General features: G+C 41.7%; 1 protein-coding gene across 2 annotated transcripts; it reads right to left on the bottom strand.

Moving 5' to 3' along the window:
• Positions 1-964: 964 nt before the first annotated feature.
• VPS41 (VPS41 subunit of HOPS complex) lies at positions 965-187,961 on the bottom strand. Of its 2 annotated transcripts, XM_060632220.2 has the most exons (29): positions 187,915-187,961; positions 178,077-178,115; positions 146,960-147,067; positions 140,817-140,894; positions 110,529-110,603; positions 102,053-102,115; positions 100,066-100,131; positions 80,772-80,891; positions 79,268-79,414; positions 71,925-71,991; positions 58,069-58,166; positions 54,526-54,655; positions 52,787-52,902; positions 51,430-51,486; positions 50,092-50,153; positions 48,621-48,702; positions 44,483-44,575; positions 39,457-39,584; positions 37,564-37,708; positions 35,449-35,490; positions 35,251-35,301; positions 31,080-31,217; positions 21,042-21,096; positions 18,502-18,642; positions 16,845-16,981; positions 4,809-4,908; positions 4,658-4,702; positions 2,709-2,788; positions 965-1,658 (listed from the first exon to the last, which is right to left on the bottom strand). In XM_060632220.2, exons 1-29 carry the CDS (start codon positions 187,933-187,935, stop codon positions 1,578-1,580), a joined length of 2,565 nt encoding a protein of 854 aa, XP_060488203.1. In that variant the 5' UTR covers positions 187,936-187,961; the 3' UTR covers positions 965-1,577. The 2 variants fall into 2 exon arrangements, with proteins under 2 accessions (XP_060488203.1, XP_060488204.1); XM_060632221.3 differs by lacking the exons at positions 100,066-100,131; positions 102,053-102,115; positions 110,529-110,603; ... (2 more) ...; positions 178,077-178,115; positions 187,915-187,961 and adding an exon at positions 85,052-85,172.
• Between the last annotated feature and the right edge of the window lie 55,832 nt (positions 187,962-243,793).

The following is a 243,793-nucleotide window of genomic DNA, read 5'->3' as shown; positions in this document are numbered from 1 at the left end:
GAAGAAAACAGGCTCTCACCAGAGAACCTTGAACTTGGCTGTTTCACCCTCAAGAGTGGCTTTCTGTACAGGGGTGGGAGGGAACGTGCACTTTGCAGCCACGCCCCTCTTCCCCAAAGTAAGTGCAGCAGCTTTGCTTTTTACGTGTGCTTACAAATTGGCTTTACTTGTGAGTTTTTTGGTGAAATAAGGATTTCTCTGGTTAGAACACAAGGAAAACCGGCAGAAACTGGAACAAGGGAATGAGGTACGGAGGGGTGCTGAGGACTTTCTAGTTTGGGATCTGTAGGAGTAACAGGAAAAACCTGATGTCTGCTGGAGAATGTTGGGGCTCTGCTGCGGAGACCCGCCATGCATTTCCTCTGAATTTGGCCCTCTGCCCCGATTTCTTACAAGGAGCCATGCCCTGGAGCTCAGCAGTCACCTCTGCGAACATGATGATGTCTCCCTGTTTCAGTTGCTCAACAGGATACCATGGGATGTGGTATGTTCTTCCTGGGGGGGTGCCTTGAGCATGAAACAAGGTGCTGCCGGTGGGAAGGTGGGGCCAGGCTCGGTGGTGGGAAGGCGCTCAGTACGCATGAGCATCCTGCCCACTCCCCAAAAAATAAAGCAGAGAGTTGCATTTATTCGTGTCTGTGGGACTAAGTGTGGTGACAGCATGTGTTTTCCACCCATGGCAGGAGGTCGGCACAACATAGCTCAGGATGGATGAAGCCGACCGCTGCAAGACGGTCACAAGTTCGGATCCTGTCCCTGCATCCTCCACTCTGCGTTCCCTGAGGGCCAACAAGGCTGCAGGACACGTGTCAGGCCCAGGCCCATTTCTCCTGAGACTCCCTCTCAGACTCTGTAACATCTCTTCCCTCCTCTCAGCTGGCAGGACCCAACCATGACCCACCTCACACTCTGAGGTGTGGAAACCCTCCTCCATTCTTAGGGGGCCAGAATTCGCTACAAGGGAGTCTTTTGCAAGAGCGAACATTTATTCAGTCAACAAACATGGGCTGCTTGCCAGGGCCAGACACAGAGAACACGTGATCAGTCAACGTGAAACAGCATGACATCAGCCTGCGCCTGGTATTCCCAGATGTCCTTGACTAAGTGACAATTTACACAGTGTTTCATTAGATGCCTATTAAGAAGAGAAGCACAGCTGATGCCATAAACCAAAGCACCCCCAGAATGGGAGGGCTGATTAAGCAGAGGCCGTGGAAACAGGTCCAAGTTGCCGGGAAGGTCCTGGAGCTGCGCCCAGGCAGCGGGGACAGCTCGCGGCAGTGCACTCGATGGCCAGAAAGCCTCGCTAGGTCCAGAACCTCACTTCCACCCCACTCCCTTCTCTTCCATTCCTAAAGAACGAACCCAGCCAACGACCGAGTGTAGAGTGTGAGCCCCAGGCAGGGACGGAGGGGGGGACCCTAACGTCACCTGCAGAGAGAAGCCGAACACACCTCTTCTGAGCGTGACCTAAACACGCACAAATCTCTGAACAGCGTTGGTGTCCACGAACGCTGCCACTGTTGCAAAAACAGTCTTGGAGAGCACGGGGAGGAAGGGTGACCAGCCGAACTGGGCTATTTCTTCAACTCCAAGATGGCACTTCCTGGTCCGCGGTGCTTGGCGCTGCAGATGTTGCAGAACTGTGCGGGCGAATTCTAGAAACGAAATTACAAGACACGGGTTTTAAAAAAGCTTTTTCGGCTGCCTGGGTCATGATCTCGCGGTCCGTGAGTTCGAGCCCCGCATCGGGCTCTGTGCTGACAGCCCAGAGCCTGGAGCCTGCTTCGGATGCTGTCTCCCTCTCTCTGCCCCTCCCCTGTGTGCACGCTCTCTCTCTCAAAAATAACCATTAAAAAAATAAAAACTCTTTCTATTCTCATATTCAGAAATCTTATGGGAGCATTGGTCAGGGGGTGGGGAGGAAGCTAGGAAATGTCCCTCCATTTCCTGGAGATTTCTGCTGGGTCACAGAGGGTTCTGTGAGACTCTAAGAACCCCCCCCCCCACAGCAGAACAAGTCTAATGTGACCAGGGAGCACATGGGGGACCTGACTTAATACTGAAAATAGCAGTGTCACGATATGGAAATCGGACTGAAAAAGTGAACACTAGAAAATGGTTTTCACTGTATCTCGCAGCTGTATGGCTTGACCCTCATCAATTGTACCTACATGAATCCACTCGATTTTGTGTTTAGCACAGTAATCCCCCTTTATCCGTGGGGGTATGTCCCAAGACCCCCGGGGGATGCCTGAAACCACAGACAGTACCAAACCCTAAATACACTGTTTCTTCTGTACATCCCTACCTAGGATAAATTAGGCACAAGATTGATAACTAATAAAACAGATAATTATAACAATACACTGCAATGAAAGTTACGTGAACATGGTTGACCTTGTACTGTACTCACCCCTCTTCCCAGGAGGAGGAGGAGGAGGAGGAGGAAATGCCTGCCTGAGGAGGTGAAGTGAGGAACGAAACAGGCATCGTGTAGACTACTACTGACCTGGCTGTTCGTCAGGAAGACAACCGCCTGCTTCCAGACCGCGGGTGACCGCAACCACGGAGGAGGCACTACTGGGTAGTACACTAAGTGTCTTTACCCTTGAGGAATAAAGTCATTTTCTCGTGGGATCTAGAACGAATTATGAGAAGCCACAGAGCCACGGGATGACACATTAGACTTCAGACTTCCCACTCACCATGCTGGGCACGGGCAGGCACTCCTTGTGGAACATGTGGCGGCAGTGGAAGGCCACCACGCTGAAGGGCTTAGCGGCATCTGGGGGGCACAGGGCAGAAAAGAGAGAAGACCCCAATGAAACAGATCGGGAACTGCGGGAACCGATCCCGACTGCAAGTCCAGCTGTGGTTCAACGTTCCAGCAGGAAGCCGCACGGTCACAGAGGCATCCCCGAGGGGTGCTGGGAGCAAACGCACAGCAGCTACCACAACCGAGCTGCTCTGAGTCAAGGTCACAGACCTCCACGTCAGTTACACCTACAAACCGGGGACCGCTTCCCAGCGAATGCAACCACGTTTATTTTAAAAGTTAGGAGGAAACTGGATGGCTCATTTGGTTAAGTGTCCAGCTCTGGACTTCGGCTCAGGTCATGATCTCATGGTTTGTGACACTGAGCATCACATCAGGCCCTGTGCTGACAGCAAGGAGCCTAGTTGGGTTTCTCTCTCCGCCCCTCCCCCATTCTAAGACTTAAAACAAATTAGGATGTGTATCCCCTCTTCCCTTCCCTGTGCCCTCACACACACTATACACACCATATCCCTCAGTCCATTCCGTGGCTTTAGAAAAATGCTGCCAGTTCACCTATTGCCTTGGCCAGGACCACTCAGTGACTTGGGGGGCAGAGCAGGGTGACAATCCTAGGCTGTGACCTTGCACCGTGCTGCGAGCACTTCTGCAGAATTTAATTACACACCGCGGGTGCACTGGTCTGCAGGTCTGTTAAAACACGGCCTAAAAACACTGCGAAAGCTCACTTTTCCTGAGTCTGCTGCTGTTTTTAACATGAACACTTCAAACCCATTTCCTCTAGAAAAGACCCTGGGGTGAACAGACTTCTCATGTTGCTGTTAGATTATCCCTTAAAGCTAAGTAAACCCTGCAGCAGCTAGCTCTCTTGGTACTTCTCTGTGCTGAATTTGTATCAAAGGAGCACTTTTTTTGCATCCCAACAGCTATGCTTTAATTTCTATTTTCAAATTCTGGAATTTCCTCTTCTGTCCTATCCTTACGTAAGGCACTCCGATTACACACGACGATATATATATATATATATATATATATATATATATATATATATCTACCAACTATAAATAAACATGTGCTTGTGTTCTGAGGAGGCGGCACATAGTAGGTTTCCGTCGAAATCGGGGATAACTTAGGTGCCCATAACCACAGAGCAGAGAAAAAGTTTAAAGAAAAGGGAAGTACAATTTTTTTTGTGTATGCTGGTGTGCAATTTTTTTCCTAGATACACACAATTCTTCTTCCTTGGAATTTAAACATGTTGATGGTAGTTTTTCCATTCTATTTTACTCTAAAGCCATGATCCTCAAAGAATGGCTCCCGAAGAAGCATCTATGTCACCCGGGAATGTGTTGGAAATGCAAATTCTTGGGTCCTGCTCGGGAACTACTGCCTCTGCAGGTTTTGGGGGGGTACCAGCACTCTGGGCTTCCCGAACCTTCCAGGTAATGTGGGCTCACTCTAGGATGAGCCCCTCAGCTTTACAGAATGGTGGTGCCAGCCTGCAACTGGGTAGGGTTGTGGGCTAAAATTCTGTACACAGATTATTCCAGAAGTTATAGATTAGCTAATGTCAAAATTTTAATTCTGGGGCGCCTGGGTGCCTCAGTGGGTTAAATGCCCGACTTCAGCTCAGGTCATGATCTCACAGCTCGTGAGTTTGAGCCTGGTGTTGGGGCTCTGTGCTCATAGCTCAGAGCCTGGAGCCTGCTTCGGATTCTGTGTCTCCCTCTCTCTCTGCCCCTCCCCCATGCGCGCACGCGCACACACACACACACACACTCTCTCTCTCTCTCTCTCAAAAATAAATATAAAAAATTAAAAAAAAATTAATTCTCCTCATAAACACATATTTGGGGTATCTCCACCCGCCAATCTTACCTGACGGAAGAATAGGGGAAAGGCACGACTCACAGATGTTTTCCTCTGCAAGGAAACACACACACTTGGGATTAGACAGCCTTTCTGTTTGCTCTGTCTCTTCTGAAAGCAAGGCCTATGGTTCCAATAGGATTATTTCAATGATACCCACCATCGACCAGAACGCCTTTCATTTGAGTCCTGTGCATTCTCTTCAGTAAGGACAAAGAGTCGGCTACGAGAATCTTCTTGCAGCCTTCACGAAGCAGGATCTAATGCATTTGTTGTAAAACAAAACAAAACAAAACAAAACGAAACCCGCATCTTTAGAAGACTCAAATATGGGGGAGAACCCTCTTACTGGGGATTCAGAAAATTGGTGTTTGAAGCTGCCCAATGAAGCGCTCACTGCTTGCCGGCCCTCGGTACACTCTTGCCTCCAAACCTGTCAGACCAACCTTTCCAGCCTCCGTGCAGTCACAACTGCACTTAATATATAGCCGTTCCTGTAGCGCTTGTGAAATGACATACAGATGTAAAAGTTTGGCAAGGAAGGCTGTATTAATGAACCCTGACGTTATCTTACAAGGCTTCCTAACTCAGACTCTGCCTGGCAGTTCGGCCCCCATGTGACCTGCTCATTCCGGGATGGAAAACCTGCTATTCCAGAATGTTCCATTTGATAACTCCGTCTATCTACTGCACTGATCTATACGGGGTCCATATCCCAGACAAGGAACAGGGCACAGAGCAGCTAAGCACAGGATCTCTGTCTTAACCCCCCTCCTGGCCGCAATCCCTCTCTTCTCCCATCCCAACTGTTCAGTGCAGTGCTAAGGGTCTCAAGTGTCTCTGTTAACCCTCCAATTTGGGGACTCTTAAGGGGGGCGGACGACTGAAAACTGACCACAGATGTTCATATTCTGTTACAAGATCCATTTTCTTCATCCCAGTACTGTGCTTTTTCTTTATGCATTTTTCCTGCTACTTTGTAAGTTACATATTTTCTCCCTCGCTGCCTGGACAACGAGGAGAGGCAGGGACCCCGCAGCAGCCTCACAAGTCACGACACCCACAGTGCAGGCCAATGATGCTGGGTGGCACCCACCTTGTGTTTCAGAGCCGGGGCGGGATGGAGACAGAGAGTGTCCACCTGCTTGGGGCACAGGAGACAGACCACCCGCTGTACCTTTTGCCTGGTTCCATGGGCCCCGGTGAGAGTTTCCAGCCTGTTCTGGGTTTTCCGAGGTGTTTTGTTAGAAATTGGCAGAGGCTGTGTGAGGTGTGCTTATGCCAAGTGCCTTTTTTTTTTTTGAACCAGAACTTGTTGGTTTTCTAAGAGGGGGACACTCAGGGCCTGAAGGGCAGTGAGGCTCTCTGTGGCAGGGTCCGTGGCTCGCTCTTCTGGCTTGATGGGTCTTAATGCACGTTTCTGTGCGGTCAGATGTAACTGTCCTGGAAATTCACAGAATGATGCCCTCACCGCCTCCCTCGGTCCAGCTCTGACTCACAGTGAATGCTGCTCTCAAGAGGTGCGTCCCACCCTTCTTCATACTATGCATGTGTCTTGCTTTTCAGGTTTTCAATTCATGCCACTGGGCCACCTGGGCTCTGCTATCCCCGGTGTCTACACTAATACACGCTCCTCTCAAATCCTGGACAGCACGGGCTGGGTGGGGGGGAGGTGTGAAATGCAGCCCAAGGGCTTGCTCCCCAGTCCTACAAAAGCAAATACTCAAGAAAACAGAGCTGATGCCCAGATCTAAGTTCTGTACCTGCCATTTCTAGTAGTGCTGAATAGGAAATAAAGCTCTATGATTTCTACATTAATCGAGACACTGCCTATGACGTTTTCTTCTTCAAAATGCTACTAAAAATCGGATTTTGGATTCATTTAAAATAGGCATTAAAACTTTAATGGGTATCATTAAAGCACACAGGAAGAGAAAAATATGGTAAGAAAGAGATCTAGGAGATACTGTTACCAGGGGCGCCTGGGTGGCTCAGTGCATTAAGCGTCCGACTTCGACTCGTGGAGCGTCTGACTGCTGCTCTCACGGTTTATGAGTTTGAGAACCACGTCAGGCTCCACACTGATGATGTGGAGCCTGCTTGGGATTCTCTCTCCCTCTCCCTCTGCCCCTTCCATGTATGTGCTTGCTCGCTCGTGCTCTCTCTCAAAAATAAAAAAAAATACTGATGTTAGTAACTTTAGGAAAATTGATAACCAAACACAGAAAACTGCTCTGCCTCCGATACCAAAATAAAAACTTACGAAAAACAGTGTCAAAGTATCTTTGGTAAAACGTTTCAAAACGAGCTGGCTCTGACCCTCAGTGGGTCTCCCGCACGAGTGATACAGGAGGAGGGCAGACCCAGCAGTACAGACAGAAGCCACAGTGCCTGCAAATTTAAAAAAGAAAATGCAAAAAAACCCTGCAAACTGAGGAGGAACCGTTTCTTTACCAGGATTGCGTTTTTCTAAATAGGTACAATCCGCCTGCCCACAGCAAGGCATTTTCTAGGAAAAACTTCAGTATTCACAGGCCCTCAGCCAGGAGAAGGGAAAATACACAAATACAGCATAGTATATGTTACTTTATACTTCATCTGCCCAAAACCCAAGGCTCCAAAGCAGGAAAACACAAAAACGGTTTCTCATTTACGTGATACCAGGCAGGTAGGGAGAGCACGAAACGAAGCTACCATCGGTGCAGAAGAACCAGTTATCCCACAAAACCGGGAGTACTCCGAGGGCAATCAGAGCAGGTGAGTGAAGCCCACACAAGAACACCGTAGCATCAGATAGGTACTATTTTCAGCGTCAGACATGACAAGGCATTAGGTTGACCATGGATCATTCGCTGTAGCAACCATCAGTGACTCGTGAAAAATCGGCTGTAGTGGTCACTGATTTCAACCTTGAAAGTGGATACTTGGTGTTTCCCACAAACGCCTTTATTAAAACATCGGTGGCGGAGCCCAACTCCGTCCTCTTCAGCCCTCTCTGACCTTCATGATTTCCGACAACTCCCATCTTCCAAGGTGGTCACACACAGCCTGCTCCCACCTGTGGACGCTCACCTCCCACGGTCTCCAGCCTTGCAAACCTGACATTATTCACATCCGTGGGGCACAGGCACGCTCTCCTGCCATCCAGGTCTTTATGACCAAAATGCCATCGAGTCACTGCCAGTCACGTTTTGAATATATCCTATGCCACTACTTTGGGCTACTTTCTGTTTTAAACCGTGAAATACAGCAAACATAGAGAATAAAATATACTCAAGTCTCTGCACTTAGACTGAGCAAAGCTATTAAGGTGTTACCGTATGCTTCAGATCGATTTCAGAAGAAAAAGAAAAGATTTCAGATCCAGCTGACACTTCCGTGCCCGCTACCTTCCCTCCTCCTTTTTTACAAACATGACTTCAACTATGTTCAGTGTGTCCCCAACTAAACCATGCAGCTGCCTGGGACTCATGCAACACAGATCTAGCCAATGAGATGAACGTAGAGGCTAGAAAGCCATCCTTTCCCAAATAAAAAAGCAAAGCCTCATCAGGAAAGAGCCCTTTGCTTCCCACATCTTCCTGCCTGGAATGTGGATGTGCGGTCCGGAGATACAGCATCTGGTTTGTGACCAAGAGGCAGAAATCTGGAGATATACTCTCCTGTTGATGGACATCTAGGCTCTTTCCACTCTAGGGCTATTAGGGATAAAGTTGCAAAGGACATTTTTTGTACAGTTCTTTTGTGGACCTACTTTTCATCTTGGATAAATACTTAAGAGCAAAACTGCTGGGTTATGAAATAGGTATATGCCTAATTTTTAAAGTACCTATCAAATAGTTCTGCAAAGCAGTTACACCATTTTACGTTCCCACATATTATGTTTTAATATCTCATAAATCGCCTCTCCTTATTCTTCTTAATCTTAGCCACTCTGTACAAAAACTTAGGACAGTAAAGAATTCTTTGGGGGTTTTGATTAGAATTGTATCAAACATATAGATGAGGATTACTTTAGAGAGAATTTATGACATTTATGGTTATGTACATACTGTCAACAATTAAAGGGTTAGATTCAATTAGCTAACGATTTGTGTAGTAGACTTTCTGCATTTGTTAAAGAGACAAGGCCCTAATGGTCTTAGATTGCCCTCCTAGGACGTTGGAAAGGTTAGACTAGCATCCCCCAGGGAACTGAAGAGCTTTTCTATTCTATCCTCTGGAAAAGTTTACGTAAAATAGGGATTGCTTGGGTTTGGTTGTTTAGGCTTTATTCTTTATTTTTTCAGATGAGCAGCAAAGCAATCTTCAAGATGTTGGGTTTCTCTCTGGAATGAATTTTATGGTTCTTTTATCCACTGAATCAACATGGCAGGGCTGTGACAACTTGGCTGGCCACCTCCCAGCATTGTCCTCCTCTTCCTGGAAGCTGATGGGACCTCAGGTGTCAGTTGGGTCCATCGTGTCCTGAAGACAGACCATTTCTCACCTCCTTTGCAGGGTAGAAATGTTGCCCTCTTCTCCTCGCAGATCCTGGCTTAAAAGGTCAATTACAAAATATATTTGGGGACTGCCTGTGTTTTAAAACTTTGATAAAACCAATCTCTAAAGTTGACTGGATTAGTGCTTTTATTGTGGCTTTATGTTCTGACTACTGATTTAATGACTATAGGGCTATTTGTTCTTGAGTAAATACTGGTAATTTATATTTTCCTAGAAAACAGAGTTTTCTTTTTTAATATGAAATTTATTGTCAAATTGGTTTCCATACAACACCCAGTGCTCATCCCAACAGGTGCCCTCCTCAATGCCCGTCACCCCCCCGCCCTCCCTGCCACTCCCCACCAACCCTCAGTTTATTCTCAGTTTTTAAGAGTCTCTTATGGTTTGGCTCTCTCCCTAACTTTTTTTATTCCCTTCCCCCATGATCCTCTGTTAAGTTTCTCAGGATCCACATTAGAGTGAAAACATATGGTATCTGTCTTTCTCTGTATGACTTATTTCACTTAGCATAACACTCTCCAGTTCCATCCACGTTGCTACAAAAGGCCATATTTCATTCTTTCTCATTTCCAAGTAGTATTCCATTGTATATATAAACCACAACTTCTTTATCCATTCATCAGTTGATGGACACCTAGGCTCTTTCCATAATTTGGCTATTGTTGAAAGTGCTGCTATAAACATTGGGGTACAAGGGCCCCTATGTATCAGCACTCCTGTATCCCTTGGGTAAATTCCTAGCAGTGCTACTGCTGGGTCATAGGGCAGATCTATTTCTAATTTTTTGAGGAACCTCCACACTGTTTTCCAGAGCAGCTGCACCAGTTTGCACTCCCACCAACAGTGCAAGAGGGTTCCCGTTTCTCCACATCCTCTCCAGCATCTATAGTCTCCTGATTTGTTCATTTTGGCCACTCTGACCCATGTGAGGTGGTATCTCAGTGTGGTTTTGATTTGTATTTCCCTGATGAGGAGCGACGTTGAGCATCTTTTCATGTGCCTGTTGGCCATCTGGATGTCTTCTTTAGAGAAGTGTCTATTCACGTCTTCTGCCCATTTCTTCACTGGATTATTTGTTTTTGGGGTGTGGAAAACTGAGTTTTCAAATATACGGATGTAAAATTGTAACATTTAGTTTTTAAATCTTGTCTGCATCTACTTGTCATGTTTGTTCCTAATATATATGGATTTTTTTTTCTTTTTCTTGATCAGCTTTGTTAGAGGTTTCCCTATTAGTCTTTTCTCTCCTCCAGAAGTCCTGTGGTTGAGGACACACGCATTCTCACCTCCCTGTCTCCATTGGCCACTCTGTTCTATGACCTCTTAATTACTCTGTGCTGCATATACCATTTCATCAGATCTTCCAGTTCCTTCTCCCTTTCAGCTGAGTCCAATCTACTATTGACCTTGCACTGACCTGATAATTTAAATGAATACCCAAACAGTTTCAAAGAGTTCTATTTGGTTATTTTTCAAGTACTCCTATTTTCTATCATAGTGTTCTTTTTATTATGGGATCTATTTTTTCATGTCTTTTTTTTAATGTTTAATTTTGAGAGAGAGCGCACCCACGAGTGGGGGAGGGGCACATAGGGGAGGGGGGAAAGAAGATCTGAAGCAGGCTCCCTGCTGATAGCAGTGAGCCCGATGCAGGGCTCGAACTCACAGTCCACGAGATCACGACCTGAGCCCCAGTACGATGCTCAACCGAGACTGAGCCACCCAGGTGCCCCTCGTGTCTTTGCTTTTAATGACACTTAACTAATAATGCCTTTGAGTTTGATGCAGTATTTTAGTTCTTGAAAATACTAAGATTGTCACAGCACTTCTCATTCTTCTGTGTAATCCACATCTCAGACTAGAAGCTCCAGTTCATGTTAGAATTTCACCAAGGGAAGCACACCACTGGTCTTTTCTTTCCTCAACTTCATAATGGCATCAAGCTTTCATCTCAAAAAGTGTGTGTGGGCGTTGCTCAGCAAGTACAACATTTCCTTTCAGAGATTCATTTTGCTTATGGGACGTTTCCTTATTTTTTCTCCCCACACTCTGTTCTCAACTCTTTTCTCACCATTGCACTGTTTTCTCCATAGAGCAAAACTTTCCAGCATTACCTTTACTTTTTCATCTTCACCACTTTCAAGACAACCAACCAGCTGTAGGGTCTAGAATCGGTCTGTTGTAAGCATACCTTGTTCTACTGTGAATTTAAAGAAGAACATATTTATAAGACAGCTGTCAAAAACCAACAGAAGACTCTAGATAAAGTCTCCCGGTTTTTCCTGATTTCTCTGCAGTTCATCATCATTGATCATCATCCCGGTGCAAAGCACCAGACTCATAGATATTTTATAAAGCAATAAAAGAATCGTACATCAGTGATGTTATTATGCTTCGTTGGAAACAGCTGCTGTGGGGGGAAAAATGCCATAAAAAATTGCCGAGTTTCTGATATTTTTATTTTAAAAGATTCTCGGAGTGTTGAATTTTTTGCTGACGTTGCCTTGTTCATACTGCAGTGCTTGTCATTAGAATTGCAAATGACAGAGAGTTACCTGGGTTTACAAGTCCCAGTACGATACCAATCCCGGAGCTAGCCCAGGTAACCATTTTGTCTAATTTCTAACCCATGATGCTATGGGATGTGAATTCTAATTGAAAAAGCTTTGCTTTTTGTTGAGATTATCATCAAAGAAGATGAAATGCAGAGAAATAAGGAAAAAACAGAAAGGCTCTAAGGTCTCATGTTGGCAGTTCAAAAACAGTATTATAATCGTATTTGATTTACTGGCACAAAGTATACACGTGCCAGATTGATTAAAGAAGCTACACCTGGTAGTCATAGGCCACCTATGTCACCTAAAAGCTGCTATGACGCCAAATGGAAATCATTTGAGAGGGAAAAAAATCCATTTTAAATCCATTTAATCCATTTTAAATCCATTTCAGAGATCTATAAATTAAAAAAAAATCTATCTCTTGGAAGAAATGAAGAGTTTATGTACTTTGAACAAGAAACCACCCATCTGAGCCCCCAAAAAAGGTAGGTAACAAGGGTGCCTGGGTGGCTCAGTTGGTTAGGCATCGGACTTCGGCTCAGGTCATGATCTCACCCATTCGTGGGTTCGAGACCAGCGTCAGGCTCTGTGCTGCCAGCTCAGAGCCTATTGTCTGGTTTGAGGATTCTGTGTCTCCCTCTCTGCCCCTCCCCACTCACACTCTGTGTGTGTGTGTCTCTCTCTCTCTCTCAAAAATAAACATAAAAATAAAAAAAGGCAGGTAAGAAAGAAGTCACTATTTCCTCTTAATTTATTTGTCTCTGGATTTCAAAGCAGAGAGATGAGGAAGAAGAAGAAATGGCACAACATAAAGGCGTGTTTCTGAAATGACTCTCTGAAGAACTTGAGAGACGGAAGATACTTTAGAGATCATCTAGTCTCCAGGTTCCTAAATGCCGAATGTCAATGCACAGACTTGCGCCAGGCTTAGCGATAAGGAACATCAAAGTGGATTCAGTCCCCTAGTCCTCCCCAGGAGATTCTAATCTAGCAGATCTGGAAGGTTTTATTTTACTGAAACAAAGTAAGTTTTAAAAGAATTCAGGGAAGTCGGGTGTGTAGCCAGGCTGGCAAATGTTGATTTAATCGAATGGGAAAGCTGAGATCCAGAAGGGTTAGGTGCCCTCCCAAAGGGCCACAGGCTTGTTGGTGACAAAGCCAGGACCGGAGTCCAGCTCTGCAAACATCACGTCCACTGCTTTTCCAAGACAGCAGGCTGCCTGGTCAATCTCGGATTCTCCTCTGTTGTTGTAACCTGCCGGGACCGCAAATGCATCTCCAGAGACCAACGGAGCAACCAAACAGTAAGGAATACACAAGATGGAGTCAGAAGACCTGGGCTCAAACCCAGTTTCACCAGCTTCCCAGACTGGCAAATCCTTTGAGACAGCCTTCCCATCTGTGATATGGGAAGTAGTCCCTAATGACCACTATGAAATGGCTGTCAAACAAGACCATAGGAACAAAAGTGCTAGAACTTTTCTGGGAAAATAAAAACAGAAATGGGTATGAATGCTAAATTTAGAAATAAAAATATTTTAAAAATATAAAGTATAAACATGAAAAATCTATAGCATAAAAATAATTTGGAAACTATTGTCAGTTTCATGTAAGCACTGAAATGTCATTTATACCATACTGTTTTGAAAACAATCTTACATTACACAAAAGCTTTTTGTCCTTGAAATCAGGCTCAGGAACATTTTTTTTTTATAAATTTTTTTTTTTAACGTTTATTCATTTTTGAGAGAGACAGAGTGCAAACGGGTGGGGCAGAGAGAGAGGGAGACACAGAATCCGAAGCAGGCTCCAGACTCTGAGCTGTCAGCACAGAGCCTGATGTGGGGCTTGAACCCACAAACCATGAGATCATGACCTGAGCCAAAGTTGGATGCTTAACCGACTGAGCCACCCAGGCGCCCCAGGACTAGGAACATTTTAAGTTTATGAAATACAATCAGGACTACTTTCATCTTATGGATTTCATGAAGCTTGTAAAATTTGTTGAGTCATTATACGAACTGTGTAACAAGGTACAAAAACATGATAATAAAGTAAATTTTAAAAATGTAAACACCAACATCGCAGCCGAGGGGAGATCTTCCTTCACTTTAATGATGTCACAGAACGCTAACGCGCCTCATGCTGAACTTCAGCTGAGGAGAGTTGTTGTGTTTTGGAAAACATCAAATTTTAAAACCAGAGGAGATACTTATTTTAAATTTCTTTCCCACAACTTTTCCTGCTTTCTGTTTCCAATTAGCTATTGGCTAATGAGTGCTCTCCCAAAGCATTCTCAGTGGTGAAAGACATTTTACAACGCAGCACATTTTACTGTAAATCTGCCCAAGACATTCCCAACGTGGAGGAGCCTTTTCCCTGACATCTGACCGTGGATCCTTGTTTACTGAATGGTCCGCGATATCCGCCAGGGGCCTTCCCCTCCACCCTGCCTCCAACAGAGAAGGTTCCAGGTCCTCGCAAATACATGCATCTGCAAAATTTCCCCCCAGTTTGGGAGATTAATGGAGCTAGCCATTTTTATCCTGCGAGAACATGTAAAAATCAACTATATACTTTTATGGAACAAACGAAAGAGACCAAGAGTGAAAAATATGTATGTGAAACCTTTCTGGAAACTTCCAAATGCTCTATAATCTAGAAGAAGGGTTAAGTTATTTTTAACAGGTGGCCTGGAGAAAGAATATAAGTGGCCATTAATGACAGACAGTAGACTTTTGTATAGAAAAAACTTCTAAAGTCTTTCTTCACATATAAGAAGGGAGTGTCCCCTGGAATTGTTTGAACCACCTGCTCCTCTCTGTACCTTCCAGTGAGATGTCCGAGCTCCAGGGGAGACCCAGGTGCAGTTCCCAGAGGCTCTGCAACCTTCCCCGGGGGTCTCGCCCCTCGTCCCAGAGGCCACTCCCTGGTCAGGTTTATGGGATCCACTGGAGAACGAACTCCCGGCCTCCTCAACGCATCACCAACTGCACACTTACATGCCTTAAGGAAAAGCTCTCAGTCCACTTAAAAACATAATTAAGAGGATAAAATATTGATTTATCAGCTGTTTTAGTGGATGATTTTTTAATATGGAATTCATTTTGCATCTAATAATTTATTTTTATTCCTGGCTGACTCAGAACAATGCAATTTTATTCATAAAAAATGAATGAGGAGTGAAATCTAGTCGGGCCCGGGAGCTTGGTTCTCTGGATTAAGAGCCTAGTAAGAGGGATTTATTAGGTGTGTCTGTCGGCACTGTAGAGCCTGGGAAAACAGGCACATTTTCAACCTAGAGGCTAAGCTTGATGCATCTGTAATCTGGAGGACAGAGGACTGATCATTTTGTCGCCTTCCATGGGGCAGAGATGCTCAGGGACACCGCACCTAAATGACTTCTCAACACATCTGGACTTGAAACTTCGAGCAGGTCCTGGCACACCCGGGCCTGGGAAGAGCCCGTGAAGTGCACAGATCATCATCAGGCTCACTCACATGCAGGGCCTTATGAAGTCAGACGCTGAAACCACTTTCCCCAAAGCCCGGTTCCAACCTCAGAACTCAGGAAGTGTTCTCCCGCCTGGACCACTTTCCCGCAGCCCTGGGGCACCACCCACAATGCTCACCTAGTCACCCATCCCAATTCTCTCTCCTTCCTGTCCGGTTCATTCTCTGTCCTGAAAACCTTTCCCCGGGCTGTCCGCAACCTCCCAGTTCCTCTGTAAATAAACACGTGTGTATCTCAAAGCTTGGCACACAAGAAACCCTCTACCTCTGCCTGGTCCCTGCCATCTCTCCCGGGACCCCGACTTCCCGCAGGCCCTCCTGAGGAAGGCCCCTTGTCCTCTCGCGTCCTGCCCTCAGGAAAACCCCTTCTCCTTTAAGCTGTGCTACTCAGTGCTATAGCCCCAGAAGGCCGAGAGGCTGGCCTCCCAGCTCACGGAGGTGCTGGGGCCTGGCTCCAGCCCTCCCACCCGCATCCCTCAGCACCCTCGGGGAGGACTCACTGCTCCCACAGTCTCAGGACTAATTCCACACTGACGACCCTCACCCTTCACCCTACTTTTTGAAGGACCCCTTTGGAAATTTTACAAGGACGCATTTGGAAATTTTAACGTGACCACACCCCACTTCCGGGCCCCACATTCTTGTCCCTCTGTCCTGCTTTTCCACCTGTCACTTGACTTCCTGTTGCCATCAGTCTTTCTCAACTTCTCCTCTTCCCCCGCCTCTTACCTGCGCCCACCAGCCCAAGTGCAGCAGGCAGCCCCCCACTAGGCACCCCTCACAGCGGCCAGGGGCCCCACAAATCCTCGTCATGACACTCCTCTCCTTACTTAACCTGCCAATCACTTCCCTCCCCGGAACCTTATCCTCTGGCTCTGTCTGCAAAATCTTTGTGTTTCCAGGAAAGCAATTTCCCTCTATCCTAATAGAAACTCATTTTCAAACGAAGTAGAGAAAGAAGAGTCCAAACTGTTAAACAAATGTGCTTTCAACAGTTTCAAGTTCTGTGGAAGCTACCAGCCTCCCGGGAAATAGTAATTGTCAGGAGTCCTTTTAGAGAAAAGGGGAGGGTGCTTTGTAATTAGCATGTTAATTACTTATATGATAATAAGGCATTCCATTGCTTTTATCACCAAGTTCTGAACTATTACAGACAACGAGGTTGTACTGGTCGAGGAAGCAGACAAAACGTTAAATGAAATCACGTATTCAACATGTTTCAGGCAATGGGTTACTGAGAAACTTCAAGGAAATAAAAGAATTATTTGAAAAACATGTTTTTTATTCTTCCCAGTGGACACAATACTCACTCTACTCAAAACTGGTTTGAGTGGCCCGGCAGCCAGTGCAACCACCCCTCAGCCTTGCAAATGCCATGTGACATCAACCACATAAATGGAAGAATGACTGCGTATCAAGGAGAGGAAATTTGGGAATGGTTAAAACAATTCGGTAGCTTCTAGGGAGACTTCTTATTTCTCTACTCCATGAGTTTCCCAAATATCTGGGCCAAAAGCAAATGTAGTTATCCAAATGAATTCTTAGATCTCGAAAATAACCCTACAAATGTTTATCCGGAACTCAACCCCCCAAGGCGGGTTTGTCCAAGAAAGGATACTTACTTGCAAATTGTAGTCTTGCAGAATTTTAACCAAGGAGTCTCTCAAATTGGGAATCTCCATTCCTTCCTTAATACGATGAATCAGGAGAATTGGGTCTACGTGCGTGCCAATGTTGTTTAGTAAGCCAGTAATAAATGCTGCAAAATAGCACATGCAATAATTAGGACATAAGCAGTTTACATAGTGCAGTTTTAGGCCAAAAGTGACTCAAATAAAAACTTATTTCCTTTATCTTTTTTAAGCTTATTTTTATTTATTTTGAGAGAGAGAGAGAGAGAGAGAGAGAAAGCGGCAGGGGGGGCAGAGAGAGAGGGAGACAGAATCCCAAGAGGGCTCTGCACTGTCAGCCCAGAGCCCAATGTGGGGCTTGAACTCCCAAACCACGAGATCATCACCTGAGCCGAAGTCAAGGGTTGGACGCCTAACCGACTAAGCCACCCAGGTGCCCCCAAAATTATTTCCTTTAAAGGAAGTGCTAAAACCATTTAAATTGCTGAATTCCCAAAAACTAACTTTCTTTTCACTTCATGACATAAAGGAGAAGCCCCATGAGTTAAAAACAGCTCGAGAGCAGATGAGGACTTCAGAACACAGCCTGCCATGCTGATGCCTAACATTTACACTATGAGTTTACACTATGGCTTGGCTCTCGCTTTTCTCCAATGTTCGGCAAGGTAGCAGTGTTGTTTGCCTCCATTTTACAGAAAAGGGAAATGGGGTGGTTGCCTGATTCATCCAGGGCCACATACCTAGCAAGTCAAAAGCCAAATTCACTCCCAGGCCAGACCCCGGGCCAGGTCATGCTGTGCTCCGTTTCACCCACCCTGCCTCCTTGAAGGTTGGTAAACCACGACTTTCTCACACTGAGTTAGATTCTCAAAGATGCACGCGCATGTGACAATCTACATCTGCAACTGACTTGAACCGCATTATCCTCTTGCATCTCTGATAAAAAGACAATCCCGAGAGCAGTTTCTAAAACTTGAGAGCCTTGGAACAGAGAAGCCTTCTTACTAAAATAGCGAAGGGAAGGGAGCAGACTTTGAACCACTGTTGCCAGTTTTGGAATCATTTCTAGATCTTCAAAAGAGGGCCTGGGTTACTGCTGGGTGACTGCGTATTTCTTTCCGAAATGGGAGCCCTGGAGGCGGACAATCCCGTGGCGGCGACACACTCATGCTCCTGGAGCTGCACTGAGGCAGTACGGCGGGACGGAGAGACCGCCAGTTACTGTCCCAGCAAACATCCAAGGACCGTCAGTGTCTAGTGACAGTTCTAGGGGTCCATAAAAAGGCACTGGCAAGGGCTTTACATTTTCAAAATAAAGGCCCCTGTATACAAATTGGAAAAACAAAACTCAGCCGGATCACATTTACTGAGGTTGGTATGGTAGGTAAGAAGATGTTGACGGGGACACAGTGAATATCATCAGGTTAACCACCTGTTTTCCACATTCAGGTCATGCAAAGTGATGGGGCCCCAGGCTTCTCTGCGCAGGAGAAGCACTGGAAGTCGTTACAGTGTACTTAGCCTATCTTTATCACAGATACTTCGCCCTATTTTCCACCCAGTGGGTCTTGAGATCATTCTTACTCTAGATGTCACTGGCTGTATTGAGAGATAAGAGGCCTGATCGCAGATGGGCTTTTCTGCTTACGCGGTTTGTCGATGGAATATAAAATCAGGTCTTCCCAGAGTTCTCCGTCGTCTTGCTCCTTGGCGAATTCAATCGCTTTATCAACATCGTGCAACTCCTCCGTGATCATCTTCAGGGCACTTCGGCTATTGCCCATTCGGCCTAGCAAAGATGGGAGAAATACTTCATTTAGGATCTTGTTTTTTTTATTAAATTTTTTTTTAACGTTTTTATTTATTTTTGAGACAGAGAGAGACACAGCACGAATGGGGGAGGGTCAGAGAGAGAGGGAGACACAGAATCTGAAACAGGCTCCAGGCTCTGAGCTGTCAGCACAGAGCCCGACATGGGGATCGAACTCACGGACCATGAGATCATGACCTGAGCCAAAGTTGGACACGTAACCGACTGAGCCACCCAGGCGCCCCTAGGATCTTTTAATAAAACATTTTTAAAGAAATCGTCTACCTCTTGTTTATGCATCTCTGGTCTTGAAGGCTACTGTTTTCTCATGTGACATTAGCCTTTACTATTTAAACACAGTGAAATAATGAATCTCCCTATTTACTGGGTGTTTCCTTTGTGGTAAGTACTCATGTAAGTGCTTCACATAAATTACATCATTTAACCGACACTATAATCCTACGAGGGATGTTCTAGTAATATTTCTGTCTTACGGAAGAGGACACAGAAACATTAATAACTTGCCAAGATCATACAGCTACTATGAGGCAGATCTGAAATCTGACCCAGTCTGTCAGATTCCGACTTCCCTCTGACAGACGTGTATTTCTTTTGGACACGTTCATACCCAGACACAGTTAAGACTTAAAGGTCCTGGAGTCATTCTGCCTCTTGAGGTAGCTTTGGATTTACTCTTTTGATACACTTTGTGCCAAATGCAAGTTCAACTATCAACTACCTCATTTCCTTCTCTCCAAGTTCAGGGGAAAGCCTTCCAACTGCCCTCATTAAATGAAATTTTTACCAACTATGCTTTTATTCGGTTATCTTCACACACTTTGCCCGTTGATCTACTGGTATTTTAATGGCTTTAACAGTTTCCACGAGTCTTTAATACAGTGCATGTAGAAAGCTTTACTCAGAGGCGGGGCTGCAAGTGCCAGCCCTGTGGCAGGAACCAGTAGCGGGTCTCGAATCCTCCTCGTTCTGAGCCGCCATTATCCAGTGATAATAGCTGGCCTGGGAATAAAATGAGATCCCAATCTGTCGTACCTTCTATAGCATCCTGTTTGTCCTACAAATATTATTCCCATTGTCTTAGGTCTTAAAAATGGTTAATTTTTAAAATATGTGTAGGATTTTAAAGTTTTTATAACTTTAAAAAAGGAGATTATGTCTCCCTTTGTTAAGTCCTCTACTTCCTTGTCTGCTAAGACAATGTGACCTTGTGACAAAAATCGACCCGACTGGAGTATTTTTGGGGAAGAGATGTTGGAGAAACACCTAATGTCTGAACTCTGTGCTTATACCACAAATATCTGCATAGAGCTTCCTTGGGAAACCTTCAGGAATCCACCCTGCTTCTTTGCAAGTGGTTCATTTAGGAGGAATGGGAAAGACAGTAGGTCCTGCGCCCTTGGTACAAAAACTATGACACATACGGAGGCCATGCCAGAGGCCTAGGGGCAACTCAGAACTAGATTATACCAAACAGTTTTCCTCTCTCCAAAATGTCCATATTCAACCGCATTTTCTCCGGTCACTTAAAGTGTGATTACTGACAATGAACATTATTTTCTACCAAGATCATGGTAAATAGGCTGACATTTTTTTTTTTATTTATTTTTTATTTTTTTAACGTTTATTTATTTTTGAGACAGAGAGAGACAGAGCATGAACAGGGGAGGGTCAGAGAGAGGGAGACACAGAATCCGAAACAGGCTCCAGGCTCTGAGCTGTCAGCACAGAGCCCGACGCGGGGCTCGAACTCACGGACCGCGAGATCATGACCTGAGCCGAAGTCGGCCGCCCAACCGACTGAGCCACCCAGGCGCCCCTGACATTTTTTTTTTTTTTTACGTTTATTTTTGAGACAGAGAGAGAGATAGAGAGCGAGCGCATAAACAGGGGAGGGTCAGAGAAAGAGGGAGACACAGAATCTGAAACAGGCTCCAGGCTCTGAGCTGTCAGTACAGAGCCCGACGCGGGGCTCGAACCCATGGACCACGAGATCATGACCTGAGCCGAAGTTGGATGCTTAATCGACTGAGCCACTCAGGCGCCTGGCTGACATTTTTTTTTTTTTTAAATAGACAAACTCGCCAACCCATCTACAGTTTATCTGTGATGTGTCAGCTGATACAGTCTGGTTTATTACACAAAACGAAGATGTTATCTCAGTAGCATTTATTAAATAACGTTTCCTTCGCTACTGAGCTGTGAAGTCTCCTTTTCCATATGTTAAATTCTTATAGGGAATAGGCTCTAAGCTTTGTGTGACCGTGGTCTAAAGCTGATGTCCATTCTTAGACAATTTACATGACACCATCGCCCCGTTGTGTAGCTTGCAAAGACCAAAGGGAGTAAATGCTACTTACTCAGAAGATAAATTGTCTCTTCCACAAAGTTTCTCTGTTGACAGATCTCAAGAGCCTTCAAACAGAACAGGGTAAAAATGTTACTCTGGCTTATCAGGCAAGAATAAATTTCAATAGACTCACTTACACATAGATGCTCGAGAGAATTTTTCCATTGCTTCCCTTTAAAAACAAAAAGTGAACAACACCCAAGTCTTAGGTTTTGCTGGTGGCTGGCCTCACTCGTTTCTCAGGTGCCGGACTGAACAGAATTTAACCGGTAACGTATTTGAAATAATGCAGAACCTTCCATGAGCAAAGACAGAAGAGAAGGACTTTCCCACCAGGCTTTCTCTTGATGTGACTTCAGGTTTCTTCAGAGCACTGCTCCCCACCTAATTCCCAGTCACCGCTTTCAGCTCCCTGTCCCTCCACCAGAATGCAAGGTCTGGGAAGGCACTGCTGTTCATCGCGGCACATTCCCAGCACCGAGCGGACCACAGCTCAGTGGTCTGATGCACAAACAAGCACACAGATCAGATATTTCCTACTGGCTCACAGGGTTTGAAACAGAATGCTGGGCAAGGGTCTGTCAAAAGCTGAGAGGGGAAAAAACCATATGTGACCATCAAGAAGCATCAAAAAAGAGATCAAGTAAAGAAACGAGGGACTCCACAGGTGACTGCATTTCCTTAAGCCTAAGAAAAAAGACACACCGTGTCCATAAATACTTGCATACTTGCGAACGGGCTGGCACACATTTACCAAACAGTCTACTGGGCACTGGAGGGTCACGTCGGATGGAGATGTGAAGGGGATGGTAGTAAAGATAATGCTGATGCTGATGTCGCCAGGGAAGTTGGCTGGGGGCAGGGGGGTGGGGGGGGAGAGCTCTCCTTGCAAGGAGGTAGCACGCAGCCGCTGCACTCCAGGGAGGCTCACAGAGAGCCAACAGCACACAATCCGTGACCAGGGAGGCACGAATAGAGGGCCAGATGCACAGACACGGGACATGAGCTCCGGTTTATGGAAGAGGTGTGGCATCAGAACTGGGTGCGGTATGAGGAGAGGTCACCCAGAAACCTCATCTCCCATCCCACCTACATGTGTAACCTTCCTACTGCGCTGCTGTGCTCTGACAGCCAAGAATCTTCGCTGGGGCCTACGAGACATCCACGATCTGCTCTGCCTTCGCCTTTCTGGGCAGCAACACCTCACACTCCGCTCACCCCTCCCCTGCGGTCCCTTGGCCTGGAAGGCTGCCCTCCCTCCCCCCAACCCCTCCTCCCCACCCCTTCAGGCAAATATTCCTCGGAGCCCCCCAGCAGGCCAGACCCCAGGTACTCAGCCTCGGGGCAGCCCGCACACTTCTTCCCCACGATGACCTACCAGGCCGTTAACCATCCCTAACCGCCTGCTCTCCGCAGCCCGGGACCACGTGACTCAAGCCCTGTGCCCTGCACGATGCCTGGCTCCTAGTGGGTGTGCAGGACATCTTTTTTTTTAAACAGATGGAGTAGGCAGAAAAGGTTTCAGGAGGAAGATTATTGGGTTGCGTAGTCATTTAAAAACCCAATGGTTGGGTTAAAAAAGCCAACGGTTGTTTTACAAACAAGAACAAGGCGATAAAAAGAACAGAGCAAGTTCAGCAGCTCTTTGGGCTAATGAGCCCTCTTGGAAAATGGCAGCAGGATCAGGTTTGGAGTTCTGATTTTTGACTTAAAATTTTTTGTGTAGAATATAGATTTAAATGTGCCTCTGGTTAGAGATTAACAGCTAAAAAGGGAGGAAAAAAGGCTGATCGTAGAAATCAATGTTGGAGTGGGGGACCCTAAACCAAACATTAAAGAAAGGAAAAACAACCCTTGCTTCAGAATGACAGGGAGGAGTTTGAGGTACACAAATTATTTAAGTGAGGAAACGAGAAGACTAGAAGGTCACGATGAAGAGAAACACTCTTAGTTGGATGGCCCACAAGATTCCTTTAGCAGTTACATGGCAGGGGCACCTGGGTAGTTCAGTAGGTTAAGCATCTGATACTTGATCTCGGCGCAGATCGTGATCTCACAGATTTGGGGGTTCGAGCCCAGCATCACACTCTGCGCTGACAGGATGGAGCCTGCTTGGGATTCTCTCTTTCCCTGTCCCTACCCCACTTGTGCTGTTTCTGTCTCTCTCAAAAAAAAATAAAAAATAAAAAATAAACTAAAAAAAAATTTTAAAAAAAATGTTATGTGGCAGAGGTGTTACCCCCCAATATCCTTTACCCATTTTCTGTAGTAATAAGATTTCTGGTGGGTGTATGACTGCTCAGAATTTAAAAAACAGCCTTCCTAGCCACAGGGGAGTGGTGTGACTAATGTCCCCCACAGAGATGAACCGGCAATGTGGCAGCTTCTGGCAATCTTCTTTAAGAAGCAATGCGAGTCAACGCTTTTTCTTATTTTTCGTGCTTTCACCCAATCTTCTCCCGGAAACATGAATGATACTATCTTATACCTCCAGCTCGAGGTCCTACAAGGTGAGGGACCAGGAGAAAAGACTGCGTGGCGGCCACCACCGACAGGGGGCTCTGCCACCTGGACTTCTATGTGACAGAGAACTTGACTTCCATGTGGCTACTCTGTTGAAGCCACTATTATTTTGGGATTTTTATCGCTTATAGCTGAACCTAATCCTAACTAACACCTAGAAGATCTTCCTTTGTTTTGATCAAAAACATGATTTACCCTATCTCTATACCGTCAGGTCCATAAATGAATCATCATCACAAACAATGTAACTTTCTTACGGATTCCTTACCCTTCTGGGATGTTCTAGAGCAGAGACAGGATACACATGTGAGCAGTTAAATAGTGAAAGGAAACAGCAAACAAATATGAAGTCCAGAGGACCGGGGACCATTCCAACAAAAAGTTATAAAGAAACCAGCTGAGGACCTTGACTCCTGCGAGCTGCTAGACAGACGGACGGCTTACGGCTGGGTGAGACTATGTTGTGCACAGATAAACAACAAAATGTGATATGACCGGACAGGTAGAATGTTTAAAGGAAGATGGTGTGACTAAAGAGTATACTGCTTAGTTTATTACCAAAAGGTATCTATAAGTCAGTTTCATACTGGGAAATTTGCTGACACTGAAGTACCAGAAGTTTCCGACAAAGCCATCTCCCCTTCTCTTGAGCATTTAAGAACATGTCTGTCTCAAACCACACAGACTTTGTAGCCTGAGGACTCACCTGAGCTGTCTAAGACAGCAGTCTCTTGCATGTAGCTATTCAAATTCAAATTAAAAATTCAGTTCCTCACTAGATGCTTTTCTACCACCTGACTGTCCCACGTGGCTCCTGGCTATCTTGTCAGGGCAGCACAGTTTCATCACTGTAGAACATTCCACAGGATGATGCTGCCAGCTCTGTTTGGATATTATGAAAAATGACAAGTCATGTGGGAAGAAACGTCTAAAGGCAAGTCTGAAGTCAAGAATGGTCTGGAATGCAAGCAGATGTATAATAACAAGCTCAAAGATAATCTGAGTCTCTGAAATTTGAGTTTCCCAGATTTTTAAATGTTTTAGGACTAGTTTTTGACAGTATCTGAAATTATTCTTCTTTTCTCTTATATGAGAGAGCAGAGACTCTAGAAATCTCTACCAATTCTGAGTAAACTGTAAAAAGAAAATATTTCTGGTACACAGAATTTTTCTATTATTGACATAGTGCATAAAACCATGTTTCCCTAGATTCTTGAATGTTCTTGGGCCACAGTGCTCCCTCTAGAGGAATCAGTAGGGAAACTAAGATTTTTAAAGCCAAAAGGAGGGAGACAGACAGACACAGAGACCAACACAGACACAGACAGAAAGGGAGAATCATAACAAAAGAATCATAAGAAAAATAAAAATAAAATGACAGAAGTGGAGTAAAAAATGATGCAGAAGTAATGTTTTAATTTCCCTTTTCCTGATTTTATATAAAGGCAAGGAACAGAGTGAGAAATTTGGGGGTAACTAACAAGAACCTGATCATCTATAAATTAAATAATAACTTCCACCCAGACTTGACCCGGCCATCATTTATCCAGTATACTCTTTAAAGGTCACTAATGGGAATCCATAAACTTTGCATCTCCCAGCTTTATTCCTCCAAGTTCATAAATATTGCCACCTTATAAATGCCATAACAAATGAGGGAGATCGTAAATTCAGTTATCAATTTCCAAAGCTGCACAGCTGATATTATGCTTTTATCTATTCTAGGCATAAACAAATGAGATTTGTAAATAAAAACTAGTACCTGTTGGCAATTTAGTTTAAAAACTGATGTCTTTTGGGGCGCCTGGGTGGCTCAGTCAGTTAAGTGTCTGACTTCAGCTCAGGTCATGATCTCGTGGTTCGTGGGTTCAAGCCCCGCGTCAGGCTGTGTGCTGATAGCTCAGAGCCTGAAGCCTGCTTCAGATTCTGTGTCTCCCTATCTCTCTGCCCCTCCCCTACTCATGCTCTGTCTCTCTCTCTCTAAAAATAAATAAAAACATTTAAAAAATTAAAAAAAAAATGATGCCTTTCATGATTCTTGCAATACTAAGGATTATCTTCATTACCATTGCTATTATTTTAATTAACATTTTAAACCTGAGAAATGATTCCTCGCTGTCCTGGAAAGACTAGGGCATCTAACTTAAGAGATCTAAGTTCCAAGTCTGGGCCCTCTGACTTATTAGCTCTAGACTGGGTTTTGTTTCTTTCAATTCCTGAAGACTCAGCTTGTTGGGGATAAAATGACTTTATCCACCTACCTGTGCTTTTGTAGAGATTAAATAAAAATAAGGTACATGAAAACACGGCACATGTTATAAGGCACAATGGAAACATAAACGATTTTTATGGTCTTTTAAAATTGCTGTCGATGTTATAAATAACTACCACCTCTGTATCTTCTTTAGAAGGAACAACAGTTTCATGAAAGCTTATGATTAGTTTTAGAATTTAGGAGTTGTGGTGATTTTAAATCCTGAACTCTGGTCTTTGATAACTACTGCTGCCTTGTGAATGCCACTTCCTTAGAGGGCTTCTGATGTGATGTCAGAATCTCTATAAAGTTTTTGGCCAAATATTATCGATTGTGGGATTTCAAGCAATACAAACTAAGTTTGACTGGGATTCTTGAAGATTTCACCCAGCCATCATTTGAAGTCACTCTACCTCTCAACAATTACCCAAATCCCCACAAAGGCAGAGAACCAGAAAAAGACAGAACTATTCTGCCAGAAGTGAATTATCAACAAGAGGGGGTCAACATGTTTTGAATAAAGTCCTGAAACGTTAGGCCCTTCCCAGTTAAATTAAAATGAACACCAAAATACCACCAAAGCATATTTATAGGACTAAACATCTATCCACTCTTCTGAAACAGAGATTTCTTTGGTGGGGGCATTAAAAAATTTAAGTTCTTAACTTTGTATTTAATAGAAAATGATACAAATTTACTGAGTCTCTCTTTAGACAGAACAAGTGCACCTTTACTCATGACCTTGACTTCACAGTTAGCATGCTTGGCATGCATTTCATGGGGGGCAAATTTGCTTTTTATAAATTGCTAGCTTTTTCAGGTTATAATTAAATATAGAATGAATTCATTCTTTTTCAGGCTATAAGTAAACATACAAGGATTTCTAAGATGATTAAATGTCTATTAAGTTCTCATTTCTAGGGAAAAAAGAATGAGATCCTTCATGAGTTACTAAAGTGTATCTTCTTTAAGATGGCATTATGTACCTGAGCAAGGATAATGATATATTTTTGTGCGAATATACAGATGGATATACACAATGGATCCTGATGAAAGATAATCTCTTATGAAGAAGTCTCAAGGATCTGTAACAGGAAAGCTCATCTAGAAAGTTCTAAAAAGGTAGCTTGTTGACTTGATTATTTTTAATGGCATGTCTCTACCATAACCAGCTCTAATTCATTTTATTCAAAATTCTCTTTCAGTGGAAAACATGAGATAACTTAAAAAAAAAAACCTACTTAAAACATAATCAGCTTCAATATGCTTCTGTTGAATTCATTTACATGCAACTGGCTCTTCTCAGTGGATCAGGGAGAAAAATTCTAAAAGGTCTATATGATGCTCTAAGCAAGTTCTAGGTATTACAAGTGCCATTCGTAGGTCTGCAATTTTCTGAGGCTCCCCTTTTAGGTAGAACAGCGTGCCTTCTGTTGAACACTACTAGACTGGAAAACGCCTGATGGGTTGAAAGGGTGAGAAATGCCAACATCTTGGGATCTGGGTGGTGCCCCCACACCTGAGTTCTGTGAATGAGAAGGAGCCCGGGGTGGCGGCTGGTCACGGCTGACTCCTCAGACAGAGACCCACACCCAGCGTCAGTCCCTCCTCCTGGAAGCAAATGTCATTTCCTCAGAAAGTGAGATACGAACGGAGGGGCACTGTTCAAAGAGTAAGAGTCTCACTTTCGTCCTCTAGATTACAGAGTCTGTAGCGAGAAGAGGGAAACCTCTCTTTTATTTTGTAGAGTAAGATGATGATTTCCCAATTTTTCTTGGGAAAATGTCTTAGGACCCAAATTTAAAAGGTTAAAAGTTTTTCATCAACTAATATGCAGGCAAGATATTTTTTCATTAAGTACAGATTTTGAAAATCACCCGAGCTGAAATTGGTTCATAATAAATCCAATACATTTATCAACATGGCTGAAGAAGCAACTCTAGATGTGGTCAGTGCACATCAACTGCATTGCCATCCATCAATTCCTTTCTTTAAGTTTTTATTTATTTATTTTGAGAACAAGTGAGAGACAGAGACAGCATGTGAGTCGGGGAGGGGCAGGGAGAGAGACTCCAAGTAGCCCCTGCACTGTCAGTGCAGAGCCCAATGCAGGGCTCAAACCCACAAACCATGAGATCATGACCTGGGCCAAAACCAAGAGCTGGACACTTAACCAACTGAGCCACCCAGGTGCCCCTGAATCAACTTCTTAATACATATCTCTTAGGGTCAAATACATTTTTATTTTGTTTTGTTGATACATACAGCTGACTAAAAAGTATTTGTTACCTGGCCATCTGGTTTAGTGGTGACAAATTCCTTCAGTTTTTGTTTGTTTGGGAAGACCTTTATCTCTCCTTCTATTCTAAATGACAGACTTGCTGGATAAAGGATTCTCGGCTGCATATTTTTCCTGTTCAGCACATTAAAGATCTCATGCCAATCCTTTCTGGCCTGCCAAGTTTCAAAAGAGAGATCAGTCACGAGTCTTACAGGTCTCCCTTTATTTGTTAGGGCACGTTACCCCTTGCTGTTTTCAGAATTTTCTCTTTTTATCCTTGTATTTTGCCAGTTTCACTATGATATGTCGTGCAGAAGATCGATTCAAGTTACGTCTGAAGGGAGTTCTCTGTGCCTCTTGGATTTCAATGCCTTTTTCCTTCCCCAGTTCAGGGAAGTTCTCAGCTATTATTTCTTCAAGTACCCCTTCAGACCTTTCCCTCTCTCTTCCTCCTCTGGGATACCAATTATGCGTATATTATTTCTTTTTAGTGTATCACTTAGTTCTCTAATTTTCCCCTCATACTCCTGGATTTTTTTATCTCTCTTTTTCTCAGCTTGCTCTTTTTCCATAACTTTATCTTCTAGTTCACCTATTCTCTCCTCTGCCTCTTCAATCCGAGCCATCGTCGTTTCCATTTTGTTTTGCATTTCGTTTAAAGCGTCTTTCAGCTCCTCCTGACTGTTCCTTAGTCTCTTGATCTCTGTAGCAAGAGATTCTCTGCTGTCCTCTATACTGTTTTCAAGCCCAGCGATTAATTTTATGACTATTATTCTAAATTCACTTTCTGTTATATTATTTAAATCCTTTTTGATCAGTTCATTAGCTGTTGTTATTTCCTGGAGATTCTTCTGAGGGGAATTCTTCCGTTTGGTCATTTTGGATAGTCCCTGGAGTGGTGAGGACCTGCAGGGCACTTCCCCTGTGCTGTGGTGTATTACTGGAGTTGGTGGGCGGGGCCGCAGTCCGACCTGATGTCTGCCCCCAGCCCACTGCTGGGGCCACAGTCAGACTGGTGTGTGCCTTCTCTTCCCCTCTCCTAGGGGCGGGATTCACTGTGGGGTGGCGTGGCCCGTCTGAGCTACTTGCACACTGCCAGGCTTGTGGTGCTGGGGATCTGGCCTATTAGCTGGGGTGGGTAGGCAAGGTGCACGGGGGCAGGAGGGGCAGGCTTAGCTCGCTTCTCCTTAGGTGATCCACTTCAGGAGGGGCTGTGTGGCAGCGGGAGGGAGTCAGACCCGCTGCCAGAGTGTTGGCTCTGCAGAAGCACAGCATTGGGTCTTTGTGCGGAGCGAGCAAGTTCCCTGGCAGGAACTGGTTCCCTTTGGGATTTTGGCTGGGGGATGGGCGAGGGAGATGGCGCTGGCGAGCGCCTTTGTTCTCCGCCAAGCTGAGCTCTGTCGTCCGGGGCTCAACAACTCTCCCTCCCGTTGTCCTCCAGCCTTCTCGCTTTCTGAGCAGAGCTGTTAACTTATGACCTCCCAGATGCTAAGTCGCGCTTGCTGTTGGAACACACTCCGTCCGGCCCCTCTGCTTTTGCCAGCCAGACTCGGGGGCTTGGCTTGGCCGGCAGGCTGCCCTCCGCCCCGGCTCCCTCCCGCCAGTCTGTGGAGCGCGCACCGCCTCGCCGCCCTTCCTACCCTCTTCCGTGGGCCTCTCGTCTGCACTTGGCTCCAGAGACTCCTTTCTGCTAATCCTCTGGCGGTTTTCTGGGTTATTTAGGCAGGTGTAGGTGGAATCTAAGTGATCAGCAGGACGCGCGGTGAGCCCAGCGTCCTCCTACGCCGCAATCTTCCCTATTCTCCTGTTACCTGGCCATCTGAATTCAGGAAGATACCTGTAGATGTTAGACAGCATTCCAGACAGCAAGAAGAACCACGGGAAACAACACTGGTTCCCTTGGATTGCTCAGTTTCTAGTACCTACGTGGTAGGTATCAACTGTGTTGAAAGAGCAGGCTCATGAAACTTACTAGTTCATGTGCAGTCCTAACTAGAATCTTGTACGTAGTCATTTATTCACCCACTCACGATACAACAGACATTTAGGAAATGTCTAATGAGTGCTGGCTGCTGGGTTTATCAAAAATGAGTGAGACAAACTCCTTGTCCTTTAAAGAATGTACAGGATAGTGGGAAAGAGACTAGCAATTTATTATAATTATAATGTTATATAGCATAAGAGAGAAATACAGAGACGCCAACGATGTGGATGTGGAAAGCAGACAGGGTGCAGGACCTAAGTTACTGACCTTGAGTTTGGGACAACCGCCTCCGGCTTGGGGTAGCCTGGGTCTCCCTCCTAGGTTGCTCTGAGGCCCCGCTCTGACCCTGGTAAACTGACTCGGACTCCCGATACCATTTTTTTTTTTTAATGTTTTTTTATTTTGAGAGAGAGAGAGGGTATGAGCAGAGGAGGGACAGAGAGAGACACACAGAACCCAAAGCAGGCTCCAGGCTCTGAGCTGTCAGCACAGAGCCTGACACGGGGCTCAAATCCACCTGAGATCATGACCTGAGCCAAAGTTGGAAGTTCAACCGACTGAGCCACGCAGCACCCCGCTGATACCGTTTTTGCTTGATGGTTGGTGGAGTCCTAGACCCCGGATTAAACCTTTATTCCAATTAAACCTGGAGCAGAAATGCTCTAACTCTTCACCAAAATCTTAGCCAACAGGACCTCCAGTTCTCATCAGGATGCCCCAGCATTAAGTGTATGGGATGAGTCTGTCACTTACCTTTTCTTTTCTTTTTGTTTAAAGTTTATTTATTTATTGAGAGAGAGAGAGAGAAAGAGAAAACACGTGAGTAGGGTAAGGGCAGAGAGAGAAAGAGAGAGAAGAGAGAGAGAGAATCCCAAGCAGGCTCTGTGCTATCAGAGTGGAGTCCGACTTGGGGCTCCAACTCACAAAGTGCAAGATCACGATCTGAGCTGAAACCAAGAGTTGGACGCTTACCCGACCGAGCCACCCGGGCGCCCCTGTGACTTACCTTTTCAAGTGGGCAATGGGTACTATCTCGGAGAAAGGGAAGTAAGTTTGGTCGATCATACTCAGCATAAAGGCTAATCTGCTTTTCATGGTAGCGCTGCCCCTTATGATGGTCTCTCTTGAAAAGTTTATGCAGATACTAAAAGGAACGAAGGAATACACCATGAATATGAGAGTAAGAAAAACAATACCTGTTTACACTGCCGTGTTCGATTCGAAATAGCCTGGGGGAAAAGCAGATTTCAGGAAAATCTCTAGGTGGAGGAAAAGTGGAAAGAACACCTTCAGAAGAGCAAGGACATTCTGGTACTCTTTCGAGAATGGCCTTGAGTGACCTGGCTCTACTAACCAGCCATGTGACCTCAACAGGTCACTGACCTCTCTGTGACGGAGTCTATCTGCAAAAATCTCATGAGGTTGTTGGGAGGACTGAATGAGTTGCCAGGTATAAAACACTTGGATCCATAATGGCGTTTACTAAGCACTAGAGAAAGGTTAATAATAGTTATTAATATCATTACCATCGTCTGCTTCGCCTCAGAAGTAAAATGCTTGATTAGTGGCCTTCCTAAATCCTAAAAATTCTGGTCTTCTACATTAAGGGGGTACAGTCATGGGACAAGAGTATGTTCTTAGAAGCTCAAGCAACAAGTGCTAAACTAATTCTCACACATTCTGCATCTGCTAAGCCTTGTTGAGGTCTGTGTCTGCAATGACATGCTGCGTGTTCTGGTGACATCCAAGGTTAAAAATCAAGAGGAGTACAGGTGTCCTGAGCCAATTTTCCAAACCGATTCCTTTCCCTAAGCTGTCTGAAAAAGTGAATGAACCTCAAAGGAAGTGAGTCATTCACTTTCTACTCAGAGGCAAGATTAAGTCTATCAATACATTATGCCGAAGTCAGAAATCCACGTCTGATGTGTACTTAGTGTTCAGTGTAAACACACACCCCGTTACCCACCCAAGGCGGACAGTCCTGATGGCACCTGTCACATAAAGTACATTCCCACGTCGAGTGAACTGGTTTGTGAGAAACAGGGCCTCGGTTTGTCCCTGAAGCTGTGACTGCAACTAGGTTAGCTGGAGTTGGACATTCACTAAACGAGTCTAAGCGCGACACACGCATGCAGAGAAACGGCTCCTCAGGTCAACCCTTCGTGTCTCCCCAAGGCCAGAAGGGGGCAGAGAGTGGCTGGCACTCCACGGTGGTCTGATGGCGGCCCTGCCTGTCCCCTGGCACTGGGGTTGGCGTGTGAGCAGGACACTCGGTGCAGGTCGCCAGAGGTGCAATGGGATGGGAAGGCTCGGTCACATCTGCCAAGGCCAATTTTCAGAGACCTTATGTTGCCTGACAGGGGAGAGGAGCCACTTTGAGGGGAGTCATTTTGATGGGCGCTCTCACCATTTCACCACTGTACTAATTACCATGCAGGTACCTCCCACCGGCAGTCCTGTCTCAAGCCTCAAGCAGACCAGAAATCATTGCTTTATACACAAATCCCAAAGTGGCCAGCATGGTGGCGCCTTGCTTGCTAAAGCGGACAATCTTGAGATTTCCAGTCGTGAACGCTATCACAATAGCATCTGCACAACCCCTGACTGAAACAAAACAACAAAGTACCTCACACTCCCATCCTGGAGTCTTCAAAAAGCTTCCTGTGTGAAACTGACTTCTGATTAAAGACTCCATCCCCTGAGCCTCCTCTTGGGGTACAAAGAGGTGGGCAAAGATACAAGAGCCCCCACTGAATTTTTTTTTTTTTAATTTAAATCCAAGTTAGTTAACATATAGTGTAATAATGGTTTCAGGAGTAAAATTTAGCGATTCATCACTTACATTTAATACCCTGCGCTCATCCCAACAAGTGTCCTCCTTAACGCCCCTTGTCCATTTAGCCCATTGCCCCACCCAACACCCCACCAGCAACTCTCAGTCTGTTCTCTGTATTTAAGAGTCTCTTATGGTTGCCTCCCTGTTTTTATTTTTTCTTCTCTTCCCCTATGTTCATCTGTTGTGTTTCTTAAATTCCACATATGAGTGAAATCATATTTGTCTCTTTGACTTATTTTGCTTAGCATAATACATTCTAGTTCCATCCATGTTGTTGCAAATGTCAAGATTTCATTCTTTTTGACCACCAAGTAGAATTCCATTGTGTATCTACACCACATCTTCTTTATCCATTCATCAGTTGATGGACATTTAGGCACTTGCCGTAATTTGGCTTTTGTTGATGGCGCTGCTACAAACATCGGGGTATATGTGTCCCTTCGAAACAGCACACCTGTATCCCTTGGATAAATACCTAGTAGTACAATTGCTGGGTCACAGGGTAGTTCTATTTTTAATTTTTTGAGGAACCTCCATACTGTCTTCCAGAGCAGCTCCACCAGTTTGCATTCCCACCAGCAGTGCAACAGTGTTTCCCTTTCTCCACATCCTCCCCAACATCTGTTGTTTCCTGAGTTAACTTTAGCCATTCTGACAGGTGTGAGGTGGTACCTCACTGCGGCTTTGATTTGTATTTCCCTGAGGACAAGGAGTGATGTTGAGCATCTTTTCACATGTCTGTTAGTCATCTGGATGTCTTCTTTGGAAAAGTGTCTGTTCATGTCTTCTGCCCATTTCTCCACTGGACTGTTTGGTTTTGGGGTGTTGAGTTTGATAAATTCTTTATCGATTTTGGATGCTAATCCCGTATCTGGTATGTCATTTGCAAATATCTTCTCCCATTCTGTCAGTTGCCTTTTAGTTTTGCTGATTGTTTCCTTCACCATGAAGAAACTTTTTATCTTGATGAGGTCCCAACAGTTAATTTTTGTTTTTGTTTCCCTTGCCTCCGGAGACATGTCTAGTAAGGAGTTGCTGCAGCTGAGGTCAAAGAGGTTGCTGCCTGTTTTCTCCTGTAGGATTTTGATGGCTTCCTATCTTACTTACATTTAGGTCTTTTATCCATTTTGAGTTTTGTTTTTGTGTATGGTGTAAGAAAGTGGTCCAGGTTCATTTTTCTGCATGTCACTGTCCAGTTTTTCCAACATCATTTGCTGAAGATACTGTCTTTTTCTTCCATAGGATATTCTTTCCTGTTTTGTTGAAGATTAGTTGGCCACATATCTGTGGGTCCATTTCTGGGTTCTCTATTCTGTTCCATTGATCTGAGCGTATGTTTTTGTGCCAGTGCCATACTGTCTTGATGATCACAGCTTTGTAATACAGCTTGAAGTCCGGAATTGTGATGCCTCCTGCTTTGGTTTTCTTTTTCAACATTACTTTGGCCATTCAGGGTCTTTTCTGATTCCATACATATTTTAGGATTGTGTGCTCTAGCTCTATGAAGAATGCTGGTGTTATTTTGACAGGGATTGCACTGAATGTGTAGACTGCTTTGGGTAATATAGACATTTTAACAATATTTCTTCTTCCAATCTATTAACATGGAATGTTTTTCCATTTCTTTGTGTCTTCTTCAATTTCTTTCCTAAGCTTTCTAAAGTTTTCAGTGTACAGATCTTTTTTACCTCTTTGGTTAGGTTTATTCCTAAGTATTTTGTGGTTTTTGGTCCAATTGTAAGTGGGATCAAGCCCCATCAAATTTGATGCCCACAGTCCTACTGGACCCATCTATTTTCTCTGAAGCCTTTTCTCGTATCATTTTTAAAAGACACAGAAGACATGCACTCCTGCTTTATTTAGGGAATCCAAGTAGCCTCTCAAGGAAGTCTAGAATAGGCCTTAACAGTACTACCACTGAGGCCAAATGAGAGAAGAGGGATGAGCTAGCATGAGGGTGAAGGACAGAAAAATGGGGCTCTGTTCTTGGATCCTTCTGAGGTGTTGTAATTTATGCTGCAGTTGTATTCAGTGGTAACTCCAGAAGCAAGGTGCTTACTCCTTGCTTCTGGACACAGTTTGGTGATACAAACATGAATATGATAACTTTTCTTAAAATCACAATTATGAGTCAAAGTTAAAGTACCCAATCTGTAATTAGTCCCTTGGCGGGGGGGGGAGGGGGGGGTCAGAGCAAAACTAATTGCGGATTATGGTATGTGGTCAAACCTCTAATCCAAGTAGTGTCGTGAGCGAATTCACGCCAATATCCCCCACCAATACGGACAGGTGGCTCGACCACTGTGCGGTTAAAAGGGCAAATGAAGACAGTCATGCTCACCACGTGTTGCAACTCTGGTCTGTCTTCTAATTCTTCCACCACCTTTTTAATCTAGAGAGAAAAGGAATTTTTAAACATGAAGTTACAGGGGGACACAAACATAGCTGCAAGATTATCTGATAAACATCTCTCTTCCTTATGGCTAGGGTGCTCTCAGGCACTCATCTGGCAACACATATGAAAACAAAAGACACTCACTGAAATTTTATCTTCATTGTCCAAAAGCATGTCAACGGCTTTCTGAAATAAAACAAAAAAAAGTAGCCACAGTCATTGACACGTGCTGTGTTAAGAGGACACTGAACACAGTGTACCTTGCATGCTGTCAGTTCACAGTGGAGGGTTTCTTTTCCACACATACGGGTTCCTTTGCATTATAACAGCCCTTAAGGGAGATACTTGTAAATGAACATATTTTAATGTGTCTCAATCTGAGGACTGCACGTTTAGCACACCACTAAAACACCGTCCTGCTACAACTCACCAAACACCAAACATCTCGTCTACACATATTCTAGCCTCCGTCACTCCTGTCACTCTTGCTAGCTACGGAGAGCGTACTGTTCCCAGGACCACAAAAGTGAGCTTCGCTTCCTGCCGCCTGAACCTTCACTGAGACCCTCTATGGGTTTCACAGGTGTAAGGGGCTGGTCTTATGTGGAGAAGAGGCTGAGAGCCAGGAAAACAATTAGATACCTGGAGTCTCATACGGATACAAATACTTTCAGGATTTACTTTATTGACCTTTAACATTCACAAAACACACATGAGACTGTGTCTGTAACAACAGGGAGTGAGAAGACAGCCCATCAGACAGAGCGTCATTCGTGATACCTGAGCCCGGGTCCTGCTCTTGAGTCTGCTGCTGCCTACCTACCCACTCCACTGGTTTCCCCTCTAAAATGTGACGATGGTAGAGATTATCCTTAAGGCATCTTCTAATTAGAAAACTCTGATTCCTCAACTTTGGTTCATACTCTTAACAGGTACACATACTCCTGAACAGCTACACATGTCAAACTCGGCTCTGGAGACACATGGTGGGGATGGGGGGTAGGAATAAGGGGAGAACAGATAAGGGGAAATGTAATTAATTTTTATATAAGCACTTCAACCTCTTAATCATCTTGTGCCAGAGAAGCAGCCCCTCTGCCCCTGAACTTCTTCAGAACTGCACTCATTCTTTTTACATCGGCAGTCCCGAAGGACTTGAACCATTCAGTACAAAAAAAGGGTGAAAAGCATCTTTCAGGGAAAAAAAAAAGTGGATTTAGCTTCTATTTAAGTTTATGACGACTATCTGTAGCATTAGCATAGTATGTACATAATATACATGTATACGTACATACATAATATAGTGCAGAACATCCTTTAATGCAATAAAATAAAAAAGTCAGTTTAATTCTTTTGGAGCCTTACGGGTTCTACTCTTCAGCTAAAGTTTCAATTTTCTGAATGAGGAACTGTGTTCTATGAACTTTACGTCCATCATGGTTACTTGTGATTAGCTTTCTATGTTACACACACGTGCGCGCGCGCGCGCACACACACACACACACACACACACACAGGCCACTGTGAGCTGTGGAGTCTGGGTGCCCTCAATGGTCAAGGAATCCACTGTTCAAATTTGTCATGCAATAAAATAACACATCCTCCACGTCTGACCCAGTGGAAACGCCACATGCCGAATCTGTGAATGCCAACGAATAAAATCACAATAAATGGATCAAAACAGAAGTTCACCTAAAATTTTAATTCTGGAACATACAATTAAGAGAGGTGAATGAGGCAGAGCGTATGGCTAGTTTCTCTGTTTCTATGAATTATGTGAATTGTTTGATGAAACAATTACTTCACACACACACAACTTTCCAAGTTCCACATGAGATTATGACTGCTTTTGCAGAATAACCACATCAAGTAAAGGATTCCTGAATCCCAAGTACTAAAACAGCTTAACATCTAGGGGCACCTGGGTGGCTTAGTCGGTTAAGCATCTGACTCTTAATCTCGGCTCAAGTCATGACCCCAAGGTTTGTGAGATCAAGCCTGCTTGGGATTCTCTCTCTTCCTCTCTCTCTCTGCCCCTCCCCTGCGCACATACATGCTCTTTCTCTCCTTCGAAATACATAAGCTTCAAAAAAATATATATATACAGCTGAACATCTAGTGAGGATCAGTGTTCTGAACATGATTATACAGCCAAGCTACTTGATTTATTACCTTCTCCAGCATTTGAACAGGTGTTCAATTATTAAAACTTTAGAAGAGTAAAAATAATTGATCGGTATTAAAATAAGAATGCATTACCTCAGAATCAAAATCCATCAATAAAACAATTTTATCCTTGATAGAACTGAAAAGATTATGCTTGTGGATCAATTGGAAAACATCCTTATGTCTTAATGTTAAGTATATTTCCAGAGCATTGCCATAATTTTTGTCATAGGTGTACCTGGTAATACAAAATTTTTTACATTAATGTTCATCAACACTTCAATTAAACACACACATACACATATACAAATCATGTTTTGCAATACGAAAAACTGAAAAATTTGTTTAAATAGAAAAGTCCACTTTATTTGGAAGACTATTCTTTGGGATTTAACTATATGTGACCAGTAAGAACTTCTTTTTCAGAACCTTGCTTCCCATTTCGCCAAAGCTCAGGGAATTTACAACGGTCAAGTACTAAACATATTCTTTTATAGAAATTTTCAAAAATTTTTCGTAAAAGTCCATATACCAGGCAAAGAAAGTATGATCCAAAACAAAGGGAATTCTTATTCCAGTAATAAAAAAATTCAGTTCCAATTTTTTAAAGCAGTGTTCAGCTGACAAATGGATTCTATCCCAAAAGCTTTTCTGTAAGGGGAGCATTTAGAACTGACACGTGTTTTTTTTATTGAAACACTGTTTTTCACATTAATTCTGAAGCCAGCTCCTTAAAACCAACTGAACCTAAATTGTCCATTATTCGTTAAAAATTATTATGGGGTTCCTGGGTGGCTCAGTCAGTTAAGCATCCAGCCTTGGCTCAGGTTATGATCTCGTGGCCGGTTAGTTCGAGCCCCGCATCAGGCTCTGTGCTGACGGCTCAAAGCCTGGAGCCTGCTTCGGATTCTGTGTCTCCCAATCTCTATGCCCCTCCCCTGCTCACACTTTGTCTCTCTCTCAAAAATAAATAAACATAAAAAAAAATTTTTTTTAACAATTATTATTTTAAAAATATTTAACATTTATTCATTTTTGAGAGACAAAGACAGAGCGTGCATGGGGGAGGGGCAAAGAGACAGGGAGACACAGAGTCTGAAGCAGGCTCCAGGCTCTGAGCTGTCAGCACAGAGCACGACGCGGGGCTCAGACTCACAGACTGCAAGATCATGACATGGGCTGAAGTTGGACACTTTGACTGAGCCACCGAGGCGCCCCTGAACTCTAAGCCATTTTGGTGCACTTTCTCCGTCTTGGCAAAAGACACAAGAAGATGGGGGAGGGGTGGCCTGAGGTGGTAGGGATGCTCAGGAGAGGCTGACACAGGAACAGGGTTCCTGAGGTGACCCACGGTATGCTTCTCTTTTCACTAGACCAGACCTGCCCCAAGGCAGGACTGTGTCTTACCTATCCTCGTGTCCCAGGCATACAGAAGCCCAGCTCACCTGAAGTGCCCAACAAATATGAAAAATATTAACCAAGCTTCCATTTTCTAGGCTCTGACTCAGTGCCAGGCACTGTGCTTAATTAGTTCTTAATTATGACTTCTCCTTCAAGCTTTTAAATCATCCCATTAGGAATGTATCCATCTTACAGAGAAGGAGGCTGACGTTTGAGAGATTAACTGACACGCAGATCCAAGAGTGACAGAATCCAGAGCCTGCCTGGGAAACCGATTTTCTTCTGGAATCTAAGACCTGGCATTCTTCCCTTCCTGAACCACTGCCTCTGCGTGGAGCTGCTGACGAGGGTCCCCTCTCCTCAGGGAAACAGACTGCATTACATTTGTACAGTTTCACATGTTTTCCTCACCTGCTAGCTGTGCACCGGAGGTTTATGAAAGGACTTTACTAAGACCGAATGTAGGAAAATGGTACAAAAGGCTCCCTCTTCTGCGTCCTCCCCATCCAGAGTGCGCTAGATCTAAAATATGAAAAACTCCTCATGTGGACTGAATTGGAAAAAGCAGCACTAAATTGTACTCACAGTTCTGCCAGGGTTTTGAGTAGGGTCCTATTCTGACTATCTTTCTTCAGGTGATCCCGAACTGCTTGAACAATTACTGAATTATTGTACAGATCTCCAGGCCATTCTCGGATCAGAGTGGCAAAACCCTAATCAAGGGGGAGAAAACAGAAGAACACTCTATATACACAGAGTAACAATCCAAAAGGTTTAAACGATGCCTAAAAGTATTCATGTAAACAGACGGAATAATTTTATGATCAAAACTCTGGTCCAGGGGCACCTGCATGGCTCAGTCGGTTGAGTGTCCAACTCTTGATTTTGGTTCAGGTCACGATCCCAGGGTCGTGGGACTGAGCCCTGCATCAGGCTCTGCACCGAGTCTGGAACTTGCTTAAGATTCCCTTTCTCCCTCTCCCTCTCTCTGCCCCTCTCCCCTACTCACATGCTCTCTCCCTAAAATAAAACAGACAAACAAACAAGCAAAACTTTGGTTCATGAACATATCACCAATTCTCAGGCTCTGGGTTTGGGGGCAGTGAGGGAGGCAGACAATTACTGCCCACTAATCTCCACTTACCGTTTCTGGAAGAGGTAGTGCCATCCAGTTCCGCGCAAGTAAGGCAGCCCCCCAGGTGTCCAATAACGTGATGCCGCACACACGGAGCTTAGGTTTGCTTTGCTCTAACCTCACTCTGGACAAACTGTAACGCTAGATGACATTCTCAACATCTTGAAGATGCTGCCCCAGTTGGCTACTTTCCTCCCTGCCTTCTGTGCCCGCTGTGTCTGGCCTCGTGTGCACTGGTCACACAGGTGTCCTGTGCAGCTGGCAGTGCCACACACGGTGGCTTGTTCCCACAGCAGAGTCACCGGCGCCCCACCATCAGCAAGACACCATCTTTGTCCTCTTTCCATCTTGCCCCTAAACCTAGTTCTGTGTAGGGGATTTGGGACTTTGGCTCAAGTCCTAGCCCCTAGCTGGATCTCACATTTTGTGGTTCTCGTAGAAAACCCCAGATCTTCTGATTGGATCCTGTTTCCCTCCTACGTTTGGTTATTGGCCAGTAGGATCCTGGGCATTCTCTGCCCTCCCATTCCTGACTTCAGTGCTCAGGTTTTGTAACTCAAAAGTATGGCAGAGCAGTTTGCTTACTGATCCTTGACAGCTTGTAGAGAAAAACCTTAGATGTATTCAAGACAGCAAAGGGAAGTAAAAATCTTCATGTTATTGAAAAAGATATAATTAATATTAAGTATCTCAACTAATCCTTTAATAAACTACTATGAATTTAGTTAAGTGACATTCATTCATTTTAATGTTTGTTTATTTTTGAGAGAGAGAAAGAGAGAGCACGAGCGAGGGAGGGGCAAAGAGAGAGGGAGAGAGAAAATCCCAGGCAGGCTTTGCGTGGTCAGCACAGAGCCCGATGTGGGGCTCGATCTCACGAACTGTGAGATCATAACCTGAACCGCAATCAAGAGTTGGACGATTAGCCTACTGGGCCTCCCAGGAGCCCCACTTAAGTGAGATGTAGAAATGAAAATAGTGTGGTGGAATTTGCTTCTGTAAAGTACCAAGATTTGCTACAAAGAAAATCCCGAAGAATCAAGATCACAGTCTCCATGAAAGTCCTACCTAACTAACCCGGGAAGGATGGCAAGAGACCAAAACAATAGGCAACACGTTTTCCATTCAAACTGCAACCTTGGCACATAAAAGCGCGATTGCTGTTTGACTTGAGAGGTTTGGGGAGAGGTGTACTTAAGTAAAGATGTTACATCAGATAAAATCATTAAATCAGAATATTAAAATGTTCTTCGAGCCAAAATGATACTTTGGATCAAGTTTCTGTTTTAAGACCGCATAATTTGTAAAATAAAAAAAAAAAAAATCTGAAAAGATTCCCACCCAAACACTGGTGGCTCTCAGTAGCCCTGAGACCAGGAATAATACTGTTTGGGAAGGGCTTGGCTCCATTTTCTCTTCTCCCCTTTCATGTGACAGTCTTGCAGCACTGACAGCTTCTCACACAAAATAAGACAAAATGACCGGTCACACTGTGTGACAAAAACATGATGACTCCTAAATAAACTGAAATAAACACTTATCACATTTCACATTAGGCTTTTCTCTGCTTACCTGGCTCCGTGCACCCTCGAACAGATGTGCTAAGAAATACTGATGCAATCAACCCTGTGGCCTTTACGATTAATCAGAGGACACGGTTATCAGGGGGCTGTTCTGATCGAGTGGGGAGAGTGAGAGAGCACCTCAGTGCCCATCAGAGTTAAGTACGAGGTTATACAGTGTTCATTAAATGAAATGCCAGAGCAGTTGTCCTACTTTTAATAAGCTTATACATTTGTCATCAGTATTATGAAACAAAGTTTAACTCACTATGGAGCTCTAGTGGCACAATTGGCTAGCCCATGGTACTCATAAAATAATTCTGCTATGGGGCGCCTGGGTGGCTTAGTCCGTTAAGCATCCAACTGCAGCTCATGTCATGATCTCATTGTGTCTGGGTTCGAGCCCCGCGTCGGGCTCTGTGCTGACAGCACAGAGCTCGGAGCCTGCTTCGGCTTCCATGTGTCTGTCTCTCTCTCTCTCTCTCTCTCTCTCTCTCTCTCTCTCTGCCCCTCCCCCGCTCATGCTGTCTCTCTCTCAAAAATGAATAAATGTTTAAAAAAATTTTTTAAAAATAATAAAATAATTCTGCTAGGTTGTACCCCATAGAAACAAGCCATGAAGCATCACTACCTCCAAGTAAATACAGCCACTTCATATCTTCATTTAGGAAGAAAATTGAGAAGTCAATATTCCAGAGAGGTAGACAGCTGTTTTTTGTTTTCAATCTGATCTTTACTGCTGTTTAGTGACACAAAATTTTCATCCACATAACACATGATCAAAAGTGTTGTTACAGAACACTGTTCCCTGGTCAATTCTGTGACAATTTAATTCAAAATTAAACATGAAATTAAGATTGAGGGAAGGTAGACAATTTATAAGAGCTTATGACAGTGACAATAAATTATGTAGACCCTTCTTAACAGGGCTGACCAGGCAGACACCCTGATTATTCAGGAAAAAATACCCACGAAATCTAAGCTTAAGTCATGCTTGTTTCTTTTTGTCTCAGTCAATAGGCTTCCAGACATGAATCAATAGGATAGGTTTAAGGATACAGAATTTAAGACCATTTCTTGAAAAAGAGTTGAATCATGTGAAAGAATTGTAACACAATCATAAAAATAATAAAATTGTGGTTTCCATGGTTAAATTACATTATTTTAAAAAAAGGGTAGGTATACTAAGCTTCAGTATTTCTCAATAAAATTCATATTTTTCTCCATCATTTTTATAGGACACTCATAATTCTCTTTTGGGAAGATGTACAAAGATGGAATATTTATGACAGCCACTCTCTCTACTCAGAACATACTGGAAAGAAACAGAAGTCCATTACAAGTCCTTATTCACTGAAGAAATCTTTTCCAATAACTATGGCCAATAATGGTCTATAATGGTCTCTCATTAGATCTCGTATAGAACATATCGCTCTGCCCTGTGTCACTTACAGTCCAGTTGCTTAAAGCTTACCGAGGTGGTCTCCACCCTCAGCCTGTAAATCTACTGAAGATAGGACTGTGTTTTTTAAATTTCTCTTGGATCCAACCGAGTACTCAGCGCAGTTCTAGGCCATGGAAGGTTCTATATAAAGCTCTGTTGAACTGAACGGAATGGGAAATGAATAGGAACCATGCCTCTAGCCTATATCAGCTGGCACCCAACATAAATGACAGAAACTATTACCATAAACTCTTCTAGGAGACCTACATCTACAGATCTAGAAAGGAGTAGATCCATGCTGTAAAAGCAAGGGAACAATACAGATCGCATGTGCCTCAGGCTGCTTGAATCTTTCATATCCAGGAACACCTGGGGGAAAGTAACTGACCACATACCTGTGTTATCCGCATACGGGATCACTGTTTTTTAAATTTTTTTTTTTAACGTTTTATTTATTTTTGAGACAGAGAGAGACAGAGCATGAACGGGGGAGGGGCAGAGAGAGAGGGAGACACAGAATCTGAAACAGGCTCCAGGCTCTGAGCGGTCAGCCCAGAGCCCGACGCGGGGCTCGAACTCATGGACCGCAAGATCGTGACCTGAGCTGAAGTCGGCCGCTTAACCGACTGAGCCACCCAGGAGCCCCCGGGATCACTATTTTAAGGGGCCCTGTAGACCTTAAGATCTAAAATTCACGTCAGAGTTAAAACGTAGTAGTGTTTGCCATGGGACCTTCCTTAAATTCAATCTGTTATTGGTAAAAAAGGATCCTAACAAGGCACTCAGAAGCCAGGCACTCCAGTCTGCTCACCTCCTCCATGTATGAACCTTTTTGGAAGCCACCTCAAGTTCTGGTGCACATAAAGTCCTCCTTATCTTTTAAAACATAACACCAAGATACAAGATGGCAGGGACAGCTGGTAGCATACTACGAGGCACCAAAAAATGAACACCTATCACTGGGTTAGGCTCTTGGAACTTTACGACGAGCTGCAGACGGTGCCTTTCCCTGCCATCAATAAGCAAACAGATCTTTTCCAATCTCCTTCCCCATTCCTGCACACCGCGCCTGCCCCCCGCCCCCCCTCCCGGTTTCTCTTCATTCTGCCTTTGGCAAACTTAGTTCTGAGACTCCAGCATCAATGGGTGGCTGCTCTTCTGTGTACAAAATCACCAAACAGTACTTAGTCCTTTTTCTTTAGCCCTTTCAAAGAGCCAAAGGAATTAGCTGTAGGAAATTATAAAGGAACAGAAGAACTGGTCACAATGTATGCAGACTAGAGATTTTCACGGTCTATGCAGACACGCAGACACGAGTGGGCATCAGGGTCTCACCTCGGCTTTATCTATCACACACGACCCGCAAATCTGCTCCCTTTCAACCCCCTGCTCCCCTGTATTACTTTTCTAGATTTCTTACCACTTTCCCATTGAGAGAAAGTAACTATGACCGTGTCAGAATGGCCGTACCTCATAATCACTTTCCAAAAATTCATGTAAGATCATTTCATAGATGAGTGGTTTCAGAACTGGGTCTCCCCTTGGCAAGTAAGGACTAATAGCCTAAGGAAGGAAAAGGAAAAAAATCTTTTCAGAAGGGACAAAACGAAACCATACTCCAATTACGTAGAAAATGTAAACGTACAGAGATCTTTTGCCACCTATCATAGGGTTATGTTGATAAAACCATCATAAATTGAGAATATTTTAAGTCAGAAATGCTTTTAAAGTACCCCCCTACCGAACATCACAGCTTAGCCGAGCGTACCTTAGATGTGCTTACATCACTTACATTAGCCGACAGTTGGGCAAAATCCTCTAAAAATAAAAGCACACGGCCTGCTTTTATTAGAAAGCATTGAATATCTCTTAGTTTACCGAGTATTGTACTGAAAATGAAGAACAGAATGGCTGTGTGGGTAGAGAATGGTTGTGAGCGTATGGGCTGCTGACCCAGGTGATGGTGCAGTGGACCTCATCGGGAGTTCCCCTCGGCTGCCCTGCCTGGCAGTGCGACAGAGGCTTGTCCCATGTATCACAAGCCCAAGACAAAATCCGAATCCAAAGTACAGTTTCTACTGTGTGTCACTTTTGCACCAATGTAAAGTTGAAAAACCAGAAGTTAAACTACTGTAAGTAGGAGACCATCTGTGTATTTTTACTTTTAAAAATGTAAGGCAACAGATGGGGTGCCTGGGTGGCTCAGTTGGTTAAGCATCTAACTTCAGCTCAGGTCAGGATCTCATGGTTCCTGAGTTTGAGCCTCGCATCAGGCTCTGTGCTGATGGCTCAGAGACTGGAGCCTGCTTTGGATTCTGTTTCCCTATCTCTCTGCCCTGTTCTCATTCTGTGTGTGTGTGTGTGTGTGTGTCTCTCTCTCTCTCAAAGGTAAACAATCATAAAAAAAAGGTTTTTTTAAATGTATGGCAACAGAGTACTTTGGAAAATTATTATGAAAAAAAATTCAAATAAATTCTATCTTACAACACATTACAATATATATTCAAAAGTATCTATGACATGTACATATGTATGAATGATGAATAAAAAACTGCCTCAGGTTAAACTTTCTCTCGCTCTTCTTCCTGATACTTCTAAATAATAGGAGGAAGAATGTCGCAGAAATAAAAGCTTTACCTTAAGTAATCAAGGAGTTACAGGTCACCTATCCCTATTTTTTTCCTTAAAATGGAATCTATCACTCTTTAAAAACTTATAATCATCATTTGAAATTAAGGGAAAATAACACACCTTGCGTTCTTTAGCCATTTGAGTGCTGTGTTGAGTGCTGAATTTCCAAACACTGTTAAATGACCCTGCAGTGCACTATGTACTCATCACCATATTCTGTCCTGGGGACACAGACCTAGAGTCACCATCCCAAGGGGCTCAAAGCCTCAGAGGGATGGCATGCACACATCTAAACAGCCAACTGCAAGCCTGTGTGCTAAGTGTTCTAAGAAAGGGGTTCACAAGGTGCTGGGTGAGCAGGGGTGGAGCCTATATACTGAAGCAGATGCAATGGACACCAGGAGTCCATCAGGAAAAGAAAGATGGGGAAGGGCAGAGGGAATAGCGTGGAGCCATGGATGTGCACTGTGTTCAGGGAGACCAGAGGGGCTCAGAGACGTGGGACACGGGTCACAGAAGTGAGCTAAATCTGGAGAGAAAGGGGAAGTGAGGCAATGAAAGCAATTTGGATTTTATACTTCAAGCAGAAGGGCAGGGAGAAGAACGGATTTAATTTTTAAACCGCTAGCCCTGGGTAGGGCTGTTCGTCCGTCTGTCAGAAGGCCCCTGCAACGGCACAGACGAGAGTCAAGGCAGCAGCAGTGGAGGGGAAGAGAGGTGCTGACAAGGTAAGACAGAGCCACAGATTAAACAGAATCGGGAGGCAGCTCAGATGTTCTCATCAGGGCAGCGGCTGTGAGCCGTAAAGCATGGAGGGATGGGTGTATCGTGAAGTCACAGATACAGACTGAGAGAGGGAGGACCAAATTTGGGAAAGCAACGCATTCATGTTCATCTGAGTGATTGTTATCAACAGTTCATGAAAGTAAAAATGGCCATCACGCGTTTCCAGGACAGACACTGAATTTAAAAGAGAGGTTTGGGTTATGGAGCCATCAACGTACACATGGCCACAGGACTGGATAAGATCCTCCAGGAGCAGCCCAGTGAACAAGACAAGAAGTGTCCCTGGGGGAAGAAGAACAACATGTGGGCAAAAGTGCAGATGTCACAGGACAGGCAGCCTGAGCAACTGGGAATTTTTTTTTTTAAGTTTTTAAAAAATTTTTTGAGAGAGAGAGCACTAGTGGAGGAGAGGGACAGAGGAGGAGGAGAAGGAGGAGAGAAAGAAGGGGGGGGAGGGTGGGAGGGAGAGAGGGAGAGAGACTCTCAAGCAGATTCCACACTCAGTGTTCAGTGTGGAGCCTGACACAGGGCATGATCCCACAACCCTGGGATCATGACCTGAGATGAATTCAAGAGTTGGCTGAGCCACCCAGGTACCCTATAACTAGAAATTTTTAAGAACATATTCATAACTCTAAGAGAAGGTTCACAAATATTGGGGAAAAAAATAAATGTTTTAAACAAACATAACAATATTATTTAATCTGGATGTTGTGCAATAAATTGAAAGGTAAATCGTTTCCTTCAAAGGAAACAATCAACAAAACTAAAAGGTAATCTTCAGAATGGGAGAAGATATTTGCAAATGACCTATCAGATAAAGGGTTAGCATCTAAAATATATAAAGAACTTATAAAACTGAACATCCAAAAAACCAATAATCTAGTTAAAAAATGGGCAGAAGACATGAACATTTTTCCAAAGAAGACATACAAATGGCTAACAGACAAATGAGAAGATGCTCGACATCACTAATCATCAAGGGAATACAAATCAAAACTACGATGAGGTTATCAACTCACACCTGTCAAATGGCTAAAATTAACAACTCCAGCAACAACAGATGTTGGCGAGGATGCAGAGAAAAGGGAAGCCTCTTACACTGTTGGTGGGAATACAAACTGGTGCAGCCACTCCGGAAGAGAGTACGGAGGCTCCTCAAAAAGTTAAAAATAGAAGTACCCTACCTGCGATCCAACAACTGTACTAGTAGGTATTTATCCAAAGGATACAAAATTACTGATTTGAAGGGATACACGGACAGCAATGATAGCAGCAATATCAACCACAGCCAAATTATGGAAAGAGCCCAAATGTCCATCGGCTGATAAATGGATAAAGAAGGTGGAATATTACTCAACCATAAAAAAGAATGAAATCTTGCCATCTGCAATGACATGGATGGAGCTAGAATGTATTATGCTAAACAAAATAAGTCCGAGAAAGACCAATACCATATGATGTCATTCATATGTGGAATTTAAGAAATAAAACAGATGTGAACGTAGGGGAAGGGGTAAAAAAAAAGAGAAGCGAACTATAAGACACTCTTAACTACAGAGAATAGACTGAGGGTTGCTGGAGGGAGTGGGTGTGGGATGGATTAAATGGGTGACGGGCATTCAGGAGGGCACTTATCACATCAACAAGCGTGAGGGGCACTGGGTGTTGTATGTAAGTGCTAATCACTAAATTTTACACCCGAAACTAATATTACACTGTATATTAACTAACTGGAAATTAATAAGAACTTGGAAAAGAAAAAAAGAAGGTAAAGACATGAAATACTGAATTACGTGTTATAGTTACATGGTCAAACTTTTCATCTGTCTTCCAACAAATAAAATATTATTTGAAAAGTACATTAATTCTTCAGTGCATTTGAAAAACGACTCATGTTTTTATAATCTGCAGGATGAGACTATACCTGCTTTCCGTATTCATTAGAAAGGACATTAAACACTTCATCTAAACACAGAGAGAATTGGAATGATGTAAGAAGGTATAACACATAGGTATATGTTTTATACACATGAAATATAAACCAGATTTATGTTCTGATGTTTCTTCCTAGCTGAGGTAACACTCACTTCCCAGGAAGAAACTGATTACTATGGTCTTCATTTTATTTCCATCTCAATATTAATATCCTACATACAAAAATTAAGAGTTAAAAATAAGGCTAGCTTACCTTAAGCTGTCCAATTTCTTTAAATTTATAAACTTCATATTCCCAGAGTGCTGCATTTTTCCCAAGAATTTTCTGGCATTTGCTGGCAGTCAAAACATCCCAGGGAGAAAGGAAAAAGAGAAAAAGAAAAAAAGAAAAAAAAAAAGAATAAGTAATACATTTCCTCTATTGGTTTAGATAAATCTCTCATCCCAGAGTTGTGACAAATTTCTATCTCAAGTGCCAATGAACATAAAGGTATTACTAGACAACCACTTGCCTGCATATACAAGGTTGACGGAAATCATGAAAATGGATATGAAATACTTAGAAATAAAGAGGAGTCCCTTTCAGAAGACTACGATTAGGAGTTGTAGGAGTTTTCCCAATGATTATCCCGTTCTGGGTTTCCTACTAAGCCAGATGAGCACTGCTGGTTTGGGAACCAGCAGGTTTGGGGCCTTGAAGAAATGTCACCATACCCAAAAGTACCAATTTAAACCACTTCTTGAATGGCTTGAAATAACAGACTACAAAATCAGACTTCAGAAAATTGGAAGGCTATCATTGTATATCATCTGGAGAAATATTTATATACGAATAAAAACTTAATTTATGCTGCAAAAAAACCACGTTTTCCTAAATCTCAGAAAATAATAGGTAGGCCTCAAGGCTAGGTGTCCAAGCTGCTGTGCAGTCCCGCAGGCGAGCACCCTGAAGCTCCAGGGGAGCCACACCCACACACACCCACACAATCACTATACAACATTTGTGTTCTTGCAAACCTGAAGCCTGAAATCTGGTCAGTTCTGTTTAATTGCCACCCTCTTGTTGGGAGACCCCTCTCCTTGAATTATAGGCAGTGGTACTGAATGCCTTCTCAAGGATGTCTGTAGAGTGAACAGCCCCGGAAACGAGAGACACAGATAGTGTTTCCCTCCAGAACCGAGGGCAGGTTGGTGATGATAAAAATACCGTGTTCCTCTGAAGCTAAGGGCAGGCAGGATTACTGCTCATTATGAAAGAATCAGATGCCCTAAGCTCAGGGTCCCTCTCCTGTAACACGACCGATGGCCTGCGCAGTGCCACCCGGCGGCCTTCCGTAGGAACTGGGGCTGTGGGATGTGGCACAAATGTGGACACTCCGGCTACGGCTACTGCTGAGGCAGGCCTGCGTCTCCGACCCACGAGTCATGTCTTCTGCCAGCAGCCGTGAAACCGATGTGCTAACTTGTTAGCTTATAAAAAGGGTAAACTCTCACACGCTTCATGCTTTTCACATCCTTCTCATTAAATCCCTTGTTTGGTGAAAATGAGACAGTAGGTGGGTAAGTAACAAAGCCAGGCTGCAGTTAAGGCCGCTAATACTCAAAAATTACCCCTGCAAGAAAGATCTAAAAAAAATGCCAACCTCAGAGAACGGCTTATTTTACTGTAAACGTTTCTTTCTTCTACTTATACTAACAAATAATTGTAAAGATATCATTATTACCGTGCTGCTATGTCATACTCTCCTTTCTCCACCAGGTGGTTTATATATGCCAAGCCAATGTCCTAGGGAAAATGAAATGAAGGAATTCCATAATTAACTGGAAAAACTGGGAAGGTGAGCCTCAGTTCCTGAGCAGGCCATGACCTTAGGGTCCTGCTGGCACACTACTGCTTAGAATCTGTTTTATACACCTTAGTGTGCCGTACGTAATTATGCTCATTTCCTTCCATGTTTAAATGCATCTGTGTTTCTATTTTCACCAGGTGCCCCTAGGTGATTTTTATTGTGGGGGGAAAAGTATACGAGATGTAAATAAACACGGAAATCAATTTTTTTTTATAAATTTTTTTTTTAACGTTTATTTATTTTTGAGACAGAGAGAGACAGAGCATGAACGGGGGAGGGTCAGAGAGAGGGAGACAGAATCTGAAACAGGCTCCAGGCTCTGAGCTGTCAGCACAGAGTCCGACGCGGGGCTCGAACTCATGGACCATGAGATCATGACCTGAGCCAAAGTCGGCCTCTCGACCGACTGAGCCACCCAGGCGCCCCAACATGGAAATCAATTTTAATAAAAGGGATGCCTGGGTGGCTCAGTCGGTCAAGCGTCCAACCTCAGCTCAGGTCATGCTCTCACAGTTTGTGAGTTCGAGCCCCGTGTCAGGCTCTGTGCAGACAGCTGGGGGCCTGGAGCCTGCTGCAGATTCTGTGTCCCACCCTCTCTCTGCCCCTCCCCCACCTGTACTCTCTCTCTCAAAAATAAACATAAAAAAAAAAAAGACCACTAGGTTTCCAGTTTTCATCTGTGAACAATGGTCCTGCATTGGCTGATCTCTAAAGACCCTTCACACTCTTTCCATCTGCACATTCACTGTCACAATTAGCAAAGAAATGGGCTTTCAGTCACCGTATTTTTCCATAGTCCAAAATGCACTGAAAATTGTATCCGAGGTCCTAGATTCGTCTCCATGACACATATGACTCTTATTATGGAGACACTGAGGCAATCTGGCATTATGAAACTACTCTGGATACATTTTGGGATAATGCAAAGAAAACTTACCCCGCACACAATGGGAAAGTTTTGTATTTAAAGTGTATGTCACAAATCCAGTTTCCAAATTACCCAAAACAGCCTCCTAGCAGGTAGTCAAGCCTCTTGGTTACAAGCAGACACTGATTCAATAAAATGAAATATTTTGACCTTGCAGATTGGAAGGTCTGAAATAAAGTCTCTAAAAGGTAGGAAAAAACCTGTTCTTTTCAAATTACTTTCAGTCTCATTATAACTTATCAAAAGGTAAAGTTATGTTTCAAATAATAAAATTACACACTTACTAGAATCTTATGTCTTTTAATGTTCTTCTGGCTGATTTCAGCTGCCATCAAAGCTTCCTACATTTACAAAAGCACGATAAAGGGAGCAGAAAAGAAGGGAGGGAAAATGGAAGAGAGTGGGAAAGAAGATATTGAAGTTATAAACACTATATTTATTATGTTTTAAAGTTCTAGACTACATAAATAAAGCCCCATTTTCCCATGGCTTTTGCTTCAAGCATGGGCATTTTTAATGTTATGGTTGAATGAACCTCACTGCATTCAAACTCCAACAGAAGCAGTCAACCAAAATGAAGACTTCTCTTATTTCCATTTGAATGCATTTCCACATTAGGATATTGGAATCACATTTCAGACACAAATCAAAATACAGCAACATCTCCGGGGTTCAAACAAACAAAAAAATTCATCTGTCATTCTAAATCTGCATGACGTACGGTGACAAAGGGGCACTTTTCCTTTGTGGGATACAAAAAAACTTGATGCACACAGTTAAGTGTATCTGCAATTAAGATTTCGAAAAACCCTACTTTTATCTTGGAAAGTTCAAAATTATGACTTTAACACAAATGTCTAAAACATAAAGTTATTTAAGGAACTGCTGGATCTGAAGCAATATGGTAATCACTGAGGTATGAACTCTGTAGCAATGCCGGGACTCAAGCTAGTTTATAAATGAAAACCAGTTTCCCCCCAAATCCTTTCAGGCGGTTACAAACTTAAAGCAGTAAATGAGTAGATTATTTCGCGTCTGTTTGTTTTCAGCTTATTAGTATGTAAGCCCATCCAGAGAGTTTCTCTAAGCCAACCGTAATAATACCTTTACAGCTTTTAAAGTTAAAAGGTTTTCTTTTTGTTAAAAAAAAAAAAAAAAGTCATCATGGGACATTTTTCTACTCAAATTAGTCTGAATCCAGACTCGGTGAGGTGGACATCATCATCATCTCTGAACAAGTAGTTCAAACAATTCCAAGTGAGTATTGATTTGATAGCTTAATCTTATGTACGAAATTAGCACAAATGAATGGTGTCACTAACATACAGAAGAGACAATTCTGAAACACTAGCTCGATTTTATTTTCCTTGAAAAACCATAGGAGAAACACTTGAATAGGCTGCATCTAATGTGCCTCGCTCCCTCCACCACACCTCTTCCTCCACTGAACAACGAAACCAGTTAACCTCCTTGTAATCCTTTCTCCCCTCATTTCTGAAAAGAGTACTGGAAAGTTATCAGCCTCCTACCTATTTTAACTTAGGGCGTTCTAATTCACCGACATGAAAGATTTATTACACAAACCTTTTATCCTCTGTTACAGATGCCACCATACTTTCAGGAAAGTAAAATCAAAACTACCTCATATTTCTTCTTTTCAAGGAGCCAGTCAATGTGGTCATCTTGGTCCCGTTCCTTGGCTACGACAATGTCTCTTGGACTCACGATATAAAAGAGTGACTCCCCTTCAGAGTACTCTGTAGGTGAGGCAAGAAAGGAACAGCGTGGGTGGCTTGGCATTAGATGCTTCAGCAGCAGTTTCAAGGGACTCAGGTTATACAATTCCAGAGGAAACAGAAAACTTGGCTACCTTTGGGCAAGTCTGTTTGGCTCTGTCTGAAGGCAAACAATTATTTAAAAGAAAAAAAAAGGGAGGGAAGGAAGGAATATCAAAAAACTTTGAAAAAATAAGGTAGTTTATAATTCTATGTTTAACACATTAACATTGTGACCTCGGCTGAAAGATGGTGATCAAAATGCTCTGTGTCACCTGTGTGTTAGAATTCATCTTCTGTATATAAACTTAATTTATGGCCATTTACAGCACTGTTCTATTTTTACAGAACAATTACACCCCACAGTTGGCAATAAATGTTTCCTCCTCATCAAGGTCAAGGCCACCTAAAGCATAAATGACAGATGCCCCAGGCCCCGGGGTCATCATCTATCATTTCAGCACATTGTGCACAACGCCAGTCGTGAGGGTTTCCTGCAGAATTCAATTACACAACCTGTTTGGAAGGGTTGCTAAGTGTGCAGTAGAGTTTGCTCTGAGCAAAATGCCTTGACTGGACACTTCCAGTTGTGAATCACATTTGCTTTTTGCCAAGTCCAGAATATACTCTTAATTTCTCAACTGATTAGGGGCTCCGTATAAGAAAGCTCAAACGGGGGGGCACCTGGGTGGCTCAGTCAGTAAAGCGTCCAACTTCGGCTCAGGTCATGATCTCATGGTTCATGGGCTGGAGCCCCATGTTGGGCTCTGTGCTGACAGCTTGGAGCCTGGAGCCTGCTTCCAATTCTGTCTCCCTCTCTCTCTGCCCCTCCCTCACTTGTGCCCTCTCTCTCTCAAAAATAAACATTAAAAAAATAAAAATAAAATGAAAAAAAAAAAAGCAAGCAAGCTCAAACCGTATAGAGTATTTCTTTCTTTCCTTTGGCCAAAATGAGAACCAAAAATATTCTGGAAACAAACACAAACAAAAACAAAAACATCCATTGCTTTTGAAGCAGGAACTTTCGAAAAGAAAGCTTAGGCTATTCTACTTTCATCACTGTATTTTTGGATGATGTGATGACACTCTAGCACAGATGGCCTGGCAATGACCAAATAACAGCCATTCATCCTTGACTTCTGAGTAGTGACCAGCGTATTCGTTCACCCGCTCAACAAATTCTCGGCGAACCCCAAGTCCCTGCCGGGCACTCTCCCAGGCGACAGGCATTTTGGTTACTAACAGGAAGACGACTGTCTGCCATCCCAGAGCACGCTTTCCAGACGTACACAGTTGGGAGTCATCTGGCAACCATGGAACCATGCTGCCTGATGTCCCCGTGGGTGTCACACTCCACAGGGCAAGAGATACAACATAAGAACCAAGCCCATGGAGCCCCCTCACCTTGGTCTCCCCCTCCCTTCTGTGGGAGCTCAAGCAAGCTCTGAGCCTTGTGCCCTCATCCTCAACACAACAGGCCTGCCCAGATATTCTCTAAGACCCTTCCAGCACCTCAATTTAAATTCCTGGTTGTGCTAACAGCGTGAAAGGGGAAAAAACCCACAAGCGCAAGAAACAACATGAGCCAGAGCCTTGAGCTCTCACCTAGATGATAATCTCTGCACTCATTCTCCTGAAAGCCTCTCACGGTGAGAGCGTCCGAAGAGATCTCCTCACAGGTTTCAGGAAGTGGCTGGATGATATCCAGTCGAGGCCTGGCACGGTATTCTCTCTCCTGGGTGGGGACGGGGGAGGGAAGGGAGGGAAAAGGCATGTTTTCATTATGTTTCTAGAAACTGTACAAATGCATTCCAGTCAGTCCTAGTTAAATGCCTTGGTTTCATAATTTGGACAGATGTAGGCCCTTCTAACCACCTGCGTGACAGCCTTGACACACCATGTTATCTTCTGACCTTTCTGTGAGACCAAGGGGACAGGTGCTACTGAGTCCTTTGGCGGTCCCCACTGCGGCCCGTCCAGCTCCAAGGGCATGGCCACCGCACACTTCCACAACCGGCTTCGGCTCTTCCTCACGAATGTGGGGAAGCATAAAAATAACGCGACAAACTGCCAAGCCACTGCCACCACTGGTACACTCACTGGTGACGCTGAGAAGCCAGGGACCGAGAGCCACGTCTAAGGCAGAATGCGCTCAGACGAAGAGGGCAATGGTGGCCATGTGCGCCGCCCAATGCGACAGACAAGAGTCACTCGTGGCTACCGCGACCGAGAAACAGCTTTTATTTCATTTTAATTAATTAAAATGTAGATAGCCACATACGGTGAGTGACCATAGTTTTGAACAGTGCACCTCTAGGTCAGGAGAGAAGGGGGAGAGAGGGTTTTCTAGGGCCTGTGGCAGTGCCACTAACCTAGAAGGCAATGAGACACACATTGTTCTCACAGAGCTCATAAGTTACCCCTTAAATTACCTAAGTGAGTATTACTGCTCCAGATATCACAGATGAAGGAACGGGGGATGTCGTTGTAGGAAAGAAAAGTCATGTAATGGGGAGACTGCAATCTGTGGCAAAACTGGGACTTAGGGTAAACCTTGGACTTGAAGTCAAGTTTGTTTTACTTTGAAAGTTTGTGCTTTTTGAGCATTTGGCACACAGGCATAAAAATACGCTTGCCGGTTTTCCGAAGCCTCAAGACCCGCAGCCGTAGGACACTGGCGCAGAAAACCCAGAGGCGGGACCGCGTGGGAGATGTCCCCCAACTCCCCACGTCCCCCAAGAACCGCAGTGAGCCTGCAAGAGTTCTTTGATCCGTTTTGTCAGGTTAACTGAGAGGCAATGACATTAGCTTTGCATCTCATACGTTTAAAAACATGCCAAAAATAAAACAACAATTATGAAAGATCGACTTGTAGAGGGCAAAAACAAGGGAGTATACAGCAGAATTTTTCACATCTGTGGAAAAATGAGAACCGTCTCAATTTTGAAACAATGGGAAAAAGTGGAAAGGTTGTAATATTTAAAAAATGAACTGCTGTAACAAGGGCAAAAACAAAATCCAAATTAGAACAGCAAGAATAGAAAAAATATTGGAAGCAAATAATAGTAAAAGAAAACCACCTTGCTTGGCCACATAAATAGCTCCTTTAAATGCATAAGAAAACCATCAGTGATTCATCTTGTTCCTTTACAACCTTTTGCTCACTGGTCGTGCGGCCCCTGCTTATCTGTGACCTTCCCAGGAGCAAGATTTTGGTCTTGCTGGCCTTTGATCCCCAGTGCTTAGCATGATTCTTGCTACACGTATGCTTTGTTAATGAATGGAACAAACATAAGGGAGACAGCTGAATAAATCCAGATGGAATTGTCCACGGCCACTATAAATGATAATGACAGGAGACGACACAGCCATATGGAGAGAGAATGGAATAAGGTTCACAAAAATAGGGCAACACAGAAAAGCGTGCGACCATGACAACAACGGTGCGGAATAACGCACGTACGTGATGGGTGTAACGGGGAGACTGTTCTGGGGGAGGATATGCGTGACATAAAGACGAATTTTGTCTAATGTCGCAGTTACACTGTCTTTTTCATATGAGAAAAGAACAAAGGGGGGAGTGGTTTGGCCCCCACGCTTGCTTTATGCCTTTGTCTTAATTTTGTCAGTTTATTCTGTGTTTAAGGATCTCAGGTGTACTTCAGTGCTATATAAAAAGCTACGTGTACTGGCACACACAACTGTAAATCATCTCCAAGACCCTCACAAGTCTTCCTCTGAAGAAATTCCATTTTCTAATGTGGTCTATGGGGTTGGCCTTTCTTTGGTTTCTACTCCTTTGTAATCCTCTTCCTTTATTAGCAAAGGTTTCCTTGCTTCCTTTCTTTTTTGCTCACTTGTGCATCGGGCTTTCCCTTTTTCATTTTACTGCTTCCTTCCTCCGTCTTTCAATCACATTCTCAACCCACCCCACCTTCCTCATCAGAAAGCACTGTATTTTTACTCCCTTGGGAGCCACTGCTTTCCTTTGTTTTCAAAAAAAAAAATAAATAAATAAATAAAATAAATAAAATAATAAAGTGATGTCCTGCAACAGGGCTAGAAGCCAGACCTATTGATTTTAGTAGCTCTGAGTATTCACTTAAGTCTAAAGCATCCCATCGCCTAGCAACGTGGGTGCCCAGAGCTTCAGGTTACTATAGCAATGACTTCCCACCACAAGTGCTCGCTCAGAGAAATGCTCTCAAGCTACCACTTCAAAACCAGGCCTCCCAGGGTTTTTCTCCCCATTTTATTCCTAGCCAGTTGAAAAGGGGGGAGAAAAGGAGAGGATACGGACAAGGAGAGCCTTCTTATTGTAGAGGACCAGACAATCAATTTGCAATTTCTTTTATACGTGGCATCTAAGAGAAAATCCTTTACAGTAAGCTCTCCTTGTTTATGCCTTGAAGCCACCCCTGCTCCCTTCCCGGCAGCACCCCTGGACGCTAACAGTGAAGACAAGCTGGGAAGGGGGCTCATCCAAGCTTCAAAGGAAGACCGAGTGTCTCCGCTGGACATGGCCTCCACTGGATCACACATACAGGCTTCCCTCCAAAGTCACGTCCAACGATGTTTGGATTCTCTGCTGCTTTCTATCAGCCCTACATCTCCTTCCCTCACATTTGCATTGATAACTGAGACTTCGCCACAATCCATTTCAGAGCAAAATCAAGCTGCTCGGGATCGGAAGGCCACTGGGAAGGAAGCAAATCTGTCTGGACCACGGGAAATAACGAACTGCCCTTTCCGTAATTCCCTCTGACCACTGGGACCCCTGTTGTTGTGGCAGATCAACTTCATTGCTGTCATTTCTGCTAATGCACAGTGTCAGCTCCGTTTCTTCGCCCTTCAGCAAAAGGAATCCTTCATTCCTTTCGCCTAAAATACCAAGAGATGGAAAAAAGAGGGAAAAAAAAATGACTCCCCTTTGCTCAGCAAGAGGAACAAAGGCAGGCAATGAGTGGAGCTTCTGAAAGGTAAATACATAATCTCTGCCAACCTTATTTTCTAGGTCGGGAACTTCTGCTCAGACTACAGCACAGCCCTTTCCTGGGCAACCTGATCTGGGCATAATGCTAAAAACCGAATCCGCACTTCCTTTCGTATTTGGGGTAAAAAAAAAAAAAAAGGATAGAATAAAATTACCGTTTTTTCTGAAACCTCTTTGACGTAGGAAAGCACAACAAGCTGGTCACAGAGAGGTGCGAGCCCACTGATGTAGAATTCGGTTTCAAACTGAGACACTGCAAACAAAATGGGGAGAAGACTCCGTGTTAACAGGAGCAAACAGCAGCCCACCAAGGAAAGAACACACGGACTTCGAACGCTGGGTGGATTTACTGGAGAAAGCCGACGCAAAGGGGGTGTGGATAATCACCCCTTTTTGACAATAGTGAAGTGCCAGGAAAGGATATCCGGGAACTCACACTTGAAATTTTCTATCACCAGCAAAAGCGAACCTGACAGTAACACCAGCGTGAACAGTCCAAGGTGACATTGTGAGCAGCTAATTTAAAAATGACATAGTTCAACCCCATGAAGGCACTTTTAAACCCATAAAATCCAATGTAAACTAATATTAATGACAATAATAATTTTTTTTTTTTTAAATGCCTGAGTTTAGGTTTTTCACAATTAGGGCACTGCAGTGGTACAAAAGAGTACTATTTGTAATTATGAAACTATGAAACTAACTTTTTTAAAAAAACAAGAGGGGCGCCTGGGTGGCGCAGTCGGTTAAGCGTCCGACTTCAGCCAGGTCACGATCTCGCGGTCCGTGAGTTCGAGCCCCGCGTCAGGCTCTGGGCTGATGGCTCGGAGCCTGGAGCCTGTTTCCGATTCTGTGTCTCCCTCTCTCTCTGCCCCTCCCCCGTTCATGCTCTGTCTCTCTCTGTCCCCCCCCCAAAAAAAACAAAAAAACAAAAACAAAAACGTTGAAATAAAAAAACAAGAAACATTTTCTTTGAAGACTTGTAAGTTAAAAAAAAAAAGTGTTTTAATACAGAGTACCTTGTGATGAAACACCATGATTCCTTAAGTGCAATAAAGGTCAGAGAAAAAAAGAAATTTCCTTTTCAAAGACATTTAAAAATTTAGAACCAGTGTATCACAGAAGAAGTATATGGATTTAGTTACAATGGAGTTCACAGACCTGACAGCTTAGTGGTTGAAGTACAAATATTGCTACGGTGTGATTCTAATAAATAGCTGCTGTAAACTACTTATAATAAATGACTTTTGTTTTAAGCAACTAAGTTTGGGGTGGTTTGTTACACAGCAAACCTAGCTGATACAGTAGTGTTGCTGACAGAGACTCTTCCAAGAATCGTGCTCTGCACACACAGACTCATTTGGAAGCAAACTCTCATTTGGACCCACCGCACTGTCTAAGAGTTCCCGGATTCCGATCTTCTCCATAGTTCGTGGTATTAGCTTCAGATTTAATCTCTAGGATGAAACTATTCTTTTCTCCAGACTACGGGAAGTCTGTGTAGCATATTAGAAACAATATTTAATGTAGACTCAAGAGATCTGGGTTATAACTTGAACAAGTCATTTAACTTCTGCAGGTATAACTTTTCCCATCTATAAAATAATGGAATCAGAGTAAAAGTAAAATCCCTAACACAGATGAAATAAGGCACCCCTGAATTTTTCTTCCACCTCCTCTCCACTTTCCTTGCAGGTCACTTAGTGTGACTTGTCCCTGCCTGTCTTTATTGCCACCTCCTTATACAACCGTTTTCACAATTTTCACACCGAAATAAAACTGAGGATCCATAGGATCAGAGAAATTACTAAATGGTAACATAAGCATTAAAAAGGTAGTATTTCTTACATGTTGGCCTTGGTTAGATCACACAGGTGGTTATGGTGCCCTGGTAAGAACCAGAGCAGAACTCCAAAGGCAGGTGCTCTGATCCTAGCACTGCCACTAACGCTTTTTTCCTGAACCTTTGTGGACTTTAACTGAGTATCTGTATCCGGCACTTGCAAATACTTTCGGTAAAACGGTGGTTACGTGATCAATGTTCACATGAAGTGCACGTGCAGAGGGCCGCCTCCACCACAGCCACGTGCACAGATGAGCACATCCAGGGGCACCAGGCACCGAAGATTCTAGAGAAGCTCCCACTGCTGTGTTACGTAGGGGGAGGGGGTGGGGTAAGGCCCGGGGAGGTCTGGAATGTCCAGGTGCTACTGAACAGTGTGGGGCCAGTGATCAAAGAGGTGGCAGTGTCACATTCTAGGAGACACGCAGGCATATTAACCAGAGGTTTTGACTGCACTGACTCCTGAGGTGGTTAAACCCCATCTGGTAGAAATGGACTTGAGTTCTGCTTTACTAAATTACATTTCATCACTGAAATGCTATACCCCCAGTGCAATCAATCAGTCAGAGATGCCACAGATTCATGGTAATTACAAGGAAGCTTTGATGTGCTGGTCTACCATAGGCACTTGAGGACGAACACCATCTAGCAAGTGATGGGTGGACAAGATACTCTCCACATTCAGGATGCTATATATGCTGCTCATTAACAAGGAACACAGGGGCTCTCCCAAGGTAACCAAATACACATCAAGCCCGGATGTCTATGAATGAGCTGTACGAAACAGAACAGAAAAGCTCGGAGATAATTCTGTCCAAATCTTCCCTGCTCTACATACTTATTTCCCAGTGCACAACGGCTTCCATGCATTAGACAGAAGACTTCCTGTTCTCTAATTAAGAACAGTGGAAAATCTAAGGTGTTCCAAAAGAAAACAAGGAGAAATGTCCAGAACCATGCATTTATTTCACTTGTCAATTCCAGAAACTGTAATAAATGCTTTTGTTAAGTACTAAATCTTACCAGACTTTCCTGAGATTTAGTAGTAATTTAGGCAGTAACTAAATTACAAACTAACTAGAAAAATGCTATTTACGAAGAAAGGATGTCGTACATAAAAACCGTGTCAAGATTAGTGCCAAGAGAAGGAAATGTGGAATGGTAATGTTTATTCTCCTGAAGAACATGCATAAATGATATAAAACGTTATGGGCTGATTTTGTAAAATAACTTCCAGTAATGACCGGGCTTTCTATTTCAAATTTTCCAATGGACCAGTGGAAGTTTCAGTTAATTTATTTTCCCTGAAATTCTGTTCTTTCCCACATATCAATGCTTTTAATCATTCTAATGATGATTGCTTATTTTTTGCCTAAAAGAAAACTAGTTTAAATACACAGAGTTTTTAGGTCTATTGCCACAGAAGCTCATCTTTTAAATGGTTTATCTAAAAAAGATAAATCACAAAGAAAATAAAGACAAATTTGGTTAGAGAGCACTAAAACAAAACAGAAGGTCAAAGCTGGTGAGGGGGAAGAAAGAGGAGAGAAAAATGCCATTCCTAGAGGGAGACAGAGTGTGGGGATGGCTCCAGGGCCCTGTAGGGGGCGCTGTGCTCACTTCGAGTAGGACTGATGAAGCAATGAGGTGCCTGTTAGGGCTGAAGCAGTGCTGTGCCCTGGCTTATTCTGGAACATAAAAATTCCCTGAAATGCTAGAAGAAGAATTCAAGGAAAAAGACAAAAAAAGAGAGATTCTAAGCATATGGAAAGAAAATATCAAAAGGACTATTCACGGGAAAATTCTATCCAGGAAGGTACTACGGATGCAGAATGGGGACTCTGATGCAGAAGGGGGCCTGGAGTTCTAGATCCGCGCTGTCCAACGGAATATTAACGCAGGCCATAAACACAACTTGCGCATGCAATTTTCAATTTTCTAGTAGCCATATTGAAGAGTAAAAAGAGGTAAAAATTTTAAAACATATTTACTGCAACGTATCTAAAATGTTTTCAACATGGAACAACATAGAAAAATTAATGAGACAATTTACTTATTTTCATACTAAGTCGTTAGAATCCTGCATGCGGTACAGTTCAATCCATCACTACAACGGGGCAGCACAGATCTAGATGCCCGACAGACTGTCTTGAAAAAGTCCAGTCATTTTACCCAAACATATCTTTTTTTTTTTTTTTTTTTTTTTTCCCCAACGTTTTTTATTTATTTTTTTGGGACAGAGAGAGACAGAGCATGAACGGGGGAGGGGCAGAGAGAGAGGGAGACACAGAATCGGAAACAGGCTCCAGGCTCCGAGCCATCAGCCCAGAGCCTGACGCGGGGCTCGAACTCACGGACCGCGAGATCGTGACCTGGCTGAAGTCGGACGCTTAACCGACTGCGCCACCCAGGCGCCCCTTACCCAAACATATCTTGATGGTGCTCCTTGTGGGTCACTATATTCAGAGACACAGGGTATGACTTTCTAGCTTCAACTTTTCGTTTCTTCGTAGTTTCAGGAAATTTTTCTTGAATTACTGTGTTTGGGATCTGCTCCATTCCTTTGTCTTTTTTTTTCCTTCAGGGACCCTTACCTGTCAATTGAATCATCTTTGCCAGTCTTTGGTATTTATCATTTCACTGTTAAATCTTTTTCTTCTTGCTTTGCGATGTTTTCAAATTGTCCTCTTTTCCCCCTTCAATTTCTCTGACAGCATGGTCTTTCTGTTTGCCCATGTTCCTTCTAGTTCAATCTTCATTTCTGAAATGACCTTTCATTTATAAATATTTCTTGACTTCTGTCATCTCATTTGAAATTTTCTTTAAATTGATATTTTTGTTCTTTCGTGTCTAATTCAAAAAAAAAAAAAAAAAAGTCTTCCCGCTTGTTCTGGGTGTTTCTTTCTGGTTTCTTGCTTTCATTGCCAACGATATTATTCTGCTCCTTGTTTACTTTTCCTTAAGCCTGAGTATGGGATTTGACCTTGGTGCCTTTTGGTGGTCATCTGTGGGCGACAACACAGTCCCTGATCTCTTAGGAAGAGGCAGGGGATGGGACAGCTCCTCAAACATAGCAGAGCGCTCCCTCCTGCGCTGTTTTTATTTAGTGTTAAAAACCCGGCCTCTTGCTTTCTGAGACTTCCTGGCCCTGTTCCCTCCCCACTTTCACTGTCCCTTCTCTTTCCTTTCTACAGTCCCGATCCTACTCAGCTTTCATGCTCCTCAACGCGGTCCCCGCACCCGCTGAGCGGCCAGTGGTCTTCTGGGAACACCCGTCTGCCGTGCGGGAGTTCTCCTGACCTCAAATTTACCAGATGCCCCCTGGCTCCCCTCCACCCTCTACTTTCTCTCACACAGACATGGGCCCCACAGCGGGTCTGGCGGCGATCGGTGGGCCTTCCCGCTCACTCGTATCTGGGGCTCTCAGGTCCACTCTGTCGCTCATTTGTGTGGTCAATGTTGTCAATGTGGTTTTGGTCGCGTGACTTAGCTGTTCCCTTGTCAGGTGACGACTCGGGCAGACTGAAGAGTTATGCTGCCGCTTCTGAGAATCCTCCAAATACAAAATGCTACAGGGTGACACACGAGCTTTCCATCAGCCAGGCAATGGCGTCAGGGTTAGAGTCACAAATACGCAGGTACCGCTGGACCTTCGACAGCAGACCCGCTAACAGTTTCCAAACGACTGCCGCGTGACTGAAAAAGAAATTAGCAAAACCTTTCTTGTACCTTGCGCCTTACATCTCTGGTTATCAACTACTCAAAAAAAGAATCGCCGAGCACCAATTTGGGTTAGACATTCTTTTAGAAGTATCAGAATGTTAAAGATCCTGTCTGACTTAAAAGAGCCTGAGTCTAGAACCAAAAAAAAAAAAAAATTAATAAAATAAAATACAGCATGCTATGCAAAAATGGAAATATATATAAAAAAAGGTACTGTACAAAGTGAGATAATTTATTTTCAGAAGGGTAGGGAAAAGGGTGAAAACAGCAATGACCATCAGCCCCTCAAGAGCAGGTATGGTGTTTGTAACATGAAAGAAAACAATGCAGTAAGTGCTCATTAAAATGTTTTCATTTAAAAAAAAGTATTAGAAATGTATATTAAATTGAAAAGGATAAATATCAAGATTTTAGGTCTGAACACAAAGACCATTTTCCAAATAATTCACAAGTAGATTGTCTCACTATCAGTGTATTCAGACCTGTATGTGAAATTTAAATTTTTTTTTTTAATGTTTATTTATTTTTGAGACAGAGAGAGACAGAGCATGAACGGGGAAGGTCAGAGAGAGGGAGACACAGAATCCAAAACAGGCTCCAGGCTCTGAGCTGTCAGCACAGAGCCCGATGCGGGGCTTGAACTCACAGACCGCGAGATCGTGACCTGAGCCGAAGTCGGCCGCTTAACCGACTGAGCCACCCAGGCGCCCCTGAAAGTGATATTTAAATCAATATTCTTGATTACTTGCATCTGTATTATATAGGTTTATAAGATACATTTTACTGAAAAATGCAGGCATGAAATATACTAATCTCTTCGGAATGGTAAATGTTTACCTATACCTTTCCCCCAATTCTCTTTCAATTGACTTTTTTTTTAGTTTATTTACTTATTTTGAGAGAGAGAGAGCACAAGCAGGGGAGGAACACAGAGAGAGGGAGAGAGAGAGAGAATCCCAAGCAGCCTCCATGCTATTAGAGTAGAGCCCAACGTGGGACTGAAACTCACCAACCATGAGATCATGACCTGAGCTGAAATCGAGTCACATGCTTAACCTACTGAGCCACCCAGGCATCCCTATTTCAAATGACTTTGTGGACAAAAGTATTTTAGTCTGACTGTTAAAAGAAATGCTGTTTTTCTCTCTGAGTAACTGAATATAATCGTAGTGTTATGAACAGCTCCCGTTTAACGAACATTCCCTCTGCGGAGGGGCAGGATGCAGAATATTGTACAGACATGATTTCTTTTTACCATAACCACCCTGTACTGATTTTGGGACAGGGGTGGGGGGACTGGACACTAAAGCTCAGAGAGGTTAGGTAGAAGGTAACCTCTTAACTCAAGTTAAGTAGAAGGTAACTCAAGCAGGAATCTGAAGGCTTCCTTTTCCCAGATAGAAGTCACACTAGAAAGCATACATCAGAACAAAGATACTCAGGTTAAAAGTGTGCTACAGTTAGTTGGCAGAAATGCAAGTTAAGGCTTTGACAGTCCTCTGGTGGTTCTGTGGCCGGCGGCCGGGGTGCCTGGCCCCTCCCTTGAATTTGCTGTGCTAAAAAGCGCAAAAGCACTCAGCACAATCTGCACTGCTTCTTTGTTCTAGGCCCTTGTTTTCACTTTGTTGCTTTCAAAATCCCCAACAGATGTGACTCAGAGGATTTGGTATCTTTACTGGAGCTAAATAAAATCATATGCTATAGATTTTGGCCTCTCAGTCTTAAAAAGCAAACAAACAGGAGTTTCTCAAGCAATTTCCAAACAGGAACAATTATCTTTCATTGTCTTGCATTCACTTGTGAAAAAAGCATCGAGGTCCCTTTGTGATAGTGCCTTCCTCCCAAGAGAATGTGACCCCTCAGTCGCTAGTATTAGTATTTCATAATGACTCTCCAGTAAGTTTGGACACTCTGTCAGGCTGACCACTGATTTAAGAAAATGCATTTGGATATTACAACATTCCAACATCTTCAGGGCTGTGCTGTGAAGCAGATGCATGAAAGTAAAAACGACTTTACCATGTTTCACATCAGCAAACCAGGGAGAAGACCTCATACACAGGCATAAGATAGAAGGGGATGACTAATGGACAAAATAACAAAAACATTCAAGCCAGGAGCCAATAGTACACATAAGACAAAAGCCATTTAAAGCAAGTGTAGTCCACAGTTTAATTGCATATTTTCTAATCAATATTCGCCACACCACTGTGCTAAATGACAGAGCTCAGTTCCTGTGATAATCTCATCTCAACTTTGGCACTCAGGAAGCAGCACGGATGAGGAGTGATTTAGGCAGTGGCTCACAACACGCTGCTTACGCTGTGGAAAAGGTCATAATGGTCAAGGACCTGCTGGGTCAAAAGGGTCAAACCAAGAAGTTACACTTTCAGTTGTAAATAGGCTATTGTCAGAAAAGAAAAGACAAATGTTGGTGAGGACGTGGAGAAACTGGAACCTTGTACGCTGCTGGGGGGAGAGCAGAGTGGCCCAGCGCCATGCAAAACAGCATGGAGTTTCCACGAAAAATGAAAAATGGAACCACCGTATGATCCAGCAATCCCACTTCTGGGTATTTAGCCAAAATAATTAAAATCAGTATCTTAAAGAGACGTTAGCGTTCCCACGGTCGCTGTGGCGGCACTATTCACAATAGGCAGGATGTAGAAACAACCTAAATGTCCATCAACAGAGGAATGGATAAGTAAAATGTGGTATATTGACAGACAATGGAACATTATTCAGCCTTTAGAAAGGAGGACAATTCTTCAAGAAAGGAGGACAAAGGAGGACAATTCTGTAATAATATGGATGAACCCTGAGGACACTATGCTAAGTGAAACAAGTCAGTCACAGGAAGACAAATACCGCATGATTCCATTTCTAGGATGTATTTACAGGAGTCAAACCGATAGAATCAAGGAGTGGAATGGTGGTTGCCAAGGGCGGGAGGGGGAAAGTGGGAAATTGCTAATCAATGGGCCTAAAGTCTCAGTTAACAACATGAGTGAGCTCTAGTGATCTCCTGTTCAACATTGTACACATAGTCAACAGTGTATTGTACACTTAAAAATTTAAGAGGGCAGGGGCACCTGGGTGGCTCAGTCAGTTAGGTGTCCGACTTCCAGCTCAGGTCATGATCTCATGGTTCGTGGGTTCAAGCCCTGTATCAGGCTCTGCGCTGACAGCTTGGAGCCTGGAGCCTGCTTCAGATCCTGTGTCTCCCTCTCTCTCTGCCCCTCCCCTCCCCTACTCTCTCTGTCTCTCTCTCGCTCTCTAAAATAAACATTTAAAAAAACATTAAGAGGGTAGATCTTACCTTAAGCTTTACCACAATTAAACTGAAAAACAGAAATAATTTTAGAGACCAACCCTCCCTCCCCCGCTCCAAAACTACCTTGATGCGTCAACTAAGCTGAAGTCAAACAATAAAAAAGAGCAAACAAAAGCTTTTCTTCTTCAAATGTTTGAAAGCATCACATCACAAATCCGGATTTGGTTCCCTTTAAGCACCTATATTCTAGATGTTCTCTAACAATTTGGAAGACGAACAGTGAAGGGCTATCAGTCCCAGAATAAAACAAGGGGAACTAAAATAACTACTTCTCCGAACGGGATACTTGGCTGAACCAAAATAAAGACAAAAAAAAATCCACGGAATTTCATCTGGCTTTTGAAGAACGGGTAATATCACTGGCATATTGAAAGGGGTGTTTGGATTCTATAGACTTTCTACCCTATGGTTTTTATCTGAACGCCCACAGCAAGCCTCCATCATTCTCGTCAGTTCCTCTGGCTGCAGCTGAGGGCCGGCGTGAGCTAGAGGGAATGCATGTGAGAGTGTATGGCACAGGGGCGATGAGCAACAGCTTTGAAACTCGGCATATCCTGAGTTCAAACGTTGTTTTCTTTGCTTATGAATGTAACGATCCTGAGCAGGTTACCTGACCCCTCCGAACCTCAGTCTCTTCACCTATGAAGTGGGCTAACAGCCCTGTTCATCTGGCTGTGAAGGTTAAATGAAATTCTATCTACGTGGCATGTGCCTGGTGGTTGTTTTTATAAAATGAACAAAATATATTTGCTACATCAAGTGTTTCAGACTTCTTACTGATACTTGCTATAGAGAAAATTTACCAATGCCACACCCAACAACAAACGTTTGAGTTCCCAGCACTGAGAGGGAAAGAGTCCTGACTTTGAAGAGGAATGGACAGAGGACCAGACATGCAAATACAGCACAATCTTAACTGCAGAACCTAGGAGCACTCACATGGGTGCTCGTTTTGTGAGAATTCTTCGCTTGTTGGTACGTTTTAATTTTTCTCATGATAAGATGTCAGGGAAAAAATTTAATGCAGAAAGAAGAATTACGAGATTATAAGAGTCGAACTGAATTTATAACAGAACACCAAATAAAGATCCTTGAGTGAAAACACTCTGAATGATACCAGAACCGTCCTGATTCCTGCTGAGACTCAGCCAGGGAGATGAACCACGTCACTCACGTGGAACCCGCGTATCTGGGTCAGCATAGTAACAGGTGGATGGGAAGACACACTTAGATCTAGCCAAGACTATTATCTCACGCTTGTCTCCACCAGCACACAGATCTTTCATTTCCAGGTCACTGTTTTCCCAATCAATCAAGAGGCTAAAAATAGAACAATGTGCTAAATTCAAAGAGCCACAGTGTACCATCACTGAAGATACGGCCACTGCTTAATTAAAGTGAAAAGACATCCCTTTTCTCCTCCCTTTCTTCCTAGCTTCTATCATTTTACATAGATTCCCATATAATATTTCCTTTGATTCCTTTTGGTTTTGTTTTTGTTTTTTGAAATAAGCTTCCATAGGAAATCAAGACTAGGAAGTCAATCGTGAATTCCTCACATGTAAGCCATCTGTCCTGGCAGGACACCCAGAAAATGACCCACAAATACAGGCTTCATTTCTCAAGAGCTCTCCAACTGCCATTCCTGGAAGACCACAGAAGACTCTGGTGAACAGTGCCACAGAGCAAGGGAGTCCCGTGATAGTGCAAGAGATCCAAGTTCAAATAATTATGGCAGGCTTAGACCAGAACCTACTTTTAACAATGTAATTTGGTGGCGCCTGGGTGGCTCAGTTGGTTAAGCATCTGACTCTTGGTTTCAGCTCAGTTCATCATCTCACGGTTTCGTGAGTTCGAGCCCTGTACTGGGCTCTGTGCTGATATCGTGGAGCCTGCTTGGGATATTCTCTCTCTCTCTCCCTCTCTCTCTCTATTCTCTCTCTCTCTCTCTCTGCCCCTCTCCTGTTCATGCTGTTTCTGTCTCTCTCAAAAATAAATAAAAACTTAAAAAAAAAACAAACCACAATGTAATTTGGAAAAAAAAATGACATCCAAAAAGCCTTATGTAGAGAGAATGTTTTCAAGGGTTGGTGATTGCCCAGTAAGCCTCATATTCATTATCGTCATTCATTTTCATTTATAAGAATAAATTAATATCCTTTTAAAGAGCAAAATGTTTTTTGTGTTGTTCTTGAGATTCTGATTTATAGGGAAGAGCTACAAACATTTGGCTTCTAAGAAATGTACAGCACCAATAGTTCTTTAACCTCAATGCCATTTTCACCTCATTTACTAAAGAACAGTGTGGCTCACACTGTTCAGGGCTAAAGCAAATTGTAATCCAGACCTCCTAATATTTCTCTTTTCCTTTATCCTCGTCAAGGACTCTTATCTAAACCACTTTGCCTCCTGCTGTGGAAATGGTTTATATTCTTAAAGGTTTGCTCTCAAGAGGGGAAAAAATGGTACTTAACCACTAACCACAGTAGTAAAACGTCAGTAATGTGATATTGCCAGCACCCACACACGGTCTATTGCACATAAATTGTAGTCCAGATGAACTATACTTTAATAACATGATCCCAGGGCTCCGGGGCCACCACTGGGCCAGCCATTAGCAGTCACAGAGCTGGGATGGAAGTCTGCACAGTGATAATCACCACCATGATTCAGTGAGCGCCTACTGTATGCCAAGCACCGAGATCAAGACATTACTTAATGTCTAATTCTCACAACCGCCTGCGAAGGTAGGTACTACCAGCTCTACTTTACAGGTATGGAAAGCTTGGCTCAGGAAGGCTCATCAAGATCACACAGGAATTCGGCAAACCGCCTTGCCTTCCTGGAAGCTGGCGGTGGCTCTGCAGCCAGAGTCTGTCCATTTCTTTTTTTAAAAATTTTTTAATGTTTAGTTTTGAGAGATAGAGACAGAACGTGAGAAGGGAGGGGCAGAGAGAGAGAGAAACAGAATCCGAAGCAGGCTCCAGGCTCTGAGCTGTTGGCACAGAGCCCGACGTGGGGCTCGAACCCACAAGCCATGAGACCATGCCCTGAGCTGAAGTTGGGCGCTTAACCGACTGAGCCACCCAGGCGCCCCTAGAGTCTGTCCATGTCTAACGCCACTGTAGTAAGATCTTAGACAAGATAGCTACGTCCCTGAGCCCCAACTGTCTTTGTGAACAAGACTGAGGAGCAGACCAGTTGCCCCACAGAGGGCTGCCATGACGGTGAGGTGAACCACACGGGGGACTGACCCGCACCACCCGTGTGAGTGATCAGCACCAGCTAAGGAGAGAAGACAGTTGCTATGCTTTTGTGTCTTCCTGGCAATTCCTTCATCCTTAAAAACTCCCAGGGTTTTCGCTACCCCAACCCCCATCCCCCACCACTCATCTGTATTTAAAACATTGAATACTTCTCTCTCAGGACACTATGCATTGAGATGTTCAGAGGTTTTGGCTGGGAAGCAGGAAAGAAGATGGAGACACAGAAATAATGACCCTGACCCTGTAGTTTTCAGTTTTCTCTAGCTCCTCGTTCCTTGGCTTTTCTTGGTACCATCATATTCTACACATGCTTACTGTCCATCCTCTGCGCAATCCTAACTGTGGATTTATTTCTCCATCTAAGGCAGAAAGTTATTGAAACCCTGTCACCCAACCCACTCCTGTCTTCAAGTACAAAACACCCCAGATTTAAAAGCTATGACTATGTTAGCCATGGAGGTACCACACACCTTTCTGTTTCCAGAAATACAGTCGTGTGCAGATTATTTGTCTCAGCTTCACCTTGTTCTAAGAACCACTCAAACTGATATTCCCCGCCTCCCATCCAAATAGGGAAATGAGCTCTTCAGCTGATTTCTAAGATGGCAAAACAGCTTCGCCATATAACTTGGTCTCCTTCTGCTTGGTTCTGAATAATCCCAAACAGCTCTCACTATATCTATTCAATCGGCAAAAGTCACTCTATTTTTATCCCTTGTGTCCGAATAACTTTTACACTGAGTTCTAAAACCAAGATGCGGATGTAGTGCTGTGTCATTCTCGGCACACTTCTCCTGAATAGCTGTCCCTGAGTCGCCGATTCGTTCAGTATGCGGCATTACTTAGTACCTGCACTGTGCCGGGCCCCTGAGACACAAACACTGAGCCAAAGCAGACGCAGTGCAAGCCCTCAGGGAGATTATAGTCTGCTGGAAGAGACAGACCCGCGCTGAAAAATCACACGATCACGGCAAGTGAAACAGGCGTGAGAAAGGACAGGGGCTGACCCAGTCAGCAAGGCGCAGCGGGCTTTCTCAAGCAATCCTTGAGCTGAAGAATGATTAAGGGTCAAGGAAGCGCAAACGGGCAAGAAGAGCTTTCTAGAGAGACCTGAAGAAGGAGCATGGATGGGTGAAAGGTGGCCAGTGTGGCCGCGGTGCAGAGACGTTAGAGAAACTTGCTGTGAGCTAAAGCTGGAGGCGCAGGTGAGGGCCAACACAGATCCCACGCGTCTGCTCTCTGTGCCACAAACATGGGAATGGGCTGAAGGGTGGTGACACGATCTGCTTTGTATGCTGACTGCGGTGGGGAGGCTAGATCCCCGCAATTCACGGTGGCAGGAGACAAACCAGTCAGGAGGCTGTGGCAGCGATCCAGAGAAAAGATCACGGCAGCCCGGTCCAGTCAGGTGACGATGAAGGGGAGTATTCTGAGGGTACATCGTGGGCAGGACCAGGTGTCAGGACCATGCTATGGGCTGCGCGTGCGTGAATTCTCTCTGAATTCTCAACGACACCCGTGGGGCAGGGGTTCCTTCTCACATTTTATAGATGAGAATGCAGAGGCATGTAGGGATCTGTCCAAAGTCCAGGTGGGAAACAACAGAACCAGAACCTGAACCCATGGTTATTCAACTTCAAAGCCAACTACATAAGTACCATCTAAAAAGTAGAAATACAGACAGAAAAAAAAAATACTATAGCAAAGTTTCAAAACTTAAAACAAAAGCCTCTCCACCTACTTCACTAAGGTGCCAAGGGACGAGCCCCAAAGGCGAACACGATTTTAGTTTCCCTTTACTAAAATGGACTCTCTTTTGTCGTGTTATACTCGCGGAAGGCATACCTATTTCAACATATCGACTCGGTAAGTCCCTCATTTCGCTGGCATGCCGCTCCTTCACTGAGCAGATCTAGAAAAGAAATTCACAGGTTCTTTCATTCATTGCATGGAAAAGACGTAGCATGTCATTCACTACAGGACACTTTCGTTAAACTGGCCGTGTAGCACGGAGATGGAACGCACACAATCGACTTCACTGATAGAAATTAATTTCAATGACATATAGCAACCATTCCTTAGGTTCTACAACATTAGTAAATGTAAAGTCTTATTCAAGGGCAATGAAAGAAGAGAAACTGTAATATCGTTTTAAAACGTTTCCAATGACCCATTCTCAGCAACTCTACTTAGGGACTACTTTTTTTTAATTTTTTTTTTTTTACGTTTATTTTTGAGAGAGAGAGAGACAGGGGAGGGGCAGAGAGAGAGAGGGAGACCCAGAATCTGAAGCAGGCTCCAGGCTCTGAGCTGTCAGCACAGACCCCGACGCAGGGCCTGAACTCACAAACCGTGGGATCATGACCTGAGTCGAAGTCAGACACTTAACCGACTGGGTCACCCAGACGCCCCAGGGACTATTTCTACCATCGTCCAAATAAAGTTCTGCCCAACGGTGAATCTGGGCAACATCTGCGTTAGGGCTGTGTTTCTGATTATATATTAGTCATTTATTTCACTGTTGCTAAATTATACTTTGTATAAGTGGCATCATGCTCTTCTTCTCTCGAGTGGCTTTTTATTTTTTATCTTTCCTCTCAGGTGTTTTAAAATCAATGTATTACGTACTTTAAATCAGGGTTGGCAAACTACAGCCTGTCTTTGACTTGTCTTTTTATGATCTGTAAGTTAAGAATAGTTCTCACATTTTGAAAGGCTAGAAAGGAAGGAAGGAAGGCAGGAGGAGAAAAATATTCAGCAGAAACAGTATGGAAGCCCACAAAACCTAAAGCACCTGCTACCCCCTACAGAAAAAGTCTGCCAACCTCTATTTTATTTTTTATTTATTAAAAAAAATTTTTTTTTAATGTTTATTTATTTCTGAGACAGAGAGAGACAGAGCATGAGTGGGGAAGGGGCAGAGAAAGTGGGAGACACAGAATCAGAATCGGGCTCCAGGCTCCGAGCTGTCGGCACAGAGCCCGACGCAGGGCTCGAACCCACGAACCGTGAGATCATGACCTGAGCTCAGACGCTCAACCGACTGAGCCACCCAGGCGCCCCTGCCAACCTCTGTTTTAAGTTACATGTAGGGGCACTTGGGTGGTTCAGTAGGTTAAGCACGTGACTCTAGATTTCAGCTCAGGTCATGATCTCACAGTTTGTGAGTTCAAGCCCCGTGTCGGGCTCCGAGCTGACAGAGTGGAGCCTGCTTGGGATTCTCTCACCCTCTCTCTTGGCCCCTCGCCCACTCGCAGTTTCTCTCCCAAAATAAACAAACTTAAAAAAAACATTAAAAAATCAAATCTATGTATACAGTTTGGATATATACATGCGTGTGTAGCAGTTTTGTTTTTTTTTTTAAGTTTATTTATTTTTGAGAGAGAGAGCAAGCAAGCAAGCAAAAGGCAGTGGGGTGAGGGGCAGGAGACAGGGAGAGAGAGAATCCCAAGCTAACAGTGCAAAGCCCGACGTGGGGCTTGAACCCACGAACTGTGAGATCATGACGTGAGCCGAAATCAACGAGTTGGATGCCTAACCGACTGAGCCACCCAAGCACCCTTTTGCTGTATTTTCTGAAATGAATATATTCTATTTTGTAATATGACAACAAAAATTTACATAAGTTCTGCTATCAAGGTAAGACAGCCTAAAGTTAAATGCTGACTATACACAACTTTCATCAGTTTTTTCCTTTTTCTTCAGATAGCTATAAAAGAACACAATAAATACTGTTACCTTAATTTTAGCTACAAAATAGAAAATTCTAAAATATAAAAAAACCCAAAGAGAAAAAACAAATATTATTCATTGTTCTGATACAAAGTGAACACATTAACAATCTTTTTTTTTTTTTGGAAACTACTTTTATTAACCTAACAATTTGATATATTATTTGCATATTCTTCCACAATTCTTTATAGTATTTCACTGTATGAGTGTACTGGAATTTTCCTACTCGATCCCCTCTTAGACATTTGGTTTTCGCTTCTATGTAACCCAAAGGCAAGCAACAGCATGATACAATCCACATACTTGGATATAAAACTTTTGGATTTTTGTTTCTACAGGATAAATTCCTAGAAGTAGAACCAACAGATCAAGGGGGATGTGAACTAGTAGAAGGTTTCGTATGTTATGCACACATGTCTAAGCTGCTGTGCAGCGATGCAGTGACCACACGACAGTCCTCGCTCCAAGGCAGGACTCGATCCGGCCCAAGGCTGTGGAGGCAGAAGCATTTGCTTGGAAGTGACTGGAAATATTCTCCCTTGATTGCTTTCTGTTGCCTGTCCATCTCAGACAATGCCCTGTCCACTTCCCCAGTCTTCCCTAATTTCCCCCTCCTTTTGTTAGACTTTCGGTCAGACACATTAGCTATTCTTCCGTCCACACTTACAAGGGCATCTACCCGATTATCTAGCAGGCATGCCCCACAGTGCCAAACGGATGCTGTGCTGATTTTTAACGTGCTGATAAAAGAACATGAGTAGTATCTCAAATGGTGTGAGGTAGAATCATAGAAAGCAACCCATAAATAATACTACCTAACACTTTGAGCAACTAGAGGGCACCAGTCCTAAGTTAAGAGTTTTGAGAGGGGCGCCTGGGTGGCTCAGTCGGTTACGCGTCTAACTCTTGATCTCACAGTTCGTGAGTTAGAGCCCCACGTCGGGCTCTGTGCTCTCTGCTTGGAATACTCTCTCCCTCTCTCTCTGCCCCTACCCCACTCAAGCTTTCTTTAAGTTTAAAACAAACTTAAAAACAAAACAAAACAAAAAAACGACAAGAGTTTTGAGAGGGGCACCTGGGTGGCTCAGTCAGTTAAGTGACTGACTCTCAATTTTAGCACAGGTCATGAACTTACAGTTTCTGGGATCGAGCCCTGCATTGGGCTCTGTGCTCTCCGCGCGAAGCCTGCTTGGGATTCTCTCTGCCTCTCTCTCTTGCCCTTCCCCTGCTCAAAATAAAGAACTTTTTTTTTTAATTAAAAAAAAAAGACTTCTGAGAAACAGACATAGCTTTTTTTCTTAGGAAGATTATGGTGCAGTAGGGGAAGACAAATGAGGGATTTTACTCAAGCGGGAAGGGAAAAGTACAGAAATACAGAGCAGGGGCATCTACCGACCGGCTGGAGGAAAGCTTCTCGGAAAAAGTGAACTCACGCCAAGGCCGGACTGTTTCTCTGGCCATGCTACCGCCCCTCTGAAGACCAGGACGCAGGGAGGTACTGGAGGCTGGGCTCCCCTCTTCCCTCCTCAGGCGTGTGTGGCCTGAGCTCCAGCCTGGCACCTGCCTCACGTCGGCGAGGACTGAGTGCTAAGCTCATGTCCCGCATAAGAGCAAATCAATAACCTCAAGAGCCTTTACACTGACAGGAAGGTTCTCACCCACGAACGCTAATTTGCTTCATCCAACTGCCTTGTCCACTTGCGTGTCTAACAGGCGTCTCAAGTGGACACACAAAATCTACTCCTGCCTTCCCCGCTAAGCGTGTTCCACGGGCAGCCTTTCCCAGGTCAGTAAAAGGGAGCTTTATCTCCCGGTTTCCCAGCTTAAAAGGGTCACCGCTGAGCTCTGGCTTTTTCTTACTTCCCACACAGAACCACTAATAGTACAGAGTCTGTGCTCAAAACACATCCAGAATCCACTCCCTCCCCACCGGCTCCACGAGGCTGACCCAAGACACCGTAACTTCCACCGAGGCTCCTCAGGAGCCCCCCGCCCCACCTCCCCTCTTCACTGCCCCTTTGCTGCCTGGCTCCACGTGGCAGAGTGACCCTTTCAAAATCCAAGTTGGATCATTTAACTAACTCCATGGCTCAAAACCGCTGTGCTGGCTTCTCGCCTCAAATTAAAAGCCAAAGACTGCACAGAGGCCTGTGAGGCCCAACACGATCTGCCCCTTCACCACGCACCCCCCTCCCTCCCATCTCTTCCCCTCTCCTCCACACCTGCTCCATCCACTCTGGCGATGGCGGCTTTATTTTCCACAAAGATACGCCAGTCACACTCTTCCTCAAGGGTGCTGCCCCTGCCGACACCCCCCTCCCACGGCTGCACGGCCTCCTCCCTCCAGATCTCTGACAAAGGACACGTTGATTATGCCAGAGGTCTTCCCTGGACCGCTCTATGTTACGTGGCACACACCCCCAACCCCTCCCCCCATTTCCCTAACTACTCCCCTCGCTATCTTACCGCCATCCACATGCTGTGTTCACTTGCCACTTGAAGATGGCTTCCCTCACTAGAACGAAAAGCTGCCCAGGAGAGGATCCATCTATTTACATATCTGCAGCGCCAGAATACCGCCTGGCACATCGCAGGAACTCGGTAAGTATTTGCTGCGCGAATGAAGGAATGAATGGTTGGCACTAACTGCAGGCCCTGCTACGCCGTGTGCTTGTCTCTCCCCAACAAAACTGTTCTCTGGGAGGAAAGGCTATGTCCTGTCTTGTCTTCCCTCAGCGGAATGCAGTGGGATTCTCGACTGAGAAGAACCGCCCAAAATGTTACTAAGAGGAATCCCCGATAATAAGAAACACTTGATGGGAAAAATGACGTTGGATCCTCATTTGGGTGTGGCCAGAGTGTGCCCGTTCCCAAGGCTACTCTACCGGACAAACTTAGCGGTTTGAAATCACAGAAATGTTTCCTTTCAAACTTCTGAAGGCCGGAAGTCTAAAACCAGTTTCACTGGGCCAAAATCAAGGTGTCCACAGGGCCGCACCCCCCGCAGAGGCTCTAGAGGAGAATCTATCTGCCACATGCCTCCTCCGGCTTCTGGTGGCTGTGTGTGTCCCTCCAGCCCTGCCTCCCCACTCACACTGCCTTCCCTCTTTCTGTGGTGCCGCTCCGTCTTTAAGAATACCTGTGACTAGGGTGCTTGGGTGGCTCAGCTGGTTAAGCATCCGACTTCGGCTCAGATGATGATCTCACGGTTCGTGGGTACGGGCCCCACCTTGGGCTCTGTGCTGCCAGCTCAGAGCCTGGAGCCTGTTTCACATTCTGTGTCTCCTTCTCTCTCTGCCCCTCCCCCAACTTGTGTTCTGTCTCTCTCTCTCTCTCTCTTTCTCAAAAGTAAACATTTAAAAAAATTTTTTTTTAAATTAAAAAAGCAAATACCTGTGACTGCACTTAGGGTCAACCCAGATAATGCAGATAATCTTCCCATCTCAAGATCCTTAATTAATCATATTTCGTGCCATACAGAGAAACATTTATGGGTTGCAGGATTAGGACATGCTACCTTTGTGGGCCACCATTCAGCTTAAGGAAGAAAGCATTGCTGGTAGCAATCGGTAAACTTCTCACGTGTCCCTACAAGCTCATTTGCCTGGTCTCTCACCAAAAGAAAATCACAACTTTAAGCAACAACAAAAAGCCACTTGGTCCATTGAAGGCATTTAAAAAATATCCAGAACAGAAGCTTACTGGATGAGTAACCACACTATGCGGGAAGACTAGAAAATCACTTTTTACTTCTTTTATCCTGGACTACTGCACACAATTTCTCTGCTGCTATCCTAAATGTGAATCAGGCTATGTTCGCTTCATATATGGAAACAATTAAGAAAGAAAGGAGGACTTGAATCACACCGACATAAGGGCCAGGAGGACTTTACCTCAAGTTAACAATGATTGTTTTCACAGTAAGAAGCACCGAGTTAACAATTTTCGTGCTTTCCTTTTCCAGAGAAGAGTACATTCTTTGTTTCTGAGAGAGTGAGAGGACGTGCACATGTGTGTGCGAGCAGGGGCAGAGAGAGAGGATCCCAAGCAGGCTCCAGGCTGGGCTCAGTGTGGAGCCCAGAGCAGGGCTTAATCTCACAAACCATGAGACCGTGACCCGAGCCAAAATCAAGGGTTGGGTGCTTCACTGACTGAGCCACCCAGGCGCCCCAGAGAAGGGTGCATTTAAAATAAACATATCTCTTTCGTGACTTTTCTAGAATTTTCTGGCACGATAATGACAACTGACGCTTATGCAGCACTTACAGTATGTCAGATGCTATGCTAAGCTCCTTGTACACATTACCTCATTTAATCCTCCCCCAAACTCAGGACCGGAGCACAGTCAGCACTCCCATTTATGGATGAGGAGAGTCAGGCTGCGGCTCACGCAGGAAGTGCGTGGAGAAGGTGGAATCGATCTCACATCTGTCCGGCTCTAAAGCCTGAGCTCTGCCACCAGACTGCTGCTGGGATACTTTCTCGTACTATTTTTACCTTGGTCACTTTTCAGTTTATTTTGTTTAGATTAAGCTATAAGTTTTTAAAGGGAAGCCAACGACTTTGGGTTCTGAACTATCTAATACAAGACAAACACTGGTATGTAAAAACTAAATGTGAGTGAGCTCTGGGCCCACTTTTGTAGACTGGCTGTGTCTCTGTCACCCAGGCACAGTAAGGGCAGACACTTACTTGTGTTCCACCAAATGGGCCCAAATCTTATGAGTAAGAAGTCTGGGCCTCTGCTCCATCCAGCTAGGACCAAGCAAGCAGGATGATTTAGATGTAACATTCTTTTTCCACCATTAACTCTAACTAAGAGGAGAAGCTAAGGGAAATGGAAAAAACACAAAAGAATGGAAAATCCAGAAACCACTGAAACCGACCACATGTTCCGTAAAGAGCTAAGGCCAACTGGGCAATGGAAAATCTAAAGATCATAAATGAAGGCACCATTACGAACAATGCTCCCCATCTGTTTTGCAGGGCATGGAAAAGACGGAATGTATCTCCAAACTTACACATATGAAGAGAATTGAGCGTTAAATGAGTATCACAGGACAATAACAAGCAGGGGGAAACATTTTGGCTGTGGGAAGAAATTCAAGAACTCCTATTCCTTGGGCACCTGGGTGGCTCGGTTCAGTGTCCAAGTTCGGTTCAGGTCATGATTTCATGGTTCGTGGGTTCGAGCCCTGCCATCAGGCTCTGTGCTGACGGCTTGGAGCCTGGGGCCTGCTTTGGATTCTGTGTCTCCCTCTCTCTCTGCCCCTCCCCGGCTCACGCTCTGTCTCTCTCTCTCTCCTTCAAAAATAAATAAACATTAAAAAAAAAAAAAAAAATTTTTTTTAAAAAGTTCTTTTAAAAAAAAAAAAAAAAAAGAACTCCTGTTCCTTTGGACCACCCTCAGCGGATCTGTAACAACACAGACTTATTAGAAAGGCAAGCAAAACCACCTTGACTGAAGTCCCCCAGCCGATAATCAGCGTCACGCTGTCCTTCCAACAGAGGCTACAGGGATACATATCCGGGCGAAGACTTATGTCATCCCGGGGCACGTTGGTGATTCTCTGCTTTGAGGTGACGTCAAAAATCTTCACACCCTGGAAAATACAACAGCGTTAGGCATCCTCCACTTGGGAGAAGGAAAGGAAAGGAAAATTTAATAAAGCCACTGCCACACGCCACCCGTAACTGGCACCGCAAAATATTGACAGTGTTGATTGAGCACTGCTGGGAGCCACACTCCTCGTCCACGCAAACCCCAGGAGAGCCCACAACAAAAGAAAACCTCTCCCCTTCTTTCTGGACAGAAGAGATTCTATTAGCAGATGGCTTCAGTGGCTCAAACACAAGGGTGAGATGCACAGATATCAAGCACTGCATTTCCAAAATGACAGACAAGTAACATTTCTAATTGTATTGTTCTGCTACAAAAATGGAAGTTGTTTTTTTTTTAGAAAAGCTTTAAATCTGAAAAACCACTGTGTATAAGGAAAACTGCACCTGACATTTTAAAGCACTCAAATGGGAACATCAAGCAAGCAGCTAACTACAGCTAAACCGGGGGGGAGGCTGGGTGGCTCAGTCAGTTAAGCGTCTGACTCTTGATTTCGGCTCAGATCATGATCTCATGGGTTGTGAGATCGAGCCCTATGTCTGTCACTGCACCAACATCATGGAGCCTATTTGGGATTCTCTCTCCCTCCTCTCTCTGCCCCTCCCCTGCTCATGTTCTAGCTCTCTCAAAGTAAATAAACAAATATCTAAAAAAAAAAAAAATTAAAAAACAAACAAACAGGTTTCTTTACCTTTATAATGACTCAGGAGAAATTTAAGAAAAGTCCTGAATAGCAAAGTAGATTCTGGGAGAACTGTACCATTGAAAACTGAATAGAACCAATTTATTAAGTTAAACCCTGGAATTCGAAAAGATAGGCCAGATGTCGAAAGCTAATTTTTAAACTTTCTACTTGCCCTAACTCATATTGAGTAAACTTTAAATAGGGCGTAACACCAAAAATTATAATCCACTTTTTAAAAGGCAGGCCTGATTTCTGCCTGTGATTATACTGGGAGGAAAATGAAATCAGCAATATCCTGTACTTGTTTCATAGCAACTGTTCCTTGCCCTTGGCTAATAGGCAAATGGTGTTTTCAACACCGCATTCCCAACACAGCCCTTCAATTATTAAGACGCCTTTTCATTTTCTTGGCTATTCACCATGCCTCGCGTTTCTTATTCCAAAGTCAAGTCCAGAATATGCTAAGAATCACTCTATTATGAAAGCCTAGAGCAATCTAGTGTCTTTAACCTTCCAGGTAGGATGGCAGTTGCCATTTTAGGTCTTAGAAAAGACCATGGCAGCAGAGGCATCTTTTTTCTTGGTCACAGCCCTCCTAATGTGGCTACTCTTCTGGCTTTGAAGAAGGATCTGGAAGATGAAGGTGTGCTTTTACCATATTATTGGCCCAAGCGATCAGATGGCCTCTCCACTTCACGCTCCGTATGTTCCCTTCCCCTTCGTGCAGAACACACGACTTCCATCTGCTCATCCAAGATCGTTCAAACAGCAGCAGCTATGGACAAATACAAAAACAGACTTTTAGAAACCAAGAAACATGGGGCGCCTGGGTGGCTCAGCTGCTTACGCTTCCAACTTCGGTTCAGGTCATGATCTCATGGTCCGTGGGTTCGAACCCCGCATGGGGCTCTGTGCTGACAACTCAGAGCCTGGAGCTGCTCCAGGTTCTGTGTCTCCCTCTCTCTGTGCCCCTCCCCCGCTCACACCTTGTCTCCTGCTCTTTCTAAAAGAAATAAACATTTAAAAAGAAAAAGAAAGAAAGAAACCGAGACACATATACAAGATTTCTTTACTGGCTTCTTGTTGACAGTTTGCTTTGCCTGTCCACGGAATGTTGAAGTTACTACGAAGTTACGCCACTAGATGGCAGCAAAATACCAAAATTCATGGAGAAAAACCCATTAGTCAGTCAAAAGATTTGTGTCACAGAAAGTTCTTCAAATATTGGCCAGAAATTAATTTATTTTGTAACTTGGGAAATCAAAACCTCATAATTTTTTCCTTGAAAGTAAGATATTAGTCACGGCTTAAACTGCAATCGTCAGAAGCAGCCTGTTTTTCATTTCACCCAAGAAAAAGAATTTAATAATGATGTTTGAACAGCAATTCATGTTATAAAATAAGACAAACTTGCTTTAGGATTAAACTTCTTTAAAAAGGTCATAGTTATCCAGGGTCTTTATTTTAAAGGGAAGAATCTATTTAAAAAAAAAAAAAAAAGAAAAGAAAAGAAAAGAAATCTGCTTGTGTGGGGATGGGAAGTTCCTGGCTGGCTCAGTCAGGCGAACACGCAACTCTTAACCTTGGGGTTCCAAGTTCGAGTCCCACCTTGGGTATAGAGACTGCTTAAAAATAACATCTTTAAAAAAAATCTGCTGGATAAATTTTATTGCCAAATATAACTGGGTAAAACCTCTAAGACTGGTAAAGACGTAGTTCTAGTAATTCAAGCATTATTAAGGGCTACAATACTTTTTCCTTGATGTATCCAGTTTAAATCCCTTAAGACATTTACACAATATAACTTAATGTAAAATTTATATAATACATAATTGACAACATATAACTTCTGACATGAAATCCTGACGTAGATGTTTACCTTTTAAAAGAAATGCTGATGACAGATTCCATCACAGAAGTTTAAAAATTTCTTTCGAGTAATTTTCTGTTTACCTTAGTGTATTCTGTGTCCCTTCCCACCCTTAAGAAGGAGGAAAATAGGAAACAGGAGAAAGAGAGTAAGTTCACATTTCATTTATATTTGTTACATACCTTTCTCAATAGGCTCCTATACTCAGAAGGGGCACACAAACACACACCCCAAAACCTTAAAATCAGATAAGCGTCCATCTTCACAAACGTGCCAAGAACGGTCTCTTTAAAAAGACATAAATGTCTGAAGTTCTCTATTACCCATGCAAAAGAAAGGTGGCCTCGCACGGTCCACAGTGGAGACTGGAGGTAGGGCTTTTACTGACCACATGGGGTCTAATATTCCCATCAGATAGATACGAAAAGCCTCCCCTAGGCTCCCAAAGATCTTCTCACCCATCCCGTCCTCTCCCAGTCCATGATCTAAGTAAGAAACCCCATCACCATGCCTCTCTGCTCCCAGTTAAAGACCCTGAGATCTGTCCTCTGTGATTCTGCCTCTTCCTCGGCCAGGATGTAAAAAAGAGCCGAGGAGGTCACTCGATGTGTTCAGGACTTTGTGACAGGGTTAAGTCTGGAATCTGAGAAAGGAGAAAGCCTGATCACATAGCTCCTGCTACACAGTCTGCTAAACACAGGCAGCTACGAACCATCATGTTAAACATGAGGAACTGAGATCACAATGCCTACCTTCCGTCTGTGGCCTGGTTCAGATGGAGGGGATTTTAAGCAGCGGGCTGAGCCCGGGGAGTACCCCATAACCACCTGCTGGAAGGAATGGCTGGCTGGATGACAAGGAGGAAAGTGGGGTGCAGGCGGCATCACAATGCTCTCCCTCCAATCTCACCCAGAAGTGACCGACGTGGCACGAAAGGGGGACAATCTGCACCTGTGCTAGGAAAACTCAACATGCCCCAAACTTTAAATTAAGATTTCTGTAAGTATGACAGAAATTAAACCCCGGTGAAGGCCAGGATTTATCCCATTTCAAGAAAAAGCCCACCTGGGAAGCTGCTGGTAGGAGAGATACCAGCACACTCAGTGTATTGGGGTTGGGGGGACGGGGGTCACGGGGAAAATCTCACGCAGGGACACACAGGTCGCAGTTGACATTGGCAGTGGAACACAAGCAGCCACTCCTGCTGTCATCTGGGGACACAGCTGGGAAGAAGACAGCGATGCTGGTGACGGGGTGGGTGCCCACCCACGGCGGCGGGGCCATACGACAGGCGGGAACCACCTGCACAAACTTCAAGCTGCCTCAGTGAATACGAAGAGCAGGCTCTTAACGCATACGCCACTTCCCTGCTGCACCAATAATTACACCCTTTGGTAGCCACTTGCCCGACAGACAATCGGGTTCCAGTCCAGGCAGACAGGAAACCATAAAACTTCCTTCTCCTGCCACGTCCAGATTCAGACCAATTCTCGCAAAATCTAAGACGTTCACAGCGACTTCAACTGTGAACACTGGGTATAGACTTCTCCCAGTAACTATGGACGAGAAAAAACCCAACAAGATGGACAAATTCAGTACTCCAGGAAAGCAACAGGATTTGTCTAGGGAATAGGGGAAATGTCCCACTCCTGACTCCACACGAATGAGACTTTCCACCAGACAGACCAGGGCTTGAGAAGTAATTCTTCTTCTTCTCGGGTGACAACAAAATTGAGCAAATGAACACCCGAGGATAAGAAGAACAGAACGAAGTGGAAATAAAAAAAATAAATGCTCAATACCCTCGAGTAAGGGAGGAAATCAAACGGCGACCAGGGCACTCTGGAAACGAGAATACAACTACTGTGCTGTGAACCTGAACTTTAGGGGATGCTAAGTTGTAAGCAAGGGAAAGTCCATAGCTCTACAAGTCAGTCATTTGCACATCAGCAAAAACAGATGTGCACGCGCTAGGTCAATGACAAAAGCAGAAATATTTTACTAGCAGATATAATAGGGGAAGCCACCTAAATGTAAAGATACATTAAGTTCCTGGATAAGAAGACTCAAAATCCTCCCTGAAGAGCTTAAGCCTTACTAGTTAATCTGCGATTTTCATGGAAGCACAAAGAAACCCCCAAAGGAATGATTTCTAGAACTTCCAAAATGCTATCAATTCATTTGAAGATATGTGAGAATAATAGGAATTTTTTTTTTTTTTAAACTGGGCAACTTGTGGGTGGGAGAATGGGTGTTTTTATGGAATTCACACTCAAAACAGTATAGCAATGATCCTAGAACTGACAGACGAAGTAAAAAGAAAAGGAAGAACTGATAAAGATGAATCGAAACAAGGAGGTCAGACCCTGGGCGGGGGCCGGGTGCGCACATATGCACAGGGAACAGGGCGCCCTCAAACTACCCCGTGGTCATCTCACCCTGTTTCTGGAGGGTCCCTTAGCACTGGGGATTCAAAGCTTTAAAAAGGACCCCAAGAAGTTCATGCCTAGAAATTTCTGCTAAAAAGTGATCAGACAAGCGAATAAAGAAGTATGTCTAGTTCTTTGTAACAGCTAGAAATGCACTAACAACTGGGAAATGTTGGAGTAAATGTGGTGAAGCTAGATCACCAAAAAGTGTGTGTCCAGTTTTAAGTGATTTTATCGATGTACGCTTATTAATGTAAAAGGATGTTCAGGGCCGCCCATTAAATAAAAAAGCAGATTGCAAAACAGTATTAAACATGATGGCCCTTAAATACAAAATGAACGTGTATCCGTATATTAAAACTTGAAGGATACAATACAAAGTAATCCTAATTAATTCTAGAAACAGGTGATAGGAGATTTATATTATTTTTATTATTCTGCATAGAACATGTGAATTAATTTTATGTTAATACATATGGGGATGAAAATCCATTCTCTTATTTTTATAATCGGGATGATTTCACAGGTAACAGTTGAAGCGAAACAGCATCAACAATTCACTGAAACTCAGAGAAGGAAGGAATTTGGAGTCACACTGAGTATGTAGTAGAATTAATTCACATGAAGTGTACCTACTTTTTCAATGAGGCATTAACTTTAGGAAACTGTTCATGAGATCTCGTTGCAATTCCAACCAAGATCCAAACTCACTCCAGCGGAGCCCTCTGTTGCTGGTGGGTGTGTTTTGGCTTCTGGCAGGAAGCTGAGGCCTGCGGACAGGGGCCTTCCTTTGTCTCCTGCTCTAGCTCCAAGGCAAACCTCCAGCAGAGGGCAGGAAGGAAAGGAGAGAGGGGAGAATTCTGAATCCAGTTGGTCTCCAGGTTGAGTTGGAGTTTACGGAGTTCTAGTACGATAAACCTTGGGTACCCTGCTCTGACATGGGATCAAAGAAGCTTCTTTAATGATACTTTCATAGTGCAGATGGCACACGTCTGTGTTAACTGATGAGGGTTTCAAAAAAACAAACAAAAAGAAGGGTGGCGGGGGAGGCTAATATACTACCTACCTTCTGTAAAGGAAACACATTTTAACTCATTTGCATTACAGTTTTAGACACGATTTGTGTTCTTTTCTGATGTTCCTCAAATAGCTCAGTTTCAATCATTTTCTATTTTGTGGATGAAAAATAATAAATGATCTGTAAACAAATGGCCTTAAATATATATTAGAGAAGATCATCATTTAGGATTCTTTTTTTTTTAATTTTTTAAGTTTATTTATTTTGAAAGATACAGAGACAGTAGGAGTAGGGGAGGTACAGAGAGAGAGAGAGAGAGAGAGAGAGAGAGAGAGAGAGAGAGAGACGTAGGGAAGGAGGGAGGGAGGGAGGGAGGGAGAGAGAGAGAGAGAGAGAGAGAGACACGGAGGGAGGGAGGGAGGGAGAGAGGGAGGGAGGGAGAGAGAGAGAATAGATCCCAAGCAGGCTCTGCACTGTCAGCACAGAGCCCAATGCGGGGCTCGAACTCACAAAACCATGAGATATATCATGACCTGAGCCCAAACAGAGAGTCAGACGCTTAACCGACTGGGCCACCCAGGTGCCCCCTTAGGATTCTTTCATAAGTCCTCCTCATTTCTTGGTTCTGTATACATTTTAGGGTCAGGCTGGTTCTATCACAGATAACAAATACCATACTGTGTCTTGTTGGCTGGGATTTACATATTTACTTTTCATCTCCCCAGGGCACTGCAAATGCAGCAGGGAAGTGGCCACACATGCCCTGCGAGATGCACAGGGCAAAGTAAGTATTAGATAGCGAGCAGGCTTCCCGCGCCCTGCCAAGTTTGCCTGCCCTGTTGCCTATGCACACAATGTGTTTGCCGCAAGAGGAGGCTACCTACATCATCCCCCAAACCCTCCAGTTACTCAGCCCATCGTTAGTGATGTCCCTAAGCTGTTTTGGACACAATGGCATCTGCCCTAACTTCTCAAACCTAAAGGAAAGAACCCTGTGACCGACTGATACACAATGAATACAGCCTCGATGGAACAAGTACATCCCTTGAGGAAGGGCTCAGTTATCCTGACTCTGTGTCCTGCGCCTGACACGTCGGTCCTGTTCCCTTTGCTCAATGCCAAAAGACGGAATTTGTGCACCTCTGATCACAAATTTGGGAGGTACTTGTTTATGAAAGACAGCAAGCACGCAAGCGTGAGTCGGGGAGAGGGGTAGAGGGGGATTGGGGGGGGGAGAGAGAGAAAGAGGAGAGGGAGAGAGAATGAATGAATCCTGAGCAGGCTTCACGCTCGATGCAGAGCCCCGAGGCAGGGCTCAATCCCATGACCCTGGTGTCATGACCTGAGCTGAAATCAGGAGTCAGAAGTTCAACCAACTGGGCCACCCAGGCACCACTGGGAAGTACTTTTAAGGTTAGTCTTCCTCTTCAGTTCAGCTGACTGCAATTCCTTTATTTCAGGGATGCCACTTGGCTTCTCACTGGGTCGCAACAGTAAGGATCTGAAATGTGTCTGTGCCCTGCTAAGGCTCTCCCCATCACCGCCAGGCCCTCTTCTCCTGGTTGGCTAGCCCTGGCCTGCTTCTCTCCTCTGAGTTACCTCCCCTGGTCCTTGAAGCACTTATTTCTGCCTTCCATCTCCACTCTACTTTCTTCCTCACTCATGAGTCCTCATTTCCAATCCATACGTAGTATAAAACCTTAAATGGCAGCTAGTAATTTACGAAGCATTCCCATTACCGTACTTTGAAACTCTCCCAGTACAACTAGGCAGTACATGGGGATTTGATTTGGATTCTATAGGGTACAGGGTTTCATACAGGCCAGAAAAGGACCAGACTATCCACTCTCCATTTGCTTTTATAATCCTAATCTATGGGAATTTCAAGCAGAAACACACTGCCTGGCAGGAATGCCAAGGAAAGTTCTGCTTCCGTGATATAAGGAAAGACAAGCTACTTTTCTTACAAATATTCTACACTAATTTAACTACAGCAAAACTATCTGCCTGTATTTCACTGACATTTAATAAAATCCATTTCTTTCTTCTAGTCATAAAACTGCCTAGAGACCTACTGAGCATGAATGTTCTACAAAGCATTTTAGAGGGTGAGTCATCGAGTGAACTACCTTTAAAAGCAGCTGGTTAATTTATTTGGTTCATCTTCTGCATCCCATAATATTGAATTGTCATTAACACAATACTGAGAGCAATTTAAGCTCAATGGGAGCTAAGTACAAAGGAGAGGAAAAACTGTTTCCAAGAGGTCTCTTTTTTGTTGGAGAAAGTATTTTAGGGCTTTATTTCCCATAAATCCACATTCTGGCAGTCAGCACTCTCGGTACTTATATTTCAATAGGAGCCCTCACATCCTCAGCAATATACTTTATTCTCCTACGTTTTGTGCTGATAAATCTATCTAGTACTTTGTTACAGTACAGAGAGGTAAGGATGCACATCCTAGAATCTCCCACACACGGGGCGGGATTCCTATCGGGCTGTAATAAAGCCACCGATTCTGGCAACATAACACCCGTCATTACCCATCGCCCACTCTTCCCTGATGGAGGAAAAGGAGTGTGATTGGCCCCTTTTTAATCATCTTGTGATCTTTCAAGTATATAAATCACTTGACTCTTCAGGCTTCCTGAACACCAGCAGCAGTGCTTGCTTGGAGGCAGACGACGGTGCAGGGAAGAGTGGGCAGTGGGGGAAGCCCACGGGCAAGTCTTGGATGGCAGGTGCGTTCCTGCAGGAAAGACCAAGGCGCTTGGAGAAAACAGACTCCACAAAGATAAAATGCCCGATCACAGAGGGTGCTGGAGCTCGAGATAATAAAATTGAGGAATAAGGAAACAAAAGGAAAACTCAGCACGTTTAGGACATGCCAAATAAGACTGTCTCGGTAAAAATAGACAAAGGGCATAAGGATGGGCAGGACTTGTCACAGAAGGACTTAAAAATCCAAAGTTGGAAAAGATTAGGAATGAAATTCAAGAAAGCGGGGCGCCTGGGTGGCCAGTCAGTTGGGCATCCAACTTTGGCTCAAGTCATGATCTCACAGTTTGTGAGTTCGAGCCCTGCGTTGGGCTCTGTGCCGACAGCTCCACGCCTGGAGCCTGCTTTGGATTCTGTGTCTCCCTCTCTCTCTGCCCCTCCCCCACTCATGCTCTGTCTGTCTGTCTCTCTCAGAAATATATAAACGTTAAAAAATTTTAATTCAAGAAGGCAAGTGAGAAAAAATTAGTGACCACAGAAAAGACCTGGGATGGTGTTTGGCTGCTGACAACAGAGAGGAGTCTTGAATCTGGATGGAGGTGGGAGAGACCACCTCCTTCTGGCTTTGGCTCAGTACCAAAGTTTCAAACACACAGCTTTTCCCAAACACCATCAAGAAAGAACATAAAGCATGTGTGAAGACAAGGAGAATTTCCCGAATACAGTATTGCTTAAATTCAGTGGTTATTTTCTGGACGAGTTATAATCCCTCAATCTCCTTTCCCTAGAGGTAATTTAACATGTTTAAAAGAGGATAAATACAGGCCAAAACTGCTACCACAGAAAGTCTCAGGACACAGATTTTCAGAGCTTGCTTGATGGACCACTTGCTTTCAAGCAATGTCTGAGTAAATACGATGCCAGTGCAACACAGGTTCTGGGCAAGCCCCGTGAAGTTAACCAACCCTGTGAAAAGTGTGCAGACAAAACAACGTTCTGAAACTTAAGAAATACCATATCAAGACAAAATAACCGTCAATTTAGTGACCGAGAACTCCAAGCTATGGGTTCAATGAGAGAAAAAGAAGCAAAACACCAGAGGTACCACTTAGGGGCAGTTTCCTTTATATTAAAAAACTGGTGACGACAGACAGATATAGATCTGTGTATCCACCTCCCCATCTATATGGGTTCAGCAATCGACTGTGGCCAGCACGTGAGGTAGGCTCCTACGTAGACCAACAATCTTCAATTTCTGCCTATGCCGATGCACAACTGCAAGTATGATTTTAAAAGTGAACAAAGGATTTTTAAGCAATGTTACCACTTAAGTCTTCCATTATGAGTCCCATGGTGGTTCATGCCAAACGCCTCGGGTCTGTATTTCGGTTTGCGGCTGTCTGAGGATACATTTCCCAGGGCTGGGTTCAAGGTTGGACCCCGTCAACAGCAGAGGAAACACAAAAGTCATCCACTGGGTCATTAAACTTGAATTAATGGTCTGCGCGACGCACAAGAACCTCTGATGTTAACTATGCATAATCTCAATCACAGATGGCTGGAGGGAGAGCTTCGCGTGGTGCAGACAGGAAAAGGAAATACAAAACTGCCAAGCCTTGAGTAACAGAAAAAGTCACCCAAACACACACGTTCATGTATTTGAACAAGCACTTCACTCGATTCGAAGTAAAGCAAACAGGGAAGAAAAAAAATAAAGATCAGGAACACCATCGGAGAAGAAACCAAGTCAAATGAACTTGCCTTTAACAGAGCACGTTGGTCTGTCCTTGACAGCCTCCATGCACGTGGCAGAGTTGATGGTTTGAGGGCAGACTCACATCTGTGGAGAAGCCTGTATGTGTCCTCTTTTTACAGCCTTCAGTGTCTACTCTACAGTCTCATTATGACTCCTACATAATGCCTCCCTGGGAACAAGAATAATTATTCCGGATTTAGCCAAAGTTGGAGAAAAGGCTGCAGGCTATTCAGTAAGCAGCAATAATTTGTGCTCAAACTGACAATAAATATCAAATGGACAGTCTTCATTGTCCTGGCTTCTATGGTAATATTAAAAGCTGCCCCAAGCAAAGAATACAGTCAGACAAATCATAAAGGAAGATGTGTAAGTGGCCAGTAAATAAAAATGTTCAGAATCGCTAATAATACAAAGAAGTTACAAAAGAGGACAATGGACTATCTTTCTTTGTGTATCAAAACGGGTAAAGACAGTGTGGTGAAACAGGTAGGTACCAGCCGGTGTAAATGGTATGTTTTCTGGAATGCACTTTTACTTGCTGATATGCATCTGAAGCCTAAAAAATCATCATGACCTCTGACTCAGTAATTCCCATCTTGGGAATCAGTGCTAGGCAAAAATTAAAAAGCATAGCCGAAGTTCATGCCCAAAGATTTCTCACTTCATTACAGCACGATTTATGATGGCCAGAAACTGGATACAACCTAATGGTCCAAGAGTATGAGAATGGTTAAGAAAAATTAAACCTATTGATAGGATGGAATATTATATAACCATTAAAGAATGCTTGACTTAAGATTAGACTTCAACAATGTAGGGAATTTCATATGATTTGCCATGTTAAGTTAAAAAAAGATCCAAAATAGTAGAGATATGCATTTTTTTATTATTGCTTTTTTTAAAAAAATATTTATTCTTGAGAGAGAGAGAGAGAGAGAGAGAGAGAACGTGAGCAGTGGAGGGGCAGAGAGAGAGAGGAAGACACAGAATCTGAAGCAGGTTCCAAGGCTCTGAGCTGTCAGCACAGACCAACTTTGGGCTCAAACTCACAAAAGGTGAGATCATGATCTGAACCAAAGTCAGACACTTAACTGACTGAGCCACCCAGGTGCCCCTATTACTTTTTCTTATTATAAAAGTAATGACTATTTTCTTCAAAAAAAAAAAGCCAGAAAATGCCAATGAAGGCCAAAAAGAACATTTATAATCCTGCCCAGACATTGTTAATGTGAATATTACTAGTATTGCTAATAATTTCACATGTAGCTTTCCTACTGCTACAAAAAAAAAAAAAAAAGAATCAGAGTATACATATATTTTTGTAAAGTACCTCAATAGAAGCAATCTAGCAAACATTGGGCATTTTAATTTTGCAACAGAGAGAAAAGCTGACATCCGGAGCCAGCCAGGCACTCATGGCTGGGCCCCGCGCTCTCTGGGCGAACGGGAACAATCTCACAGAACACCAACATCAGATCAGGCCTTATAACCATGAAAGATCAGGACAAAACCACAACGACTCCATAACCATGTCTGAACACAGACAAAGTAGGAACATTTTCCAACCACATCAGTGATCAAACGTGTCCCTATCCTGGCTAAAATGAGACGCTGCTGCTTCTTTACCAGTTACATTTTTAGCCTTGATTCTTTCCTCCTCCTAGATAAGATTTATTAACATACCCAATGGGAGAATGACTCTTGCTTCCTGACAGCATCCAATCTAGAGCGAAGCCCAGATCCCCTCTCACCAACCCCAGCCCTAGAATTCCTTCTTTCTGACACCCTCTTCCTCACAACCCACAGTCGTACACTTGGTTCCTCTGCTTGCAGGGCACTGACACAGCTCAGACACTATTGTTAGACATTTCTTTTGCTCCAATTTTCACTGTTACAAACATCAAAGAATCGAGGCTGAAACCGAATTGGAAAACTGAAAGGAAACAAACAACAGGGGGAGAAAATACAAAGGCAAAGGAATGCAAAATTACCCCAAAATTACAGGGATACATACATACATATATACATACACATTCTTCCCACCCAAAAGACTTAGAATCCTCCTTTTCCTACAAAATCACCATTCTGATTCATGGTCTAATGGTTTAGCTGCTTTCCACCAACAGCGTTCCTCCTATCTACTTTTGGAAATGCCCCCACCATTCTTAAAATCCAGGACTGTGTATTCACAGCTCCTAACGTGGACCATGACACAAAGTTGTGCTCAAGAAGCACATTCAAATCAAACAGTCCTGTGAAATGACTATGATTTACTTTGTACTGGTGACACCGACCCGCAGTAGTTGCAGTTATGACCCCTTGCTTTAATAGCCTGATCTTAAAAAAAGAAAAAACAAACAAACAAACAAACAAAGTTAATGACAGTGTTTGTACAGCTATATACAGAAGGAGAGGGACGGACAGACAACACCTCTCAGTGTTAACAACAGTCAACTGGTATTAAACCCTAGGAGAAAATGAGCAATCTGAAGTAGGAAATTATTCTTACAGAATCATTAACTATTCAAAATACTTAAGAAAAGTCACAGCGCTCTCAACATGCAAAGGAAGATATTTTCAGCAAGAAGCAAAAGATGGTTTGATTGCTCCAGGAAGACAGATGGTAAGCTTCACATCCGAATTCAGGGGGAGGCTGCAAACAATATGGAAATATTACATTGGGAAAAGTGAGCTGAATTCATTGAAGAAAAAAGGCTTCTATTGTCAACAGGCTTTTGATGGCTATGAAACAAGAGAAATCGCTGAAGAAATTAAAATTGCCATGGATCCATCCCAAAGACTTTGGGAATGCTTCATGTTGACATCAAAAAAGCAATTAGTATTTGAGACAAACAAACTTGACTTTTTAAAGCACTGAAGAATGTCTATTTTGACACTGAACTGATTTCTCTTTTTAAGAACCGGATTTCTATTTGTGGCTTCAGCCAGTTCAGTACGTGAAGAAAAACCCACCCAAACACCTTTTGCAATATAGCTGTAACACAACTTGGTGTTACATACCTAAAAAATGTTTCTGAAGGTTATACTTGTGCTGTACTTCCTATTAATGGGTGGCTTTTAATCAATTTTGGTATTATTTAGGGCATGAAATGAATTTCTAGTAATGGAACCGCAATTTATACCCTAGTACTTGAAAAATGAAGGTATCTCTGTATAATGGATCCACCTGCAACCACCAGGATGTAACGTTTGCATATAGAGCCATCTGACCACCTGTGAAGGATCATCCTGGAGATCCACTGGACAGCAGGCCAAGCAGGATAACTGACAGTCTAATCCCTTCTGGCCCCAAGAACCCCTGCTCCAACCTGAGCAGAAGACAGGAAACACGGAAGGAACCACCTCTCCATTTCACCTGGAGTGTTTCCCTGGGCTGTCAGGATTCTAAAAAGATCTGCATTAGTACAAAAGGCTCCTCTACTGAATCCCCTTCCAGAAAGGAGTCAGAGTGCAATCTGGGGGAAAAAAAAAAAAAAAAAAAAAAAAGAATGCCATCTGAGTTTGCAGATCACTGTTGGAAACTTCCAGAAGTTAGCTGATGCTACCAACTCTGTCCTTCACGTAAAATCTGCCAGGAGCCTTCAGCCCTGAACAGGAAGTGCTTCTCCTCATTTCACCGCACACAGACCCTTTCTTCGTTTGCTGACTGACATTTTCTAGCTTACAAAGCAACCTGTCCCTGCGGCCAGGTCCCTTCATTCCACCCTGCCGCCACGCCAAACAGCTGACTATCTCGTTTCTAAAAATGAGCTCGGCTGCAAACAGCATCGTGAAAATTTAATAATTTGTCAAAGCGGCAGAACCAACTATTACGAAGTGTTATTTCAGAGTTCAAAGGTAAAGGTCACAGGAAGCTAAAATTTATCTGCTGACAGAGAAAGCTGAGCAATTAAAAAAAAACACCCAGGTAAGAGCTGCTTGGCAGACTTATTTCTAAACTAGAAACCTCATTGCTATGCTCACGTATTGGAATTTTGGCGACACAAGAGGTTACACTTAAAAAAGAAATCCACAGGTTCACAAGTTTGAAAGCTCTCTCCCAATGGCACTTTTAAGAGATGTGCTTTTTCTTCTCCCCCGCCTTTTTTTTTCCCAACATGGAAACAAAACAGAATTTAGAATAAGCTTTTTATGCTCATGTGTCAAGCAGCAGAGTCCATAAATCCAGCTATGGCATTCAACTACTGAGAAGTTACCTTGAAAACATAAAAATAAAAGTTTATGCCAGACAGAACTATCGCTTCCTCTTCCTAGTCCCTGGTGGATAAGGAACTATCTCTAAAGACCTCAAAAGCTAGAACCTTAAAAAGGAAATATCAACAAATGTGTCAAACTACAGCCTCAAGTTTTTTTCTGCTACATTGCTGTTCTGCAGGGCCGTCCTGAACTGCACGTTCTAATTACTTGAAGAAACGTTTTTACAGGAATCAAGATTTTTAATAAAATCAGAACTAAAATATTACATGAGAAGTGTCTTCATTATTCTTACCAATGTCTCATTGTAGGGCTTCCACTTACTTAATTTCACTTCTCGAGTCTCCGTCCCACGCTCACCACTGTTTACGGAAGGTCTCAGGTGATTCCAAGATTCCTTTAGCTGTCAGTCTAAGGAAGATCAGGGTTCTTAAGGGTTAAGAACGCCTTTCCTCCACACTCCACCTTCATCTGGCTAGAATAATTTCTTTTTTTTTTTTTTTTTTTTTTTTAATTTATTTTTAACGTTTATTTATTTTTGAGACAGAGAGAGAGAGACAGAGCATGAACGGGGGAGGGGCAGAGAGAGAGGGAGACACAGAATCGGAAGCAGGTTCCAGGCTCTGGGCCATCGGCCCAGAGCCCGACGCGGGGCTCGAACTCACGGACTGCGAGATCGTGACCTGAGCTGAAATCGGACGCTTAACCGACTGAGCTACCCAGGCGCCCCGAATAATTTCTCTTTTAAAGGTGGAAGGTCATAACCTCTCAGTTACATGATACTTGTCTTTACTCTCTTTTCTCTCTATAGGATCTGCTATGTGTTCTAAACGGAGAGGTCTCAATATCTACAATATATGATCACTGCAAGGTCATCACCATTTGCTCAGTGCTGGACTCTTCAAACTTGCTCTGCTTAGTTTATGGTGCTAGTTGAAACTGCACTTGGAAAGATCAGAGTTGCAACTGGGCCAATGTTGTCCTGTTTTTCTCATTTTTCAAAGGTATAAAATGCCATAACTTGATTAAAAAAAAAAAAAACAGATCCTTCTAAAAACTTGCCAACACTTTCAAAATGGAAATGATCATTTCATAGTAGTGCCCCCTTTTTTTTTTTAATTTTTTTTTACATTTGTTTATTTTTGAGAAACAGAGTGAGACAAAGCGTGAGTGGGGGAGGGGCAGAGAGAGAAAGAGACACAGAATCTGAAGCAGCTCTGAATAAGCGGTCAGCACAGAGCCTGATGCGGGGCTTGAACCCACTTACTGTGAGATCATGACCTGAGCCGAAGTCGGACGCTCAACCTACTGAGCCACCCAGGTGCCCCAATAGTGCCCCCTTTTTAATGTCACCTTCTCAAGGCCTTTTTCTTAGTTTTTAAAATCAAGGATATATTCTTTAATAAAATTAGAAATATTTCCTGAAATGTTTTCAACCTAATAAGTGTATTTTACAACAAAGCACACCAATGCCAAAACCATGCAGCATAAGGGATCTTAAAAATTGCATACCATGCACACAGAGGAGGAAATCCCTCTAGAGATTTCTGCAAACTGCACCAAAGTGGTGCACATTATGGAAATCCCTAGTTATTTAACTGTGTACAAAGATATCATTATAGTTTATTGAATAAACACTACTTTTTTACTGCTTAATACATATTTATATAAGAAACTTAAGGAATCCAGAGAAATCAGTCAATAGTGTGTATGTTACAAGTCCCTGAATGGAAGATACATTTACATAATAATGTTTAAGCCTCTAATATACATAGGAGAAATTATGATGGCTTTTTAAAGAGACAGAACTCAAAATCAAAATGTTTTAAGAGCAGCTAATTTGTTTATCATCTCATAAATAATCTCAGCAAAATTAGAGATTCTAAAACCTAAATTGGCACAAGGATAAATATACAGATTGATAAAACTCAGTCAAGAAATAAATTCTGGGGCACCTGGGTGGCGCAGTCGGTTAAGCGTCCGACTTCAGCCAGGTCACAATCTCGCGGTCCGTGAGTTCGAGCCCCGCGTCAGGCTCTGGGTTGATGGCTCTGAGCCTGGAGCCTGTTTCCGATTCTGTGTCTCCCTCTCTCTCTGCCCCTCCCCCGTTCATGCTCTGTCTCTCTCTGTCCCAAAAATAAATTAAAAAAAACGTTGAAAAAAAAAAAATTTAAGAAATAAATTCTAACATTTATGGTTAACTGATTTTTGACAGAGGCCAAGACAACGGCAACAGAATAACTTTTTCAACAAACGAGGCTGGGACTACTGGACATCCATTTATTCGCAAATAAATGAATTTGGACCCCTACCTCCTACCATACATACAATTAACTCAAATTCTAGACCTAAATTTAAGAGTTAGAACTATGAAACTCTTAGGAAAAAAAAAAACACAGGCATAAATCTTCATGACCTTGGATCAGGCAATAATTTCTTAGATACAACACCAAAAGCATAAGTGTCAAAAACAAACAAACAAACAAAGTGTGTGTGTGTTGGGGGGGGGGGGCGGCTAGTTAATGGAACTTCATAAAATCTAAACTTTGGTACCTCACAGGATGCCATCAGTAATGTGAAAAGACAGTTCATAGACTAGGAGAAAATATTTGCAAATCATATATCAAAATAAAGGACATGTATGAACAATACATAAAAATATTTTCTGCAAGTATACACAAAAACACATATCCCAATCAAAAAATGGGCAAAGAATCTAAAGAGAGAGTTCTCCAAAGAAGATATGCAAATGGACAAATAAGCACATGAAAACCATCAGTCATTAGGAAAATGGAAATCACAACAAAACAGTGACATACTACTTCACACCCAGTTGGCTAGAATCAAAAAGATAAAAGTGAATGTTGGTGAGAATGTGGAGAAACTGAAACCTTCATGTATTACTAATGAGAATGTAAAATGGTGCAGCCACTTTGGAAAAGTTGACAATCGAACTGTGCGCTTGAAACTGGTAATTTTATGGTATGCAAATTATATATCAATAAAGCTGTTAAAAACCTAAAACAAATTGATTAAATATCACTTACAATGGCATGTGTAATCATAGTATTCTTCACATCAAAATATAACATATACTTTTGTCAACCCCAATATACTGAGCCCTTGACACATTAACACTTTTAATTTAACACATTAACCATGATAGCCAAAGAGATGAACCAAACCCCTGATGTTCTTGCCTGCTCAGCATCTGGTAAATTCTAATTACACAGCCCATCACAGCCCAAATCACTCTATCTGCACTTGGAGGTTGGACTAGGGTGTCTGCAGGATGCTTACGTATCTACTCAAGGAGCTCTGGCCCAAACAGCCACAGTCACACTATCCTTCCTACAGATGCTAAGTAGAAGGATGAAGAGTATGTGATTGGCACAGTTCACCCAGGCATCCTGCAGGTTGGCAAAACACCCATGTAGCAAGACAACTGTGGCAGACTTGATGAGACCACAGGTATCCCTCACAGTATAAAAGCAACTATTAATTAAGCTTCACGAATAACCTGATCATTAAGTACACAAATTAACACAGAAAAATTCCACCTTCAGAGTTTGAGTCCTACAATTTGGACATCACCACTCCTATTATCTCTGATATGTTCTTTCATACCAAGACCTCCAAGAAATAGGAGACAAGTGTGAACTTCCTAACTCCTAAAATTGGAAACTGGAACACAAAATTGCATTCTACACTAGGAAAATACTCACGCCAAAGTGATTTATCAATTTTAAGTATCTGAGGGATTATTATTAAGAAGGCAGATGAAGCAGATTCTGCAGCCCCGGTCAAGCCTTCAGATGACAGGAGCCCCAGCCAAAATGCAGACTGAAGCCTAGGGAGAGAATCTGAGGCGGCACTACAGAAGTAAACCACTCTGATTTTTTCTGAACTGTGAGACAGTAAAAGTTTGTTGTTTTAAGCCACTTAAAAAACAAACACACAAAAGAATACTCAGCATTTTTTATCCCCACTGAGTTTTAAATACAAATGTGTGGGTTTAAATTATAGCTTAATGAATTTATGCTATATCTCACCTAAAAATTTTTAACTAGAGAAGTATTTCATAAAGAAATACTTTAATAGAGGAATTTTAAAGCTGCTCCTTCCTGAAGTCAGCAAAGACAAGTAAGATAGTTTTTTGTTTGTTTGTTTGTTTGCTTTGTTTTGTATTGTTCAGGAGTGAATCAGCTGCAGATCTAAGCTAAAGAATGTTAGATTAAATCCGTAATTCCCACCGGTTGATCCCATATTTTTATGTGAGGCTAATGAGGGTACAGCCTAAGGATAATGATGAACTGGAGAGGGCGGGAGCTGGCAAGCTGGCTGGCTCACAACCAGAAATCAGAGCTGGTGCAATGCCGGCTTCATGCGGTGGGATGGAATCGGGGATCTACGGGACCCGTCACTCGGCCACTATGATGAGCTAAAACCAGGGCTTGAGAAATGCTGGGTATGGACCAGGATGCTTTCCTGCCCTATCAGTCTAGGAAGCAGCAAAACCAGGGGAAAACAACAGACAACTACCATGAAACTCTCAAAAAACCTCTGGTGGCTGTGCCTCACGGTGCCATTCCGTAGGCGTGCACTACAACGGAAATAACTGCAAGACTACCTTATCATCACTGAGCTCGAAACTGCGTATGAAGTTAATATTCACTGTTTCAGTACGATGACAGTGTTTTGTTATAAAAATGGTTAAAAAATACCACTGGTTAATAAAAACCAGAAGATGATTAACTTGATTTGTTCCATAAGCAGAAAGATTCTTTAATTTTAGAATTTACTATGTCTGTAAACAAACATGTAAACATATACAAGGATTATTTCACTCCCTTATTTTTATTTTTTTTAAATTTTTTTTTTTCAACGTTTTTTTATTTTTATTTTTGGGACAGAGAGAGACAGAGCACGAACGGGGGAGGGGCAGAGAGAGAGGGAGACACAGAATCGGAAACAGGCTCCAGGCTCCGAGCCATCAGCCCAGAGCCCGACGCGGGGCCCGAACTCACGGACCGCGAGATCGCGACCTGGCTGAAGTCGGACGCTCAACCGACTGCGCCACCCAGGCGCCCCACTCCCTTATTTTTAAAACAGCACTAAGATCATGAAATATGTCAGAAACAGGTCAGTAAAGAAATAGCCATAATTGTTCTAAAACTTTATCAAGGCCTGCTAGAGATTTCTACAATAAGTGGAAAAACATAAGTTTAATCGCTCTTTTGTTATTTTTTTTTATATATATATATTTTTATCTTTGAGAAAGAGTGAGGGACAGATCGTGAGTAGGAGAGGGGCACAGAGAAACAGAGACAGAATCCGAAGCAGGTTCCAGGCTCTGAGCTGTCAGCACAGAGCCCGATGCGGGGCTCAAACCCACAAGCTGTGAGATCATGACCTGAGCTGAAGTCGGATGCTCAACCGAGTCACCCAGGCGCCCCATTTCTTTTTGTTATTTTTAAATGCTACCTCCTTTTTTGTGGAAGGGACATTTCAAAGCACTAGGCAGTTCCAGTAACAGCTCTCTCTTTCCTTTTGTTTTTATGTTTATTTATTCACTTTTGAGAGGTGGGGGCAGAGAGAAAGAGAAGCCCAAGCAGGCTCTGCGCTGTCAGCACAGAGCCCAACATGGGGGCTGTGAGATCATGACCTGAGCAGAAATCAAGAGCTGGATGCTTAACTGACTGAGCCAGCCAGGCACCCCTTTTTTTTTCTTGCCCTTTACCTACTACAAAGGAGTATCGTGACAGGCATGAATCACATCTCCCCAGAGAGATGATGGGCTTAGAATTTCACCCCATTGGTCTTTCTCACAATTCCTCCTACTGAATAGTCAGATGTTAAAAATATTACAGATAAATTAAAAAGCATACAGAATCTCCACCCCCTACCCCAAGACGGCATGTGACGGTAGACCAAAGCATTTACCTTCTTCCCTCCAGTCACGAATTGCTTGCAGCTGGTCCTCACAAAATGCGGGTTCACAGCAATGATCTACAAGGAACAAGGACCCATCACTGGTTAAGGAGCCACTGTTAACGCACAGAATGAAAACCAACCCACAGAATGAAAACCCTTTATGTATTATAGGCAACAGGATCTAAAACTTATCCTGAGATCTATGTAAGAAGTGGTCTCTTCAGGCAACAGTCTGCAACTGAGGACATCGGAGTTTTTGCTCTTCTGGAAAGCCAGGTGAAAGCTAAAAGACAGAAGTGAGTTCGTTCTAGTTTCTGGCTGCGCGAGGACTCTCTGAGTGCACATCTCCTCTTTAGGGTCAACCGAGGCAGCAAGAGCTCACAAATGTTTGTAACTGAACACCATGAGCTGAAGAAACCCAGAGAGAGAACCCAGCTGTCTCCTCGTTCGGGATGCCCACCAGTGATTTGAGGGAACCAAGTGGAACAGGTGGGGCAACGCAGCCTCAAAGGCATTTAGGGTCGTCACAGCAAGCCTCCGTCAGTGGGAGACAACGGGGCTGCAGGACCGCACTTACAGAGCTGACCGTGCAGGACATGCCCCTTTCCCTGCAGCCGAAGTTCCTCATTTGCTCTCCACTGAGCCAGTCCCCCAGTTAGCTTTTAACTGGATGAGATTTTGAATGATGGTTTCATCTTACTCAACGAGTATCAACTTTGTGTTTTTAGGGCCAGTCTCTACCCTGCGCTCTGCACTCACATCTCCAACACCTCCACACCGTTTCCACCAGATACACCGCGGTTATCTGAACTCAAGACCAAATTAGCAACGTCCTTATTCAAATCATCCCTTCTTGCAAGTGGTGGCATCGCCACACACCACGGCCAGAGCCAAGGGTCAGCTCCTCCCTCTCTTGTCACCCCATCCAACCCAACACGAAGGCTTGCGAAGTCTACCTCCTAAAGGCTTTCCGCCTTCACGTCTTCGACTCCACCTTGAACGCTCCTGACTGCTCCTGTCACTGAGACCCCGTGATGCCCTGTCTCCAGGACAGCATGAGCCTTCTAAATTGCCTTTTGCCTGCAATCCCTCTCCTGCTTAAATCACCCTTCACTCCGGCAGAGCTGCCTTCCTAAAACACACATCAGATCCTATCTCTCCTTTACCTGTTGATCAATAAGTGTTTGAATAAACAAGTGAAAACAACGAATGACCTCTTCCTTCAACAACTCTAATCGTCACTTTAAGGGCCATAACTGTTATCTAAGACTGTTCCTCCTGCCTCGCGCGCCTATCAGCCCTCCAATCTATACTGTATATAGTCGCCGTATTAATTTTCCTTAAGCTTAGCTCAGTTTATGTCACTTCTCTGCTCTTACACATTCAATAATTTCTCCTTATCTACCACACGGAGTCCAAATTCCTTCGCCTGAAAATACAGCCAGCCCCAATCTGCCTCTATGGCTCTCCTGCCAAGTCCGTGTTTTATGCGCCATCTAAACGAGGCCATTTTTGCCACTTCCTGAACACAACTTGAACTTTCTGCCCTCTCCGTTTGTATTATATCGTTCTTCCACATGGAAAGCCAGCTTCTCTGTCTGCCCTGTCCATTTCTTAAAGCTCACTCAAACATCACGCCCCCTGTGAAGCCATCACCGCCAAGAACAGCTAGAAGTAACTTCTCTCAGCTTTGGACTCCTTAATATTGTTTTTACCACTTTGGGTCATTAACGACAGACTGGGTGTTTGTATGTATCATCTCACTCACTACAAAAAAAAAAAAAAAAAAAATTCCTGAGGACAGCCTGAGATCACAGTCACATAAGACACATCCTATGCTCTTCTAATACCATCAAATAGTATCTAGTACATTCAAAGTGCTGAAGAGACGCTCGGTGATGAAATTGATGGGAGACAGATAGTGCTCAAAGTATTATAATCCTTACGGCTTTGTTGAGAAAATCCTTAGAAAAATTAAAACTTACTGAATACTTACTTTAATGGGACAGTCAAAAGTCTCATGAAATTCTTCTCCAGAATATAGTCCAAACACCTGCACCTAAAAAGTAAAATGGATCCGGTCAGTTCACCAGGACGGCAACAAAGAAGGCTGCTGAGTCAGTGAGAACACATACTATTGATTAACAAAAAGTAGAATATTTAATAATCTAGGGCCCTTGTGATCTCTATCAAATATCCAATGAAAACCATTCTATCAGGGTGGGAGTACTCCAACGCAATTAAGCTTTCATAAGCATCTCGTGGACACGGTTCCCTTTACTCACCACAAATTTAATTTATTAAAGGGATGCCAACTTTTAAAAATGAAATAGTTATGAATCATTTATTAATATTCTTTTATGAACTTCCATAGGCTATCCCTAAAGGAACTGTTTTCTTCCTTTTCCTGAAGGAAATAGGTGCTTCTTTTTTGAGTCATACATACATAAATCAAACATGCAGATCAATGTGGCAAGAGATTAGGTGATCTGCACTTCATTTATAATCTTATGTTGAATCTACTGAGAGTGTATAAATGTAAGATTTAAGTTTCTACTTATCACTGCCTCCCTTGAAGTTGCTCGAGACTACCGTACTTTATTCATACTTAATCTCCTTTCTGAGTGGTTTACTTAAAAACTGATTAATATCCATACCACAAAGGGTGCGGATCACAAATTTACAGCTTGACAAATTTTTTCGACGTAAACATACCCCTCCAGACACCATCCAGATCAAGAGGCAGAGCCCAAGAAGCACTTTTGTGTTCCTTCCCATTTAGTAACACCTTCACAAATTAACCACTACCCTGAAATCTATCACCACAGAGAAGCTGTCCTGATGTTTGAAGTTTTTATAAATACAATCAAACTATTTCACTGGCTTCTTTCACTCAACATCTTCCTTGTAACATGTGTCCAGACTGTTGTGGATAGCAGTGCCTGGTTGTCTGCCATTGCCGTATAGTATTTCAATGTGTGAATACACCGCAATACATGTATCTACCATTTGTTGATCCTTTGGGTTGTGTCCAGATCGGGGCTATTATAAATAAGCTGCATGCAATGAACACTCTTTACAAATTTTTTGGTGCACTTAGGTACACATTTATGAAGGGTATACGTAAGTAGGAATGGAATTGTTGCCATAGGCTATGCATCTGTTCACTTTTAATAAACAGCCAAACCATTTCACAAAGTGGTTCTGATCAATTTACACTCTTACCAAACAGGGCTTAAGATTCCAGGAGCTCTCAAACACTTGGAGCTAACCGTTAGGGGCACTCAGAACTATTTCCCAACACTTGGGATGTGTGCACTCTGTCTCCAGTCTCTAGAAGAGTGGTATTATTTTTTTCTTTAATTTTGTAAGGACTCACTGGTGAAGCTATCTAGGTTGGATGGCTCTATGTGAGAAAATAATTACACATCCAAATGCTTAAACAGTGATAAAACTATTCAGACTTCTGATTTCTTGTTTTCATCTTAGTAAGTTGTGAGTGGTTCATTTTTGCAAGTTCAAAGAGGAAAACTTACGATATAATTATTGGAAACAAATTCATTCGGTAAGAGATAAAATTTTCAGGACACTCATTTTGGGCCTACTGTTTTTATAACCTGTGCCAAGTATGTTATTTGGGTTCCAACAACAGCATATGGTATGATATGACAGAGAGGGAATTGGATTTACCCTGAGGTAGTCCTTAGGATGCATTATTGACAGGATAAACGCAGGCAGGCCCCCCCCACCACCTTACTTCTCATTGTTTAGAGGGAATCATCATTACTCCACAGTTAAGATCCCTGGAAACTAATGGCAAGACCCCACCCTAGATAAACCAAACAGTTCTGGTGGAGTGAAATGGTATTTTAAAAGGTCCACAACTGAAATTATGTACCTAGCACTGACAATCCTGCTCTGCCTCATTTGGTCCTTTAAGCAACACCATGAGGTATGGACTGCAAACACCATTATGCCTGCTTAACAGAGGAGTGTGCAGAAAAATAAGTGACTTGGCCAAGGCCACAAAGAACAAGATGAGTGTTTCATACCCTATTCTCTTACACACTAACATTATATGAGATAGCCTAAAATATGGAAATAAGAGATCTTTCTGCATAAAGTATAAGAAAAGTGGAACAGGAAAATACCATTCAAAAGCCTCAAAAGCCTCAAATGTTTCCCAAACTTAAGTAAAGGTGAATGTCAGACTCTGAATTAGACAACTGTGATAAAAAGCTGAAACGAAACAGAGCAGACTTTTTATTCAAATGGATCAACTTCCTTGTGGCTACAACAGGCTAAAGGTGATTTTAAGAACAAAGGTTAGGGGACTTTTTTTTTTTTTTCCTAATTTTTTAAATGTTTACTTATTTTTGAGAGACAGAGCAGGAGAGGGATAGAGAGAGAGGGAGACACAGAATCCGAAGCAGGCTCCAGGCTCTGAGCTGTCAGCACAGAGCCCGATGTGGGGCCCGAAACCAAGAAATGCAAGATTGTGACCTGAGCTGAAGTTAGACACATAACCAACTGAGCCCCTCAGGCGCCCCTAGGTGATTTTTACTGTAGGGAAAAAGTACATGAGATGTAAATAAATGATGTATGAACCCACTGAAAAAGATGGAGGCATCAGTAAATGAGAAGATAAATATCAGGACTGTGAATCTAATGGTGAAATAAGTGATGAATTACCAGGGATAAGTGCCCCTTTAAACATTAGGGACCAATACTGAAGATGTAATAGTAGACCAATAAGGGGGGGAATCAACAGAAAAGGGGTCAGACTAGAACTCTGGCGTCAGTCTCTACTGCTGTGTTTAATTGAATCATCTCTTGGTCAAATAACTGTATTTTCTCTTTCAGTATGGAAGAACACTGTAACTTCTTGAGACAAATCTCCTAACTTGATTGGGACAAGCAGGGTGATTTGTAAAACCCTCGATGTTTTGGTTCACTTCACTAATGTAACAAGCGAAACTCAGTCACAATTACACTACGATAGCCAATAAAATCCAAAACCGTTTTTACTCATTATTTCTCTCTCCCTCTTGATTTATTTTGCCATCTTGTCTGTTAAATATCATACTCGCCTGTGAAAGGAACCTGTTCAATGTCTGCCTAGACAGTTTGGCTTTAAGGAAAATCTCATCCCAAATAAGGATCATAGAATTAAAGGTTAAAATTGCGGGGCTCCCTTTGAAAATGGTGTCCTTTGGGGCGCCTGGGTGGCTCAGTCAGTTGAGCGTCCGACTTCGGCTCAGGTCGTGATCTCACGGTCCATGAGTCTGAGCTCCGCATTGGGCTCTGGGCTGACAGCTCGGGGCCTGGAGCCTGCTTCAGATTCTGTGTGCGTGTGTGTGTCTCTCTCTCCCTCTCTCTCTCCCTCCCTCCCCCACTCATCTTCTGTCTCCCTCTCTGTCAAAAATAAACAAACACTAAAAAAATTTTTTTAAAAAATGGTGTTCCCCAACAACCTCCCCCAACTAGTCACAAAAAATACCTAACGAAGAAAAACAAAGTTCTGAACACTTGGCTGTAGAGTCCATCTACTGCAGTCCTGGAAGAGTTCTCACTAACTCCAGACCACCTCTTTGGTGGCCGTATGAGGACCACAGAGGAGATGTGGTGTGTGTTTTACTGCCTGAAGTCAAGAAAGCCTATCCTCACGAATCGATAAGGAAGTTGTGTATTCTTCTCCACTCGAGCATGGAGTTCTACGGATCTGTCAACCAGAAAACAGGTGACAGCCCATCTGATGTAGGAGAACCACGAATGAGGTAGCCAGAGTATCAGACAACCTCCTGAGAAATGGCCTTTCTCAAACCCCAGGTTCCAAACAGTAACGGGTCAGGTTAGAACAGGGATGAACATGTAAGCTGCCATTTCATCTAGGGTGGTGGCTGAAGAGACCATCACAGAGGAGGTGGCTGGTTTTCACGTTCTCCGCCCGCGGAGAGTGTCAGAGACCCGGGAGAGAGGACAGCAGAGGCTGTCGCTGGTGGGGCTGCCTTAAACTGACTCCCTCTGGTCAGAGGAAATCAAGCTCCTTCATGAGGCCCCTGTGCGGAGCTACCCAAAATGGTAACAGGCTGGGCTGAGAGCAATCAGACCCAGAACGTGTTTGCCAACCCACATTCAGAAAGAGCTCTTCTCCTCGTTCTGGGCTGGATAAACAAGCAATACAAAATGGACACGAGGTCTCTAAAAAGGATATCGAAGAATGCCATTCCAATGACTCGGAGGGAGATAAAGCATGCTTTTACAAGTGTTTACTAGTAACCAGCAAAGAAAGGAAACTACAAAACCATTGGGTGACTTCAATAAGAAGAAAAGGCCTTCATGAGTCTGGAGCGGAAAGACAGGATCATGAGAGCTAGCAATTATTACGTGTTTCTTCTGTTCCTGATAACTATTCCAAATGATTTATAAGTATTAGCTCATTTATTTCCAATCATCACTGAGGCAAGTGCCATGGTTATTCCCATTTTATAGACGGAAACAGGCTGAGGCACGGAGAGATGACAATAACTTACCTGCACTCACATGGCTACTATGTGACAGAATTCCATTCCTAACCATTAGACTGCACTGCCCGGCACCCTAAGACATACGACAAGTTGTAAATTTTTTTGTTTAATTAAATATATGTCTGGCTGATATGAAAATAGAGCTGGGAGCAAGAGAAAGATTTCAGGAAAATTAAAAATCCGAGATGGAACAAAACTCTACTCCCTAGGGCAAAATGGACAGTGGGATAAAAGCAAATCAGCAAAGGAAACAGACAAGAAAGTGTCCCCCACTCCAGAGAAGTGAGCAGGATAAAAATAATGAGAAATGAAAGCACACATGTGTGTGTGTCACACAATAGGACCGAATTTCCTTACAACCTGCATATTTTCAAAAGAAGGGTGAATAGTGCTTACCCAGTCACCCTCTTTCCTTGAAAAGTTCCGGTACAATAATGCAAGGAGGGGAAAAGGCCAGTCTACAGTGGGTTAAGGAGGAAATTAACCATTCACTAGGGTGCCTGGGTGGCTCAGTTGGTTGAACACCCAACTTTGGCTCGAGTCATGATCTCACGGTTCACGGGTTCGAGCCCCGCGTCAGGCTCTGTGCTGACAGCTCAGAGCCTAGAGCCTGCTTCGGACTCTGTGTCTCCCTCTCTCTCCGCCCCTCCCCCGCTCCCACTCTGTCTCTCTCTCTCTCTCTCTCTCTCTCAAAAACAAATGTTAAAAAAAATTTTTTTTAAATAAAATTAAAAAGGCATGCACGGTTAGCAATAAAAACAGTTAACATACACCTGGAGGGCTCGCCATATATCCAGCACCTCACAACATCCTCATGCAGACCTCCCGGTGTGCCCACTGCCCAGCTAAGGAAATGGAGGCACTGGGGGTGGGGTGGGGGGGGGTGGTGGGGGCAAGCAGTGAGCCCAGCCCAGTGCAGGGGAGCGGAAATCCCGCCCGGGCAGGCGGGATACAGAGCCATGCTCTCAGCCTCTGCATGGTAACTGCCTCCAGCCTAAGTATTATTGGGTTTCTTTGAAGAAATGAAAATAAATGGAACTGAAGCAATAATCAAAATCAGAACTGAAGTAAACTTTCCTGAAATGAAAACAATACTTCAGTATATGGATCACAAGGACTTACTGTGTTCCAGACAAAATTAATGAAAATAGACCCGAACAAGACATAACTTAGCAAACTGAACTACAAGGGCCGTATGCTGTTGTTTTATTGTTGTTATTATTATTAGTCTAAGCTCCAAGGCAGGACAAAAAAAAAAAAAATTAAAAAGGTTTCATGAAAGAACAAAAGTATGCTAGCCTCAGACACGTCCACAAAAATAAAGGTCAGACAAAAGGGAACAACATTTCCAAAATTTTAAGAGAAAGGATCTCTACCCTGCACTCTGTACTAAATTGATTCTAGTTTACGTATGAAGGCGACATATTTTTATCTAGGGGTCTTAGTACACTAAAGAAAGAAAAACCACAACAGCCATATAAAGATGCATTAGGTCTAGATATCTGCAGTTTATCTTCGTAATAACCTTCATCATCATTAGTTTTCATCATTACTAACCACTTTGCCAGATCATTCTATACTAGCCGCTCAATTTTCACAATACTGGCTAGCTTATATAAATTATGCATACCAGAAGATTTATTTTCAGTTTTATTAATGCTAATAAAACATACGTGAAAACTATTTTTAAAAAATGTATTCTGGGTTGGGGCACCTGGGTGGCTCAGTCGGTTAAGTGGCTGACTTTGATTCAGGTCATGATCTTGCGGTTCGCGAGTTCGAGTTTGGGCCCCGTGCTGACAGCGCAGAGCCTAGAGCCTGCTTCAGATTCTGTGTCTCTCTCTGTGCCCCTCCCCCACTCACGCTCACTCGCATGCTCTCTCTCAAAAACAAATGAAACATTAAAAAAAAATTTTTTTTCTTACTGTATCCTGGGTCAACACCAAAATAGGACAGTAAGGAATTGGACTCAAACGAAAAAGCAGCTATTTGCCAAGAAGTGCAGCAGATGGTATCTGAGGGTCATCATCCACCAGACAGAGTTAAAATCTCCCACTTTTCCACAAATAATAATTATTCAACATTTAAAGCTTCGAAAATTAGGGGCGCCTGGGTGGCTCGGTCGGTTAGGCGTCCGACTTCGGCTCAGGTCATGATCTCACAGTCCGTGAGTTCGAGCCCCGCGTCGGGCTCTGTGCTGACAGCTCAGAGCCTGGAGCCTGTTTCAGATTCTGTGTCTCCCTCTCTCTCTGCTCCTCCCCTGTTCATGCTCTGTCTCTCTCTGTCTCAAAGATAAATAAACGTTAAAAAAAAAAAAATTAAAAAATAAAATAAATAAAACTTCGAAAATTCCTTGACAAAGTATTTTAATAAAAATCCTTTTTCAATTTGAAAAATGAATGTTCTCTTTCAACCAATTCAGTTCAATTAAATTGGCTGTCAGTCCACAAGGACTTTTTTGTTCTGTTTTCTTTAAGAGAATAAAATAAAGTTGACCTTTCTGTACAAATCCATGAATGTAAAAAGGTTTCAACAGTTTGGATCATTCTCAATTTCCATACATACCAACTCCTCCCTCAACGCTGACAATCTGGTGGACCACAGAATTTTAGAAAGTATTGCAAAATCTGACAGTGCTCTTTGGAAAGCAGAGGTTACCGATTACCATTTCAAAAGACTCTTTGGGCAACATTCAACTTAGACATGTAAAATGCATTCTTGGGGCTCCTGGGTGGCTCAGTCGGTTAAGCTACTGATTTTGGCTCAGGTCATTATCTCAGGGTTCGTGGGCTCTACCCCACATCGGGCTCTGTACTGACAGCTCAGAGCCTGGAACCTGCTTTGGATTCTGTGCCTCCCTCTCTCTCTGCCCCTCCCCCACTCATGATCTGTCTCCCTCTATCTCAAAAATAAATAAACATTAAAAAAATGTTAAATAAATAAATAAAAATAAAATGCATTCTTGTGGGAGGACTTCATTTTTCTCTTGTTAACAGATTAAACGGGTATAAATTTTTTAGATGGAGTACACGATCTTTCATCCACTCATATTAATGACCCACTGAATTTAGGTCATGTAAAAATACAAAATTAGGTTAGGAAATGCGTTCTACTCGGTCAGGATCATGTGAGATTCTGGAAGGACTCTTCATGTACTTTCTCCTGAAACTGTTATTTTAGAGAAGTAGCTTAAATACACCATGCATTAGAATTTTATCATTGCTGACCAACATTAGAAAAGACTTCCACCGACTGAAAAACAAAAAAGACATTCTTATAAGTGGAAAATCAATCACCACAGCCACTAAATGTCACAGCTCAACACCAGCAAGAGGCACTGATAATTGTTAGTTACACACCACACAAATGATGTATGTCCTCGGTTGAGGAAGTGGGTGCCAGGTTTTTAGAAAACTGTACATATATTGATTTTACATTTATTTAATGTGGCCATTGTAAGACACTTTATTCTTCTGATAAACTATGATTGCTTATCAAAAGATTCTATAATTCAAGAGAAACATTCATAACTTGTGTGGAAATGAAAACCACCGGCCCACAGAAATCATACCCACAAAATCCAATTTTGTGGATTTATGACCGAAAGGCATTAAACTACTGTCTTGCAGGAACTGCAGACTAGTCACTGAAGTATAAGTGGCACAGGGATAATGATTAAGGTGACACGTTGCCCTGCCACAGCTGTTAATCAGCTTAATACTAGTTACATTATTGACATTCTTGTAATTACTTTTCCTCAGGCACATTTGTGCAAAATATATTTTACTTTAATTATGAGCAATCGGAAGCAGGTCCAATACCCAAAAAGAAGAGTCAAGGCTCTCCTAAGGCAGGGGTACAGTGAGCAGAAGGCTTTTCCAAGCGCCTGCAGTTGGGGGACATCCCAGCCCTCAGACACCTTCCAACACCAGGTCATGGTCATACCTTGCCGTCCTCGGAACACACACCCATGTGCTCTCCACTTTCATCCAGGCTAATCTGATTTATCTTCACAGGACTCTATCAAAAACAAACAAACAAACAAACATGTAAAACTTCAGGAAAATAATCTGTCAACAACCAAATACCTTGGCTCCTTGTAAACACTGAAGTGATACAAATCATCTCTTAGCTTAGACGCAGGAGTGCAACACATATTTTGTTTTTGCAGGTGAAAATGGTGACATATAGCTTTGTTCTCACACATGGAAAAAGATCGCCTCGAAATTTTTTATTTCGCGTGCTTGAAGTCCCAGCTAAAATGTTATTTTTGTTACAGGTTACATGCCTTTTTATTTGTTCTATTTATTCCATACTCCTAAAATTCCTTCCCAACCAGATCCATTAAAAGAACACAACAAAAGCCAAAATAAAAAAATCAAGATGTAAAGAAAAATGTTCACCGTTTTAGTTCAGTTCATCAGTCACTCTATTTGTCCTTCTCTCACAAATCACTGAATCAACTTGGTATTCATACTTCATGCTTAGTACTTTCTGGAGGGAAATCCACAGGGTATAGTTGATATTCCCTAATTTGTTCTCCTTATTCTTTCCAGTAATCTCAAATTTAAAAATTCTGTGAAGACCGAACGCAGGCATTCTATTTTGGATGTATTTTCCCAAGTGTAAACACCCCACCGAACTTTTATTTTTCACAGCTTTCTGGTTCTCTATGTAGACAGCTGTTTACTTACTAAAATATTCAGATAGGTGGATTTTCTAATAGAAGTCAAAATTGGTAAATGTTGGGGATGCCTGGGTGGCTCAGTCGGTTAAGCATTCGACTTCGGCTCAGGTCACGATCTCGCGGTTCGTGAGTTCGAGCCCTGCATCGGGCTCTGTGGAAGCTCAGAGCCTGAAGCCTCCTTCAGATTCTGTGTCTCCCTCTCTCTCTGCCCCTCCCTGGCTCATGCTCTGTTTCTCTTTCTCTCTCAAAAATAAACATTAAACATTTATTTAAAAAATTGGTAAATGTTGACAACATTAAACAATGGCCAGCTTTTGTTTTCCTTCTTAAATAACTGCAGTTTCCAGCTATTTTACCCAAAACATGATAGAACAAACTAACCATGGAAAGAAAAGTTGGCCTTCATCAGTTATGACAGAAATCTGCAGATTAGTTTTTTCAAGTCTCTAACCTTAAGATAAGTTGGCTTTTGGATAGGAATAAATGGAAATATACAAAATGGGATGTTCTTTTCTCAGCGGAACGCATCTTGGAGCTAGTAAGCAAAGGTCAGGGCAGACCAACAATCCCAGATCTCGGAAGGCCACCCACTCACTGGCTGATGACAGTGAGAGAAACTCCCCCCATCCCAGGTGGAGACGGCAGACTCCACAATTTTTCCCCATCTCGATCACCACACAAGCAATACCCCTGTAAAATGTAATCTTTGAAAAACAACCTATCTCCTTAAAAGTTCCTAGAGTGTTAAAGAGGAAAAGACCTTGAAGACAGATTTGATCCCTCTGACAGGAACATAGACTGAAGCCCACGGATGAGAATCACAACAGAGAACGAGCCAGGGATCCGACCCTGAGAGCAGTGGACTGGCATCCTGTAAAGGGAATGCTGTCATGGGGAGCACTGAATATAGAAAACCAATCTTCTTCAGATAAGTGCTTTCCTCCTAGAGTATCTTCTGTTACCAGTTCCCTAATTCTCATCTTTTGATCATCAAACAACATTTTATTTTATTTTCCAAAGTTTGTTTATTTATTTTGGGGAACAGGCAGAGAGAGAGAGGGAGAGAGTCCCAAGCAGGCTCTGTGCTCAGCATGGAGCCCAACGTGAGGCTTAATCTCACGAACTGCGAGATCACGACCTGAGCTGAAATCAAGAGTTGGATGCTTTATCGACTGAGCCACCAGGTAGGTGCCCCTCACGAAACAACATTTTATATATTTTTGAATTTATCTTAGAGAGAGAGAGACAGAGGCAGTGAGAGGGAGACAGAGGATCCCAAGTAGGCTCTGTGCTCAAACTCACATACCGTCAGATCATGACCTGAGTCAGATGCTTAACCGACTGAACCACCCAGGCGCTCCACAAACAACATTTTAATACCCATTTTGTTCCTGGCAAATATAAACCCCACGTCCCTCTGACTGTAATTTAATTGGCAATTGGTTGTAATCTATCTCAAATTATAATTTAATAGGTGCATGAAGCCTTATCGACGCCAAGGTTTCCTGTCCTGTCCAAAACAGTAGTTCTCAGTGGCTGGGCAGAAACAAGCCAAACTTTTCATTACAACCTGTTTCTTCCTGAGTAGAATCCACAGTAGCAATATTACAGGGGAATCAGATCTACAAGGTATAAGGATCCTCTTTCCCTCACATCACCATTAGCAACAGAAATTTGTTCTTTTACTTTTCTGCCAATGATCAATATTCATTGATTTGTTTCCCCGACTGCTAATAAACTTAAGCATTTTTCTTAAGTCTGTCGGCCAATTAATGTGCTCAAGCAGCTTAGTTTGTTCACAGCTCTTACTCATTGTTCTATGAATATGTTTGTTGTTTTCTGGCTAATTTCCTTTTTATTTTTAGGGCATGAGGTCTGGGTACAATACCTCACCCAGACAGTGTATGTGGTCTCTTTTTTTTTTTTCCTTTTCTTGCAAGATGGCTATTGTTTTATCCCTTATTTTAATGTCTAAGTGTTTAATCCTTTCAGGACTCATTTTCTTCCAAAAGGATATCCAGTTGGGCTGGCCCCATTAAATAATCCATCCTTCATCTGAAGAGAACTACGTCTGCCATACAATAAATATTTACAAACACCGAGATGACCTTGTGGGTTTTCAATTGTGGTCTCTTTTGTCCATTGCAAGATCAATCCATCACTGACCTATTTATAATATACATAGCATACCTAGCATGTTCTCCTATCTGGTAAGAGGCAAGACCTAGTCACAATTCTTCACACTTTCCTTGGCTTTTCCCAACTTCCATGTGAAGTTTAAGATGAAATGACCCTCATGTTACTAAACAGAGTGGTCACTGTTTGTGCCTAGCTTACTTTACCTCATGAGAGCATGTGACACTGCTGATAACTCTCTTTACTTCCAGGAAACCATACTTGTCTGGTTTTCCTTCTAAATTTCTAGCTCTGAGGCTCTCAGCACAGAGCTTGCTTCAAATACTGTCCCCACTGCCCCCTCTCAGACCCTCCCCACACTGGCTCGCTTGCTGTCTCTCAAAAATTAACAAACGTTAAAAAAAAATTTTTTTTTTGCTCCCATCTTTGTCTCCCAATCTCCTGATTTCTGTATTTCACGGTTCAGTCTGTGCAGCTCTTCTCTCTGACATATCTTTGTTCCTTTGGTTATTTCCTTCCCAGCCATGAACTGACTCCTGAATTTTATCTCTAGACTGGGCCTCTCCCTACCTCAGACCAATATATACAATTGCCTATTTTATAGATGGACTTGGATGCCTAACAGGCATGTCAACTAAAGCGTATCCAAACCCAAGATCCTGATACTCTCTTAGAAAAGGGCCCTTCTTAACGCTTTTCTCACTTCAGTCAAGGACTACTACATTCTTCTGGCTGTCAGGACAAAAAACCTTGGAGCCATTCTTGACTTCTGTCTTCCTTTCACACACTACTGTGTATCTGTCGGCACAATTCTTACCATCTCTTATACCAAATTTACCCAGACTTTGACCACACTCACCAGCCCTACAGCTGCCATCCTGGGCCAAGCCACCATCATTCTTGTCTGGATTATCCTAACAGTCTCCTAACTGGTCGACATGCTTCTCCCCTAACTCTCCCAGAAGTCTGTTCTCAAAGAGTCAGCAGAGAGCTATTGTTCACGGGTGATCAGATAATGTCATTCCTTTGTTTAACCTCCCCCCATGGCCTCCCATCTCAGGATGAACCTGAAGTTTTTACTATGACCCGAGAGTCCTAAACAGTCTGGCCCAGCCCTGCCTCCAACTCCCGCCCCCCACATCTACTCTCTGCCTTGTTCTCTCTCCTCTAGCCACGATGACCTTCTTGCTGTTTTCCAGACTTCGAGCCTTTGTGCTTGTTTGACCACTTCCAGAACGTGTTTCCGCCAAATCTTCACTCGTAGTCACCTCCTCAGGGACACCTGGCCAGTGATATAAAATTCCAATGTTCACCTGAACATTGCAACTGCTTCACTGCTTGGTGCCCCCTGTAGCTCTCACCACTATCTACCTTACTATGTAGTTTTACTCACTCACTACAATATTAAATACATGAGGGACAGTTTGAAGAAAAAAAAACTCCAATCACAAATTCTTCCAGAGAACAGAATGTATGTTTCCCAAATCATTTCACCAAGCCAGCATAACCTTATAATAACAAAGCTCAACAAGGATATTAAGAGAAAGGAAAAGTACAAGGGAATCTCAGTCATGAGCATGAACGAAACAACCTAAAGAAAATATTAGTAAGATCAGCATATATAGAAAAAACATGTTTATTCCAGAAATACTAAGGCTGGTATAACATAGGGAAATTAATGTTACAATTTTCTGCATTAATAAAGTAAATGAGGGGGTGCCTGGGTGGCTCAGTCAGTTGGGCGTCCAACTTTGACTCAGGTCATGGTCTCGCGGTTTGTGAGTTTGAGCCCCACGTTGGGCTCTGTGCTGACAGCTCAGAGCCTGGAGCCTGCTTCAGATTCTGTGTCTCCCTCTCTCTCTGCCTCTCCCCCACTCACGCTCTTTAGCTCTAAAAATAAACATTAAAATTTTTTTAAAAAACAGCAGGGAAATGAGGAAATGATCAAAAGATCACCTCAATAGATGCAAAAGTGATCAAATTCAACACTCGTTCATGGTAAAAACTCTTGGCATAATAAAAGAAAAATTCCTCATTCTTATTTAATGGTGAAATGTTGAAAACTTTCCCTTTGATATCTTTACAGTATTGACCCTTCTAATCCATAAACCTGGAGCATTTCTCCATTTATAGACCTTCTTTAACGTCTCTAAGTAAATTCTGATACTTTTGTTGTATTCTGGGAGTAGCAACGTCAGTGAGCACCCTTTTCTCATTCCTGATATGTATAATAGGACTCCATTTACACAACATACAAAAATAGGCAAGGGGCACCTGGGTGGCTCAGTCAGTTAAGTGTCCAACTCTTGGAGCCCGCTTGGGATTCTCTGTCTCCCTGTCTCTCCCCAGCTCATACTCTCTCAAAAAAATAAATAAACCAACAAAATTCCAAGATAGCGCACAGGTAGTACACATAGAGGACAGAAAATGACAAAGTAAAGCGAAGCATTTTTAACTATAAAGGTCAGTGCAGTGGGGTCCCTCTAAGGGAACTGAAAGGGGAGCCGTGGAGAGGAGGTAGGTCATATGGTCTATTCTCCAGAATGTTAGTTATGTGATTGTTTGCTTTATAACTATTTGTTTCACTGCACATTTTATGTGCTTTGTAAAGCTGTACTTCACAATAAAAATAAGCATTACAAAATTTAAAATAAAATTACGAAGAACTTGCCCATGAAAACGTCTGGGGTCAATACCATCAAAGATTTATTTCTTAGATTATGTTCTGCTCCTCGTGATTGTCAAGCAACTCTAAAGTTCTTCTATTCCGGTCATCTAGATTTTTCCCAGAAAATACTGCATTTCATATTGCTAGTGATGAAATTTTTTTTATTTTTACCTTTTCTTCTTTTCATATTGCAATAACACTAGTGACATTACTATGACCACTACTGCTAACATTTACTATATGCTTATCATGCATCAGGCTCTAAGAGTTTTATACATATACCACTTAGTCCTCACGCAATTCGAAGAGGTAGCTACTATTTTTCCTATTTGCAAATATGAAAAAATAATTTTAATGTTTTCTACTTTATTAACTTCTATGTATTCTATATTTACTTTCCCTTTTGGTCTTAGAACAATTGTCTTGACCTTATTGTAATTCCCTGACATTAGTAAATAGTGCATTAGTTGTTACTGCTCGTCTGTTAATCATAAAATAACCATACATTCGGCATTTGCCTTTGAGTATACCAACTGGCCAGAGCCCAGAAAATAATACAGAATTACAGTAATTATTTCCTCTTTGGGAAAAATAACACTTTATTTTGTTTTATTTCATTTCTAAGGATGGTGACAGTATTATCTGCTTATTTGTCTAGTTATTAATAAAGCTCTAGTATAACTACAATTGTGGTCAGAAATACGGTTTATGTAACTTTTTTTTAGTTGTTTACTCTTTGAAACTTAAGATATCGTATCAGGGGTGCCTGGGTATAGCTCAGTCAGTTAAGGGTCTGACTATTGGTTTTGGCTCAGGTCATGATCTTATAGTTCATGAGGTCTGCTGTCAGTGCAGAGCCTGCTTGAGATTCTCTCTCTCTCTCTCTCTCTCTCTCTCTCTCTGTGCCTCCCCAGCTCACACACATGCATTTTTTTTTTCTCTCTCTCAAAATAAATAAACATTAAAAAGTGGTATTTCAAAGTAACTCCTATTTGTGGTTCAAAATACACATTTTTAAATCGTATTATTTTCTATATACTCTTATTTACTTTTTTCTTCTTGATCAAAGACTGACAGAAACAAGTTTAAACAACGTCCCACTACGACGGCAGTTCTGTCCATTTCTCCCTGCATTTCAAGTAAAGTTTGCTCTAGATATTAGATGCCCTGTAATTTGGCACAAAGGTATGATTGTTAGAGTTTCCTTTTACCTTTACATGTAATCAATAGGATACAGGGTCTCCTAGCGAATATGCTCTTTCGCCTTCAACTCTACTTTTCCCTCACATTTTTATTGTCAACATGCTTAATATTTATTTCAAACATCAAAGCTGAGGCTATTTTTAAGTTAACAGTGAAGTATTTTGTACTTTTTAGAAGTGTGTTTCCCCATTCCATTGTTACTCTTGTTACACTCCTCAAATTCTTTTCTCTTGCCTGTCTAGGATGAACTTAAATGCTGTTCATTCTGTCTGTATCCCGTTAGTGATTATCTTTAAATTTTTAGAAATTATACTTTACCTCTCACTTCAAATCAATGCAACTGTATACACTGGCTCATTTAGAAGATGAGGTATTTACCACATGTTTATTTCCTACCTCCTTCCTTTCCCTATTTCAAAGTGAAAGAAGAAATATTTTCTATTTCCTAAGTTACTTCAAACAGAATTGGAGACAAAGTCTAGTTAATACATTGGTAAAATTTATAATCTTAAACTGTTAAGTTCTAAGTCTGAATCTAGAGGAAGAAACTGTTGAACTAGTGGGATGGCCATAATTTTAAAACTGATTCAAGAGACGTCAGGTAAGGATTAGGAATATTTACCTCTTGTGTACACTTAAATATTTTCTTTAGGTTTTGAAAATATTTGGATTTTTTTACTCATGTAAATCAAGTAAAGTCAACTCACAAAAAAAATAGTACAAATTATAGGTAGACAACAAGAGTCAACCTCAGTAATAACAAATACATAAAAATAGGAGATATTTTGTCTATGGAACCAGCAAAGATTGTTTATCCAGTTTTGGCAAAGCAACCCCAAAACAGACACTCTTCATACCCTATCGGTGTAGAGCCAAATCTGGAGAAACTTTCCTAAGGATCATTTGGCATTGTGTGTCAAAATTCTTTAAAATGTGTATTGCGGGGCGCCTGGGTGGGTTGGTCGGTTAAGCCTCTGACTTCGGCTCAGGTCATGATCTCATGGTCCGTGAGTTCGAGCCCCGCGTCGGGCTCTGTGCTGACAGCTCAGAGCCTGGAGCCTGTTTCAGATTCTGTGTCTCCCTCTCTCTCTGCCCCTCCCCTGTTCATGCTCTGTCTCTCTCTGTCTCAAAAATAAATAAACGTTAAAAAAAAAAAAATTAAAATGTGTATTGCCTGTTTTACATAAGAAGTAGTAAGGTTATTTTGCAAAGATGCTTTCCACGGCAGGTTTCTTTCTTAAGGCACTAAGAAATAGAAATGATCCAAACTTCTAAAAGCAAGGAATGTAAATGATGAAAATTAAAAGAACAACAACAAAAAACAACGAAGCTTAAAAAACGTATTATGTAGTAAAGAATTTGACTTTCTCCAAAGAGAAGTCAGTCCTTTGCCCTTGGCTTCCGGGAGATAATCTGTCACACCTGCACACCTGATAGGGATGCCTTTGTTAAAGGCTAAAAACCCGACAGTCTTTCAGTGGACCATGCCAGAAAGACTAACCCTGTGATTTCGGGTGGGGGCTTTGGGTCACAGGGTATCAACCAACCCGGAAGCTGAATTCAAGCATGTGGACAACCCAGTAACCAATGATGCCTACGTAGCAGATTCCCAGTAAAAACCCTGAACACCAGTGTGAGCTTCCCTGGTTGTCAAATACCTATGCCAGGGTGGTAACATGTCCTGAGGACAATGGGATCTTGTATCCTAGGGTCTGCCCTATGTGTCTCTTACCTGAGCTGATTTTTTTTTACTGTATCCTTTCTTTGTAATAAAGTGTGAGTATAATAACTTTCAGTGAGTTCTGTGAGGCCTCTAACTAATCATCAATCAGGAGGATGGAATGGAGAACCTCCCAGATCTTGTACCTGGTGTTAGAAGTCTGCAGCAGACTCACTCATCTGGAAGACTATGCCCTCAACTCAAACAATCTGGCTAGCTCTGATGAGACACGAGCCAATGTTTATAAATATGACTATACCGACAAGTATTTGTACATAATATATGTGATTGGAAGTAGATACTCCAAAATATTAGCACTGGTCATATCTGGGTGCTGAGATCCTATTATTGTTTAGATTGTCCTTTCCTATGTTTTGCTAGTTTTCTACAAACATATATTTATTTTGTTTGTAATTCAAAGATAAATATTTTTAAATGATCATGTAATCAGTTCATTCACTTAAAACCAAAAAGATGCCAAAATGGTAAAGCCATCACACCTGCAGCATCTATTTTTATCTAAAGAGACAACTATCATCACTGTGCCCGTCGGTTTCTATTCATAGTTCCATAATATTTGATAAAGAATAGCAGGAATTCAACATTACAGCTGTCAACCAATTAGTACAAGTAACGGATCTGGCATCTATGAACATGTCTCACAGAAGCAGGGACAAATGCCTCACACATATGTACCATTTCTGTATACTTGAAATAAAGGGAAAAACAGAAAGGGTACAGGAGGGGGAAACAGAGTACAAAATTCTTTTTCAATATGGAATTTTCTAATTGCCTGTTATACACACAGATTTTGGGGGTGGGCAGATGAGGGGGGTATCTGCCAAGATGGGATACTGAAGTAGATGTAGACAAGAAAAAGGGACCGAGGGGGGAGGGGGGGTGGGGAAGACCAGAGAAGAATGGCCTCAGCTGTATTTTCCACTAGCTACAATTTTATTCCTAATGGAGACATGTTTGGAATTCTGGACAATATAAGTGAGTTTGTTCAAAAATCAATAATGTCAAGCTGACACTATAGAACATACAAAAATGTTTCCTTAATGGAACCAAAAAAAAAAAGAAGCCTGAGTAAGCAGGAGGGGGCGAGGACCAGCATACCCCTTCTAAGCCCAAGTCCACTACAGGTGGCCTCAAGTTCTTAAATTTAAAGAAAAGGCAAAATCACCAACACATACACCTCATGTGATAATCAATCACCTAATGTAAAATGCTGGAAATAAATACACTTAGTATGGATTATGTCAGCTCTTCAATTAGGAATAAATTCACGGTCATTTCGAAAGCTGCCTTTAATGGTGTTCTTTGTGGCAACTTCTTTTCCCCCGACACTCCTCATCACCCCACCTGAAGCTATCGGTCCCCCAACAGTGAACCTAAGAAATCAATCTGCTAATGTATAATTTGTAAGGCTCCTCTGACTAACAAATGGATAATTGATTCCTTCACAAATGCTGCGTCCCCATGGACACGGAGTGGAATGAATAAGAACCAGAAGATGGATTTCATTTTCGTTCTCTGAGATCCGCTAGTTAGCAATCCCAACATCCACATGGTTGCCCATGCAGGTTCACGCTCTTTAGTCACAGTTAGCAAGCAAGCTACCCTTACATTACATGTGTGAAAAGCAGACGCCTATTCTTTCATACTCGGGAAAAGCTCTTTTTACTGCTTATTTTACCCTCCCCCGATGATACACCCTGAGGTGAGCAAGACCTCCAGCTGGATTTAAGAAGTCTCTGAAAAATACACCTCCTTGTGGGTTTTCTACAAATCTGCAAAACAAACATTTATTTTCTCGCTGACTTATTCTATGGCCAGAACAACCTAACCTTTAACTATAAACCCTCAAATTTTCTCCGTGGCTCTAAGATTTCATCTCTGGTTTTCAGTACTCAGTATCAGGCTTGAGTGGCTAAAGAGCTGATGGTCCACATCTGGCAGTCATTTCCCTGTGATACTGACTACATTTTACTGTTCAAATGAGTATGCAAGAAAACTGTATTCTTGTGAGGTTTTTATTTATTTTTATTAATTTTTTTAAATTTTTATTTATTTCTGACAGAGAGAGAGAGAGAGAGAGAGAGACACGGAGCATGAGTGGGGGAGGGGCAGACAGAAAGGGAGACACAGAATCTGAAGCAGGCTCCAGGCTCTGAGCTGTCACCACAGAGCCTGACACAGGGCTCAAACCCACAAACCGTGAGATCATGACCTGAGCCGAAGTCAGACGTTTAACCGACTGAGCCACCCAGGCGCCCCTCTTGTGAGGTTTTAAAGATGATCCTACCTCTCTAAGATTTAATAACTACATTAATTTGAGGCTCTTGATGTGATAATCCAGCTTTTAACAGAAGCTGCTGTTTCTGCAGATGGAAAAAGCTCCATCACAACAATTCATTCCAACTTGAGAAATAATTAGAACACGTAAAAACCTACAAAGTCATTATTCTCCACTTTGAATAAATGGGGGGGGGGGGAGAAGGGGTAAGTGGTGAAAGGAGGCACAGCTGCGTAAAAGTGACGTTTCAAATTTTGTATGATGATGTGGCTGAAATATTCCTTATTCTACAAACAAGACAACTGATCATCAGTTAAAAATTTATATACTTTCAAAAATACATTCTTTTTCATGTGAATAGAAAAAAACATTCCTAAACTTTATATGGAACCACAAAAGCCTCTAAATAACCAATGCAATCTTGAGGAAGAAAAAGCTGGAGGCATCATACTTCCTGATTTCAAACTATATTACAAAGCTATAATGGTCAAAACAGGATTACGGTACTGACATAAACACAGGCACACAATGCAATGCGACAGAATCAAGAGGCCAGAAATAAACCCATGCGTATATGGTCACCTAGTATTGTTTCAAGAATACTCAAAGAGGAAAGGATAGTCTCCTTAACAAATGGTAGGGAAATTCATATTCATATGTAAATAATGAAATCGGACCCCTATCTCACATCACTCACAACAATTAACTCGAAATGAATTAAGAACTTAAAGGTAAGCTAGGAAACCCTAAAACCCCTAGAAGAAAACATAGGGGGAAAACATAGATCCCTGACAGTCTTAGCAATGATTTTTTTTATATAGGACGACAAAAGTACAAGTAACAGAACCACAAATCAATAAGCGGAACTACATCAGATTAAAAAGCTTCTGTACAGCAAAGCAATGGTCACCAAAACGATCAGCCTGAAGAATGGAAGGCAATATTTACAAACCACATACCTGATAAGGGGGTTAATACTCAAAATATATAAGGAATTCATACAACTCAACAGCAAGAAAATAATCTGACTTTAAAATGGGCAGAGGACTTGAACTGACATTTCTCCAAAGACCTACAAAGGGCCATCAGGTACGTGAAGGGTGCTCACCATCGCTAATCACCACGGAAATGCAACTCAAAACCACAGTGAGTTAGGACAGCTATTACATTACATTATTATATTATATTATATTATATTATATTATATTATATTATATTATAAGAGATACCAAATGCCCAGCAAGCATACGGAGAAAAGGGAACCTTAGGGCACTGTTGGTGGGAATGTAAACTGGTACAGTTTCTACAGAAAACAGTGTGGGAATTCCACAAAAACTTAACACCAGAATTGCCACATGGTCCAGCAATCTCACTTCTGGGTATATATCCAAAGGAAATGAATCAGGACCTCCAAGGGATCTATACCCCCACGTTCACTGCAGTATTATTCATAACAGACAGGATATGGGAACAACCTTAGTGTTCACTGACACATACATGAATGGATAAGGAAAATGTGGTGTGTATATATATAGATCATTATCCATCCATTAAAAAAAAAAAAATCCTGCTGGGGCACTTGGGTGGCTCAATTGGTTAAGCGTCCAACTGTTGATTTCAGCTCAGGTCATGATCTCCTGGTTCATGGGATCGAGCCCCACATAGGGCTCTGTGCTGACAGCATGGAGACTGCTTGGGATTCTCTCTCTCCCTCTCTCTCTCTGCCCTTCCCTTGCTCGCGCTCTCTCCGAAAATAAACACACATTAAAAAAAAAAAAAAATCCTGCTGTTTACAATGGCACAGATGGACCTTGAGGGCATAACGCTAAGTGAAAAAGACAAATACTTTCTGATCTCACTTATATGTGGAATCTAAAAACATCCAATTCACGGAAACTGAATAAAATGGTGGCTGCAGAAGTTAGGAGGTGAGGAAATAGGGAGATGTTGGTCAAAGGTACGAAGTTATAAGATGAAAAAGTTCAGGAGATCTGAGGTACCACCTGAGGTATAATTAACAATACTGTATCATATACTTGAGAGTTGCTATGAGACTTAACGCCCTCACCATAACATCACCATCAAACGACAATTCTGTGAGGCCAAGGTTAACCTTACTGTGGTAAATAGTTTAAAATATATATGTGTATCAGATCATAAGACCCTACACCGTAAACTTAACGTAACACCATACTTCAATTATAATGCAATAAAGCTCGAAGAAATGAAGTCACATGTTCTCAAAATAAAGTACTAACCTATTACATAAGCAAAGCTGATCTCTAAGTGAAAAGTAGTTTAAATGACATGTTGGTTAAAATGCTGGGCATACTGACAGCTATTTTAATGTGACACAATGACTGGTCTGCTATTTGAGGTAATGTCCACTGTATTCCTAATGCAGGGACTCTGAATTACTCCCCCGATATCATCGTCTATTAAAGGCACTCCTCAGTGACTCCAATCTGGCCGCAGTGCTTGGAGTAGCTTTCTGGTTCATCACAGCCTTCCTCTGATGCTGCAAAACTGAGTGTATATCAACCTAAAACACACAGTACACTGTCTACATTTCCCAACAGCCTTAATAAATATTCCACAACTTCCACAAGAATGCAGTTTGCTAGTAAAACATAAATTAATTGAGTATCTCTAATCTGTCACTTAGATTTAACTTGCATTTTGACGATCAAAAGCTGAAATTCCCTATTAGAAAAACGACGTCCCTAGAAAGTGATCTAAACTCTGATACCTTGGAAATAATCTACAAGAAGTAAAAAGTCATGTGGGAACGAGAAGAGTGGAAAGACGTTCTCAGGAAGAGTCATCTTGTTGGAAAAGAAAAGGATTTTGTCCATTCAATGGTGCCATGACTGTTTTAACACTTGAGCTCAAATTTTCTGCATTTGTAACAATACTTACAAATCAGTCTTTGAGAGCCGCTGACACATTCCCAAATACTTTAACCTCTTTTTTTTTTTTTTTTTAATTTATTTGAGAGAGAGACAGAGACAGAGACAGAGGGAGTGAGAGAGAGAATCCCAAGCAGGCTCTGCAATGTGAGAGCAGAGCCCGATGTGGGGCTCAGACCCACGAACTTCGAGACCATGACCTGAGCCAAAATCAAGAGTTGGATGCTTTACTGAGCCACTAAATACTTTAACCTTTCAAGAGTATCCTCTAATCAGGAGGTTTAACCACCTCCCCCAGAAGAGCACGCGGGGTTATGACTTCAATGCTGTAAACTGAGAGCGGCATTTGCAACCTCCTCCGACCCCTCAAAGCCCAGGAGGCTGCCCGCGCCCGGGGCCCAGCACCCACAGCTCCCAGGCACGGCTCGCCGGTGAAAGGCTCAGCCGTTCACCCCGCTGCTGCGCCCCGCCGGGACGGTACAACCTCCCAGAGACAGGAGCACAGAACAGCAGAAGACTTATTACACAGACGTTCGCCTTCTAAATCCTAACAACCTTTCAAAGCACGGGGAGGATTTGGAAGGGATTGCCGCCTAAGAAGCCGGCACACTGCTGATTCCTAGAGCCGTTTTCCTTTTGTCTGAACGTCCTCGTCTGCCGGTGCGTGCCACGTCCCCACACACAACGGTGGGAGGCAGGCTTGCACACAACAGGTCCTCGACACAGTCCTTCACAGCTGGGCACCGATCACAACACCGCGTCAGTAAAAAGGCAAGAACCAGGCTTTTGGTCAACTTCTCCTATGTATTTATTCAATTGTCTTTCATTCACCTGCCAGCGGCTATTGCTGGATGCCCAGAGAAGACAGTAAATGCAGTCCTTGCCCTTTTGAGGCTTGCAAACCACTGACGCGCTATTCACGTTTAAGACCGTGACCTCCCAGGGCTGCTACAAATGTGCTGCTGTCCTCTGTCCTTGGAGTCCAAATGCATTTTCCCTAGAGTTTGCAATGCCCATTTGCTGAGCAATTCAGAGTAGGCACCGTGGAGAAGTCTCCCTGTGATGCCTTGGGTAGTTGTCTACAATGCTAAATTTGGCAGTTGAGGGAGAAAAACTTGAATAGGAAAGCAGTCCAGGCAATAGTGTAAGGAGCCAGCAAAGTTTCTCTTTCCAGTACCCATACCAGAAGAACTGCTGAGCACCTGTGGCCTACCAGACACTGTGTGACATTTGTGATGCCACCATAAAACAATTCGTGTGGCCGGAAAACCACAGTTAGAAGAATAAACATTTCTTACATATATAAATGACCTGGAAAGAAACACAATGGACGGTTTTCAAAATGGTGAAATACAATGTGTGAAGTAGGATGAAAAAAACCCCTATCTGTTCTTAACCAAGTTAATATTTTCCTTACATACACACGTATCCAACAAAGATACAAAGGAAGGAGTGACAGAAAAAGGAAAGCGGGGTCACCACAGAAACGCGAAGTCGTTTGGGCACTGCAAGGGAATAATGCAGAAGAAAAATAAGAATAAATGCATTTAGCAAAAGAGCAACTAATATTACCAAAAAGCCTACATGATACAAGGAGGATTAAACAAAAAATGTAGCAACGTTGCCTGCCTTCAAGGGGTTTGCATACAGAGGCTGTGATTCCAGCACTTTGTAACATTTCTATTTTAGCATTTAGTACCTTATGTTACAGATTATTTATATAACCAGCTCCATAATGACCGGACCCGAGAACAGGAGCTGTGTTGTATCATTCTCTAGATCCCTTCTACATCCTTACAAAAGGTTTACTGAAGGAGGAAGAAGCAATCAGTGAATGAATACGAAAAGGGCACTCTTCCGTGTGGGCCATCGAGAAAGCGGTCATGAAGTCGGTGAGATACTGGGTATTTCCACAGGCAAAGACAGGAAAGCACATTCCAGCAAAAGCCAAAAGATAAAGCCCAGATACGGCACAGGCCACAGTGAGGGGGGCAGGGGACACTGTAGCCGAGACAGTGGAAGCCTGAGGGCTGAAGAGAGGAGCTCTGTTTTATCCCACAGCCATCGCAGAAGCAGCCAGCTGTGTTTCGGGGAGGGGAGCAGCAAAACCCCGGCACTCCTTTGGGAAGATTACTTGGGCAGCTGTGTGAAGGATGGATTAAGGGGGACATGAGGCAGGGTGCTCAGCTGGGTTTCACTGCAATAACCCAGGGGAGATTCAATAAAGGCTTTGACCAAGAGTGGCGGCAATATAAAGAGCGAGCAAAAGAACGAACAAGCTCAGGAAAGAATCTCGGGGATATACAAGGTAATGGAGGCACACGAGGGAGGATCAACATCACAGAGACGGAAGTAAACCCCAAGAAGGAGAAGAGGACGGGGCTTCCTGAAGACGGAACATCCATCAGATGCCTGGAAAAGGCTGATCTTTACAGTTAGGCAAAGATTGGCTGTTTCTTGGCTACAGTATTTAGATTCAAGAAGAGACTATACCTCATCTGGCCCACTCAACCGGCCTGATGAAGAAACAAGCACTTCCGAAAGACACAGGGTCTGATTCAAAGGCAGGACCTTGCTGGGGGCACTTTGGTGCCATCAGGCTAGGGAGCCAGGGCTCAGCAGGGAAGGGGCAGAGCGGTTCCTTGTGTCCGACACAGAGGCTTCCATGCATCGCACAAGCCAACTTGTCTAAGTTACTTCACGTAATAATTTAGCATAGAAATAATTACTGATGTTTTACTACCCAAGTAAATTCAGCTGAATGGGGGGGGGGGGGCACAATGGGTAAGGTATCCTCTGCACGTGGCCATCGCCCCGAGGTTCCTAGCCTACAGGGTTCTAATGCTACAATTCCAGAAAAAAAAAAATTCACTTTTCCCCCAGAGAACGTTGCCCTGAGCATATAAGTTTTTTCTATAAAAGTTAATATAACAGAAATGGGATTATCATCCCTGTAACTATATAAATAGAGAAAGAACAAGCATATTACTATTCTTTAAAATCAAGTATTAGGGGCACCTGGGTGGCTCAGTTGGTTAAGCGCCGGCTTCAGCTCAGGTCATACTGCAGTTTGTGAGTTCGAGCCCCATGTCAGGCTCTGTGCTGACAGCTTGGAGCCTGGAGCCTGCTTCGGATTCTGTGTCTCCCTCTCTCTCTCTGCCCTTCCCCTACTTGCACTCTGTCTGTCTCTCACTCTCAAAAATAAAATAAACATTAAAAAAAATTTTTTTTAATTAAGTCTTAGAGAGCCCCCTAGACTGGCCAAGTCCTAAGCATCTGCTATGCCAGACCCTGAAGGACAAACTTCATTAACAAAAGCAGGTGCAGAAAGCCAGAGAGAGTGTAAATCCATGCCAACCACAGGGCTATGTGAACATCTCACCAGGGCCCACAGGTAACCCTGCATCATTTCTCGACCTGCACATTCATGATACCACCAATGATAAAGGAAAAATCTGTTAGGAGCAAAGATGTTCTTACTTACTTCTTTCATTTATAACTGAATAATAACAGCAACAATGCTAATGCATTCTATATGCCTAAAAACAGCATTAGAGAAAGCAAAAGCTTGGTGCTTCCATGGGTTTGGGGTGGGGGAATCACTTACCTAAAAAGGTTAGCAGCACATATGGCTTAAATAATGGAGACCGAATTATTAATCAGATAGAAAACGCCTAATTTATTTTTTAGGCAGAAGACAAAGAAGGACCATTTAAACTTCCACCATTGCCTCTGTACTTTCACTACGGAAACCGTTAGAATGCTCTCCAGTGTAAAAACATTGTTTTATCAATTCTCCATTAGGGCACTTTCCCAAGTAGATGGTCAGCTCTCAACAGTTCTCAAAAAGAGCACCCTGTGAACTAAGTTGCAATGTCTCAACACTAAAAAGGAATTCCTGAAGTCAGCTCACCGGACCTGCACTGGGAACAGTTTCACAGAGCATCATTACCTAAGTAAGCGTGCTCTTGTAACATGACAGAAACACACCTATTTGTGACATACTATAAAAGGGACCCAACGCCCCAAATAAACAAAGGATCGGATGGAGCAGGCAGCAAAATCAGTCTAAAAATGGGAGTGTTGAGAAAGTTTCTCTTTCTTCTCTTTTTCTGTTTTTTTCCTTTCCTCCGTCCCTCCCTCTTCTATTTTTCCATGTCCTAGACACCATGAACACCGTTAGAGCCCAATATATAAATGAATTAAAAAACAACAGCTCTCTTTCTGAAGTGTCGTAAATGTCGGCAATCAGACACTTGACCTGATCCCATTCCTCGTGGTAGTTAATACTGAGCGTTGCACGAAATATTTTACATGCAGATCTCAAATAACCCTCAAATGAATCATACTGGTCAGGGGTGAGACTATGCCCTACATTTCACAGAAAGAAAGCACAAGGGAGGTGCAGGGAGCCTGCCTGAACTACTGAACGTGGTACAAGAGCTGGAAGCCAAGAGATGGACCCCACATCCGGCTGGTGGCCGCAGCGCCACGCTGCCCAATTCCCGCCTCAGGGCCGCAACCTGCCAACCCCAGAGCCTGGCCAGCCTCCCTTCTGCTGGGCATTACTGCCCTGTCAGCCTGCATCTCCAACCACCCCCTCAAAGCTTCTTTTTCCACATCTGTTCCGGGGTAGCTGCATTTCCAATAATGCAACCGAGTCAAAATTACAGGGGAAAGAAGATGAGAAACTGGTAGGCTCAGGGGGTAGCAAATTTTTGTATATATATATTTTTTTCCTGGTAAGACAAGAACTTCAGACTCCATCTCAATACCAAGTAATAAATCCTTCCCCTTTATACAGTCAGGGTTTTTTTCTTGCAGAAGAACGGAAAGTTAAATGTGAGAAGGAAAACTCTGTACCCAGAAGGAAAGCTTTATGACTCAGTAGGGGCAAAAAAATTCTCTCTCCAAAGACATGAAAGATACAAACTCTAAATGAGCAGATTAACGTATATTTGCTGCGTTCAAATAAAAAAGCTTCTGAACTGAAATACCACAAATGTGGAATTAAAAGATAAAGATAGGGGCACCTGGCTGACTCAGTCGGTTAAGTGTCTGACTCGGTTTCAGCTCAAGTCACAATCTCACGGTTTCATGAGTTCGGGCCCTGCGCTGGGCTCCGCGCTGATGGCGTGCAGAGACTGCTTTGGGAGGCTCTCTCGCTCTCTCTCCCTCTCTCCTGTTCACGCTGTCTCTGTCTCTCTCAAAATAAATAAGTAAAACTTAAAAAACAAAAAAAGATAAAGTTAGACTGGAAGGCATCTGTCCCTGTTTCCAGCAAGGAGATGTCCAGACTCTTCTGTTTGCCACTGGAAGGGCCCGATTCCCTGCCCACCACCAGTGTCTGTGCCTGGTACTCAGCAGACTTTTAGATGTTTGGCTGAACTGAGGAGTGTAAAATGGTATCTTATGGGTAAGATAATTTCACATTTTCCTGATTATCCCAGGAGTACTAGAGAATTGGGTGTCTTTTCATGTGGTTATTGGAGACATTTGGGCTTCTCTATCTGAGAACTTCCTGTTCATCTGTTTGTCCTGTTTCTTTCACGGTGTGTGTGTTTTCCTTATTGATCTATAAGAGCTTGTTGTAGAAGTAGTATTTTAACAAACATGTAGTTAAAATGTGCTATAAATACCTTATGATTACAGGTTTATAGAACTTGAAAAATCAAACAAGTGAATGAACAAAAATCATGAAGTTCAGATTTAAAGTATTAATTTAGGGTGAAAATGGACGTCACCCTAATGGCAAATCATCAGTGTTTCATTTGACAGAAAGATTTATTGGCAAGTGTTAAATTTGACTTGCTGGTGACTTCTGATTTTGAGCCATCACATGATCCTCCCTGATCAATGTTGTTATTCTTCCTTGTCAACGGTGAACTTTTTAATTACAAATCAATTTAGAACTTTACACAGATACTGACAAAGTATATGAACTAACAATTCTCAAAAGAGTAAACAGCCTCATTAGTAACCAGAAAAATACAAAGTAAGTCAATAAATTCCCATTCTCTGGAAATCTAAGTGGCAACGAATTTTTGAATGACAACGCCTAATGCTGGTGACAAGATACAGTAGCATATTTTCATACAGGTTGCTGGGAGTACAGTTCAGTATCATCTCAGTATACTGAAATGCAACAATCTATAGCAAAACCTTAAAAGTGTTCATAGTGTCTGAACAAGGGACTTCACCTCAAAGGATGCATTCAAAGGAAAGAATCAGTCACTAGACTCCTTAGCCCAGCCCAATATCACTCCAAGATTGAGCAGAGTTCATCAAGTGTATAAGGCACTGGGAAGCTGGTTCCTGGACAGCTCCTGACAGTTAACAGAGCAGCGTTTTACTTTAAGAAACTGATTCTATTAGAGTGGGGATCACCCTGCCCCCATCTAGTTCTACTTCTAACCCGAACCTGGCCAGAGCAGCCTATTAAAACAGAAGTATATACCCAACCAGACCCATCAGAGCCCTTCTTGGCAGGTTTTTGCCAAAGTTACCGAAGGAGCCGCGCTTATGAGGATTAGTGCCATTAGTCTTGCATTGTGGGCTGACCATGACGCCCACCGGATGAAAAGAGCCTATCCCAGAGATGGTACCGCAAGACAACATCGGAGCCTCGCGTCCCCACTTCAACTTGACTTACAACAGGAGCTGGTAAATCCCACTGTTGTTTGAGCCTGGCTGAGTTGGGTTTCCATCACTGGGCAACCAAAGTGCCCTGATATATTAATTTTTTTCCATATAAGTAAAATGGAATTAGATTTTTAGACTACCTCACTACCTCACAGGGCATTTAATACTCTGAGATACTGATCTAAAATCTAAAAAAAAAAAAAAAAGTTAACAAAATTAGGGGAGACTTCCTGCTACGTTGAAAGATGTACCCCAAGATACTTAGCACATTTCTACTATTTCAAACAAGCCCCCTTTTAATCATACGTCAAATCCTTACCTATCCAGTGATTTCACTCCCAGTTACTATATCGTTTCTATAAAAGGTGGTACTCTCCCCGAAAAGGGACATATATTACTTATGCAAACAGAACTAAAACAGGAAAAAAGATAATATTGGTAAAATTCTCCTACCGCTCATGTAGAAGCTAAACTTTGGGTATTTTCCCCCAGCTATATTTCATTGGTCAGAAATAAGAAGTTACACAAAAATTTATAAAAGTTGGGGCCCCTGGGTGGCTCAGTCGGTTAAGCATCCGACTTTGGCTCAGGTCATGATCTCCCAGTTCGTGAGTTCAAGCCCCACTGCTGGGCCCTGTGCTGACAGCTCAGAGCCTGGAGCCTGCTTCAGATCCTGTGTCTCCCTCTCTCTCTGCCCCTCCTCTGCTTCTGCTCCATTATTCATTCTCCCTCTCTCTCTCTCTCTCTCTCTCTCTCTCTCTCAAAAATAAACATTAAAAAAATAAAAATAAAAATTTATAAAAGTATTTTTTTTTAACTCAATTTAAAGAAAAGTCAAAGCAGCCAGCAATTTGATAACCTAGACCCCATTCTGTATGGTGCCATTTATAATGTCAAGCACCTTAATGCATACCAAACAATTTGGGGTTGCATAAATGGAACTAATATGTAAACATTACCTTTTGGAACACATTATTCCATCTTTTCTGCAGCTTGTCTTTTTACTGTTATTATTTTTTAACAGCTTTACTCAGATACAATTGACATACAATAAACTGCACATATTTAAAGTATAAATTTGGTTAAGTCCTGACATGTATACGTACTCATAAAACCTTCATCAAAATCAATATAATGAATGTATCTATCAGCCCTGAAAGTTTCCTCATACCACTCTAGAAAGCCCTCTGCCTATCTCAAAGCAATCACTGATCTGCTTTTTTTCCACTATAGACTTGTTTGCATTTTCCAGCATTTTATATAAAATGTAGCCATATAATAGGTAGGTCTAAAAGGCCTAATACTACAAGTATTGACCTCTTTCACTTAATAGGACAGATCTGAAATTCATCCATGTTATACAGCATGCATCGGTTGTTCCTTTTTACTGATTAAGTAGAATGCCATTGTATGGATATACCACATTTTGTTTATCCATTCCCCCGCAGACGGACGTGTAGATGGCTTCCACTGTAGGGCTAAGAAAAAATAAACTGACATGAACACTCATGTACAAATGATTGTACAAGCATATGCTTTCATTTCCTTGGGGTAAAAGGGCGAGATCGTGTAGTAGGTACATGTTAATGTTTTTGAAAACTGCTGAACTGTTTTCCAAAACGGTTATACCGTTTTCCATTCCCACCAGTAGTATACGCGAGTCCCAGTTTTTCTAATGGCTTACCCACACCTAGTATGGTCAGTCTTTGTCATGTAAGCCATTCTAAGAGGTTGTTAGTAGTAGTATTCCATTGTATTTCATTTTAATAAGGATGTTTTTTCCTTGCTACCAATTAAGCTAACAAAATCTAAAGTGTTAAGAGCTAATAGCTGCCCCCGGAAGTAAAAAGTTTCTTCTTACTGGAGGTATAAAATTATTTTATAAAGGACTGAATATAAAATTATTTTATAAGAACTGAAAAGGAAAGGACAAGAATGCTTTTGAAGAATCTCATGTCTTGGGTGGGGAGATGAACAAAATATCCTAGAGGTTCCCAACTATCACAATATATCATGATCGTGTCAAGTGAAAACTACCTGGGAATTGTAGCCAAATAAATAGTTTCTAGATAAAGCTAATAAAACAAAGCTATTCAAACAGAAAGTGAAAGCTTGTTTAAGGAAAAAGTAATATACCATCAACTCAAGGTAAAAATTATTTGTTATTAAACTATACACAGACACTCTTACCTTACCCATATATAAAAGCCTCTGCCTCCTGGTCCAGGACATCTGATTTACCATCACTATAATGGTTTCATTTAGTTTGCTAAACACGCTCAACTCCAAAGCCAGTCACCATGAAGATACTCGCGTGAAAACATTCCCTTTCTTTCATCTTTGGTCCTTCTCTTACTAAACCTGCTGAAAAAGTCTCTCTCGTTGCATCTCACCATTTTTCCCTTTCCATTCTCCAATTCTCAAGCTACTAGTGGAAAAAAAATAAGCCTGTATGTAGATAAAAAGGCTGTGTTAAGTGTCCTTTCAGATTCCATTTTGTATGAAGCTTGCATCACTCTGCTCAGACAATCGAAAAATGCTCATCCACCCTTCAAGATTCACCTCAAATTGTCACTTTCTCCCACCTGCAAAGCTAATCACACCTTCTGAGTCTCCACATTGTTTATCATCCTTTCAATGTGCTCACTTTGCAACATGTGTCTGACCCGGAAAGAAAGCACCAGAACAGAGGATCCCCTATACTGTATGTAGAATGGAATCCACAGGTTTTCTGTGAGGCCCCAATCTACTACCCAGTTCAGACTCATTCCAGAAAGTTAAAATCACCACAACCCTGACTTTGAAATGTGTGAAGTACCAGGGTGATTTCATTCAGTGAAGAAATACTTTAAACTTCAGCTACTTAAGAGGTATTTGCCCAAATGTAGTTACCACTAAAGAGTCATATATTACAATTTTCTGTAAGCATAATGCTTTAATTGCTTCAACTTAAAGTTGATTATGTTTTCTTAGCCACCTCGAGGCACAGATGCTACCAAAGTTACCAAGATACCCATAAATAATCCACAAACTGGAGATGATTTAATACGAAAATGCAGAAAACTGGAAATATGATTTTCCTTGGCGTCCGTTAGAATGATTTCCACTTAAGTAATTCTCAACTCTTTTGACACAACTCTTATCACTCAAAATACTGAGTCCAAATATAGAAGGCAGATTCTTTAAACACCTAGGAATCTGAGACCTGTCAATCACTCTTAGGCATCAAAGACACTGACACATTTGAGCCAACAATGGTCGTGTCCATACAATTTCCCATAATGTACACACACCCAGCTGGATGTGGCAAAGGAAGGTGTAAAAACCTCCTGATTATCTGGAAGGTAGTCCAAATACAAGGTATCTGTTACAGATATAGAACTATCAGAGTTCAGCCAACTTGTATCAATCTCTTATTTACCAGTTTTTAGGCTGAGCACCAAGGATGCACAGGTAAACTGCACATAAAACTGCCCTCAGGAAGCTCACATTCTAATAGAATATTATTAATACCGATACTTTAAGCTCATTCATGATGTGGCCAGGATGATATTGGGCTGATTATTGATGAAAAGAACCTTTGAGCAGATTGAAAAACATAAACTATCATTGAACAAAGAAACTGTGCTCTCTTCTTGGTCTCGTGGCACTTGCTTACCCACCTGATGTAAATCCCATCTATAGTATGTTCTTCCAGATATGGCACCATTACTTGGGAAGCATGGCATGTATCTTTTGATATTATCAGAGTCATACATTGTTGGCTCAAATGTGTCAGTTATTATTCTATTCTATTCTAATAATCTCAACACAAGTACTGGATGTTCAAGAAGTGGTAAAAACACGGAGGAGGTGGAAATCAAATCATGTGAAGGATAAAAGGTGTTAGTGAATATTTAAACAGCAGTCCAGGAAGCTGAAAGGAACTCTAAGTTTCCAGGATTAGACTAACAAAGGGAGGAGATGGGAAGGAAGCATTTCTTTTCCTGAAACGGGAAATAAAGATGTATGATCCTGCAAACACTTAGGTCTTAACACACACGAAAGAGGAAAAAGGAGCTGATTTATATCAGAGATGAATTCCTCTGAGCCACAGAAAGCAGAAGGCCAGGGGTGCAATCTCAAAGATGGCCAAGTCCCAAAGCCCAGAGAGAGAAATGAAACCATGGTCAATCACAGGCCAGGAACATCTCAAAGTTTGGTAGAGGAAATGACCTGATCAGAATGTCTACATATTTGAGGGAGGCCTACGATAACCCAGACAAGCAAGAACAGAGGCAGGGAAGACAGAACCAAAGTGGCTCAAGCCCAATTTCCTTCAGGCTTCCTTACCAGGCACCTTTTATATCTAGAACGAGCTAAGTGTCCTCAGCTTCTAAACTTGGATGACTTCCTGAATTACCCATATCAACTAGGAAAAATCTGAGTATATGTTAACCACTTGGTAACTACTATGAAATAAAAGGGTTACTTTTTGAAAGTAGGAGTTAAGTTTCACATTTCAATATAAAAAGTCCTAATCATAAATCCAAATGGGGAAGTGGGGGGTTGAAAAATACATAGGAGAGCAGAGATCTGACTCCCAGAGGTTAAGTAAGGACAGATAAATAACCAGTTTTGTGGGTATGTCTCAAGAGGATATTATCAGCCAATATATGCTTATCGGGTACTAAACAGTCCCAAAGAAAAGAGCAAGAGAGAGAGAAAGAGGAGAGACACCCAGCAGAGGGAACGGCCCCTGCTCTCCTAAACCTTAAATATATATATGAATGTGAAGCTGGACTGACCCTCCGAGGGGTTAACAGTGCAAATAAAACAGTAATAACACAGGAGTTCAGAGTGAGGAGAGGACCCTCAGGACAACAATCCAGGGCAAGCACATTACAAAAAGAATGGAACTAATGGAAGCAGGGCATTCCAGAAAGATGTGATAAAAAGCTTGGAAGCAAGCATGCATGTCCAAGGCAATACTCAGAAAATGGTCAGTGGATCAGAATGTCTGGAGGAAAAAGAAACTAAAACGAAGGTCACAAAGGTAGGTTTGGCCATATGACCAAACCAGGGTCTTGAGTGTTGAGCTAGAGTAACTCTACCCAGGGAGGCATGAGGGGCCATCCAGTGTTCTCAGAGGCAGTGATCAGACTGATGGAGGCGGGGGTGGGGGGACAGAAACAAGACCCTCCCCCCCAGTAGAAGGGAGGTTAAGATACCATACCATCCTGTGAAGGTACTTAAGGTGTGATAGAGATCTGGGATTTTATTAGCATATGAACACGAGGAAGTAGAAAAGATTAGCTGTAGGAAGCACAGTGTGTTAGTTTAATCCTAAATAAAAAACAAGAATAGAAACATCAATGGACTCTGCTATCTGGAGTTCAAGAAGAATCCTGAACACACCTCTTAAGAGATTTAGTTCAAAAAATTGGTATTTATCTGAATACAAAATGCCCAATAAGCCCCTGTTCTGTTTTATTTTGTTTTCTTATCCCTTTCCTTTTGTGACCATCCGTATTTATCTGATGCCTCCTGCCACGGCACCATGACAGCAAAGCTGGATCGTTTTCTATTTCAAGCAAAGGAAGAAAAACACCTAGAGGTAAACAGCAGAAATTTATGTCCGGTCAGTGGAATTCTCTGCTCTCCCTCTAGCACACTTAAAAGAACAAAGACTTAAAACACATGGAATAATGCTCCCAAATAATTTGCTCATTGCTTCCAAGAAAGTACTCCTAACTAGTAAGCCTTAACATTAATATACTTCAAGGAAAGTGGAAGCTATTAAAGAGAAAGTAACTACAATGATTTTTAACGGCATTATATGGGTACGAATACCATGTGGATATTTCAAAGGTCTTTGAGATCCTCTAAGAATTTTGAAGTCAGATGTCATATACTGTGGAAGCATGGAGACAACCATTACTCAGGGGAATATGGCCTGATCTATGTTATGTTAAAGGCAGTTTTCTTAGCAACCTGAGCACTTTTATAGGAGAAGCAAGGCCTATTTTAATTTTACTCTGGGAGTTAAGCAGTGAACTTTATCACTTAAGTCTGAATTAACAAAGTTATATGTAGAAATAACCTCTAAAAACCACATATGTGGTTAAAACATTAACACCTGAATATTCTTTTAAGTGTTCTGAAATCACAAAATCCACATCTAAAATAAAGTACAAAAGAACAGTCATAGATGGGGTAACACAGAATCCTCTCTACCTACATTTTTATGTAATTGTATAAGAATATACAGTTGTAGGCATGATCCATTCATATAAAAAATCTCTGAACAGGAAACAACTTAAATTTACTGGTATTTAGAACTGAGAAGAAAGGGTTGTTTCAACAGACAAAGGATAATGTGAGTTTTGCTCAAGGTCAAAGATACAGACAAGTGTATAGGTATTTCTGTGTGTGTGTGTGTGCACGCGCGTGTGCGTGTGATGGAGGTATAACTCACATAGACTAATGAGCACAAACCTCAAATACATAGTTCAGTGATTTTTACCTGTGTGTAAATACCTGTGTGTGTGTGTGTGTGTGTGTGTGTGTGTGTGTGTATGTGTATATGTGTGTGTGTATATGGAAAACTATCATGATAGAGATTATCATCAGTATTCCAGAAGATTCTCCTGTGCTCTCTCCCAGGTCAAATATTATTTGACTTCTAGCACCACAGTTTAATTTCACCTTTTCTTGACCATCACGTAAAAGGAATCCTACAACATGTACACATTTGTGTCTGGTTTCTTTGGCCAAACATTAAATCTGTGCAATTCACGTATGTTGTTACATGTATAGACAGTTTATTCTTTCCGAGTGCTCCGAATCTACCACAATTTACTTATCCATTCTACCACCAATGAATATCTGAGTTGTTTCTAGTTTGGAGTTATTATGAATTAAGCTACTCTAACACTCTTCTATATACATTTTGTGTGTGCATGTGTGTGTGCGTGTGTGTGTGTGTGTGTGTGTGTGTTTGTGTACATAAACACAGCATTCAGTTGTCATGAATATATATCTGCAAGTGGAAATGCAGAGAAATCCCCTTCTTCAACATGCAGAATGATTTATTTCATTATTTTCTTTTACATCATATGTATTTAAAGTAAAGTTAGACATCTAGAGCAATTATTCCATTCCAGCTCAAACAGCACAATCACTCGGGAAACTTTGTTAAGAGATCCTTCCGTGTCCCCACCCCCCTGCCAAACAAAACTACTGCAATCAAAACCAAAAATGCATTGAATGGGGTAAAGAGATCTTTCTGGAGAAAATAAATGTTACGCAAACGTGAGGTATTATTTTCTCTAACTTTAATTTGTTTAAATTATTCTCACTTAGAACTGAAAACTAAAGTCAGGAGTGTTTATTCATTAATTTTTAAAAATATTTGTTCACTCTCACTGCATTTCTAATGAAGAATGAAGTTTCGGATTAAAATAGGAATCATTACATTCAAAGAAAACCAGCAAATTCAAGGCATCATAGTATTTACTGAAAGAATCCTTTTTTAAAAGGAGTGACACAGGGGCGCCTGGGTGTCTCAGTCAATTGAGTGTCCAACTCTTGCTTTCGGCTCAGGTCATGATCTCAGGATTCATGGGTTCTTCACTGACAGCACAGAGCCTGTTTGGGATTATCTCTCTCAATCTGTCCTCTCTCTCTCTCTCTCTCTTTCTCTCTCAATTCCTCCCCTGCTCAGGTACACACACATATTCTCTCTCTCAAAATAAATAAACTTAAAAAAAAAAAAAGTGATACAGAGACCCACAAAGCAATCACATCATCAGAAACAGAAAAATAAAATACTAGAAGGAAAAACTCAGATGAAAAGCTGTATATTAAGGCTCCTTTCAAAAGAGGACAATAGGAAACTTGTCACCTGAAAGTCATATGCCTAATATGGTAATGATCATGAAGAAGCCAGGGTCTCATGAAAAACCTTAATACAGAATATTATCAAATTCTTTGGGAAGGTAAACAAAATACCACCAAACCATCTTTCCCTCCTTGCAAAAAAAAAAAAAAAAAGGGAGGGGGGCAGGCAAGGTTCTAGAAAACATTTGGGATGTCATATGGGAAGATATTAAAAAAAAAAAAAAAAAAAAAAAAAAGCTGTGGGCAAATTTAGAGATGACACCATAAATTACCTGAAAAAGGATATGTGATATACTGGATACAACTGACAGGAGAGAAGAGGTAGTGAAGGTTTATACTGAGTAGACACAGGACTGAATGAATGAATGAATGAATGAGTGAACAAACACATGAATAAACTCCTACAGTATTTTTCTTGGTTTCTCTTTTGGCAACTGAACCAGCAGGTATGCGCATAATCCTCAGCAATCAAGCACTGCAATTTTTTAAGTGTATTTATTTGAGACAGAGAGAAAGAGAATGGGGGAGGGGCAGAGAGAGAGAGAGAGAGAGAGAGAGAGAGAGAATCCCAAGCTCCTCCACTGACAGACAGAGCCCAATGAGGGGCCCGAATCCACGAACTGGGAGATCATGACCTACCTGAGCCCAAATGGAGTTGGACACACTTAACTGACCTCGCCAGCCAGGCGCCCCAAGCACTGCAATTCCTATACAATACTTAACAGAGACTGATTTAGAAGCACAGTGTCAGATAATCAAACTGGAGCAGGAGGTTCAAGAGACCAGAAAGGTGGAATTTTTTTGTTGTTGTTTGTTTTGTTTGTGTTCGTTTTTGTTTTATAGGTGAGGAGATACAGGTAACACGACGAAAAAGAGCTCTCCCTAGCACCAACTACATACATATTTTAATGGAGGGCAACTGAAAAAACAGATGCTTAAGTCACCAAGATGGGTGTCCAAGAGTATAGGGAGGATCAAAAGTATATTCCTCTGGTCTGAAAGATGCTGAAGAAAAACCAGAACCCACAATTTGCCTGATATGTTAGTATGATTAGTGCACACAAGTCCCTTTCGTGGACTGTTCCAAAAGAATCCATCAACATTCAGTGGTTCAGTCTCTTTTAAGTAAAACAAAGGAACCTATTCCTTTCAGACACAATGTGCCCAAATCAGAAACTGTGGTCTCCTTTGTAAACTACACCAATCCCTTACAATCGATCTTTCAACAGGTGCTGATGCACTCTTTGAAAAAGTAGTATCTGCCCTTTAAAACGAGCACCCCGTTCACCCCAAGTGTTCACATTCACAGTAGCATGGACGCTCTTGAAGCTTTCAAGGTATATCTTAAACACCAAAATCCAACTTCAGATTCAACATTTCCTTCATCCTCAATGATTCCGAATCAAAATTAATAAATTAAAAAGCTTCGCTCTTCACTTTCAATCCATATAATCCCCTAAGGGACCAAGCATGAAAACATTCACATAAAATACTAGCTTTATGTATCTAGGAGAGATAACCTGAACCAGCAAGGTGACCGATCAATCTTCAGTTACATCTGGCATCTAGAGAAGATGGTGGGGCATATGCTTACCACCGACCAAATGAGACGGCTTTACACTTTAAGGATTCTACAACCTCCCCCGATATGTAAATTAAGATCAGTATTCACTAATAAAAGACGTTTTGTTTTTTTTTAAATAACAACTCGCCTAGATATTCCACATTGTTCTAATTTAAAACGCACAGAGAAATATTTTGAATACCATTCAAAGCCAAAGGGATGAGTATCATCAACTCAAGAATTACAATTCAATGGATTTATAAAAATTAATTTTTAAATGGAGTTTATATACAAAAGATACTCAGCCAAAACATAAAATGTATGTATATATATGGACCTCTTTCCTTTTATGTTCACCGTTATAATTTTTAGCATACTGTAAAATTCAGAGTTACATTTAAGCACTCTGATTTAATTGATAGAGACCCTTTCTTTATACTATTACACTGCTAAAATTAATAATGTAAAGCATAAAATTTCAGCATGAAGTTTAGCTCATACATTATTTTACACCGTATACTTACTACATCAAACTTCTGAGTGATGTTCCCCTGGACATCAAGTAAATAAACCTTGCCATAATGTGTGCCCAGTGCCAAAAACTGCAAGAAGAACAGAGGGGGGAGTTTATTAGTGAGCCCACCAACGCACATTTAGCAATCAAACCAATTTCAAAGTCGACACTCTGAATGCGTAAGTGATCTCTGCAGTGCCTCGGAAGATGTGCACGCATTGGAGGAGGCTTGTTTCCAGCTTCAGGGAAAGAAGAGAGCAGGGCTGACTGTCGTAGGAGTGCACGCTGGCTGTCAGAATGACTCATGACGACCCTCATCTACTGACGACTAATGGTGTGTCTGCGGTCTGTACACAATGCCTGACGGACTGGGGCAGCAAATTCACATGCAGCTGGGAAAGCACGAACAACCTACAGTTGAGCTCAAAGTCAAAAGGAAATGATGAAACCCCCCTTAATTTATGGCAAATGTGTAAATCTGTGCTATCATGTGGGTTTAACAAACATATATGTACATGCACACAAACAACAGAGTACTGTTTTTTAGGAAGCAAAATCTGAGTCCTGTTGGGGGATGAAAAGCTCAGAAGCATTTACATCATCAGTTAGCATTAGACGCTCTCTAAAAGTTAGTGGGTAACACTGACTACAGAGGTTTATATCCCAATGCAAAAAAGAATCCTTTCCCGTCACAAAATAACTGATGAGCTACGTATTCAGTTTATGGTAGGAACAAGTTCTGGACTCCCACCGTTCCTTTAATTCTTTGAACCAACCCTAAACAAACCTGAAGAAAGTTGAGAACTACCTGAAATAGAACAGGAGATTTTTTTCTTCCATTTTACTCCTTTCCCCATTACTCAAATGTTCCGAATTCTAGGTCTTTCATTGCATGTGAGCATGCTTCGTTGCAACCTATAATGAAATGCTGAAATTTACAGTCACTACTAAGCGTTTTAGCCAAGCAGCACAATGTTTATAAAAATAACCTTACAGGAAGTCAAGGTTTAAAAGGATTTTATCAAAATGGAATTGCTGAAAATGAAATTTCATTTAAAATATGAAGCCACATTAAAGAGAAGTCACAAAAAGGGAGAGAAGGGGCTCATTAGAAATTCATCCCCTGCAATGCCTTTCACTCCTGCAAGGTTGCCTTTTTTCAGAAAGAAAAAAGTCCCCCGGGTAAAAAAAATCAATACTGGTTAATAAAACATCAGGTGTGCAGACATAACTAGGTATGACGATTTGGCCGCACAGGCCTGCCTGAATGCACCAGGTGCCGTGCCGATTATTCATCCAGGGCAGACAGCCAGCCTGGTGTAAGTGGATGCCCGGGCCCTGCAAACGAAGGGGCAAGAGGTAATTCTAGGGGGAAATTAGTCTGAATATTTAAACCAAACCGGGACGTTGCCTCCAAAGCAAAAGAACATTCTAATCAGAAACAGAGGACTCAGATGGCTCAGATGCTTGTAATTTTTTCTCCACAGTGACACTCGGACAGTATTTGAGTAGAAAAAAACCCACATACTACTAGCTAAAAACAAATACTCCGCTTCATTCCGCAGCGGTCTATGGTGAAACAATGAGTCTTAAAAGCTCACTGGGCCCCAAGTACTGGACGGTATTGATTCTCCTCATAAATACTGTATTTAGTTTGTTAGAAAACTAAGGGGGCTTGGATCCTTAAACTGCTTTAACACTGGATGATTCTGCAACACCTCTGTGGAGGCCATTCTTGAACTCCCAATTATACTTGATTTTATCAAAAGTTTTAAAGGTTCTATACAGAGCACCCAAATATTAATTCCTTCCCTTTTTCTTTCTTTCAAAATTGCTAGTTTCATTCACTTAATATTTCAGATAGAAAGAAAACGTAATTATTTTGATTTTCCTGTTTCAACCTGAAACCATAATTACTTTAGAACACTTCTGAACACAAATGCAGCAGTTTCTAGGACAAACTACCTTTTGTTTACTAAAACATTTCATCATTTGGATTAGATCAATTGTTGCTGCTGCCTTTTAGAAATAAATACTTTACGTGCCCTTAAAAAAAAAAAAAAAAAAGGCTTGATAAGACAAGTGTATAGGTCTTAGACAATCTAACTACTGAGACTATCGAGGAGTCACACTTTCCCTTACACATGCTTCAGACTATTCAAAATACAACAAAAATTCAAACTTGGCCACAAATCACAAAGGTAAATATAAACCCTTTAAATGTGATTCTTCCCAGGGGCATCTGGGTGGCTCAGGTCACAATCTCGCGGTTCACAAGTTCCAGCCCCACGTCAGGCTCTGTGCTGACAGCTCAGAGCCTGGAGCCTGCTTCGGATTCTGTGTCTGCCTCTCTCTCTGCCCATGCCTGCTCACTGCCTCTCTCTTTCTCTCTCTCTGAAAAATAAATAAAAATATTTAAAAAAATGTTTTTCATGTGATTCTTTCCAGCCATTAAAAGCCTTGAGCTGTTGTAACCATTGCATTTTTAACCTGGGAATACTTAAAATCCAGGATGGGCAAAGGATAAGCATAATTTAATTAGTCCCTTCCATATTTAATTATAGAAACTTGACTCCTTTTATAAACTAGCAGACTGGGCATCCAATCCTTCTGACCCATCCCATCCCCTGGAATAACTGCTTAACTGCTTTTACTCTGAATGAGTGGACTTTGTGGAAGCAGAAGAAAAGCATAAGCAGTCCTTCAGACCCCACGAAGGAAACAAGAAGGAGCCCGTTTCATACGTGATCAGCTGTATAAAATCATCTATGTTTCGCATACCATTTTATAGTATTCAAAATATTAGAGCAGGGAGTGCCTTTAACTCAACATGAGAAAAGAAGCCCCAGGAGTTGATAGGCCCTCCCTGGAAACAGTCAATCACTGGCACACCTAAGGCTAGAATTAAGAGCCAAGATACTCTCAACTGGATCAGAGACTTCATAAATAGAAACATGGGCATCATGTTAAGAGTGCATGTTCTAAAAGTCAGTACTGAGTACAGTTCCCACTGTCAGAAGGCTCCTTGACCAACCTGGTTAATTATGGTGTTAAAGTGTGGTCTCTGGGCAGGCAAACCGTGCTCCCCACTTCATCCAGAGGTTCATTCAACAGACAAAAAACACCTATATACGCTTCGATAATAAGCAGGTGTAACTTCAAAGGTGATGGTATAATGAGGGAGATAGATTGAAAGGGCTGATTAATTAAATTTAAAGAGTATGCCTAAAATGGGAGCATCTCTAAGACCCTCTGGAACACAGCAGGTGTCAGCTCGCTGAGCTTTGAAGGAGGAGTTAGACTGTACACCCTGAGGCTGATGGGACAGAACGCGGTAAAGATCATTTTAGGCAGAGTGACTACAACTTGCTCAAAGGCATGGAGTCCTACAAAAAGCAGGACAAAGTCGGGGCACTGGGTGGCTCAGTCGTTTAAGTGTTCATCTCTTGATCTTGGTTCAGGTCATGATCTCACGGTTCATGTATTCGAGTCCCATGTTGGGCTCTGCACTGATGGTGTGGAGCCTGCTTGGGATTCCGTTTCCTTTTCTCTGCTCCTCTCCTCTCATTCTCTCTCTCTCTTTCTAAATAAATAAACTTTGGAAAAAAAAAAATGGCAGGACAAAGTCAAGAAATGACAAATAGTCTTACTTGGTGGGAGCATCCAGTTTGCGTCCAAGGAAGAGACAGGTAATAAGGCTGGAAAGGTTGGCTAACAGAAAGCATCTGAATATTTATGGAGATGAAAGACAGGTGAGGAAAAGGGTGTGGGAGAATGTTTCCACATCATGAAGACATCAGGAAACCACTAAAGAATTCTACAGAGGATTACATGATCAGACTTGAATTTCTGAAAGATTTTTTTTTTTTAAGTGTTTATTTTTGAGAGAGGGAGAGACAGAGCATGAGCAGGGGAGGGGCAGAGGGAGACAGAATCTGGAGTAGGCTCCAGGCTCTGAGCTGTCAGCACAGAGCCCGGCGCAGGGCTCGAACTCATGAGCCGTGAGATCGTGATGTGAGCCGAAGTAGGATGCTTAACTGACTGGGTCACCCAGGCACCCCTGGAAGATTGCTTTTAGTAGAAAGAAGTGCTGTGGATTTGCAAAGCAACGTGTGCATAAGTTCCAAAGAGAAAAGACAAATGCCTACACCAACAGACTCGAGCAGGTGGGATGGGGGTAGGATCCGGGCAGAAGAGAGGGTGTGAGTAAAAACAGCCACACGCTGCTACCAGAATACCACCCATACAGCAGAAAGGGGTAAGACATAAAGCCAGTTACACGAGAGGGCAGAATCTTAGGGGGCCTCACGTGCCACACATGAAGGAGCTGAGACTTTACGTAGCAGATGGTGAAAATCACCCAAGGGTTTTAAACCTGTATTTTCAACAGATGATCTGGCAACCAGGCAGCAGAGGGGTTTAAACTAGAAAAGGGAAGGGTGCCTGGGTGGCTCAGTTGGTTAAGCGTCCGACTTCGGCTCAGGTCATGATCTCACAGTTCATGGGTTCAAGCCCTGCATCAGGCTCTGTGCTGACAGCTCAGAGCCTGGAGCCTGCTTCGGATTCTGTGTCTCCCTCTCTCTCTGCCCCTCCCCCACTTGCGCTCTGTCTCCCTCTGTCTCAAAAATAAACAAACATCAAAAAAAAAAAATTAAACTAGAAAAGGGAGTGGTCTGGGAGCACATGCAGGGGAAGGGAGAAAATCACCAGGACTTAGGAATGACTGGGTGGATGCAGAGGAAGAGCCAGCTTTGGCTTAGGTGACAAAAGGGACTGAGGTGCTGCCAAATGGGACAGAGAACAAAAACCAGATGTGAGATTACAGAGGGAGCAGAAGGGGCGCTCATGATGGGGGAGCTGAGCTTCTGGCAAAAATGGAACAAAAGGTGGAACTGTTAACGAGGCACCTGGATAAACGGGCACGCTATTCTGAGGAGGCGTCCCTGGGGGGCAGTCATGGAAACTGAAATTTAAGATCAAGAAAAAGGCCTGCAAGAAGGATGGCAAGGCCAGTCTTCAGCGAGCGAAGCAAGGTGACAAGTAGGCTGGGATGTGTTCGCCATGCCAGACTAGAAGATGGCGACAATGAGAAGGGGTAGATGGTGGGACAGCCACAACAAGAGGTGCCCCGAGGGAGGCGGTTTCTGGTTAAAGCAAGAGAGAACAAGCATTCTATTAACAGCGGGATGAAACCTGAAGTAAAAAGGAAGGTAGGGGGAGCTCAGTCGGCTGAGTGTCTGACTTCTGCTCAGGTCATGATCTCACAGTTCGGGAGTTTGCGCCCCACACTGGGCTCTCGGCTATGGGTGCAGAGCCCACTTCAGATCCTCTGTCCCGCCCCCCCCCCCAGCCCCTCCCCTGCTTCTGAGCTTTCTCTCTCAAAAAGAAAAAAACATTAAAAACAAAAGGAAGGGTAGAGGGAAGGAGGAGGATGAAGAAACACTACAGGTGATTCAGGATGAAGCCAGGGGATGGATCAGAGTTGGGGAGACTGCCTCACTTGTGGAGGCCCACAGGGGAGAAGAGGACAGTGGCTCAAACTGCCAGGCCTCCAATACTCCCCCCTCAGAACACATTTTGTTTTGGTCCAAGAAGAGGCAAAGGGTGCTGGTGGGGGACTCACAAAGCTGGTGGGGGTTTTGTTATGGCAGAGCCCCAGATGTGGAACGTATTAACCCATAAAATATGTAAGTAATCATTTGGGGCCGCTGTAATGATTCCTAACACCTCCGATGCAACATCTCCTCCCATCATGAAAGCACTGAGTGTTACATGATTTCCAGTCTGAACACTTCCCAACTCTACTACTAACAGTTTGAACAATTTAAAATGATAGAGCTGCCAAGAACTACTTGCTAGAAATCTTTCACATCTATCTAAATTCTACTTGATACACCCTTGCAATGTGTTCTGTGTGTGTGTGTGTGTGTGTGTGTGTGTGTGTGTGTGTGCGCGCGTGCATGTGTGTACATACGTATCAGGTTTTTGGTTGTCGTTTTCATTCTTCTGTTGGAGAGGAAGAAGAAAGGAAGAGTGGGAGGGAGATACAATTACTGGAAAAAGCCACCACCAAAATCATCAGGAGTCGAGAGGAGACACAAACTTAACAACAGAAAGGACTTCGAGAAGAATCCTCTGCAAGGGCTACCTTACCTTGTCATGGACAGTCATGCAGCCAGCCGCGTCCTTCTGAAGGATTTCAGTTACCCCATTGGAAAGCCTTTCATACTTCAGTTTGGGTTCCTCCTCACTTTCTTCTTCCTACACAAAAAACAGAAAATGACAGCCATCACAGATTTGAAATAGACTCAAAACACATTATTCTTAAGAGATGGCTTCCTCCATGATCGTCAATAACTACAACTATAGGTAAAGGTTAAGATCTTAATGTTTTGGGGTGCCCCAGTGGCTCAGTCAGTTGAGTGTCCGACTCTTGATCTCGGCTCAGGTCATGATCTCACAGTTTGCAAGTTCAAGCCCCGCACTGGGCTCTGCACTGAAGCACAGAGCATGCTTGGGATTCTGTCTCGCCTTCTCTACCCCTCACCTGCTTGTGCTCTCTAGCTCTCAAAAAAATTAATTAAAATTAAAAAAAAAAAATAGAGCTTCAGGTTTCCATTTTTCCAATTGGGTACATCAACTGTTACAACTTCACAAGTAGAATACATTCAAAAGTTGAGGACAGCAGTATATATACTTACCGTCGACAGTAATCAACCTTGGCATATTAAATATAAAACTATCTACCCAGGGACACCTGGGGGGCTCAGACAGTTAAGCGTCCAACTCTTGGTTTCAGCTCAGGTCATGATCTTGTGATTTTGTGACTTTGAGCCTTGCATAGGGCTCTGAGCTGACAGTGCTGAACCTGCTTGGGATTCTCTCTCCCCTCACTCCCTGCCCTTTCCCCACTCACACGGTCTCTCTCTCTCTCAAAATAAATACCTAAACTTAAAAAAAAAAAAAACAAAAAAAAAAATGGGCGCCTGGATGGCTCAGTCGGTTAAGTGTCCGACTTTGGCTCAGGTCATGATCTCGCAGTCCGTGGGTTCGAGTCCCGCGTCAGGCTCTGTGCTGACAGCTCAGAGCCTGGAGCCTGTTTTGGATTCTGTGTCTCCCTCTCTCTGACCCTCCCCCGTTCATGCTCTGTCTCTCTCTGTCTCAAAAATAAATAAAAGCAAATAAATAAATAAATACAAAAACTGTACGTCCATATATGCCAATAAAAGATGTGTGGGCAAAATACTGGTCACTTTGACATCATGGACAAAAAACACAGCAGTGAGACAGGAATACAATAAACCTCTAAAGATGTGGATTTTGTTTTTCAAGACCATAAATACTTTTGCTGGATTTGAGAATATATCATTTTAGTTAGAAAAATATAATTACAAAAAAAAAAAAAAATCAAAGAAAGGAAATTGGAAATTTTATGTACAAAATGTATTCATACATCAAAAAATATTTTAATTATAAAAACTGATAACCCATGATCATTTGTTTATGTTAGAAAATGTACCATTTACTTTCATCTAAATAAACCTAATGCATTAAAAATTTTTTTTAAATGTGTTAAAAATTTCTTAGTTGTTTTGTATGTATTATTACTCACTTTCTATGTTCAACCTAACTATTGATACAACAACAAAAGATATCCTTAATCCTCACAGTTATGGAACAAAGTTAGGAATCTATGTGGCCTATAATGGTTCTGAATTAAATCAAGGAGAATTATGAAAAATTATTATGAGGACTCAGGAAAAGATGTTATTTTACTGTATCAACATGTAATGACAAACTATAAAATGTGCATGTACCAATAAGTGTGACAGGATAAAGCTGGCCAAAACAGAAGCTCATGAAAACAACCTACTCACTGACATTCCCTTCAAAAGTACTGTAATTGTATAGTCCTCACTTTCCCGCTAACATTCAGATAGCTTCAGGCACACCAATGCTCCCACCTCTAAGCCTCTAGAAAAGCTGAATGAAATACATAGCACGAGTCTAAGGCATCAATTAAAGGGCTGCTGAAGCAACCTGAACTAGAAGGGCCAAGATTCCAAGATGGTGGAGAAACCACAGAACGGTGAGCTAGCAATCTCCAGCCATTTACTGATTCTGGGTATAGGACAAGAGGCTGAGAACCCAAGCTCTGCCTCGGAAGATGGCCACCGCTGAGGGTAGGAAAAGCCGCAAATCTTCTGGCACTTGTAGGACTCAAGTAACAAAACAGGAAACTTGAGGGGCTAAGATCCCAATGGAGGAGAGGGGCAGAGAAGTAAGCCTGTTACACAGCCAATTTTCCCCATGAGACAATTGCCAATTTCCAAAGCTACATGGGGCATGAGGTTAAAAAGCTAAACACAAAGCCTCAAAAATACAAAACAGCTGCCTTGATGTGCTTAGAAGATAAGAATTAGAGTCCAGGAATTACCAACAAATGAGGTCCTGATGAACACCACACGTTACTTGGATCCCCAGGTACCCAGGGGACATGAAAAAGTAGCTTACCCAAACTTCAGTGTGTCTCTGACTCAGTTCAACCCCTGACTGGATTAAGGTATGTAACCCCCAACCTATCTGTCCAGTAAAGGACAAGGGGACTCCTGGGAAAAAGAAAACTTCTCTTTGGAGTATAAAAGTACTGGGGCCTCTACCATTTTCACTCACAATAATGAGAATAGCAAAATCAATTAAAAAAAAAAAAAAATGACAAGGTATGCCACAAGATAGGACCCAGTGACTAAAACTCAAAGAGGAGAAAAGACCATAAAAGTAGACCCACAGGTGACTGGGAATCATCAAAAAGGGCTTTACTGTAACTATGATTAGTATGGTCAATAAAAGAAGATGGAGAAGACAGATGAAAGAGATATAAATTTTCAACAGGGAATTATAATCTGTAAAAAAGAATCAAGTAGAAATTTTAAAACTGAAACTAAGAATGCAACAGATGGCTTACCAGAAGGTTAGCAAAGCTAAGGAAAGGCTTAATGAAGTGTAAAACAGGTCAAATAGATCTCCAAAGGGAAGCCAGAGTAGAAAAATGGATGAAAAATACAGAAAAAGGATAGGAGATATGTGGTGCACAGTGAAAAGGGCTAACACTTTTAATTACAGTCCCAGAAGAATAAGGAAAATGAGCCAGGGGTTGGGGGAGAACAGGAGAGAACTGAGAATTTCCTGAAACTGACAGACATCAACCCACAAATTCAAGAAGTTCTGTAATCCCAAGCAAGATAAATATGAAGAAAATCACACCTAGGCACGTCCTAGTAAAAAGAAAAAGTAAGTAAAAGGAAAATGATTGTGGTGGGCCTGTTGAAGATTATGACGCACCAGGCAGAGGTGCAAACTCAAATGGCAAGAGTGGTCTTTACCTCTAGGTCACAGAAGCACATCGTCACCGGGGGAAAGGGTGACATTCATATAACAGAACGTCATATAACAGACTTAACATCAGATATCTCACTTAACACTCAAGAGTTAAGAATAATTATTCCATTCCATTTTACAGATTTTCAGCATAAAATTATGATCATAAATTTTAATTTCATCAAGGCACATACGCAGAGCCAAAATTCAGAGTTATGAATGCCCTAAAGTCAATGACTTGTATAGTACACTACCTAATCTCCTATCAAATGCTACAAATCATAACAGAAGCCTCCACAACCCCTATGCCTACAAATAACTATGAACTATGTGATCAACAGGAAACGTTTAAAAGTGTTTAGTAGCTGCATTAGTCCTCTATTGCTGCCTAACACATTATGCAAAAATGTACTGATTTAAGACACATTATTATTATATATGTATATATATATATAATATATATAATATTATTATTATTTAAGACACATTTAATACACATTATTTTAACTATTTAAATATTAATTTAGGGGCTCCTGGGTGGCTCAGTTGGTTGAGCATCCAACTCTTGATTTCAGCTCAAGTCATGGTCCTGGGGTCATGGGATCGAGCCCAGCATTGGGCTCTGTGCTGAGCACAGAGCCTACTTGGGATTCTCTCCCTCCCTTCCTTCCTTCCTCTCCGTGTCTGTCTGTCCGTCTGTCTCTCTCTCTCTCTCTCTCTCTCTCTCTCTCTCCCCCCCCACCCCTTCACATGCTCGCTCTCAAAATTAAAAAATTTTTTAAATATTTAATATTTCTGTGGGTAAGCAATACAGGACTGGCTTAGCTGGGTGGTTCAGACTTAAGGTCTCTTGTGGGGTCGCAGGCAAGATGTCAGCTGAGGCTGCAATCATCTGAAGGCAGGACTGGGGTTAGAGCATCTGCTTCCACAATGGCTCACTCAGTTGTCAAGTCGATGCTGGTTGCTGGCAGGAGGCTTTGGTTCCTCACTTCATGGACCTCTCCTTAATGCTGCCTGAGTGTCCTCAGGACATGGAAAGGGACTTCTCCCACAGTGAGTGATCCAAGAGAAAGCAGTTATATATGACCTAGCCTAAGAGGCACACTCCTGCAATATTCCATTTATCATACAGGTCAGCCACAATTCAGTTTTGGGGGGGAGGTCACAAGGGCAGGAATAACAGGTGAGGATCATCGGGGGGCTATTGTGCAGGCTAGCTACAGAAGTAATGACATTTTAAAAGCAAAAAATCTGGTTTAAGAAAAAAAAAATCAGTATTCCATGTCTCTGATGAGCTATCAAATATTCTTCCCCAAGTATATACAAGCTATTAGTTATTTAGTAAGTGTGAAAAATCAAAGATGATGTACCCACTACTAACTTTGTAAGAATAACTTTAAGAATAGTGACAAAAGGAAGTATAATACATATGGTTATCTAAAAGATCCATACTTCTTTAAAAAGGTAACTGACAGGGAATGCCTAGATGGTTAATTCAATTGAGCATCTGTCTCCTGATTGCAGCTTGGGTCATGATCTCAGGGTTGTGGGACTGCGCCTTGCATCAGGCTCTGCACTAAATATGGAGCCTACTTAAGATTCTGTCTCCCCCCCACCACTCTCCCCCTCCCTCCCTCCACCCTTCTCCCCCACTTGCATGCTCTAAAAAGTAAAAATAAAAAGATAACTGATGAAAGTCAACCCAAGGAGCTGTCGTATGTTAGAAGTGACCTGTTGTTAAAATAACAAATTAACCAAGTCTAAGAAAACCTATAAAAAGGAAAATTACAAAAAGCACCAAAAGAAAGATTTCTACTTATGTACCTACAGGCAAGAAACAGAAATCCTTACAAAGTTAACATTAAATGTGGCAAAGATGATGTGTGCCTTCTGGAGGAAATGTGTTAAATACAAATTGAACCCTGAATGCTAGTCTTTATAATAAGATGCCACATGTTGCTGAAGTCTGGACATCAAATGTGCATCCAATGTGAAAAGTTAATTCTAGCCTCTTCACTATTTTGCATAAAAGCAGTCATCCACGGGCCATTAGATAAAGTTACTGTAAATAAGGTTTGCCTGTCTTATTTATAAGTGAAAACTAAATAATTTCTCTCACATAAATATACAAAAATAAATACTTTCACAACACAGCTCACTGAAGCATTCGTGCTAGGCTTCAAAAACCATAAATAAAATGAAAACTCCAATATTAGGCACTTGATGTAGCACTGCATGCTTTCTGACAGGTATCTTTTATGTTAAAAATTCACCTCTAGCCTGCTTTTTAACTTGTTTTTTTTTTTCTGCATGCCGTAAACAAAGAAAATGGAAAGTGACTCAAAAATACAATTCACGGATGTTATTCTGCTGCAGACTATAGATCACATTTTAAATATATGTATTTTTTTTTAAATCAAGCAGATTTAATATAGTGTCACCTTTAAAAATTTTTAAGAGGAAAAAAAAAAAAAGACTTTTGTGCAGTTTTAATTTCCATGGAAAACAACCCAGTGCTAATAAAAGGCAAATCAATAATTTTTGTTAAATTTTAATAATCTTGCAAACCTACAAATAAAACCATCAACAGTCGAGTGGAGATGACAGTTAAGTGCGTTTCTATGACAACCTAGTGGAATAGTATAAGTCCTGGCTTGCAGCAAAGCGAAGATATGAAAAGAGTGACATTTACCCATACAAGAAAAATTTGCAGCTTTCCTTTCACAAGAATCAATTCCTCAGCTAACACGGATTTTCACTAAGTGTATAGCACTTTTAATTAAAAGTCCTTTAAACCACCCTATAGGATTCTAAAACAGTATCTGAAAAACAAATTTCATATCATAATCCTATCATATCCCAATCTGATATCCCAATCATATCACTCCTACGGAGTTGAAACTTAAAAGCAAAAGAATGGCTTTTGCGGATAACCAATTAAGGCAATTAAAGATTTCCACCTGAGAAACTATTTGGGCATTTGTTCCTAACACTGTAGGGTAAATCTTCACAGCAGAAATCCTGTCACCTAACTTAGATGTGTATAGGCACAAGAAATACTGCACTTTTCACCTGATAACTTAAAATTCATGTACAAGAAAAGCTTTTTTGGTGTTTAGAACCAATTTTTCATCCTGTTTTAACTTTATCCAGGTCCTTCGCACATGGGTATATTTTATATACCACTGCCCAGAGGACCAAGAATTTTACTTTGAAAAAATGTGCGTCACATGTATTCAGGCAGCAAACAAAGATCGCTGTATTTTTTATTGTTATTATTAATACAGAGCTTAAAATGTTATTTCTGGATACTATCTCTTTATGAAAATGCAGTGGGATTTTTTTTTGTTCTGTCCCCCCCGCCCCCGAAATAAAATACTAGACATGCTGAAAGGGACAGGGGAGATATAACACCCAAGTTAAGCTAGTAGAAAATGCCAGCAGGTGAGCACTCCCTGACAAATCACAACCTCACTCTACAGAGATGGGCTTTGTCCCAGCCAGCTTCATCTAGGAGAAAGACCTCAGCTGAACATTCAGGGAAGGGAGTGTGACAGGGCGCCTGGGTGGCTCAGTCGGTTGAGCGTCTGACTTCAGCTCAGGCCATGATCTCGCAGTTTGTGGGTTCAAGCCCCGTGTCAGGCTCTGTGCTGGCAGCTCAGAGCCTAGATCCCGCTTTGAATTCCATGTCTCCCTTTCTCTCTATTCCTCCCCCACTCACACTCTGTCTCACTCTCTCTCAAAAATAAAAAATTTAAAAAAAATTAAAAAAAAAAAAAAAAAGAAAGTGTGATAAGATGAACTGTTTACTTGGCCTCATGTCACCACTGCATCTGACAAGGGGCAAATCTTTTTAGGAAATAATCAATGCTTTAAAGCTAGATACAATAAGGACACTGCCATCATCAAAAAAAAAAAAAATGCAGTTTTAACTTCTGCAGTAAAAAAATCAAGTGTTAATAAAAAGCAAATGAATAATCATGGGTATGAAGGTATAAAAGAAAACCTAGAACATTCTCTCTAGAATTCTAATTAGCTTAAGGGGAACTGAAATATTCAAAACTGGTACTCACCCTTGTATGTTTGAAATCTATGTAATTGATATTGTAAAATAGGTTTTAAAAAGCTATTGAAATCTAGTACCAGGACATTTGAATTTTAGAAAATCTATATTTTAAAAAATGTTCTTTCTTTACAAGTAATTCACTTTGAAAGAAGTCCCATGGTCTATTAAAATCTCTGTAATCACTACTTAATAGAGAAGGGAGAGGGAAAAGAGAAAAATAAAACAATTGTGCCAAATACAAATGAAAATTTTTAAGCATAATTCAAACTATACTTTAAGTCAATCAAAAGAAATAATTTAAGTTTCAAAAACATGAATTTTTTTAAAAGATAATTTATTTTGAAAGCGTGAGCAAGCAGGGGAGGGGCAGAGAGAGAGGGCGAGACAGAATCCCAAGCAGGCTCTGCCCAACGTGGGGCTGGAACCCACAAACTGTGAGATCATGACCTGGGCTGAAATCAAGAATCAGATGTTTCACTGATTGAGCCACCCCGGCACCCCATAACTAACAAATTTTTAAGAAACAGACCTATTCACTACAATACCGTATTGTCAACAAAGTCAAGAACTATACATTATTGTGTAAATACATCTATTTGAAACTATAACGTTATCAGTAAACATACATGCATATACATGCACATTACAGGACATCTCCAAATACCTCATGCCAATCTTGAACTTTTCCTGAAAGAACAGATCTATGATGAGAAAAAACTGCGTAAAATCCCTGAACGTAAGATTCACAATTAACCAAGGACTAACGATTCCAATTAGCTTTGTTTTGCCTACCATCCCCTGCCCACCAAATGAAGGCTACTACCTTAAAAGGTCAAGTGCAACTATTAATTATTGGAGGCTACACAGTTCTATTACAAAATACAATTTTCTTTAGATAAAAAGATGACTGGAAAAAAGATGGCTTTATATATCCTTAAATGTCAAAACATATCAAGAAAACTACCTAAACAAGCTGAAAAAGTAACTTCTGGTTTCCATTAATAACCCTAGGTATTATAGCTGCCTCAATGACCAAACTTTTTAGGAAAGTGACATGGAGATAATGGAATTCATCTACAATAAAACAACTGTGGTCAATGCTCCCAGGATGCCTTTCCATCAGACTGGTGACAGATAAGCAATTACATTCTTATATGAATGCAAATAATGTTGTTAAGTTTTGACTTCCAAGCAATATTGCTATTACTGAAAATATATGAACCAAAGAAAGTAGCTGAAATTAGAGCTGATAGATGTAATCTAGATGACATGGGTCTACTTTTTCATACAGATAGTTAATTCACAATGAGTCTATACATATCCATATATTTTTAAAAGCATAAAATACATATGGTTAAATAAGAGGTTCTTAAACCAAGGGTAATTTTATTCCCCCAAGACATTTATTTGACAATGTCTGGGGACATTTTTGTTGTCAGGACTGAGTGGGAGGAGAAAGACTGCTAGCATCTAGTGGGGAGAGGCCAGAGAGGATGCTAACCGTCCTACAATGCACAGGACAATCTCCAGAACAAAATGTTATCCGGCCCCAAATGCCAACAGCGTCAAGACTGAGAAACTCTGGGTTAAATACATTTCGTAAGATTAAATGCTATAAAGGCACTAAAATCATTTTTCAAAGACTATTTAATAACAAGGGAAGTGTTCTCAAAATGTCCTATTAATTGAAAAAGTAGATCATAAAATGTGCGTTGCATGACCCCAATTTTTTTTAACGTTATTTATTTTGAAGGTGGGGGGGCAGAGAAAGAAGAGCGAGAATCCCAAGAAGGTTCTGTGCTGATAGTGCAGAGCCTGACGTGGGGCTGAATCTCATGAATGATGAGATCACAACCTGAGCCAAAATCAAGAGTTAGATGCTTAACCAACTGACAGCCACCCGGGCGTCCCTGCGTGATCCAAATTTTATTGGAGAAGCTTATGGGGGGGGGGGGGGGGAGGGGAGTCAGAAGAATAAGCACCAAAATAGTAACCTTTCTAAGCTTCAGTTTTTTTCATCTGTAGAATGGGGGAATGATAGCAGGACCCCCATCACAGGGTTGATGTGACCACTAAAGACAATAGCAAATAATCACTATTGCGAGCTATTGCCCATATTTTCTATATTTTCTGTTATTATAGAAATAAATGCTATTTTTAAAGTCATTGTTCAACATCCTCTTCAAAACTTGATGTCTACTGAACTCAGATCCTTATCTCTCAAAGCTGCTTTCCTTACCGCAACACGGAGTACGAAGGTGAGAAAAAGTTGAGCCTCTAATAATTGAAGAGCTCTACTTAAGATTCACAAGATATGCAGTCTTCATAAACCCTGGTCTCTCCTTTGCCCTGTAGCATCAGAATTGCATGTTCAATTCAAGGAGGAAAAAAAATAAGGTGAAGGTTCCCGTGCCCTAAGCCATATACCATAAACAGGATCAACTCCCATCATTTATTTTATATTGGGAAAGCGATAAGAATATATAGAGGAGGGGGGGGAATGAAAAAAGTAAGTAAGCTTTTCATTTCCTTCCACCAATATGGAATAACCTCACCAATCTTCAAGGTATGCCATTCAGGTGGACAATTTCCGTCCCGAAAGCCAACATAACCCTCTTTTCCTTTCTTCCCAATATCCCTTGGTGATCACAAGATCCTGAGAAGCAGGGTTTATGCCTTTTCACTGTTCTGAACGTCACCTAACAAAACTGTGGGTACCTAATAAAGACCAGCGAAAACAAAAGTATGCGGTACCAGCAGACCGAGTTCAGTAGAAGCTTTTCTACGACCTTCTCATTTAGATTTCCGCACAGGAAAATCCAAATCATAAGCTATCAGTCAAAAGGAACTACACAGATCATCTAAACTATGTGTTCTGCAGACACGGGGGGAGGGATGGAATGGAGGGAGGCTGGGAAGTGGAAGCTTCCCAGAGGGAAGCTAGTGGCTATTCGGTTAGTGGTAGAAATTAGAATTACAGAGAAATTCACAGAAATGAAGCTCTATCATCTTCTAACTGCAACAGCAGACAGAAACCTTGCCAGCTAAAACAATGTTCATGAAAAATCTACATTTATAAGGCACGAGTTTCTTGTTATATGGGAAAGGAAAATGCTACAATTCCCGAGACTATTTTATGTTTTAGAGGAGATTAAATACCTCCCAAACATCTTTCAATTGCACACTCCATATTTGATGCAGAGAAGCACCCTGCCGGCCCCCCCGACCAGAGTCTGACAGCTTCTCAAAAATTTCAATGAAGAAACAGATTTAAAAACCTACACTAGCAATAACAATTAAGATGAAGTATTACCAGAATCAAGGAGAAACTGATACAAATGCTGAAAATGAAAGGTGAGTTTATGACACACCTTGATGTGTTCCATGAAAACATAATCTGAACAAAAGTAGAAAGATGTTTAGCTTTCCCACCATCCTCCATGCCCATGACCTCGAGCCTGACCCACTCCACCAGAAAGAGGACCGCCCACCCCTTAGCGGCTGTTTTCTCCAGGAGGCGGCATCTATGTGCAACCTCTGCCCGCTGTTTCTCCATGCCTGCACTTCCAGCCCTGGCCACCATCAATCTACCTCTTTCTCCTACCAGCAGAGACCAAAAGCCCCTAACACATGGCAGGGCATTATGGACAGTCTGGGAGCCCCAGCCATAAGCACTGCAGGACCAGGAGAACGCTGGAAGCAGGGAGGGGGGCACTGCAGGGAACCAGAGAACACTCAAGAAAGGTAAAGTTAAGAATGCATTAGTCAACTAGAAAACTGAATCTTAAGTCCAAGGGCTGGCGCTTTTTAAACACAAACAGAATAAACGGAAAATAAAAGTCATCTCAGTACTACCTGCAGAAGGGTATCTGGCCTAGACTGTTAAGCATGTTCTATTGAAAACTCTCACTCAAGCAGAAAATGCCTAAGTTATGGGGCGCCTGGGTGGCTCAGTCGGTTGAGTGTCTGACTCTTGATTTCAGCGCATGATCTCCCAGTATGTGAGTTCGAGTCCCACCTGGGGCTCTGTGCTGACAGCACAGAGCCTGCTTGGAACCCTATCTCTGCCCCTCCCTTACTCACACTCTCTTCCCACCCCCACCCTCAAAAATAAAGGCAAAAAAGGTAAGTGCCTAAGTTATTTAAACTGTCCCATAACAGGGAAATAAAAACTTCCCAATTCATTCTGAAAAGGCAGCACAACCTGATACCAAAACTCCCAAAGAGTACATCACAGGGAAAAAAGCAGAGTTCAGTCATCTCATGGGAGAATTTAAGTGTAAAAATTCCAAACAGGAGTTCACAAATTAAACCCAGCAAATACATTAATAGAATACTTTTAAGATCAAATATCACAGAAACACAAAGACTGAATATTAAGAAATCTGATTTCATTATTTAATAGACCGAAGGAAAAAAAAAAAAACTGTAGCACCACACTGACAGACACTGAAATAGCATTTACAAAGTTCCACACTCATTTCTGATTCTTTGAGAGAAAAAAAAGAAAAGCTTTCAGTAAATAAAAAGGTTTCTTTCAAGAGCTGAGAACAACCATTTGAAATCAAAGCCAACATGACACTTCACTTAACAATGAAAAGAAGCAACAGGGCTCACTGATGTCTATTAATCACTATTTTTCAAAGCTGATCTAGAACTTTCAGTCAAGGTCAAAGACAAGAAAATGAAAAACAAATACATCATTGTTGGATGATCTCACAGAGGATACGACTGTATGGAAAGAACAAAACTCTCAAGGCTTGTGATAATTTTGTATCAACCTGATTGGGCCATGAAATGCCCAGATATTTGGTCCATCATTATTCTGGGTGTTTCTGTGAGGAAGATTTTTGGGATGAGATTAACATTTAAAAAAGTTTTTAATGTTTATTTTTTATTTAATGTTTTATTTATTTTTGACAGAGAGAGAGAGAGAGAGAGAGAGAGAGAGAGGCAGAGAGCGGGGGACAAAGAATCCGAAGCAGGCTCCAGGCTCTGAGCTGTCAGCACAGAGCCCGACGCGGGGCTCGAACTCACAGACCGTGAGATCATTACCTGAGCCAAAGTCGGACGCTTAACTGACTGAGCCACCCAGGTGCCCCAGATGAGATTAACATTTAAACTGGTAGACTAATTTAAAGCAGATTGTGCTTTCCAGTGTGGGTGGGCCTCATCCAATCAGTTGAAGGCCTGAACAGAACAAAAAGGCTGATATAAGTACGGCTACTCCGGCTTTCTTTGACTTCCACTGGCATGACAGATGGTTCTCCATCTCCTCACTTTCAATCTGCAGGTGTCCTTAGATCTAAAATGAGTCTCTTGTAGGCAGCAGATAGATGGATCTTATCTATCAATACATTCTAACAACCTACGTATTTCCATTGGAGCACTTAGTCTTTACCTTCAGAGTGATTACTGAAATATATGAGTTTAGTGCCGTTGTATTATCTGCAGATTTGTTGTTTGTGGTGATGTTCTCTGGTCCTTTGTACTCTTTGCCACTTTGGTCTTCCCCCACCCTCCACTCAGAGAATCCTCCTCAAAATTTCCTGCAGGCCACAGTAACTTCTTACTAGACACGTCTCCAGAGGCAAGGGAAATGAAAGCAGAAATGGACTATTGGGACCTCATCAAGGTAAAAAGCTTCTGCAGTGAAGGAAACAACAAAACTGAAAGGCAACCAACGGAATGGGAAAAGATATTTGCAAACGACAGATCAGATAAAGGATTAGTATCCAAAATCTATAAAGAACTTATCAAACTCAACACCCAAAAAACAAATACACCAGTGAAGAAATGGGAAAAAGACATGAGTAGACACTTCTCCAAAGACATCCAGATGGCCAACCAACACATGAAAAAATGCTCCACATCACTCATCATCAGGGAAATACAAATCAAAACCACAATGAGATACCACCTCACACCTGTCAGAATGGCTAAAGTGAACAACTCAGGCAACAACAGATGTTGGCAAGGATACAGAGAAAGAGGAACACTTTTGCACCGCCGGTGGGAATGCAACCTGGAGCAGCCCCTCTGGAAAACAGTATGGAGGTTCCTCATAAAGTTAAAAGTAGAACTACCCTAAGACCCAGCAATTGCACTACTAGGTATTTATTCAAAGGATACAAAAATGCTGATTCGAAGGGGCACACGCACCCCAATGTTTATCGCAGTGCTATCGACAATAGCCAAAGTATGGAAAGAGCCCAAATGTCCATTGACTGACGAACAGAAAGAGGATGTGGTGTATGTATACACAATGGAGTATTAGTCGATGTTCAAAACGAATGAAATCTTGCCATCTGCCACAACGTGGATGGGACTAGAGTGTATTATGCTAAGCGAAATTAGTCAGAGAAAGACAAGTATGATTTCACTCCTATGCGGAATTTAAGAAACACAACAGATGAACATATGGGAAGGGAAGGAAAAATAAGATATAAACAGAGAGGGAGGCAAATCATAAGAGAATCTTGAATACCGTGAACAAACTGAGGGTTGCTGGAGGGGAGGTGGGTGGGAGGATGGGCTAAACGGGTGATGGGCATGAAGGAGGGCACCTGTGGGGATGCGCACTGGCTGTTATATGTAAGAGAGGAATCACTGCGTTCTACTTCTGAAACCAAAATTGCACTGTATGTTAACTAACTTGAATTTAAGTAAATAAATTGTTAAAAATTAAAAAAATTAAAAAAGGCCAACCTTCTCAAGTAGCTCTCAAAGTTCTTTCTACCTAACCGCCTTCAAACTGGGCAGCTTTTTTTTTTTTTCCCTGTATTCAAATTTGAACTGAAACACCGGCTCTTTCTTGGCATTGAGCCTGTGAAACCACTGGCTCTCCTGGATCTCTGGCTCGCTGCTCACCCTGCAGACTTGGGGATTTGCCAGCTCCATAATCCCATGAGCAAGTTCCTTATAACAAATCTCTTTCTTTCAGATCCCTCTGATCTCTCTCAGATGTTCTCTCTCTCTCTGATCCTATTCATTCTGTTTCTCTACAAAACCCTAAGACACAGCTCCTGCCAAGACAGACAGCTTACCGGGAATGCTGACCTCTTCCCTCCAAACCAGCCCTGAAGACACTATAAAAGGAAAGAGGGATTCCAGAACCTAACATCCCAAGTGAGAAACTCTGGAGGCAATCGAAATCATCCAGAAGGGGGAGTTGTTGAGACCCAGCGTTCACCTCTCCCCAAGGTGGCTTCTGAGGTTTTGTTAACCACCCCCATTCACTAGAGAAATGGGCAGCAACAGCTCCACCCTGGCCTGGGTGCATTCACTCCTGGTCTTCTATCCCTCCCCCTACCGATTGGAGATTAACTCCCCCAGCGCTGCTGCCTCCAGCAGATCTGCCTAAAGGGCACTTTACCAGGACTCAGAAGACTCGGGGCACAAATTCTCACACTGAAACATACTTTCCAAGGAAGTATTCAAATACAAAAAAAATCTAGGGGATGCTGGAAGAGATATGAAAGATAATAACAAGAAATAAAAAAAAAAAATCCTGGTAAAGTTTACTAATGCCATTAAAAATTTTAAAAAAAGGATGGGCACCTGGGTGGCTCAGTCCATTATGCATCCGACTCTTGATTTTGGCTCAGGTCATGATCTTAGGGTTCTTGAGTGTGAGCCCTGAGCCGGGCTCTGTGCTGACAGTACAAAGCTTGCTTGGGATTCTCTCTCTCCCTCTCTCTCTTGCCCCTCCCTTGCTCTCCCTCTCTCTCCCTCTCAAAAATAAAACATTTAAAAAATAAAAAACAATTTTAAAAAGGATGGGAGAAGGGAGAGAAAAATTATCTAAACCTAATTACCTCTTTTTACTTGTTTTATAGTATTTCAAAAAATGAACATACATTACTTCTGATTTTGCCACATCGTTGAAACAATGTCTTCAAACACATTATTAGAAAAGGAAGGGGAAAGCTACGGTCTCTACAGGTAATGGAAGCCTGTACACACCAGAAGCAGCTAATCCATTCGAGGGTGGAGGAAGGTAAGTATCCTCCAGACTCAGAAGGTACTTTAATGCCAAAAAAGTGAAGGAAACCACTCCACACCATTTACACAGGATTCTATTCAGGGTAACTTACTAACAGGGACAATCAGGCGGGCGGGCAGACAGACGATCCAGAGCACCAAGTAGCTGTTCTCCTTCCCCCTTCCCCCACCCCACACCCTCCACCACACATTCTCCACAAACCCTGGACCTCAACCCACAGATTTTATAGAGCTAGGGGCAGGGTAGTGAGATCACTGAGTAGTTATCTACAGTGGCGCCACCTGTCCACCTGAGGGTCTGTAGCAATCGAAAGTGATGCCACCTGTGTCTGAGGGGGGCTGGAGTAGTTATCTAAAGTGGCACCACCTGTGCACCTGAGGGTCTGTATTCTACAGTGGTGCCACCTGTGTGCCTAGGGGTCTGTAGTAGTTACCTAAAGTGGCAACAGAGGAGCCAACAAGATGGAGTCAGTGTTATCAGCACTCCTACACCATCACAGGCCAAATATGTCAAAAGCGCCCAGTGACAGATGGAAATGATGACAAAAGACTGAAACCTCAAGCTTTATCAAAGGTTTCCCCACTCTCATCCCTTCGGATACTATTTTGAGAGATTTATTTCATTCACTGAGATCTTTGGAGAAGACAATCATATTCTCAAAGAAAGAATTATGTTAACATGGACGCCTGTGAATCTGTATACTTAAAAATGGCTGCACTAACTATGTGGATGGAACTGAAGGGTATTATGCTAAGTGAAATTAGTCAGAGAAAGACAAAAATCATATGACTTCACTCATATGAGGACTTTAAGAGACAAAACAGATGAACATAAGGGAAGGGAAACAAAAATAATATAAAAACAGGGAGGGGGACAAAACAAAAGAGACTCACAAATATGGAGAACAAACTGAGGGTTGCTGGAGGGGTTGTGGGAGGGGGGATGGGCTAAATGGGTGAGGGGTATTAAGGAATCTAGTCCTGAAATCATTGCTTCGCTATATATGAACTAATTTGGATGTAAATTTTAAAAAATAAAAAATAAAGTTAAAGTATAAAAAAAAAAAAAACTCCATTAAAACCGAAGGAGCTCATGGGTAAAAAGAAACCTACGGTTTTTAGAAATTAGATTTGTTATGGCACTTCCATAAAAGTCTTCTGAGAAAGGAATGCTTTCAAGTCCTGACAGGGTAGAATCAGGCCCTAATTATCAAATGTGATTATTATTTAAACAACATTCTTGGGTATCAGAAAAGAGACACATACATTTTTATAAATACAGCTCCTGACAGTATCAGCAATTTCATTGCAACTATTTTCTGTGCTAAAGGCAAAGTGCTAAGTGAGTAAGATCATCCAATCACATTATTCACTGTGTTTGTTTCCTATGGATGCTGTAACAAATTATCACACTCAGTGGCTTGGAACAACACACTTGTCGACTCATACTCCAATACAGCTACCACTGGGCAAAAATCAAGATGCCGGAAGGGTTGTATTCCTCTGGAGGCTCTAGGAAAGAATCTGTTTCCTTATCCTTTCTAGCTTCTAGAGGCCACCTGCATTCCTTGGCTGTGGGGCCCCCTCCTTCCCGCACCTGCAAAGCCAGGAAAGTCCTTCCCACATCATATCACTCCAGCCTCCTCTACCTCTCACCTGCTTGTAGAGACTCTTGTGACTATACTGGTCCCACTTGGATCATCCAGAACAATCTCCCTATTTTACAGTCAGCTCAGGTTCCATTTGCAACCTTAATTCCTCTTGCCATGTAACATATTCACAGATTCCAGCAATCAGGACATAGGCATCTCTGGGGGACCATTATTCTGCCTACCATTATTCTGTCTATTACTGAGAGGATAAAAATGATAGTGGGCCCTGGAGCTGGATGCCCCAAGCCAAACCAGAAGCTAAGAGTTCTCACTTGCTTATCCCTAAATTAAATCATGATCCTTCTGAGGACACAGCATGGGCTAAAACCATTCTCAGCCTGAGTCAGGAGGTCCTCGGTATATCTGTTTTTGACAAAGGATCTCTCAAAGCTCTGGTTTCACGATCTCCGAAAAAAGAACATAATGCCAGTTTCCTATAATTGTTGGAGTCATGTAATCAATTCATCTATTCATTCGCAAGCAGCTCTGCTAATGAGACCCTAGTGGCAGGGGCCCTGCCCTCATGACAGTACCGGGCCCAGAGGTGGATGAAAGTAACAAAGCAGCAGCAGCAGCATGCTTAATGCACACCTTCCCATGACAGGCGAAGCACGAAATACATATCAGCTCCATTAACAGTCACACAACAAACACGTCCCTTATGAGCATTCTACATGTCACCATTTTGTGACACACAGTACAAGAACTTAGAAGAGCATCAAAGACATTGCCCAAGCCAATCTATCTTGAGCCCATTCCACTGCCATGAGTCACCATGACTGCTTCTGTACGGATGGCCAATGGCCTCACCTTGGCAGATTCAAGGGTGAATCCCTAGAGCCCCTCTTACTAATCTTCTCCATGGCCACTTGGCACAGTTGGCCATGCTTTTTCCCGCAATGCGTTCCTCCCTCAACTCCTCAAACACCACTCTCATTTGGCTTTCTTCCTACCTCACTGGCTACTCCTTCTCAGTGTCCTTTGCGGACTTCCCTTCATCTAGCAGGTCTCAAAAATGTGGTAGTACCCCTCAGGTCCAAGCATCAGGCTTCTCATTCACCCAACCTCAGGCCCTAAATGATCTCATCCAGTTTCATGGCATTAAACACCACCTAAATGCTGACTCAGAACTTCTCATCTCCAGCCCAGACCTGCACTAGTCTTCTTTATCTCACTACGTACTTGACATTTCCACTTGGAAATGACATCTCCAGCTTAAAACAGCCAAAATGGAACTTCTGATCTACCCCACCACCAACACCTGACCCTATCTCAGTTGACAGCTCCACCTTTCTGGTTGTTCACCCTTGATTCCACTCTTTCACTTACACCCCCATGTCCTAGTCAAGACATCTATTGGCTCTACTTCAAAAAAGACCCCAAGTCCTTCACCACCTCTAGCTAGAGCTCTGCCAAAGCCTCCTATGTGCTCTCGTAGCAAGCCGCCTACTTGTTGTCCCAAGACTTTTTTCAAACAGCATCCAGGGTGCTCTCGTGAAAACAATACCCTCCGATGGCTTCCCATCTTGCAGTAAAAACCAAAGTCCATCAGTTGGTTTATAGCCTCTCTGTTCTGGCCACTCACTCCTTCACTTCCTAACACTCAGTTCCAGCCCCAATAGCAACCTCAAAGACGTCAAGTGCAACCCTGTTTGAAAGTACTGTCTGCTCTTCCTTTTCCCTACAACAACTTTCTCCCATATATTTACTCAAATGTCATCTTATTAGAGAGGCCCTCCCTGACCACCCAGGGCAAAACAGCACCACAGTCCCTTAATTCAATGTTATTTTCATCCACAACTTTTGCTACCACCTAATACGTAAGTTTTGGTTTACTGTCTGCCTCCTTCATCAAATATTGGGGTATCCTAGAACCCAGAAAACAAAAGTACTCCATAAATATCTGCCAAATACATAAAATGATCAATCAGTCCATCTTGGACTGACTAATTTTTCTCCTGTTCAAGGATATATCATACCAGAGTCGTGTTCATCTTTTAATCCCTAACAAATGGTAGAAATACAGGTTCACAAATATGTATTTGCATCCAGAAAGTTTCTACTAAGTTTCCAAAAATATAATTTTTATAATATATGCTTCAAAGGGAATGTTTATCCATGCCTGAGTGATGCAATAATCAGTAGAACCTGTTAATATTAATAGCTCATTAAATGAAAGAGCAAATTTTTGATCCAAAGGCTATTTGGAAGGATATATTATAACCCCATGCTCCATTTTTCTCAGCAATCAATCTCATAACAAGGTACATTACCATTTTAGTTACTAGTTGCTCTAAATTTGTTTATTAAAATTAATACATGTAAAGAATCAATTTGAGTTTCAATAAATGATTCACCATGTTCTACCCACCAGGTAAGATAAATAAATTATTTTTGTGTGATGCATTTTCTGATTAAAAAAAAGCTATCTCCTGATTTCTCACAATGACTGGTTTTCATTTTAACAAAATGAAAAGAACAATCCTTGTCGCGGATGCATCTGGAAGTTGCCTTTTATTTTAATATTAATTTCTCATTCAACATAGATTGCATTCTAGGTTTATTTTAAATAGGTTCGGTTATTTGTCAGTCCACCTGGTTTATTAAAATTAATATATCTAACATATTCAAAGCAATCTGATTGGGACATTTGCGAGGAACTAAGCCAGATGTGAATGGGTCTCTATTCAGGAGGCATGTTTATTAATAATGGTAGCAAAAATCAAGACAGCGGTGACACTAATTAGCTCTCTGTTATTACATGCCGGGCCTAGGCCAGGGGTAATGTAATTTACATGCAATCTTCACTTCAAAGGAACTTACTACAGGCACTGAGTCGTGTTCCCAAATAACAAAAGGTCACCAGAACCCTCACCTGGTACAAAGCAGACTGACTACTGCTCCCACAGGTGTTCTCTTCCCTTGCCACTCCTCTTTAGCCTGATGCTGTTTCCCTTGTTATTCCTCTCTTCGCTGTGCAAGTTTCATCTTGAAATGTTAGGCTAACAGTTTGATGCTCTTGCTGCGAAGTCCTTTGTATGGCACACTAAACTCTCTGCAGATAAGGTGGAATACACTTCTAATTAAACGATACCCTAGGAACCTATACTCAGAGGAAGCCAGGTCTAAGAAAATACATCTCTGCCCAGAGCAGAGCTGCCTCAGGTTTCAGCTCTGTGACCAACGTACTCCGTGGCACATCATTTCTGGTCCATTAACAGGCAAGACCCTACAGAAGATGAGGACATTTCTGAGTTGTTGATGCCACAACTTCCTCTCCCTGCACCACTGGTTCTACTCAGAAGCAAATCCATGTTGTGTTAAGCTGTTAAAATTTTGGAACTGATTGTTACTGTAGCATAGCCAACCTCTCCTGCCTACTATAGTACCTGATAGAATTATGGATCATATTGGAGGGAATACTCCATGCAGAGCTTTCAGCACGATACATGGTACATAAGGAAAGGGACTTGAAGAAGTTGAAATAATTGATGACTCTTCAGGATTTACAGAGTTTGATTAAAATGCATATTGTAAGAATGAAATGAATCAGATGTTAGAATTCTCTGGCAAGGATTTAAAATTTTTTTTTAATGTTTGTTTATTTTTGAGAGAGGGAGAGAAGAGAGAGAAAGTGCAACCAAGGGAGGGGCAGACAAAGGGAGACACAGAATCCAAAGCAGGCTCCAGGCTCTGAGCTGTTAGCCTGGAGCCTGACACAGGGCTTGAACCCACGAAGTGAGAGATCATGACCTGAGCCGAAGTTGGAGGCTCAACCAACTGTGCTACCCATGTGCCCCTCTGGCAAGGATTTCAAAGCAACCATCATCATCACTTCTCAGCCTTTTGGCTAAGATCAAGTGTAAAGCATCCATCACTGGGGCACCTGGGTAGCTCAGTCGGTTACACATCCAACTCTTGATTTCAGCTCAGGTCATGATCTTGTGGTTTATGGGATCAAACTCGGCATCAGGCTCCATACTGATAGAACAGAGCCTGCTTGCGATTCTCTCTCTCCCTATCTCTCTGCCTCTCCCCTGCTCATGCTCTCTCTCTCTTAAAAATAAACATTAAAAAAAAGATATTTAAAGCAACCATCGTAAAAGTGCTTCAATAAGCAAGCAATTATAAATTCTCTTGAAACCAATGAAGTAGTATTTCAGCAAAGAAATGGAAGTTAAAAAAAAAAAAAGACATGGAAACTTTAGGACTAAAAAATAAAATAACCAAAGGAAATAACTCAGTGGATGGGCTCAACAGGAGAGTGGAGACGACAGAGAACATAACCAATGAACCTGAGAACAGATCAACAGCATTTACCAATCTGAACAAGAGAAAGAAAACTGAGTGAAAAAACATGACCAGAGTCTCAGGGACCTGTGGGACAATAACAAAAGAGCTAACATTCAAATTACTCAAGTCCCAGAAGAAGAGAGAGTGAATTTGAAAAAGTAGTCAAAGAAATAATGGCTGAAGACTTTCCAAATTTGGTCTAAGACATAACCTTACAGATTCAAGAAGCTGAGCAAACTCCAGTTAAGACAAATCAAAGAAAGCCACACCAAGAGACATCATAATTAAGCTTCTGGAAACTAAGGCAAAAAAAAAAAAAAAAAAAAATCTTGAAGGCAGCCTGGGAAACAGGACACATTACTTATAGAGAAGCATCAATGACAGCACAACTGTCATTTGAAATGACAGAGGCCAGAAGGGACTGCAGAGCAGTTTTCAAGAAAAGAATTGTCGACCACAAATGTTTTGGTGAATATCTGGTGATACTTGGTGAAAATATCCCTCAAAAATGAAAGCCTAAAGAATGGCTAAAGAAGTTTTCTAAATAGGAAGAAACAGAAGATAGAAGATAACACAAAGCTTAGGACTTTCTTTTTTTAATGTTTATTTATTTTTGAGGGAGTGAGCACAACCGGGGCTGGGGCAGAGAGAGGGAGACACAGATTCCAAAGCTCTGAGTTGTCAGCACTGAGCCTGACACGGGGCTCAAACCCACAAACCGTGAGAGCATTCCCTGAACTGAAGTCCGACACTTAAGTCACTGAGCGACTTGGCGCCCTGGAGGCTTAGAACTTTAAAATGAACACAGGAATGGGTAAAAATTGGGGTAAATTATCCTTCTTGTTATGAGTTTTTAAGATATAGTTGAAGAAAAAGTTTAATAACAACTCTCTGACATGGGTGCTCAATGAATATAAATATTTAAGACAACTGTGTTTAAAAAGTGGGAACAGGAGACAGACGTAAATGGAAGTAAGGTTTTCATACTTGACCAGTAGTGGTAAAATATCAAGGACACCAGTAGCCGGATACGTTATATATGCATATTTTAATACCTAGAGCAACATTAAGAAAACCATACAAAGTAATACACTCAAAAAAAAAAGAACTATGGATACGTTTTAAGAAATATTTAAGAATATTTAAAAAAGAGTTTCAATTAACTCACAGGGAAGAAACGAGAAACAAGAGAAATGAAAAGCAGAGGAACCAGAAAGTAAAAGATGGCAGACGTAAGCCCCAAAATATCAATAATTACCTTAAATGTGAATGACCAAACCATGCCAATTCAAAGACAAATTGGCAGAGTGGAAAAAAGTCAATCTGGAAACATTACACACTGTGTGGTTCAATTCATATAATGTGCTTGAAATGACAAAACTACGGAGAGAGAGAAGGGCTGGCGCTGGGGAGGGAGCGGGCGTGATTATATAAGCGAACCTTGTGGTGAACTGCTCTTGCATCTTCACTGCAGAGGTGATCACCTGACTTTTCACATGTGACAGAAGTGCACACAAGTGGGCCCCGGGGTGGCTCAGTCGGTTAAGCATGCGACTCTTGATTTCAGCTCAGGTCATGATCTCCCGGTTCGTGGGATCGAGCCCTGTGTCAGGCTCTGCACAGACAGCATGGAGCCTGCTTGGGATTCTCTCTCCCTCTCCCTCTCTCTGCCCCACCCCTGCTTGCACTCCCTCTCAAATATGTAAAAAAATATCAAAAAAAAGAAGCGCATAGAACTAACACATGTACGCACACATGCACAAACAATCGCATGTAAAACTCATGAAATCGGAATCAAGTCCCTGTATTGTTATCAATATTGATTTCCTGCTTGTGATGTTGCACCAAAGTTATGCGAGATGTTATATACATTATATACAGAATCTCTCTATTATTTCTTCTAACCGCATGTGACTCCACATTTATCTCAAAATTAAAACTTAAAAAAAATCTTCAGATATGAGTGAAAACATAGGATATGTGTCTTCCTCTGACTTATTTCACTTAGCATAATACACTCCACTTCCATCCACGTTTTGCAAATAGCAAGGCTTCATTCTTTTTCATTGTCAAGTAGTATTCTGTTGTATATATACAACCACATCTTCTTTGTCCGTTCTTCACTTGATGGACAAGAGCCCACTATATACACTGTTACGTTAGCTAACTTGACAATAAATTACATTTAAAAAATCTTCAGGAAAAAATGTACACTAGAGTTAAGAACAATTTTTGCCTTACGTAATCTTGGATGAAATAAAGACAGCAAGAAACAAACCAAACCTTTTCTCCTAACTCCCTAGTTTGAGTTTGAGGTAAGAAAGGGAGGACAGTGCAGTTTCATTTTGAGTCCCATTGCTATGCAACCCAAAAGTTCTGTAACATCGACACATAACACAGTAAGATTATGTGCAGAGATTAATATGTTTTGTTAAAAAAAATAATCATATTGTTTTGCTAAGTATGTAAGTAATGCCTATTTGCAAAACTTTAGAAAATTAAGGCAAATAATGATAGTAAATAAGAATCACATGATCCAATGACAACATGGTCTTGTGATCTTTTTTTCTATGCTTACATGTGGATTTTGGAGGGTGGAGAAAAACTGGATTATACTCTAAATCAGGAATCAGTAAACTACAACCAGCCCATCTAGCCAGATGCCTGTTTTGGTACAGATTTCGAGCATGTTTTTACATATTTATATGGTTACATACCTACATAATATCCTCAGTACTGCCTCTTTGTCTGCAAAGCTTTAAGTATTTACTATCTAGACCTTTACAGAAAAAGCTTGCCAGCCTCTGCTCTAAATGACATTTTTGTAAAAAGCTCTTACCAATTATAAAGATAATACAATTCCTTTCTGGATATTTAGCCTGTTTCTAAATTTTTATATTATAAACAAAGTTGCAATGAACACTCTTGTAGTTAAATGTCTGCACACAAAGATGGATGTACTTTTCAAAGGAGACAAACTTATACCTAACATTTACTTTATAAATATTTTATAAATGTTTATGTTATTATTTTCTAAATAGGTAACATTATTTATTTTGGTAACATTATTTATTTTATGGCAAAACAGGAATTTATTATAATTATTAACGTTATATATAAATTAACAAGACAATTCTCTATTCCCCAGAAAAGAAGCAAAGTTCCAAGATTCTGAAACTGGTATTTTTTCCTACTAGGTGAACAAGCCAAAATCTGTAACATCACCCAAAATATCATTTTATACACAGGCAGGAGTTCCAAGGGAGTTTTTTCTTAATCTTGCCCAATTCTACAAAGGCACACAGAGAAGAGTATGGAATAAAATTAGAGAGGTCACAGTGAAGTTGGAGACATTGTAACTACACAGTAGAAGACCAGGCTTTGGAGTCAGACTGCAGGATTCAAATCCATTTACCAGCAGGTGAGCCTGGCCAGTTACCTAAACACTGTAAGTCTGTCTCTTCATCTGTAAAATAGAAGCAATAATTAGGGCCAAATCTTGGACTTGTTACTGTACCTAAAGAGTTCACCAAAGTGCCAAGAGCTGTTTCTTACACTAAATGAGTCTGGTTTTGTAATAATCTTCATTATCAAAGTAGAGCGTGAACACTGCTCATTCCAATACACCATCTCTGCTCCAAGGAGAGCTCAGAACTTTCTTCTATAAGCAGTAACTTGTGAGATTTTAAGAACAAAATCCCAGATACTAGTTTGCTCATTTATTTTTCTTTAAAAGCATATTTAATATGAAAGCATATTATTTGTTTCAGCTCGAACAAAACCATTATAAGAAGAATCAAGAATGGATTAGAAGGTACCACTTTAGAAGAAAAAAACCTGAATATAGAGATATCAATTTCAGGGTTTTTTTGTTGTTGTTTTGTTTTTTGTTTGTTTTTTAGAGAGAGAGAGAGAGAGAGAGTATGAGAGAGAGTGTATGTAGGGGAGAGGGGCAGAGGGAGAGGGAGAGAATCTTAAGCAGGATCCATGCTCAACACAGAGCTCAACATGGGGCTTGATCCCACGATCCAGGGATCATGACCTGAGCCAAATCAAGAGTCGAAGGCTTAACTGACCGAGCCACCCAGGCGCCCAAACTCCAGGTTTAAAATGTCTTTTTCAAAATTTTAACTACTAGTGGAGTTTATGCAGTTTCCTACAACACAGCTGAACTGGATGCTTTGGAATCTTCTTGACTCTCCACCCAGCCCGTCTGCCACATACTATCCCACACTTCCCTTTGAGTGAACTGGAGAAACATTTCCTCTTTGTCTTCTGCTACTGCCCAGCTCAGATCGCTACACCCCTACTTCTCTCTTTTGGGGCCTGCACTAGAACTTCTGATCATGGGTCGCTCCTTCCAGTTTATCTATCACCGGCCCCTATCTCCACCCTTAACAATCAAGGCTTTAGCTGGCTCCCCAGTGTCCACAGGATCAAGTCCAAACTGTCTGGTCTGACATGTTAGTAGCTTCACAACCTCACCCTAGTTTCCTCATCCAGCCTCATTTCCCCAACTTCCTCCAAATTCTAGCCACAGGGAGTGCCTCACGGTTGGCTGAACACACATGCACTTTCATGACTCGGTTTCTTCCTGAAGACTTGCCCAGCCTTTCTGCCTAGATTCGTCTTCCATATTTAATTCTTGGAGACCCCAAATGAAGCCGTTCCCGACCAATCATCCACTCCTCTGTGCTCCCGTAGCACTCTGCCACGACCTATGCCACAGCAATCATCCCTAAGTACTCACAAGATCTTGGAGCTTCAAAATGGGAATGAAATTCTTTTGAACACAGACTTCTTTGTTATGTTTTTCAAGAGTAAAGCACCATTTAAGAAATAGTCTGGCTTATGATATGAAGGTGGGATCAACAGCAGACTATATATTAGAAACAAAAAATACTACACATGAGGACCACTTTCGTTATCCCACAAAATTTGCCACAAGTCATTTAGTATTAAGATGAATGCAAGACCCTTAACTGTGTTACCTATTAAGTAACATACTAGGGGCGCCTGGGTGGCTCAGTCAGCTAAGCATCTGACTCTTGATTTCAGCTCAGGTCATAATCCCAGGGTCATGGGATTGAATCCCGGGTCTGACAGTGCAGACCCTGCTTGGGATTCTCTGTCTCCCTCTTTCTGCCCCTCCCCCTGCTCACATACTTTCTCTCTCAAAATAAATAAACAAACATTAAAAAAATAACATACTCCCTTGGTTGAAATATGGTTTTGAATTTCTACTTTAACTGCAAAGTACAACTTAAAATTCTTAAAAGTTTTATATGGTGACATATACACCTCTGTCAATTATATTAATTATACTACACCCAGCAATTTCATTTTATGTGGTTGCAGGTTCCAAGAACAATGAAAAAAGCACAGACAGTTTTGGGTTGTTTGGTTTGTTGTTGTTGTTTTAGAGAGAAAGAGAGCACGAGCGATCAGGGGAGAGGGGCAGAGGGAGGGAGAGAGAGAGAATCTCAAGTGGGCTCCACACTGCAGGACATGGGGCTCGATCTCACAATCCTGCGATCATGACTTAAGCTGAAATCAAGAGTTGGTCGCTCAACCGACTGAGCCACTCAGGTGCCCCAACAGAGAGTTTTGAGCAGTTCGTTTTCCTTTTTTGAACACACAAAATGAGAATTTGGAAGAAAACATAAGGGAAAAGCTTTGTAACACCAGATTTGTCGATGATGTCTCGGATACGACACCAAAAGGCAGGGAAAAAAGCAAAAATAGATAAAGTGGACTACATCAAAATTTTAGAACTTCTATGCATCAAACAACATGCTCCATGACGAAAAGGCAACCCATGGAAAGGGAGAAATTATTTAAATATTGTAAATTGTATAACTGAATAGGGATATATATATATATATATATATATAGATAGATAAATATATACTTTATACATTACATTATGTATATTCTTTATATAGATACAGTTAAATCACAACTCTACAGATCTATAGCTGTACGTCAATCCATCTACCCATATATCCTACTCACAGGTTGTTGACTTATAGATAAAGACAACAGGTTTATCTATCTATCTCCGATAAGGATCTATCCATATCTATCTCTATCTGACAAGGATTAACATCCAGCATATATAAAGAACTCCTCAACAACAAAAACCCAAGGAACTTGATTAAAAAATGGGGAAAGGACTGGAATAGACATTTCTTCAAAGAAAATATACAAATGGCCAACAAGCTTGTAAAGAGGTGCTCAGCACCACTGAATCATCAAGGAAATGCAAATGAAAACCACAATATCACTTTACACCTGTCAGGATGGCTGCTATAAAAACAAACAAACAGAAAAACAGAAAAAACAAGGGTTGGCAGGGATGCGAAGAAACCAGAACCCTTGTGCCCTACCGCTAGAAACATTAAATGGTGCAGCCTCTATGGAAAATAGTAGAGTGGTTCCTCAAAAAAAATTAAAAATAGAATTACCACATGATCCAGCAATTCCACTTTTGCGTACATACCCCAAAGAACTAAAAGCAGTTGCCTCAAAGAGATAGTTTTACACTCATGTTCATTGTCACGTTGTTCACAAAAACAAAAGGGTAAAAGCAACCCAAGTGCCCATCAGAGATGACTAGGTAAAATGTGGTTTGTATATGCCATGGAATATTATTCAGCCTTAAAAAAGAAGGAGGGGCGCAATCCGTTAAGCATCTGACTTCAGCTCAGGTCATGATCTCGCCGTTCGTGGGTTGGAGCCCTGCAACAGGCTCTGTGATGACACAGAGCCTGGAACGTGCTTTGGATTCTGTCTCCCTCTCTCTCTGTCCCTCCCCTGCTCGCACTTTGTCTCTCTCAAAAATAAATTAAAATTAAGAGAAAAAAAAAAAGGGGGAATTGACACAGGTAACACAACAGATGCACCTTCAGGACGTGATGCTAAATGAAATAAGCCAGTCACAAAAACACAAATACTTGTACGGCATGAGTCCACTTACACAAAGCACCTAGAGTGGTCAGACTCCTAAACACACAAAGTAGAGTGGTGGCTGCCAGGGGCTGCAGGGTGGAAGAATGGGGAGCTGTAATCCAAGGGGCACAGAATTTCAGTTGTGCAAGATGAACAGGTTCCGGAGGTAGGTTCGCTCAACAGCGTGACTGCACTAAACAATACTAAACTGTACGCTTAAAAATGGTTAAGACGGCAAATTCTACGTTATGTGTAGTTTACCACAATTAAAAATGTTTTAAGTAACAACTTTAGAATAACCTAACACTAGGGTCTTCCCAATATAAAAGCTGTCTATAAGAAATGCAGCATTTCATAAGGAAACAGATAAATTGTTACAATTCCATGGCTGAAAACGCTAAATACTGTTGCTTGCAGAAATGGAAAAATACTGGGGCTCCTGGGTGGCTCAGTCGGTTAAGTGTCCGTATTCGGACATGTCGTATTCAGGTCATGATCTCATGGTTCGTGCGTTTGAGTCCCACGTCGGGCTCTGTACTGACAGCTCGGAGCCTGGAGCCTGCTTCGGATGCTGTGTCTCCCTCTCCCCTCCCTCTCCCCTCCCCTGCTCACACTCTGTCTCTGTCTCTCTCTGTCTCTCTCTCTCAAAAATAAAAAAAAAAAAAAACATTAAAAATTAAAAAAAAAAAGAAAAGAAAAGAAATGGAAAAACACCGGAGCACTTGAATAAAGAAAAGGCAGAAGAATAAGGAGGAAAGGCCTGCCCTGTGCAAGTTCAATTAACCGTTATAAAACCTAGTGGGAAGAAGAGAAAAGGAAAAATAAAGATTCTTCGGCAACTGAGCAGTGTCTCACAATCTCAATCCTGTAACCGGAAAGTGATTCAAATGGACAAACCCAAGACAAAATGCTCCAAAGGCTGGATTATAAACCAACTCGCTACACCGAAAAGCCCAGACTTGTCCACCACCAGCCTGACTACCTCGCTGGCCCATGGACCCATTAGAAGCCACAGTATCGGGGAGAACACCTGCTTTCCCAGGGTCTCGGGGAGCCTCTCTAAGCCCTCAAGTGGAAGCCCCCGGCTGTAGAATGGGCACCAGCGCTACCTTTAAAACACAAGCTGAGAATCACTAGCCTACGTGGACTGCTTGCTTCCCAGGTGCTAGCACCATACAAGATGCTGTGCAAAGAGCAATCTTACCTGATCGTCACGGCAGCCACACAGTCAGCAACGACCCCATTTTCCGTAAGAGGAAACTGAGGAACAGAGGAGCTGGGTGCTACCTCCAAGGCCACACAGCAGGTACAAAGTACAGCTGAGATATGAACCTGAGGCCGGACTCCAGTTTCCTCAGTCCCCACCTATCAGAGCTAGACAGCAAAATGCTGGGGGCTGGAGTTTGAATCTACTTCTCCCGTGAACCTGCTATACGACATTACGACAGGTTACCTGCAGGGTCTCGGTTTGTTCAACTTTAAAAGAACAACCTTGGGGCGCCTGGGTGGTTCAGTCGGTTAAGCGGCCGACTTTGGCTCCAGTTATGATCTCAGGGTCCGTGAGTTCGAGCCCCATGTCGGGCTCTGTGCTGACAGCTCAGAGCCTGGAGCCTGCTTCAGATTCTGTGTCTCCCTCTCTCTCTGTCTCTGCCCCTCCCAGACTCACAATCTTGTCTCTGTCTGTCTGTCTGTCTCTCAAAAACAAATGAATACACACAAAAAAATTAACAAGTGTTATGCCATATCTATAAGCAAACTCTGCAGTGCCTTATCAGGAGCCCCAAAGAGATTATCACAGGTCTTTAGTAGTAAAGGTATTAGGAACCATGCCTGCAGCACCGAACTACAAACACATAATAGCATAACATATAAGATGTTCTCCAGATGAATATGTTTAAGCCCACCTTTTCCTTGAAAAAGGAAACAAATTCCATATAATAACTATATGCAGTATCAACCTGAATTTATACATTATACTGGCTATAGTCACATTGGTGTGAACTTCCGGCAGGTTATCACACATATTTTTTTCAATCCTCTGAGCTAAATGAAATAGTATAAAGAAACAATATAAGTATTATTATCAATAAGTCCATCCATAAAATTGGTAGGTTCATTAGTTTCTGTTATGCTTAAACCTATTTCCTATGCATAGTCTTGAAAAGAAATTTGTTTTAAAAAGCCCACCTTATATATTACTTTATTCTCCTTAAAATACAAACTTTAACAAAACTTAGCTTCTTAACAGTTTTTAAGGAAGTGACTTTCCTCCTTTTTATTTTATGAACTAAACTCTAATTTTGGTGATTGATAAATTACACCAGTGAGCATGCCATACTCGTTAAAAGAATGAAGAAAAAAATAAGTATGGTAGAACCTACAGCGGTTGTTTTAAATTCAGATTTTTAAAGAGGCCAAGATTAGTTTGTAAAACTTTGTATCAAATTTCCCACTGCCAAGGCACTTTGGGTTAAAGTACTATTCAAGATCAGGAGAAAGTGTTTTGTTCCTTCTCCTGCTTATTTAAGCCGATCCATTTAATATTTCTGAAGACTGGGGGGCACCTGGGTGGCTTAGTCAGTTAAGCGTCTGACTTCGGCTCAGGTCATAATCTCACAGTCTGTGAGTTCAAGCCCTGCATCGGGCTCTGTGCTGACAGCTCAGAGCCTGGAGCCTGCTTGGGATTCTGTGTCTCCCTCTCTCTCTGCCCCTCCCCAGTCACGCTGTCTCTCTGTCTCTCTCTCTCTCTCTCAAAAATCAGTAAGCCTTAAAAAAATTTTTTAATATATTTCTGAAGACAACTGGCATGTTGTTCCCCAAGGTTCAATCACGTACTGCCCTTTGCACCCCAGTCCCCACGAGGCAAAACAAGCACGGGATCATGTGGCGACAAGAAATCCTCAGGCTCCTGAACCACCCACCTTACCTCAGACTCATCTGTAGATTCTTCGAGAGACTCAGTTTCCTGCAAAGCACAGAGGGGGAGAATGGTCAGAAGAGGTGACAAAAGAATAAAATATAACATATTTTTGAGGGAAAACGGTCACCACTTCCCCGCCACCAACACCCACCTGCCCTGCTGGGAGGTAATTTGCAACCACAGTTGAAAGGACTCCACATGGTGTGACCCTCCTAGGCCTCCCTCCACTTCCCGTGCGTGGCAGGACTGAGACAGTCACTCTGGGGCCACTCAGACCCACTGCTCCTGCTGACCTCCCTTGGGTGGTCAGCAGGCTGACGAATGACCGCGGGAACTGTCATGGGAAGACACAGAAGGCTCTTTCCTTCGCTAAAAATGGAAACGGGTCCAGCAAAGCAGGCTTACTGATCACGGAAGGGAAGAGGAAGCTGCCGTCTCAAATTATCCGTGAGCCAATTTTTATACTGAAAAGCCCTTGTGCTATTAATTACTATGCTATTAATCTGGTTGAGTCAAAATGATGGTCTTGCTTAAACAGCTTTTTACAAAAGAATTCCCCTAGAGTGGTACCTATCAGCCGTTGTGCAAACAAGCCATATAATTTACATCCACTCTTTAAACCATTAGCCAGAAGACGAATTCTGCCATTTAACACAGTTTCCCTCTTGCTACAGCATGAATCTTGCTGTTCTGGAGAAAACAAAGCAAAAAGGGAAAAATTGACTCGATCCTGCTAATCTCTCACCTGTCCACTGAAAGAGAGAATCTGCTGATGCCACGCATCCTCAAAGAGGTCAGCAAAATGAAGATTTACTTAACGTACTTATAGATATCAATAGCAATAAAAGGTTACAACTAATATGCTGACACTGAATGTAAGCATTTTGCAACAATCCATGAGCTATACAAGAATGAAAAAAAATGGGGCAAGGACATCTTGGAAAGTACTAATATTTTTCAAGGAAAAAAATAAACATTTTAACAAAAGTTAGATGCTTCTATTACTCAGTTCTGGTTGCAAAGCAGGCTAAACACAAATCTGGTGTTTGCACACATTTTAATTTCATTCATAGGAAATTCCTAAGAACCTTGCAGGTGACAGGCTGCCTCTGCAACAGCCTTGTGGACAATACGGTACTTGCTCTGAGAGGCCATCTGTGAAACAGGGACGAATGTGACTTGTGATTAAGAATTTTATTGTAGTTGTGCCATTAACTACGATGAACATGAGAATCTCTTCCACACCCCGACGCGGTAAGGTTCTTCTAAGTACTAGAAAATGCTTATTAATTTGGAGCTACGATCTCGCCATAGGAACTTTTTGTTCTTGGCACCAAAAAGACACATAAAACAATCCAATTCTTCTACTACTTGACAGTTCTCCAGAGAGTTAATGACACGTATCATGCCTGCCCTTCTAAATTGTTTTTCCTCTGTGCTAACCATCCCCAGATCCTGGTTCTCATCCACTTACCACCGTGATCCTTCTCTTCTGGACACACTCCATTTATTATTAACAGTCACTATTCTGACATCTTTACTGAACATCTATTATATATATCCCACAATGCTAAATGCTTTGTACCCAGCATCTTAGAATTTCCTAATGACCCCTGAGGTAAGAACACTGAGGCTCAGAGGCTGAACTTAACGACTTCTGACACCCTTTCCGGCCCTGACTGTCCCTGAATAGTAAGTTACTAACATTCGAGAAACAAGGCTTTGAAGACCATGCCAATGACCTGCCCCTAGATTTCTATCCCCAGCTCAAGAACTTTAAAGGAACACTGGATTACTCTTTTCAGAAAAGTGCCATTAAACCTAAGGAAGGTTTTTTGGGGTTTTTTTGTTTTTTTTTTTTTTGAGATACATTCATATAGACACATAGGGTAAAAGGACAAATGTTCCATTTACGTTCTTCGTTAAAACCAAAGCGTTAAGTCTCCACCCACCAATTTCAACCAAAAGCTCAACATCAAATTATATTCTTTTTAAGTCTCCACCCACCGACTTCAACCAAAAACTCAAAATCAAATTATATTCTTTTCTTTTAAATTTTTTTTAACCTTTATTTATTTTTGAGAGACAGAGTGTGAGCAGGGGAGGGGCAGAGAGGGAGAGAGAGAGAGAAAGAAAGACAGAATCTGAAGCAGGCTCCAGGCTCAGAGCTGTCAACACAGAGCCCGATGTGGGGCTCAAACCCACGATGAGATCATGACCTGAGCCGAAGTCGGAGGCGCAACCGAATGAGCCACCCAGGTGCCCCAAAATCAAATTATATGCTTGACTCTGCACCAAAAACCATGCGGTGCCAGGCTGTGATACCACGAGGCATGAGACTCTCAGAAACCCGAGCCTGCAGAAGAAAACCGGTCTCTCACAGAAGCTTCCTGTGGCTGTTGGTACCAGTGAGAACATTTACTCCAGGACATTCTCAAACTTACCCCCGCTCCAGCATGAACCTCCCAAACTGAGCTGCGGCCTCAAGAAAAATTAACACTTTTGCCCGCAATCCTACCAAAGCCATGCAAGAGTGACTTCAGGAATGAGCCTGGTCTACTACCTCCTTGCTTCATCCACTCAAAAAGCCCCACTGCTTAATGCCCTGGGGACTGAGGGGCAAATCGGAAGACATGAAGTGAAAAGTCCCAGAGAGGGCTCCAAAAGCCAGGCTGAACGGTGGGAAAGGTTACGGTTTAGAAAGGGGCAGTGGTTTTCAACCGTTTTTTAGCTTCATACTCTGTATCTTTCCAAGAACTTCAAACAAATCATGAAAATACAAGTTACAAAACTGTGCTGTTTTCTAAGTGAAATAAACCAGATACATACTGCAGGGTTCCAAGTACATGAGGCAGAAAGTAGAACAGAGCTTGGCAGGGGCTGGGGGGAGGATGGGGTGGGGGGCATAGGATAGGGTTTAACAGGTCCAGATGAGAAGTTCTGGAGATGGACGGTGGGGACAGCTACACTGACAATGCCAATGCACTTAAAAACGGTTAAAGTGGTGGGGCGCCTGGGTGGCTCAGTCGCTTGGGCGTCCAACTCTTGATTTCAGCTCAGGTCATGATCTCACAATTCGTGAGTTCAAGCCCCGCGTCGGGCTCCGGCTGGTGGTGCGGAGCCTGCTTGGGATTCTCTCTCTCCCTCTCTCTGCCCCTCCCTCTCTCACACAGTCTCTGTCTCTCTCAAAATAAATACAATAAAACTTAAAAAAAAAAAATGGTTAAAGTGGTAAATACTACACATATTTTACCACAATAATAAAATGGTGCTGTTCTGGTTGAAGCAAAAATGATGAGCTAGAAGGCACAGAGAGACAAGTATATAGCCAGATAAAATCTGGGCAACAGTGGAATGCTACCTTACCTTTCTGTTGCAAACCAATCCCCTAGACTCAAGCATATATCCAAACCTAATGATCTTGGTGCTTGACATGTGACCTCTTGAATCTATACACACTATTTGTTGGGGGAGGGTGCAGAATTTGGGGGAGAAATGGAGGCTGGAGCCTGAGGAAGGCCAGCTCCCTTGTCTGCAGGATGAAGAAACAGAGCAGAGACCAGTCTCTGGGCAATCAGCCTGGCCTGGGGATAGAGCTGAAACACTCAACACTACACGGCCACCTTCTCTCCTTGCCAACAAACTGGGACACAGCTGAGCTTAATGGAAGACAGGGTGTGAGAGATCCCAACATGTGACACAGGCAGAGGCAAGAGGATATATTTTGTGTGATATGTACCTGCTATCCCGGTATCATCGAGCCCTCAATTTCTATGTAATTAATTTTTGTTTATTGTTATTTTTGAGGCAGAGACAGAGCATGAGTGGGGGAGGGGCAGAGAGGGAGACAGAATCCAAAGCAGGCTCCAGACTCTGAGCTGTTGACACAGAGCCCGATGCAGGGCTCAAACCCATAAACTGTGAGATCATGACCTGAGCCGAAGTTGGACACTTAATGGACTGAGCCACCTAGGCGCCCTGAGGCCTCAATTTCTAAAAGCTCAAAGGAGCTGTGGCCAGTTCGGGGCACTCAGGCAGTAGGCTGGTTGAGTAGGAAAGATGAAAGAGTACATGGGGGGCTGACAAGAGTGGGCAGACTCAGGGTACCCCGCTTAACCCCCCACGGCTCAGCTCCAGCATTCATCATATTCTGCAAATGAAGGAAAATCTGGACATCTGCCCAGTGTGGAAAAAGGGACCAGCCAGGCCACCCAGTGACCCAGCCCCAAATCTGACTTCGCATCACAATTGCATAAGGTCAGTTTGGGGAATTGGGTAGGACCCACGCAAACATGCCATCTTCACAGATGTGGATTTGTTGAGTTGAAATAAGAGCCTAGAATCACAAGCATCTGGGAACAAGAACACCGAGGAGGACCAGGTCCCCGGCAGAAACAAAGGCAACCGTGACTGAACAGCTAAGAATGGGGAATGCATGAAACGCAGAGCCCCAGATTGGATGAGTGCTCCCTCCCAAGGTGGTAACGTGGGTACTGGGGCGACTGCTAGTAATCAGATAGTGATGCCGGACTCCAGCCAATCAGCCCAGACAAAGATGAGCAGAAAAACTTATAAGGCAATAACCACGTCTAGCTAATTTGTGACTACACTTTAGTTACACAGGAAAGAGTGGATCCTCTAAAAATTTCCCGGACTCTGTGCTTTTAGCAACTGCTTGTTTGGGGCTTTATTTTTCCTTTAGTTATCAGTCAAATTGCTTTCAAAAGATCTTTATCAAACTGTAAAAAAAGAGAATAGTATATAACTGAGCAAAGCCCAAGTCTAGATAATAAACTCTAGTCCCACATATAAGGCACTTTGACCTGGCCACTTTAACATAATCTCATTTCAGACTCACAAGATTTCTAGAGCGTAAATGCCTCTGTCCACAGGCAAGTATTGGTTGATGTGATTTTTATTTTACACATGGGGCACACTCACATGGGTGTGTACGTGCTCATGAACTGTCATCTGATAATCAGTAAATGCTCTACAGTAAGGATAAAATTTCCCCAAATTCTGGGCTCCTGTGGCTCAGTCGGCTGAGCATCCAACTCTTGGTTTTGGCTCGGGTCATGGTCTCAAACCCCCCATTTGGGCCCTGCACTGAGCTTGGAGCTTACTGAAGGATTCTCTCTCTCTTCCTCTGACCCTCTCCTGCCCTCACACTGTCTCTTAAAAAAAAAAAAAAAAATCCTCAATTCTAAAACGCACAGGGAAAATTCAAAAAAGAAACTCTCCTCTCCTGTCAAGGAATAGATGGTCAAATATTTTAATAGACCAGGTTCCCTGATGGTTGGTAGGAAAGATGAAAGGGTACCCGGGGAGCTGGCAGAGTAAGGAATTTAGGAAATGTCATCTACAATACATTTGAATGAATAACTCTTGAAAGTTTCAAGTGAAGCTAACATAACACAAATTCTACTGCATCTCACTTACAATTTGACATCTTCAATTCAGAAGGCCATTCATTCTCCTCCCGAATAAATTCATTTAAACATTTTACTAAGCACCTAGTACCTGTAAAGCACTAGCCCTGTGAGAGATGCACGCATGAGTGAGCTCTGTCCTCGTTCCTGAGGACTCAGCAGTCTGTAGTAGACATAAGACAAATATACAAACAACCAGACTCCAAGCAGAATGTTATTCATAAGAGAGGTCTCAACAAATACTGTTGGGCATCCATGATCATGAAGGTCAACTGTAAATCATTTTGGAACTAAGTAAAACTGCTGGTTAGAAAATTCCCAGGCAGAATACAGGGTGTGAGTCCTTTCTCCAAACTATACACATGTGGTTATTTCTGTGAACTCCCTTCCCTGTACTCAGCATAAAGACCTCCCAGTGCCTTAAAAAAATGTTCAATCATGTCCAAAAAAGTGATTTCGTAGCTTGAGAGCCCATGAACGATTTTACATTATGTTAATTCAATACAGATCTTATTACTTTGGTTCTTTCTAAAATTAAAGGGTAAAAAAAAAAAAAAAAAGCAATCATCAAAGAATACAAGGCTCAGAAAAGTTAAGAGGAGAGGGGTGCCTGGGTGGCTCGGTCAGTTGAGTGTCTGATTCTTGATTTCGGCACAGGTCACCACGATCATGAGATCGAGGCCTACACTGGGCTCTGTGCTGAGCATGGAACCTACTTGAGATTCTTTCTCTCTCTCTCTCTCTCTCTCTCTCTCTCTCCCTCTCCCTCTCCCTCTCTCTCCCTCTCTCTCTCTCCCCCCACCCCCCGACTCTTCCCCTGCTCACTCTTTTTCTAAAATTAAAAAATAATAAATAAAAATTAAAAACAAAGAAAAGTTAAGAGAAGAGATTTATTTTTGGCTTGCTCATCATGGAGGCGGTCTGCATTTCCAGTGCATGATGCCAAGAAAAAAGCTTCCTCTGCCCTAACCTGTCATCACAGCTCATTTTAATACCCATCTCAGGTCTGAAAGTTTTTTAGGGGGAAAAATTAGGTCAAGACTTTCTAAGAGGTTTGGGGCGCTTAGGTGGCTCAGTCGGTTGAGCGACCGACTCTTGATCTCGTCTCAGGTCGTGATCTCACAGTTTGTGGGTTTGAGTCCCTCATCGGGCTCTGCCCTGACAGTGGGGGGAGCCTGCTTGGAGTTCTCTCTCTCTTTCTCTATGCCCCTACCCGACTCATGCTCGCTCTCTCTCTCTCTCTCTCTCTCTAAAAATAAATAATTAAAAAAAAAGATTTTCTAAAAGGTTCAAGGGGGCCGAACAGAACAATTAACAAATTTATTTAACTCTGCTTTTATGCACTTTTAGCTTTCAAAACTCTGTAGACACAAGGCCAGATTTCAACAGCTCCCTACCGCACAAATCAACCAGGGTGAGAAAAATCTAACCATTTTTAATCTAAAAGAACTGATAACATAGGTACGATTATTTACCAGCTTTAAAAAAACAGAACGACAATTTGTGAATGTCTGCTTCTTTCTGCCATTGACAATGGACCACTGGTCTTTTTGAGAATGACCCTGTCGGGGAGATGAATGCCTGCTTTAACTATATTCAGGCTGTTGAAGTGTCAAAGGTGAAATTATGACTTGAAGGAAATTTATTAAGGTGATAAGGTTCATTCTACTTCATAAAGTAAAAAAAAAAAAAATTAGAATTAGGTTCTCAAGTATTTTTTAAGAGGTGGGGTGTTCTAGTGGGAAAAAAACATGAGCTCTGGAAAACACATTTCTATTTGGAAATAGAAGATTGGAAATTTATTACACACATTAGCCTGAGTAAATTACTTATGTTGTCTGAATTTCCAGTTGCGTATGTGTAAAATTCAATCATTTAACACATATTGTGGCACTATTCTAGGTGTCAGGCAAACAGCAGTGAACAAATTCTTTCCGTCATGAAGCTTATGTTCAAATGGGGAGAATATACAGAAATGAACACAGACACACACAGGACAAATAAGTAGAAACTTTAAAACACACTATGTCAGATGGTAATGAGCACTAAGGAGAAAAATAATGCAAGGAAGAGGTCTCAAAGAACAATCAAAGGTCTCACTCAAAAAGATAACACATGGACAAAGACGTGAAGGAACCCCGGAAGAAAGCCCTGGATACATGAGGTCAATAAAGGGTGTAGCATGAGCAAAGGCCCTGAGGTAGAAACGGGCCAGCCTGTTGAAGGAACAGTAAGAAAGCCAAGTATAGCTGATGCAGAGTGACAAAAGGGGAGAAGAGGAGAAGAGTAGAAAATGAAGTCAGAGAAAAGGAATAAGGAACAATTGGGCAAGGTCCTGTAGGGCAACTAGGGTATTATAAAGGAGTCTGACATTCCCTCAGAGTGTGATGGGAAGCCACTGGCAGGCCTGGAACATAGGAGGTGCTGGTCCTGACTTATATATCAGAACAAACATTCACCACACAGAATTACTTTGTGAGGACCAAATGTGATGTGAAGGCTTTACACTGAAAAGTACCATCAAAATTCAAAGCATACTTACTATATCACTAACTTTCTATGTGTGTTTTTATATCAGACAGCTTTGCCAAACTTCTGCACAAAACAGCAGTAAATACTGAGAGCAACTCTCTCCATCTCTACTACCCTGTATCTAAGGTCTTGGCTTTTGGTTTTATTTATTTTTGAGAGAGAAAGAGCGTACGCAGGGAAGAGGCAGAAAGAGAAGGGGACAGAGGATCCGAAGCGGGCTCTGCACTGACAGCAACAAGCCCAGTGTGGGGCTCGAACTCACAAACCGTGAGGTCATGACCTGATCTGAGTTCGGACACTCAACGGAACGAGCCACGCAGGCACCCCGTTTTGGTTTGAAATCAAACAACAAATAAGCTGTTATTTCCACCAGAAAGACCAACAGTGTGAAAACCAATCTCACCACTATCATCAAACCCAGCAATGACTCACGAAGCTGCATGTGCTTAACAAGCATTTTTCCTTTGAAGTGACTGAATCAAAAAAAGGAGGCTTCGGTGGCTGGTAGCAACACTCCTATTACCACAACGACCACCCAAACCAAATTTCTACTTTATTTCTTAATTACTGATGTATATCAAACGTACTTAGGGCAACTCTGCATTACATAAATGAAGTATGTTACAAGTGGTATTCTTAATACCACTGATAATAAATTATCAAGTAGCTAAACTTCTTTCATTATGGTACAGCTCATCATACACCACTTTTTAGAGACAATTATGGAAACTGATGGCCTTGTTAATTTGTAAGGAAAAACTGTGCCAACGTGAAATGACCCTATAGATGGACAATTAGTTCTGGCCTTTGCCCTTTTCTGTCTTCTTGATAGTACTGTGTCATTTCAACTAAGCTTTGATTACCACTATCACGTGTATGAAAATAACTCTTTTGCCTTCACTATCTACTACTCTAAACTCCAACCCCACATAGCCATGTGTGGGCTGGCATTGCCAAGTGATGTTCTGTCAGCAACAAAGAATCTCATGTAACTTTTACTGAGCCCTACTTTTACTAAGCACTTTAACTGGTGTGCTTATTCTACCCTCTAACTTATTTACTCTCCAAGAATGTTACTCTTATATCTCCATCTTATATTTAAAGTTAAGTAACTAGCCCAAAGTCACATATTAAGAAAGAGAACCAAAGGCGCCCGGGGGGGCTCAGTCGGTTGGGTGTCCGACTTTGGCTCAGGTCATGATCTCACGGTCTGTGGCTTCAAGCCCCACGACGGGCTCTGTGCTGAGAGTTCGGAGCCTGGAGCCTGCTTGGGATTCTGTGTCTCCCTTTCTCTCTGCCCTCCCCCGCTCGTGCTCTGTCTCTCTGTCTCTCTCTCTCAAAAAATAAAATAATTAAAAAAAAAAAAAAAAAAGAAAGAAAAGAAAAAAGAGAACCAGCACTGGAGCCTAGGCATTTTTGCTCCAGGACAAATGCACTTAACCACTGCTGCACGTCACAGCTGACTTAGCTTTGCACCTAAAAACAATAGGTACGAAACAAAATTCATCATCTACTCTCTCCTGGCCCTCCTGCAAACCAACTCTCACTGTCTTCACTTCGACGCTTCCCAAGGGCAGTCAGTTCCTGGGACAACCAGGCTGCCTTCCAGCCAAAATTTCACTGAAGACAGGTCACAGGGGCAGCGACAAAGCAAGGCCGCCCCTCCAACGCCGGGGGTGTGTCGGAGAGCTTTCCCCGGGTGCCCTCCAAGAGCAGCCATCCCACCCTCTCCTCTGCTCCCCGAAATGGCCTTTCGCCCCTCGCGCGTCCCGCGGTGGGCCTGCCTCGCCCTCTGGCAGCTCCGCACTTCCACACACTCGGCTCCGAGCCCGGATCACCTCACCTCGCCTCTCCCTCCCCGGCCTAACAGTTGCAGCATTTACCTGCCCCTCTGCTTCCGCCATGATGTAGCCGGAGAGTCACATGACAGACCCGGAAATGAGAGAAACCGAGACTCTGGAAACAGGGGCTGCTGGGAAATGTAGTTTTAGCAGCCTCTGAACCGGGGTGTCATTTGGTGCCTCTCTGCTTCTGACTTTCCCAGCTCAATGGAGATGGCCTCTGGAGAATCTGAACAAAACCGTTGTTGATTTCATGATTTATTTTTTTGTTGTTCTTACTGGTTCCATGATTATGACATTATTTACTAATATTCGCTATGTATGAAGCCCTGGGGTTATAGTTTTGCAAACATTTTCTCATTTAATACCCCCAGCAATCCCTAGTGTTACCCCTATTTATAGAGGAGAACACCATGGCTCAGAGGTCACACACCTGTAAGAGGCAGAACTAGGATTAGAATGTGGCCATCTCTGGGGCACCTGGGTGCTTCAGTCGGTCAAGCATCAGACTTTGGATCAGGTCATGATCTCACAGTTCCTGAGTTCCAGCCCCACATAGGCTCTCTGCTGACAGCCTAGATCTGATCTGGAGCCTGCTTCTGATTATCTCTCGCTCTCTCTCTGCCCCTCCCCCACTCTTCTCTGTCTCTCTCTCTCTCTCTCTCTCTCTCTCTCAAAAAAAGAATACAACATTTAAAAAGTTTTTTTAAAAATAGAATTTGGCCATGTTTAATGCCAAAGACTCTATGATTAGCAAATGCTTCCTAGTCTAAAAGGTGTCTTGTCCTTTTTAACAAATGTATTCAATGAATATAAAGCATAAATCAGTCCTTGCAGTGGAGAACCAGGTAAGAACTTATATTTTAAAAATATTTGGCTTGCTTGTACTGCTTGCTGCTTTCATTTGACATCTTCTTTTGGCATCTGTACATTGAAATTTAAAACAAAAAAATCTCCATTGTTTAATTAAATTAGTTGTTAAACTTTTATTAGATATGTTCTATAGTTAAATATTTAAGATAGAATATAAATTTATCCTTGGTAAAATCTGTAAAACCATTGTCTTTTGTCCATCCTTTAAAACGAATGATCCCCCCACCATGTTTCTGAACATTATAAAACTCTCCTTCCTAATCCTCAGGAATTTGCAATATCTTATCCAAAAACAGACACTTTCTTCTTTCCAATCATCTCCAGTAATTCATAACTAGAAAAAGGTGCCACAAATGGCAGCACGTGGTGGGTGCCCGGTGCCCTTTTTGCCCCCGTGCCTCATTGACTCCAACTTACAAGGAAGGCATGGAAGGAGGTCTCTAGCTATAACCTGGTCAACCCATGATTCCCATGGCCTAAGTGACCTCATGCGAGACACTTGTCTTCTCTCCAGGGCCTGAATGACCTCTTCCTCTAACACTTGCTCGTGTCCCTCTCCCAGTCTGCTGATCACTCAGTCACAAAGGATTGATGAAAGGCTAACCCAAGGCATTTAGATATCCATAACCAAGCACCGAGTACTCCGAGTTTTGACCTTTCCAGTCTGAGTTCCTAAGATCTCTTGCAAAGCAACCGGGACCCAAACATTGCTCAAGTTCCACTACTTCATGTCTGACAGGAAGCTTTACACAGACTAAAAAGGTGCAGGAAACCTCAGTTCAGCCTCCACGGAAGAAAGAAAGAAAGAAGTCTAGCCCTTCTACCAAATTCTAATTTTGCCTTTTCCCATTATGATCTAGACACACCCATAAAACTCTAGTGGGTCTAATTAAAGATGTAGCCAAAGTTTCTGCAGATTATCCTCTGCTCATGCAAACCTCAGAGACTCTGGAGTCCCCAAGTCTGCACCCGTTCAGTATACTCTCTTGACTATAACAAAATATGATGAGCGTTGGATCTTCTGTGTCCTTTTGGACAGACCAGAAAGTGAAGAGACAGAGATACAGAATGATGAATGAGAGGAAGAACCCCACTACAGGATAGCAGGTTCACACTGTGCCTGTGGGCAAGATGAAATTCATCTGTGATCTCAGAGCCCCAAGTTTCCTCCTATGAAATGAGAGTTTTTGGCTCCCTTGTCTAAGAGATCTTCTCACCTCCTGCTACTGAAAGCGTGGTCCACAGACCAGCAGCATCAATATCACCTGGGAGCCTTTTAGAAATGAAGTTTAGGGCCCCTCCAAAGATCTAGAGCCAGAAGCTGGCTTTTAATATCTCCCCAGGGTATATATATGAACATTAGAGTCTGAGAAGTAATTAGCCCAACAGTCTTTCATTCTTTGGCAAATCACTTGTTTTTTTTTTTTTTGCCCATCAGTCCACCCTCCCACCTTTAAACTGTGGAGGCTGGGGCACCTGGATGGCTCAGTCGGTTGAGCATTAATGTTGGCTCAGGTCATGATCTCACGGTCTGTGAGTTGGAGCCCAATGTCAGGCTCTGTGCTGACAGCTCAGAACCTGGAGCCTGCTTCGGATTCTGTCTCCCTCTCTCTCTCTGCCCCTCCCCCACTTGTGTGCACGCACACACTCTCTCTCTCGCTGTCTCTCTCAAAAGTAATAAATGAATAAGCTTAAAAAAACAAACTGTGGAGGTAAAAGTAAGAATAAATATTTTTCTCAAACTCACATGGAAAATTCATCAGGATAGACCACAGTCTTGGCCATTAGACACACGTCAACAAATTCAAAAGAACAGAAGTCAAAACACTCCTCCTCACAGACCACAATCGGATTAAACTAGAAACCAATAATAGAAAGAGAACTGGAAAATCCCAAATACACGGAATGTAAACAACACTTCTAAATAGCAAATGGGTCAAAAGATAAATCTTGAGAAATAATCTTAAGCATTTTTGATTACATGAAAATGCAAACACAACTTATCAAAAATCGTGGCATGCAGTAAAAGCAGTGTTTAGAGGGGAATTTATAGCATTGAATGCATAATTTAGAAAAAAAGAGAGACATCTAAAATCAGTAACATAAATTTCCCCATTAGGAAAAGATGAGCAAATTAAATCCAAAGCAACCAGAAGAAAAGTAATAAGAATTAGAGCAGAGCAATGAAAACAAAAACAAAAACAAACAAACAAACAAAAAATCAACTGGGAAAATCAACAAAACAAAAAGATGCTTCTATGAAAAGATCAATAAAATCAATAAGGCAGGCTAACTAAGAAAAAGAGAGGGCATAAATTACTAATATCAGATATGAAGGCGGAGACGTCAATACAGATTCTGTATTAAAAGGATAATAAAGGAATACTGTGAATAACTTTATGCCCACAAATTTGATAATCTAGATGAAATGGGCCAATTCCTTGAAAGATACAATCTTCCAAAAGCACCCAGGAGGATATAGACAATGTTATATCTATATCTATTTTTAAAAAATCAAATCAATAGTTAATAACCTTTCGAAAGGCCTACATATGTTACCGGTGAATTATACTAAAAATTTACAGGAGAAATCATGCCAATTCTCCATAGCCTCTTTCAGAGGGTGGAAGCAGAGAGAATACTTCCTAACTCATTCTATGAGGCCAGCATTGCCCTAATACCAAATCAGACAAAGACATTACAGGAAAAGAAAACGACAGACCAATATCTCTCATGAACATAGATTCAAAAATCCTCAACAAAATATTTAAAAAAATTTTTTTAACATTCATTCATTTTAGAGAACAGAGCACGATTGGGGGATGGGCAGAGAGAGCCGGACACACAGAATCCAAAGCAGGCTCCAGGCTCTGAACTTTTGGCACAGAGCCCAATGCAGGGCTTGAACTCAGGAAACATGAGATCATGACCTGAGCCGAAGTCAAATGCTTAACAAACTGAGCCACCCAGGCATCCGCCTCAACAAAATATTAACAAATCAGGTTTAAAAATGTATGAAAATATTAGAGACCATGACCAAGTTGGATTTATTTCAGGTATGCAAGACTGGTTCACATTCAAAAATCAATTAATGTAATCCATAAAATCAACAGACTAAAAAAGAAAAATCGCATGATCATATCAATAGATGCAGAAACACCTATTCATGATAAAAACTTGTGGTAAGCTGAAAATAGAGAGGAACTTTCTCAAGTTGGTAAAGACTATCTACAAAAGACCTGCAGCTAACATAATACTCAAAGCATTCCCACTAAGACCAAGTACAAGGCAAGGATGTCCCCTCTCAACACATTGTTTCAACACCATTTAGGAATCAGCAAGGCAAAAAAAATAAAAAAATAAATAAATGAAAGTTTATAGTTTGGAAAGGATTGGGAAGGAAGACATAAAACTGTCTTTGTTAGCCATTGGCATTAGCTGTAGAAAATCTGAAAGATTTGATCAAAACCTTCTGGAACTAATAAGCAATTATGGCAAGTTTGCAGGACACGAGTTGAGTATACAAAAGCCGATTGCTTCCCTATGTGTCAGCAACGAACAAGTAGAATTTGACATTAAAGACATAATACTATGGAGGGTATTATGCTATGTGAAATAAGCCAGGCAGAGAAAGACAGATACCATATGTTCTCACTCATATGTGGATCCTGAGAAACTTAACAGAAGACCATGGGGGAGGGGAAGGGGGAAAAAAAGTGACAGAGAGGGAAGGAAGCAAACCGTAAGAGACTCCTAAATACTGAGACCAACCTGAGGGTTGATGGGGGTGGGGGACAGGGGAAAATGGGTGATGGGCATTGAGAAGGGCACCTGCTGGGGTGAGCACTGGGTGTTGTATGGAAACCAGTTTGACAATAAATTATATTTAATATTGGGGCACCTGGGTGGCTCGGTCGGTTAAGCATCTGACTTTTAAAAAAAATTTTTTTTAATGTTTATTTTTGAAAGAGAGAGAGACACACACACACAGAGTGTGAGCAAGGGAGGGGCAGAGAGAAAGGGAGACACAGGATCCGAAGCAGCCTCCAGGCTTTTAGCTGTCAGCACAGAGCCCAACTCAGGGCTTGAACTCACGGGGCTTGAACTCAAGAACCATGAGATCATGACCTGAGCTGAAGTCAGACACTTAACCCACTGAACCACCCAGGTCCCCCGAGTGTCTGACTTTTGATTTTGGCTCAGGTCATGTTCTCACAGTTGGTGGGAATGAGCCCCATGTCAGGCTCTGTGCTGACAACCTTGCTTGGGATTCTCTCTCTCCCACTCTCTCTGCTCCTCCCCCCACACATGTGCTTGCACTCCCTCTCTCAAAATAAATAAAAAACATTTTAAAAAATCTTTAAAAAAATAAAGCACAATTCTTTTTATATTAGCACTCCCCAAATTAAAATATTTTTATATAAATCTAACAAAATATGTACAAGATCTATATAAGGAAACTATAAAACTCTGATGAATAAATTAAAAAAGAACCAGATAAATGAAGAGACATTCCATGTTCATGGATTGGGAGACTCAATATTGTCAAGACATCACTTCTTCCCAACTTGGTCTAGAGTGTTCGTGCATTCCCAATCAAAATTCCAGCGAGTTACTTTATAGATACAAACTGATCCTAAAGTTCATAGGGGAAGCAAAAGACCCCGAAAAGCTAACACAATATTGAATGAGAAGAACAAAGTTGGAAAGCGGATGGTACCCAACTTCAAGACTTACTGTAAAACTATAGTAATCAAAACAAGGTAGTATTGGTGAAAGAACAGACAAATATATCATTGGAAGAAATGGAGAGCCCAGAAATAGACCCACATCAATATAGTCAACCAATCTTTGACAAAGGAGCAATACAATGGAGCAAAGATAGTCCCTTCAACAAATGGTACTGGAACAATTAGACATTCACATGCAAAAAAAAAAAAAAAAAAAAAAAGAATCTAGACACAGACCTTACACACTTCATAAAAATTAGCTTAAAATGAATCATAGACCTAAATGTAAAATGCAAAAATATAAAACTCCCAGGAGATAATATAGGAGAAAACCTGGATGATTTGGGGTATGTGATGCATTTTTGCTACAACACCAAAGACATGATCCATGGAAGAAACTGATGATAAGTTAGATTTTATTAAAATGTAAAACTGCTTTTGAAAAGACAATGTCAAAAGAATGAGAAGACAAAACACAGATGGAGAGGAAATATTTGCAAAAGACTTATCTGATAAAGGACCATTACCCACAATATGCAAAGAACTCTTAAAACAAAGAAAACAAAGCAAAACAAATAATTAAAATATGGGCCAAAGACCTTAACAGGTACCTCACCAAAAAAGATACACCGATAGCAAATAAGGATATGAAAAGATACTCCATATCACACGTCAACCAACAAATACAAACCAAAACAGCAATGACATACACAACTACACATCTATTAGAATGTCCAAAATCTGGAACACGGACAATACCAAAGGTCGGCAAGGTTGTCCCATGTATTGCTGTTGGGAATCGTAATTGGTACAGCCACTTTGGAAGACAGTTTGTCGGTTTTTCACAAAACTAAACACACTCTTATTATACAACATGGGAACCATACTCCTTGGTACTTACCCCCCAAAACTGAAAGCATGTCCACACAAAAACCTGCGTAAAGACCGGTTTATGGCAGCTTTAATCACAATTGCCAACACTTGGAAGCAGGCAAGATGTTGTCCGGTGGGTGAATACATAACCATACATCCAGTTCAGTTACTGTATATAAATAAATTGTTTTAAGTCCAGACAACAGGATTTCACTCAGCACTGAAAAGAAATGAGCTATCAATAAATGAATAGACATGGAAGAAACCGAAGTGCATATTACTAAGTGAAAGAAGCCAATCTGAACAGTTCACATACTTCATGCTTCCACCTAAGTGACATTCTGGAAGAGGCAAAACTATGGAGGCAGTAAATTGATCAGTGGTTGCCAGGGCTGAGGAGCTGGGGGTGGCCTAGAGGGGGTTGGGATAGATGGGAAGAATACTGAGGATTTCTAGGGCAGTGAAAATACACTGATGATATTATAATGATGAATATATGTCATTATACATTTGTCCAATCTCATAGAATAAGCATCAAGAGTGAACCCTGGTGTAAACTATGGACTTTGGGGGATAATGATGTGTCAGTGTATGTTCATCAGCTGTAACAAATGGACCACTCCGGTGGGGCATGGTGATAGTTGGGGAGGTGATGCGTGTGTAGGGCCAGAGGCATACATGAGAAATCTCTGTACCTTTTTCTCAATTTTATTGTGAACCTGAAAGTGCTCTAAAAAAAAAATTCTCTCTCTCTTTTTTTAAGAAAATGTGATTTTCTGTACAATTACAGTGTGCATAGAGTAGTATCTTACCCATAGTGAGGATAGAAAATCCCAGTGGTTACTCTTTCCATGGTAATTTCTCATAAATGATCATCATTCTATGTATGTTAATACCTCACGTCTATGGACTTCTTTTTTATAAAATTTTTTTTTCAACGTTTATTTATTTTTGGGACAGAGAAAGACAGAGCATGAACGGGGGAGGGACAGAGAGAGAGGGAGACACAGAATCGGAAACAGGCTCCAGGCTCTGAGCCATCAGCCCAGAGCCTGATGCGGGGCTCGAACTCACGGATCGTGGGATCGTGAGATCGTGACCTGGCTGAAGTCGGACACTTAACCAACTGCGCCACCCAGGCGCCCCTCACGTCTATGGACTTCTAAGGGGAATGGTGAAGATTAATTTCTTTGTAAAATGAAAAAGGTAATATGTAAGTGATCTGTTAATTATAACGCAGTAATGAATAAGAGAGAAGAGACTCCAGAAGGATTTTTTCTTACGTTTACTGCAATACTTTCGGAGGATATTTTTCCAGATTTTCTATACAGGAGGAATACCTAAAGGTGAATTTTAAACATAATCTGGATTGTACTTTACAGTTCTGTGGCACATTTTTAAATTTATTAATATATCAAAAATGTAATTCTGCATAAATAAATATAGAGCTGTATAGTTGTCAATGCTTGGATAGTCTTCTATTGAGTTGATTATCATAATTTATGTAGCCAACCCCTTACTTTTGAATAGTTGGATTGCTTTCAAATTTCACTATTATAAACTATATTGTGATAAGCGTTGTTTCTTTTAACACTTGTTTACTTAAATATTTCCTAAGAAAACTGTAGAAATGGTATGGCTTGGTCAGAGGTCCCTTGAAGTTGTCTCAAAAGTTCTTTGGAAATATCAAGAAATGCCTAAAAACCATTTTTTGGAAATAATCTAATGTGGTAATTTTGAATAATTTATGAAATCCTTTATTCATCCTTTGGATTTCCTATTTTATGTCTTACTAAGAAATAGTTCAGAGGCCATCTGTTTGGATTTTCCCCAGACACAAACTGCTCATGTGCAATCCACTTACTCAACTTCTTTCACATTTTTGACAGAAAAGCACAAAACTAATTTTTTAACTTAAAGCATGAATTCAATCTGTTCAGAATCCAGGTGTTTAGCTGTGCCAAGCAAATGTATTATTTCATAGAGAATCTTTCATTTTCAGTCAAAAATTGGAGACATTAAACACATCCTGCCATTGGATCCCAATATCATTTGTGAAACCGGGTCCATTTTTCAGCAAGAATCCAATTTCAAGGTATGTTTGTGGAGCAAGACCCCTTCTCTTCCATACATCTGGCATCCTTCAAACACAAAGACTCTAAAAATTGAAAAAAGAAGAGGAAGAGAAGAGAAAAAGGAGGAGGAAGTTTCTACTGATCTAGGTAAAAGCAATGGCGGTCCCCAACTGTGTTCCAAAAGTTAACGTAACAAGCCTGTTAATTCGTTGAAACTTAATCGTTTGTTTAGTATAAATAGTAATGTTTCTTAGCTAGAAAACAAATCCACAATCCTGTTGAATCTGTACATTATGAACAATAGGAGTCACTACTGTTGCAGTACTGGTAATTAAATTAAAAAACAAAACTAAGCACGCTATATGTTGGTTTAATAGTTTCGTATTTCCTTTGACTATTGGTTCATGAAGAAAACCTTTGTTTCTGCTTTTGTTTTTGTTCTTACCTCATTGTGTTTCTGCAGGACTGCGGTCATTTTTTTGGGATCTGATAACCACCACTTCAGGCATTCTTATCACAGAACAACACAAACTTAGTTACAGGCCCCTGACCCAGACATGAAGTTTAGGACCTTGTGATTGTCATTTAAGGAGAGGAATGTCTTTAACCGCCCCTAGAGAAATCCCCTCAAAAAAAGACCAAGGAGAACATGTGCGGTTAATATTGTACATTAAAGTGAAGCCAGATCTGCATCTCAGGTAATCCCTGTTAGACTTTCATGTTGTATTTCCAGCTGATTTGACAGCTGCTGGAGAAAAATAGTTTCCCTGGTCCTCATGATGTGTGGCAGCACCAGGGCCCATGGCCTGACATCCCTAGTTGATATATCATGAATTTCTTCTTTGACATACAAGTGCCTGGAAGGTAATAGAGGAACCCCATCACCAACAACCCCGACTCCTCCCAGCCACCTCCCATGGCCATCTGAAGTGCTCTTCCTCCATGCCTGTCCCTCACTCTGGCTCCTGCAGATTCTACTTCAAACTGGAATGTTCTGGCCTTGCTAATACCGTAAACCAACTCCTACCCTCTTCCCCTTATTTCATGCTACAGATCCTGCCCCCTCTTCTTTTCATTGTGCTTCAATGCCTGTCAATGGTTCAGGGGAGTGGAAAGGAGGAGAGGGAAAACTCTTTATGATAGGCTTGGCAATGTAGGAGAAAAGGATCCCCTACCATCGGTTGATACAGATCATAGAACTCCCTACACCAAGTCTGACCTTGGTTTTCTCTAGGTCTGTTTGTTGCAGTTGAGAAGTCCTAACGGCAGAGAAAGCTTGTTGTAAGTACTTATGATGTGTGCAGTAGATATTCACTGGATTGTCTGTTCAGCACCCTTTCTTGGGATTGGCATCCCTACCACCCTATGCCCATGGCCCACTGCCCACAGGTGCCTGCAAAGTCCTTCCCCTCACTGGATTCAGTTTATTGATCTTTATCCCTTCCGTGGGATTTTTGGAATTAAGACTGAAAGAGGTCAAACTACTTCCTGATTCATTGAGATGTCCTAGTTTTTTGTTGTCATTGAACCAAGTTCAAACTAGTGCTCTGATGTTGACAGTCCAAAAAGCACTGATATGCACACATGTGGGCTTTCTTCTCTAAACAATCTTTGTATCATATCTTCCCTGCTTTTTGCTCTAGTAAGAGGACTGTGGTAACCAGGGAACCAGTCTTGATTCTCAGACCTAAGTGATTAAGGGAGATTATCAGGATAGAGACAGAACTAAATTCTCTTCTCTTGGATGATGCACATAATCGCCACTCCAACCTGTTCTTGATACATTCCCTCACTTGCATGAAGGACTATGCTACTGCTCTAAAGCTAGCTGAATTTCAGCCAGTAACTTTTTTTACTATGCCTTCTTCGCTAGGTTTCAGATGAGCAATCTCATAGGAACATGGATATCAGGCCAAGAGCCATTTTGAAAGGCAATTTCAAGTTCAAGGGAAATGGGAATATGGAACCCTTCAAAGATATTGGCTCAATTATCTGGTTCAGGAACTAGATCAGTAGGGTATTCGTCTTGTGTGCCCGTTCTTGGTTGATCTGAAGGTGGGATGACTACGAAGGAGAGAGTGTTCAGGAAAATCGTGAGGCCAGCCAGGCAGCCAGTCCAAAACCTGCCTATAATTGGCACAAGAGTATTCTTATTGTAATGAGAATACCTTGAATTAAAAATAACACACCTCCTCTTGCTTAGATGGCTTGTGCTTGGCAGAAAGCCTCCTGCTTGGTGACAGAAAAGAATAAAGTGCTGAACATCCAAGACTTAGACATGCCTTTTTTGCAATAAAACTCTTCCTAAATAATAATAGCACAGTCTACTCTCAGAGCATTGAATTTCCACCTTCTTTGTCTTCCTATCTTGTACCACTTGGAAATCTTCCCTCTTTCACAAACAAACTGAAACTAATTAACAGCTTTTTCTCTTTCTAATGATCTAAAGTATTGATAAGTTTGCACTCTGGTCCACATTTTGTAAATATGATCTAAGCTACTGCTTTTATGCTAGACTGCAGAATGGAAGGAAATATTCAGACTCTAATAGTGATAGTGTTGGCAAACATGGTGTAATTTCAGTGTGGCTTCACACCTGGGAAAGGATTCACTGGTGACAGTGCCACAGGGCTGCAACTGTCCAGATCAATGCCTTTAGTGCATGTACAAACCCAAAGAGTCATTACGTCATCCCACAATGGTGGCTCTTTTCCATGTTTGTACGTCCTACATTTTACAAATTGGACTAGCCTAGTTGAACCTCTTACAAATCATGCCGGAGTAACTCCCAGATCTGTGCTATGTGGCAGGTAATATGTATTTCAACCGGAAAGCCCTCTCTCTCCTTTAACAGGATGTGGATTCTTGCAAGGCAAAGGGCCGTTGGTCTCTCCCTTGGTACCACACTCACTTTGGGTGTCAGGAAGCTATTCCTCACTCCGTGCACCAGATATTGGCATTTATAATATTCTGAATCTGGTGACATGGAGTTAATATTGTCAGAGTAAAGTGTGCTTAAATGCTTCTTATATTGTTTATTGCAGGAAGGTTTCTGGGGGGATTTTTATTCAGCCTATTCCTAGGATTATATAGGGAAGCAGCTTGTTCTAGGGCTTCTAGGAATTTGTTTCTGAGTCGTTTACCAGATTCTTTCAGCCATGAAATGTGTCTAAGATCCCCATTTTCCTTTCAGAAATATTAATAGCATAATATTGCTATGTAATCTGTTTTGAAGGTTGATCAAAAGGCATGGTTTTCATCACTCATTTTACACAGATGGTTTCCATTCATTTAACAATTAGCATGTATTAAGGGTGGACACATGAATCCAAAGATTAAGGGACCGTTCTGGCTGAGAGTCACTAACTGTAGAGTTAAACTTACAGAGATGAAAACCGATTGCTGCTACCTGATATAATTATTTACTGTTTTTCTTTTTTCCTCTCCCCTGTTTGAGGATGCATCCTAAACTTAATCCATCACTTGCTCTCCAGGGCCTCTTTCCTCTATGATTGGTACCACCCTACATGCAGGTGCCCCGTCACACAGAGCAAGGTTTCTTCCCCGATGCAACTCCACTCATAGTGCCAAACCCCAACAGGTACCAAGCTCTGTTTATTTGTCCTGTTAGCATCTCTCTGTGCCCTTCTCCCCATCCCCATTATTTGACATCACCATCAATCTTCCCCTAGTTTACTATATCCCTCTCCTGGTCTCTCTGCCTCTATTCCTGTCTACTTATTCTCATTCCTGCTACAGAGATACTTTAGAAAGGAGACATGATTGTACAACTCCTCTGCTTCAAACCCTTCATTGGCTCTCCATTGCACTTGGGATAAAATCCAGCGGCTTTGTATTCGCCACCTCTCCAGCCATTCTCTTTTCTCTGTCTATGTGGAATCACTTGGAGTGTCTTATGTGTCCCACTGTCTCCAATTTCTGGGCCTTCCAATGGGCCACTCTCTTTATCTGGAAGAACCTCCCTGCCCCTGTCCCCCTGCCCCATTTCAATCCTTGATTACTAAAACCTCTGGCTTCAGAACTGTCACTCATTGTTATTGCCCTAAAAACAGCAGTAGAAACTGTCTATTAATAATCTTTTCTCCAGGAAATCTGCCTTCTATTTCTAGTTTGTATTTGCAGCAAATTTCCTAGAATTTTAGGCAGCTCAAGCTGCCAGTCTGTCTATGCCTGGTTATCATGAAACTCTAACATCTTTTCAGACATAGGGTGGTGCTTCTATCCTAAGCAAGTGAATTAGGGACCTTTGTAAACTAGAGCTCTTTCAAGCCACTGGGCTAATATTCCATAAACATATGACGTTGACTCTGAGTTGAGTGAGTTTCTTTCAGTGTCTAGTATTGCCTATAATAATTTCTCCCACCCACCTTGATGCTGAAAACAACTTGATATTTTACTTGATATCTTTCACCCAGTAAGTTACAAAATAATTTAGCTCTCAAAGCAACCTCGGGCTCTTGGAACCTTGGCGTAGTTCCCCTGAATCTTTGCAGACTGCTGTCCTGGCTCTATTTTCTGAGTTTACGGTACTAAGTCTGAAACGTTCAAACCATGAGCACTTATTGCTAGGCTGATAGGAAATTTTTTGTTTTCTTGTTTTCATGGCCCAAGCCTTTAGAGATATATTGGCCTATCATCATTAAATACGGAAGGCAAATCCTGTTTCTTAATGGGAGAATATAATCTTTCCAAGTGCTGAGCACAATTAATTTTCATCTTCCAAAGAGTTAAGAGTGTTCTTGAAAGTCTCACTACTAGGTGGATTAATTCAGTGTATCTTAAAGATTTTTATTTTGGGTTTTGTTGTTTTGTTTTTTTATCTACTGTATCTCACAGTGAGAAACTCATTCTACATCATTATACATACATACATACATACATACATATAGACACATATGTATCTCAAGAGAAGAGAATATATGTACATACACTCAATTGGAACAAAATTTCTAAGAAATAATATTTATGCTTGGTATATGTGGTTCACACTGACATCATTGACATTTTTTTAAGTTTACTTATTTATTTTGAGAGAGAGAGTGTGTGTGTGTGAGCAGGGGAGGGGCAGAGAGAGAGGGAGAGAGAAAATTCCAAGCAGGCTCCATTCTGTCGGCACAGAGCCCAATACGGGGCTCAAACTCACAAACTGTGAGATCATGACCTGAGCTGAAAAAGAGCCAGACGCTCATCCAACTGAGTCACCCAGGCACCCCTCATTGACATTTTTTTATTCTATCCTACCTACCCTATGCTATCCTATAATATTCTGTTCACTACCCATTAAGTTGATTTCATTATATGCAATTGAAAGCACTGCCTTCTAATTTTTGACAATAAGAAAATAACAAGGCAAGTAAAGTGGACTGGAGTAATGCTAGTTTTTTACTTTCTGGAACATTTCCCCATCCTTTTGTCCTTTGACCTTTAGGTGATCCTGGTGGGGCTCATTCACAGTGGCTTCTTCACATTTTTGGCCTTTGAGGTGAGCATGTGACTAAAGCTGGGTCAGTTATAACACATTTCCCCCTGGACACGTAATCCTTCCATGTAAGGATGTTTAACCCCAGATGCGCTGATCAACCCTTCCCTGCTAGAATGAATGTGGAAGATGGCCTCTATCTTCTGGGGCTGCCAAGCTGAGAAGGAGGTGGGTGTAGACTTCGGCAGCCATCTTTATCTACTTTGTATGGAGAAAGACTGATTGAAGTTGAACCAAGCTCTGCTGAGGGATGGAGAGAGAGAGAGAGAAAGCACCCTGGAAGCAATGTGAGGGCCTGGCTCAAGCTGTGAAGAATTCTAAACTGATCTTGTATTTTCCAGGTATGGGAGACAATATTGTTTCTGTTTCTTTAAGCTGTTTTGAATTGACTTTTCTCACTTGCCAGGTGGAAGTGTCTTGATAGTATGGTTAAGAAGATGGGTACACCACATTTGTTGTGTGAATGCAAAGATCACATGGCTGCGTGCATATTGGAAATAGTTATAAAAGCTATCCTCTGCCCCCCTTCTACATCCATCGAGAAATGGGCTGTTTGGTGGCCTACGTGGCAGGATAATATATTTCAAGAATATTTTCGGTATTAACTCTTATGTCCTTCCCTCTACTGGTTCTTCCAGCCCTTGTCTTTCTCCCCAGTCAGTCAGCTTGGCATTCTTTATTTATTTCCTCAGAAAAGGGATGGTACCAGAGAAGTACCAAGTCTGGGCTTTTCACGTTCAATTGCTTAGGCTTCAGGAGAACATGAAAGAGGGGTGATGAACAAGACAAAAAGCTTTCTAGCTATAAGACCAGAAAGGAATTCCCAGGCTGCGGCGAGTAACAAACGAAGGGGCCATAATATGGGAGAAAGTTGGGAGAGGCCCTAGGGAAAGCCACCCAGTTCTGTCCAGTGTCTGGTCCCACAAGCAGGGTCCAACACCAATACTTGGGGGACTTGCTGGCTCCATTAGGGTGAGGACTGCATATTCCCTGTGCTGAGGAGCTTTGTTAGTCGTTCTTGAATGGAGGCTTCATGAGAGTGTCTCCTCCACAGCAGTTACTACATGGCCTGCTGAGTGTCAGGTAGGAAAATTGCCTTTCTGCGTCCCTATATACAGATCCCACTAATGCTGGGTAGATAACCCCCACCTGGAAACGCAAAAGCCCCCTGAAATGGAGTGTGGGCCTGGATATATTTGAGGAGAAAGGAAAACCCACTGCATGTGAACTTGGATGAAGCAATTTATTACCAGCCTGAAATCTCTCCAGAGCTATGTAGTAATAAAAAAAAAAAAAAAAAAAAAAAAAAAAAAAAAAAATCAACCTGACCCCGAAGCCTCCCACCCCCAGCACACACCATTCCCACCACCACCCGCCATCACACTTGAATATTTTATGTTGTGCTGAACAGGGATTCAGTCCATCGGTATTAAACCGTTTTACACATTTTTGTTGCAGGACTTCTCAGTGAATGTTAACGAATGTTAATTAAGCCCAGTGCCGGGTGCTGATCATATACAGATGAATAATGCAGAATTCCCTATCTTCATGCTACTCTCAGCGTGGGATAGAAGGTAAGGGCAGAAATGTGTAACTGATCCCACTGAAAGGGTTGACGGAAGGGGTTCTCCTGGGTGGCCTCCCAAGGCCACTTGCATTCTATCTGTCCATAACTTTTTTTTTTGGGGGGGGGGGTCAAAAACTACCCTGAATTGTCACAATTTTCATTGCGGTGTAGCTGTAAACATTCCACCTGTAAAGTTCGATAAAGGAGTTTTCCTCTATTTCCCGAGGGGAGAAATTTGACATTAATTACAGTTTAAAAGGCCCAGGGTAAATGATGCATGCAAGGGTCTCTTACAGAGCCCTTTCCCCGCCTTTACCGGTCAATTCGGACGGAAACACGTGGGGCCAGACCCACGTGCCGCAAGCACTTTCCATGGTGGGGATGGGGGGGGGGGGTCTGGCTCCTAAATACAGCCTTGGCGGGATCGCCTCCTTCTGGACAGGTTGCACTCTCGCGCTCCTCATGAAATAGCCTGCCCTTCTATTCCTCCCCAGACTCCTTCAATAATTGACGCCAACCCAGGGCCCGGAGGCCCAGACGCTCACCCTGGGGCAGCTCTGGATCAAGAAGCCACTGAGCTCCCAGGTCTGAATCCTGATCTCTGCGCTCTGCCCCACACCTTTAACTGCTGCTTGAAAGACACTGCTGGAGTCCGTGGCTTTGTGGTGGGGGGTGTTTCCTCCCTCGCTTCCTATCAGTGAGCCTAACTAAAGAGATACATTCCGAGCTCAGAGCCTCTTCCAGAGTGGAGGGTGTATCTGCAGGTTTCAAGGAATTACCAACCAGGCCACCCCCTGCCAGGATGGTCAAAATGGAGCCCAAAAGCTCTCCTGGAGGAGGAGGCTGAACCACCTCCCTCATCCACCAGAGGAGGGAATGTTCCAGAAATGGAAGACCTGCGATTTTGAAAAGATTATGGGACATACCAAAGACCTACGCTTTAAGTAGAGCATTCTAATTGAGTGACTGCCGGACAGAATAAATTAATAACTGAACTGACCGCTGCTGAGGAACAGGCTAACCATTTCCCTGAACAATAGTTTTTCTACATTCTTTTCATTCTGGAGGCTCAGAGAAGGTATTTCGATGGATCATAAACCTTTCATGAACCCATGCCCTGGATTTAGAGAAGCTGGAATCACTGCATGCCAACTTTTCATAATAAGTGCAGTTTACTGCCTCCTGGCTCCCAGCCCCAAAATGAACTTTTAAAGGAAAAGATTCTGAAATCAAGAACTACATGCACTAGGAACTACAGTCAAAGTTTAACATTTGCACAATATATTAGTTAGATGTCACATTAGATGTGACATTTTCTTATTGATTGTCAAGGATTAGATAGTGAACTTAAGTGCCATTGTTGATTTATGTGTGCTTTAAAGCAATGCTATAATGGGTGCCTCTCTTTAAGATGCTAAAATTAACCCCATTCATGTTCTCCACATATATGACAGCAACTTCATCATATTGATATGTCCCAAGGTTGGCACTGGAGAGACAACATTTAGATGGGAAGGACCAACTGATCAGGCCTGGCTGCCTCCCTTGGTGGGGGCGGGGGGCATTTTTCCCCACATTAATGTACACATTGTTCTCAAGTTTTTCTTAGAATCCAGGCCAAAGGAAAAATGACTGGAGATGGGAAGGTTTTGCCTCTGGCCACTCATTAGGTCTCAGTTCTCCAATTTCTAATTTCCTGTCCTGGAATATACTTCCCAGTATGACTTACACCTAGGAAGTTTCCTCCTCTGGGGGAAAATATCGCTCAACTATAGGGGAGTGGGCTTACTCTATCCCCCTAAGATATCATATTAGCACACATAGTCCAACAGCAGGGTAAGAGATAGTGTGGGTGTGTCTTTTCTCTACATGATCACCCATAAGAAATAGAATCGTAATAAGGTAAATGAATGTATTCCATTCATATATAGATGCTTTTTAAATTTTCTCCACATCCTGGTGAATAAAGCATGATCCTGATTTACCCCCTACTCAAAATATTCCACAAACTCCCCTTTAATGACAAGATGAAGTCTAAACTCTTTAGCAGGGCATTCAGGACCCTTCAAGCAATAGAATGAAAAATAAAGGAACAAAGTTTAATAGCCCTGTAACATTTTAGTTGTGACCAATCCCCTTCTAGATTGAGGTCCTCCAGTGCGTGATTGAGTTACAGTCCCGTCTCTGCCATTTTCCATCCACGTGATTTGGGAGAAACCAGTCAATGTTTCTATATAAGGACTCTGAGTTTCAGACACCAGACACATTAACTAGTTTCTCCTAGGTTACCTGGATGGAAAATGGCAGAGATGGGCTTGGGACCAAGTCTGTTTGGTTCCAGACTTGAGCTTCTATGAGTTCCTATAAGTCAACTCAACGACATTTGCAGTGACTGGGACATAGCAGATACTTAACATAGGCTAATTATTATAAGTTCCTCTCCCACATGGCATCCAGAGCTAAGCAACTGACAGTATCTCTGGTATCTCATGTGTCTTGAATTAATGATTAGGTTAATGACTTCCATTTTTCAAATAAGGAAATTGAAGCTCAGGGGGGTTAAATGGCCTGCACAGTTCTGGGGATAGAAAGTGGCAAAGCCAGGATTGTAACACAAGTCCTTTGATTCTTTTTTTTTTTTTTTTTGTCTTTTTTTGAGAGAGGGAGGAGGTAGGGAGGGACAGAGAGAGAGAGGGAGAGAGAAAATCCCAAGCAGGCTCCATTCTGACAGCACAGAGCCCAACACGAGGCTCGATCTCATGAACCTTGAGATCATGACCTGAGCCGAAATCAAGAATTGGCCATTGAACCGACGGAGTCACCAGGCACCCGAAGTCCTTTGATTCTCAGTCTAATGTTCTGTGCCAAGCCACTCACTAATCATATATTTAAAATTATTAGGGAGAGATATAATTGACAATAAAAGAACGAATGTTTAAATTTCCTAAGAGAAGAGGGTTTTTCTTGGAGAAAAATTCATCCTACCCATCTCTTGGCAAGATTGTCAAAATAGCTATTGTTTAAAAGTAACCATTAGTGTTCTTTTAAAACAGATTTTTAAAAAGTAAAATCTATGCTTCTCTGTAGATGAATAAAAGCAGATTTCAGCAGGTCGGTTTGAAGGAGCTGGTAGCATATTTATGATAAATAGAAAGGAAATCTATTTTTATTGACTCAATCCTTAGGGTATCAGAATGAAAGTATAAGTATATGCTTACATATTAATCTCCTAATCATTTTTCCTCTCCTCAATGCCTGAGTCATCCTGCTTGAAAACATGAGGAGAAATCAAGGATTTATGGTAGATTTCTTAGCCCTTGATATACATAAAATAGGGGAAAGGCACAAGCTAAAAAGTCCGATGTGGCCTTGAGTAAAACCAAATATATTTGTTAGGTTTTCTGTCCACTATTCTTTTCAGAAAAGTACTCCTCTAACATTGAAAGTGAATATAGCTAAGCTTTTAAAAAAAAGAAAAAAAAAGGAAAAAAGGAAAAAGAAAAGAAAGAGGACTTTTCCCTCCCTTGTGTTGAAACACCCTATTAAAAGCTTGAGAATAGAATTTCCTTCCCTATCAATGGTTTCCTTTTCTATTAAGCGAATATTGATTTCCCCTCCCCCGCTTTTGATACCGGAGTCCAAATGCCTGTGGCCCTTTGGGTTTGCTTTCTTCTTTGTGCATTGATGACCAGTGAGCCCTGTTTGTAACTTGCCTGCTCCTTGGCAGCCGACAGGGGGTGCTCAGTGCATATTTGGATGAGGATCTGATTCAAAACAATCTTCAGTTTTATTTTTCTCTACTTTCAGAGCCAGAGTAAAGACTGTACTTCTTCTCACACACAAAGGTTTTGCAAACATGTTCAGAAGCAAAGGGAGGAAATGCATAGGTTAGCGAAGGGGGCCTTGGGGAGAGGCACTGTTTATACATGAGGCAGGACTGAGGTTTGGGGGACTTGGGTCCCTGAAGGATTTGGGTCATTGATCTATCAATTATACCTGAATTTTCTCAGCTCTAATGACTACGTTTATTGGATAATTTATCAACTTCTTATTTTGTGTACATAGAGAGTGAGGAGTGGAGAAAATACATTCTAATTTTGCTTTTTCCTTGTTACTCTGAGGCATATCACTAAGCATTCAGTCTTGGCTTCTCCGGGAATAGAATGCAGAATGGGATCCTGCGTTTCCACCGACAGTTTCTCCCATGAATAAACTTCTTGGTGTTCAAACGGCAAATGAAAATAATAAAGACATTTTGGTATATAAAATTTGGCAGACAGCCATACATGATAAGATTAAGGAAAAACTGGAGAGGTGTTAGGATTTGAAGTAACTCTTACCTACTTAGATTCAGATTCAGCTTGAATTTATAAAATCCCTAAAAATAAAAGTGCATGTGACATATTCAAAGATTGTCTGATCGTAATGTTTAAAAGATCAAGCTTAAACTTGGAAGGGGATTAAAAAGAAGTTGCCCGAACACAAGACAAATGCTGACAGAAACAAGTTATTTTGAATCATTTGCCTCCAAAGACAGATGAAAAAGATCAGAAGTAAAAAGCTCTCATTAGAAGAAAATATAGCATGTGGCAAGCCGTATAAAATTTATCAGGCTATATCACTGAGAAATACCAAAAGTCACAGGTATATATTGAAATATCTTAAAAATAATTAATATCACTTCCTTTTTAATCCAACTGGTAAATAAGGTTTCTTGTAGAATTATTAAAGCCTTTATTTTGATTTACACGGCAAAGACTTCAGAAAGACTAATGGTGTTGCTCCTTATTCAACAAAAACCACAAGGAAAAATGTGCATCATAGAAACAGACTTTGTTTTCTCTTTCTGGACCCCAAACAACTTCTAGCTAAAAGACATATTTTGATTAAGATAATATTTTTCCCTAATCAATATTTTTTACCTCTGGGTTATTACTTCCTTGAAGGCTTCTCTGCCTTTTTTTTTTTTCCCCTTTCTAAATTAGTCCATGTGGTTTATGAGAAATCATCAGCACTGCCATATGCTGCCGGTTACATTAAATCTTTCCCTCAGTATTTACTACTCAGTGGCAAGGCTTGTCTCTAGCCTTTATGGTTTGGTATCAAATCTTGAAATGTGTATTTTATACTTAATTGGAATGGGGATAGGAGCACAGGAGCAGAATTAACCACTAATGAAATAACACTCCTCTCGACTGACATTGACCAGTTTCCAACTTGGTTGGTAAAATGCCTGAACGTTGGTGTGAAACCACATCCATTGTGGCCCACGTGCTTTGTACGTGTGCCTAGAATTATATACTGTTAGAAGCGTGTCAAATTGCCATCAAAGCATCTGAATGCTTACTCTGGATTAAAAAAAACATGTTTATGTACTTATTTTGAGACCGAGACATTGCAGGTGGGAGAGGGGCGGAGGGAGAGAGAGAGAATCCCAAGCAGGCTCTGTGCTGTCAGCGTGGAGCCTCGTGTGGGGCTCGATCCCATGACCGTGAGATCATGACCTGAGGTGAAATCAAGAATCAGATGCTTAACCCACTGAGCCACCCAGGCGCCTCCCCTCTGGATTTTTGTACCTATCTCAACTGCAAGTGGGTGACAAACAGTTTGCAGACCAGCACTGGACAGAGTATGAGGAGGAAAGAGAGACTCGTGCCCCCTTTGATTTTGTCCGCCCCATCTACTCTCCAGCGTCCTGTTTCCCCAAACATCTCCACCCTCACCCTCACCCCCAACACCTATGTAACACACACGCAGACACACACATAGTGGCTGAAGGTCCAGTGTAACGAGAATCCTGACAACTGGTAAAATCTGGGGGGCCTTAGACGGTCTGATCACAAATTCCCCTCCTCACTTTGCTCCTGTGGAGAAGGACCTTGCCTAAATAAATTTCCTTATCAAAGGACCAGGCCCAGTTCCTGCTAGTCTAGTTTCATTTCCCTGCCAGCACATGGAATGCTTCAAATCAGCCAGCCACACGTTCCCATGGGCGCCTTATCCTCTTCATACCACACAGCCTGTGTCTCACAGTTCACTCTGTTCCTGAGCACAATCCCCATGGGGCCCAGCGTGGCACCTCTCTGGATTGTGTTCTCTCTGGATTGTGAGTACATGTAATTAATAAACCACTGTCCGTCTCCTTTGTCCAGTGTTAGGGTCATGCGTTCAACCATACCCCAATGCCAGGGTTGGGGATCCCTCCCTCACCAATGGGCAAATAAGAGGCAGTTAAAACACCGACACATACACACACGTATGCACACACACACACACAGAGCTCCTGAGAATACAAAGGTTTACACTAAGCCTGGTCCTCTTTGAGGGCAATGCTTGAGATTATATTCCTGTCCCTGTACTATTGCTCTAAATCACAGTTTGCTTTTTATTTTATTTTTTGAAAGTTTATTTATTTATTTTGAGAGAGAGAAAGAGAGAGAGAGAGAATAGGGGGAGGGGCAGAGAGTGAGGAGAAAGAGAAAATCCCAGGCAGGCTCCATGCTGTCAGCGTAGAGCCCGAAGCAGGGCTCGAGCTCATGACCTGTGAACCAAAATCAAGAGTCAGATGCTTTGGGGCACCTGGCTGGCTCAGTCAGTTAGCATCCAACGTCAGCTCAGGACATGATCTCACAGTTCGTGGGCTCAAGCCCCGCATTGGGCTCTGTGCTGACAGCTCCGAGCCCGGAGCCTGCTTCGGATTCTGTGTCTCCCTCTCTCTCTGCCCCTCTCCCGCTCACACTCTTTTCTCTCTCAAAAATAAATAAACATGAAAAAAAAAAAAAAGAGTCAGACGCTTAATCAACGGAGTCACCCAGGCACCCCATAGTTTGCTTTTTAAAATGAGCAGGGTGGAATTAGGAAGGGAAGGATGTCGATCTCCAAGCTTGGAATCAGAAGATCAAAGGTGAAAAGACATACCGTAAGCTTTCAAAGCAATATGCATTCTTCCCTACTCCTTCCTCAGCTCCACTGAGGAAGTGTGATACTGGACATGAATATTTATATAAAATGTCCTATGTATATTTTTAAAAAGAGAGATCTTAAAATGGCGGCCAGCTAACAGCTACTGACTCACTCTGTCCCATTTTCCTCCGGAAGTATCCAGAAAAAGTAACACTGCAGCTGCACTGGGCTCGAGTAATGGCTGGTGCCCTGGAAGGACCAGAGGCTCTTGGTGGTTGAAATCAGTCAGGTTTGCCCTACCCCTTCCATTCGCTCCACCCCCATTTGTCCTCCATATAGCCAACTAATTTTTTTTTTTTTCAATTGTGGCAAAATACAGAGCACCTGGGTGGCTCAGTTGGTTAAGTGCCAACTTCGTCTCAGGTTATGATCTCACGGTTCATGAGTTCGAGCCCCTAGTCGGGCTCTGTGCTGACAGCTCAAAGCCTGGAGCCTGCTTCAGATTCTGTGTGTGTCTTTCTCTGCCCCTTCCCTGATCACACCCTGTTTCTCTCTCTGTCTCTCAAAAATACACAGTAAAAAAATTATTTAAAAAATTGTGGTAAAATACATGTAACAGAATGTACAATTTCACCATTCATAAGGGTAGAGGTCAGTAGTATTAGGTATGTTCCCATTGTTGTTCAGTCATCTGAAGAATTCTTTGCATCTTGCAAAACTGAGACTCAGTAGCCATTAAACAACAACTCCCCACTTCTCCCTTTCTTAGCTCCTGGCAACTGTCATTCTACTTTCCACTTCCATGACGTTGACTACTCTGGGCACCTCATACACATATACAAACACTCAGTATTTGCCTTTTTTGTGACTGGCTTATTTCACTTAGCATGATGTCCTCAAGGTTCACCTATTTTGTTGCATGTGTCAGAATTTCCTTCCTTTTTAAGGCTGAACAATAGTCCGTGTACAGATGTACCACATTTTGTTTATCCATTCGTTCATTGGTAGACACTTGGGTCACTTCCAGCTTGTGGCTTTTGTGAATAATGCTGCTACAAACAGGGGTGTACACATATCTCTTTGAGATCCTGCTTTCAGTTCTATTGGATATATGCCCAGGAGTAGAATTTCTGGGTCATATGATAATTCTATTTTTAAGTTTTTGAGGGAACTGCATATGTTTTCCATTGCGGCTACACGATTTTACATTCTTACCAACAGTGTGTTTTCTTCAAATACTCATCAACACTTGTTATTTTCTGGGTTTTTTGGATAGAAGCCAGCCTGACGGGTCTGTGGTATCTCTTTGTGATTTTGATTGACATTTACCTAATGCTTCATGTGCTTATCGGCCATGTGTATATCTTCTTCGGAGAAATGTCTGTTTGAGCCCTCTGCCCATTTTTTTAATCAAGTTTTCTTTTTTTTTTTTTTTTTTAAACAACAGCAGTTGTTGAGTTATAGGAGTTCTTTGTATATTCTGGATATTAACCCCTTACCAGAAATATAATTTCCAAACATTTCCTTCCTCTGCTGATTTGGTCTCTTGATGCACAGAAGAGTTTAACATTGATGAGTCCAATTTATCTCTTTCTTTTGTTTTGTTGCCTGTGTTTTTGGTGCCATATCCAAGAAATCATTGCCAAATCCAAAGTCATGAAGTTTTTTTCCCCACCATTTTTTCTAAGAGTTTTATAGTTTTAGTTACTTTTTTTAAAAAAAGTTTTTATCTATCTATCTATCTATCTATCTATCTATTTATTTAAGTAATCTCTACATCCAGTATGGGGCTGGAACTCACAACCCCCAGATCAAGAGTTACACGCTCCTCCAACTGAGCCAGCCAGGCCCCCCTATAGTTTTAGTTCTTATATTTCACTTTTTAATCCATTTTGAGTTATTTTTTTTTATAGTGTCAGGTAAGAATCTAACTTATTCCTTTGCACATGGATATCCAGTTTTCTAGACACTATTTATTGAAACATAGGTTTGTTTTTTAAAATATTTTTATATATATGTATGTATGTATATCTCAAAGGAGATATGCTTCCTTGTGTGTATGCTGTAGAGGTACTAGCCTGGCAGAAAGATTGGAAGCAATGGAGGGGGTGCCTGAGTGGCTCAGTCAGTTGAGCATGAGACTTTGGCTCAGGTCATGATCTCACCAGTTGTGAGTTCAAGCCACTATCCATTTTGCCTCATAGAAACATCCACTGTCCCTTTTGAGGCAAGCTGATAGAGATCTACAGGAACCCAGTAAGAGCAGGTAGCTCTATTTGAGCCACTTTCCAATTCTTGGTTGGCTGCAAAATTCAGCATGGCCAGCAGAAACATGGCTGTAGTTAAAGGCTGACCTGGCTCACCCCCTTCTTCTTTTTTAAGTTTATTTATTTTTTTGAGAGAGACAGAGACAGCACAAGTGAGGGAGGGGCAGAGAGACAGAGGGAAAGAGAGAGAATCCCAAGCAGACTCCGCATTGCCAGTGCAGAGCTCGATGTGGGGCTCAAACCCATGCAGCCGCGAGATCATGACCTGAGCTGAAACAAAGAGTTGGACGCTTGCCCTACTGAGCCACCCAGGTGCCCCTTGCTCACCCCCATCTTACTCTACTCTCCTTGCAGGTATCTGTGAGCGTGATACCTTCCACACCTCCTCACCACATGGAGAGTCTTGTGCTTGTAAGTAGAAGTGACATGAGTGTGTTTAATTACCAGTGTGAGCCCACCATGGAGGCCACCATGGAGAAGGCCTTGCATTGAGAGGAAACTACAGCAAGACTAAGACAGCTTGGATCTGCTTCATGAGAGGACAGTTGTCCTCTGCAGTAGACAGGAGACGTGGATGAGTAAGAAATGGACTCGTGTTGTATCAAGGCTCTGGGATTTGGTATTGTTTGTTTCTGCAGCACACCTTGGCCTTCATTGGCTAAATCTCTAGCTTTCCTCCTTTACTGTTGACCTTGGTGGTAGCAATGTGGGGTTATGGAGGGCCGGAGGGGTCGGGGTGGGGGGAGTCCTAGTTTCCTCACTCTAAGTAACTGTCAAGGCAGCTCAGACCAACTAGCGTGAACACACTGGTTGGGGTAGGACTTCTGTGGGGTTGCCATTGGAACCAACAAATGCGGTCTGGTCTTCAGACATGCCTCTAGGTTCCCACTCTGTCCATAGGTAGAGAGAAGGACCGTGAATAATTCAGTCAGACTCCGGTTGGCCTCCATTTTTTATTCTTCTAATGCTGAATTTGAGAAAAAAGTGGATTAACGTCTGCAGAGTCTGAGGGAAAAAAGATGTGACTCTAGAATTACACAACCACCCATGTTTCCTTTGTACTAGCAACAGGAATACATAAGTAAATAAATAACAAAATATAATTCTCTGGTCAGAACAACACAAAGGAATAAAACCATAAATTCAGCATGGATTAAAATAAGCCTTAGCAAATGTTACATATTAAAAATTGGAAAATGTTATGTAACAGAAAATTTCTACAAAATGTGTGATTTTTCTTGAGGAAAAACAAATCTGGAAATTATCACAAATGGAAACTATGAGGAAGTAAATGCTTGAATAGAGAAAAAAATAAACTATTGAAAATAATATCAAGGAGTCCTATTTTTAACATAAAAAAAATTTTTTTAAGTAGGTTCCACACCCAATGTGGGGCTTGAACTCACAACCCTGAGATCAAGAGTCACACGCTCCACCAACTGAGCCAGGCAGGTGCCCCTCAAAGAGTAATATTTTTTAATAGTTTCAGAACCACTCAGCTGTGCTGGAAAATTCATTGCATTATAAGCATTCCCACGCGTTAAAGTAAAATGTAAAAAACCATGTAGTCAACTGTTATAAAGTTATCTTGTTTCAGACACTGAAGCCCGATCAAGGTAGCATGAATATACAACGGACTGATTTTAATTATTCATAAATTGCCTAACTCATAAATAAAATTCTGTTTTCTCATCTAAACACGGGGATAATAATACTGCCTACATTACAGTCATAAGCATCACATGAGGTAACATGTTTGGCATTCAGCAGTTAATGCACTTAGCAAGTGCTTGATAGCTGTATTTATTGTTTGGTAGCTGTATTTATTGTTGCAGCATTTTCCAAATGGAAAAGGCTTTAGTGAATCATTTCCCATTCTTGTAGTTTTAAAGATATTGATTTTACCCAAATTAATTGATAGGTTTGTGACAATCAAAATACAAAGGAAAGTCTCCAAAGAACCTGAAAAACATTTCCAGTTATTCTCGAGGAATAACATGGCATTAAGAGCGAATAGAATTTTGAATAGAGAAGCGTAATTGGAGTGTTTGTCCTAACAGACATTATAACATACAACAAAGCTACAATAACTAAAACTGTTTAGATACAGATTAGCGGAATAGAAGGAAGCGTCTAAAATAAATTCTACATATTATTCGATGAAAAAAATCACCACAGGTACACGATAAAAGATGAAATATCCAATAAATGGTGTCCAGGGTGTTAGCTATTTAAAAAAACAAGCTTTACCTCACATCTAATAATACACCTACGGAGGCTTTACCTCACATCTAATAATACACCTAAATTGCAAATGAAGGCAAGTAAAACATTTAAAATTTAAAAAATGAAAGAAAAGACCATAGACGTGAATACATGTAGCAAATCTTAGAATGGAGAAAGACTTCCTGACTACAAATGCAATGAAACAAATTAAAAAAGAAATGATAGATATGATAAAAAATTGCGTGCCACCAAAACATTTTAAAAGGAAACAAACAAACCTTTCAGAAAACATTAGATGTTAATGATCACATATAAATTAGTAAGAAACTGTTCCAGAAAAAAAAGGGGGAAATACAATCCACAAGAGAGAAGTTGAAAATGCCAATGAGCACACGAAGAAATGAACATATTTTGTGTTTTAAAATGGAAGATTAAAATAAAAACGAAACACTCGTATTTTGCATGATGGATAGAAAGCAGATTTTTAAGAAAATGTTAACACTCAACACTGGAGAGAATCCAAGGAAACTCTTCGGAATGGCTGAGCATTAAACATTTCCCAGATTCTGCCCATGCTCGAAGGAGAGAAGCCCAGAGGGTGAACCACATTTCAAGTGTGGGAGCAGGGGGCAGCTGGGTTTTTGCAGCAAGGTAGAAGGAAGCAGCCCAGAACAGTGTCAGCCCAGATGCCCCCCACAGCCTGTCAGGGGCCTCCAAACAGATGCCTAGCTCCTTGTTATAAAACTGATTTATTTATCTCAAACAGGAGTGAGTCGGTCAGTAAATTCCTTTCTTAGACTATAATTATATGAATCCCTGCCCATATGAAAAATGTGCAGTAGGACTTAAAAAAGGGATCATTCAAAAAAAAAGGGGGGGATCATTCTTCTATCATGGAATGAGACCACAGGTAACTTTTGTTGTTGCTATCATACCCAAATACAGGCAATTCTCTTCGCGAAGTGTCTTGACAGCCCCGGATTTGATTAGATGCTAAAATAGTCTCTTTAATCACGGAAAGAAAAGTAACGATTCTCCTTACAAAAATACACTAGACTAGAACATATACTCAGAGTTTTTAGAAAATGCTTGTGTATGACAATATCTGCATTTTATACCACCTGCTTGAAGAATAAAATGTAGTATCTTATATATTTTTTAAGTCAATTTTAATAAAAAGAGACGCCTGGGTGGCTCAGTCGGTTAAGTGTCTGACTTCGGCTCAGGTCACGATCTCACAGTTTGTGAGTTCGAGCCTGTTTCTGGCTCTGCACTGACAGCTCAGAGCCTGGAGCCTGCTTCGGATTCTGGATCTCCCTCTCTCTCTCTGACCCTCTCCCCTGCTCGTGCTCTGTCTCTGTCTCTCAAAAATAAACGTTAAAAAAATTTTTTAAACCAATTTTAAGATCAGTGGAACAATTTTGAATAGATAAAAGTCACAAGCTTTCTGGGCGCCTGGGTGGCTCAGTTGGTTAAGTGTCCGACTTCGGCTCAGGTCATGATCTCACGGTCCGTGAGTTCAAGCCCTGCATCCGACTCTGCACTGACAGCTCAGAGCCTGGAGCCTGCTTCGGATTCTGTGTCTCCCTCGCTCTCTGCCCCTCCCCCACTCTGTCTCACAAATAAATAAACATTTTTAAAAAATCACAAACTTTTCTGTTCAGAGACTAAAAAAGGCGTTAAAACAACACTGGAATGACAGACCTGCCAAGCCTCTAACTACCAAATCTCCTTTTTCCATGACGTTAGTGAGATTCCGGCCCACTTGCTTTGTATTTAAGATTTGACTTTGGCATCTTCCCGCCTCCTTGCCGGGGCCTGCGTGAGTATAACAACATGGACTATTTCGGATTTGCACAGCTCGAATTTGTCAGTGCTTTGTACGTCTATCAGAGCTCATTTGCACTGTCTTCACAGAAGTCTATCAGCACGGTTCGGTTTCAGTGCAGGTATTTTCAGATCAATTTCTTACACACCGGGCCAAGAGACTGGGTCCCTTCTACAGCCAGGACTGAGTCCTGAACAGAACTGGGAATTTCCATGAGGGATTTTCTGAGCACAGAGAGCCTTTTGGGAAACACGTATGGAATGTTACCTTTTTGTTTTTCTTCCATAATAATTTTCCAAAAGAATTCTCTTAACGCAGGGCTTGCACACTCAAATGTTCAAAGGGGCCAGCAGCTGCCCAAGAGTTGTTATGATTTTGTTAAATTACCATCTGTTTAGTGGAGCACAGCTGCTGAGTCATAGTTCAACAACAGAGCACAAGAAAAATTGAAACAGAGAAGTTTATGACTCCCACGTCCTGGAGGAAGTAAACAGCACAATATGAGGGGCCACACGAGGAGGTCAAGGCAGAGGACTTGAGGCACAAGCCTTTACTAGAGTCTTTGAGTGGAGTGTTTGTGGTTCCCTGACTAACCAGATTGGTCGATTCAAACCCAAAGAGTGGGTTTTTGGTAAGCTCCACGGGGGCCATACCTAAGGGGCACCCAAGAGGAAGGAACTAGGAGGAGGGGAGACTGGATCGCAAAAGCCATGGGGAAGTTATATTGGGGACTTAGGATTGCTTGTGACCCTGCATGCTGCTGTCGAGGGCATGCACTTATGCAAGGGGCTAGTATTTAAGATCCCTGCAGACTGGGGCACCTGGGTAGTTCAGTTGGTTAAGCGTCCAACTTCGGCCCAGGTCATGATCTCACAGCTCACAAGTTCAAGCCCCATGTTGGGCTCTGTGCTGACAGCTCTGAGTCTGGAGCCTGCTTCAGATTCTGTGTCTCCCTCTCTCTCTGCCCCTCTCCCACTTATGCTTTCTCTCTCTCAAAAATAAACATTAAAAAAATATATTTCTGATTTTAAATCAACAAACTGGTAGTTCTGGTGCTTCCCTTAGTTTTTCAAACAATTTAGTTTTGCAAAAGTCTCTTGGGTGTGATCATTCCTGCGTACTGACACATATCCAATTCAGGCATTCTATGAGAGACCCTGTCCTGTTCTAATCAACCTGTTTGGTTTCACCTCTATCACATGCATAGTCAAATTTCTAACCTGATATGACAAAAAAGACAAAGTGAGCCAATATAACCCCTTCTTTTCCTCATTCTTGTGCCCTGAGTACCTTAGTGAGATTTATGGTGTACCCCTGCTATTCATTCCTTCAACCCTTATTAAGAAGGCATCACATGTCCAACTCTGTGCAATGGGCTGTGGGAGCAGATATTCACCCTGCCACAGAGCACCTGTGGCTACCGGAGGGTTTTGAACCCATTTGAGTCAGTTCGATCATGTGCAGCTATTAGGTTCTTTTCAGTGAATAGTAATAGCTGCTAATATCAATACTCTGGTAGTTAACGAATCCTCCCAAATCTGGTTTTAAAGGAAAGCAAGGTCTAAGGGCACCTGGGTGGCTCAGTCAGTTAAGCCTCTGACTGGCTCAGGTCATGATCTCGCAGTTCATGAGTTTGAGGCCCACGTTGGGCTCTGTGCTGACAGCTCGGAGCCTGGAACCTGCTTTGGATTCTGTGTCCTGCTCCTTTCTCTGCCCCTCCCCTGCTCATGCTCTGTCTCTCAAAATAAATGAATAAACATTCAAAATGGAGGAAGGAAGGAAGGAAGGAAGGAAGGAAGGAAGGTCGGTCCTAGGTCAAATTCTGCCACACATACAAACATTTATTAAATAAATAGTTTTAGTAAGCAGGCACATAAACCATCAAACGACTCATTCTGTGAGTTCCATGGAGACCTACCTCTCTGTACTTTTGGCGATCTGCAAACACCTTGGAAGGCTCACTTGAGCAATTGTGGCCACAATCCAAAGATAGAATCTCCCCGATAATTGGCAGCAGACGACCATGAGCCTTTGAAATTGAGCCAGGAATCATATCCCAGGTGCCATCTTGAGGACCTGTTGGTTTGTGTACGATAAGGGCTTACCTAAAGTAATTTACTCAATGCACAGATCTCAAATGCCACTTGTTTAACTAATTTAACCAATCCTAACATTTTTTGCACTGAGGATCAAGCCAGAAATTTCACCAACACAAACCCGTTTCAATATGCAACATGTAAATTAGCGAAGTGTCTAGCTTTGATGAAAGATAAAGATAGCTGTGTTCTCTGCATAGCTGTGGCCTTTCTGATTAAATGCTAGCTGAACCCCCCCACCCCCACCCCTTGAGTGTAAATTCCTGATTAGGGTAAGTGACAGCCCCTAGTGTGTAGGTTAAAATTAATACAGTCATCCCTTTGATCACGCTGTCTGCACTGAAGTATTTTTACGCAAATTATACACATTATAAAACAGGGTTTTAAGCTATATACAGTTTTAATACCATTTTAGTTTCTTCCGAATGGTATTAAAGCTCAGGAAGAATGGAGCTTGGGCCCCTTCCCTGGCAATGATTTGTATTATATATACTCGTTACTGGTAACTCTACTAGGAAAAGGAAAATGTGATTTTAAATTTATCTATCTCTCTATCTACCTATCTATCTAAATATCTTATCTATATATCTATCTATCTGTCTATCTACCTATCTATCTTTCAGTTTAAGTTGGCCAACCTAGGAAAAAGGCAGAATTCCTCTTAGGGTAAAAACTTCCCTTTTGTAGAGTAAAATCACCTATTTGACACAAAACTGTAGGGCATAGCCCAGTAAGTTAAGATGGAGACCAATAAAGCACTGAATTTAGAAGTGATAAATGGATTCAGTAAAGTTGCAGCATACAAAAATCAACATACAGAAATCTGTCGCATTTCTAGACACTAATAGTGAAGTATCAGAAAGTGAAATTAAGAAAACATTTCCATTTATAATTGCATCAAAAACAATAAAATCTCTAGGAATGAATTTAGCCAAAGATGTGAAAGTCTTGTACTTTGAAAACTATAAAACACTGATGAAAGAAATTCAACATGAGGCAAAGAAATGGAAAGAGATTCCATGCTCTTAGGTTGGAAAAACAAATACCGTTAAAATGTCTATTCCACCCAGGTGCGTAAGTAGCTCAGTTGGTTAAGTGTCCAAATTTGTCTCAGGTCATGATCTCATGGATCGTGGGTTCAAGTCCCATGTCAGGCTCTGCACTGACAGCTCAGAGCCTGGGGCCTGCTTTGGATTCCTTGTCTCCCTCTCTCTCTGCCTCTCCCCTGCTTGTGCACTCGCTCTCTCTCTCTCTGTCTCTCTCTCTCTCAAAAATAAATAAACATTAAAAAAATGTCCATACTACGCAAAGCAATCTGCAAATTAAATGCAATCCCTATCAAAATACCAACAGTAGGGGTCCTGGGTGGCTCAGTTGGTTGATTGTCTGACTTCACCTCAGGTCATGATCTCACAGTTTGTGGGTTCGAGCCCACATCAGGCTCTCTGCTCTCAGCACAGAGCCTGCTTCAGATCCTCTGTCCTCCTCTCTCTCTCTCTCTCTCTCTCTCTGCCATTTACCCCCTCTCTCTCATTCTCTCTTTCTCTCAAAAGTAAGTAAACATTAAAAAAAAAAGAAAAAATACCGACAGCATTTTTCACAGAACTAGAACAAACAATTCTAAATTCGTATGGTATCACAAAGAACCTTGAATAGAATCTTGAAAAAGAAAAACAAAGCTAGAGGTATCACAATTCAGACTTGAAGTTATATTACAAAGTGGTAATAATTGAAACAGTATGGTACTGGCATAAAAATAGACACATAGATCAATACAATAGAATAGAAAACTCAGAAATAAACCCACAACTATATGGTCAATTAATCTTTGACAAAAGAGGAATGAATATACAATGGGAAAAAGACAGGCTTCAACAAATGGTGTTGGGAAAACTGGACAGCTTCCTGCAAAAGAATGAAACTAGAACACTTTCTTACACCATCCACAAAAATAAACCCAAAATGGATTAAAGATCTAAATGTGAGACCCAAAACCATAAAAATCCTGGAAGAGAGCACAGGAAGTAATTTTTCTGACATTGGCTGTAGCGACATTTTTCTAGATATGTCTCTTGAGACAAAGGAAATAAAATAAAAAAACAAACTGCTGGGACTGAATCAAAATAAAAAGCTTTTGCACAGTGAAGGAAACAATCAACAAAACAAAAAGGCAACCTACTGAATGAGAGAAGATGTTTGCAAATGACATATCCAATAAAGGATTAGTATCCAAAATATATAAAGAACTGATATGGGGCATCTGGGTAGCTTAGTCCGTTGAACATCCGACTCTTGATTTTGACTCAGGTCATGATCCCAGGATCCTGGGATTGAGCCTCTCATTGGGCTCCACATTGAGCATGGAGCCTGCTTAAGATTTTCTCTCTCTCCTCCTCTGCTCCTCTCTCCCACTTGCATGAACGCTCTCTCTATCTCTCAAATAAAAAAAAAAAGAACTGAGACAACTCAACATCTAAAAAACAAATAACTCAATTAAAAAAATGGGCAGAGACATGAACAGACATTTCTCTAAAGAAGACATCCCGATGGCAGACACATGAAAAGATGCTCATCATCACTGATCATCAGGGAAATACAAATCAAAACTACAGTGATGTATCACCTCAATAAATGATGTCAGCCATCAATAAAATGTCTGCTACACAGAAGAGCTGTGGTTAGTGGTCTTTTGAGAGAATGATGGAGGCGAGGTGGGGTAGAGCAGGCACTAAGGGGGTTCAGAGAGAGGACAGCAGCCCAGGCATTGAACAATGAGTACTGATCTCTTTCTGAACTCAGCTGACCAATTGAGAATTCAGCAAGATTATACATTGGAGCTAGAGGTGACCAGGAACTTGGAAGGTCCTCTGGGAGTCCTCTAAAATCTTGGGGAAGGTTTGAACTTCCTACAATCCATGTAGCATAGGTTGGTGCCATGCTACATCAGATATAAACTAAAGAAGAGCCCCAGGGGGTTACAGACATCTAGGTCTAGAAGCTGGAATAAAATAAAAGCAGATCTAAATCTAGAATGCATCCCTTATTGACTTTCCCCAAATGCAGGGAATTTTTAAGACATTTTTATTTATTTAACTGAGAAAATGAGTTGTTTTCTCACATTGGAATTTTTTAAGGCAATATTCTTTCTATGATGAAAAATATGTTCTTGTTCAAAATTTTTTGATGCCAGAATTCTTTGGCTTTTAAAGTAAAATCATATCATAAATCATAGCTGCTGTTCTTACATACTCTGCTCAGCACCATGGGTCTGGCATGCTACTAAGTGTTGAAGATGTACAGAGAAAAAGACAGTTGTTGCCATATTCAAATTTCTGCTGGCAGAAAAATAAATTTTAGGAGCATCTGGGTGGCTCAGTTGGTTGGGCATCCAACTCTTGATTTTGGCTCAGCTCACGATCCCACAGTTTGTGGATTCAAGCCTCTCATCAGGCTCTGATGTTGACAGCATGGAGCCTGCTTGGGATTCTCTCTCTCCTTCCCTCTCTCTCTCTGCCCCTCTCTCACTCAAGCGTTCTCTTTCTCCGTCTCTCAAAAATAAATAAACTTTAAAAAATTTTTTTAAAAAGAAAAATAAATTCTATTGAATTTAATGAAATCAGCTTTTTTTTAAAGTTTATTTATTTTTGAGAGAGAGAGAGAGCACAAGCATGGGAGGGGTAGAGAGAAAGAGGGAGAGAAAGAATGTGAAGCAGGCTCCATGATGACAGTGCAGGGCTCCACCCAGGGCTTGATCCTCTGACCCTGAGATCACAACCTAAGCCAATATCAAGAGTTGGACGCCTAGCTGATTGAGGCACCCAGGTGCCCCTGAAATCAGCTTACCCTTTATTCAATATGAGCAGCCTTCCAAAATTTAACATGATGACTTAACATGAGCATAAAATAGACATTCTTCTAAAGTGTTCCCCAGTGAGCGTCTCTGAGCTGTGGATATTCTGGGAAGGCTCAACTTAGGTTCTGATTCTGAGGAGGCCACATTTGCCTTTTAGACTAAAATTTACTCATAAATATACAGTCTGTCTGCAACTTCCACACTTCCCATCCAAGCTGTTGTGATACTTCTCGAGGCCACTGATCATTTCGGACTTTTCATTGATTGAATTTGTGTTTTAACATATGTAAAAAACATTAGGCTGTGTTTGTCTGTTTGGAAAATCTGATGGTTTTAATTTTATAGGTAGACTCGCAGTTAGTTCCTACATATTCAGCATCCAGACAACATTAAAATGGAGGCTTATTTTGGGGCACCTGGGTGGCTCAGTTGGTTAAGCGTCCGACTTCAACTCAGGTCACAATCTCGCGGTCCGTGAGTTCGAGCCCCGCGTCGGGCTCTAGGCTGACAGCTCAGAGCCTGGAGCCTGCTTCCGATTCTGTGTCTCCCTCTCTCTTTGCCCCTCCCCCATTCATGCTCTGTCTCTGTCTGTCTCAAAAATAAATAAACGTTAAAAAAAAATTTTTTTTTAAAAATGGAGGCTTATTTCGCTGAGATGTGAGTGATATAATTCAAAGAATGCCAGGGGAATTACTTTTTGTGGTGTTGGGGGGCACTGAGTTGGGTGTTAGTTGTGAGGCAGAGGAAGATTTAATATACTAAATCTGAGTATTTTAGAGTTGGGACCTTTAGAATGGAAATGGGGGCCTGGGTGGCTGAGTAGGTTGAATTTTCAACTCTTGATTTCATGGCAGTTCATGATACCAGGGTCATAGGATCAAGCTCTGTGTTGGGCTCACGCTGAGGGTGGAGCCTGCTTAAGATTCTCTCTGTGTCTCTCCCTCTCTCTCTCTCCTTCTGTTCCTCTCTCCCACTTCGCTCTCTCTATAAAGTAAACTTTAAAAAATTAAAAAAAAAAAAAAAGAAATGGGTAGACTTGGAATAATTGGAGAAAGGAAAAGGGTTTTCAGTTGGATATACAGATGGGGGTGTGGGCGCAGGGGACACAGGTGAAGAGGTCACAAAAATGTGAAGGAGATGATTTGTGTTCTGACCCATCACCTCCACTTCTGTGTCTAGACCAACTTTGATGCCCTCTTTCCCTTCCACACCAGCTGGCCATCCTGGAGGGGCACCACTGCTATAAATAATGGCCCAAGAATCAAGTTTCAAACATAGGCTTCACTACTACTTACCTGCAAGTCTTTGTGAAAATATTACCTCTTTCAGCCTCAGTTTCTTCATCAGTAAAATTAGTATAATATTGCTAAATGGAAGATTTTAGTCAGGATTAGTATATTTCATAGAATCTAAGATAAGATTGATTATAAGACATATTTTACGTACAACTAAAGAAAAGGAAAAAAAAATAACACCAGTTGAATTATAGCACCATAAATCTAAGGATGCACTCTGATATTGGAAATGCTAAAATGTGAACATTTTATATGGAAATGTGGAAATGTGGAAATGCTAAAATACAACAAATGCAATATTTAATATTGAGGCATCTTGAAAAATGTAAAGTACTAAACCAATATTATTTATTATTGGTTTTATTTTGTGATATATAATGACATGAACCTGATGGATACACAAAAATGATGAACTCTCATCAAGTTCTGGCACAAAGAAATGAGAACCTAGCCCTTGAAATCTGAGAAGGCAGAGACTTTATGAAATATGACATTGACAAAAATGAACTATTGGGACCTCATCAAAATAAAAAGCTTCTGCACAGTGAAGGAAACAATCAACAAAACAAAAAGGCAACCGACAGAATGGGAGAAGATATTTGCAAACGACGTATCAGATAAAGGGTTAGTATCCAAAATCTATAAAGAACTTATCAAACTCAACACCCAAAAAACAAATAAGCCAGTGAAGAAATGGGCAAAAGACATGAATAGACACTTCTCCAAAGAAGACATCCGGATGGCCAACCGACACATGAAAAGATGCTCCACATCACTCATCATCAGGGAAATACAAATCAAAACCACAGTGAGATACCACCTCACACCTGTCAGAATGGCTAACATTAACGACTCAGGCAACAACAGATGTTGATGAGGATGTGGAGAAACAGGAAGCCTTTTGCACTGCTGGTGGGAATGCAAGCTGATGCAGCCACTCTGCAAAACAGTATGTAGGTTCCTCAAAAAATTAAAAATAGAACTACCCTACAACCCAGCAACTGCACTACTAGGTATTTATCCTAGGGATACAGGTGTGCTGTTTCGAAGGGGCACACACACCCCAATGCTTATAGCAGCACTATCACAACAATAGCCAAAGTATGGAAAGAGCCCAAATGTCCATCGATGGATGAATGGATAAAGAAGATGTGGTGTATATATATACAATGGAGTATTACTCAGCAATCAAAAAGAATGAAATCTTGACATCTGCAACTAGGTGCATGGAACTAGAGGGTATTATGCTAAGCAAAATTAGTCACTCAGAGAAAGACAAATATCATGTGACTTCACTTATATGAGGACGTTAAGATACAAAACAGATGAACATAAAGGAAGGGAAGCAAAAATAATATAAAAACAGGGAGGGGAACAAAACATAAGAGACTCTTAAATATAGAGAACAAACAGACAGTTGCTGGAGGGGTTGTGGAGGTGGGATGGGTTAAATGGGTAAGGGCTTGAGGAATCTACTCTTGATATCATTGTTGCACCATGTGCTAACTACCTTGGATGTAAACTGTAAAAAATAAATAAATTATAGAAAAAAGATAGGAAAAAAAAGAAATACTACCTTGAGGTTTGCATCATAAAAGTGGGAACAGACTTAAAAGATAATCATATTCTTATGGAGCCATTGTGTGCCACAAGGTAAAATTATACATGTGTTAGAACATAAAAATCTGAAGTCTATTACGTATGAAATCGTGTCATTCTTTTGTAGCTGTCCCGGAGAGGAAATCTAAGAGGTCAGATTTTGAGCACCAGCTGCTGTTACCTTTACCTTCAAAGTTCATCTTGTGGGGTGGCTCAGTTGGTTAAGCATCTGACTTCAGCTCAGGTCATGATCTCACAGTTTGTGAGTTCGAGCCCCGTGTCAGGTTCTGTACTGACAGCTCAGAGCCTGGAGCCTGCTTAGGATTCTGTGTCTCCCTGTCTCTCTGCCCTTCCCCCACTTGTGTGTGGGTGCACGCTCTCTCTCTCTCTCTCTCTCTCTCTCTCAAAAGTAAATAAATAAGCATTAAATTTTTTTTTTTTTAAAGTTCATCTTGCAATGGATGGTGAAATTAGTAAAGGAGTAATCTTTGGAGGGTGTTAGTAAAATTCTAACTGCTGTCCCAGACTGTTGACAGCTTCACCTAGGAAATATTCCACATCCTTTGTCTTGCTAAGGAAAGGGAAAACAAACTTAGGCAATGAAACTAGAAAATGTAAGTGGTAGGTAGCTTTAGGGCACGCGAGAACTCTATTCTTAGCGACCATTAGCTATCATTTAAGGACTTTTCTTAGTCAAAGCGATGAGGAAAATAGTATAAATATATTTTTTAAAAGAGATATTTAGAGAACAGAATACTCACTGAACATTCCCCTAATTATCTGCATTTATGAGTACAGATTTATTTCTTGAGCATTGGAGAGAAACTGATTCCATTTCTAGAATATCCAAATCTAAACGATGTGTACTCTAATAGGGTACAAAAGAAGCATGGGACGAAGTGGTTTTTATTCATTTCTTTAAAAAAAATTTTTTTTAAATGTTTTATTTATTTTTGACAGAGAGAGAGAGAGAGACAGAGCATGAGTGGGGGAGGGTCAGAGACAGAGGGAGACACAGAATCCGAAGCAGGCTCCAGGCTCTGAGCGGTCAGCGCAGAGCCCGATGCGGGGCTCGAACTCACAGACCACGAGATCATGACCTGAGCCGAAGTCGGACGCTCAACCGACTGAGCCACCCAGGCGCCCCTATTCATTTCTTAAAAATTTTTAAAACCGCAGTGTAGTTGACATATAATGTTACATTAATTTCAGGTGTACAACACAGTGATTCCACAACTCTGTGTTTTTTGCTGGGTTCACTACAAGTGAACTACCTTCTGTCACTATACAATGCTAATACAGTACCATTGAGCATGTATTCCCCATGCCCGAACTTTCTTCCTCGTGGCTTACTCATTCCATAGCTGTAAGACTGTACTTTCCACTCCCCTGCACCCATTTTACCTATACCCCCCACTCCCCTCCTCTCTGATGACCCTCAGTTTGTTCTCTGTATTTATGGGTTTGTTTCTTGGTTTTCGTTTGGTTGTTTTGATTTTTGGATTCCACAAATAAGTGAAATCATATAGTATTTGTCTTTCTCTGTCTAACTTATATTACTAAGCATAATACCTTCTAGGTCCAACTGTGTTATTGAAATGGCAAAATCTCATTTTTTATGGGTGATTAATATTCCATTATATATATGTGTATATATATACATATATGTGCATATGTATATATAGTATACATATATATACAGTATGCATATATATATATATAGTATGTTTTTTATCCATTCACTTGTCAATGGCCACTTAGGTTGCTTCCATATCTTGGCTATTGTAAATAATACTGCAATAAACATAAGGACGCATATGTCTTTTCAAATCAGAATTTTTCATTTTCCTTGGGAAAATAACCAGTAGTAGAATTTTGGGGTTGTATGATGTTTATTTTTTTAATTTTTTGAGGAACCTCCATACTGTTTCCCACAGTGGTTACACCAATTTATATTCCCACCAACAGAGCACGAAGGTATCCTTTTCTCTGCGTACTCACCAACACTTGTTATTTCTTGTCCTTTTGATACTAGCCATTCTGACTGGTATGAGGTGATATCTCATTGTGGCTTTGATTTGCATTTCCCTGATGATGAGTGATGTTGGGCATCTTCTCATCTATCTGTCAGCCATCTATATGTCTTCTTTGGGAAAACGTCTATTTAGGTCCTCTGCCCATATTTTATTTGGATTATTTGTTTTTTTGGTGTTGAGGTGTGTAAGTTCCTTATAGATTTTGAATACTAACTCCTTATTAGATATATCATTTGTAAATATCTTCTCTTATTCTGTAGGTTGCGTCTTTGTTTTACTGATGGTTTCCTTCACTGTGTAAAAGCTTTTTATTTTGGTGTAGTTCTAATTAGTTTATTTTGCTTTTGTTTCCCTTGCCTCAGGAGACATATCTAGAAAAACATTGTCCAAGAAATTACTGCTATATTTTTTTAAGGATTTTTATGCTCACATTTAGGTCTTTAATCCACTTTGAATTTATTTCTGTATATGGCATAAGAAAGTGGCCCAGTTTGATTTTTTTGCATGTAGTTTTCCAGTTTTCCCAGCACTGTCGTTGAAAAGACTGTCATTTCCCCCATTGTATCTTCTTGCCTCCTTAAGTTGTAGATTAATTGACCATATAAATGTGGGTTTATTCTTGGGCTCTCTATCCTATTCCATTGATCCATGTGTCTATTTTTGTGCCAGTACCACACTGGTTTTTTTCTTAAATGTTTATTTATTTATTTTGAAAGAGAGAGAGAGAGAGAGAGAGAGAGAGAGAGCGTGCATGAGCACGTGTAGGAGAGGGACAGAGAGAGAGGTACAGAGATTCCTAAACAGGCTCTGTGCTGTCAGCACGGAGCCTGACATGGGGCTTGATCCCACAAACTGAGATCATGACCTGAGCTGAAATAAAAAATCAGATACTTAACTGAGCCAGCCAGGTGTCCCTACACTGTTTTTATTACTATAGTTTTGTAGTATAGCTTGCCATCCAAAATTGTGATTAAAAAATGGTTTTTAATTAGAAACTTTTATATATGTACCTTTCATATGTATCAGTCAGAACATTTCACTGGGACCTCACATCACCAAATAGCTGAAGCATGTTCTGAAAACTAGTCTCCACAAGACTAAGGAATTCTCTAGGTTATTCATTCTGATCCCGACTCACAACGTAAAATTTTTCTTTATAGTCTGGTCCATAATGAGGGACATAAAAAATGATCACTTTTCATGTCAGATCAAGATGCACAGCTTGGTCTCAAACTTCTTCTCGGTTAAGAGTATAGTTTGAAGGAAATTTAGAAAGCTCTTTTAAGATTAGATGTTTTGTCCAATTGTTGACAGGGTTCTAAGCAGGGTAAGAAGACGAGGGTAAAGAAAATGAAGGTGGGAGGCTTTACTTTTTGCTCTGTATTTTCTTCATTTGAATTTTTTTACATTGAAAAACCACTGCTTATATAATTCATGTTTTCAAAAATTAATCTTTGATGAATTGGTATGGAAAACAATGAGGGAGAAGAGGTCTGTAAAATATGTGTTGACATAACAATCTTAGTTGTGTATGCACTTAATGACACACCTTCAAAATACATAAAATAAAAACTGACAGAGCTCACAAATCCACAATTACAAATAGTGATTTTGACAATCCTCTCTTAATAGTGTAAGCAAACAAAAAAATCCGGAAAGATATAACAGATTTGAACAACACTATAACCAACATAACCTAATTGTCAAAGAGTGCTACAGTAACAATGGTAGGATGCTTATTATTTTTCACCACACCCAGAATGCTTATCAAGACATACTATATACTGGGCCATAAAACATATCTGAGCACATTAAAGAGTTGAAGTCATACAAGGTATATTCTTTAACCACAACCGGATTGAATTAGAACTGGAAAAAAAAGATATCTGGAAAAGTTTTCAAACAGTTGGAAATTAAACAACCCACTCCAAATAGCCCATGGGTCAAGGAATAAATAAAAGAGGTATTGGAAAATTTTCTATATGAATATGAAAACATAACATATCAAATTTTGTGAGATGTAGAAGCAGTTCTTAGAGAGAAAGTTTATATCTATAAATGCTATATTAGGAAGAAAAGAAAGGTTAAAATCAATTATCTCAGCTGCCATTTTAAGAAGTTGGAGATCAAATTAACCCCAAAATAAACAGAAAAAGGGAATTAAAGATAATGACAGAAATTTCAATTAAGTGGAAAATGAATAAACAAAAGAATCAGTAGAAACCAAAAATCTGTTCTTTGAAAGGATCAAAACCAGCTCAATTTCTAAATAGACTGATAAAGAATAAAGAAAAAGAAACAAGTGATCAGTATCAGGAATGAAAGAGGTGCATGACTACAGATCGTATAGACATTAAAAGTGTAATCAGGAGGGGTGCCTGGCTGGCTCGGTTAAGCGTCTGACTTTGGCTCAGGTCACTATCTCGCGGTTCATGGGTTCAAGCCCTGTGTCAGGCTCTGTGCTGACAGCTCAGAGCCTGGAGCCTGCTTCAGATTCTGTGTCTCCCTCTCTCCTCCCCCTGCTCATACTCTGTCTCTCTCTCTCAAAAATAAATAATAAAAAAGAAGAAGAAGAGGAAGAAGAAGAAGAAGAAGAAGAAGAAGAAGAAGAAGAAGAAGAAAGACTTAGAAGAAGAGGAGATTAGGACCCAAACACACACAGGGGAAGGCCAGGCGCAGACAGACACAGGAGAAGGCAGCCAACTGCAAACTATGGAGAGGTGTCTTAGCAGAAATCAGTGCTGCTAACACCTTGACCTTGGACTGCTAGCCTCTTGAACTTGGAGAACATACACTTCTGTTGTTTAAATCATCCAGGGTGTGGGACTTCGTTATGGAAGCTGTAACAAACTCATGCAGGGACGGATATGTTGTGACTTACTTAAACATTTTTAAATTTTGATTACTTTCAGGGAGTTATGCCAATATTCAAGTATGTGTCAAACAAACCTTCAGGGTTTCTCATGGAGAGAAACTGCTGGCAGGTAGTCCAAAGTTGACTTTTTAATTCTTGAATTCTATATACCAAATGAAAATCTTTCTCTCTGCTGTTAAGAATGGCTGAGATTGATAAGAAAAATATGCATCTATGGCATTTAATTTCGCATGCCCTGGGCTATCTGTTGAAAGTGTATGTTATGAAGCATTCAGTAGTTAGAAAAGTTACAGGATCAGGTATTCTATTGGGTAGCTAAGTTCAGTTGATATCTGTGGGCTGGTTTCAGTCTGCTGTATTGGCTTGCTGTCATATTTAAAAAGATATTCTAGATTACATTCATCTTTTGGAAGAGTTGGGCTGGGTGGTCTTTCAAATTTTGTTTCTTTCCAGTTTAGTATGAGATGATTCAGCTGTTTCTTTTTTTTTTTTTTTAACATGTTTTGTTTTGTTTTGTTTTGTTTTTTTGAAATAAATAAAAGAGAGAGAGGGAGGAGCAGAAAGGGAGGGGAACAGAGGATCTCAAGCGGGTTCCATGCCCCACAGCAGTGAGCCCAATGCGGGACTCAAACTCTGGAACCAGGAGATCATGACCTCAGCCAAAGTTGGACGCTCAGGTCGACTGAGCCACCCAGGTGCCCCAATTTTGCTTCTTGTTAACCTGCTCTATATACCATGCTCGACATTAAGGCTACAGGATAGTTGAAGTTGCAAATTATTTTCTCATGTAGGAAATACTAACGTCCAGATATTCATACATGGTTATAGATAAGTGCTATTTTCTATGTTTAGTGGTTGCAAAACTAAGTTTTCCTGACCTCCAATTCACTGCATTCGATGGTTAAAGTAGTTGCTCCCTCTGACGTGCTCTCAGCCTGCTGTTCAGGAAGACATAATTGTGCCTGTAGAGGAAGATGTGTTGGAAACACTCATAGCAGGATATACTTAAAGCAACTCAAGTTGAATAGAGCTACATTATTCAAACTGAAAACCTGATGAAAAATTTGTTGCAGCATTCCCTAACCAGTTAGAGGTCTCGTTTGGAGGGACATGATAATGATTTGCTATTTATCATGAAGTGTGCCTTTTATATATGTAATTGAATAAAATACATAGCAAGGGACGGTCTTGGATCAGAGTTTCACAGAATAGGATCGGCTGCTGCAAACACAATGTTAATCATCAGCTCTGACGGGAACACAAGAAATAACAAAACATCATTGGTTGCATTTTGATACATGGTTTCCAGCTAGTTACTGAGCAAGCTTAGATACTCGCAGTTGAGTACAGGATCAAAGCCAGTGTTAAGAGAAGGTATTTTAAAGCTCTCCATTGTTTTAATGAAAAAGCAGCACACCCCATCAAGAAGTTTCTGAACCCTAGCCAGAACTCTTCATCTAGAAGGGAATTTAAGTGTTGGGATACTGGAAAGCCAGTCATTAGCTGCCCATCACTCAGCCGACTGGTATTAGCAATAATGCCAACACTGATTACAGATTATAGAGAAAGGAAAGATTTGGGTTTTAAGAAACTCACTGAACGATTAACTTTTGTGAATGAATATGTAATTCCATACTCCTTTGCAATATCTAAATATGCAATAAAGGGCAAAATATATATTTTTTTCTTAAGTTCTAAATAATGTTTGTTTACTATTTCCTTCAAATAGCAACAATGAATCTACCGTCCACACTGAACATGCTAGCTAGATTTCACAGAGGCTGCAAATAGACTTCCTTTGATAGGATCAGAGTTTTAACTTGGTAAACATGTTTCCTTAATAATTCAGTATAGAAACAGACATGGCCCAGAAAGCATGTATTACCCAACAATGTATTTAAGTAATGTCATCACTAGAAAAAAAAACAAAAAAACAAAAAAAAGGACTGAATAAATTGTTGCAATAAATAAAAGTGACAAAAAAACTGATTAAAAAAAGAGAGGGATTTTAATTTTTCAAATTTTTCTACTGAACATTTAAGTTTGAAAATGCAGATGAAATTAATGTTAAGAAGATGCTTTTATTATGATCATTAATTTGCTAATGAAATGATTAATTTTCAAGTTAATTTTTAATTTTAATCACAGGAATATAGGTTCATAGTTAAAACGTTAAATAGTAACAAAAGTCTTATAATGGAAAACAGCCATCCCTTTCCAGCCTCTTCCCTGGAAGCAATAGGTTTCAAACTTAGTTTTCTCTTTTGCTATATATAAAGTGGAGAATCCCTTTCTCTTCTCTTCCTTAAAGTAATTGCAAACCATCATTCCTGGTTTAGTCTATCATCAGGGTTTTATTATCATGACTGTATCAATTAGGGTCTATCAGAAAATTACCCAGTGGAGAGGCCCCCGGGTGGCTCAGTTGGTTAAGTGTCTGACTCTTGATTTTGGCTCAGGTTATGATTTCATGGTTCGTGAGTTTGAGCTCCATGTCGAGCTCTGCATTGACAGCGAGGAGTCTGCTTGGGATTCTCTCTCTCTCCTTCTCTTTCTGCCCTTCCCCTGCACGTGTGTGCTCTCTCTCTCTCTCTCACACACTCTCACTCTCTCAAATAAATAAACATTGAAAAAGAAAAAGAAAAAGAAAAGAAAATACTGAGTGGGAATAACGATGCACAATGCTGTAAGCAGCAGCCGTAGAATCTTCTCTTATTAAGTGCTCTATTTCAAGTGAGTGATTTTTCAGATCACCAGGTTAATGGGTCAAAGTAGCACCTTACAATACAGATTTAATATCTAAAGATGCCCATCAATCAAGTACCTTGACCCTTCTTATGGGTAGGAGATGAAAGTTGCATAATTTGTTGTTTACATTGGAAGAAATATCCTGTTGTGTGCCCCACAACACTGAACCTTCAGAACCATTGGAATCAGAGTCTTGAAACTGACTCTTGAGATTTACTCACATCTGTCAGTATGCCGGTGATCATCAAGGTATCTAAGCTTCCTGATCCTTCCAGCTCCTTCCTTATCCATCCAGCAGGATGTCATAAAGATAGCGGACCAGTCTGATGTCTTGTCTTGCGGGAACAAACTTGGGTTTCTATAATAATACAAAGCATGCAATAGCACCGACTGACTGTGTAGGATGCATTTAGTGTGTTTTGTTTCCTCCTTTTATCTAAGTCCTCAGTTTTGGGGAGGAATTATCAAACCTCTTAAATCCACATTATGCTTATTTCTCATGTAATATATCTTTCAAGTAATTCTTTTTTATCATCTGTCTTACCTTTCACAATCAAGTTGCAAAACCAGTACCAATAGGGCTAACATTGTTCTTTAAGATCATATTAAAATCTCCTCCAACCCCTGTCTGTGGAAACTCCATGGTTTTGCCAAGATTTGTAAAAATTCAGAAGTTTGCCTTCATCCACATTACCTATGGCTCTGGGTCCTCTGTCTTTTGCTGAATTTTCAAAATTCATTTTACCTTACTGTCCCACTGTCTCCCAAACATACAACAGACCTTTTTCTCCTTAATTCTCCCATTCTTCGAAAATGCTCAGCCAGGAAGGAGTTTCAAGGAGTGGAACTGTAAAGACCATGGTGAGAAGGTTGGGGGTGGGGTTGGGTTCATTTCAGCTTTACATGGTGGATAACTGAAAACATAGGACTAACTGCATGATCCTCGGAAGCCATAGTTCTTTTCTTTTTCTGTTTTTAAAATTTTATTTATTTTTGAGAGATAGAGAGACAAAGCACACATGGGGGAGAGGCAGAGAGAGAGAGGGAGACACAGAATCCAAAGCAGGCTCCGGACTCTGAGCTGTCAGCACAGAGCTCGATGCAGGGCTCAAACTCACGAACCGTGAGATCATGACGTGAGCTGAAGTCGGACGCTTAACCGACTGAGCCACCCAGGCGCCCCTGATGCCTCAATTCTATCAACTCAGCTGCAGCTTCTCACCAACATGTGCAGTCCTTTTCCTCCCCTCTCTTCTCCTGGCCCCCATACCCGAATTCCCACTCAATGATAAATAATACTACTAGACGTCATCAAGCACTAACCATGTACCTGCTGCCTTATCTAGATTTTGCTCGAACAACCCTGTGAAGTGGGCATAATCATCCCCATTTTGCAACTGAGAAAACTGAGGTAGAGAAAGACTCAGCAAATTGCCCCCAACTATGTATTTTATAATTTAAACTATACAATCTATAATTATTTGCTACCGCACTACACTTGTGAAGACATTATCATAAATAAAAGTTTCTACTTTAGGAGGAAGTCTAGTGCAAGTTGTTAACATATGAGTATTTTACCCATCCTCCATGTGTACTTAGCCATGAGCCCATGTTTGACAGGTTTCATTGCTCTGTTTCTTCCTTTGGACCTTTTCGTGCCAATACTTGAATTCTCTACCTTGGTTACTTTCACTGAGCTATAAAATATTTATTTGGGTCTGTGTGTGTGTGTGTGTGTGTGTGTGTGTATGTATGTGTGTGTGTGTAAAACTTAATTTTTTTAAAGCAGTCCCAGGTTCACAGCAAAATTGAGAGGAACACACAGAGATTTCTTATATTTCTTTTGCTCCCACCATATATAGCCCCCCCCCCCATTATCAATACCCTCCACCCAGAGTGGTACATTTGTTACAACTGATGAACCTACCTTAACACATTATAATCACCCAAAGTCCATAGTCTACCTTTGGGCTCACTCTTGGTGTTGTGCATTCTGTGGGATTAGACAAATGTATAATGACATGCATCCATCATCGTGTTATCATACAGAATATTTTCACTGCCCTAAGCATGCTCTGTGCTCTACCTATTCATCCCAATTTCCCATTCCCTGGCCTCTAGCAACCACTAATCATTTTGCTGTCTCCATAGTTTTGACTTTTCCAGGATGTCATATATTTGGAAGCATACAGTATGTAGCTTTTTTCACATTAGCTTCTTTCACTTAGTAATATGTGTTTAAGTCCCCTCCATGGATTGTTAGCTCTGATAGCTCCTTTTTTTTTTTTTTTTTTTTGCAGGGAGATGGATAATGAACAATATTTTACTGTCTGGATAGACAAGTTTATCCATTCAAGTTTATCCATTACTGCAGGACATCTTGTTTGCTTCTAAGTTTTGGCCATTATGAGTCAACAGCAATGGAACTGTGCAGGACTTCGTGTGAACACAAGTTTTCATGTGCTTTGGGTAAATAGCAAGGAGAAAGATCACCAGATCGTAAGGGAAGAGTATACTTGGTTTCGGAAGAACGCACCAAGCTGTCTTTCAAAGGAGCTGGTCCATTTGGCATTCCCACCAGCAATACACGAGACTTCCTGTCCCCCCCCCCCCCCCCCCCCGCCATCTGCACCAGTATTTGCTGATGGCAGTGTTCTGGAGTTTGGCCATTCTCCTAGGAGCATAGTGGTATGTCACTGTTGTTTTAATTTGCATTTCCCTAATTATAAACGATGTGGAACATCTTTTCATGTGCTTATTTGCCACCTGTATATCTTCTTTGGTGAAATGTCTGTTAAGATCTTCAACCCGTTTTTTAATCTGGTTGTTTGTTTTTTTTCTTGGTGCTTTGGGTAATCTTTTGATCAAGAGGATAGTAATAAAACGCACCCTAAAATTTTCATACCCCTGAGACGATCTCTCTGTTGTCCCCACAGAAAAACAATACATTGGCTGAATGTGGAAATGCTGTGGACATTACCTTAACATGATCCCTTTGTTTTGGATGAAAGGTCTGATGACAATCTGAATTCAAAGCACTTTCAAATATCACAAAACTAGTTAACAAAGAGATGGAAAGCTGAGAGACAAATTAGATATGAAGAATTAATCCAGGAGTTGCAACTATCCGCCAGAAGAAAATAAGGCACAAATAGGAAAGAAAATATATTAGACTTATAGAAGAAAATTTTTATGTTTGAAAAAGACCCAAGATGGAGGATTAAGCACACTAACCACATGCCAAGAAACACTAACCATGGGAAGAGTAAAACCAACCAGCTTGGAGACTATTTTCTAGCCAACAGTGGGAAGATATTGAGAGACCACAAACTATTTTTATTTTGAATTACTTGATGTAGCTCCTTAGAGCGTGGTGGCAGACAGAAGAGTTGGAAAGAAAGGAAGCCCACAGCCAATTTTATAGCTACTGAGAATTATCTACTGAGCAAAGAAAATAATGCATTAAAGAAAAAGCTAAAATGCAGTGTATCAGATATTCCACATAGGAGATTCAGAATGAAAAGGGAGCACCATTTCTGGGCTACGGATGTTCATTGTCCTAACTCCCACCCCACAGACCCATGAGTACCCAAGTGGTTAAACAAAGAATCCAAACCATTAACACCCCAGCTCCCATGCTACTCATTTTTAAAGGGAAATATTTGGTCAGCATACAAGTATACACAAGTAAGAGTCCAGAGGAAGTCTTGGATATTCTTGGAAAAATCATGGCTATGGATGGCACTGGCCATATTCCAACATGAAGAAACCAAAACCAATGAACCAGTCAGCATGGAACCCTTGTAATCATCTTGCAAAGATATGTAAGAAATAAATAAGAAGAATGTACTCTGCCAACCACAGATTAAGGTTGTACTTTTTTGAAGAACAAGAAAAGATCATTTTTATACAATAATAGTAACAAGAAAATTTCAGAGAACATGAATGTGGTGAAAGCATCAAAGAATATGTGACAGAATAAGAAATGGAAATGGAACCATTAGAGCTATAAAAAATTGAAGACAGAAATAAAATTCGTTGCATTTTTTGTGTCAAATATCTTTTGCAGTGAAAGAAATGTAACAGGATAAATAAAGCTAGCTCTGTTTCCTTTCTAATCCTTCCATCCTCAAACAATTACACTCTAATTGGGTATGTTTCCTTTATACATTTACTACAAATATATGTGACCATAAATAAGGAATAATATTATTTTATGCTTTTGGAATTCACACAACCATATCATATTATATAGATTGCTACTATAACTTGTTTCTCTTTTTTAGGCAAGTACTACCTTTAAAAAGCTTTTTCATGTTGATCTATTCCAGTCAAATAATTGTCTAGCGTTTCATTGTATGAATAAACTTCAGCTTATCCATTCTCCTACTGATAGGATTATTAATCAGTGTTACTAACTACCTTTCACTAGTACAAATAGCTTTGGAATAAATATCCTTAAGCTCATACAGGTGCAGAATCTTCAAGCTCCTATAGATGAAGAACCTTCTCTGGCGTAGACTCCTAAAAGGGGCTCAGAACTATGTACAACTTGGATCCAACAAAGTATTGTCAATTTTTCTCCAAATCATATTCTCATAAGAATGCATACAGTTCTAATTTCCTCCCATCTTTGCCAAATACTTGACAATTTACAGCATGAAATGGCAACTCAGAGTGACTTTAATTTGCAGTCCCTGATTGCTATGTGGTTGAGTATCTTTTTATAAGTTTCATAGCCCATCATGAGTCCACTTATGTGAATTGAATTGCCTATTCATATAGTCCAAGATTGGGTTAATTGGCTTATTCTTTACGTATTATGGCTATCAATCCCTTAGGGGCTAAAGGCCTTGCAAATATTTTTTTTTGAAAGAATAACTTTTCCTTTAATGTATAAAATGGTTAATTTTGTTAGGAATTTAAAATTTTAAAATGCATCCATTTTGCCATTTAGGATTTGTGGTTTTGTGTCTAAAGACACTGTTTTTTCCCTGATGTAATGAAATGATCTCATGCATTTTTCTTCTAAGAGTTTAAACTTTTCTCTGTTCATATTTAGGTCTAAGAACTTCTTTGAAAACAAAATCATAGTGTTGAATTTTATCAAATACCATTTCTATACCTGATGAGATGTTCAAATGGGTTTTCTGCTAATCTGTTTATATAATTCAACACATTAATAGATTTTCCAATTTATTGGGAATGCAAACCTGCTTTGCATTTCACCAAAAATAACCCACTATGATATTTTATGATCACTAGTATTTTAATAGCATAAAAGAAGAGATAAGCCCCAAGTAATTTTTATTCCCAAATACCACCCAAAGTAAATGAGACATCTAGAGGGAGACTTTGAAGTAAAGAAGCTGTCCTTGCAAAAGTTATCTTGTAAACAAAATAAATAAGTGACTTCCAAATCAACTGTACAATACAATGCAAAATCACCTCATATTTCTCTAATGCATTGATGCATTTGGTTCCTAACATATTGTTAGAACTGTTACTTTGGCTAAGTGAGACTGACTTTACCTTTTTCCATTTGTTTGTTTATTTATTATATTTATTTGAATTCGAGTTACTTAACATACGCTGTAGTCTTGGCTTCAGGAGTAGATTCCAGTGATTCATCACTTACATATAACACCCAGTGCTCATCCCAACAAGTGCCCTCCTTAATGCCCATCACCCATCTAGCCCATCCCCCACCCACCTCCCCTCTATCAACCCTGTTTGTTCTCTGTTTGAGTCTCATGATTTGTTCCCCTCTCTGTTTTCATCTTATTTTTCCTTCCCCTCCCTTTTGTTCATCTGTTTTGATTCTTAAATTCCACATATGCGTGAAATCAGACAATATTTGTCTTTCTCTGACTGACTTATTTCGCTTAGCATAGTATACTCTAGTCCCAACCACGTAGTTGCAAATGGCAAGATTTCATTCTTTTTTATTTTGATTCTTTTGGTTTCATTCTTTTTGATCTTTGAGTAGTATTCCATTGTGTATCACATCTTCTTTATCCATTCATTAATCGATGGACATTTGGGGTTTTTCCATAATTTGGCTATTACTGATAACACTGCTATAAACATTGGGGTGCATGTGTTTGTTCAAATCAGCATTTTTGTATCCTGTGAATAAATACCTAGTAGTGCAATTGCTGGGTCGTAGGTAGGGTAGTTCTATTTTTAATTTTTTGAGGAACCTCCATACTGTTTTCCAGAAGGGCTGCACCAGTTTGCATTCCCACCAGCAGTGCAAAAGAGATCCTCTTTCTCTGCATCCTCACCAACATCTGTTGTTGCCTGAGTTCTTAACATTAGCCATTCTGACAGGTGTGAGGTGGTATCTCATTGTGGTTTTGATTTGTATTTCCCTGATGATGAGTGATGTTGAGCATCGTTTCATGTGCCTGTTAGTCATCGTGATGTCTCCTTTGGGAAAGTGTCTATTCACGTCTCCTGCCCATTTCTTCACTGTATTGTTTCTTGGATATTGAGTTTGATAAGTTCTTTATACCCTTTATCTGATGTGTCATTTGCAAATATCTTCTACCATTCCTTTGGTCGCCTTTTGGTTTTGATTGTTTCCTGTGCTGTGCAGAAGAAGCTTTTTATCTTGATGAGATCCCAATAGTTCATTTTTGCTTTTGTTTCCCTCGCCTCCGGAGGCATTTCTAGTAAGAAGTTGTTGCAGCCTATTTTTTACTATAGGATTTTGATGGATTCCTGGTTTTCCTTACATCTAGCACTTTCATCCATTTTGAGTTTATTTTTGCATATGGTGTAAAAAAGTGGTCCAGGTTCATTATTCTGAATGTCGCCATCCAGTTTTCCCAGCACCATCTTCTGAAGAAACTGTCTTTTTTCTATTGGATATTCCTTCCAGCTTTGTCGAAGATTAGTTGATCATATAGTTTTGGGTCCATTTCTGGGTTCTCTATTCTATTCCATGGAGAGGTACCTGTCTGTTTTTGTGTCAGTACCATACTGTCTTGATGATTATAGCTTTGCAATACAGCTTGAAGTCCAGAATTGTGATGCCTCGAGTTTTGGTTTTCTTTTTCAGGATTGCTTTGACTATTCAGGGTCTTTTCTGGTTCCATACATATTTTCGGATTATTTGTTCTAGCTCTGTGAAGAATGCTGGTGTTATATTGATAGAGACTGCATTGAATGTGTAGATTGCTTTGTGTAGTATAGACATTTGAACAATATTTGTTCTTCCAATCGATGTGCATGGAATGTTTTTTCCATTTTTTTGTGTCTTCAACTTTTTTTCATAAGCCTTCTATAGTTTTCGGCATACAGATATTTTACCTCTTTGGTTAGGTTTATTCCTAGGTATCTTATGGTTTTTGATGCAATTGTAAATGATTGATTCCCTAATAATCTTTTTCTGCTGCTTCATTCTTGGTGTATAGAAATGCAACCGATTTCTGAACAATGATTTGATATCCTTCGACTTTGCTGAATTCATGTATCAGTTCTCGCAGTTTTTTGGTGGAGTCTGTTGAGTTTTCCATGTAGAGTATCATGTCATCTGTGAAGAGTGAGAGTTGGCTTCTTCCTTGCCAATTTGTATGCCTTTAATTTTGTCTTGTTGTCTGACTGCTGAGGCTAGGACTTCCGGTACTATGTCGAACAACAGTGACGAGAGTGGACATCCATGTTGTTGTGTTCCTGACCTTAGGCAAAGCGGGGTAAAGGGTATATGGAAACCCTGTGATATTTTTGCAACTTTTTTGTGAGTCTGAAATTACTTTAGATACAAAGTGAGAAACAAAAGGCAAAACCCCAGCTATTGGATTTTTGTTGTTTCTCCCTAATGTCCATGCTTACCTTTATTATTTCCTTCCTTTTGCTTCTATTTGGTTTACTCTCTTTTTCCTTTTTGTTTTGTTTTGTTTTTTGCTTTTTTGTTTTTAACTTCTTTAGTTGGATTCTTAGCTTATGATTTTTAATTCCGTGTCACGTCCTGCAAATGTCTTTGTATTGGTTGTGTGTTTCTGCATAAAACATGATCCCCAAAGTTAGTAGTTTAAGACAACAAAAAATCAGAAGGGACTCTTAAATACAGAGAACAAACAGGGTTGCTGGAGGGAAGGTGGGTGGAGGGATGGGCTAAGTGGGTGATGGGCATGAAGGAGGGTACTTGCTGGGATGAGCACCGGGTGTTATATGTAAGAGATGAATCACTGGGTTCTACTCCTGAAGCCAAGACTACACCATATGTTAAGTAACTTGAATTTAAATTAAAAAAAAAAAAAAACACGACAAACACTTAGTAACTTCACAACTTCTGTGGGTCAGGAATCTGGGCTTAGTGTAGCTGGTTCCTCAAGCTTTGTGGTTCTCCAGAAGCTGTCATGAAGGTGCCAGCTGGGGCTGCAGCCAACTCAAGGCTTGAGTGGGGAAGGATCTACTTCCAAGCTCCCCCACACGATCATTAGCAGAGTTTAGTTCTTCATTTGCTGCACTGAAGGCCTCAGTCCTTGCTGGCTCTTAGTTGGAGGTTGCCCCAACTCCTTGCCACATGGACCTCTCCATGTGGCAGCTTCAACAGTGAGCAAGGGAGAAGAGCCAGCAGCACAAGCAAGATAGAAGTAACCATCTCCTACACCCTGTTCTCAGAGACATCCTCTCATATTTTCTTCATTGAAAACAAGTCATTAGGTCCAGCTCACACTCAGCTGGAGGGGATTACACAAGGACCAAAACACCAGGCCATGGGAATTAAGAGGAACCATTTTAGAAGCTGCTTACCACAGTATTCAAGGCTATCCATTTTGCACTCAAATTACATTTCATACATTGGTATCATTGTGAATGATCTCACTGTTAAGTCTAAATATTTTATGGTTTCCAATATAATTTTATCTTTCACCCATAAATTGTTTTGTAAAAAACTATGTGTGTGTATATATATATATATATATATATATATATACACACACACACACACACACACACACACATATATATATATACCATCAAATGTTTTGCTTTATACTTACAGTGATATTCCTTTCATATTTTTTTCCTTTCTTGCCATTTCTGTTAAATGGATTATACTTTATTTATTTACTTGTATTTCTCTATTGGCTAAGAAGTCATAGTACAATTTATTAAAGGGATTGCCCATAAAAGTTTAACATGCATACCTGATATCTAGAGATGATCAATATTTATACCTTTCTTCTGAATAATAAAAGCTATTTCAATATTTTAACTCCAATTTCCATTCCTCCCATTTTATAAATGACTGTTATTTAGTAATCCATTTCCACTTTATTTTAATCTCTCATCCACCATTAATGATATTTTCCTCTTCCCCCACCTCGAGTCTTTCCTTATTTAGATCCATCCACACGTTTACCAGTTTTGTTTTAGTTTACATTGTTTTTTAAATTGTGGTTGTTGTTTGTTTTAGGGGCTTCTTGGGGGGTTTACCATTGTTTCCTGAATCCTTCCATCTGGGTTCAGTTTTCTTCTTCTTGAAGTTTACTTTTAGTAGGTTCTTTCGGGAATACTTCTCATATGTTGGAATTCTTTTGTTCCTTTTCTTTCTTTCTTCTTTCCTTCTCTCTCTTTCTCTCTTTCTTTCAAGTAGGCTTTACACCCAGCGTGGAGCCCAATGCTGGGCTCAAACCCATGACCCTGAGATCAAGACCTGAGCTGAGATCAAAAGCCAGATGCTTAACTGACTGAGCCACCCAGGTGCCCCAATGCTCCTGTTTCTTAAGCACTCTTGTATAATTGTCATCTCTTGTATTGAGCTCACCCTCTTCATTGTCTGCACTTACATTCTGCTATTTAGCCTATCTATTGAGCTTTGAGGACAGTGAAATTTTTCATAATTAGAAGATCTTTCTGATTCTGTGACCCTTCTTCTTTTCCACTGGTTTTCTTCTTTCTTTAAGATGCAGTACCTTCTTTCATTTGTTTAATTATTACAATCTTACTCATTTCATCATTTTTTAATCTAAAGAGTGTGAGGTGTTTATTCTTCTGCTTGCTGTTTTTGATTCCACCCCCACCCCCTATGGATTGTTTTCCAATATATTTTTATTTTTTTATGTAGAAGTTCATGTTTAATGGGTTTTTTCTCCCCTGTGGGAATTCTATGTGGAAAAAAATGATGGCAGTATCCTCTAGAATAGTTTTGCCTTTGCTTCTTTTGGGTACCCTGAGTAAGTCACAAAGCCCTGGATAAATTTTCATTACAATATAATGTAAAGGAACATTATGGGGCAATAAAATCCAGGCCCCTCTTCATTACCAGATATAAAAGCTCAGTCCTTTTTTATTTGTTTGTTTATTTATTTACTTTTTGAGAGAGAGTGTGAGCGAGGGAGGGGCAGAGAGAGGGAGACACAGCATCTGAAGCAGGCTCCAGGCTCCAAGCTGTTAGCACAGAGACCAATTAGGGGTTCGAACTCATGAACCGTGAGATCATGACCTGAGTCAAAGTCAGACACTGAACTGACTGAGCCACCCAGGTGCTCCCAAAGCTCAGTCTTTTAGAACAAATGAGCAAAGGGGGGAAGAAAAGAGAGAGGAAAACCAAGAAACAGACT

This window comes from Panthera onca, chromosome A2, assembly GCF_046562875.1.
Source record: "Panthera onca isolate mPanOnc1 chromosome A2, mPanOnc1 haplotype 2, whole genome shotgun sequence".
Lineage (NCBI taxonomy): Eukaryota > Metazoa > Chordata > Mammalia > Carnivora > Felidae > Panthera > Panthera onca.
This window is presented reverse-complemented; position numbering and strand designations above follow the sequence as displayed.

Coding starts and splice junctions, on each gene's coding strand:
- VPS41 (XM_060632220.2), bottom strand. CDS start 187,935: ATGGCGGAAGCAGAGGGGCAG. Junction 54,656..58,068: donor AAGAGGTTTCAGAAAAAACG/GTAATTTTATTC, acceptor GTCCCCACCCAG/GAGAGAGAATACCGTGCCAG. Junction 39,585..44,482: donor TTTTGGAAAGTGATTATGAG/GTACGGCCATTC, acceptor CCCCTTGATTAG/GGTTTTGCCACTCTGATCCG.